Source organism: Motacilla alba, chromosome 1 (genome assembly GCF_015832195.1).
Source record: "Motacilla alba alba isolate MOTALB_02 chromosome 1, Motacilla_alba_V1.0_pri, whole genome shotgun sequence".
Taxonomy (NCBI): Eukaryota; Metazoa; Chordata; class Aves; order Passeriformes; family Motacillidae; genus Motacilla; species Motacilla alba.
In genome coordinates, this window is record NC_052016.1 from 72,643,056 (window position 1) to 72,931,413 (window position 288,358).

General features: G+C 34.7%; 1 protein-coding gene across 2 annotated transcripts; it reads right to left on the reverse strand.

Annotated features, from left to right (window-relative positions):
- Nucleotides 1-30,662: 30,662 nt before the first annotated feature.
- On the reverse strand, nt 30,663-214,001 carry KLHL1 (kelch like family member 1). Of its 2 annotated transcripts, none has more exons than XM_038131621.1 (11): nt 213,035-214,001; nt 154,950-155,132; nt 146,437-146,573; nt 132,114-132,310; nt 95,549-95,761; nt 77,974-78,160; nt 62,464-62,688; nt 49,948-50,110; nt 37,967-38,179; nt 33,689-33,860; nt 30,663-32,622 (listed from the first exon to the last, which is right to left on the reverse strand). In XM_038131621.1, the coding sequence occupies exons 1-11, from the start codon at nt 213,088-213,090 to the stop codon at nt 32,563-32,565; spliced, it is 1,806 nt and encodes a 601-aa protein (XP_037987549.1). In that variant the 5' UTR covers nt 213,091-214,001; the 3' UTR covers nt 30,663-32,562. The 2 variants fall into 2 exon arrangements, with proteins under 2 accessions (XP_037987549.1, XP_037987540.1); XM_038131612.1 differs by having other exon boundaries at nt 211,989-213,137.
- Nucleotides 214,002-288,358: the final 74,357 nt, after the last annotated feature.

Genomic DNA, 288,358 nt, shown 5'->3' on the forward strand with positions numbered 1-288,358 from the left:
AAATATCTGTAGCTCTTCCCAGGTCCGCAGCTACAGTCACTCCATCATAGAAGGCCACTGGTAGATTTAGGCACAAATTGCCCTTTGTGAAGCCATGTCACCTGTCCCTAACCACTTCCTTGTCTTCCATATGTTTTGACATATCTTCCAGCAAGATCTGTACCATGATCCTGCTGGGTAGAGAGGGGCGTTTTTCTTGTCAACAGTTTCCAGGAGCCTCTGTTTTACCCTTTTTGACACTGGGTGTACTGTTCTCTTTTTCCCCAGTTACTGGTGACTTTGTCTTACTGCCAAAACTTTTCAGATAGGATGGACAATGAATTAACAACTGCATGAGCCAATTCCCTCAGGACCCTGGGATGCATCTCCTCAGTTCCCATGGACTTGTGTATGTTTAGTTTCCTCAGGTGGTCTCGAACATGATCTTCACTTATGTTGGGAGAGACTTCATTCCCACTATCCTTGCCTTGAGGTTCAGGGACTATAGAAGTATGGGGAAAGAAACAAACATTGAAAATTGAGGAATAAAAAATGCCCCAGCCTTATTCATGTTGGTTGCTATTTGTTGTTCTGTCTTATTTAACATGGGGAGTGTATTGTCTTTAATTTCCTATTTCTGACCTATGTATCTTTAGAAGCTCTTATTATTCTTTGCATCCCTTGTCAAGCTACACTTTAGCTTTCCTAATCCCATCCCTTCCTATCTGGGAAATGTCCCACATTCTTTGCAGAACAAATGTCTTTGTGTTTTTTATTCTAAACCCTTAGTTTGCCCAAGAGGTTCTTATTCAGCCATGTTGGTCTCCTGCTATCCTTGTCCAACTTCTTACATGTGGGAATTTAGAGCTCTTTCACTCCAAGAATAATGTTCTTAAAGACCTGCCAGCTCTCTTCAGCTCATATTATGGTGAACAGATGAAACAAGATATACTGTTAAAATTACACAAGCATAAGATGACAGGATTGTTCTATTTTCTTTCAAGGTTAAAATTTGCTACATAAAAATCTGTAATCAGAAATCTGTAGTTTGGGTTTTTTGTTTTGTTTTGTATTGTTTTTAACAGAGGTGTACATAGGGATTAAACCTTTGACTTGCTTTCAAATCCACTAGTAATACCAATAAATCCCCTTGCATTGCTCTGCAAATTTAGCACCTAACCTCATGATATTAAAAGCTGAGCTGTGAAATAGCTAGCATCTGTATTCAAATACTCATATTTTACAGGTTTATGGCATTACAAGATATATATCTCAAATCCTCAAATCACTCTAAGCTTGTTATTTCCCCTCTCAAAGTACAAAGGAGTGAATTTGAAGGAAACTGAAGTGGAAGATTTTTCTTCATTTGCTGAGCAAGCCTGATCTTATGACATCTGTCACTCCAAAACATGAAGTATGCTATGAAAGTGTGCTCTCAGAAGCAAGCACGCAACCTAGCAAGCAAAATAAATTTTAGACAAAAGACTCTTGATATAAACTAGCTAATGCTAGTGATGAAAAAGTGTACTTGCAGAGTTTTGGTGGGCATTGCCTAGTAACTAAGGAATGTTTGATGCAGTTGCTAAGAGTTCGAGCATCTGATTATGAAGAAAATAAATTTTATTGTATTTTATTTTTCTGACATTTTATTTAATATCAATACTTATTAATGTTCTGTGCTTAAAACTGTAACTTTTAAGTTGAATTCTTTTATTTGGAAATAAGAAACATCTTTTGCAATAAGTAAGATAAAAATTGCACATATACAATTGAAATTGGACCGTATATGTACTTCATGTGGATTTGCCATTTAACCTCATAATCCAGGAGCCAGCATCACCAACAGCTCTTCTGTAATTTAGGAGGAATATTGTAATGCTAAAATATTCTTCTCCCAAATACATTTTAGCACAGGTGGATTTTGTCTGTTAAAATATTCTGATATCTTAATTTGAGAGACTTCTTGAAATATAGAGAATATTGAATTAAAATTATCTGAGAGCATTCTGCATGTGACACATCTAGAGATACAGAAAGAACTAATTATTTGTGTGAGAGAATTAACCATGCTTGACAGAAACAACCACTAACAATAAATTTTGTTTCCAAATTCATCTATTAAATGAGGCTAATATTACCTACCTTAGTAACAAAGCAAAATATTTAATATGTTTGGTGTAGGGTTTGTCACTAGTGAGCCTACTCTAAAATAACTTCTGCACCTGAAAACCTGTAGAATAATTGTAGAAAATCTTGACACATGATCCTACTAAAACATTGAAAATATGAGAACTATGATGACAATTAATTACACTATTTTCACGGGAAAATTTGATTTTCCATATTATATTTCTACATATTACACTTCTATATTCTGTCACTGTAAATGAAAAACTACCATGGCAACATTTATATTTACTACATTGTGTATCAAATAAAGTGTTTTGTCACAAGATTTCATTTGCACTGCTACAGTTTGGGATTTAAGCATGTTCATCTGTTGAAGGAAATCTGAAAACTCCCATTTGAATCTTTAATTTATGGTTCTTTCACTCTACTTAAATATTTTCCTCATAGAATCTAAATTCCCTGCTTGCCTCTCTGCATTACAGTAGCTGTGGATTGCTAACTATAGTATGGCATCACCTCTGGCTCACTGGCCCAATCATGGAGATGCAGAGAGCAATGTCAAAATGAATCTGATAGACTGCAGGACCTCTATGTGTGCTAGCACATATCTCAGTCCATGGATTGATAAATTGTGGTGCTTTTACTGGTAGCACATTACACTTGAACATCACTGACATAAGGGTGAGCAATAGAAATGGTCTGGTCTTGCTCTTACTTGCTGCCTTGTCAGATCTCACCACCCCCTGTGGCACATACACAAGCTCAGGTCCCATCAAGTCTGGCTGCAACCTCTGATCTGTCCCTCCAGTACCCAGCCCTCGGACTCCTTCTCTCTTTGCAGCTCTGGCTTCTCAGATAACTCTGACACAGTTTCAGGACAATTAGTCCTGTATTGTACATCTATGCCAGCTAACAGGTGGCATCAGTTCATGCTTATGGTGTAAAAATGAGACAGTTGCTCATTTATCGATGTTAGAGAGAGATCAAATTCAAATACAGGAAGAATAATTTGTTCTCAGAAAAGGTCCTCAAATGGCTCCAAATTCCACTTGTTCTCTAAGTAGCCAGGGCCATAAACATAGCCAGGCCTGTCAGCTGCTAGAGGGATCTCACTGCAGACACAAGTATCTCAGTAGAAATCATCTTGGCCATACTACTTGCTCTTCAGTCTTGGTTATGACATACTCTTCCATCAGCATTGCCTCAGATGGTGATGGTGAAATTTGAGCATATTCTCTGAGCTGGTCAGCTACAGCCTGGCTTGTATGCAAAGTTACTAGAGAATCTTGGGCTGTAGAGTCCTTGTTTGTGACAATATGCAATTTTATCACATTTCAATCTTTCAAAATCTCACAGAACATGTTTTCATTTAACAGCTATGCATCATGCTGCCTCTGACAACGTTATCTTCACCTGTCACATCCTTTTCCCTCCCCTTTCTGTTTCCCTTGCTGCCTGTTCTCTCTCACTGGCAGAATGGGTAGCAGAGGAGGTTAAATGCACACTGTACACTTGAGCTCTTTCTCTGCCTGCTCTGAAAACGTGATGGGGAAAATCACAGTAAGGTTGACTACACAAATAATCCATGTCTATTTGTTACAAACTTGAAATCATGCAACTTTTCCTATTTTCCACCTTGATTTTGAGTGGGCTTGCAAAAAAAAAAAAAAAAAAAAAAAAATTTTGGTGCAGGTGGTTTTCTTTCCCTAGCTGCTCTGTACTTCAGTCAATGTAACAGATCTCTGCTTGGGGGTTAGTGGGCTCTAACTCCTCCCAAGACTCAGGAAGATCGCTTCTAAATACACATTGTTAATAAAAGCATGCTTTGCCACCCCTCCAGTAGCACCTGAAGCATGTTAAAGCCAGCTACTTAAACAAAATGATAGTTAAATCCTAGCTGTGCCATAGAGGACTGGCATTTCCAATGGAGATGTGTGTTCAAAAGTACTGTATATGAAAATGTCACTTCAGGGGTTTGAACAGACTTGTTGCTTTCCAGAGATCACTCTTCCCATCACAAATAGTAGAGATCATACTATTTTAGACACAGCAAGGTTCCATAGGAATAAAGTATGATCAAAGACTTTTTTTCCCCTGGCTTTTATAGCCCCTTTCTCTGGCAAATAAGGAGTAAAAGTGAACTGAACATTTGGATTGCCTGAGGCAAGCTTATGAACATAGCTTGACTCTTTTGCAGCTTATACTGTGTTCAGTTTGGATTTGATAACTCTTCAACTAAGCCTTCCCTTCTCTAGTGCAACTGTGATCATTCCTAAAACCAATTCTTTTCAACAAAATAATGCAGCATAATTGCACAAAACTGGATGTTCTTGGAAGAAGAAACAAAAATAGTCAATTCAAACATAGAAAAAAATGTATTTTGCATTTAGCCTTTTAAATTTGAGCCTCTAATAATCCCTAAATTGCAGGAAAAAATCATAACCTCCCATATTAATTATCATATAATTGTGCAGTCTAAAATATTTCTATTTGGTACAGACTAGAGTAAAGGACTGTCAGTTTAGTTTTGGATAGTAAATCCTCATCCTTTTATGCAATACAAAATAAGGTGCAACCTGGCTGTATTTTCATGTTGAATTTAAGTGCAAGTTGAGCTAAGAATGAAGTTTTCATTGACTGAGGTTGCTGAAGGAATGGAACACCAATCAGAATGGTGAGATTTTTGTTTAGTTTTGGGCTAATATCTTGCAAGGTGAAGAGTTCTGGAAGGGTGTTCACATTAATGAAAGAAAATAAAAAGGGAAAGATAGCTGAAAAAATGAGTGAAGGAACATCTTATGCAAATTTCCTTTGCATTATTAAAATGCTGTATTTATAGATATACTTACAGAGATATAGATGTATTTATAGTGCAATTTCTGTTCTTATATACCTTTTTTTCAGTCCAGAAGTGCTTACTTTAGGATAAAAACAGAAATTTTTAGAATAAAAATAGTTCATAATATTAGAAGCTGAAGAGAACTTTTTGTCACACACATTTCTATCTCAAAAGCTATATGAATCCAATTGAAATATTTGGCACTTTGTCCTTCACTAATACTACCTCAAGTAAAGGTCTCATCCCAGAGAAATTTTTCATATTTTGCATTTTTTTCCAAAAAACTGAATCACTATAGTTGTTCTATACTGTGACAAATATTTAATGTTCTCATTTCTTTGTGAATTAATTTTTATCTTTAGATCAAATATTTTCCAACATTTTGAATTTCTGTGGCATTACCTAGATATAAATAGTGAGAAATACAGATTATGGTTTGTGACAGTGTTATAAGGAGCAATCCAAAGTCCTGCGCCTGTGGATGAACAACCAGTATATGTTGCTGGCCACCCACCAGGAAAGCTTGGTAGAAAAAGCCCTAGAAGTCCTGGTGGCTACCAAGGCACACATAAACAAGGGAACTGCTTTTGCTGTGGAGAAGGTTAATGTTGTTCTGGGTTGAATTAGATTAAATATTGCCAGCAGGGCATTTACCTTAAATTATAGGGCTTCCCATTAAAGAACGCCAGGAAAGAGCAGATTTTATCCCTTTTAGATATTTGCATATATGATTGAAAATAGAGGCTGTTCCTATATACTGCAAATGTCCTTTATGTCACTGGGTCTCTATTTCAGCAACTGCTTATTTAGTTTTGAAATTGCAACTGTTTCAGATAACCTATCACTGAAGATAGGTCTTTAATTATGACAACAGGTTTTGACAGTCAGTATAATGGGCTATAACATAAAACTATGAAGGAGATTTTAAAATATATTTGATTTAAAAGATTAGTATCTTAAGACCTACAAAAGATGCACATTAATAGTAGTTTCTCATTTAAGATCTGGTCCCTAATATCTACCAAGATACTAAGTACTAGATTTCAAAACTTTGATATTTAATAATTAAATATTTTTTTACCAAAGGTTGCACTTCGTTGTGATGAATGCTTTCTCATCAGAGAGACTTTTTTTCAGCATGAAAGCAATCAGCTAGAACAATAAACCTCTCACATAGTATTTAGAGTTGAGGAAGAATTAAGCACAATGTTCCTGAGGTAAGAAAAAGATTGTCACTAATGATAGTAGTTGCTTCTTCATCTCATCGGTAGGCTTACGACCTTACACTCGAAAAAAGCTGGTATGCCAAGAAACATGACAGTAATAATTTTTGGTGCAAGACAATGATTAATATTGTTATTGTCCTAAGAATATGTTGAAAGGCTATTCTTGTTTAGCCTGGATTCTGCAGAGCAGTATTCTCATTCTTAGTTGTTGCGAGATGTTGCACTTTTGGACTGCCTAAACTGTGCCTGCTAAATATTCTTTGTCTCTATGCTGTTTGTATCATGACCTTGTTTAACGTGAAAAATCTTCATATGGCAGGCTCTTTAATTTGGTATTTTCACCATTCTTTCAGTAGCCACTATTTCTGATAATTGCTGTAGGAGCCAATAATGATTTTCTCAGCATCTTTGCCTTGCTGGTGCATGGGGTTTATCAGCTTTACTACAGGTCGCATACAACACACAAACTGAACCACATATATGTCAAAAAAATGGGATTCAACTGGTGAATCAAAAATAATATTACAGGATATACAGGATAAGATGTTATATTCTGTTTTAGTTAAAATGCTAGGAAAAAAAGATAGTACCTTGGAAAGATATTACCTTATGAAATATATTTAAATAAAAATATTATAAAACAATGCTGTGAAATTTACATAATTTTATTTAATGATAATATTTTAAAGATTTTTTCCTAGATATAGCAAGCTTAAACGATATAAGAAATAAAAGACTGGCCTTCTAAGACTTGAATTGAAATATATCTTGTTAAGATTGTACAACTACTACTTTTACATATAAATTTTGAGAAGATGAAGAAGAAAGCTTTCACTTATGACAGTGAAACCTGTTGAGCTTTATGAACTTCATTTTCTTAGTGATATTTAATTTAAAATTATATCAATAAGTATGTGGAAATGAGATAAAATGAAAAAAGGTCTGGAGAGACTATATGTATTAGAAATATGCCAGATTGTTTACCTCAAGGTAATCTTATTTTACAAATCCATTAAAAAAACAAGTTACAACTCAGGCCTTGCAGAATTTAAGGCTGCCTCAGGTGGCTTTCTCAGCAATGTTCACTGCCTGTTCATTGCCTTTCTCAGCAATGTTCACTGGCCCTTTAGAAGTCATAAATAACTCCCTGACAGGACACAACCCCAAGGTGCAAATGACTGCTCACAAGTATGAAATGCAACAGCACATCCTTTCACACCAGGCTTTAATATGGCTGGTACAGTAAGTTTCCTCTCTCCTCAGACTTCTTTGATGCATGAGGAACTGGATTTCTCTGAAAAACTGATGACTTCCACACAACTCTGAAAAAATATTGGGGCTTTACCTTTTGGTAAGCATTTCTAAAGCTGTGCTATATATTTTTTTCTTCTGGTTTTTTTTGGTTTGTTTTTTTTTTTTTGAGGGGGGGAGGGACCTGCATCTCTATACATACATAAATAAGATTTACTGACAATTTCTATGACTACTCTTTGTAACTCATGAACAATATTACTAACATCTATTATTACTACTTTTTTGAAAAATTAAGAATTTCATTTTGAAATGAAGATAAAATCCTGACCGCAAGTATTTAGCCATGGAAATGAATTCTAACAATGGTAAAAAGAGATTTTGATAAAACAGTTAAAGGAATGCATTTAAACACAAGATTTCCAAAGTCATTAAATATTCAGTTCCAAAGTCATTACATATCTACTTATTTAAAATATTAATATTTAGCTTTTTCCAATTATTTTATGAAATTGGAAATATTTGAGGAAATAAAAGCTAATATTCAGTTATAGCCTGCTTATGTGCATTTCCAGTTTACTGCAGATACAAAGAAGATGTATAGATTAGCCAACAAGTATCCTGAGACAAACATAATGTATATTTTAGGGAAACAAACAAGTAAACAAACAAACATAAATTTCCTATCCAAAAAACCCAAAACAAAACAAAAAGCCCAACTCTAAGGAAACAAGATATTAAAAAGAAAAAAAATCCATATAATAAATCCAGAAATAGAAACCCTCCCTGTTTTGAAATCTTTAGAAAATATGCAAAGTAACTTTAAAGGAAAATAAGTTTGTTGAAGATTGTATAAATATTTTAGAAACATCTTAAATAAACATTAAATTACTTCTTAGGGTCAAGTGCTTAATAGACTTCAAATACCAAAATTAATGGCACATTTAAAAGCTTGTGAAATTTTAATTCACTGTTTTAGGGTCGAGTTCCTGCATTAAAATACAGTTGTACTTAATTTACTTCTTCTACTTTCTTCAGACAGATCTTAAGATGATCAGAAGACATGAAAGGTTAGCATGGACATGAAAATGAACCATTCTTTTTTATTTTGTCATACTGATTAATGTTTAACATAATTTCAAATATTTTTCCAGACCAAATTGTCTGTAGAAATTGCTCTAAAAATAAATAGCAAATTTTATTCTGAATTTTTCTCTCTGTCATCACCATGTGTCTAGAACATATTAATGTATATTAACTACACTCATTTATCATCTTATAATAGCATTATTCCCATTTTTACAGAATGGCAAATGAGCTCCAGAAAGATTTAATTAGTGAGTTTCCCCTCAATTTGGGTGAGATTTGATAGAGATGAACATTATTTTTTCAGCACATTTGTGATTAACTAAATGAATCAATGCTGTGGTTTTCAGCAGTTTTACCTGGGATTGGTAAGAATTCAGACCTGAAAGACTCTACCAGAAAAGGAAGATCATTATGCTAGGGAAAATCGATTGAGAAGTGTCTGCAGGGGCTTGCTGCATGTCTGGACAAAGGAAGAGAGAATACAAATCAGTCAGATAGCAAAACATTACCCATGAAAACTTGGGGAATACACAACTTCTCTGGGCTACCTGTTCCAATGTTTGACCATCCTTTCATGGAATTTTTTTTTTTTTTTTTTTTTCATGTTTGAGTGGTATCTTTTGTATTTCAAGGTAAGTCCCTTGTTTCTTTTTAGGTTGCAGGGCACCACTGATCTTCCCTCTGCCTTTTTTAAACTCTCCTTTAAACTCTCCCACTAACTATTCATGCATATTGACAAGACTTCCTGAGCCTTCTCTTCCCCAGGAGAAGCAGTTTCAGCTCACCCAGCCTCTTCTCAGGTGACAAATGCTCCAGTCCTTTAATGATCTTGGTGTCCCTTCACTAGATCTGATCCAGTATGTCCGTGTCTCCCTTGCACTGGGGAGCCCAGACCTGGACCCCGTGAACCAGATGTGTCTCACTATTGCAGAGGGATCACCTCACTCATCCTTGCTGATAATGCTTCTCCTTATGCAGCCCAGGATTCTGGTGGCCTTGTGTGGTTTTGGGACACTGCTGATGATCTATATCCTAGCATCACCTTAAGAAAATACCTGATTTCTTTTCAATTCAGTTGCTCCCTTTAAAGCATGGACAAAATGTGGGTGTATGGTTCTCAACCTCCTTCATCTTTCCTTCAAAAACCTTACTGGATTGCCCTATTTCCTCAAATCCCCACAGACATTAAAATATGAATGATTAATAATATATTGAATTCTGCAGCAATTTTTTTAATGTTGTAAGTGGGTTTTGAACATTTAGAAATTGTCCTGAACTTTAATAATATAGATAGATAAGTAACAATGTGTATCATTCATGTACATTATCACATGCTAATAGAATTAGCTACTAAGACTTCATTGTGATCTGAGTGGTGGAGAGTGCTTACACAAATACATTTATCATTTAATCAAATTTTCCAATTAAAACACAGCGACAACAAACAAGACAAAAAATCCCACCTGTCATGAAAACTGCTATGATTTAAATAAATTATTTATTTTTAATATAGTGTCAGTCTATACATGGGGTCACTTCCATCATACTGCTGCTTAACAAGTAAAACTTCAATATTTTTATTTCCCTCTGTCAAAGTGGAGGTAGACTCTCCCCTTCAAAAGGCATTTTCTGTCTTTTGGGACTTTAGTATTTGGGAAGATCTGATTTATATTAGAGAAACTTCGAAGTTGCACAGCTGAAATGATCTTTTTCTTTCAGTTTATGACTCTCAAAGTATCTCCTTCAAACAGACCTGAAGCATGGGTGTGGGCATATTTGTTTGTGATGAGAGGTTTCTTTTCCAGCTGCTGTGTCTGAAAGCTTTGATGCACTGTCTATTGGGAAATCCTGAGACTAACCAAGCTGCATTCTGGGATGATGATCTTTTGCTGTCTGTGATTGATTAATGGTAGTTTGAATAACTTTCATAATGACAGAAAAGTTATATTTCCAGAAATATAATTAAGAAATTCTTACTCAGATAATCATTAAAATTTTCAAGATAATTTAAAAAGTTTTTAAATTCTTATAATGCTATGAAGAAGAGGAAAACCCCTAACATCTGAAAATCCATCAAAATATATTTTTCTTAATAAGTATCAGCCACAAAATTATAGGAACATAAAAAGAGAAAATTATATGAAAATATTTATTTGTAATTCTGTTTGTAAATCAGCATGAATAATACATTTCCAGCATGATTCAGAGAAAAATTATCACAGAATCATGGAATCATAGAATGGCTTGGTTTGGAAGGGACCTTAAAGATCATCTAGTCTTAACCCCTCTGCCATGATCAGGGAGATCTTACACTGAATCAAGTTGCTCAAAGCTTCATCCAACCTGATTTAAATCTTGCCAGGGATGGAGCGTTTACACCTTCTCTGAGTGAACTCTTCCAGTGACTCACCACCTTTATAATAGATTCTTACTTATGTCCAATATAAATCTCTTTTAATTTAAAATCATTGCCCCTTGTCCTGTCACTGCAGACCCTGGTAAAAAGTAAAACCAGAATTTTGTAGACAACTACCTTGTTTACACTGTGCCTTTATTTGAGAAACCAACATGGTTGCACTATCAAAATGATGGCTAATGTCTCTATTTGCTCTTCTTGCATTGTATTTCTTAAAGGAAAGAATTAGAAAGTCATGAACTCCCCTGGCTGCTCAGGGGAACTCAATGTACTTCTATGTCTCTTTTAGCATGCTTTGGGAAAAGGTGTTTCCTGGGGTAGTGAATGGAGAAATGGAGACAGTTTAGCATAGAACAACAAGTTTGCCCCTCATGCACAGACTAAGACATTGGTTAGGAGGAAGACAGCAGACAGCAGTGCTGTGGACTAGAACTCACGACAAAGAGAAGGTGGTTTCAAAGGAACTAAGTGGAACTGTGCAGAGTCAGTTTTCCTTGACGGAACCGCTGAGAGACTAACCTTAACCCTAGAGCTTGAAAGATAGTCTGAAAACAGTGATTTGCCTTTCTGTAGTATAATGAAATGAGAATCAGACTTTCTGCTCTGGGTTTGCTTGGTTTCTTTTCATTTATGTTGGTTTGGGGGTTTGGTTTTTTTTTTTTTTGTTGGGGGAGGGGTGTTGTTTGATTTCTGTTTTGTTGGTTTTTGTTTGGGTTTGTTTTTTTATTTTGTGGGGCTTTTTTCTAAGTTTGTTTGCTTGTTTCTTTGTTTTCTTGCTTGGTTTTTTTTTTTTGGTGGGTTTTGGTTTTTTGTTGGTTTTGTGTTTTTTTCTTTGTTTCTTGTTTTTTTGCTTTTTTTTTTTTTTGGTTGGGTTGGGTTTTGGGCAGTGAGTTGGAGTGGATTTTTTTTTTTTTCTTGTTTCTTTGGGATTTGTTAATTTTGTTTTAAAGCCTTTCTGGTAATTTTGTCACTCTGGCAATATTCTCTAAGAAAGAACATAGACAGTTCTGTTTCAAATGTTTCTGTAAATAACGATCCCATTGAAATCACTCAAGGCAGACCACTGAAGGCAGTGTTACTATTCTGGAAGATATGAGTCTGGTCATCTGCAAAGGTTCAGAAGAAAAATTATAATTATGACCAGAAAAAGCTCTGCTTGTATGTAGTTTGGTCAATCATCTAAATGGAGTCTATAATGGATTTCAGACTTATACAGCAGGAAAAAAAAATCCAACCTCAGTTATCTGAGATTAATAGGCAGAAGAAGAGGTCACTCAGGATAAAAAGCAAAAAAATATCTTGGCTGTAAGGGCAGATGAGATGACCAAATTCTGTTGGCAGTGAAAAGGTCTGGATAACCTTTCATAAATTTGCAGTATATTTTGCTTGGAATAAAGATAAAGGTTTCTTCAGAGCACTTCATGCATCATTTTCCTGCAAAAGAAAAAAGGCACCCAGAATAAAAGTTCATGAGGCAGTATTGTCAGACATAGTAGTAAAATCCTCCGCAGGAGTATTAATCCATCCCAGAAGTCATATGTTCTTGTCAAAGTACAATTATAATGTTTAATCCTTCTTTTGTCTCCTCAGTGAATGTCACTCCCGTGGAAATATATGTCCAGCAATGTCAAAGTCATCACAGCAGTCTATGTAGGGAACATTTATCTTTTCGGATGTTCAGTGAACTGCAGCAGTATTAAATCCACATTTATATGTAGGGTATGCCCAGGACAATCAGGAACTCACAGGGACTGTATTCAATTTTTACTCCTTATTAATGGAGAACGTGCTCCTCTATAGAGATAAAGGTTCTGAAGGACAAAGGTAATAAAACGTAAATTTAAGAAAATTTATGCGGCAGCAAACGAAAGGAGGGAGATGAGGACAGAGCTGCAAGCAGTCCTTGCACTGAGGTTGCATTTGTTTCACTATTTTTTATTTTTAAAATATCTATTTGTGAGCTATCCTCCTATGGAATTCCTTCTGAGCACTTACAAAGAATAATACATACAGAAGCAACAGAAAAATTCACAAAATTAACAAAATCATAACTGAAGATCAGGTATTAGTGTTGAGAAGTATATTACTCTGGCAGTTACCTTATTTTAATATAACTTTTGAAAAACTTGTACGCACTCTTCAGTGTAAGTACCACAATATACTTTTCTCCAAGTAGCAGAGAATTATAGTATTCCTATCTGACACTAGCAAATTTTTCCCTTTTTTTTTTGTGTGCATTTCCTGAGTTCAATAATCTTCAGATAATGCATGATATAGATAAAAACCTCTTACCTCAGGATAGTTGACAAGAAAAAAACAACAACCTCCCACCCCCCTGCCACAAATTATTAAAAATTTTATTTATCTTATTACTTAGGAGTACAGAAACTCTGAAACTTGCACTACTTGTTGTCAAGTCAATCAAACTATTGCATGCTGTGTGTACGTGAACCCAAAAGATTGAATGTGTGTCATTATGAAAACATGGCCAGGTATTACATACCTGCTGAATGAGGTGTTATAGTTACCTGACGTATTTGAGTTAAAGGAATTCCAAGATAATTCAAATCAGTATAGCACTGTAAATATGTGGTCTTTTTCATAGTAGATACTAATCCATCATTTTATTTACCAAACCGAAGACCAATAAGAAAAAGTCAATCTTTAGATGAAGCCTTTGATCATAGAATTAAATTAAATTATTTTTCCAGAAAAGCAAGATGTGGTGCTTATGGATGATAATAGAATATCTTCCAGGAAATTATGTTCATTTGTTTCTGAGATTAAAGACTACAAAAATAAAGATTTTCCTTAAAAATTTCTTGGGGCACAAACATTGACTGCAACTTGATGAAATTTGTGTAAGAATTTTTTGCAAGAATATACACATTCCATCCTTTTTAAAATACTTATGCCACTCTGTTGCTAGATCTTGTAAGGTTAGGTGTCATGGCAAATTAATCAGCGCAGTTTTATTTTTAGCCTTATCACATGGTGTATGCTAGTGCGTGGTCACCCCCAAAAGTGAGGTAAGTAGTCATGTGAGACTACCCTGGAAGTACAGATACACCTTTTCAAATTTCATCCAGCAACTTGGAACGAGTGTCATCCATGTTTGTATTTATATATGTGTATAAAGAGTACTTCTATACCAAACAAATGAACATATATAAAAAATTTAAATATTCTTACATGAATATTTTCTAAATCTATAAAATAAAAGTGAGTCTCGTCTCACCAAGATGTAACTATGGAAAAACATTTATCAAATCTGAAATACTTGGAACTGGTTAAAAGTATATACATATGCTTTTTTTCTTACCAACCCCTACATTCCTCTTAGAAAATTATTTCTGTGACTTGTGTTTGAATTCTGCAAACAAATTACTTCTTTAATTATTTTAACATTTTTGCTCTTACAGATTGCTTCAGCAATGTTAGCAAACCAAAAATAATCCCAAATAATATTTGTTCACATTTGTTCTAACTTTTCAGGCTTTTCAGGGAGTGGTCATCTGACCAATATTTCAAGCTCTTACTGAAGAAATATCCAGGGGAGGCTCCTGTATTATGTTGCACAAGACTTTCAGGGTTCTAGTCTTATGTGTCCCTATGCTATTACAGTAACAGGGAGAATGCCTGAGACTATTACAGTACCATTATAGAAGTTTTGTCTCTGCTTTTTAGACAGTTTCACATAAAAACATTCTCATTTCACAATTAAGGATGAGTAGCATTGCTTTAAATCCTCCCCTGCTGGTTGTCATCTTAATTCTTCAAGTGAAAACTCAAACTGTGGTAACCACAGCCTAAACAAAAATTTCAAAGAGGCTCAAAACTATCAAACTGAAAACTTTCAGTTTCCAGTCTGTGTCTACTTCCTTGAGTAAAACAAAGTTTCATGATTCTTCAGAACATATGTGGATCTCATGCATGTGCATCTTTTAGGTTTACACTTGAAAACCTAGATATAATAATTTCCTTCCTCTTTCTTACCAATGGGATTCAGTTTTGTTCCTTGCATGAATGTCTCTATGAATTCAGATTTTCCATGTAGTGGAGTCTGACTTTTAATGTCTATCTTGCAACAAGAAAAAGGAAATTTTTCCTCCTTTCTGTAATGAAGAGATACATGACAATGTTCCTGTTTTGGAAATGTAATGATACTGTATTCTAGTTGTATTTTTAAGGTATATGTCCAATATTTTAAATACTCCATTCTCATATAATACACTTGGTTGCTATGGAATATTTTTCATCAGGAATATTTCTTGTCCAAGTGGAGAAGATGAGCCATTCATTACTTGGAAGAGGAAGAAATATCAAAGAATACTGGGTATAAATCATGGAGGAATGAATTTAAAAATCCCTGCACAGAAATTTCCAGTAGTCGTTATCTTACTGTATGAATATTTTTAGAGACTAATTTTATGACTGTCTGTTTTCATTACTGTAAATGACTGAAATCAGAACCTGCTCTGAGCCAAGAGATCTGCTGTCAAATTTAACAAATTTAATTATTAACAATTGCCACTATATTGTTTCTGAATCTCAACCTTAGGATAAAAGTTGAAATTTATGCAGTATTCCTTTCACTAAAGTTTAGTTGTATGCATCACACCTGTGTTTCTGAGCTGTTTAATTAGACTCCGCTTATGAACAGTTAGACTGTTCATAAGTCTGAACAATTTGACTTCCCCTTATGAAAGAAAAAGAAAATTCTAGTACAATTTCTCTTTCCCTAACTATCTAAATTAGTTCACCTTATGCAAAAAATCAGACAGCCTTGAGGCATGGCTAGATCCTATGAAATGTTCTTATTACTTCTTCCTTTTCAGCCGAAGAAAGTAATTTGCTTAGTAGAATAGTTTCCCTCCATACCTTAACATTAATAAACTAAAATATAGCTGAAGAGACTTAAACTGAAACACTATAGAATGGAATAGGAGGAGAAGGCAGGATTATTGTGGAACATGGAGTTTCAGAGGAGACTATAAGTAACAAGGAATTTGAACACAGTAACTTTTTCTTCAGTTTTAATGAGGGACTGAAGAAATGGAAGACCGAAGAACTAGGAATAGAAAGGAGAAATCAAGACAAGACTGAGAAGGACTCAGGACAAGACTGTGAAAAGGGGTGATCTGCTGAGGGATGTTTAAGGAGATAAAAAACAGTCATTGAATAAAAAAAAATTAAAAAATAATTTAAAATAAAATAATTTAATTTAATTTAATTTTTTTAGTATAGTCTTTTTTTTTCAATAAGACTCTCACCATAGAATTTTATAAGTGGCAAGCATACATACTAATGCAAATTTAATTTACATTTAAAGTACTTTATTATATTTATTCCTTAAACATCCTTTTTTTGCTCTATAAAAGGTCTTACAAAAAGGAATTTATTGCATATTTCAAATAACCACATTTCCTCATAGCTCAATGTCACTTCCACACACCTATGATTTCTTTACTTTCTGCACTTAACACAATCTTACAAGGAAGACTCAGATAGTCTTAAGGAAACACCATGCAGAAAGAATTCTGGTTTTCCTAGATCTACTATGCTTTCCACAAGATGTAGTAACTGTTCTAATGCTGTGACTTCTATTTTATCTACCAGACTCACTGAACAAAAATGTGAGACATTTGAATTTTTCTCTGTTGTAGTAGCACCAGATATACCCCTGTCTGATATCTTATTATTCATTTTAAGAAATTAGTCTTGAAGATTTAAAAATACAAGCTCATCTTTATGGCTGTATGAGTTTTTATGTAAGTATACATACCGAAAAGATTATGATCAAACTTACCACATCCAGCTCATTTTCCTGCACAGAATAAGTAGTGAGCTTGTCTTTCTCAATTTACATTTTTCTTTTCTTAGTTCAAGGCAACTGACTAAAATGAGATGAAAATTTCATATATTTTGTGTTTCATGCATCAGAAGCCTGTTCAATATTCATTATTAACTTTGATAGCAAAAGTTGCCATACCACAATATTTGTCTTGTATTAGGGTTTAAAACCCATCAGCCATGTACCTTACACTGTTGGCATATTTTTAATAACTTCTGCTTAAATTAAACAAAGTTCTTTCTGCTTTTTGATACAAGGGTTTATGAAACCATTGTGACCATTACCATGTTCAGTCATTTGAAAGCAACATACCTGCTGCTAAAAGTTTTCCTATGAAATAGTAATTCTTATTGCAAGGACTAATGTCATTAGATTGGCACATAAGTTTCACATTATACATTTTATATTCTGAAAGTAAAGCTTAAAAGTGAAAGATTAAATACTTGAAGCTGTTTAGTATTTTTAAATGTTTATCATACTAACTTGAAGCAAGCAGTATCTTCCTACTGCTACTGGACAATTTCAAACAATTGAAAGGAAAAAGAGAAAGAGTAACATAGAAATAAAGACTATTATATGACTTAACAATTTACATCCTACTGAGTAAATCTCAGGAACTGAATATACAAATCACCTTTTCTTCCAGTTTTTGTTGACATTTCTGAGATATCTCATAGGTCAGATGAAGGACCATCCATTAGTCTTGGTATTCATCAGCCCTTTGTGGCAGAAGGAGAAAATAATATTTTCATAAAAGGCTTTGCAACGGCATAGTAATGTATTAGTGAGAAGTGGTTATGTAATATGAACATTTTTAGCCAAAGTGAAATGAAACATATTATTAAAGAAACTGCATTGGTACCTCAACAGAAATATTTGCCACCTATCAAAACCAACTCCAAAAATTTAAATTGTTGGAAAAAAAGGTAGATATGTATGTTAAGTATAAGAAATCTTTAGTTAGTAGAAGATATGATGAAACAAAGAAAACAGAAGAGACAAATATAAATACTTAATAAAAATGGCCAGAAGAAAATTTGAGAAAATACTTCCTCAAACTTATTAACAGAAACAAATTTAAACTTCTCAGATTCAGAAGAATGACAAAAGAATTTACCATGTGCACAGATCATCATGATATAAAAGAACATACAAGAATTGTGAAAAATGTCCACATTTGTATAAAATGGAACTATTTCAGTAGTTTACATTCCCTTTGGAGGAGTTCTGGAAATTTGCCACTTTGAATTTTTCCTTTACTGAGATAGAACTTTCATTAAAGACAGGGGTCACCAGAACAGACCCAGTGCTAATCAATACAGTAAAATACTCAGATTTCCAGTAGCAAATGGTATTCAGAGTGTTAAAGGAAGCCAGATACAAAGTTGTTAAATAATAAGACTGGCTTAATTCACCTTTGAGAATGACATATGAAAAGTAATACATGAGTTAATAAGATTTGGGGGCATATGAATATCTGCATACAGTTAGGTCTGAGTTTTACATAACTGTGACTGTTGGAAATTGTGGTAAAGAATAAAATTATTAGCATAAAAATATCAGGAAAAGTCAATATCTTTTATTTTAAAGCAAGTCACACTGGAAAAATAAATTAGAAATCTTTGAAATATTTTTTTCAATAAAGTGCACCTTGATTTCCAAAGCCTTTCAAGATGCAAATATTATTAGAGAAAATAAGCTATCATGGGATGAAATCAAGATCATAACAGGGATCAAAAAGAAAATGGGTGAAAGATCATTACATTTGCAACTAATAAAAAATTATTCTTGACTGTAAAACCAAATCCTGAATTGAGTGTTCTAATAACTTTGTAAAAAGATAAAATTATAGGTTAATATATATAATCCTGTGTGGAAAATGGTCTTAATTAAAACAAATGATAAACATTTATAAATTATTTATTCTTAGGGAAAGGATCTTACAAATAAATCTAATGACCTTAATAAAAAATAGTTAATATAAACTTAAAAAAAAAATCTACAATATCAGCATCATCATGTGCAGCCATGTGAAAGGTAAATATCTCACAACTTCCTAATAATATAAAGGAAAAACTAGTAAACCTGCTGATGCCACTGAACCTCCAGGACATACTTAAATTTTAAATATCGTTCAAGAACCATGATATCTAACGTGATATAATAAAATTTCCTTTAAAATAGCAGCAACATGTTGACAAAGATAAGTGAAGCTACAGAATAAGTACTGTAAAATGAAAAGAAAATAAGTCTCTTACGGTAGAAAAAAGATACCATGGATGAAAGAGAGTGAATTATGTAAAATAATAAGTAAAATGAAAGGAGATTGAGAAACCAAGGAAAGAGAAGTCATTCTTTCTTTGTTACAACACAGGAATTCTTTCTTTTTGACAACACAAAAGTTTTTGTTGCCTACCCAAGTTTTCAGGCAGTGAGAGAAGTTAGGCAAGAGTAGGGGACAAAATAACCCTATAAACTTCTTTTCTGAAGCTCCTGGAGGTGGTCACTACTCATCAGCTGCAGAAGCCCCTTGATGTTTAGCCTAAACTATTTGTTCAACACAGGCCTGAGTTATCTAATGAAGTTCTAGATATCTTTCTACTGTCAAACTAGGGCAATCCTGAGATATTTTAGCGATCACTATTGTGTTTCTGTTATACAACCACGGGATTCATCAAACTCTTCAAAGGCAGTTTCAGGCAGGCTGAGCTTTGTATTTGTTTTTGTAATTTATCCTTCAAATGTATCTTGGTGTAATGGTACCAGGCATCAGATGAAGGCATCTGTCAGACTCTGAAGAACTCTGCCTGTGGTCAGACAGCCTCTCTTTTATATTTTCCTGTTTGATGAATATCTTTGACTTGCAATATAATACCATCAAAAGGAAAATAAAAGAGAGAGAGAGAGAAGAAAAAAACACCAATTTTATGTTCTTTAATGTTCTGAATTAAACTAATTTTCTATATTTTAAAACCAACGCAAATAAAACCTTCATGAGTGAGGAGGTAGTTAGAGGTAGGTAACATAGGTAGCTAGGCTATATAAAACACAACAAAAATGAAAAATAATCCCTACAGTTGCTTAATTCTTTGCCTCACTACAGGTCACAGGCTGCCTTTACAGACAAGTAATGGCCACCATCGATTTTGATAAAAAGAAATTAATATTTTTTATTTTTATATATATATATTAACCTTCTAACTATGTTTTATAATTCAAACAATTTTCTTTGTTTTAGAGATTTATCCGTTTCCTGATCCTAGTAGTGTAGGTTAGGCAATGCAAGAAAACATACTCACTACAATACATTCTTATCTTCTAGCTTGGACAAAGTCAAGGAAATTTATTTCCATTGCTTCAAAGATATCATCTTTGTCTTCAGATATTTATCCAAAGCTTTATTTCTTTGGATCTTTAAAATTCTGGAAATTCCTTTAGATTTATAGAAGGACTTTTTGTTGCTGAGCGGCCATTTTTTTGCTGTGCTTCTCCATTTAAGAAATTGTCTGGCTACCAAATACTATATAAACTTTAAAATTCCCATCTATAGTGAAACTATAGGGGGAGGAGGGAGTGGCTATGCAATTTTTTAAAGAATAGATTTATAAAATATGTATTGGTTATAAGTTAACTTCCTCTGATGAAGTGCAGGTCTGTGTGACTGTGTTAAAATTACTTAGAACTTCTCTTAGTAAATCTCCTGGAAGTTAAATATCTGGGTTTATCTTCATCAATTTGCCCAAAGTAATTTAAAGAGGTAAAGCAGGAATATAACTGTACAGAGTTTACAGTGTAAATATAAGCTCATGTACCTAAAACTGTCCAGGATCAGGAATCTAAACTAATCTAAACTGGGTACATAGACATTCAACATATAAGTGATTAGAACTACCTAAATTAGATGAGAGAAAATTCTGAAAATGAGAAGATCCAGGACTACATTTCATTGATGATTATTTGTCCTCATATCTTTTTAATGTTAAAGGATCATAAACTACAAAATGTAATATATGAAACATTTTATGCAGAGCTAAACCCCAGAAATTTTGTATGATGAATGCCCAGATTAATAGATTAGAAAGTCATATTCCTTCTCACACTGGTGCTCATGCTCTCTCTGGCTCAATGAACCTCTCATTCATTGCTGCCTAACGACACATTTGCAGCAATGTGGAAATTGTGTTCTGTGAAATCCCCTCATCATAGCTGGTGCACCAGCTGCAAGGCTGATGAGTATAGCAAATGTAAAAGTTAAACATGAGGCTACAGAGAGAGTGGAGCATCATGAAGTCACAAAGTAACACTTTTTACAGTCCTTGGGCTGAAGGAAATTGTGGATCAAGATACCAACATGATTATTTCTGCACTTTTTTCCCAGTAGAAATAATATGTTGTTGAAAAAAGAGGACAAGAGAACTATGTGGATTTTATTAGAAAAGCTGCTATAATATTGAGAATTTTCATTTACTTTTACTTTTACAATTTTCAAAGAATGGCATCAGCTTTTGCCAAACTCCTCCTATGCCAAATTTCAAAAACTTACTTTTTGAAGTTGCAGAGTCCTCTCAGGACATTTGGGGACCTGGCCAAAATGTGATAAAATGATCTTATATAGGAGTAATGTAGGGTTTATGTCCTTTGGAGTTTATTAATCAATTTTCCAGTTAACTTCTAAGCACTTTTGTTAAAAGGTAGTTCCATAAATTTAGTCTTCTCCTACTTAATTTTTTTTTTTTTTTTTTTTTTTTTTTACTTTCTGTCTACATATCTTTTTCTTAACTCCTCTAAATGTATTTTTTCCTGCCCACTCTGGCCTGGTATATATTATTTTCTCTTTGTTGGCTGCCAATTTTTCCTGACTTCTCTTTGCAGCAAGAGGCTGTAGTTCTTAATTTCACTGTGCTTAACAAGAATCCCTCGTAGAGTCTGAGGCCCCCTGTTCAGCTCCTCACAGTTTTACTGCACACAATTACCAGAGGAAAATGAAAAGTAATAGGTGGTTTTTACATGTATGAATTCTTTCTGGTAGGGAAATTATGCAATCTGTTGTGCAGCACGAGTATACAAAGTTACAGTACCTAGGATGGTATGAAGAAAAACAAAGCCTTCATGACTGTATAATTATCAATTATTTTCTTTTTTGTAGGTCAATATTGCTAATAATTCATCCTCATAAAAATAATTTCCCAATGCTTATAATAGGACAAAAGGAAAGAATTTTAAACTATGGATGGCTGTAATATAATGATTTTCAAGACAATGCAAGCAGAACTTCTCAGTTATGTATATGTACATATATAAAAAATAGAGGAATTTGAAGGAAAAGTAGTGAGAGGGAGAACAAATCTATGAGGTTTAGCTAAAAGTGACATAGGAGATATTGCAACCTATGATAATAAGAATCAGTAAGAAAAATTAAGGTTCCAGAGATTAGGTAGAATGTCGGGTCTCCTGTCCACCCAGGGACGCCAGATGTGGGGTTTCACCCCCGGATTGGGATGACCCCGAAAAATGGAAAAGTCCCTCCTCCAACCCGTGCCTTTGAAGAAAGACTCAGTAGTCTTCTGTTGTCCGTTCTCTAGGTTGTTTATTGTTGGTTATCTACAAGATTCTTCTCCCTGAACTGCTGTGGCCCGTTCAGCAGCTCAGACAAAGGCACACTGCCCTCCCAGGGGGCTGGTGCCATCTTTTATATCATATATTACGTACTACATGTTTATACCTTTTCCCCAATGCCTACTATCTATATTGAATAGTGACTTTCTACTCTAAACCAATCTGTGAGTGCCAACATCATCAAAGACATGGAGGTTAGGAAGGAGAAAGAAGGAGGACAGGGCACACCCAAATCCCTCCATCTTAGAACTCCTTACCCCCATGTACAAAACTTGGACCCCTGCGTACAAGGCCTAAAACCCCCCTGTACAGCACTCAAAAATCCTCCCTTTCACTTTGTGACTACTTCTACTACAATACCTAACTTGTGTGTGTGGCTTGTAATTCTTCATACAGAGTTAGTAATTTACTCCATGGGCTAAGATCAAAACCCCACGTGTGTCTTTGGCGGCATGCCAGGGTCTCAGAGCCCCCTGCCAGCGGCTCTGGCCATCCAGGACACCCAGAGAAATGTTCTGGATTCCGACAGTAGAATGTTACAATAAGAAGAAAATTGGGAAGAGAAACACAAAATGGTAGCATTTATTAAAAGGAAGAAAATTATCATATGAATGGGACAGAAAGCTGGAATTGAGAGTAGGATGAAACATGGGTAAAAAAAGGAGAAAAGTATGCAAGAAAGAGTAAGCAGTAAAAAAGCATAGATGTCATTTCTTCACAGGTCTCACATTTTCATATGGTGATTCAAAACTGAATCTTGCACCATAAAGTATTAAATAATTCAATATCTCTGTTTAATAAAGAAAACCTCTCCTCCTATTAGAGAATGCTTTTTGATTCTAAGAACCTTGTTATAGTATCTTGTTTATGATCTAAAATACAGTGATCAGGACTCAAGCCCCCTGTATTTATTTTAGAAAGTTATGTTAACTGGTCAGACAGGTTTGGCCATGTACTGTATTGGCAGATTAAAACTTCCATGAATTAATATGATGTAGATTGTATGGCTGCTTTTGACAACCTCCTTTTCATTAATTGGAATCATAAAAAATTACCCATTTTTTGACTGTATATTACTCAAGAGAAATGTTGAGACTATGGGAAAAGTAAGTTATGTGTCAAAGGTTCATTGTATCCAAAGTTAAACTCAGCTGAACATAAAAAAGAATATCTTGCTTAAATATTTTCTAGCATCTCTTATAAAAAAAGAATTTTGACACTTCAACACTCATCCAAAATAGGTTAAGGTAAATGTTGAAGAGAAGTACATTCTCAGCAAAGTTTCTGCATTTAAACTGTCCACCATAGAAAGCCTGATACCAGTTATTCAAAATTTGTGCTTATTGGTGCACTCATGTCTAAAGTATTTGTCTCTCCAAGGAGTTTGAAATTACTTACTAAAAATTCTAGTACATGCATTCTTTACGCTTCAGGAGTCTCTATTCAAATTTGACTTTGGCAGAAGTTTCAACCTATCTGTCGTGCATCCCTCTCATATCTTCTTCAACATATTTTAGTGTATCTTCTCATAAATCCTGTGCATTTTAAGTATATAATATGATCCGTGTTTTACAGAATGAGGGGGTGGATTTTAAAAAGAGAGAATACATGATTCTCCCACATTACACATGAAAACTGGGGAAACAAGCTGAATTGAATCTCAGTCAATCTGAAATGTCTACCCAGACATTAGAGTGCATCTGGATCTCACTCTAAGATAAATTCAGAACAAATCTGGAAACTGGAGGTAGATTGAAGAAATATTAATTACTCCAAAGTCTTATAACAGAGATTTATTTTATGCCCTAGGTTAAAATTTTGGATGCTAAAATATATGTGATTGAAGAAAACTCTTCAAACACATGTGACTCAAGATAGCTGTTTTGCCTGAACAGGTACATTTCTTTCCACTGAATATTTATTTTCTTATTGAAGAAAATAAATTTATATATAAAATATATAAATTTTATTATTTATTAATAATAAATTTATAAATAAATTTTCTTATTTATTTTCTTATCATATTAAACAGCATATAAGACTCACTTGCAGTTCATGATCTTACTCTACTTAAATCACATAGCTCTGCATGTAGACTTCTTTTTCTTTTTGAGGGAAAGAAGTTCATTTCTTGTTTCCAATAAAAGGTGACCAAAATAACTTGAAAGTCTGAGTTTTTATTATGTTATTTGTCATCCCATTATATTCTTGATAGTCTGACTTAAGAAAAGGATAAGCAACAATTAATAATATTTATCAGAGTCTTAAGATTCTTGCTTTTTGGATCTATATAAGTGAAACTGCATGGGCTAGTTTAAAACATGCAAGCTGAACCCCTAATTGTGTTATCATATTCACTTAAAAGAATCACCTCTGCAACACATAAAAACAGGCATGTTTATTTTTGCACAGTGACATTTTCAATATTCAAATTTCTTAGAAACAACTTGTGTCAAACAAAGGTTAAGAGTTTAACATTGTGCTCCATTGTCTCCACTTGCATTTTATACATACATGTCCAAGACATAACGGAACCATGGTAAAAGCATAACATTCAGTAAACTGCTCTGCAAATATTGCAAAACTTAGGACAGCTTAATTGAATGTATTTACAACCATATTTATACATTTTCTTAATGTATTTATTGTCTTACATTCCAAAACATTGTACACATATTTTGCTCTGTAGTCCTTTCCCATACTAAGTAAACTCATATGTCAACATCCCAACAATATTCTTCAATACTGATTTTGTTTTCGACTAAAGCTTCAAAACTTCTGACTGGATCCATTTGATGCACAAAATCCTATAATACATCTGCAAACAGTTGCATGCTCATATGACAGCACTGGGAAGTTTATATTTGTGGCATGCTGTTAACCACATCATTCCTGCTTTAACAATGTTCCTCCTGCGTTAAAGACTCAGACCTCATTTTCCAGTCTCTTCCTCAAAGCAAGCAGACATAATCTGATACATCTCTTTTGGTATGCAAGGTGGAGGCAGAAGCATTTTAGTTAAAGAATGAGCCATCCATTAGTATAAGTCTGCTGACACTTTGTGTTTACTAGACCATTCTAGAAAAATTAGTTTTTATTTCCCCGATTAATGATGACCTGCAATCTGTGCATAACATTTATTTCTGTGACAGTTTGGTTGCAGCTCTTCCTCTAATTCTAATTTTACAAATAATCATAATGTATGACAATATAAATTATTGAATGTACACTGAAATTAAAAAGGACTTAGAACTTATCAGGGGTTCTTTTTCTGGGGGGGGTTGGGGGGGGTTGTTGTTGTTGTTGTTTCTTTCTAGGAGGGAAGAGGGCAATCATAGTAGTCAAGCAAGTAAAGTTTATTCTTTAAATTCTTTAAAGCAAAATTTTAGTTTTATTTTCTTTATAAATTTTTAAAGAACTCTGAGTCAGTTTCCTAAAGTCAACTAAACATAACCAAAGATACGTTAAGTACGTGTCATAGAAAATACATTTATAAAAGCTTGTGCATTTTTTAATCTCATTCCAGCAGAATCCTGACATGTATTTTTCTGCAAGGTTCTAGCCATATAAACATATGTTTCATGAAAGGGTCTTATGTAAAATATAGCCACAATTTTGAAAAGTGGAATAAAAAAATAAGCATCTGATTTTAAAGAGCAAAGAATATGGTCTGTGATTTTAGAAGGTGCTAAACATCCACAGTTTATAATGAAATTAAAAATTAATCCAGTGCTTTTGCACTTTGTGCAGAACTGCACAAAACTGTGAACTTTCATAAAAACAAGAAATTCACCTACATTAGCTGTACAATGGATGTTATTTCAAAAGTTGAATTTGATCTCATAAAATATATCTCTTTAATTGTCTATATACATAGAGCTGTCAAAGAATACGGAGTACGGTGTATACTACTTGTGATATAAATGTTTACGTGGATAAATCTAAAAGGAAGTCAAGTGGATTTACAATTTCAGATTGATCATGCTATTGACATTTTCTACATTTGATTGTTGGCATATTTCTACTAATTTAGGTGCCTAAATCTGGTTATTCTCATCGGCACCATTATAAATCAAAGAGGGAAACAATGCGTTTCAAGCAGGTGATTTTTCTATGTGCCTACATTTGGCTGAGATGACCCACCTGGTGGGAGATGTCTGCTTTTCTCCAGTTTTTCTCTTCCCACACAAGGGCCTGGAATAATGATGTCCATTGATTACAGCAGTCCTGTTTTTAAATAATCCTATTTCATGTTCTGAAAGCTTGTGAAGTTTAATTATATAGATATGTCTTGTAGGTTACTGTATTAAATTGCTCCCTTATCCCTCAAATATAGGACATCTAAAAACCTAGGTAACCAGGAGCTGCAGCTGCAATTTTCTGAACAATTTTTCTCCTTCTAGGTTAACAAAGAGATATCTTTTGCTTCCTTAACCTGTCATTTGAAAGCTCCAAATTATCCACTTTCTGAATATCATAAGAGTGTTTGATTTCAGAACAGGGAAATTGTTTTTTGTTCAATGCATATTTGAGACTTGGAGATATATTCTAAATTAAATTCCTGTCATATTTATTGGAAATAAATGTCTGTGGGGCCAATTCCTTCTAGGCATTACTCAAAGGGTAGAGATGCATCTTATCCAGCTTAAGTAATTCTGTCTGAACTAGTCATTTTAAGCACTTTTGCAGTCAATGGAGAGAAACACATTTTTAAAGTGTGATTTATTTCACCTATTAACATGAAGAATCATGTCCTGGAAAAAGTGATTTTTCTACTCTGGCCATAAGAAAATCCTTTGGATGCATAATTCTGATGTGGACATTTGTGCAGCAGAACCATGTTTACTACAACATGGATATTTATCCATTCAGCCTGTTATAGCAAGTCTTCTTTCTCTTTCACCTTTTAAATGCAACAAATGACCACTTAAAATTAACTGACATCCTGGAAAATATACAGATGTGCAAACAAGAAAAATAAAGCACGCAAAACCTAAGCCAAATAGTCTGTTTTCACACTATGTCTATATCTGAGATTTTCCACTATGTGACTGAAATGTGTCACCCAAAACTTTACAAAATTGCTCTCAGAAACATTTTAGTGTTAAATAGAAAAAAAACCTCAAAAAGTCTACATTAAATAATAGCAACTAATGTTGGTGATTTTTTTCAATAACTGCTGAGTAAGGGTGAGTTACTCCTGACTTGCTTACAGAACACATTTTGAATGAAGTGATGCAAAATAAGATAATTTTCCATATAAAGAGGATCTCTACAAGTTAGCATTTCCCATACTTGCCAACATTAAGGGGTATTAATGGATATCACACCTATGTTCACTATTTGTATCACTCATTGGACAATTGAGGTTAATATTTTCAAGCTTAAGCAAAGTTATGAAGTAAATTATGAAGTAAGCAATTTATGAAGTAAAATATTTTTAAATTCAGGCTGTCCCATCACACAGGTGGGTTGTTAAATAATAACTTCAAATAACTAGCGGCACTGGGTGCATATGCATACATATATATATATATATATATATATGTGAGGGATCATGGATTCTATTTGCCTACAAAAATGTATCTAATATCATCCGGGATACTTTACAGACCATTCAAACTCCTGGTACCACTCCATAACTTCATCTGTGTCATATGTACCAGCCCAGAGTGGACAACTTAGATAATTTTGGGCATCTCACGTGGTATCACTTATGTGGGGGTGACTAAACTGAATGCTCATGTATTTAATGGAAACCTCTCACCTTTGAAACATCATTTCTTCCTGGAGGCCATCAAAGGCAGCCCTCTTATGACACTTTTGTTGGGGACATTAGAATGAGTTCACTAAAGATATCACCAGACTTAACACACAACCTAGGCCACCTAAGCAAAGAGTGCTGATTATGAACCTGGTTCACAGACCTAATTCTGAGCAGTACTAGAATTCTGCAAGACAGGATTTATTATCATAATTATTTTAATTTTTTGTGCATATTTTAATCATCATGGGAAATCTGGGAAAGTATGGGCTGATAGAAGTGTAAGTTGTTTATACCTCAGCTTTGACTACTTTTGCAACTCTTAGCAGGTGATGAATTTGGCATCTGCATAGATTCCCCAAGGTGAAGCTGTGAATAGCCAGTGACTCAAAGCTGTATTGTTCCTTGTCACTACAGTTCTTTCCTGTGCTAGTATTTTCTTTATGGTTTAGTGCCTGACAGCTGTAGTCCTGCATGTGGAAATCAAGCTTATGCTGATATAATGATTTTCAGTGGTTTCTCTGTCCCGAAGTGTACCGAGCCCCCACGAACTATGAAACAGATCTATAATGAGGGAATTTGCAATTAATTGCAGGTTTATGCAAATTTGAGCAGCTTTACACTGGATTTAGAATAATGCTGAAGAATAATTATTCTGCTGAAAATTTTATGTATTCTCATTTAAGTTAGAACAGAGATACTGCACGGATAATCTGTTTTTAAAGAAATATATCTGGAGTTACTTTAACATATTGAGATTCTGAGCTGGCAGTGAGCCGGCATTACCTAGTGTATGCACATTTTTTTGGTACAGTAAATGCAAAAAATCCAATAATTTGATATTATGAAAAATCAAATGATGCAATCGATTGCTGCTATTTAATAAAAGTTACAAGAGCTTTTATGAAGCCTTTGTGAAAATGCCTTCTCTATTTACTCCTCATGACATAACTAATGCAAATTCATAGATAACATAGGTCATAGGTCACATTTCTTTTCCCCAACTCATTGTGGGCAAAATAATAAGGAAAGTTTTCCAGAATGTAAATTCTCTTGTGGAAAAAGTGTATTTCATTAATAATCACCATGCACAGCCTTTCTGGTTTTTGCTCATGAACATCAAGATCTGAGCCATTGAAACTTGCATATAACTTGCATAACTCAAATTTATTTTGTGAGTTACTTTTATTGATATAATAGCAAATGTTCAAGACATAAACAAATTTAAGGGAATTTACAAGGGCCTTCTAAACATATTGAAAATATCTGAATAATATATTGAGTTAAGATTATAGATGTAATGAATATCTATTTCTAGATATATTTTAAGTACTTTTATAATTATGGTCAATTGATGGCAGGTTTCTGTAGAAGAAAATGGTATCCAAGGAAATGATCCTTTTTCTATGCTAAAATGGTTTCCTTACATAAATTAATGTTAGTTTAACAGAGCAAAATTATGAGGCAGGTAACTCCCTGAAAGCATCCTAATATTGTCCTAATAATTGGACAGGTTTCATATGAATAAAAACTCTGTTCTATATGTAAAAGAATTTTTAAAAATTTACTTCTGATTTTTAAACAATATCAGTATTTTGATTGCAAGAACATATATTAAAATAATTATTAAACATTTGCAACTAAAGCCAATGAAACAATATTCATAGCTTATTTGTGACTTCGATTACAATGTAAAACTTTTCTATAAAATTGGAGCACACAATGTCAATACTGAAGAATTCCACTAAAGAATAGCTATTAACTAACATTTTTATACGTAGATATACAAGGATTCCAACATATTAGGAAATATCTACATTTCCAGGAATTTAGTCATTGATTTCAGGAAAGTTAATGTTTGTTGCAGCTCTGATTTCACTGTGATTTTTATACTTTGAAATCAAAGAGATTATGTGAGAGAAAAGAAACCATGGTAGATAAACAAGATCACCTGTTTTTTGAAAAGACAGCAGCTTTCATAATAAGTAAACTTAACATTGTGTAGCACAATTTAGTGCATCAGAAGTGATTTTAACTCTTAGACATAAAAAATGGGTCTTAATAAAGCACAGAAATCAAGACTACCATTACATAGTATTTGGATTTAAAGACATTCCCTTTGAGAAAAAGTAAAAACTAATACTATTTTTAAGTGAAAGGAACCATAATGGTAAATAAAAAATATTTAAAATTTTTCATAAATTCTCTTTAGAAGAAACTTGTAGCACTTGTATAAATATGAAAGCAAATTTTGATTCTTATTGTGGCTAGATTTTACATAATCAAAATAAAACAAATACAAATTTTATTGTTTCAAAACAAGAGAAGTGGAATAGACTGAAAAAATTCACATGAGAACCATTTTGGTAAAATAAAAGCAAATTCAAAAAGCAGAAAAGGAAATTGAGAATCAAAAAGGAAATGAGGATAAATGGAAGAAAATAATGATCAAGGCACTTAAAACAAATTTGGCACAGAATAAAATTAATTAGAATAATCCAGCTTTGAAGAGCTGTGTATAGGTAGAGCAATAATATTTCTATTATATATCCATATAATGAAATCAAAAGAAAGTTCTGGGAATAGAATTAAAATTGAATTTCTAAGTTCTTTACCTATCTCTATAGGAGTTCTGAATTCCAATATCTGTATTTAATTACAGTTATAATTCTAGAATCTTCTTCATTTGGTCTCCAAAACTTGTATTTATGTGAAGCAAAATCTTTAGAAAAGTAACATTTTTTATTCAACAGCTTGTTGTAGTTGGAGAAAAATTCATATGTTTGTCTGTGAAAGACTAATTGCAATTCAAAAGGCAACTGGCTGTGGAAAATTAATGTTGAAGTGTTTTCAGCTGATTCCAAATTAGGACAGAGAAATATTTAAATCCATATACATAGGCTTCAGAACTGCAGTTCAACTTACATCAGTAAACAAAGACCTCCATGCATACTGATGCAGTTAGAAGGGAAGACACACCTTCAAATCAAATGTCCCAAGATGGAAGCTCTATTTCATATTTTGTATTTTTTCATCTCAAACGATTGCAGAGGTTTCCATAAAGAAAACTCAATTTAGTGCAACCAGAATTCCTTCTCAAAATTGCTAGTGAGAGAGGATTGTGAAGTTTTGGCTTTTGGGCCATAAAATATTTCCTATAGGATCAGCAAGGCTTTAGAGAAGTATATTTGGTGCCCTGTTCCCAGAAGCTGTGCATCCCTGAATAGCAGAATTTCATATTCCAGTAGTGGCCTTAGGTTCTAACAGATTCAGCTGAGCAGACAGAAAACAGCACCAAATCTACTGCCAAATCAAAAGCTCAAACTATCACTACTGGCAGAAATTATCAACCCTAAAGGGAAGCACAGACGACACTAGTATATTTACCATATGAAATTTATTAGATCAAATGGTCTAATTTTCCTTATTCCACTTGCATTTATTCTGATTTCCTGACTTGCAGTTATTCTCAGTCATAAGTGGAAAGTCATAAATTTGCAACTCTAAGTAGGCAAATTGTGTATGTACAAGCATCAGAAAGAAATAAAATGTAGGATTTTTTTCCTCTTGAAATGTTAGAAGAGTCTCTCTAGACTGTTCTTGTCACGGTTCATCCATTAAAATGATGCAGCGAAATAAGGGGACCAATTTTCCAGCTTGTCATGAGCTTCCAACATGCAGTAGATGCATTAAACAATGAGGTTAGAGCCCACACGCTTAAATTGAATATAAGATTAAGAAAGAATTAGGTGACTCTTTCTTTGACTATCATACTTGCAACAAAGCCCCAGTGCAGCTACAGGATTGTTTTATATTACTTGATTAAACACACAGGCTTCCCTCTCAATAGACTCATTTATAAGATGCATTAACACAGGTGAGGAGGTACAGTCTGAAGCCACAAAAAAAAGTCTACTTTTAGTTTTGTGTTTCTTCCTGCTCTAGAGTCTCAACTCAGTCACTATGAATATCCAGACCATTTGACCTCTTCTTTTCACAAAGTCAAACTGCTCATTTAAATGAGAAGACCATAACCCAATTGAAGACAATACTTGAACAGCAAAAAAAATTTTATTATTATCCACTCATATTCCTTTCCACTCTTTGTGCAGATTTCCCATGAATGTCCAGTTCTCCAGGACACATTCATGAGAACTCTGCATTCACATATTTACACCTACAATACTCCAGGGGCTTTTTTCTTGTTCACTGACTGTGAACGGTTTTATGATTTTATAGGGCATAAATACTTAATCTTTGTCACTTCTAAACTTCAAGTCTTTGATCAACAGTGTATTCACTGTGTAGATCTTTGTTCTTGTGAAGTTATCATTCTCTTTGTCTCATAGAAAAATAATCATTTCACAGTCAGTAAAATCCTAAGCAGTGCTGATAGAGTCATGGTTGTTTGATGACTACAACACAGGCACCAGCCCTTCCAATATTTAAGGAAGCCATCTGCAGAAAAACAGACACAAATTAACTTAATAGGGAAAAAAAAGTGCAAAAGATTGCCAAACAGGAACAAGCCATGCAAAGATTGTCAAAGTACTGTGTCAAAATTATTTTAAAATGGTCAAAACTAATGGGAGTATAAATTGCTAAAAATAAACAAAACCCACTATATGCTACTATTGTAATTTAAAATTGCTTACTCACACCTGACACCTTTCATTTGAAAGATATGAGAACAGAAAGCAGGAATTAATTTTAGAGCTGTCATCAATTTTGTGAACCATTGATATGCAAGGGGTTTCTGTATTCTGTAAACTGTGGCTGGTACTTCCACTCTAGTCCTTGAGGCAAGGTGAAAGCTACCAATACAGAAATGGTTCCAGAATTCCTAAACAAGTTCAAGTGTCCTTTAGAATATGTTTGGCAATTTTAAACAGTATTCAAGACAACACAAGCATTAAAACCTTTAGGGGACTGAATCTTGTTGAAACTATCACCGTAGAGACAGATTAAATGTATGTACCAACACATTATAATTGGTACAACTGTATAAGTCACAACATTGTTTTGACTGTATAGATCACAACATTGTTTACATGTCTCCAAACTACCAGTCCAATCATGTTTATTAATGGTTTTTAATGTGAACTGGTGGTTTTGCAAAAAGGGAATATTCCCAAATTAATTTAGTATCTCCTACAGAACATCATAAAAATGCTCTTCTCAGTAATTCATAGTAGTTAAAAAAATACGGCCTTCTGTACTAACTTTAAAGCATTTGTGTCTACATTCAAGCTTGTCAACAAAAGTTCCCCCTTGCAATCATAAAAAGAAATGGGTATTCTTGAGTATAATACATCTCACCTATTTTAAATGCTTATTTTAGGATAAGATCATGATTCCAAAGTATGGACCTATCTGCAGGTTATATCTGTTAGGACCTATCTGTCAGGACCTATCTGTTAGGTTTAACAAAAGCTTGGCTAATGGCTAATTCATACATATAAGTGTATATATGCGTGTGTGTGTGTGCACATGTATGTATGTATGAAATAAACTTTATACTTACCTGTGTCCACTCATTAGTTTGAGGGTCATATGCTTCCATAGTGTTCAGGTATGATTGACCATCATAGCCACCTACAGCATATAATTTGTCACCAAGGAGACAAACACCAACAGCATCTCGAGGCATACTCAGTGGAGCCACCATTGTCCATGTATCAGTTTTTGGGTCATACCTGAGCAAAGAAAAATGAAACTGGTTGTGTGCAGAGAAGACAAGCATCAATTCATGTTGATTTTCACTTGAATTTAGTTCTTTTTTTCCCTGGGGGAAAAAAAAAACAAATCTTTAGTATCCTACCCCCAAAAAATTCCTTCTAACATCAAAGTGAAAAGATACAGATTTATTGTGTTCCCAATTCAACCCTTTAGATGTTGATTAGAAAGTTTTGCTCGGCTAACCTTCTAGAATAAACTAAGGTGTTTGTAGGATAGTGTGTAATAAAGAAATCTGAGAAAGATATATGAGCAATAGCTGAATGGATGGCTTAAAAATTATATATATGTTATGTATACATTTAAAGTGGAGTATTTCCTGTAGCACATCTAAAAGATTAGAAATATTATTTCTAAAATTAAATTTCACTATATTTTAATTTCTGAAATTATACTAGACAACACCAAAAATCTCCCTACGTATTTTAATGCTTAACTGCATTAGAGTTAGTGTCTCTTCCTGATATTTGCTCAAGTAGCTAAAGTAATACTGGTTTTTTAGACATAATCGCAACTGAATTTTTTAAAACTGAGGATAAAAATCCTTTTGTAAAATGACAGTAATTTAAAAATTAAATATTTAACCTAGGTTTTCATTTAGATATTCCTTAACAAAGTAAAATTGTTTCATTTCAGAAGTCATGCCATTGCAACTTTTTTGGACATAAACCAAAAATTTATTATCTTTTGATAGCTTGTTACCAAGGATGTCTGGAGTATTAGGTAACACTAGATACCTCATTTTTAGATGTCAAATATTACTAAAACAGAATAGTGTATCACAGTATAATAAAATTAATCTGTCCTTAAGCAAGTCTACTATGTAATAGAATCATGTGATGAGTGGAGAAAATAAGCAGTTTTGGTCTACCAATCCTTTAAAAAGTCTGACTTTATTAATTCACTTAAATGTGTAAGTATTTTATGAAGTCATATCACTAAGCAACTTGGAGGATACTGCTTAAAGTCCTACATATTTGAACAATGAAATATTATATATATATTATTACAAGCACTGAAACAGCAATGGCACAGTGTTTTGCTTATAACAGCCTTTCGGTTCATAAACATAACTTTTAAATTGGGCAATAAAAGAATTGTCTGTAACCTTGCTCATATTGTTCTGGAGAGGTAAATACATTTTAAGAAAACAATCTACTTGTGTGCTAGCTGCTAATCCTGGCATTTGGGGGACTTTTCAGAAAATAAAACGTCAAATATCTAGATATATGATAAATTTCTTTCCTAACTTTAGAGGAAAATACTACAAAATATTGCTCGAATATGTGGAAGGGAAACAACCACGTAACAAGTAAAAAAAAAAAAAAGAAAAGGATTTTTTTCAAAGACTGTATGAGTTTTTTAATGACAGCATCATATGCCTCTAGCTGAAACAGTTTCCCATCCAGTGAAACGCACCAGTGTGCATTGTATCTTTGCCTACCTAACAGTAATAAATGTTTAATAGACTCTTCCATACACTCCTTTTAAATTACAAGGGCCAAGGTGAGGAGGTGCAAAAGTTAAAGCTGGAAAACAATGCAACTGACATAGTCATTTGACCTTGTTTTCTTCTTCCAATAAACAGGTATGCAAGGCTAAAATGAATCCTTATAACTCAATTTTGTCAACAAAATAGAACTGCACAAGAACTTGTTGGTTTTATAACTGCCAGGAAAATACCTGAGATTTCTTACATCCTTTTTGCTGCTAAAAAGCAACTGTATATGTTATCTTTATAATAGCAAGGTATGCCCCAGGCTGAACAGGGTTATGATAAAAGTTCCTAAATGTGGAAAGAAATCAATTTTGAAATCAAGGTGAGATGAAGGGGAAAAAAACTATAGGTGAAATGACTATGTATTTAGCATCTCTCAAGTTTTGAGTAACATTTGAAAAAGAAAAGCTGCTTTCTGAAATCTGCCAAAATATCTTGAAAATTTTATAATTCTTATGAAGTAGTTGTTTTGCCTTTAAAAAGGAATAGAAGATTGCATTTTTCCAACCTGTGAAGATGAGTGAATCGTAGCTATTATTTCAGAATGATTGAATCCAGAGGAAATCCTTTAAAATTGCGTCAACCTTAGAGGAAAGTAAACTGGAATACCTAACTACTACTGAGCAGTTCTTTAGCAGTAGCATTAAGAAAACACATATCTGCTGCCTCCACTATACTTGCATAATCGCAAAAATAAATTTTAAAATATTATGTCTGGTTTGACAGTCTTCCAGGAACAAACTGGTGCTGGAATAAAGCCCATCCTGCCAGGTTGTATCAGAATGACAAAATGACTGAAGCAGACTAATTCCTGAAGAAGAAGAGCCTTAGTTAAAAAGCAGGCCATCAATATTTACAGAAAGAAAAACTTTCAGAGACATATAAAATTACTCAGACTAATAGACCTCCTCATCACTTACTATTCTTAATTTTCCTAAGATATTGAGGGGCTTTTATTTTTTGAAAATGATGGATCATTTTGGAATAAAAAAACAGACACACTAAATAACACTCCAGCCATCTTATGAACTAACTAATCACTGCGAGGGCCATGAGAGTTTTTTCACATTTCAGTGGAGTCCACCAGTTTATTCACATCCACTCAATGTAAGTTAATAGTCTTACAAGTTTTTGTTTGTTAGTCCCAACTTTTAGTCTCAAAGCTAACTATTGATGAATTACATCATCCACATCTTTTGCTACCAGTGGAAAAAATATCTAGATGAGGGATACTATATATTGTCACTCTAATACCAGTACATAAAACAGCATAAGGATAAGTTTAGCTCATTTTTGCACTCTCCTGAGGAAGACAAATACGATGGAGTATGGTTTGTCATCAACACCAGAAGGGTTTTCTTCTCAGAGAATGAAAAATTAAATGAAAGCTCCCTACTGAGTGCCAATAAGCAGAAGCAGTTGAAAATATCTCAATAAGACTGTCACTAGTAGTCTTAATATAAATTTATTTAATTGAAAATTCTTGTTATTGTTCCTTATAAATAGAGGTCCACAAGCATAGTCCCTGTAAGTACAGGCATCATGGGAATTCCCTGATTAACTGTCCCTCTGTTGCAGATAAGAAGAATTTGGCAATGATCTTTGCTCACATACAGTAGAGATGGGAATGAGAATAAGATTGAGCAAAATCATATGGATAATATAAGGAGTTTTCACTTATAATTTTTCAATTAAATATTGAATACCAAGCTGGATTTAGCAGAAGAAATAACCAACATTTAATCAAGCCCTTCTGAAAAGAAATAACTATATAAATCTTTCCCAGCTTATATATTAAGATAAACCAATTACTCAAACATCCCTACTTTAACTTTTGAAATCTGTACACATTTGGAGTGAATATTTTCCTTACTCTATTTTATAGCATTCAGAAACAGAAAAAAAATAGTCAAACATTCATGAAAAATTTGAACAATACCTTTAAATTTGGTGCTTTAATTGTTTCATCTGTGCTGTACTGCCCTACTAGATATTCTTGCATTTGTAGAAAATCTACTTGCAAAATTCAGGGTACTGTAAATAAAGTGTACTAGGCTTACATCACCACATTAGAAAGTGGCAATTTTGATAAAGGAAGGAATTAATTGTACTGTGAATATTCATCACTTAAACCTCTCTTTATTTCTTTGCTTTGCTTAGCTATGTTTTTGGAGTTAGAAATATTCTGAACACAATTCAATTTTGTGTTTTAAAATTATTTCAAGGAAAAATTTTTATCTCTAGATAAAAATTTTCTCTAATGTCACAAACTAAAAATTTTGTGACACTTCAATGCATAATAAAGTGTCCTAAAATTATTTAAATGATGTGTGAAAAGAGTGGATTTTTGTGTTTGTGGTAATATATAATAGTACTGTGAATAAAAAGGGATTACAATAAGTTTCAAAGAGATTGTCTTTCACACACTTTAATAGAATTTTTCAAGTAAGTACTAATAAGACATTTTTAGGTTTAAGAACATCTGTTTAAATTTACCATCACTAAACTAAGAAAATAATGCTACCAGATATTATTTTATATATTAAAAATGCATGTATAATTTGATACCTTTCCACGTAGTCCAGCAGTCGAGAACAGTGATTAGAAGCAGGAGCATCATGACCTCCAACTGCATAAAGAAAGCCATCACAGGTAGCCACTCCTACTCCTCCTCTTCTCTTACACATAGGAGCACACATATTCCATTTATTTGTGTGAGGATCATAATATTCCATTGAACTCAAACATGAACTTCCATCCCGACCTCCAACAGAATATAACCTAAGAAAGTCCACGCAAATAAAAATGTTGACAAAACAGGAGCTCAGAATTGCAGAAATAAAAAAAGAGGATCTGGTTTTTTTATCGGACATCAGAAAAGAGAAAAAAAAGAAAATACATAATATTTGAAATCATGTGAATCTCATACAGTGAAAAAACACAGATGTTTTCAATATTATCACCAAACTCATATGCTATTTATTGCTTTGTCCACCTGAAGAGGAAGGCAGATATTTCTTTCTGCTAATGAATATTTTCATTCTTTCTTTACTGCATATTCAGTCAAGAACATCACAAATGAGTAATTGCTGTAATGCAGGTTTGTCTCTACAGGTTTAAAAATCATCTAAGCAGTGTTGCTGCCTAAGCTCACCATCTATGAGATCGAAGTGGAAGTCCAAACTTATAACTGGAAATCCAGACAGGGAAGAAATATGCAATCCATGTATTATAGTTTCTCTGTATTTTTGCTGTGCATCAAAGTACTAAGAAGCACTAACAATATGGAAAACAAGATCTGATATTCAAAAAATTTCACATAAAGATCTATCAATGGGAACAAATTTTCAGCATGAATTTTATACTTAGAATATTGTAGAGATCAAATATGAAATATGTTGCTGATAGGACTATCACGTTATGTTTTAAATATGGATTTTTTAAAATTGCTACCTCATTTTCAAGGCTCTTGCTTACGCTGAAGAAAATTCTTGCCCACATTAACAGCAACATGTCTACTTTGCAAGAAAATTATAAACCCCAAGAACGGTGTGCTGTTTTTCTTCATCAGAATGTTTTATGAGGATAGAGTTATGTTGAAAAGTCATGGACAACTTTGGAAGAGTATCTTAACATTGAAATTATAAAAATGTGGCTTAACCAAAATGATGTTGTGTTTGTAAGCACCTGCAGGCAAGAAACTTGTTTCGTTCTACTGTTTATAATGGGTCCCAGGGGGAAATAGTTCTGATTGTTCCTTCTCCCTAATACCATGCTGTACTCATTCCGTATGAATCTTTTTTGCAGTCTGTTGCCTTTTATATAGTGCCTGGAGATTAACTAATAGAAACACAGGCTATTTTAAAGTCCAACCACTAAGCAATTTTGGATGTGAAAGCTGTCTCTGTAAAGCAATTACTCATTTGGAAGCTTTTACTGTCCTAAGCACTCCATGAATTCAGAGCCATTCAAATGTGCATTTGCTATTACGTTTCATTGGTATGGATGCTGATGAATAAGGAAGTGCTGTACAACCACTAAATATGTCACTAAAGCCTGAGAACATTTTGATAGTGCCTGACAGACATACCTGTGCTCTGACTAAAGCACCCAGGAGAGTGCATATCTGTGAGAGTATCTCACAGATCTGTGACATACTATGAGATATATCTGTGATACTGTGTGATATATCTGTGAGATATATCTCACAGTATCTGTGAGAGATGCTAAAGCAAATACACTTTTTTACAACTAATTCTTTGGATCCAAACCTAACACATTTAACTTTATTTATGATTATCAGACGGCTACAGATGAAATCAATATTAAAGCATCCAATTCTGTTAATCTGTGCATATCTACAGTGTCCAACTTGCTGTTACACACAGAGTAGTCATCTGAGCCTAAAGAACAACACTAAAAATAAACATGTGACCAAAAACATTTTCAGTACTATAAATGCAAATATAAACATTTACATATAAGTGTCTGCAAAGATCTTATCTTTATTTTCAAAGATGTGACTTGGTTCTATAGACAGTGATAAAATATTTTTTGTGACATTTAAATTACATTGACATTCCTTCCAGGCTAAGAGACATGCAAAATAGTACAGTACAAAAACCAATAGGAAAAAACATGACTGCTGGCACCCTGAAGCAATTTAAATGTCAGTAGACAACTACATGTCAGTAAGTGTACTGATCCCCCAAAATATAAACCATAATTAAGACTTATGAGATTTTCAAATGTATTTCTAAGCACATATTTGGACAAGTAAAGACAGAGCACCATTTAAAAAATGCAAAGAACTAACACTTCTGCAGACTTCAGTGCAAATAATATTGTGTACCCCAAGTCAAAATCCCCACTGCTTTGATATTTCTACTGGAATGAAATGTTCTTATTTATTCCATTGTGTTTCAACTGAAATAAATCAATAACCTGATATGTGCACACTGAAAGTAAATCATACTTTCTCATTCCTCTATTCCAATTAAGACAGCTAATAAAATATAGCTGAAAGCACTCTTGAGTTGGTGGTAAAAAGACAGCAAATGCTGTTCATAAGTAGCTGATTAAGTGATTGGGACCACCTAGTCTGTTGCTAAAATGCTCTAAGCTATTCCAAACAAAATTCACTTTCAAAATCATATTTTGGAACTAACATTTTAGAGTTTGATTGTGTTTCTATCTTTTTTCTCTAAGGAATCATTAATATATTTTTTTTAATTTCTCAAAGGTAAAATAAAAATAGTTCAGACAAGAAAAAGCTGAAAATTAAGCAATTGCTTTAAAGCTCTGGTTGTGGCTGAACTCGAACAATTCAATGAGAAATTGCTTTCAGTTTTCAGTAAAATTTCTAAATCCATGTTCAGAAAGGCCCAAAATGAGGGGGGAACAGCTCCAAAACAAGCACTGAATATTCAGGATACTGTAAAATGATCTGAAACTTTTGAAATACTTATAATTAAAGCTATTTTGTAGTCTTACTTCCTTCTTAGAGCTTAGGGTGTTATTTAATTAGATGACTTTAAATTAAACAAATTTTTCAGTTTTGTCTAGCTTGTCAAAAATTTGTAATACAATTTCTACAGAGAAAAATATAATGTATTTCTCTGAATTAACTGAATTACTCTTCATGGTGTATCCCATCCAAATTAGAATTATTACAAAAATAATAATCATATATCTCTGCTTAGAGAGCAAGAGCAGCAAGGAAAAGAAAGCATCCAGTAATGAGCACTTTTATCTCCACAGTGAAAGTTCTGCCTGTGGAGATATTATAGATTTTTATTCCTAAATAGTCTACATTTCAGCTGATTCAGACAGTGTGTATAGATATGAAATTAGGTCAAGCTCAGCCTCTTCTGTCTTTTTAGGGTTTTGTCACTTCTTTTACTAAGATGGAGAGAGATTCCTGAACATTTGTATATATATAACTATATGTATAATTGGCTAGAAAAATGAAGTACAGTTTTCAAAGTAGGAAACATTAGGAGAAATCACGACCACATGGATCAAAAGCATTTATCTCAGTTCTGTCAGTACAAACCTTTGATAACTACTCAGAAAAGACAGTTTTAAATTCAGTTTGACAAGCCAGCCTCAAAAGACCAGACTGCCTTTGATGTGAGGTGGGTATGGCTTGTGAAACCAGTTGAATCATGCCCTTGCTGCATTTCTTAATGAGGTTTTCCCTTTCAAAGTTCTTTCACTATGAATATCAAAGACCTTATCCAGTCTTTTGCTTAGGCCCTTTTGTACCCTTTTCTGGCCTTTCAGTGTGTCTGAAAGAGCAGCAGAGAATTACTCTGGCACAAAAGATATCTGCTTGGTAGAATTGAGGGACAGTAATAATTTTCACTGGTGCTGGACTACTGTATTGCTGAATCAGTCCATACCTGGCCTAGGAATCAGGCTGTAGAGAGAGAGATTTATCCATGCTGCCTTAATTAAGCCAGTGTAGTTCACTGGCAAAAGTCGTAAATACAATAATTTTGTGAATGGAAAGCATTAATGAAGTCTTATTTCTGTGTGTAAATTTGGAAGGCCATTTCATGTATTTGTAATGTTGTAGGGAAGTAAATTAAAAGTAGAATTTGACTCCCCAAAAATAGACAACTATATAGTCATAGAGTAAGTTCCTGGAATTGAATTGGTAGTAACTACTAATAAGTTAGATGGAGGCCCTGAGAACTTGGTCTAGTGTTTCTGCCTGTGAAAGAGGAGTTGGAACTAGATGATCTCTGAGGTCCCTTCCAGCCCAAGGCCTTCTATGATTCTGTGACATAAAATATTGAGAGAAAAGTACCCTTTGCATGGATAACATTGTTATATAATATTGTTATGAAAAAGTTTGACTTCCTACGCTGGAAATTTTAGATTCCTAATAGAAAGAACTTGTTTTAAGCAATTTTAATTGTAATCAGAATTATATGAGCTACATTCTCTATACAACATCATTGACTCAATGCAGATTCCACCAGTTAGAAAGCATTCTTAACTTTATCGGGCTATAAAGTAGGTAAGGCATTATAGTCTTTGTAAATTAATCATTTACTACAGCATGTGCATGAGGCCCTTTATTTGCTCTGTTATTAAGACACGCAGTGAGCCTGTCATTAAATAAGAATTTTTAGTGAATCCATAGAATTTCTTTGTGCTAGACTGAGATAATTTTCTTTGTGAGTTTATAATTTTAGTTTAGTAATTTTCTTTTTGAGTTTAATAATTTTAGACCATACAGTTGTTCCATATTTTTTTTACTCAGCATCCATTTATTTAATTATTTTGGCTAAAATATTCAAAAATATCTACACCTTTTTGTAGTTTCCACAGTTGAGAAAGAATAATTTCAATATGTGTCTCATTTTCCCTAAAGAGGGATACAGAATAATTGTTTTTCTGAAAAAAAAAGAGTTTGCTTTAAACCAGAAGTTAACAAACATCATATATATAAAGCAGCAGCAGCAGAAAAACTGTCATAAAAGAACCTGAAATAACTTCTCGACATTCAAATTGAGTTATAAAACTATTTATACGTCAAAGTTCATTTAGAGTAAAACACAGTAAGAACAGAGACAAAATTTTCAACCAAAAAAATTCAAAGGCTGGTAACTGGTGAACTAGTCTTTGAAGTACATTTGTTATTCTTCCCATTGCAAAAGAGTTTCACAAAATTTGTTAACAATAGCTAGTAACTTCCTAAGACAAATTTGAGATACTGTCTGGTTAGGTGGATGATGAAGATGAAAGCACACGTGTGACAGCAGGAATTTTTTTGACAAAAAAAATCACTGCTGTAATTTAGCAGCATGCAAAATATCTATGTAACACTTAAGATTCTGATTTGCTTTTAGTTAGTGACAATATTGTAGGCAGAAAGCATGCAGTTTAAAACATTTTCTTTTCTCATTACATGACAGTAAATATGTATGCCAAATAAGGTATTTTTCTTAGTTTGAATGGGTTAGTAAATGAATAAGTGAATCACTAATAAGGCATAAGAGCAAAGAAAACCTCAAGCAACAAAAGGTATGAGAAAAAAATGGCACTGATGGGAAATATAGTAGTTCTGGTCATACTTCTTTGTCTTATTAGTTTGGCGTGAAATTTTTAATTGTTGCTTCAGCCTTAAAAAAACAATTAAAGCATATAATACGTCCTTTATTTAATATTTTGAGCAGTTCCCTAGTCTTTGCTGAAGTATAAAAATTATCCATGCATCACAATTATATGGCTGACTTGCAAAAAAGATTTAAGTCATTTAGCTTGTGATCTTCACAATGAACAAATCCTTCTCTGTTTAACAAGCTCAACCAACAATGTAAGATTTAGCTGAATTTGGTCTACTGAGTCAAAAGAAATTTCATCTTACCCAGAGATTAGTTATTAAAAAGTTAAACAAGTTTCAAACTGGAAAAATAGGAAGTTAAGAGTGGAGATGGCTTGGTATTATATTCTGCTGAGTATAGTAGCTATTTAGTAGCTGTTGTAACAGCTGTTGCCAATAAAGATATTTAGTTGAGTATTATATTAATATTTAGCTTTGTTTAATTTCATTCAGATATGTATATTTAAATATCCTTCCAGATTACACATATGTGGAAATATAGATGTTTGTGAATGCACATGATAACACACAGGAATGCACGTGTGTACACATGTCTGTGTGTGTAGTCTAAGTTGAAGCCTACATTTGGTGTGGGAGGATCTCTAGACTGCTCCAACTGCACTGCACAAGGGCTTCCTTCCTGTCCGAGCATAGAGGCACCAGTTGTGGAAGCTGCACATTTGAAAAATAGGCAGCGAATTTTCCTAGGCATTATCCACACTGCTTCCCACTGTCTAGACCGGTGCATGTGTTACATTTAAAAGTTTAAATTAGATGGAGTCACACTACTGCCTTTTTCTGCCATGAATTAGGACTAAGTTAACTGACTATATCTGTTTGGCCTGAAGTACCCATACATGTCCAAATTAATTCGTACCATACTAGACCATATGCATTTCTATGTGGAATTGATCATTCATTACAAAACTTACAGGAAAAAAAAAGGCATTATGTAGTAGAGACAAATGGTTTCTTATTACAAAACCTGAATGAGAGACCTTATCATAAATTACAGTCATTCCAGCTGTAAAAACAGTCAACAGCCAGCTAGTCTGAAAATATTGCTGTGTGGGTGATGGATGAAGATAAGGGCATAGTGGAGACACACACACTAAAAGATGTAGATGTGCAGTAAACATTCAAAATAGAAATGTGGTCCAAGCGTCTGGGACCCTGGCCACAGTATAGCCAGAGAAAATAGGCTCATCAAGTTCCCACTCTGCAAATAAGCAATGTTTTTAGCATCTGTTGTGACTCCTGCCAATGACTTAGTTTCTAAAGAGGAAGGCATCCTAGCTGCATATGCATCTGCCTCGGACTGTGGGAAAAATAGTGGCTTTACATTAAAGATTCATGATTTCAGTAATGATTCGTGAATTCACTTTTCTCTTATAAGAGTGACATATATTTATCTAGTTTGTATCTTTTTAAGGCTAGCCTAGCCTCACAGAAAGAAAAGTAGACCTGTGCAGAGTCTCTCTCTTTATGGGCTGGATGTATAATAACAAGTTAAATCTTGCTTGAGAAAGAGAAAATATGATGCACTTTGAATTAAATGGTACATTCACTGAGCTGCATGAGACTCCCATGTAGGAAATATGAAATTGTGTGCAAAAGCACAAAAGATCAGCCCAGGGCACTGAATTAGTAATAAGCCTTAATGATTCTTCTAAGAGAAAATGCCACAGATAGTTTATTATATGATGCATGAAAGCCAAAGGAGCAGAACTCCTGGAGGAGGCTGTAATCAGCCATACAATCAAGTTTTGTAGGTGGTTATATGAATGTAATGCATTCCTAATTCTCTCATGCCAAACACTGAACTACTATTAAGGACTTTGAGGAATTATTAACGTTCATCTCTCCAAGGTCAATTCAAAGCAATTATATTCCTGGTGAGTGACGAACTATAGGATGATTTTGAGAACCTTTCTTGTGCTCACACTAATTTGGTTTGAATTTTGCTATTTTTCTTAAAAAATAAGATTCATCAGGCTAAACTTTTTTATAGTTACTTTGCAGTAGTGCATAATAATTGTAAGGGACATATTAAACTAAAGTAACTGCTATTTACAGCAGACATAATTTTGATCTAAATAACACAAGTTTCTTTCCAGTTTTTCTCATTAAATGACCTGAAAACAAAACATTCCACTGTGCATATGCCAACAACTCTATTGGGCAGCTTTCTGTGTTTCCCATTCAAAAGGAAACAGAGAATAGCTGGTAAAGCACTGCCAAAACAATAATCCAATTTATGAAAATCCATTACTAAATGAATCCAATTATTGCAAAAGTGGTGGAACTGAATGAATGTAACTGAATATAAATAGATAAATAACTATTTAAAAAATCCCAAAGCTATATAGTTATTAAAGTCTCTCTACCAAACTAGTAAAATTGAAAAAGTAAGAAATTAATTTGCATGGATGCAAAAGGAAAAAATAATAAATATGTATATACAAATGCATTTTTTAAAAATAGCAATTCATATATTCTAACAGTACTTAAGCAGAATTAACAGAATGTGGAATCTGATCTAAATTCTATCTGTTGCAGTTAAGTAAGAGACAAAATTTGACATTACTAATTGATAATAAATAATTACTTAAAGGACACCACCAGAAAAGCAGTGGGGTTTTTTTTATGTTGGACTGTCTCAACAATAATATGAAAAAAAAATCAGTGTTTCAGGCAAACAGGAAAAAGGACTTTTTTTCAACACAATTGATAAAGAGAGATGAGGCTTACCAAATAACCCAAATTTTAAACATGTTGGATTTGATTGAGATCTATGCTTAGGAGTTTGTTCCTGTAAAGGAAAATATCTCTGAGTCTCTATCTTATGCATCTTGCCTGATGTATTGGGATTGTATTTTCCTGCTTAAGATAATTACCAGTCACAGGCACAGCAGCCTATGGAGGACAACACACTGGAGTAGGAGGTTATCTCCCAAAGGACTGCAGCCCATGGAGAGCCCATGTTGGAGCAAGGGAAATGTGTGAGGAAGGAATGGCAGAGGGAAGGGTCTGAGAATTATGGTCTGACCCCAACATCCATTTCCCACCCCCTGCACCGGTCAGGGGTGGGGCTATAACATTATAGAAGACATAAACTGAGTTTGGGAAAGGGGGGAAGAAAGGTGGCATTTTAAAATTTGGGGTTCCTTCTCACTAGCTAGAATCTATTTTTATTACTAATGAATTGCATTAATTTTCCCCAAGTCAAGCCTGTGACAGCAAATGGTAAGTGGTCAGATGGATACTGATGGGGAATAACATTTTCTGGCAGCATTCCTCTTTGCTCTTTTACTTTCCTTAAGAGACAACAAATACCTACAGAACTTTTCCTTAAATAAAAGTAAAATATTATTTAAAAGAATACTTGCACAGATGTATTTCTAAAAGTTAGGATTAAACAATTCCTTACTCTTTATCATCTATCATAAGAGTGTTGTGTGGCATTTAATAAAAACATCATCAGCAGGGAGAAATATCAAGTTCACTATAGCACATATTTGAGGATGTGACAATCAATAAAGGGCAGGACTCCTTTTCCTTGACTCCACAAGACGTTAGCATGAGATTGAACTGCTTGCCAGTATGTGTCAAAGTCATGATTTTTGACACTTTAGGCACTGCTGTGATGTTCTGCCATTCAAAGTCAGCCTGCGGATCCTATCAACAGCTGAGAATTTTATGCTTTTTTAACACAGATTTACTGATATTCACTAAAGGGATCAAGACTTAAGGGCCAGACTTTCTGCCATGAAAGCTAGTTCATCAAAGAACTAGCTTAACAATGAAGAAGTTGCTTCAAAAAATATTGATAATTTCAAACATACCAGTAGAAACTAAGGAATATTTTTGTAATGCAGTCTTTGTGGACATTAACTAGAGCAATATAGAAAAAATTCATTTATGGTAGTGACACAAAAATGTTTAGAATAATATAAATCTGTATGATACAGAGAATATCTTTACGGAGTATGTATTCCTGATGAAAGTGCATAAACTAAATTTCATTTTATTTAGTGCTACACTGTTAGCATAAAATATGTTCTGAAATGAAATTAAATTAGTGGAAAGGTTTAGTGTTCTTAGGGAATAAGCAGTTCATGTATTAGAGTTTTTTAATAGAAGGATAATAAATAGCTATGGTATTAGCTATAAATTTGGAGGCATTTACATTTTAACTTAATGAAAGGATTAGTATTTATTGGATTGAAGGTGTCAACTAGATTTTTTGTTGTTCTTGAGTTTAAAATTAAGAAATTAAGAAAAGCTTGAAATAGTTAAGTGATAACTCTAAGAAGTTTCTGGAAAAGATAGACTTTTTCACACTTTTTGTTCCTTGGTGCTTCTAACTCATACTGCAGCAAAGTTCCATTGCTTCAGCACTATCTGCCAATGCTGACAACTGTAGAATGCTGGTCTTACATAGTATAACTTGCACACAAGTTACACACCACTTATGTGAGCCCCAAAGAAGATTCAAATAAGTCATCCCAACTTCTGACTCACTATCCGCATATAAAAAGCACAATCCTCTAGCAGTTTTACTTTCTCACATTTAGTATTTTAACACCCATATCTATTGCTGATCCGAGGAAGTTCATGCACTCTTTCTCTTTCAGTCTCTGCAACGAGATTGTTAACAGTAACAAGGCAGAAAGGACGATGCTGTTTCCACATCAGAAGGAATTACTGACGATATTTCATCCCAGGAAATTCTAGAGTCATTCTACAGTTGTAGGCAAGTCCTACAACACCTACCAAAATATGTTAAAAATTGATAAATACCTCAAGTAAAAAATAAATAATTTTTATATATAGTAAGGATAACACACTCCACTCTTGCGTTAGTGTTTGACTATGAGAAACACATGAAGATGAAGGAGATGGAATCTCCAAAGCCTCAGCATATGCTGTTAGTGGTGCCCAGAAGCTATTGTTGACTAGGGAAAACAAAATCACTGAAAAAGAAAATTCTCAGATTCCAGTATTCGATGTTACAAAAAACCACATAACATTATCCTTTATATGAACCAATAAACAGGCATTTAGAACCTGATGAGAGGTTTGTGGACACAATCTTATTGTCTTCATATTACTTTTATTTCATCTCTATTTTCCCACCTGAATTGCAGCTATTTTGTGCACCTGTTTCTTTGCCAACTGTATCAGTTTTGTCGCTTTTCTTTGGTACAATATACATTCTTGACACATTATATGGCCTTTGCAATTTCACTTGAACTTCCTTTGATATGGATGACCAGAATTCCACACAGTAACACAACATATATATTTCCAATATTAATAAAACTTTATGTATTCTTCAGTATAATTTCTTTTTATTCCCCCAGATTTCTTCTTCTGTTCTTTTTCTGTGCTAACAACATACAAAGTTTTTTCCACCTCTTCTTTTACTTCTTAACATTAATTTTCTTCAAACACAAGGCTTGTTGATTCACACATAAACTACTAAATATTCTATTTGTGTTGCTTATTAAGGTCATCCAAATTCATGCAGCCAACATGAATTTGGCCATTTAGCCATCATGTATTCATGTAGCCAACATGAACCATATGAGACTATTCCCTTTGGTGCCACTTTGAATGGTCTGGTAATTTAACTAGCTTGCTCTTGCTGTTATACTCTTTTAACCCAGGATAGATCTGTAAAGAATTCCAGGGATAACTGTGACATCCTAGTTATTGCATAGAGTCCTTTTCCTCTTCAAATCCTTGTACTACTCACCTTTTTTTCATCTTAAGTATTTATTTCATATGTAGCACCAGATAAATTTTTCTGTTGAAATTCTGGTAAAATAAATTTGTCATCTGTCTTTTATCTCAAAAAACACCTTTATCTTTTAGTAGTTGTTCTAGCTTTCCTTACAACTAAGAAGATATTTAAGAAAATTAATATTGTCTGTGTTCCTCATTGAAGGATAGTAACTATTGAATCTTACTACTCTGGGAAAGCTGGAGGTAACAACCAGGTGACCTTTGTGTGGGGAGGGGAAGTTACTCCATTAAGCCCTCCTGGGTGAAATAGGACTACAACTTTGAAATGTAATAAAGCAACATGATTATAGAGAAGAACCCTGGCAAATGGACTAAGTTTAAAATTTAAAAAAATGCATATATATATATATATATGCATAATCATATGCTGCTCTTCATTATTTTGGTTCAATTTTTCCAGGATTTTTTGTCTAGATGTTGCTTCTGCTAGTCAGCTGCATGGCTTGTGCACCATTGAAACCAGTTTCTTGTAGAGTAACAGGGCTATTAAAGCAGCTTTGACCATTTGATCTACTCCGGAACATTTCAATGCCACTGCAACTTAATAAGGGAAAGCAATGACAATTAAGCTTCATTGGTTTTCAAAAGAAGTGTTTCAATTTTTTAAGCACACCCTACTCACTTGCCATTTAATGCTGCTACTCCAACAGTGCTTCTGGCAATTGACATACTTGCCACAAATGTCCACTGCTGACTTTGAGGGTCCCACCTCTCAACTGTGTTCAAATAACTCCAACCATCATGTCCTCCCACTGCATAAATAGGCCCTTCAAGCACTGTAACTCCTAAAATGAAGGAGAAAGTGAGAGAAGATAAAAGTATGTTTCTTCTATCAGCAGTAAAAAAATAAAAAAAAAAGTTTTCCAAATCACAACCAAAAATGAACTTATATATTCAAAATGAAAATGGAAAGACCAATTTGAGATTTCATTAATTAAGACTCAACAAACATGAATAAAATTAATGCCTCTCCACATGGCTCAATGAAAAACAGGTCTTGTCAAACAAACTTAATTTCATTTCTTGAGAAGAGTGTTTGCTTCAGAGAATAACCTGTCAATGATGTGATCCTCTTAGATTTCTGAATTCCCTTTAGTTTCTCATAACATTCTGATCATGAATTAGCTCTTTAGAATAGCAGTAAAGCACATAATAAAGAAGGGACTGAATACCTGGTAGATCTCTGATTATTGTCAACCTAAGGGGGATTTCACTGAATGGAATTGCTTCTAGAGGGGTTGAAGTTTGTTTTTGCACCATTTTTGTCAATCATGTAAAAGAAAATGAACAATTCTTCAGCAGGAAGATTGATGGACTGGTACAGAATCAAAAAACACATTTGAAGGTTTGAGTGAGTAATTAGACTGAGAAATTCAAGCTGCTTCCTCAGTTTCATTCTATCAAAAAAATAAAAACAAATAGCCACACACCTTCACAGAAAAATAATGTTGGACATATGAGCATTCTTTTATCTACTGAAAAAAATAAAACAAAATGTAATGTGTGAAAACTGAAGTTGAACATATTTCAACGAGAAACAATTTTTTAACTGTGAATGGTTTGAATCACCCAGTCAAAGGAATTGATGAATTCTCTATCTCACAATCTCTTCAGTTAAGCTTAGAAGGCTCTGGAAGATAAGTTATAGCTAAGCACCATTTGTTACAAGACAGTGAGCTCAGTAATTCCATTCTATGAATCCATGATCCCAAATGAACATCGCTGTGAAAAATCTCAGGCTAAATCCAGTCCTGTTTCTAAGTCAATATCTTTTTATTTCCTTACTCCATTTCACACGATTTGAACGCATCAAAAAGTCAGAAAACAATAGATCATTAAAGTTGCAGAGAATGGCTTTGTTTTTTTCTTGCAGAAAAGTCCATCTTTAATTTTCAACAATATGAAATCTCCACTTTCTGTGTAGGAACATTCTATTTCAGAAAAGTAATTCATTAAAAGCTTATTTTACTTTAAAAATATATTTATCAATGTGTTTGAATATGTTTCATCTCCGGGTTCACAGAAAGCGTTCCTGCCCTTTGGGTGTTGATTTTCATTTGTTAATATTTTTTAACTTAAAAAAGAAAATAATTCAAAAAACCCTACTAACCCTTAGAAAAATTTTCCTCCAAATGAAGGTTGAACCTTTTCTTTTTATATAGAACTCATTCTCCAATTGTTTTCATTGCTTTGCCTAGAAATTATTTTTATTTAATCATATGGTCCAGTTATAATTTCTCCAGAATATTAAAGTGGATATTAAACTGAAGCAATGATCCACATAGCTCAATATTTCATCTCAAAACACAACCAGTAATGATATGTGGGAAGATGTGTCAGTGGTCACATAAAAATGATGGGATTATATGATAATATATATAGTTGGGGGTGGTTTTTTTGTTTACTCTAGTATCTCATGTTTTTAAATATTCTTAAATCCTGAACAAAGAGGTTTATATTGTAAAAAAATATTTACTATGATTTGTTATAAAAACATGGTTCTCCTTAGCTTTTTCATCTATATACTCTTCATTAAATGCAAAGTTAAATAGAAAATCAAGTTCTTTTTGGGATGAAAAATGAATCATATTCAAAGGAAGTTTAGAGAGGTAAACGTTTTTATACACATACATGTGCACATAATTGGTGTGTAGACAAACACGCAAACCCTCTCTCACCTTCACACATGAAGAGTGTTGTATTATTATGCAGTGAATTTCACAAGGAAGCTATGATGCACATAAAAACCACATCTCATCAGTTTTGAAATTTCCAGCTTTTAGTTCCTCAGACAACTTATTTGCACTTTCACTATGATATAAAGAGTTTTCCTCAATTACTCTTTTTATCTCATTCAGTATTTAATTCTTTTTCAAGTCCTTCTGAGTTGAGTTTTATTCTCATCTATTTCCTGCTGGAAATTAAGCCATTACAATTATTTAATTCACTTTTTGTAGGAAATCTGATTTGCCCTTAATCAAAATACCATTCTTCCTGCATTTTCATGGATTTAAATTTTTTTAATGACAATAAAAATGGATAAGCTCATTGCATTAATATAATGTTGTTTTCTCTCTGAATTTCTTGTTACAAAGAGAGAAAAGTAACATCAAGTAACTGCACTTTATACAGAAAATAGTCTTCAATGGCGTCTCTGCCCTTATCATCAGAACTTTTCTGAGTTTATACAACGCACATAGAACCCTGTGAAATGCACAGCTCCTTCTGATTTTTTCCCCATTTCAGAAACCAATAAACTGCTCTCAGCGGTTTCTGGTGCCCTTTTGTGGAAGCTGCTGCTGTTGCATCTGCTGGGTTGCATCTCCGTTACCTGTGTTTAGACCCACCTACCTATGAAGCCCCACACTTGATTCTTGTGTTTTCTAAGAAGCCAGGTTGGCAATGTTCTAAGCTACACAGATGTATTTTCTTTCCCCATTAGGCAGTGCTTGAATCATATGTTTCAAAATATTCTAATGAGTAGTAATGATAATGTAATCATCTTATATACTCACTTGTATAAGTAAGTATATAAATACACATTTCTTATTAGAGAGACTGTGTCTTATATGAAAAATTCAATACTCAAGCATTGAATTCAAGCATTTGAATTAATTCTAAGCTTAGATGCCAGAATGTCTATGTGATTTTTATATCACACATATGGACTAAAAGGTATTTCCAAAGGTATTGCTTATAGTCTCCTTATCATGCAGGATGGATTGCAATGCACATCTTCTTTGACTGAAATTACTGAACAGTCCATGATAACAGCTAATGGCACCACCACAATCAAAATCTTCAGGGACACATTCCCCAAGATCACAAAGCAAAATATTTTCCAGTAAAACTGATGAAGCAAGACTATTCTCTTTTCTGAATGTTCCAGGTCATTTGTTTTAATAGAAGAAAAAAATTAAATTCATTGTAAGTAGACTGTTTTAAATGTCAGAGTTCCAATACTATTAGCACACTGTAGAATTCCTCCTCCTTAAAGAGCAAAGGTACTGAACTCTATATACTTTTTTTTTTTTTTTTTTTTATGGGGCAGCCAATTTCTGCTTGGTCTCTTGAGGTAAGATTTTTTATCTTTTTGTAGTCAAGATACTGAACAGTGTGTTAGAAGATCAGAGTTCATGTCAACTTCATGAGACAGGTTTTCATGTTCATTGTGTATCCTAGAGTATACTGATGTCGAGGTACATAATTTTGTTTTCTGTCATCTCTGTCCACAAAATAATAAATATCCACCTATATTTACACTCAGAATGTAGATATTGAAAAATATCTACAGGAATGGGATTTTCCTGTTTCTAAATGGGAAAATAACTATTCCCAGCTGAAACTTGAACTCTTATTTTTCATTAAGCAAATTGCACAGAAGAAAAATGCTGTTGGCTCTTTCAGGAGACTTTGCTAAGAGAAGAGAAAGGACAGAAGGCCCTCATACCTTTTCTTCCTGTATGTCATCTTCAACAATTTGGCAAAATCACTTTAAGCCACAAGAAAAGAAAAAATCCTCTTGGATTTAATTTTTCACACGATAGTAGTGCTTTGTTGTTTTCTGACGAAAGTAATAATACATTCAGAAAGGGACTATTTTACTGTAAGAGAATTGCATTAAATAACAAAAGTTATTATTTATCTGAACAAAGAAACTGAAAATTGGCAGAATCAGATCTTACTTTTCTAATTTGTAGAAATTAATCATTCTGGCACTGAGGGAGTAGTTTGTTCTACCCATCTTTAGATGGATTACTTTCATTTACCTGACACTGTGAATAGTTTGGCTTTCCTAGTTCTCATACAATTGCAGAGCTGAACAAGCTATGAACATCCCTTTTAAGAAAGGAAGCAACTTTTTTTCTTAAGAGGAGATATGTTTTTAGCAATATCTTGAATAGTTAAGTGCTTTAAGTACAGTGCAGAGAAACTTTAATGTTTTCCAGAACAAAAAAAGTACCTGGAAAATAATTATTCTAAGCATTTTGACCTAGGAATTTATAAAAGCAAACAGTATTCTTTCTAAACTAAATGAGATCTAAAAAATTAATTGTCTAGTTTGCAATGGCAGGCATTTTCCTTTTGATTGCCTTCACACAGCTATGCAGCAAAAAAACCTATTATGCCTAATTAGGTGCTCAATCTGTACAGTTCCAATTATTTATACTTGAAGACTGGAATGGGATTTTAAATTGCTTTTCTGTAATGTTACAAAATAAAGGTGCACTGCCTATAATATTTTTAATTCTGCAGTTCCTTATCTGCCTGATAGATCTAATTTTACAGAGTAAAATTTTAAAAAGTGTTTTTTTAATAAAATAGTTGTAAATATAGTTTCATACTGACATTTGGATATAAAACATCAAAGAAAAAATTATCTGTGGTGCTAGCTTTACTGTAGTCTCTGCATTTTGATATTTGCAGAGACATGAAATTTTACTTGCAAGGGTATACTTGTATCCAACAACTTTAAATAAGGACATTACCTATCAAGAAGAGAAGAGACATACACTGTATCATGATATTGAAGGTGAGATGACAAATCAGTAGTTTGCTATTCAAGTATGAAACTTGATGAAATAACATCCAGACTTTATTCTACCCTTTTAAGCTCTGCATTTAATTAGTGTCCAGGTAGAAGCACATTTTTAACAATCTTCTTTCCCACCCATACCCACAGAAGCATATTTATACAATTTTGTGTTAATTGTAATTAATATTGTTGCTTTTCCTTACTGTATTATTTCCCTCTTTAAGTCTTAAACCACTTTTCTTCTATACTAGTGGTCTCAAAGAAAGTAAAGTCCAAATTGATTTAAATTGTGCATCATGAATTAAATAATTAATTAAATCTCATATTTAGTTCTCAATGCCATAATATTAACTGAGTGGGAAATAAATATACTGTTCTTTGGATGTTGCATATAGCACTGCCATAGGTCAATCTTGGAATTTAGTGTGACATTGATTGGAGAATTGGACCTGACCTACCTTCCTTAGAGACTATTCAGCGACTCAATGTTGAAAATATCTATTCCTATGCAAATTCACAAGTATCAAGGCTGATTTAAAGAATTATAGCAATATCACTGCCCTCTTGGGCCAGAAGATATTACACTAACTTGCTAATATAATACAAATTTATAGAAGCAAAGATCTGCCTGTCGACCTTCTGTTTACATTCAGTTTTGTAGATAAGACACCAGGTTCTCAATTCTGCCACACTATTGTCTTGAGAACATGACTCAGAAATTATTATAAGTGTCGCTGTTATGATTTGTAACTCTTCAGTGAATTGGGTCACTTAGTAAAGGTGCAAAGTACAAAGAAAAGGTACTTAATAACTCAGAAAAAAATCCCTTTAGTATTCCCCATGATTAGGAGAAAAATCCAAAACAGAAATCTAATATACATGCAAATCAATATTCTAGAGAAAATATTTTAATACTTTAAAACATTCAGCCCCTACTGCAACCCAGAGTGAAAGAAGTCATTTTTCCTGAGATTTCACATGGAAAAAATAATGATAATTTAACTACATAGAGGCATGTAGTACTGGTCAATGTTGCCTAAAAGAAAGATTCTCAAACTAATCTCTTAACAGCTGCTTCTGGGGTAAAAAATACATCTATATCAGAAGATTTCTGTGCTCTGGTAAGCCAGTCTGCTGTGGAACTCTTCCACTCAATGCATAAATGGCGATACGTTTTGGTGTTTTAGTTTGTTGTGTTTTTTGGGTTGTGGGGTTTTCTGTGCATAAAAAATCACCACATAAAGATGGAGAAAACACATCTTAACTATAGCGTTGCTTTTATGAGGTGCTGGTGTACCCAGAAATATTTACCATTGCAGAAAAACAAGATATTTACAATAGGATCTTGTGTTGAACTTTTATGGGACATTAATCTCTCTCAGCTGACCACAGCTGATCAAAATTATATGATATGGCATCAAAATGATATCAAGATGATACTGTATGTCATCATGCTCTGGAAATCTGGACTATCACTGCCCAGCTCAGTAGAATTTGGTCAGTATCATATATGTGATAGCATGAAGTGCTATGATATTTTCAGTTGTCTGCATGGTCTAAGAAACTACTATCTGGAAAAGTTTCCTTTATCCAGCTGTTTGGCACTGTAACAAACATTATGCAAAAATATTATTATATCATTCAATAATTCTTTTATTTATAAATAGTTGCTCCACAATATTGGGAAAATAATTATTCATAAATAATTACAGTTTTATCAAATTAATAAAGTATGACCCAATCTGTTGGTTTCAATGCTAATTCAATTCTCTTCATTTTATTGACTTTTTTTCTTCCTGCCTTTCGTCTCTGGCCTCCAGGTTCATATATGCCCTGACATCCAGAATGGAATCTCAGATTCTCATGAGTCTGCATCTGCACCTCTGTACTTTTTAATCTCCACAGAGTGGTTTCTTTCACAGGCAGACAACATACAAAAAATCTGTATTCATTATATTGTAAAATAAAAAAAAATCCAAATCTAGAAAAAATCCCTACATATTTTTGTTGTATCTTAATGGAAGATGTAAATTTGCTGGTTTTGGCTCTTTAGTAGCCCAGGAATGGTGACACATAAAAAGAAGAAGCTATCATACAAGACAGCAGAGAAATAAGAACAAGGATCCTTTTTATGTTCAACATTTTTATAGTTTATTTTACAGCTACCATGGATGGGTGTGTTAAGTCTATATCAAGCTTTTATTTATATTCCCAGTCTATTTTAATGGTTTCTACTCTTCGAGAATGCTTTCTGACAGAGTGTAACTCCACAGACAAACAGGCAGATTTGATAGTTTTGTTGGGGCTTAAGCATTTTCTAAAATAAAACTATTGCTTAACTGCCATAGCAAAAGTTTTTAAAATGGTAGATGAAAGTTCAGCTCTTACTGACTTCAAAAATATCTTTCAAACTAGGTCTAAAAAGAGGTATCATTCACCATTAGATTTTCAGTGTTGAGTAAGCAATAATCTATGTTATATTATGGTTCATGAAAGAGGTAAACCTCAGACAGCCTGTACAGTTAATAGTTTTGGTACTTTGCTGTGTATCTGATCTACTCTGCTCATGAATCCTACAGCCCACATTTTCCTGGTGGAACTGTTTTAAAAAATCTGTTAGTAGCACTCATTTTCCAAAGGCTTTGTTTCCTAACAAAATACTTGGCATAAAATAAATTAGAGATGATTACTTTCCATATTCATTTCATAAAATGCATCTTTAATATATATAATTTTATTGCAATGCCCTGTTCATTATAAATTTATAGTATCAAATATGTTTTACCTATGTGTTTCTCCTTCACTTGTTTCAGTGCAATCCAATACTCATTTTGCTATTATGGATCTATTAGGGTTCTAATATCTGATACTTTTTCTGATATTGCACTGCAGGTTTATTTTGAAAAACTATTGAAATTTTAGACATTTATTGTCAGATATTATTTACTTCACCAAGGGAGAGCAATGGGATTAAAAATATCTGCTTCATGTCAATATTTATATAGAGAAATGCTATACAGATTTTTTTTTCAAATTACTGCTTTATGAAGAAATAATTTCACTAGAAATTACTAAACTGTAAGCAGTTCCATTGATGCTACATTGTTACTGCTAGCCCTTTAAGACATTATGTACTTCATTACTATCCTAGCTTTATTTAAATAGAAGTGTTCATAAAAATTTACTGTATTTTTGTTCAGTTTTGTATCTTCAGTAGTTTCTCAAGAATCAATATTTTTGATATCTCTCAAATCATACACACATACAGGCATAAATAACCAATAAAACACCATTGGCTTTCTTTTTAAAAGTGCCAGTGCAACTGGAATCTAAGTTATTTTTGCATAACCAGATTCTCAGTTTCCAGTCTACTGAATAGTATTTGTTTTACCTTGAGAAGCAGGAACTGTTCCCAAGCCACAAATACTTTAATTCTAAACATGCTACACTTCTTATTCCCATGGAAATCAGATTATGCCACCACAGCTGCTCTACTCCATTGTACATATACCTACTTAGACTGCTGAATCCTACAAAAATTCTTAGATCTCTAAAACTGTGCAGTTGTATTTATGCTCTAAGCTTTCACACAATGCAAAATTATTTGATAAACAATAATTACTTTTGAAAATACAAACATTACTTCTAAAGAATTTCACTAATTTCGAATAATGAAGTAGTCAACACTTGAATACTTTTAAAATTGACAAAATAGTTCCTAAATTATCATTTAGTGATTTAAAATTATACAGGCTGATAATAAGTAATTTATATGTCTAAATTTTTATATTTTTATATTTGTTTTATGACTTATATTTATACATGTATTTTACTTCTGAGATTTACTATGTAGTAAGAATACTGATAATTCAGTTTCTCTGGAATCTTTCCCTCTACTAGAATTTCTCATTCACTACTTGAAAGATACAGAGGTATCTCTGCATTTTTCCTAAGTAATTTTTTTTTTCCTCCCTTTGACTCATGAGTTGGACTCTAGAGCAGAAAGCATGAAAGTTGAGAATCAAGCAGGGTCTAAGAAGCACAGTGGGTATAGTTCCCTTTAAGTGAAATATAGAAATTGGCCTTTGTGCAAACCCATAGCACAATTTGATATTTTGTCAGCAACACCTGAGATATTCTGGGATACTTTATCTTGTTACTCCCTAACTACATGTATTCTCTTTCCACTTCTGAGTTTTGAACTTAGTCTTTTAGATATTCATTCCTGCACACGCCAGTTTCATGACAACCACGTTGTAAGCAAGTATTCACTATAATTTCAGGCATAAACCTCAGGTCCTTTAAAAGGCATTTATATTACATATTTAGTTCCTTCAGAACAATAGGTTGAAGCCTAACCCACTGAATAAACTGAGAATTGGAAATTCTTTAGGTCTTCTGTGACCATTCACTCTGGGTAGAGTGAATTCTATTCACCCTAGGCCTATATCCTATGTAAATAAATCTAAGGCCTTCCCATTAGCTATTAATATTTTATAGTATTTTCACTCAGATGATTACAGCTGGCAAGATTCTCTCTTCCAAGAGGGGAGGAGGAAAAATATGTAACTTTCCTCCACTCTAAGCTGCATGGGATTTTGCAAAGCAATATCATGTCCTGTCAGCCTCCTTCCCATGCTGATCATCTTGCAAATAGGTGTTTGACTATGGATAGTGAGATCAGTATATTTTCAAAGCCAAAACCTAAAATAGAAGCTTAGACACAGTTTAGGTAGTTCATCGAAAGGACAATTTAGAACACCTACCTGAAAAACTGCTGTTCTCCCCTAATCATACTGGAAACCTAATTTTCTCACTGTGGCACTTAAATTGTTTCTTTTGCAAAGACAAGCCAAATACCAATTTTTTCTAGCTTTTTGGGGTCTTTTTGGGTTTTTTTTTAATCATAGTTTCACTGGATTTGATATCTAAAATTCTAATTGGTCATTGGTTCCATATTTCCCTTCTTTCTCCTCTTCTACATAGACTATTAAGTTCAGAACAGAAATTGAGAAAAGTGGAATCAGCGTTGCTTCATTAAACTGCTGAATTGATAAACCATAATCTGTTTTACATCTTTCACATCTTTGTCCTTTCAGTCTCTTTCTTCCTTTCCTATATAGATTTTGATTTGATCTTCCTGTTTGTCAGGTTTCACCTTTCCCATATTTCATTTTTGCCTTTCACCACCTTTATGGTTTCTTATTGCTCTTTTATACTCCATTCTGTTTTATGGACTACTCAACAGGGATATTAGAATCACTATTACTTTAAATAATAGTTTTGGATCCCACAGTCTGCCCTTTCTTTTTTGTACTTTAGCACCACTTATTTCAAACACTGCCATTAAAAGAGCTTTCATTCATCTTCAATTGGCAGATTTGAAACTGCCTAACATATGACTTCATACACGATGGGTTTTCACTACAAGGCCTGTCAACTTTTATTTCCCCATTTCTACATGTATCAACTTCTGTACACATGCTTCTATTGAAGATTATATGAATACAGGATAAAGTGAATTGCATTACTTGGTTGTGGCCTTAGTTACAATGGGGTACATCTGACAATTTTTTTGCTGTGTCAACAAAAAGCCATCCATGTAAAGGATGGGTGCTTATTTCTGTCCTGTGTACAAAACCGAATTCAAACTGCTCTAGCATTATTACTACCTGGATATAACATAACATAGTTGAGAAAATAAATAATAAAAAAACAATTATATATTACTTCAGATTGACTTTCATTACAAAAGGCATTTACTGAAATAACTTTATGGGTTATTAGAAAAAAATAAAATAAAAAAGCAATTAAATTCTATTAACTAAGCTTCTCAGGTAAAAATGTGATTAGTACATAATTCCAGATAAAGAACACCTTTCTAATGCCTCCCAAACAATTGCATTTAATCATCCCAATTTAGATTTCTTTTCTAACTTTGCATGTTGTTTACAAAAAAACTTGAGTTACTTCAATTAAAAAATTCAAAAATTATTTTATAGTAAGGAAAAAAAAACCCCTCAAATGGTCAAATACCTAGTGTGTTTCTTTTTTCCTAGTATAGAAAGCCTACCAGTTTTTCTCCGGTGATAATCTCAACATTTCTCAACTTAAACTACAATGTTATTTTTAAAATCTCTTGACCAAAATCATCTGTAAAACTATAGTCCAGAATTATTTTTTTAACTGATCACCAAGGGTTTTCAATCATAGATTCACCTCTTTTGTCAATGAGACAAATATTTTCTCTATTCAGCATACCCTAATGTTGTATTATTACTTTCCTGTAGTTATAGCTGGAGTCATTGCATTTTTACCACTCTGGGGACCAGCACTGATTCTGTGAAATTCTCGAACACTGGCAGACAAGGCATGACATTTTTTTGCATGTAATTTGTGTATTTTCTCATGTACTTTCTAATTTACAATTAAATTTAAACTTAGGAAACAATTTTAAATCGGTGAGATATTCAGCGCCATTATGCCATCTGACATAGATTCCCATTGCTATTTCCAATTGTAAGACTTGTTTAACAGCAACAGTGCATATGCATATTGCAAGTGTCCAATGACAGGAGTGAAGGGCAGGAAATCCTGGTCATTTTGTGAGGTATTGATGCAATAGTACAACAAAGGACTTGCTGATTGCAGCTCAGGGGATTGGACAGGACAGCATTGTGTGTTGCATGAGTCAACACAGGCAGGCAGGTGGAATAACCACCAAACCACTGCTGAAATGCAAAGAGCAAATTTGTTTCCTATTTATTATCTTCTTAATCAGAGAATGGCAAAGCAACACCCAGGCAGAGACACACAGGAAGGAACACAATCCCAGCAGGTGGCTGCTGCTTGCACCCATTTATCAACCACCCACGCATGCATAGTTTACCAATGTGCTGGGATCTCCTCTGGGCTTTTCCTGACCTCTCTCCCAAAACAGGGAGCTCAAACATGTCCCTCAGCCTCTCCAAACACCACCTATGTTATCTCTACACAGAAATTTTACTTCTCAAAACAGAGATAAACAGCAGTAGGGGTAATGTAAATAATGTAAATATTATATATATATATATATATGTGTGTGTGTGTATAGATATATATATATGTGTATATATATATGGGGTTCCCACACTGTTATTCTCCGGGCCTTGGCGTTCCAGGCTGCAGGGTCACTTGAGCAAATCTGCCATTTTCCTTGCCATTCTCCTGCTTTTAACACTTTCATCCCCACAAGTGTCTGCGAGAGTCTGAGATGTTAATGGCTAATGGGTCAAACATTTGCCCATTTGTGCTAGGGTGCTTTGCTAGACCAGGGTTTGCATCCCACAAGGTGCACCCTCCCAGTGGGGAGGAGGTGAATTTTTGGGTGGGTGTTGGTGAGGCCTCTGGTCCAAGTAAATCAGAGGGGGTGACCACCCACTTTGTGGAGGCAGGATAGTTCTTTTTATCATGTTGCAAAGCCCAGTTATTGTTACCAGTCAGAATGCTACCAGAGCTTAAAAGTACTGAGTTTTCCATTAAAAGTTACTGAACAAAAAAAAAAAAAAAAAAAAAAAAAAAAAAAAAAAAAAAAGTGCCATGTTTAAAAATATTTTTTCTTACCTAAGCCATGTCTATGCGTTGACATAGGTGGTAACACAGTCCAAGCCTTGGTCTTTGGATTGTAACATTCAACAGTGTTTAAAGTCTTTAAACCATCCCGGCCTCCAATGACAAACAGCTTGTCATCGATGACAGCAACACCAAACTGAAGCCTCCTGCCATTCATTACTCCAGCCTGAATCCATATGTTTGTTCTGAGATCATACTTTTCAATAGTTGTAGCTCCTGATGAGACATAAAAGCAGAACTACAAATATCAAAATTATAGATTCATTTAAATTAATGCTTAAGAAAATAGCCTAATAATTCATCTGAAATGTAACCAGCACTTTGTTTTAACGTACACATAACAGTGCTTCACTTTCAAAATTTAAATGTCCTACAGAAAAAAATTTCAATATAATTATGAAGCTCTACTCTTTGGAACTAACCCTTTGGATTACAATAAAATATTATAATTCCATGGAAAATAATTCTGTTAGGATTAATTCATTATGTGGAACCAACAAGCAATAAACCAAGTTCAAACAAACATCATGAAAGCAATAGTTTTGTTAACTGGACTAAAAAATACATAATTTATATTCAATTTGTATATAAGTGTAGCAGAGGAGCAATAATGTATACTACAACTGTATGTATTAAATTCCCTTCCAATTTTATTAAGCCACAAGATATATGAACCAAATTTTGCATTCAATTTAGAGAGATATCTTTTTGATCTTAGTTTAAAATAAACAGCTGTAAATTCATTAATCCTTAGGTTTGAAAGAACAAAATATACAGTTTATTTGATACAGTTTCTTGGAGGCGGTGCAGGGCACATTATATTGATGCATATTCATAAAGTTGTAATGTTTTATATGCTGGATCTATTTGTGTTAAAAGCTAGACCTGTAGCACATGAATTCTGTAAAGCTTCAATGGTAAAAAGTACAGTTTAAAAGTTTTCTCATTCTGATTTCAGAAAATTGTACTTGAATAACAGTCTCAATTATGCTCAGCAACGTATTTTCTAATATTGGCCAAGTCTGAGTTGCCACAATATTTTATTATATTACATAACGACAACCTAATCCAGGAGTTCCTGGGCTGCCTAAACTCTGTTTATCCAGTAAAGTGCCTTGCAAATTTCTAATGATGATGAGGATGAGGATGATAGAATAATATAATACTGACAATAAAAATGGGAATGAGAATAATGACAAAAGCCACCCACACAAAGTGAAATAGGTGCCATTCCTATAAAATCATTATTATCAGGAACATGAATATAATACATTCTAGACTGCAATTCAGACAAGAAAAGAAGACCTCTTTAAAAAAAGTAATTATTTTGATTGCAATGACTCTGCAATAATAACACTCAAAACAGAAAAATCTTTAAACAAAAAGTTGGTGGAACAACTGAAAGATACCATCAGCAAAGACTTTAGGATATCTTTATTTGCAGATTTTTGAGAATTTATTTTTTATAATATTTAGACTATTCTTCATTCCCATGCATATGGTCAAATATTCACACAGCTTAGACACTAAAAGAGAAAAAACTTCTACCTTTCCTAGGAAGAAAACTGAGTATTTCTGACAAAGGAATAGGTTTCTTTTCTTTAGCTCAATTGCTTTGATCATGAAAGTAAAAAAGATTTTCTGCACCTAGGAGAGGAGGCAAAATCTTGATACCAATAGGATTTTACTAGATAAATTAGTTTAGCTATTTAAGAGTCAAGTCTTCTGGTGTATAAAATCAATACCATATTGAAATACTGACTTTTCATCTATCATATATTTTATGGCTTGAATATATTTGCTTATAATGAATGAATAACTCTTAGAATGAAAGTATTATAACAATGTCAAATGTTGACATCACAAATTTGTTCTGCAACAGAATAGAAGCAAAAGCTGTAAAGTATCCAGGGGTGAATCAAACACAGCACAAGCAACAAGGCCAGTGCTTTATCTTGACAATACCTTTGAGCTACTTTTGCTAAAATCTCCTGTCACTAAGTGGACTACAAAACATCTGTTTTCCCATTTTTTAGGAATCTTAATGCAAAAGGACAGCAATGACATTCTTAGATTCTCTCACAGCCTTTTCTGCTAACTCTTTATTGACAAAAATTTGACTTATGGCAAGGCTACTGAAGCTAAGAATTTCATAAACATTAAGGTTTTGGGGAAATTTTTTGGAAATCTGTTTTAGAATTTAAGTAACTGACTTTGCATAGTAGTTCTGTCTTTGCCAGAAGTCTACGTGGATCATAGAATTGTCAAATTGCAGAATCATGTAGGTTGGAAAAGACCTTTAAAATCATTCACCATCTAACCCATCACTGTCAAATCCTCTACTAAACCCCAAGCACCACATCTACATTTCTTTTAAATACCTCCGGGAATTGGGAATCCATCACTTCCCTGGGAAATTCCAATAACACTTGATAACACTTTCAGTGAAGCAATTTTTTCTCATATCCAATCTAAACCTCCTCTGGTGCAATTTGAGGCCATTTCCTCTTGTCCTATCACTTGTTACTTGGGATGAGAGACTGACACCCACCTTGCTACAACCTCCTATCAGGATGTTGTAGAGAGTGATAAGCCTTCTTTTTTTTCAGGCTAAAGCACCTCAGCTCCCTCAGCCACTCCTCACAAGACTTCTACCCTTCAGCAGTTCCACCATTCTTCTCTGGACACACTCTGGGACCTCAATATCCTTCTTGCAGTGACGGGCCCGGAACTGGATTTGAGATGCAGCCTCACCACTGCTGAGCACAGTGAGTTTATGATCAATAGTTACATTGCAGGATAACGAGTCACTCTTTGCTGCCAGATCTGGAAAGAATATAGAGTACCCCATATGGAACTACCAGAGAGAGGGACAGAACCCTATCTCCACTCACTTTCATCACTTGTAAGGTGAGATCAGTATTTAGGTTTTTAAAGAAGCATGCTGTGGCGCAGTGGAGGAACAGTCGCTCACCCAGATGCTGGCTCCAGTGACTAGCAAAATTGGTAGCATCACATGACAGCTGAGATAAGAAAGTCCTCTCCTGTCACCCTGATTTTTTTAAGATTTTTCTAAGCCTTCTGATATCTACATTCTTGCAACAAACTTTCTCACACACTTTCTGTAAATAACTCATTGTTTTGCATTCCTTTATGGAAGAGGAGAAATTTAATAAACTGTTAGTTTATCCAGTGTAATTGGAGAAGTGGCACTGTCACCCTCCAATCCACTGTCACTTTTAGAAAACTATAAATGTTAGAGTCAGAAAATAAATGTTCCCTTTTTTCTTCACATTGAAAACAGCAGTGTGTGTTTGTGTTCTTTCGTGTCCTATAGTGACACTCTCCTCTCTACCACAACTAGTGGATGGCAGTCAACAGAGCCAACTCCTAATAGAAGCAACTTCCAAACTGTGCAAACTCAAAGAAATTAGCTATGTTGGTTAGTACTGCCAGCCCCAGTCCGTACAGACTGTGAAAGAATGTGTTAGCAATGTCAGAAATCTGTAGACAAGGACTTTTGTCTAATCCCCATGAACAAACCAGAGTAATTCTGATTACGTTTCAGAAAATCAGAAAATCCAATTTCCCAAGAACATGAGGATGGTAGGAAGCAATTGGAAAGTGACTGGTATATATATTGGAGAAATTGAAGATTCAGGCTTAATGTCAAGATATGAATAAAATAAATAAAGGAAAAATTCATTATTCATTTTGAGCTAAAGCATACCTGCTGATTATGCAGAGATAAATACATTTTCCAGCAAACAAAACAGATGGAATACCACAGAATAAATAACACACACAGAGATACAAATAAAAATACAAACTATATTAAAAAGTAAATTATATTTTACAATTTTTTCTATTATTGTTTCTTTAACCGATGTATCACTAGTGGTTTTTGAATGGTCTAATGGTAAAGAAGAAATAAATTACTTACTAGACTGTCTTTAAGACAGTGGGCATGAAACTGTAAAGGAAAACAAACTGAAAGGAAAACAAATACACAGAATATTTAAGATTTTACAATAAAAGTACTACACACCCAGACAATTCCTCTGTACACACACACATGCACAAACTCCCATTTTTCAGATGGACAGAGCTCTAGAACTGACTAATTTCAGGATGTAGCACTGAAGAGAGAATATATGAAAAAGACATAGTGAGGTGAAACAGAATTAATTTAATAGCTATTGCATGATAAAGATAAGTGTGTAGTAAATTAAAAAAAAAAAACAAACCACTATTCCATGACTGTGGCAGCACAAATAATTTCTGGTAAGAACATAACAAAGTTTCTTGATGTTCTGTGTACATTTCAATTTTTTTTTTTTTCTAACTTAAATTCTACTTAGGATCCAGCTGGGCATTGGATGAAATTAGTTCTGTGTATTGTGCATATGGGCATTATAAACCCTGATTAATCAAGTTCTATGAAGTAATGAGAGTCCTACAGAGAAAGAAAACTTCAGAAATGAAATGCCGTAGATGATTAGGTTAATTTTGCATTAATGTCCAACTGCTGCTGACAACTCCTCTGTGTATACAGCAGGGATGAAGACGATCCTACCACTCCATGTTTCTGATGAAACGTTAAGGTACTAGCTCTCACAATTTCACCTTTATCTACAGAGAAGTATACCAATACAAATATCTCTTTCTTTGGCTTTGTTGCCATTTTTAAGCATATGAATTTGTAAATTGTTTTGGTGAAACCCCTTCAAATGATCCTCTAATTACCTTCTCTTAAACTTTGTCTATTTCTAAAATTCGGCATATTTCAGTTTCTTGCTATCGACTTATAAATGAAGATTTTTGTAGAAACCAGATTGACATTCTCACATTTTTTGCCTTGTTGATGACTGAAGACTAATAAGGTCATTGAATGAAAAACAATATTTGAATGGCAATATTATTTGTAACCCAATATTTTAAGTCAAACACAGAAATACCTAGAAACTGAACAAGCTGACACTGGCTACATGAAGTAATTAAGATTGTCTGAGACTATGAATGCAATGTATTTATTTTAGCTAGGTATAAATGCAGGACTTTTCATATAAACAAAGTGAAAATTGCTTCAGACGCAGATGAAAATCCCAAACATATCCCCCTTGCCCAACTATCTTTGTATTTGGTGTAAATATTTCATCATAAAATACCTTTTATTTTCCCCTTGTTGGTAGAATGATCCAGTATTTAAACCCATGGAGAAGGCTAGAAGTTCTACATTTATCATCAGAAAATTTCTACATTTTTTCCCCCTGTAAGACTTTCTGCTGATTTTGCTATTACTAAAACTGTTGCTGACATGTACTCTGATCATTTTGTTCAAGATTTAGAGATGCTGCTGTGAGTAGGTGCAAAAAGATGACCTTGATCTAGTGATCTGCAACATTACATTTTGAACTGAAAAGATGGTGACTCAAGTGGAACGAATGTGACCTAAGGAGGTTACTGATGCAGATACCAAGAAGATTATTTTGGTAAAGAAACAGCTATACAGAAAATGGTAGCATAGGGTAGCAGTTCATTACTCTATAATAAGACTGCTATAAATTCCTTTAAGCGCTCCAAAAATATATAACACATACACAAAAAGAATCTCACTTTTTTTAGTGAAAACATGTATTAAAATGTCAGAGAGATTTTCCATATAGTGATATGAAATAAAAATTATTCTATACGAGCAGAATTCTCTAAAACCAATACAAGCTTTTCCCACAAACTTTTATATTTCTGAGTGTATCAGAACTGACAGCTTTCCAACAGTGATTTTAGGCAATATCTTTGATGTTATGCACTTTGTTTTACAATACAGTGTTATGTGTTATTACATAAAACATTCATGGTTTATTTTATATTTTTATGTAGTCTAAAACTCACAAAAGTTCATTTTATTAATGATTTATGCCATGCAGTATGATGAATATATACCTTTATACCTCTGCTCAGCAAAAAATTCATGCCTCTTCTTTTAAAACAGTTCTGTTCCCACTGAAAATTGTGCAAATTATGTGGTAACAATAATAACAAAATTCCACATGTGGAAAAATGCAAATTCTAGGGGAACTACATATTCTGCAGGAGGGGTGTGCACCCACTGGAGCTCCCACCAGTGGGGAGCAGGTGATGGTCACCTACACAAGCTGTATATCTGTGTCTGTGTGTCTATGTACATGTGGGTCTGCACTACAACCTTGAGGGATTTGGTCACAAAGAATATTAAGAAATTTGAAGACGTAAATTCATATTTTACAAATGTCTAGTATTGCAGTTTATCTACTGCATGATTGATACTGATTCTAAGCACATGGTTCATCTGATCGGGAGTTCATTACATACCATATAAATCAATAAGCTTCTTTTGATCATGATTTGGTTAAATAATGTGAATTGAGCAGTTTGGTGCTGCAACAGTTTCCCAGCCTTCTTTCATTATTTTTCATTATAGATGTAGAGATATTGATCCACTTTGCTTAGCCCTCAGCTCATCTCCTGGGAGATTCTGTTTTGCTGCAATTACTTCCCTCTAAGGTAAACCCCCTGCACAGGGTGCTATGCCTAATCTTTACAGGTGTGATCCAGATAATGCTGATTGGATTCTACATAGTGCCATCTGTAGTTTAAAAAGATAATTATGAAGATAATTATGTTTATATGGTTTTCCAGTTCAGAGTATTAAAAATAAGGTGGAAGCTCTACTGAAGATTACTTGGATGTTCTTGTGCTTGACAATAGGGGCTTCCGGAGCATTTCCTAGAATTCAGCAAGGCAATTTGTGAGATGGCTGAAGGTGCAAGATAAAGCTGGAGGACTACACTGGGAGATACCAGCATTTTTCAAGCCTTATCCACCCTACCTGTTGAGGGTGGTTTCAGATCTGAACTATTTACAGAACAAGATTCAGAATTTGATGTGGTTTACTCTAAAGCAAATACCAGCAGTGACAACCATTAATGAAACTTTGGTGATCAGGGTACAGAAATTGGCTAGTGTGTAGAAAAAGCTACGGTTTCTGATAGTGTAGAAGTTCTCTAAGTTATCCATCTGCCAGGCATGTGTCTTCTCTAGCTCCCACACAAAGGTGGGGCTTTTTGTGTGGTTTTGGGTTTGGGGTTTTTTTGTGTTTTTTTTTTTTTTTTAAGTGATAAGTTATCCGCACTGGAAATGTCAGACAATAGAGTTAGTTGCAGGGAAGTAATTAGGAGGAACAGAGGGTTGTTCTTGGGATAATAATCCCCCTTACAAACCCATGATGCACGCCCCTCTTGTGCTGTCTGCCTAATCCCATAGTTTGTTCCAACAGGTGTGACTTCCAGGGCAACAGACTTACAAGGTACAAAGTTTGTGGGTTTATGAAATTTATCTTGTGTGTGATAACTTTTGCTCTTCTCTCACATTTGAAGCCATGGAAGCTTCAGAATAGGTCACTTCAGGATCTTCTTTTTGTTTCAAACTGTAACTGAATCAGCAGTTTCAGAAGATAATTATGCTGAAAAAAAGCCAGAAATGTAGTGATATAAAATAAGCACTGAAAAAGTACCAGATGGTGTTAAAATATGGTTGTGGGGTTTTTGGTTTTCTTGTTTGGTTTTTTTTTTTAATTCTGAAATGCTCTGCTAAATCAAAGTACTTAAACTGCTAATTAGCCTATGAGACTGAATGTTTTGGAACATATTGAAAATCATAGGAGTGAAAAGAAGGAAGTAATCATGTTAATACTTATAAGAACTGGACGAGAAGAGAATTTTAGTGTGATTTATACATTTAATTATCTCATTAGCGATTAGCCAGTGTATTTCATATTCCTCTGGTGAAGTAATTAGCCAGGCTCTACTTTTACTCTACAATTACATTAACATGTTGCAGAGTCACAGAACAGTTGAAGCTGGAAGGGACCTTTGGAGGTCATCTCTTCTCCAGGCTGAGCAGTCCCAAATCTCTCAGCCTTTTTTCACAGGAGAGAGGCTCCAGTCCTTTCATCACCTGTCTGAGATGCTCTTAAAGGACTGACCAGTATTTCCAGTGAGACCTGACCAGAGTGAGGAAGATGTAAGCAATTTGATGACTGAAAAGAGAAGGGATAGAGGGCGATTTGATTTTAACCTCAAATAGTGGTATTTTATAAATTTTTTTTTCCCAATCTCTACCTAGGAAAAAACTGTTTCCTTATTCTTGATGTAGCCCCAGCTCTCAAAGAGATGCAGAGCATTGTCTCCAGTAGCGAGGCATGTAAAGTGACCTCTCATGGTACCACCTGCTCAGGGTGCGGGGGGGAGGAAATCCTCTGGGAATATTTCTCATCTCTGCAGTGAGTATTGAGGCAAATCTTTCTCGGTGCCTTAAAGAGAAACCAAAAGCAAAGGAAAACGGGGGAAAAAATCCCCTCATATCTTCCTCTCTCAAAGCAGCACATGCTTTAAAATTCCCACGCAATGGGTCCCAGGGAGCAGACCGTGGATGGAGAGTGTGGCTGCTCTGTACAGCTTCCTCTGCTCCCTAGATCTTTCACCAGGGACCAAATCTGCATGTGCAATTTTGCTGCTTCCAAATATCTGAACAATTTTTAGGCAGATGTTTGGGGCAAAATGATCCCAGGCACTTTTCTGCCAAGCTGCTGTCCAGCTGGGTGGCCCTCAAATTACACTGGATCCAGGGGGTGTTTATGCTTTCCCATACTGAACTTCATGAGGTTACTTCCTGTTGTTTCATTAATTATGGTTTCTCTCTCCAGAATGTTTTGTTGCTAGCTACATATAAGATATAGATAGATAGATAGGCAGATTTATTTCTTGAAACAGTTCATCTTTTTTTTTCTGTCTATTATTGTGTAAATCAAACTAAAAATCAGACTATTTTTTAGTTTGTCAAGCATATATTCAATAATGAACTCTTGGGCTATATTAAAAAGTATGTATTTCTGAAAAAGATAAACCAATTCTCCCAAAATCCATTGTCTGGTTTTCTGTTTTAAAAAGTAGTGGATGTTTTTCCCTCCCACAGCTGAAATACATCTTTTCTGTTTAAGTAACATATAAGGAAAAGTGAGTTTAAATGCATATTTGTAATACGGGCACTGAAAATTTTACTAATGCATTCTGCATAGCCTGCTTGCCACTTACTCTGGTATTCTAATTTTCTCATGAAAACCCACCATGATGACATTACTATGCTATCTTGATTTTCCCAACAAGAGTATCCTTCTCTGTGTTGTTGTTTCTGTTTATATATTCCATTAACATTTTCCTGTTGAGTCTCCCAGAAAGCATGAAAAAAGGAAAACAGGTTATTGGTACAATGTTGACCTAAAGCTAATGGAATGTTACTTGTTTATTGGTGCATTTTAGATTCAAGGTAAATTGTTTTCCATTTCCAGCATCTTCCATATCTAGCTAGAGAATGACTGGGAAAACATTGGATTATGCCAACAGACATTTTTAAATTAAAAAAAACCTCTTTAAGTGGGTCAATTTTTAAAAAAAAATGAATTCCAGAAAGTAAAAGAAAAAATAGCAAAATATAATAGATGGAACTGAGCAAACACAAAATCATGGACTCATTTTGGCTGGAAAAGATTGCCAACCCTTAACCCAGCACTGCTGAGTCAACCACAAAACCTTGTCCCTCTGTGCTTCATCTACACATCTTTCAAATACTTCCAGGGATGGAGACTCAACCATTCCCCTGGGCAGCCTATTCCAATGCCTAACAACTCTTCCACCAAAAAAATTTTTTCTAATATCCAGTCAAAGCCTCCGCTCGTGAAATTTGGTGTAATTTTCTCTGACTGTATTGCTTGTTACTAGGGAAAAGACACCGACTCCCACCTTGCACAAACTCCTTTCAGATAGTGGTACAGAGTGATAATATCTTTCCAGAGCCTCCTTTTCTGCAGCCTAAACAACCCCAGTACCCTTCGCTGCTCCTTCACATCTATCTCAGCAAAATTACTGACTTCTGATACTTGAAAACACTGCAGTTGTTTGGCTGACATAGAGCTGCTACTTAAATAGAGCAGACAAGATTTCAGAGAAAAACTGTGGGTGTCTAAATAAAAAGTGGTATACTGACAGGTGCTTGGAATGTCAGAGGCACAATTTATTTTGGCTTATTGTCCTTCTGAGGTATTTTAAGGCTATGAATACATTCTTCAAATTCTTTACGATAACAAATGTCCTCACGGAAAACACAGGTGAAAACAAATTAGCACCAAAGGCAGAAGTAACTCATACAGAGGAGTGGTAATGACATATATGTGATGCTATCAATAAAAAGAGTAGGATTGCAAGAAGGACCATCAAGTTCTCACTTTGCTGTTCGTTTGTGAACATCTGTTTATGCAATTGGTAAAAACAGCATGTTGTTTATGTTCCTGCTTGACAGGGGCTGCTCCTGGAGTCAGACTACGGCTGATAGATATATGGACATACATAAGTATTCTTACAAAGTATGCATGTTTACATAAAACTTTTCAAAAAGCACATCAGGGAGAAATATTCAGTAATAAACACTTTGGACTTTTCTTTCTTTTAAAGGAAAATACTCAGTCTTCATAAGTAGATTTTGCTGTTTGTGTATTATACGAAAATAGGACTTTAGGCACTCGCATTCTGAAAATTAAACACAGTTACTATACATTGCATACTTAGAATGAAAATGCAAGTAAGATGAAGATAAGATGTTTACTCAAGATAGCTTTGCTCATCAAATGGATAAATGATGAATGCTGTCAAGTGTTTTATGTATGTGAAGACAAAGTGGTTTGTAGCAATTTTTACAACTTGCAAAGTGCCATGTAACAATCTTAATAGATTTCACTTTCTTTTTTTTTTTTTTTTAATTTTTTAACAAATTCCCACTAAACTGAAGAAGAAGGCAGATTCAAGTCACAGACAACTCAGACACATATCTCAAGGAGCTGGAAGAAATACCTAAGAGGAAAAAAACATGATCTTTCCCTATTTTTACCCTTTTTTTACAGTATTTACAATCAGTTTTTGAATATCTCTTTCAGCATTTACAAAAAATATGCCCATATGAGAATGAAAAAATATAAATTTCAAATAAAGTTTAAATGAAATCTGCTTTGAGAAATGTTCTTGCTAGAAACAAAATGAAATAAAACAAAAAAAAACCAAAATCAAAACTAAAAAAGTCCAGAAAAACAAGGACATCTCCAAAATTCACTAGAGCAAAAGTGACTTCATGTAGCTATGCTAGATGGCATTCCTGTGAAATAATTATATATATATATATATGTATATATATATATATATGCAATAAACCACATATGATAAACCATAATTGTGAAGCAAAGAGGATTATTGCAATGATTTAAAATACATTAAAGAAAAGGAAAAATATGCAACATGGGTGTATAAGGCAGAATGACTGGAAGCCTCAATTTCATATTTCAAAAGCTTAAATTTTTAAATATATCTCTGGCAATAGAAGAGATCTTTCTAGAAGGTATCTATACAACAACAAAAGAACTTTTATTATTGCTTGATACAGCTTAATGATGAACATTACCTGTTTACCACCAAGGTACTTTTGGCAGCAGGTTTTATATCTAGTCATAAAATTAATGAAAAACACATATATAATATCAGTGCTTCAGTAAATTGACTATTCCATCACTTTTTAAAATGACCTACCACATTTTTATGGAAGAGTTTCTTGCTCATGAAACTTTTCATGTCTTTTTCCCTTGTATTTACTTAAAGACTGGGATTCAGTAAACAAATAACTAATCTAGGACTTTGAGGAACTAGTCTAGGGCTATTGCAAAAGTAATATATACCAGTGATTTTGGATCATGGTTACCTTTTTCTTTTTCTGCAAGTTCTCCTTTTCCCTTATTATTCTAACTGCTACCTAGAGTGAGACAGGCAAAAACACCTCAGGAGAAATTAATCAGCATTCTGACATCATTACAACACTGCTTGATTACTGATATCAATCTCCACTTGCTGCATATTTTCCTGCTCATAACCCATAGCACCATCTAACATAGACCATATACATCATGTTCTACCGCTTGGCTTCTGCTCTATATTTGGGTTTCCAGGATGACTTCAGGAAGTCAGAGCTTAATCATTCCTAAATATTGCTGTATGTCCACTTCTTGCAATTACTCATTTATATCAGTCAATCATCCTCCTCTATATGTGGACTTCTGTATACTATTACACGATTAAATATTGCTAATCCAAATTAGAGAAGTCAGTGTGATGATATTAATGGAATATTGTGAATGGAATATTGTCAGCAGCACATACCCATAATCTATTAATGCATCCCATTCCATTAATGCAGACATACTGAGAAAATGTTTTCTTATATGTGCCTTTAAAATTAAATTAACAAATAAGCAAAGGTGTATGGAAAAAGAGATTTAAATTCATTTAGTTTGTCTAGGAAACTAAAATTACAAATTCATCTAACTTTGATACTTTCCTCTCTATCCATTTAGTACTATGCTGCATTAATTTCTCACATCAGGCAAAATTCCAGTTACTGTTTGCTGGAGTTTAATTATCACTTCATTTTTATGGAAAGAAAGATAATTATAGAAGAGACTTCAAAACAAACTTATCATGCTAGGCTACTTTTTATGTGAGGAGCCATATAACCTTCAAATGCTTTCATAATATTTGCACTTAGCCACTATTTTATATGCTAGTTAATAAATTGCTAATTTGTCTAGCTCATCCAATTATTTGCAACGGTTTCACATTTGGTAGCAAACACCAGGAAGTATTAAAAATATATAATTGTGAATTTCAACCATCCATATCAGTCTTTCAGTGAAGAAAGTTGTGGGGGAAAAAACAAATTACTAATTCTTTAGAAGAGATAATACAGTATCAGCATCATCTCCCAGCCCAGGCTCACTTTATGAACTCAGTGACTCTTCAAAGCAGGCAAACAGCACTCAGGTCTCCTGAATGGACATGTGGAAACAAGACTCACTGGGCATAAAAGCTAGTCAAGAGCACAGCAGGATCACAAGTGGGATGAGCTGAACAGATGCAAGCTGAGACAGCACAGCTGCAGAGCCTGGGTTGCTGGGAATACATATTGCATCAGCTGTAACACAGGCTCCTGCTAAGCAGATGCTCCTCTGCCATACCAGCCCAATCTCAAAGCAGGTTTTTTTTATCTGCTGTAAATGTGTAAAAGTCCTGTTAGTTTTCAGTCAGAGATTGCAGCAACAGAAGGCTGAACCTCTGTTGCTCTGTGTTTTCTCCTGCTGCTACAGAAATGAACTGTGTCTGCCTGACCTGAATCTGCAAAATAGGCTGTGTGTTGATGTGGTAATGGTGCTTTGCCTCATGCTGTCATCCTAAATATTTCTGTATTTTTATTGAGAAACAGATATTAATAGTAAATAAGAGCAAATACAGCTGCACCCAAATTGGGTTTATTATTGGGTCATTTCCTACCTGAACGCTTGTGTTTATTGTAATTTGTCATAAGCAAGAGGAAATTTGTATTTTGTCATCCAAAGACAATGTTCTGTGCACATCCATGACTAACATTTAGCTACACAATTGTTTATAACTGTTAAAAGGAAAAAATAATCTGCAGCTACTTAAAAAAAAAATAAAAAAAAAATATATGTATTGGTTCTTTCATCAACAATTTCTTATTGCCATAGAATCATGGAACAGTTTGGGATTGAAGGGACCTTCAAACACAAAAGACAAAAGATCATCTAGTTCCAAACCCTGAGCCATGATATGGGATACCTTTCACTAGACCACATTGCTCAAAGCCTTATCCAGCCTGGCCTTGAACACTTCCAGGCATGGGACAACTTCTCTGGGCAACATGCACCAGTGTCTCACCATCACCCCCAGTAACCAATTACTTCCTAATATCTGATCTGAACCCACGACCTCAGTTTAAAGTCATTGCCCCTTTTGCTATGAGTACATGGATTTCTATAAGGTGTCCCTGAAGCCCTTTTTTCTCCGTGCTGAACAGTCCCAGCTCTCTCAGTCTGCCTTCACCGGAGAGGTGCTCCAGCACTCTGATCAACTTTGTGGCCCTCCTCTAGACTCACTTCAGAAGCTTGGTGTCATTATGAGATCCCAGAAATAGATTCAATACTCTGGGGGGGGTGCTCAAGAAAGTGGGTTTGAAGGGCAGAATCACAGTCACAGAGTCACAGAGTCACAGAGTTACAGAATAAGCTGAGTTTGAAGGGACCCTCAAAGACCATCCAGTCCTACTCCCGGCCCTGCACAGGACATCTCCAAGAGTCACACCATGTGCCTGAGAGCATTTTCTAAACACTTTTTGAACTCAGACAGACTTTGTGATGTAACCACTTCCCTGGGGAGCCTCTTCCAGCACCCAATCACCCTTTGGGTGGAAAACCTTTTCCTGATATCTGATCTAAACCTCCCCTGACACAGCTTCATTCCAAAGCATGAAGCTGCATCAACTTGCTTGTCATATTCATATTTCTCTTGATGGCATCCATTTATTTTCACACAGGCATAGATGTCATACATTCTTATCACTGGCACAACTTGATGGGAAAAAACATGCCATGGCATTTTGTAAACAATATTGCCACAGCTATTTAGTGAAACAACTTAAATATAAATACTAACAATATAATTTTATACTATAGTTTTTAAAAGTACAGTTTATTTTATATTAGAACTAGCGTTTCTGAAGGTATAGTCTTCAGCCTAAACATGGACATGAAAATTTAAATCCTGTGGAATAGTTAGTGAATATCACAAAAAAAAATTATAAAGCCTTTTGAGTATATAAACTTGTAATATAGCTAGCTTTTAGTTCAAATATTTTGTTTCACTCCGTTCAAGAAATCAGTGCATTAAATTTACCAGAAATGAAAGCACAACCTATCACCATAGCTCTTATTCCAAATAAATAACAATAAAATGCTTTAATGAAATTTCTACTTCTTCCTACATCATAGAAAAATGGGGGTAATTTTACCTTCCTTTATTTGTTGACAATCTAGCAATCTAGTTGAAGCTAGTTATCTTTTTTTCTCTAGAAGACTTAAAAATTTCTGCATTGGAAGACCCATGAATCATCATTAATATTCCAGACAATTACTTAAGGATCGAATACACTGCATATCAAATTGCCTTTTATTAAAGGTTAAAAATCTGAGAGAAGTATTTAACTTATAAAGGAAAAAACAAATTCTAGAAATCTGTAACTAAGGTATAATACTACCATTCTAGTTTTTTTGTTAAATTTATTTCTGAAAATTATAATAATTTTTAACAAAGAATGAACTCAAAACTCAGTTTCTTTTCTCTAACTGTATCACGCTTCTCCTTAAATATCAGTAGATTTTCACTGGACCGAAATCTTGGCAACATTTCTTGACTGATTTAGACATCCCCCCACTAATCTTGGAATAGAAAGCTATTTCACCATTTTCTAACAAACAAAATATGAAGTATAACTCATAAGGCAACAAATATCCTATGATACCTTTGTTGTTATCCATTCCTCCAACAGCATAAAGTGTTCCAACTGTAGATTTTCTAGGCTTAGTTCTTGGACTTTGCATGAGAGTTCTTCTTTCTGGTAAAAGATGATATTTCATAGCTTCTAGAATAAGCTTCTGGCATTCCAGGTCATCCTTAAAAAGTGCATGGTTTTCCAGGTCAGCCAATATCTGTGAATGACAATAAGTGAATAAAACATCCTAGAAATTCCTAGAAAAGCCGTACCATGCAATAAGAGACAAATACAAATGGATGTCACAAGTATATTTCTTCATTCTAGAATGCATAGTTTTGCAGGGCTATTTTTTCTTGGAACACAGAGAGAAAATTAGATAGTTGATTTTTAAAGGATTTTAAGGCCAGTGTTTCACCAGCCCTTAAGACTACAATCTTACTAATCTTTTACTGAAGGCTTTGAAAAAAACTAAATATTCTCTTGTAGGCTGACTCTTTTTTAATGGTTTCCAGCACAATACTGAAAGAAGCCAGAAGGCATCTCTTTGCAGGAACATCCCTTACTTTTAAAACCAAACCAAAACAATGTTCCCACCTGAAGACCAACAATGCTCAGTTCATACAGGTAAAAGGATATTCTATTGTGATTCCAAAGAAGGAGGGTGCAAGTTGTTATGTTTGATTCACTTGCCTATATATATACCAGCTTTTGAGATGTTGTTATCATGTAAATTTTCAAGATCCCATTGAATTAATCTGGCTTAACCTCACAACTGACCTAGCTCTGAGCAGGAGTTGGACTGTAGAACTCCTGAGGCCTGCTCCCACCTGAATGATTCTCTGATTCTGGGATCTCACTGATGTCAGGCCAGAAGAGTGCAACTCAGATTTTGTGCCATATCTGCCACACCCATATGAGTACATCAGACAACCTAAGACATTCAAATTAGAGCAAGATTTAATTGCATATAACAGCATATCTGTACAGTACAGTAAATTTCTAGATGTCATAGAAGATCTTTCTGGGAGATCAAATAATATTCAGAGAAGCAGCTAAAGGCCAGCAAGCAGAAGAATCTCATTCCTGGAGCCTAAGGATGTCTTCCCACAGACATATATGCAAACATATGCAAATTGTTTTGCAGCTGCCTAAAGAGAGGAAGTCAGATTCCTTTTAAGAGCTCTCAGCTGTTTCATCTGGACTTCAATGGCTGCAGAAGAAGCTTGAATGACCTTTGTCAATCTGTCAGCCTTTGGCAGATAACAAGTTTTCTGTGACATCTGAAATATTAACAGCTGGCACATGTAGACAGCTGTTGTCTGCTTCTGATTTTAGGCATTAGTCATGAAATGAGTCAATGGTTGAAAGAAAGGCAATAGATGTTACAGCCCCCAGTATCACCACAGGATGAGGGATGAACAGCTCAAGACCAGCCCCGCAGAGAAGGACTTGGGGGTGCTGGTGGCTGAGAGGCTGGACATGACCAGTGCCAGCCATGGGCACTCCCAGCCCAGAAGGCCAAACATGTCCTGGGCTGCATCCAGAGCAGTGTGGGCAGCAGGTACAGGGAGGGGATTCTGCCCCTCTGCTCTGCCCTGCTGAGGCCCCACTTGCAGTGCTGCATCCAGCTCTGGGGTCCCAACAGGAGGGACATGGACCTGTCGGAGAGAGTCCAGGGGAGGGCCACCAAGATGGTGAGAGGGATGGAACAGCTCTCCTATGAGGAAAGACTGAGAGAATTGGGATTCTTCAGCCTGGAAAAGAGAAGGCCTTGGAGTGACCTAATTGCAGCCTTCCAGTACCTCAAGTGAATTTACAGGAATGATTGGGCAAGACTATTTACAAGAGCATGCAGAGACACAACTTGGGGGAATGGTTTCAAATTAAGAGACTAGCTTTAAATTAGATATAAAGAGAATTTTTTTTTTTTTACTCTGAGAGTGGTGAGGCACTGGAACAAGTTGTCCAGGGAAATTGTGGATGCCACACCCCTGGAAGTGTAAAAACGTGGGAGTTGGGAGGGAGTGGCTTGTGTGTCTCTAACTCAGGGGATGCCTCTTAGGGTCCCCACAGAAGTGTTCAAGGCCAGGCTGAATGGGGCTTTGAGGTACCTGATCTAGTGAAAGGTGCACTTCCCTTGGTAAGGAGGCTGAAATGAGATGATCTTCAAGGGTCCTGACAACCCAAAGCACTCTATGATTCTATGATAAAGGTTTCCGTGTATTTGTGTGTGCCTGTTCTGGTTATTATTCAATTAATATTACTAAATAAGAATATTAAAAGTATGCTTATAAACATGGGTGATAGGAATATTTCATAACACTAGGTTAATTTTTATCTCATAATCTTAAGTTTTTGCGTATATTCTTTTTGTGATTTTTTTTCCTTTACAGTGTTCAGCACTGCTCAGTAGACTAGAAAATCAAAGATCTGAAGACAAAACATGTCCAGATTTTAGGCAGCATGATTGCAAAATGATTTAACACACATTTAGGACTACAGAACCAAACAGAGTACTCTGTCAACATTAACTAAATAGAATACAGGCACAAGAGAGCTAAGAAATCAAATTACCAGTTTTCTCTGCACAAATTTGAGGTAATATTAAGTTACATAGACTTTCTAATGCTTAATGGAATTAATGAAATTGATGACAAAGGTTTTTAGGCAGGCTTATTATATCAGTAAGGATCAAAGTCTAACAATAATATTGGTGATTTCTTTTTAGACCATTACTCCTTTACCCAGATTGCTTAGGTTCTTAAAGCAAATATCTATCTTTGAAATCTTTCACCTGAGTTGCCAGGTGTTTCAAATAAAAGAAGAAATAATCTGTGAACACCATTCTGTCCCAAAATTCTGAGACTTAATTCACTAACCACAAATAAAAGCTGAATCTCTTTTTCTTTCAAGTTAGAAATTCACCTTAAAAATTAATAGAAAATGGAAAATAAAAACAGAAAAAAATGCAAATAAAAATTTAAAAGTGGGCAGAAACATTGGTTCATGTCCCTTAAAAAAAATCAATCATTCCTCCTAATAATTTTTATATCTGAATCTCCTAAAGGTTAGAAGTTGTGAATAACAAAAAAAAAAAATACATTGAAGCTACTATTTAGAAATCAGAAGTTATATAAAGCTGTTTCATCTTGTCTAAATTTCATTTATCTGCTTCAAAGTTTTTCTACTCCATAGTTATCTTTCCTGATTATGTCACAACAATCAATATATTTTTATTAAATCAGGATGCACTTGATGAGGAAATTCAGTTAATAAGGATGTTTCCCTGGAAACCATATTATGTTCAGTTTGTTCTTCCATGTCTATGACATAATTCATTAAGAGAGAATTGTATCTAATACTAACTGAATATTGCTGCCTTTCCAATGTGGAAAATCACAGAGCTGTAGATTCTCAAAAGACTACAATATAGTTGTCAGCGTAGTTAACTTTACCTTTGCTAGCAATATCCTGAGAATTTTTTGTCACTTGTTCTCATCATGTTTCTCATTTTTCCCAATTAAAACCCCCAAAAAAGTCCTTTCCTAGATGTACTTCCAAATGACTTCCAGCACCATGCTGCAGAGAGCAGGCATGTTTCAACTCAGTGAAGCGCGTTCAGTTTGAGATCTGGAGTGTAAAGCACTCAAGTACTGCCAAAAGAAAAGGAAAGTCAAGTCTAATGAGAAAAAAGGAGTAGCTGGGTAATGGTTCAGTGACCGACTCTGGGTGCACCACAGGACTGCACTGATTGCTGCCTGCCTTGCTCTAAACCCTCAGCGCCCTCCTTCCTTCCTTCCTTCCTTGATGACCAGCTCTGCATTTGTTGCTTCCTCACAGATCTCTCCCAGGTTCTCTGTTATCTCAGTGATTTGCAGCTATGATTGTGGGGATCTGAATACTTGATTTAAAAGACCTTAAGCAAAGCCGCACATATTCTACATAAATGATCATCTGAGAGATGGAACTGGTCCCTTTCTACCCTGTGTCATCGAGGACAAAATTCAGCCACAACTAGAGCAATAGTTTCCACCTACTTGGAAAGAAAAAGACCACTTTTTTCCTTTACTCCACTCTTGGGAGAGACTACAAGGCAATGGAAAAAGCAAAGAGCTGCCTCACCAAGGATTCCATAGTGACCTTATACTTCTGAAGAGGCAGGGAACACCCCCCCTAGTTATTTAGATAGAGCTTTCTATCTTGTGAAAAATGCAAGGTGTGACAATATTCACTCAGTCAGGATGAACTAGCCTCAGATTCCACCTTGATACGTGCCTCAGACACAGTAATTGTCCAAAAGGGGAGATGATGAAACACCATTGGATTGCTACCACTAAAATGAAAAACCATGGGTATTTCCTCCAGGACAGATATGGACAGATATCAGGGCTATAAAAGTCAACAAAGTGAGAAAGTACTCCCTGCATGCCAAAATTTGCGCATGAGAAAATTTTAAACTGTAATCCAAGAGATAGATGTTTCCAAACCAGGGACAACATCATTCCAAATTATGCATTATGTGGTCTGTATCTGCCCACAAGTGTTTATTATGATTTAGAATCTTGAATAGTCCTTAAAAACATAAAATTATTCTGTACACCACTGATTAGGATTAAATTTCCTACCCAAAAATTTTAATTTTTTCACAGGCAGAAAGGAACTTCCAGTTCCCTAAAAATTATCCCAGTATCTAGATGCATTCTCCCTCTGAAAAGCCCTAAAGAGTTCCATGCCCTTAGAAACTTACATGCCAATGTCACACAGAACAGAGGATTAGAATTATCTTAATAGTGTTAATAATTATAACAGAAGAACAAAAAGTTAAAAGTCCTTTAAAAGCATTGTGAATAAATGAAATGTGGATTTTCATGGCACATTTCATTTCAAAAAAATCCACAAGTCTCTTCCTTGATCCAAAATATATCCCAAGTCACTAGACAACCTTGAGTCAAAGAATCACATTAACATATGAAATAAAATCCTGAAGAATTAATGACCTAAAGTTTGCATTTTGAATGTTTTTCAAGAGAGAAGTTTGATTAGCTATCATTGTCCTTTTTGAGTCCTCTTCCATGTACAGATTTGTTACGGCTGGTTATTGTTGATGATCACAGCAATGCTGCTGCTAGGAACAGAATTCTGAAATGTAAGGTCATGATTGTTCTTTGTACAGATTAAAATGAAAAGCAAAAAAAGGGTTTATATGAGTTTCTGGAAAGAATAAAAATACTGCTTTGAAACTTCCTACAAAAATAGTTGTCAGTATACTTTCAAAGTCTTACCATGCTCAAGCTGCTCTAGATTTTAGGAAATGCTGTCTCTATGGACAAAGTTCCAATTTGAAGAATTTTTATCTGTATAAAGCTGGTAGAGGTCATGATTCCTACATCAAAATATTACCATATGAATACAAGCATTTATATGGATTAATGTGGTGAAAAGAATAATTTTTTCATATTTTGTATTTTCTGACTATAAGACAGTTGAAGGAAATGCCTGTAATATTATTGAAAATGCAAATTTCAACTTAATTAATTGCTATTCTGATTAAAGTCTTATATAAATATACCCATTTTGAGAAAAATCAGTCAGGCTATTTATGTTTCACTATAAACATGAAAGAAAAAAAAGTCCCCTAAGAAGTGCTACTTGTTTTTTTACAAAAGGAATAAGCTCTGAGCTACTTCTGTTGGATAGCACTTCTCTTGGTATAAAGACTATTGTTCAATGTATTTAAACTTCTTCATTAAAAACCTTTGAATTTATGGGATAGGCATAATAGTGACCTAAGTAATTCCAGGTGAAAATTTCAGTTGAAAATTTCCAGTGTATTTTCTTACCAATTTGCTGGTCTTGGCTGGGATGAGGTTATGAAAATTAATCACAGGTACTGGGGAATAGAACTTAAGTATGGTTTGCTTCTTTCAATATCAGTTTAATTTTTGCTATTTCAATATTAACTAAATTGTCTGCTTAACATTTATTCTTTAAAAGAACAGATTTTAGCAAGAGATCATTATGGCTGTCTTGACAATGCAAAGTATAAATTTACATGATTACATTAGAAATGTGATGTACATTAGTAATATTATTAACTATTCAGAAAAATAAAGTAAAAAGAGTAAAGAAAAGTAAAATCAGCAAGATATTTCCGTCATCAGTAATACTTTCAAAAAGGAAAATATACAGCAAATTGTATTTTTTTAAAAAACTAAATTAAGTATTCATGAAAAAATCCTAAGAGATCAGGAGTAAGAAGATCAGCATGTTTGCACTGTTTATATGAGAAAATATTTGTGACTGTTTATTAAGCATTAACACTATTACAATGTTTAAGAATTATACTCAGAGAACAACAATAGATTTAAAAACCTTTTAAAGTTCAGACTAAAATTTTGAATAGTCTTCATAAAAAACATCAAAAATTATAGATTAATTTAAAAATTGTGACAGTTCTGAACACAAAAAACCCCTTAGCTTTTCATAACAGAGGGTACAACAAGGATTGTATAATTGCAAATTTACTGCAAAGATATATATCACTTAACTTTCTTTTAAATTACTATATCTTGAAAGTAAAATACACTGCAGTCACAGAATTTTCTGCCAATTTTAACATTCTGAGGTATTATCAGTAGTGTCGTTTATACACAGATCCTGATTTGCAAGCAGATTTTATATAAAGAAAATGAAAACACTTAAACATTCCCTCAGTCTCCCCTTTAGGTTTTAAACAATGAAGAAACTATAAACATTGATTACTATTTTTGAGACTTCTAAACATAGAGAACACAAGGTTTCAAACTGTTCCTGTATGTACCTGAAGCTTCAACTGCATTACTAAATTACATTTGATCCATATGAACCTTTGCAATATTATTAAACGACCTTTTTCTTTTGCTAGGAATTGAATGTATTGAGCTAAATCCAACATAACCATCTGCTTTACTCACTTGTAATCAGGAGCCTTATATTGAATTTTTCTTCAAAAGCTTATTTCTAATTTATTATTTGAGGTTTTGCTAGATTTTTAAAAAATAATTTCAATATTTTGTCTTAGTAATAAAATAATGAAAAATATCTGCAAATAATAATACCTCAAATTTAGCATTCTTGTTTTGTTTTCTACCATCTTTTTTCAGCTCATTGAACATTCTGGATATCTTTTAAATTTTTCTTTTCCTATTCATTTTTAATTAATGATTTCAGTAAAGTTTTTTTTAGCACAGAGATTTCCAGGCATTTTTCTGTAGTATGACAAATATTCAGTATATGAAATTCAATATTTGTGTTGCTTATGGACTAAATTATTAATGATGTGTTAGTCAAGCCAGCTGCTCAAACAACTCAGGAAGAAAGACTATACTAAATCCCTCAGATTTCTGTATTCTCAGACAAAGATTCTTTTCTCCTCAGCAATAAGATGCAGCAGACTAAGGATCTTGAAGACCAGTTTTTCCTAGAAACATGTGGCTAATCATTTCTGTTACAAATGATCTACATCAGGATTTACTGCTTAGACACCACAGACTTTCATTAGTCTCACTGCAAGTCTGTGATCTCTGTTTGCATGCAGGTGATAATATATTGCATAGAGATCAGTCACATAGCAGTAATATTTAGTCTCAGACTGGAATTTTGGAAAAAAAAAATCCAATTGTGTTTTCTCTTTGAAATCCAAATTCTGACAACTACTAAGCTTGCATTTTTGATGACCATAGTCACTGGCAGAGGAAACGTGTTCAGTATTCATTTGATTTGTAATTACTTTTCCCCAACACATTAAATACTATTTCATATTCAGAAGGAATTTTAAATTGGCTTTCTACCCTTATAACCAAGACCTCTCTATTCCTTCCCCACATCAGGAAACAAAATCCAAACAAAAAAAAATGAATCTAGCATAATTGAAGTTTGTTTTCCTTAACTTACCACGAGATTACCCTAAAGAATTTACTAGAGAAACAATCAGCCATGTTCACACACATTTCCTGAGGCTGTACATTTGATACAGAAATAAAGAAATGGACTTTTTCCCACCTTCCTTTCGCATAAACTGCCTAATGGAATTGGAACATTCATTGGTAGCATCTGTGGCAAGTAATTAAACTGTGGTATTGAAATCACTTTCACAACATTAACTCTTCTCCAAAGCTTATGATTTAACAATCTCATTTATTATAATCCTCAGTATTATTTTCTATAAGTAAATCCATCTCTTATGACACTGTTAAAATTTTAACTTAATTTATAAATGTGCCCACATTTTTTTGGCACACATACTGACTTTTATTGAACTCCTTGTACAACCAGGTCTCTCTTTGAAAGTGGTACTAATTTGACCAATTGACTTATCAACCAGATGTATTATTGATTCAAATGTTATTCAGTTTAGGAAAAGAGAAATTGTTTTAAACCCTCCCACCCCAGCTCCTGCTGCCAGTGGCATCTTTTCAGGCCAAATTTATCAATCTATGTATTTTACAGAGAGGCTAAAATAAGGAGGGCAAAATCTAAGATGGAATCTTACAACACAATTCTGCTGATGCCCAGATCTACATTTTACTTCATCAGGGTATGCTTATTCTCCAGAAAATCAAGAAAAATATCTTTATTTCAAGATAAATTGCTTCTTAAAGAAAATACTAAGTTTCTAGATAAAGTTAGGTAAGATTAATGTCTTGTAGAGTACCTTGCACATTTTCTTCTCTACTCCTTGAGGAAAAGATTAGGTTCATTATTCCAAGAGCTTGTATATTTTGTTATAGTATTAAAATACTACATAAGAAACAAGAAAATGTCAAATTGCATTCAAAAGGTCAAATTTCATTCTAAAGAAAGTGAAACAAAACTTAATAAAACCCCAATCACATTTAAAATAAGAGAAAATATAAAAAATACCCCAAAACTAGAAGCAACAAAAAGGTTGGCCTTTGTCAAAATGTTGTGTAGTCTCCTTTTGTTTGAAGACAGATGTCTTTATTTGAAGTTATTCTGAATCAAATTCCTTTTTTTTTTTTTTCTTCTAAAAGTGATAAATAGGCGATTAGGTAAAAGCACGACAGACACTAACAGATGGAATACAAACATTATTCAGTCAATAAGAACTACAGCCCATATTTGAAAATTAACGTGTTTTTTTTTTTTTACTGTAGTTACCTCTTAACTGCAGTAAGCTGTAGTCTATGAGAATTGATGTAATTTTTATAAAATTCTAATATGAGAATAAGTACAAAGAAATGGAACATAAAAGAAGCAAGTTTTTTTCCCATAAATTATGTTCTCCTCAAATACAATCTTCAGTCTTAGAAGTAGGCAAAAACAATGGATAAGAAAACATAACAGAAGGGGGACTGTATTTAAGCACCTTATCCAGACAGTATATTTAATGTTTAAATGTTACAAATGTTGAATGGGAAGAATACTTTTAAGACATTTGCAATCTCTGAAATGTTGATGACAACTAAAAAAACTAGAAAAGAAAATGTGTCTTTTTTTATGCTTGTCTATTATGCTGAATCAATCTAAGGGACAAGGAAGAAAGCAGAAAAGAGCACTACATTACAAAAAATAGGGACATAAGATTACAGAGGATAAGTCCAAGCCATTTCTTAGCCCTCCCTTTTTCCTTCCTTCTTTACTTAATACTGACAGTTTTCAATTACATCAACAGCAATAATGGTTTTTGCTTCTAAAATGACCTATTGTTAAAAATTGCTGAAAGCAGCGACGGATCTTTGTCCTAACTATATTCAATAGGTTATATTTGCATGACCTCTGGAGGCATGGTTTATGGAACATCAACAACTAGCAGCAAAACTTGTCTCAATTCATGAGTTTTGCATAGTACTTCCTCTCCCCTGTCCAGTTTTGGAGGGGAGGGTAGAGTGGCATCCAGCCAGAGGCAACCCACAATAATATGATTGTCAATGTCAGTAAGAGAGAAAAAGATATAAGCCTGCCAAAAATTGACTACAGATCACATGACCTTGTAAAAACCTAAGCAACAGGCAAAATATGTCTTCTCGAAACAGAAGACATCATTTTATGTGAATGTAACCGTATTATGAATGTAACTCATTTATTAATGGATCTGTTTCAAAGGTCGAGGAAAGATATCCTCTTATTTATATGACCAGAGCTTCTAATTGATTATTTAGTTAATATAATCTAATTTATCCATACATTCTGGTGGGGATATGTATGAAAATTACTTAATAAAATTATTGTTTTAAATATTTCACAACACAGAATAAATTTAAGTGGTGCAAGTTTGTATTTTATGACCATGTGAAAATGTGATTTAATTAGTGGATATCCAGTCTTCCATTAAATAAATTTACCCCAAAATATTTAGTAGTGAATTATATGCTCACTATATCATGAGAAACTGAACAAAAAGTCAGGTAAGTTGCCTGTGTGTTGGATAAAGAAATAGTATTGTAGAATTATGTTGCCACGCTCTTTTATTTGAACAGCACCTTGTGACAGCTTCAAAGCATTTACTGAAACTTTACTGATATTTACCAATATTTACTAAACTTTACTGATAATAAAATGTATTTGGAAATGAAGGTCACATATAACTGTGTTGAGCAGTTATCATTTTCACTATTTACAAATGTTCACATGTCATTTATCAACACAAAAAAAAATCCCAGCCATATTGACAAGACTTTTGGACAATTTCAGAACTATGTAAAAGAGAAAAATGTAAATCATGTTTAAAAAAAAATCCTTTGGACTCTATCTTGTACACTGCATTGAAGTATGGTATCTTTATTCAGGTAAAGTATCAGCTGACAAGCTACATCCACCACCAGAGAAGCTGCTATAGAAAAGTTAAAAGGCTAGCTTTACTGTACGATCTATATAAAATAAGTATAAAAAAATAACAGTTTATCTTGTTTCTACTGGCTATACTCAACTAATTATCATTATATAGGCAACTGAAATGTCAAGCCTAAATTTTTATTGCATTGATAACTTAAGAAAGGAAAATGGAGATCATCCTATAAGCTTTCCAGAAATTCTTTCTCTGTGGACTAGGAAGTCATTAATTCTTAAGGTAATTAATTTTTCTTTGTTTGCTTTAAATTAACATAAATATTTCTTTAAAAATATTGCTTGGTTTAATTGGCTTAAGCCACTTGCACAGAACCAAGCATTTAGCACCATTTGAGATGCCACAGGGTGTCTAAGAATCCACACAGAGACAGTAAATATAGTACTGGATTTAGAAGGGAATGTTTCTAGAAAAATTGCTTGGAGCCAGGCAGTATGATAATCCATGGAACTTCTCGAATTAGCACACAGATTTGCTCCCATGGGTTGGGAAGTGCACCAGATCTTCATTGCCTATAGTGAGACGTTAGGAATCTACCTGATGTGGAGAAGCCTGCACACACAGGTGAACAAGAAACTGACTCACACCTTCAGACTTTTCAGATTCAAGTTATAATCTCCTGGTATCCAATTATTTAGAAATGATCGAAAGAATTCACAAAATGTTCCAGAGGCTGACAAAGTTTACACACACCCCTAGGATTTACCCCAGACCAGTAGATGGGAACCAACCTTAAAAGCCTGGAACACTACTCAGGTGTGAGTTCTTATCAGCTGCACTTGTTTAGTGACACTGGAGACAGTTAGAGAACTGAGGAAGCTTTTCATTTCATATTATCAATCACACAGCTCTCAAAGACAAATTTAAAGGTTGACTGACATAGAATGATACCCTCCATTTTTTGATAACCAAAGGAACCTTCAGTTGTTTCCTCTAGCTCAACATATGTTGAAAAGGCCAAAACTTAATGAACCCATCTGACAACTGCCTGGTTAATTGAGGTTTTTTAGTAGCACAAAGGAATACTTTGCCAAATGCCAGCTGAGTTGTGGAAGGAATTTACAAGTTAACATAATCATGTCAGTTATCTAAGCTAATATTTAAAGTGTTTCCACTCAATTATTACCTTCAAATTCATATACATTTTTAAGATCATGTATAGTCAGATGTAATGTGTGAATTCTAAGGGGATTTAGAGGCTCAGTACTTCCTACAGTTTACCTACAGCATCTCTGTAGAAATAAAAGAACTCATGTGGATCTGTTCACTTTCTCTCCAGTGGCTTACATAGTATTTAAGTACTTCATTTTATAAGGACTGCATTGCTTCTGCTCCTGGGCAAGAAATCTAGTTTAGATGCTTATAACAAACTCACTGGATCTGAGCCCCAGTGTATTTAATACTCGAAGACTATGCATTATCCTACTGATATGATTTGCAAGCCTCTGAAAGTGATATTATTAAAAGTGTTGTAGAGGAAAAAACAGTAATATCTCTGCTTTATGCTATTTTTTAACTTTCCTAGTTAAACCAATGATCTACTGTTATAGGCAGATGCAAATAACAGCCTTTATAAACCGAGCACACCAGTGCAATACAAATTAGCTTTAACTTAAGCATCTCTATAAGGAAATATTTGTGCTCTTTTCATCATGCACATCTTCGCTTAAAAACACTAAACATCCTCATCTTTACTGTCATGCTATTTTAGGTACTCAGTATCGTGTTAACTTCTCTTGCTTGCAAATTCCTTCAGCAGCCCAGGTATCATTAGCAACTTCTCACACTCTTAAAAAATACCATAAAAATAATGTTTTGCCCAACCGAAGCTGCACACATTCTTGGCTTATGCTGTAGCATCAACATTAACAGATGCATTACACCAACAAATAGCAGAAACCAGGTTTTCTTCTAAGTAAACGAGATTACATCATTAGTTATCAAAACAGGCAGAGGCTCAACTATGCTGCTGCATTGCATTGAATGTTTCATGGCACAGCTTGAGTCAGGGAACAGGAAATACAAATATAAAATAAATTATTGTCTTTTGGGAAAGGTGGAGAGAAAGAAAATGAGAATTAAGTGACATAGATATAATCTCTTCTATGCCATTTGCCTTCAAGGCCAGAAATTAATGTTTCAGCTTCAGCTGCAGACAAGGTTAGACTTTTGTCTATACACAATTAGTGAGGATTTAGATGAACTGTTTTGCTCCCTGAGGGGTGGGAATGGCAATCACTATATTACATGTCATCAGGGAACTAGGTAAGAACACCTTCAACTGTTCTAATCATACTTTATTGGATATATCTTTCCACAACTGTAGGTTTTCACTTCTAAGAAAATGGTTCCTAACTAATTCTACTATAAAAGAATTAAATAAAATCCTATGTATATTTGTGTGACCATGCATATGTGTATGTGTAATGTACATTCATGCACTGATAGATGCTGTGGGGCACCCAGTCAGAAAGCAGCTTGGCATAACAGGAGCAAGCACTGTGCTCTTGCCTCAAAGAAGGCAGGTGATATCTGGAGCTGCATTACACAAAACATTGTCAGTAAGTCAAGGAGAGTGATTCTTCCCCTAGTGTCAGCACTGGAGAAGTCAAACCAGGAGAGCTGTGTCCAATTCTAGACTCCTCAGTACAAGAGAGACATGAGCATCCTGTAGAGAATACAATGGAGGCTCACAAAGATGATGAAGGGACTGGAGCACTTCTCCTGTAAATGAAGGCTGAGAGAGCTGGGTCAGCTTATCCCAGAAAAGAGGAGCCTTTGGGAAATCTTACTAATGTTCATAAATACCTGAAGAGAAGGTGCGTAAAGGAGGGATCCAGGCTTTTTTCAGTGGTGCCCAGAGGACGAGAGTCTATGGGCATGAACTGAAACACTGTTTCCTCTGATCAGGAAACACTTTAATACTGTTAGGGTGACTAAGCACCAGCAGAATCCTTGGAGTTATTTAAAACTGTTTAGGAGTCCTGTGCAAATGGCTCTAAATTATCTCTGCTTGAGCAGAATTGTTGGATCAGAGGTTATTCAGAGGTACCTTCCAACCTCAGGCATTCTGTCTTTTGATTCTGTGATCATGTATATATTTATCACATCATGTCAAAAAAAAATACATGCACAGATACACACACGCACACACACCCCTGTACATAAATTATCTGAAGTGTTTCTGTATTGTTTCACATGTACTAATTTTCTTAGATTTTTTAACATTAAAAGGGTTTTATTTGAAATGCTTTCAAAAATTGAAAATTGTGGACAACAGTGGCACCATTCAGGCAAAAAAGTAGTTTCTTATACTTTTTGAACAACTGAAAAAAGGTCCTCTTAAATACAGTTTTTGCTTGTTTCTTCACTTGTTTGTTAACTTACTGTCTGTAAAGAAGGCAGTCAAAAGTCACAGGGAAAATATTTGATAAGCTTGTAAATTAGCAATTCAAATAAATGATCCAAAATACTTCAGCATTAACAAAGTTTAAGGATGCCACCACATTTTCACTCTCCTCAAATCCCTTAAGAACAAAAATGAGCATAAGTTATGTTTTCTGTACACATCAACATTAAATATCTGGAACACCTATGAAAAATGTTCTTATTATATTCTATATTATATAATATTGTCTATTGCCTATATTATTACCTATTATAACATGAAATAAGTTCTTATCTTGGCCAAGTTGCCAGTCTTTCTTTTTTTTTTTTGACTTGAATTAAGAAATATGAACCGTTTTATTTTAGAAGATGGTTCCAGGAAAATCAACAAAGCAAAAAAGTTTCTATGGCAATATTGCAGGTTCTATTATTTAATTTTCAGCTTCATGATAGTTTCCTTTTAACAAGTTAATACCAGCTTGCCTTCTCCTAAATTTATCTACTGGATTATGAATTACATTGTTTAATATTGTACTACTTAAGTCTGACTACTTTGCCAATATAATTACTGCACCTTGAGAGTGAAATGAGGTATCATGGAAACTCAGACTATAAATTTAAACTTTAATTTTAAGTGGATCTCAGTACAATCTTTCCAGTCTGTCAATAACTTCTGCAGTCTTTGACTTCCTCTTTTTTAAGTGAATTTAAAAGTAAGGAATGTAAATAGTTGGTTTTTTGTGTTTTTGGTTTTTTTTTTCAAAGGTCTGTTGATGAGCTGCTAATTTTGATCTGGCTTCTTTCCAGAGAAATCTTCAGTTAATTTTCATTGCAAAGATAATGACAGAGGCTTTTATTTGATACATATTTAAGTATAAACCACAGCAGGAAAAAAATACCCTTTTGGTAATAAAAAGGAAAATTCCACTTTTAGTTCTCAATAATTTTTTTTGCTGAAATTCTGTTATATCTTAATTCTAATTTTGAAAAAGACATTTTTTTAGCATTATAGTTGACACATTTATGATGCAGTTCTCAATGACAGACCAGTACCAGTGTATAAGACTTAATTTCCAGATTAAGTAGAACAGAAAGTTCAAGAGAATTGCCAGTATATCAATATAAAACTTTTCTTTCTAAATTTCTTTATAAACAGTTTTTAAACATTTTTCTTTTCATGTACCCTGCTCCCTAGTTATCTACCTCCTTGCTATATAAATGCAGCTCAGCAATAGCCAAAACATGTGTTACCAGCACTGTGTAAGAGACTAAAAGGGTTGATGGCTTAAACATTGCTAAAATCATCAGAGGACTTTTGCCCACTGTAGGAAACTGCAAAGATCCAGCTGTTCATCTGCTACCATCAAAATCTCCCTAAATATGCCTACTACCAGAATTTGGACTGTGAGCGGAACTTGAGATAAAGGGGGCACACCAGAAGTGACACTGGAAGAGAGATTGGAATGCTGATGGCTTAAACAATCAGGGACAAGCTGCTGATGTGCGAAGTAACCCCCCAGGTGCAGTGGGAGAGCACACTTGACACCTCAGGCTACAGCTGGTGTTGAACCAGATAAGGACAGAGACAAATCCTGCTAGGCACACTACTGCTTCTCTGTCCTTACTCAAGTGACTCAGCAGTGATAACTCCCCTTTGGGGAAGTACTGGGGCATTCACAGCTGAAGGTATCAATCACTGCTGATGGGCCATAATGGGTCTTAAGGGACTCAAATTCATTGGTGTAATAGGCAGCTGTATCTTAGAAGGTGCCAAAGACTCCAAAAGTGTACCATGATCCACATTACATCAACCCGTTTAAATTCCCCACTCCAAGGGAGGTACCTGGGCTTTCCTAACTGAACTGAATATAAATCAAATAGCTTTCCTGTGCTATGGATTTCACTGGGATTTCCTCCATCACCCGGTGATTGAGGCTGAAACTATCACTTTGACCAAGATGGTGACAATCACTTCAACAGACATCAAAATTGCCCCAAACAAGTCTTGTCTTGAGGCCTGTGGGTGGTAAGGTCTTTCTACTCTTATGCCTTCCTTCTCCTTCTTAAACATTTCTAAAGTGATATTTTTATGCTTTTATATTGTAACAGTTATATACCTGTTTCTCTGTGCAACCAAATTGTTGTACAATAAAGGCTACATGTGTATGTTTAAAAACACAAGTCATTCAGCCTTGTTTCACTCCCATCTGCCCCTATTAACAGGATGGGTTACTCTTATCTTCTGTTTTATCAATAAGTGCAAAGCACACATTATTAGCTGCCATGAAGAAACTTCACTCCACTCCAACCAGGCCCAGTACACTAACTGAAAGGAGAACGATTGAGTGTATGGAATTACAGAATATAATTGCTACTTAGCTGCCTGAATCACAGCTTGATAGAAGTATTCATAGGAGTGGAGATCCAAATGACTGCCAGTGGTCAACTAGATCTGCTCACTCAAATCAGGGCTTCTACCAGCACTGGATTTAGTGATCTGGTCTAGCTAATTCAGGAAAACCTTCAATGAAGAAACACACTTGACCTTTGAAAAAACTGCTGCATTTGTTCACTGCATTCCAAGTGATTCCTCCCCAAGCCAATGTCCAGCCTGAATTGTCCATGCTACAAGGTAGAAAGTCTGTCTCTTCTTACATTTTGTGGTGTTCTCAGGAATGTGGTTCCATCATCTTACCTTCAGGTCTTAAGTTGCTATTAGGTCATTGCTTAGCCATCTTTTCACTAGTTTGAACAAGCCCACTTCTGCTGCTCCTTTCTAGACAACATTATTTGGTAGCCCACCCCTGAACCTTCTCCAATTTGTTCCTATGGCTTTCAAATCATGGAGTACAAAATTGGAAACAATTGTGTAGGTGCAGCCTTAGCAGCACCAGGTTTTATGGGAATAATAACTTCATATTGCCTGGTGACAGAATTTTTTGTGTTGTAAAACAATACAGAGTTTTCTTAATTTATACTGTTGACTCATCCTCAGCCTGGTATCTGTATAAATCCCATGTGTTTGGGGGTTTTTTGTTGTTGGTTTGTTTGTTCTGTTTTGTTGTTTTTTCTGAGAATATTTATTATTCTGCCTATTTTTTCTTAGCATGTTATAAAATCTGCAGTTGTTCTCTTCAGTTTCACAACTCTGCCCTTCCTCTGAATGTGTTGGTCCAATCCTCAAGTTTATTGACATCACACTGGGTAAAAAGTTACCACTATTTTTTTCTGATTCTGAACAGGTTGGTTTTTAAACACACAGAGTATTCAGAAGCTGCAGATTATAAACTGAGAGAGTTTCACAAGGACACAATAACAATGATGTTCTTGTTGTTATGATAATGATGATTACATAATTTAAAAAAATACCTGAGGTGGAAGGAGTGGTAATCTGATATAAGCAAGCAGCATACTTAGGTCATTGCATCGCCTCTGCATATCATATTTCACCCACATCATTAAGGCATGGAAAATGGTTTCTTCATCAGGAACATTTACATCATCACTGGCAAGAAGTTTATGGAGTTCTTCAGCAGGAAGAAGTAAAAATTCTTGATTTCTTATAACTTCCATTATATTCTCCTGAGAAGAGAAAAGTATTTCAGATTCAGTAATAGTGCAAGAAAATAAAAAAGCGTGTTAAAGCTAATAAACCATAGGATTAGTCAATATCTGCCATACCCAGATATGGGTATGCTTTACCATATCCTTGCAGCTCATGAGAAAAACAAAACATAAATTATTAGAGTTCAACAGCTACAGTTGCAATTAATATATAAATATATTTCAAAAATATGAGGATTATATGATAATATCATAATTAAAAATTGTCAGAATTAGTAAAGGCTATTGTTTGAAACTTTTATAAACTCAGTTGTCATTGAGCACATTAAATATATTGTAAGTCTTTACATGCTCTTACTACATTTTCCTGGATATTTTCACTGTCTTTCTTTCACTGTTTCTTAAATAACTTGTCAGTCATATAGTTATATTACGAATATCTATATTTTCATCTACATCTATGACAAGGCTGAGGGGATGATCAACATCATGAATTAAGGATTATTTTTTGAACTTGTTCAGAACAGATGTTTAATATCCAGTTATCATGCAAATAGTTTACAGCAATTAGGATCTCACAGTACTGAAAACTACTGTTGCAGTTTAGGAACAGTACTCCCCAGTTCAGTGAGACTCTCCAAACCACTGACACTCTCTTGCTCTCCTGCTTTTCCTCTCACCCTTCCACACAGCAGTGGGCTGGAGAGGAAAACTGGAGGAAAAAAAGGTAAAGTTCACTGGTTGAGATAGGAACAATTTACAGGAAACAGCAATGAGAAAAGGAAACAAAGAGTAACAGCAACTATAGTAATGACAGAGACAAGAAAGGAAAGGATTCACACAGAACCACAGTCTTCACACCCACTTCCCCCCATCCCTAACAGAAAAAACCCGATGGATCCCTCTGTCACATTTACTCAACCAGGAAGAACCCCTTCCCCTTGGAAGAGACCTTTGTCCCCCACTCCCAGCAATGACATAAGGTTTTACAGACTAACGTCTGTGTCCTAGTTATGCCCCACTCCTGGCTACTGCAAAAAAAATTAACCTTGTCCTGGACAGAACCATGACAAATAAAAGTAGGAATAACTAATAAACCTTAAAAAACCCTCTATAAACTACATAAAACATATAAGCAAAACAAAATGAAAAGCAAGCAAACAAACAAACCCCAAAAATTGTTGCATTTAGTTGTCTGAATTCTAAAGACTGAATTAAGCACTTCCCTAACTACCTACTCTACATCAACAGGACACAGTAAAATCACAATTCTACAGATATTTTTCTCCAGATATTTTTTTAGGGTGCTTTATCTCTGTGGAGAAATTGTAAATGTGTTTTCATATTCTCGATTTATAGACAGAAAGAAAGTGAAGTAATTGAAGACTAGAGGCACAAAGAAAAAGGAACTAAATTTTTATTTAAAAACTGAAAATGTAAAAAGCAGTATTGGGAACTGTAAGTTGCAATATCTAATTTATGAAAAATAATAATGAATTTTCATGTTGTTTTGGATCAAATTTTTAAGATGAGAAGTGGGAAAGAATGACAAAACATCAGCCAAGGACTTAAATGTAAGAACATCAAAACTGAGGGAAGTGGATAATTACACTGTTATACGTTCTAAATTCAGTTTTAGCGCATCAAAATCCAATCAATGCTGCCTGTAATTTCTTAAATTGTGTCTGAACCAGGGGAAAGACTGACTGGTCATCAAAACTGAAATAGAAGAAAATATAACAAATACAAGAAAATAATGTGCAAGACTTACATCAGGATTACACTCTGGCTGCAGTGTGTTACATGCTGTCCTTTCCTGACTTATTCAATAGAAGGAAACTTATTTTAATTCTCCAAATTCATACTTTTTGAAATGTATTGTTTAAACATATTTATTAAAAATTAAGTGCATATTATTTTATATAAGGCAGCAGTGATGAATATTGCAGACACAGACATGACAAAATCATGAGACAGAAGTTTCTTGAAATGTGTAATTTAATTACAGATAAAATACATAAGTGCAGATAGAATAAATTTGACAAAATTGAAAATTATGTTTATTATTATAACTATGTTTGATATGTACAACTTAACTTTCAATGTGTTACTTTTTAACTCAACATATATAGGATGCTGACACAACAGAAAATGAAAGATGAATATGTGGTCATGACCTATATTAACCATGCTATTAAGCTACCTTAACATAATTGATAATTGGATCAAAATATGACTCAATTATTTTTAAAATTACTACATTAAATGTCAATAGGTCCCTAAAAATGTTGATTTTTCTGGAATGAAGTTTCAAACCATTACCTCCTGATAAAGTTTAAATTGTGTGTCTAGAACATTTTAGAATAGCTTGGAAATGTAAGGGAACTAGTTTGTAGGGAGGTACTTAACCACAAGCTGGCTTAATTCATTTTAATTAAAAAGTCATAAAACTCACAAGATTTCATTGCAGTTCTCAATAAAATGATTAATAAGGCAAAGTTTAATTAAGCCTGGTTTAAATGACATTAAATCCCATCATGAAAAAAAGAAATAAATCTACCTCTTAATAGTAACCAACATCAAACTTTGCAATAGCATATTAGTCCAAAGACCTAATACTATAGAGAAGCATTGTGATGGTGGAACACATTTCATGAACTTAATTTATTAAGAATAACATTCCAAGCAGGAGCTTTAACTTCAGAACAATAATTTTAGATTTGATTAAGGTTTTTTTGTTCATCTCAAATTGTTTTTTATTTGCCTACATGCTTAAAGAGAACTGATTCCAGCCTCTGTACCAGTTGTAGAATCAAACAAAGTTTTCAGATAAAACATATGAGCTCAAATCTGTTTTTCTAAACATCTGGACTTACATAAATTTCATGTTACTTGGGCATGAGTATTGCAGAAAGCAACAAATATATATTATGTTTTATATATGTATGTCATATATATTATAAATATACGAAACATATCCTTGTAGATAATATAATTGTAATATATATAATTCTGATTTATATGTAAAATCCAGGGTTTTTTTATCTTCAGAGGTAAAAACTCTCTCCTTCAAATTATTAGCACTTCCTGAACTGACTAATGAATATTAAATCTTCCTAGATAACATTTTAACTCCTTGAGGTTCATTTCATCTGGAGCAGTGAAGCATATTTCAATGGCTAGCTGTTCTATCACAACAGAAATAATTTTTCATATGCTAATTGTGGAAAAATATCCACCTTTCTGTTTTTGGGTTTTTTTTTTTAGTGTGACTAGTCTCCTTTCTTGCACTTTAGGGAACAGGATACAACAGATATCTGTGACATCTTTTCAGGATACATTAAACAAACTTAAAATTCTCCTGAGATTAAGATGCAAGCTAGGACTTGAAGTACACAGTTATAGAATCACAGATTCATTACAGCTGCAAAAGACTTAAGATCATCCAGTTCAACCATTAACCTAGCACTGGAATCTTTGCCACTAAACCATATCCCAGGCACCAAAACTAGATGTTTTTTGAATACTTTCAGGGATGGTGATTCCACACTATGATCACCCTTTCAGTGAAGAAATTTTTCCTAATATCCAATCCCATTTCCCCTTGGCACAAGTGGAGGCCATTCCTCTCATCCCGTTCTAGTGAACTGCTTTCGGGCATGTCTAGGTCCTCATGGGCAGATAAACCTTTATTATGTGAACAAGGGTACTGAACATTTAAGCATGCCAAAGATTAAGTGACAGAGTTGGATGAGTCTCCAGGACCAGTGATTTTTGACTCTAATACTTTAAGAGGATTTATGGATCGGTCTTCACCATCTCGTAAGTCTCATAAGATGCACTGGATCTGCTCTGCATGCATCATTCACATAACCTTTCCATGTTTTAATTAAGTGGAATAGTAGATTTTTGTTTTTAATTCAGAAAATTTAACTTACAGTAGAAAGTATGACAGTGTCTGAACCCTCTTGGACAAAGCTGTGTCACTTGATTGTTCTTCCACTTTCTAAAAATGACCATGCAGTAACCATTGCTGTGGGGTTATAGCATTTCAATGGTAGAGCTGCTTCACTTTTAAACCTTTTCAGCAGTACACAAGGTTAGCATTAAATAAGAATGGAGTATAAGAACAGTAGAGCCATGTAAACAAAACATATCTATGTTTAAAGGTAGACAAACAATCACCCAAGTATCTAATAGATTGTGCATCAGAGGAACATAAAGTCTCTAATAAAATTAAACTATTACCAAATGGAATTTAATACCATATATCTTTATAATGATGTCACCAACACAATTAAATTAGATTTTTTTTATTCTTTACTTGTAATGATTGTTATTCCACATGGAATCAAATTATCTTGAAAAAGCTAGTTTTCATTGATGCTTACGTCATTAATTTCACTAATCAGCATTTATCAGTTATAATGAAGAATCTGAAAAATATTAAATTATTTCATATGTTGACAGAGAATGTTCATATGTTGTCATATTCTGAGAGTGCTATTCAGAACCTACTACATCAGAGTTAATGAAGGAAGTACAATGCTTAGCAGGTGTTTTGGTTTTGGATGTAGGGGTCTAATTTAAAATGTTTTATATTTTTGTGATTTGGATGCTGTGACCTCAACAATCAAAAAATTAAAATCACATAAATTAATACCAAAAAATAGATATCCATATACTAGGCTTTCACTTAGTGCATAACTAATGTCTATAATATTTTAAGCTCACACTACTTTTAGTTTAGAACTTAAGTTTTCATGAGAATATTTAAATAAACAGTGCATCTGATTTTCATATTAAATCATATTGGAAGTATACTTTCTCAAGTGATAAGACATGAAAGACAATTTTGATTTTTGTCACTTCCCAAGCTATTTCAGTCTGGAATTATGGCTGCTGTGCTACACTGAATTCACACTTCTTGTTTTTATGCCCCGTTTTCCGTATCAGCTGTGTATCATGTAAGAATACACCCCCTTTACAATACTGTGTAACTTCTTCCCTAAGGAGAATGGACTTTTCAGCCCACTATGAACTCCCATTAGACAAAGGACCAGTATTCATTAATATGCTTATGGTCTGGTTCTCTGGCCAAATCCCAGATTCCATCTGGAAACCTGAACCTGGGATCCTGAATCTCTAACCAAATCTCAGACTTTATCTGAGAGTGAGCTCCATTTGACCAATGTAATCCAAAGAACTGTGCTTCTTCCAGCACCAGATGCCAGGCTGGTATCATCATTGCAAAAGGAATATTAAGGCTGGGGTGTTCAAAGGACAGTGGAAAGAGATCTCATGTATCTGTGTAACCTCCTCCTTCAACTTTGCCAGTGGGAAGAGAGATAAGCAAGTGCTGCTTTTTGGGGAGAGGAGACAGCAAGTTAAGGATAGAAGAGACTGTGACTATGGGTACAATCTCAAACAGCATACTGTATCTTAGTATGAGACTTCTAGATAACTAAGTTAGACTTTCACAATCTAAAAAAATTATTTTTTTACTTGCATCTTTTGATTTAATTAAAAAATATAATAAAGTTGAGGATATGAGGCTGAAGAATTAGCCATATTATAGTCTAATCCATTGTGAATATGATGTGGCCTTCTGAGATTTCACACTCTAAGGAGAGCTCACAACCAGTTGCTCATAGACATTTGCTGATATGGTGGTTTATTATGATAAACTGTCTGAAACTTTCAAGCTATGTCAGAATGATTAACATTTTTTCCTGTATTGGTGAAGGATCTTGTCTCACACCCTGCATATATTCCTTTTCACATCCAAGAAGATTCAAGAAGCCCAAACCTGTACACAAAACAGGCACAATTTGCTAGATGGATGAGGACATGTACACATCTTGCTCTCCCTGACTTAAAAAATCTTCCAACACTGTCCTGGAAGGTCCTGCATCCTACAAACCCTGGAACTTCTCAGCATTAGGTCTCAATGGGTTCTTCTCTCATTAGGTCTCATAACATTTTCTTCTTACCATGGTATCTAGGAAAACCAAAACTCTAGTAGCCTGTAAATCAATTCATTATTAATTACTTTATTTCTTTTTTTTTTTCTTTCCCTTGTTTGGGGGTCTTTATTAATGCTTGTTTACCTTTCCAAAATAAAGTTAGTAGAATGAAGGAGCACAGATTGGGGTTCTAAAAAATACTGATAGCAGGAGGCAGATCCATCAGGTCCATGCACGGCTCTGAGGTTGGTGCAAGCAGGAAAATCTGGTGATTGTAGCCCCCAGATGATGGGATGATCTACTCAACATTTTGTCTATTGACATCTGATGAGTCTACTGACACCTTTGGCCCAGTCCCAGGGATTTGACATCATTGCATATGTGAAACCTGTTGGGATGAATGCTGTGACTGGAGTGCCCTGTTGGATGGTTCCAGGCTCCTCAGGAGTGAAAAGCAGGGCAGAAGAGACAGAGGGGTGACACTATATGTAATAGAAGGGTCAGAATGCATGAAGATCACAGCTGGCAACATCACAGTTGAAAGCGTCTAGGGTAGAATCAAGGAGAAAACAGATACTTCAGATGTCACCATAGGAGTCTATTACAGACCTCCTAGCCAGGATGATGATTCTGATGGATTATCCTTTGAGAATTTAAGGGACATTTCCAAGTCAACTACCCTAGACTTCACCTTGCCACAATTAACTGAGTGCATCACACAGCTGGTATAACCCAGGCAAAAAGGTTCCTAAACGCCTGGATGGGAACTTCATCTTTTCAAGTTAGCTCCCCTAAGACCTAACTTGAAAAGATGTCATCTTTGACTTTAGACTGATGACCTGTTTCTAGTAGGGGTCCACATGGCTCCATCTTAGGCCTTGTGCTCTTCCACTTCTTCAGAAATGACTTGGACCCTGAACTGCAAGGGACACGAAGCAAGTTCACAGACGATACAAAATTGGGAGGAGCTGTTGACTTCCTCAAATCAGGGAAGCCCTACAGAGAGACTTCGACAAATCAGTGGACTGGGCAATCACCAATTGCATGAAACTCAACAAGAAGAAGTGCCTGTACCTGGGATGAGGTAACTCTGGATGTACAGACAGACAGGGGAATTAGATGCTGGAGACCAGTGCCATGGAAAGGACTGGGGGTCTGGTCAATGGCAAGTTGAATGTCAGCAATGCCCTATCAGCCAGGAGGGACAACCCTGGGGTGCATTGGACACATCATCACCAGCCAGACAAAGGAGGGGATTGTCCTACTCTGCTCTGCACTGGGGTGGCCTCACCTCAAGAGCTGAGGACAGTTTTGGGCACCACAATATAACATATTAAGCTGTTAGAGAGCATCCAGAGGAGGATAATAAGGATGGTGATTGAGGGAAAGGCTATATGAGGACTGGCTGAGGTGATTTGGTCTGTTCAGCCTGGAAGACACTGAGAGGAGACATCATTGCAGTTACAACTTCCCCATGAGCAGAAAAGGAGGAGTGGCACTGATCTGGTACCAGTGACAGGTCCCGAAGGAACAGCCTGCATCAGGGGAGGTTTAGGTTGGAGAGTAGGAAAAGGTTCTCCACCCAGATAGTGTTTGGGCAATGGAACAGGCTCACCAGGGTAGTGGTGAAAATGCAAAACCTGACAGAGTTCAAGAAGCTCTTAGATACATGGTGTGACTCTTGGGGACTGTCCTGTGCAGTTGTACTAAATGATCCCTAAGACCCCCTTTCAAGCTAACATATTCTGTGATTCTGTTCTCTGACTTGAATTGAACCATATTGATTTATTTGTCATCGGAAATGTTCACAGCACAATTTCAAGTAAGTAGCAGAAGAGATCAGTACTGTAAATCATCCAGAGGCACTTTGGATTTAAAAGGCTGCAAGTAGCAAAAATACAGAATCCCAGTGCAAATTGTCAAAATGGTGCGGTATTGTATAGTCTGGGTACACACTGGTACTGACTCTGGTGATTGTCTGGTTTTGCTGTTACTTGTCTAAGATTTACCCCTAGCACTTCCCAAGTATGGAAAATATGAGCTGCCCCAGCTGTTTAAATTGTGCTGTTTCCACAGCAGGAATGCAACCTTTCTCACGCAGATAACAGAATGACAATTTTCTGGGTTTAAATTGTAACACTTCAGGAAAGTAGTCACCATGACAATCTCAGTTTCTTACTCTCCTAGCACAACATTTCATTCTTTCCTGCTGTACTGCTTTTGGCTGTGGTGGAATTCATTTTCTTAGCTGATGCAGTGCTGCTTTTTGCAATCAGTATGAGAATAATGTTGATAACATGTTGATTTATGATAATGTTGATTTATGTAAAGGTGAACATATTTATGTCCTAATAGAGCCCCTGTCTTGTTTATACTGATTACAGACACAGAAGAGGAAAACAAGAAAAATGGAGTGTAACAAGTCTAACAGGAAACTCACATAAATTAAATCTGATTAAAAGAAAACTGGAAATCAGAAAAAAAAAGTATTCCTTGCTCCTAAAGCATTCAGCTCTGGAACAGATTTCCAGAGGATAGGATGGGAACATTTCTGTTATAACCAGTGTAATAACATAGGATACAGTTTACAAAAGGGAAAGTTGGAAAGGTCACCCAGTCCAACCCCTCTGCTCAAGCTGGGTTATCTCAGAGCACATTGCACAGGATTGTGCCCGTATGTTTCTTAAATATCTCCAATGAGGGAGATTCCACAAGCTCTCTGGACAACCTGCTTGAATGTGTGGTTACCTGCACAGTAAGGAAGTACTTTCTTATATTTGGGGATCTTTTTGCTAATCAGTTTCTGTTCATTGCCTCTTGTCCTATTGTTTGACACCATTTCATTAACTCTCCCTTATCATATTTATATACATTGATGAGTTCCTCTTTCAGCTGTCTCCCCCAAAGCTGAACAGGCCAAACTCCCTCAGTCTTTCCTCCTAACAGAGATGTTCATGATCTTCAGAGTCCTCCACTGCACTTGCTCCTGGAGCTCCATATCTCTCTTGTAATGAGAAGCCCAGAACTGGAAACAGCACTCCAGGTGTGGCTTCACCAGGGCTGAGTAGAGGGGAAGCATCACTTTCCTCGACCTCCTGGCAATGCCCTTCCTAATGCATCCCAGGATTCTGTTGGCCTTCTGTTGGCCTTCACTGCCAGCTCATGGACAGCTTGTTGTCCATCAGGACCCCCAGGTCTTTTGCATGGCCAGAGAGCTGCTTTCCAGCAGGTCAGTCTCCAGCTTGTACTGGTGCACAGAATTATTACTATACAGGAGTAGGACCCTGTTTTGCCCTTTATGAATTTCAGACAGCTCCTCTCTCCAACCTGTCCAGGTCCATCTGAAGGGCTGCACAGCAGTCTAGAGTATCAGCAATTCCTTTCAGCTTTGTGTTAAAACAATTTCTTAAAGCAGGAAGCTGCCTTGGAACCCCTTTCAGTTTTTGTTTCAACACAGTTACCCTTCTGTTGAGCCTAATAATATCTGATTCACTGAAGATTTCTTCCTATAAAGGCATCAACTCAAAGACATGTGGTGATGGATAATTTGCCACTTTCACAGTAGGTTTCAGAAGCAATCATTCTGAACATTAAAATGTATGTCTAATACCCTATTTGAACTTGTCTGTCTTCTACTCATACGTACTGGTTCTTATGAATTTCTCAGTCTGATTAATGAGCCCATTTGCACCAAAACTTAAAAGCCTCAAAATAATCTCTTGGGTCTTTAATGACTCAAAGGGGCTGAGTGGTTATGGCCTTGCTTTTACAATTCATCCACAGTCCTGTAACTGTTGTAATGTTCAGGAGTGAAAACAGGATACTTAATCATTCGCACTCTTTGTGGTAGCACCTAAAAATAAACTTGTAAACTCATAATCATCCATTGACCTATTCTGACCCTACTTAGCCTTGAAATGTGATGGAATACAGCACAAAGTAAGGGCTGAAGGCATATGCAAGATCATGATCATTAAAAAAGCCTCTATGTTAATAAAAGATTAATAAATATAGTAATTAAGATAGTATTTCAAAATGTAATTGGAACATCAGTCAGCACTGGAGTGAATTTCTTTTTTGTATTCCTGTTCTTCAGACTTAAATTAAAAACAGGTAGCCACTAAAATCAAAATGCATTCCTGGGTAATTGCAAGATCATGGAGAAAAAATGCATTTCTCTGTGATTCTCCACACCATAAAGATTTGCAACAACACTGTTTCTTTTATCTTCACTATGCATCTCAAAGCTTATATGTTTTGTGTCATGTCATGCATGTGGCTTCTGGAGAATGTTTAAGTTAAAGTTTTGTTTGAGGAGTGAAATATTTACAAATTATAGTTTATGTTAGTATTTCTTATACAGTAGTCAGTCATTTTAACTGAAATCAAATATTTAAAATATCATATCAGACACATACGAAAACATTAGCATTTCTGATTAATTTATAGTAAATCACTGTATTGGAAATGTATACACCAGCCAAGAGCATTCTAGGAAACAAAAAAACCCATTGCAGGGAAAAAACAAAGTTCAGGAAAGGCCTGAGTTATGTGCCTGAATCATTCCCTGATATCGTTGTTGAACTCTGATTCAGCTTTCAACTAGCATCCAGCATAAACTGAAGCATTCCTGAGAATTTTAGTATGGAAAAACAAAATGTATTTCAAATTAGACAAACATCAAAACACAAACATGATTCTGGGAAATAACCAGTGAAAAGGGACTGAAAGGAGACTTTCAACTGAAAGGGGACTTCCAAAGATTTTCACACTATGAGCAAGTTTGAAGAAACTCATATAGTAACCATTTTCTGACAGCACTTACAACCTTCAAGCACATTATTAAATCCAGGATAATGCTCAAGAATCAGTATCATGATACCAATTCAATTAAGATAGGCTCTCTTTTAGATGACTGAAATTTTTGTACTCCACAATGTTTCACAAAATAGAATGATTCACTCAAAGATGTCTGACCATTAACAATGGAATTGTTACATTCTAACAAAATAATGGTATATAATGTAAAACAAGCAGTGTATTTAAGTGATTGTCAAGATATAGGGCTACTGAAAACTTGTCACATTAGGTTGCTTGATAAAACACTTTAAAAAACTATTAAATGAATGCTGAAAATATATTAATCTACTGTGTAAATCCCAAAAGACAAATTTCAGACTGAAATGAAATTGTAAAACATTTGTCATCCCGCACATTATATTGATTGCACTGACAATTATTCTTGTTTTATTGCTGCTTTGTAAGTTACAAATTTGGAGGGAACAGATATTATGTTTCACTCTTTCCAAGAGTGTAGGTTAACATCAAATAATCTCATTCTGTCAATTAACTGTAATGCACATTAATTTCTTAGTGTAAGTTCTTTATCTGGAAAGGGAAGGAGACAAATAGAACTTAATAGCTGTGGCTTGCTGTTGATTTTTTTGGAGTTTTTTTCATTAGCCTGTGTTCAACTTCATAGAAATACAGAATCACTAAGGTTGGAAAAGTTCTCTAAAATTATTGAATCCAACCCAGCACCATTGTGTTCGCCCCTAAACTAAATACCCAAGAGCCATATCCATGCACCTTTTGAACACTTCCAGGGCTGATGATTCCACCACTTACCTGGGTAGCTTATTTCAATGCTTGGGCACTCTTTCAATGAAGAATGTTTTCCTAATACTTGATGTAAACTTCCCCTTGTGCAACTTGAGGCCACTTCCTCTTGTCCTGTCTCTTGTTACTTTGGAAAGACATGAATCCCTTCCTCACAGCAACCTCTTTTCAGGTGAGCTGTAGAGTGTGCCCAAACCTCCTTTATTCCAGGAATCCCAGATCTCTCAGACACTACTCATAAGACTTGTGCTCCAGACCCTTTGCCAGCTCCTTCTCTGGACATGCCTCAGGTCCTCAGTGTCTTTCTTGTAGGGAGGGACCCAAAATTGAACATGGCATTTAAAGTGGGGCCACACCAAGTACAGTGGGGCAATCACTGCCCTGCTCCTGCTGGCCACACTGTCACTGATACAAGCCAGGATGCCACTGGCCTTCTCAGCCACCTGGGCAGATCACGTTCAGCTGGCTGTTGGCCAGCAGGCCCAGGTTCTTTTCTGCTGAGCAGCTTTCCAGCCACTCTTCCTCAAGATTGTAGTGCTGAATGAGATTGTTGTGACTCAAGTGCAGGACCCAACACAAATAGATATATAATTCTTTTTTCTGGAAATAAACAGAAACTATTACATGATATTTACACCTGAAATTATGCTACCTAACACAGCAGAATTGAAATAGAAACATTATTGAAAATGAAGAATTTGAAATGACATGAGGATTTGTTAAATTTTTAGTAGCGGATCTTCTGATTCTCTTATGCTTTAGAAGGTACCCATTATATTTAAAATTGTATTTATTCAGATAAACTGATTGATAGCTGATAAAGTCTTGCACAGAATTTAGGTATCTAGGTGATAACAGTGTTTAAATGCTCATGGGACATAAAAAGGACTGCATGGGGGTTAGAGCAAGAGATACATTTGCCACCAGTGACTAAATGTAATTTTTAAAATTATTAGAAGGAGTTTAAATGGTGAATATTCTACCTTCTCCATGTATCATAGATTTTGAAAAATTGTGATTTTAGTGATTTCCTGTATGAGATGCTTAGAAGATCTTTGGGATGCTCTCTTCAATTTATTTAACATCAGTTTGAATCTATTTAGGTTTTGCCTTCATAGAATTCCTTCCAGCCAACTATACAACTTAAGCACATGCCTATAAAAGGGAAATATTCCTTATTTTGTTGTTGTTTTACTTTTAAACCTGTGGCTGAAATAGATTTGATGAAATCTCTCTTCCTGACTTGAAGGAAATAATATCCTATTCTCCCTTTCAAGGTCACTTGTGTCTTAAGCGTCTCTTAAAGCCTCTCTAGTAAGTTTTTTTCTTCTTACAAAGAAAAATACTGCAAAGCAAATACAACCTTATTTAAAATAAGCAAATTTTCTGCTAACTTTGAATTTTACTGAAAACTTGGAAGTGTTGGTGAACTCTGGAAGTTCTTGCCTCTTCTCAATTTTAGATAAACACATAACCAGACAGCAGTAGATACTATTCTGTAGTTCTGCTTCATTGTACAGCAACATTCTGAATGAAAATGAATCAAAGCATCTGTATTTCCATACATACACACTTTCTCCAGCAGATACTTGACGAAACTCTTTAATAAGAGGTACTGAATAATGTAATGCATCTCCAAAATATATTCTGGATTTCACTTCTTAAAAGGAAGAGGTTTTTACCAAGCATACAATAAATAAGGTGGTTTCAGTACATCTCAGTCCTGATGCATATGACAGAATAAGAATGTTAAGACTTAAGAACATATGTTTAGAACATATGTTATTCAAATGCAATTTAGCTACCAAAATGTAAAAAAAAAAGAAAAAAAAAAGGTGGATTTTAATTCAGGAATTTATTCTACAGAGCTCATTAATCTATGCTGATATGTATAAAATTTTTAATGAGAAAAACGCAAGTGTTTAAAAACCCGATTGCAAAATCCTTTCTATAGATGTACATTGTGATAATTTTCATGAGGAAGCCATAGCAAAACATTTCTAAGATTCGCTGCAAATAGCTAAACTATCAGGTGTACTTCTGAATAAATTCTTAAGATAATATATTTCTAAAATTGTTATCAAATCCTAATTAACATAAAGTTTATTTATTCTCCTAGGAATTTCACAAGTCTAGCTCAGATTTTGTCTAAACCTACGCCAAGCTGTTAACAACCATCATACTCTAAACTCTGCATAGGTTTTAAAGCTGAATTAAACTCGTTTAAGGAAAAAGTTTGGTTGTCTCTAAAATATGGATCCTCAGAAGAGTAGCAGAGAAGTTTAGCAATACTTTTAGTTCTTGCTCGGTGTATCAGTACATGGCTCATGTCTTCAGAATCAAAACAATCAGTATTTTCAGTCTTATGAAAAGCACAAGACTGATGGAAAATTGATTTGGTTTGGATACAATCTTGTCACAGGTCCAATTCCTGATATTTCATAACAGCTAGTGATTTCCACAGTTTTGACAGTTTTTCCTTGTGTGAAGAGATTGAATGTACAAGTTGTTATTTTCTAAATATGTAGCATAATTGCTGTGTGAAACACTAATTATTAACTCCATAGTAAGCCCATTACAGGATACAATAGAATTTACAGTTGCACTCCTAGGCAGATAGTTTTAGCTTTTTGAGCCACAGATATAGTTTTTATTGCTCTGGCCACAAATTTGTCTGCAGAATGTGCTTACTTTATAACGTCACCTGTCTGAAGGCTATAATTTAGTAATAATTTACAAGAATTACCACACTTCTTTTAAATTATCTTCATTTCAATTACATGAGTAGCACATCCATATTTATGGGCATTATTGATTAAACGGTGTTTTTCATAACTGGAACTTGGTCAGCAATGCCTCAAATATATAAATACATATACAAATGCATGTGCATAGGGGTATGTACACGTATAAACATACACTCACTTAAGATGTTCCACCACAGGCTTTTGAATCTGATCTGAATCATAGCTCTAATCTCATGAAATTTCTACTGAAAATTGAAAACTGCATAACACCAAAAATAAGTACATCTAAGTGTTATGTGAATATTACATTTTCCCTTGATTGCACAGCAATGGAATGTAGGAAATTCAGACTTAAATGCATCAGGTTAACTGATGAAACAGGATGCTCATAGCCTTGTTGAGTCTAGCTTGGAATATTTCCAAGTACAGAGATTCCACAGCCTCTCTGAGAAAACAGCTACAATGAGTACTACTCTCCCCTTGACGACCTGTTTTTCACTTGGAAACTGCAACTTAGGACTGGTGCCCAATATCCCTTCATGGTGCACCTTCAAGAAAAGAATGATTTTATGCCATAACCCCTGATAGGGTGCTGAAAATACCATCTCTCTTAGCTTTCTTTGTGAATGCCCTCTAAGGTTCTTTTCATATATTGTGTGCTTCCCGTTTCAGCTTCATAGCTGGTTCAATTTGCTCATCAATTGAAATGCCACCAGCTGGAAAATGCATTCCATTTTGACATCATGAGTAGAGGGGAGTAATAATTTCTTTCAATCCTCTGGCCAATGCAACTGCGTATATACTTGGTCTTCATAAAGATGCAGCACACACTTCACCAGCAGAGAATATTTTAATAATTTCAGTAGAGATTCCCACATTAAAAACCAATAATGTTGACTTTAGCTGCATGTCATTCAAATGGTCTGTAGACTGTGCATTGCTCTCCATTCAGCAGTCCAAAGACTTGTATAATAACTATTTTAAAATAAAATCTTAGGGAAAAATAGTTCAAGTAAGAATAAACCAAGATTAATCCAAAACATTCTAGTATGTTTTACATGTGAAGCAGGAACACTGATTAACTTTACGGAGCATTCCAGAAAATACAAAGCACCCTACATGAAACCAAAAAAAGGACAAACTTTCCCCATCCCTGTAAATGACAGCAAAGCCAACAATAAACACCATAAGGCATCTGAGATATAATAAAAGAAAACAACTTTGACTCAGCTTGAATTTATCCATAGCAAACTATAATATTACTACATGCCAACTCAGAAGCCTTCTCTATAAATTAAATATATGGAGAGATGAGGTATCAGCACCTTCTTGACACATACTGGAAGTTTAACAAAATAAAAAGGATATATGTCTGCTTTTAACTTTTAACTAAAGTCTTAAAAACCTAGTTCAATGTAGGATACAGAAGAAGGGGATTAGACTACACTACCTTTCGGAAAGTCTTTAATGAAACTATTAATTCTTGTTAACCTTTGTATTTTGAGGAAAAGCAATTTCCTTTCCTGCCTGGCTGTGATAGCAGCATCCTCAGGCTTTACTGTATTTTGTTTAACCCTACCGCAAACAGCAGCTAAACTGGCTAGATATAACCCTGCTGAAAGGGTTTGAAGGGAGGGATGTTTCTTTAGTTAATGTGCACAGCACTTCACCTTCTAAAAATTATATTACTGTTAAGCACAAAACATTGCTCTTACAATAATAAAAAAATCTGACAGGTCTAGACCTATTTAAGATTTTACACTAGGCTATACTGAACTACCAGTGCCATTGGCAAAATTTGGTTTTGTGAAACTGCAGATTTAAACAAACACATTTTGCCAATCTACATAATTTCTTTTTTTTTTTTTTAATTTAACTAGCATAAACAGAAATCACAATTCAACTCCTTAACTGCAATAGGAAGTGATATATAAAAAGCCCAGATGTAGCTTAGTTTTACAAATGGAAAAGATTCTCTGCAATTCTATTAATCATCAGTACACAAGAACAGCAGTATTTATGCCAAAGGATACAGTATGCCTTTCAAACTTTGTATTTAGAATGATCAATTTAAATCATAAGTTTAAAATAACATCTTGGAATTGACAGGACCTCAAAACAATATAATGAAAATAGGTGAAAAATATTGTTATTTTTAATATCATGTCTTTTCAGTAGGATCTATTTTATAAATCACATCAGATTAATTTCTTGAGCAGCCTTGTCTAGGCAACTCATTGCCAGCAGGGAAGACTACAGAATTCTAACACTGATGTAAAAAAATAAAACATGACAGATGTTGATGGAAATGTGCTGATGAGAGAAGGTTGAGAAAGATGAGTTGAGTTTGGTAGACATTTTCATAATTAATTTGTCAAAATAAACAAGCCTAATTAACTAATTGCTGAACTAAAATAAAAATATTAATAAAAAGAAATTTTGTGACCTTCCAAAGAGTAGTTTTCAAAATTAATAATTTAATTAAGATGTAGTCACAGAATAAGGTGGTAGAACTTAAGAGTCCTTATTTATTATTGACTCTAATGATGATAAAGTATTCCAGTGGACATAAAAGCTTAAGCTTTGCTCCAAGACTGCAGATTGTTTCTATAACATAAATAATTAGTTAAATGAAAAAAAATGACATGTCAGTATTCCTTTGTTTACAAATAACCAGCCTTAATCTTCCACAGAATACTCCACATATCTGATTACATTAAAATTTTATTTAGTGTCAATTCAGAAATGAAAATTTAACACTGTGCAAAGTAAAAATAAAATGTTTTGTTAGTGCCATCACACCAAAGCAGCACCACCTAGAACAGATCACAATCTAAAAGATAACATAAAAGTAATGAAACACTAGGAAATAAGTTCTTGTTCAGATTTATGTATTAAATGTACATTAACATGAACTAGTGAACAGTGTTTTGTCTCTTGCATTCAGTAGCTAAATAAACCTGTAAGTCTCCTTTTTAAAGCTTTCCCAATCTAGGCACCTCTAATCTCAGCAGGCTAGAAACCTGTCAGATAAAGTTTGCATAATTATAAAGCATATAACATTTGTCATACTGAAAAAAAAACAGATATAGGCTAAATAAATACAAATGTTAGCCAATGCCTAGAATAAAACAAATCTGAAAAAAATGTGCAATTATTTTATTTTTCTTATAAACAAGAGTGTCTTGCATAAAGATATATAAGGGATAAGTAATGGAAATTAAATGGAAATGAAAAGGTTATTTTTTATTTTAAGCTTAGTCAATGAAGAAAATGTATTATACATGACAATGTTTATACATCACTTTTCTTAAACCAATCCATGAAGTTTTCCTATTATGAAAGGAATGGATGAATGAAATTACAACCTGCTCCCTAACAAAACAAATAAATGTGCTGAATAAATATTAAATCATTATAGCAAATAAGAAATCACTGCTTACTCAACTAATGAAAATGGAGTAGCTATCCTTGTTTATGTGGAACTATATGCACCACTAGAATTTAATGTCTTTGTTTGAAAGGATGACCTTTTCCACTGAAATCTGAAAGCAACAAAAATAATTGAAATACTTTGACAACTTCTTAAGTATCTGGTCTCTGGAGCACAATTCAGAGGCATGTCTTTGATTTTAGGACATGTTTAGGACATTTCTACATTTACAAAATTATCTAAACAGTGAAACTTGAATAGTTGTAGCAATGGGGCTATATCTGGCTGGTGACTGGTCATATATCCCTGATCTGGATGCAGGAGTCGCATGGACCATGAGCAAGAGAATTACTCTTTGAAAGGAACAAGTGTTTCTCACTTGTCTCCATAAATGAAGATGTGGAAGCCACATTTTACATAATCATTACAAAGAATTGCTTCATATTTGATCTTTAAGTAGCTACTGTTACTGTGAGACTGAAAACAGAGGACATTTAAATATCCTTTGGAGAACCTTCTATTTCTCCACTGATGACAGAAGAGGACTGGAAACCAAGCTTAAATCAGGCAACCAAGATTAACATGACCAAGTCATGCAAGATAACTTTGGCTTTTCATTTATATTCTGAATGTTAAAAGGTGAATAATAAGCGTGCACTGATGTAAGTATGAATTCATGGATGAACTAATGTTTTTTAAATTGAGATACGGCTATTCATTACTGATAACTATGTTTGCAAAGAAAACTGAAAATTAGATGTGGGTTGTATGGATTTTTACTGACATGTCATTTATTTAAACATATATGAAGTATCAGGATATTTTGGTGGTCTAATATTGTCTCATTTTCTACAGTGTTTTTTAGCTCCAGATACAAGATTTTAAGGACATTAATAGAAGCAAAACACACAAAAAAAAAGAAGAATCATCATTGTTTCTATTACTTTAATATTAAGCTAAATTTACCATCTGAATTCTGTAAGAGGATTGAAGTTCTGTTTAAATTATGCTGCATATTGTACGCATTTAACCTGTCTCTGTATTTTCAGATGGAAAGACAAATTCCCAAGTATGCAAGAAAAAAAGGAAGTTTTAGGTATTCTTAGAGCAAACCACCTGGATGCATTGTCTTTTATAAATTCTCCCTAGAAAGATTTTACTGCAAACAAATCTTGCTATTCTTTCTTAAATGGAAAGGAAAATCTTCTTTATTATCACTGGGATATAATGGCAGCATTTAGAAATATTGCATCTCATGTAAACTACTAACCATCTGAATTTAATATTGGATAGCTGCTAATGTGTAACATGTAAGTAGCTCATTTGTCTAGTATCAGAAATACTGACATTATACTTATATAAATCACTCCATTCCCTGGATAGCCAGCATCCCTGTGGGAATTTACATTAATTCACATCTTTCTGTTTAGATTTTTTTATTCCATATATAAAAGTATTTTTCAAACTAAGGAAGATATTTAGTCTGTTTAAGTTTATTTAAGACTACATTAGTAATGTGTGCATGTCATACCTTCATGATACTTAACAATGAAGGTTTCAAAAGAATAGTTAGATATTAGGATAGGCTCCAGAATCACTGGAGCACTGAGGTAAATTCCTTGCATCTTTTCCTTAGTGGGCACACTGCAACCAACTATTACTCCTGTTGACTGAACTACAACACATTTCTGTGCTGCAACAAATTCTATGTATCTCAGGCAAGAAGTCTCTTCTCTGTGATGACCAATGACAGGACCCAGGGAATGGTCTGAAGCTGTGTCAGGGGAGGTTTAGCTTGGATTTCAGGAAAAGGTTCTTCTCCCAGAGGGTGGTTTGCCACTGGAACAGCTCCTCAGAGAAGTGGTCAGAGCACCAAGAGTTCAAGAGCCTTTGGACATTGTTCTCAGGGACATGGTGTAACTCTTGGTAATGGTGCTTTGAAAGGATGGAAGTTGGACTTAATGATTCTTGTGGGTCCCTTCCAACTCAGAATGTTCTGGGATGCTGGAGAAAAAAAGTCCACTGCCTCTAATCTTTAGCTTCCTCCTGAGCTAAGGAATTTCCTATCTTCTCTGTGGATTCCTTGCTTAGCAAAATTTCTCTAATGACATTCTAAACTTATAAAATGTTCCCCCTGCTGAGCAACCTACTAAAGAGAACTTGGCCTTTGTCCCACACAATTCCCCTTCACTCAGTTTTCAGTATTCATGGCTTAACAAAATGGCAGCCTGCTCCTCTGTTGCACCTTTTTAGCAGGAAATATCAAGCACTAACAATGAAAAAAAAAAACCAGATTAGCATGACACAGATGTTTAGAATTAAAGGCAGGAAAACTAGTTAGGTCATTATTCTGGGGTTTTTTTGTATGTCAGACATATTCTGCATATACAGTCCGCCAATTACTCTGTGATTAAGAATAACTTCTCCTTTATCTCAATTTTATTCAAACATATTCAATCCTGAGATGAAAATACCTAGAGATGGAGAATTCAATGCTTTTCTCTGCAGTTATCCCAGTTCGTTCCAGTGTTTAAGCAATCTTGTTGATGGAAAAGTACTTTATTTCCAATCCATCTAAAGTGAATTGGCTATTACTAAGATTTCTCAACTAGATTAAAGAGCTCTTTAGTTCTCACTAGTTTCTCCCTGTGGAGATACACTGTCATCAAGAACCCTGTCTTCTTTTCTTTTTAATAAACTGAAACAGCCTGAGCACTCTAAGATATTTATTGCAACACATTTTCTCTTGTCCTATAACCCTATGTTTCTCCCTCTTCACACCCTCCACATGTCAAGCACTATTTAAAAATGGTGATATGAGAATTATACAAAATGTTACAAAATCCACCACTGCATCAAGATTAGCTTGTTTGTTTTTTTCTTTTTCCCCACAGCACCAGACTGACACAGAAGGGAGTTCTTTATCTATCTCACATATATATATATATATATATATATATATATGTGTGTGTGTGTGTGTGTGTGTGTATAATATTTGGGTATATATCTATATGTATATATATGTGTGTGTGTGTGCATATAGACACACACACACACACACACACATATATATATATATATATATATATATATATATATATATATACATGTATCACTGGCATATATTTTGAACTCCAAGTTTTACCTTTATTTTTATTGTGGTAAATTTCCTTTCAAGAGCTTCAGTTTTCATTGAAGCACTTCCTGCTCTGGTCTACATGTGGGAAACTAGTGTAATTATTATAAGCAAATGCATGTTTTTGTTAAGTTTCATGAGATTTATACAATTAGTGGTAGATACACTCACCATCTCATTGTAGTTACACAGTTATTTTCTTGATTTAGCAATTAAAATCCTATATTTTTTTTCTTGTACTTGTTGAAAAGAAATAACTAAAATTTGTTCTTGGCACTTTATACTGTATGTCTGTATTTTCTGATTTCTAGTTTTTCTACACTGATTTTTTTCATAACTTATATGTTCTTAGCTCATTTTTAAATTGTTTTTGTGGCTTGGTGTTTGAGGAAATTATTTATTTGGTTAGAATCCTCCATTGCAAGCATTGCCCCTCTTTCTGGGAATGCAAAATCTAAGTAGTTCTGTACCTAATTTTATATTAAACCTTTGATTTAAAAGATCTTGATCTCCTCATCATCTTGAATTTTAAAAACTATTTGGTCAAGTTGACAAATAAATTATAATAACTTTTTACTTTTGTAATCAAGACTGTTAAATACTACCCATTTTTTGTTTATTCTTCTGTTTATGTACAGTCATCACATGAATCAATTTTATCTTTGAGAACCAACGTTTCAATGACACTCTCTAACCATGAGGTCATGAGGTCATGAATTTGCTTTGGCTTAGTAATTATTTTGTAAAGAAACCTGGCAACTACTATCTCTGGAAATGACTGGTCCCTACTTTTATTAGCAATATTTACCTACTGCATTTTTTACATCTTCAAATCTTCAATAATGACAATCCATCATAAAATCTCTCCCTTCTACAACTTGAAAGACAACAGCATTTATTTAAAAGTCTAGTTCCACAGGTCTCCAACAGACACTTTTCACTATTTTAATATTCTTACACTTTCATTTTATCAGAATTTCTTTGATAAGTGCTAATTCTTATTATTTATCTGCCTGCCTCTCCTTTTATCATTACTACTTTTCACTTACTTCCTTTAATGAATGAGCCATATGATCTCATACTTGTGGAAGACATTCACAATAATCAACTTGTTGCTATCTGTATAAAATCCAGTTTCACACATTAAATAAAGACTTCTCCAGTTAGCTGCTCTGTCGTAACCTGAGTACACAACTAGTTACATATCACTATGATATTTCTTGTCCCTTGCAGTTTCCTGTGCTCTAGCATTCTTCTCTTGGTCCTTCTTACTTAGAGTATTATTTCAAATTCAGACCCTTCATCTTTTTTTTCCCTAGGGTATGTAACTAACTCACTTGTGGGCACTTTAAAAATAATGTTAGGAGTTAAGTAACCAGCCCAGGCAATTCTTCATGGCTTGTTTTTCTCATGAATGCCCTGACAATCCTTTTATTTTTGACAGAATTTAGACTCTTTAATTTATTAGAACTGGGTTTTATTTGGGTTTGGCGTTTTTAAATAAACTCTCTATGCTAGAGGACACCCACATTACAGACCAACAAAAAACCTCAGAGATTCTCTGAGAATTAATATCAAGTAATATATATAGCTAATATCAAGAAAATAATACATATATTAATAAAATGGCAACTGAAATATTCTTAGTGCTGAAAATAGTAAAATTAGTCTCTAGAGGCATATTCTTTAGAGTTTGTCTGTTTATATTTTACATAATCCACCAGGGGGAGTTCTAAGAATGAAATAGAAATATTGACAGCAAACATGAAACCTTGGAAAAAAAGAATTTAAGTACTCACTGCCATGACTTACAATTTCTGTTGAGCATTAAATTTTCAGTCAAGCCTAGCAAGTAATGACAGTTCAGTAGCTATGATTTCCTATCGAAGTTGAAAAATCTAGTGTTCCAAAACAATGACTTAGAGGAGAATGAAATGCAGCTACTTGATATTAAGTCTAATCTTCAGTGGCTTGAGTATTTTTGAGTAACTATTGAAGTAAATTATACTTAACTTTGATTCAACTGTCAGTCTTTTATTATGGGCACTTCAGCCATACAGAATATCCTTTTAAGTTCTTTTTTTAAGAACATCAGTGTTAAGTGGTAGATTTTCCAACTTTTTTATCCCATAGAAACACCCCAAGAAATATTCAGACAATTCTCTACACCCTGTTCTCAGCAATATTTCTCTTATGGAGGACACTTGGATTATACCATATTACATTATAGTATAATATATTTGGTATTATATTGGTATAATTATTATGTCATAATATTATTTGGTATAATATGGTATTATATCATACCATATTGTATTATATTATTATATGCTCAGCCCTGTAAAATACACTGGCTAAACAGGTTAACATCAAGTATGATGTTATTATGGCACCATTTTGAACAAATAATTCCAGGAGTTGCAAAGAAACAGTATAAGGAGAGCCATGAAGGATTATGCAATATCCTTAAAAAAAGTTGAAACAGTCTTAATAGGGTGATTCTAGAAGTATATGTATTTGCCAGCTGGTATAAACAAGCATTAGCTTTAATGACGCTAATAAAATTATGTCTGTTTAAATTACATTATTTTTCCTACTCAAAATACTTTTTAAAGTACTAGATGTGATAATGATCTCAAAATCAAGTAAGGCTATTTCCTTCTAAGAAGCAACTGATTCATCTTCTTTTGAAGCATGTTTTAATTTTTGAAGTAGTCCAGAAGCAGTCATCTTCAGACAGGCTTTTGGAACTGCAATTCCAAAAGATTAGAAGTTATTTAAAGGAATAGAGGTTTTTTTTCTTCTTCCCATCTTTCTTCCCTTCTGTCCTTTAATTTTTGAGCCATTCACCTTATTCTATAGAACAGTTGCTCTTCGCTGCTAGGCTACAAGTACACTGGATGTCACAAAAGTGGGGTTACATACAAGGGGGATCATAAAGTAGTAAGACAAGCCTGATCATGAAAAAAGAAAAAGAATCTCCAGATTCCAAATCCTCATGGGAGTGAGAATCAGCTATACTTTTTAATTGAAAAAAGTCTTCTCTACCTAGGGGAATGCTGAATTGATAGAAGCTTCCCATTCCCTAGAAAATTTCCACACTTGCAACAATAATTACTGCTTTCATTCCATGTCAGCATTGGTTATATTTTCAGAAAATTTGGGAAACATTTTTATGATTTTTGCATTTATACTGAAAGCAGCATTGATAACACAGGGATGTTTTTGCTATTGCTGAGAAGTGCTTACACAGTATCAAGGCCTTTATAATTAAAATTACGTTACATTGAACCTGACAACGATAATTATATATAATATATCTTACGTGTTACATAGGCACATAATTACATGTTTTTATTTTTTTATATATATATATATATACACTTATGAATGAACAGCATACCTGAACAGTGAAGCTAACATAAATCGTCATTTTCAGTAATCCTTTTGGATGTTTCAATATTTACTGCCTTTCCAGCTTAATTTTGAAGGTTTCCATTACGTATTCTCTGTGTGAAACAGAATTACTGCTGACAAGTATTAAGGGTGTGTCTACTTTAAGTGACCAAGAGGTGGAACCCATCATGGATGGAAAGAGAGTAAAGCACGGAAATCAAAGACAAGGGAAGGAGGAAGGAAAGAAGGAAGGAAAGCAAGCAGCAAGCAGAGAGGACATAAAGGCAGGAAACCAGGAAGAGAAAGAGGGAGGAGAGGAAAGGGACATAGGGAAGGTGGAAGGAAGAGAGAGAGAAAGTGGAAGGAACAGAGGAAGGAAGGAGAGGAGGACGACACAGGGAAAGTGAAAGAAATTAATGATATTGTGAAAGTCAGGGAGAGGCAAAAAAGGAAATTATGTAATTCATTATGTACAGCTATATTTCCAGGCCTAGCCTCCTGCATTTTACATGTTGGTCATATAAAAATCACAACTTCTTGTTGCTGCATAGTTTTGTTGTTTCTTTTTCAGAACAGGTCGTGAGAAAAAAAAGAAGATCCAATGTAGCTGATGAGCTTTTCTATAAAGATTTAATTGCACTTTTTATTATGTTTAGATAAAAGTAGATAAATATTCAGTTTTGAATACTTTATATATATATATATAGGGTTCTTTTGTACCTATCATGTATTACAATGTCTTTAAAACCTCTAAGTCTAAATGAGTTGCAAAAATGTAATAATTTTTAAGTTATATCTTTCCATTAAGAAAAAAAGAAAAAAGTACTTCTGGTAAGAATGTTTTCTAATCAATATGAGATGATCTGTTATTTCTTGGTGCCAGGAAAAAAAATTCACCATGAACAGTTTTCAAGGAGGAGGGGGCAGGGAGAAAGAGCCCCAGACAGTGTGATGTTGCAGAGTTCTATTTAATAATTGAACCAAAGCAGAGGCTAAGCTGTGTCAGGAAAAACTTCACACTCCCACACATACAGCCCACACACAGTTCCAGCTACCAAAGCTGGCCCTAAATGTGAGTTGACACAGTGGAGCCCAGGGAAATGCAGTAATTTCTGCAGCTCAGTGTTGAATGCCTGCATAACAATATGCCCCTACCCCTGCCCTTCTGGTCCCAATCCCTGTTACTGAGGAGGTGTCACACAGGCCATAAATAAAATCAGTCCATGATTACATGATGTAGCTTTCTGGCAGCTTCAGGTTTTGCTTTTCTCTTGCTTGCTGACCCACAGCCTGTACCAAGGCTTATCATACTCTATCTCTGTTAGAGTGAGTTGTATTGTCATTGTATTGTCAGCTACAGCTCATTGTATCCAGTCACCCAAGTCTTTATTAAGGCAAGGTTGTGATGTTTCCACAACAGAAAAAAACTTTCTGAAAGTTTGCAGTACCATAAGAAGTTTTCTGAATGTGAATAAGATGAAATATTTTATGGAATAGCATATAAGAAGTCTCAGGATGGAATAACATGCCAATGAAGTGGAAAAACCTGTCTTGTCTACTAATAAGATTTTTTTCCTTTAAATTTTAATGGTGTTAAGTGAGAACATACACTCTTTTGTTCCCCTGCCTCCAGTCTAAGAAGAAATACTTTCAGGTGTTGTTTTTTTTTCTCAGTATCTCTGTATTAAGATCCTCTAACATCTGTCATTATTGTATTGAAGGGTTCCTCTACATTGACAGAACACTGTGAAGCCTGAGTTCTTTATACTGTTTCAGGAACGACCAGGGCTAACCTCTACTCTGAAGTGTTATCTTTTTTTTCCCCCCAGTACTGGAAGTATCAAAAAACATACCATTCCTTGAGATTTCATTGACTTTATTTTTGTATGACTGCAAATTCTTTCTTAGTCAACAGAGAAATGAGAGGTTTGTCCTGCATTGTACTGAACACGTTATTGTCAGATAAGATCAGACTGAATATTTTCAAGCCATTTTAACAATATAAGCTATGGATGATTTCAGAAAGCAGAGCAATGAACAGGGAAAAGAATCTTGATAATGGAGTTTCCACAGAGTAAAATTTCTACAGGTCATATACTGTTCTGTTTATTTCAACCATAGTCCAAAGACTAAGATTCTCTTTTCTATCATGTCTCATTCCTGTATCTTTCCTTCTGTTTTTCCTACCAGAGTTCCCCATACTAGTATCAGTTCAATCACCTTGTCCAATGTTAGCTCTTTTTCACCTCCCACAAGCTACTTATTACAGTTAGGCTATATTCTTAGTTGTCTGAGATGCCCACGGAAAGCAATAGTGAGTCTTCTTTCTACCCCAAAGGACCACTTCTCAATGTCAAAGGGTTGGGAATAGCAGAGAGAAAATGCACTTAAAGCTCATGTCATGCTTTCCTGGTACCCCTGAACTGGAAATTCGTTACATACTATATTTTCAGAGAATTTAGACATCAATTAATTTTCTACACACACAGTCTGAGAACTCACATAGGGCTTTTATTTACCCACCCTTGAATGCTTTCATGAAAACAAAGAAAGAATGCTTATCCCTAGTACTGGGACACATCCTTTAACTTTACCAAAGATATGCAAAAATGCCAGGTATTTGGTTTTACACTGCAAAGGTTTGAATTTACAGCTACAAAATTCAGCTACCTTGTTTCTCATCTTCATTTCTTTCCATGAATGGCAAGAAAATCCTCCAAGATTCACTGTCTTTGGAGTGCTTTTTTAGTTTGACGTTTGCAGTTCTGTATATATGGAAACAGATTCATGCTGATTTTAGGCACTCACCAATGCTTGTTAGGTTTAAGTCTGCTTGCCCTGAGATACCTCTAAGAGCAGTAGTTTATTGCTGCCTACAGTTCAGTCAGATAAAGCAGGATTTATAAATTTATATATTCTTCACTTGAGAGATTGAGATGTAGATCCGCTGACCTTACAGACAATTACCATATAAAGAAGAAGAGACCTATCAGAGTACCCTTAGTATGCAAATATATGCCTAAAGCATAGACAGTTCAATGGGATACTAACATTGCTGCTGAATATTCAGTTTTCTGGAACTAGAATAAACTTGAAAAACAACTTAAAGCTATAAGAACAGTTGATACATGTGTATAACGTTAAAATGTTATTTAGCTGAGAACACTGCTTTTCAGAGCAGCCCTCTCTAGGAATAATGCAGAATTTTGCTATACTAACCTTTGTAATATAGCATCTAGGCAACCAAATTGAAGTTCCTGGTGATTGTGAAGCCATCAAATTGTGATTAAAGCACTATAGACTATTTCCTTAACTATTTTCCTGTAGATTTTGCAGTATTTTTCTACCAGCAGTTGTCTTTTCTATTTTCTATTAATTATCTTGCTGTCCATATGCTAGTTCTTGAAACTCTCTTACCTTCCTCTTTTCCAACTGTGCCTTGATGGAGTGCTACTGTAACATGCTATGTCACAGCTGTACTAAGGAGAACCTAAAATGAAAGCAGCACACTGCGCTAAGTGCTGATTATTGCTTTCAAACAAGAATCTTAAAAATACTGAAAGCGTGAAAGGTGATCGAAAAAGTACAATTTCTTCTCAAAAAAGAAAATAAAACAGAAATTTGGAGTAGGAGTCATAATAATAGCAATAATAGCTTATATTTAAAAAAAAACTACTGAAATATTTTAAGAAAGTCATCCTATCAAGAGAAATAAAAGATCAAATTTTGCAGTTCAATTTAAAGAGGCAAGGATTCTGTCACTCTTGCTTGTGTTTGCACTGCTGCTATTGTTCATTTTGGTGTGTCACTAGTATGGCTTTAATGAGGTAAAATGGAGAAAATTCTGAATCTCAAAAAATATCGGTCAGGCATAATTCATACTGGTTTGAAAGTTCCAAAATGTTTTTCATTTCTGTATCTCTGGTAATATTATTTATTTCAATTATTCTTGTGTCTTTGGAGTATTTTCAACTTAATTTTTCTTGTTCAAGGGATGCTAGACAGAGGAAAGATAATATAAAAAAACAACTTTTAAAAAGAGTGTCAGAATAACAGCTTTAAAAATCAGAATTTACCTAGTCAAGTGAAGGGACCTGTTTTCTTTAAAATTAGCATTCTGTGTAGATCAAGGAAGCATTTTAAATAGAGATATAATTAAACTTTTTACTCCAAGCTAGTACTCTCAGCATAAGAAACAGAAAATTGCAGAATGTTTTAAAATATCAGTGTGTTACTGTTAACTTGTTGCTAACGTGTTACCAATAGCTCACTGCTAATAAAAGTCAATTAAATGCTAGCTCTGGGAAACCCATCTGTTCCACATTGCTTGAAAAGTAAAATTAAAAAAAAAATCTGAACTTTTGCTTCATGTCATCCCTGCATACATAGCTCAGATTTACCACTAAAATCATACAGGAAATATATTTAATAGCCTTACAGAATAATTTTTCTTCAAAGTGATCTCATGTAGTCACAGTCCCTGCCCAGTACACGTCTTAACTATGTCATGTTACTTAGCAAAATTTTCAGTCATGTCTTGAATATCACCAAGAACAGATCACAAAAATTCCAGTGATTGTTACTTTCCTAGTATTTAATTACTCCTGATATTCTAAACCAATAATCTTAATATCTAGTTAGGATTTTCCATATCCTAATTTATGTCTGTTGACTATTAATCTGCACCCTCAACAACAGTCTGGACCCTTGTCTGTATCCCCTCAATCATGTAGATGCAGAGAGCAGTAACGTCTCCCAGTGTAGACCAGGTTCATCAAGCCCAGCTTCAGACTTCCTTCCAGCATGCAATCAGCATGGTGATCTCCCCTGGACTAACTCCATTACATCCATGTCTCTCTTGTACTGCGGAATACAAACGGAGTCACAACACTTTGTATTTGGTCTCATGGTTGCCAAATAGGGAAGGACCACCTTCTTCAACTTTCTCACTCTCATTGACACACCCCAGGATGCTGATGGCCTTCTTGCAGAAAGGGTACATTGCTGGTTACTCTCAATTTGGTGTCGGTCGTTTTCTGCAGAGCTGTTTCCGAGACAGTTGCTCCTCAGCCTGTAGCAGTGCATGAGGTTATTTGTCCCTAGATCACAGGACTTTGCATTTCCTTTTGCTGAGCTTCATGATGCTTCTCAGTTTTGGGACCAGGCCTTTTTAATACCTTTATTTGTGATCTGGATGAAGGAATCAAGCTCATCCTGAGTAAGTTTGCAGGAAACAAAATGTTGGGCCGGAGTGTCATCTGCTGAAGGGTAGAAAAGCTCTGTAGAGGGATCAGAAAGGCTGGATTGATGGGCCAAGGCCAGTGGTGTGAGGCTCAACATGGCAAAGTGCAGGTGCTGCACTTGAGTCATAACAACCCCTTGCAACACTGCAGGGTTGGAGATGAGTGGCTATAAAGCAAAAAACCTAGTGAAGGGTCTGGAACACAAATACTTTTAGGGTGACTGGGGTTACTGGGGTGGTTTAGCCTGGTGAAAAGAAGCTTCAGGAGAGACTTTATTGCTCTCTGCTACTACTTGAATGGAGCTTGTGTTGAAGTGGGGCTTGGCATTTTCCCCCAGGCAACTAGAGACAGGACAAACTGCCTCAAATTGCATGAAGAGAGGCTCAAGATATCAGGAAAAATGTCTTCACTGAAAGAGTGTTGAAGCATTGGAACAGCCTCTCCTATGAGCTGGTGAAATCACTACCCCTGAAGGTATTAAAAAAATAAGTAGAAGTGGCACTTTGTGACATGGTTTAGTGGGTATGGGTTTAGTGGGTATATATTGGAAAGCAGGACTTCATCTTGGAGGTAATTTCCAACCTTAATGATTCTGTGACTCCAGTCCATTGCTTCAGCATGCCCTCTAAATAGCAGCTTTGTTCTCAAACACATCAGTCACCTCCTCCTGCCAGTTTGATGTCATCTGCAAACTTTCTGAGAGACAGCTCCATCCTATCAGCTAATAATTACTGAAGGTGCAGTGTTGGACCCCAAAATTATCCCTGAGGAACTTCACTATTTGCTGACCACCAGCTGGACTTTTTACTACACATCACAAGTCTCTGGGCCTCTCTGTCCAGTCAGCTTTCCATCCATCCCATTGTCTGTTTATCCTTATGTCACCAATGTGGTGGTGAAAAGGTCAAAACGGTCAAAACAAAGTACAATTTGAAGTTAAAAAAACCTGGTTCAGCCAGGACAGGGTTAGTTGTTGCAGCAGCAATAGGAGGTGGAGGTTATTCTATACCACCTCATACCATTTTCCTGGGACTCGGGAAAAGCTCCCTTCCAGGTCAGCTAGACTGGTAGATGAAGCAGTTGAGTATTGTTGTGGGGGAAACCCATGGTGAACATCTGAATCATTTACCTCCTTCTTGTACATTTTGTCATTTGTATACTGTTGTTGCTGCTAATGTTCCTTTTCCTATCTCATTGCTGCTTCCCATAAATTGTTCTTATCTCAACCTATGATCTTTATCTTTTGTGCCTCCAGTTCTCCTCTTTAGTCCTTATGAAGTGGGAGGGGGAGAGAAAAGGGGGAGGGAGTGAGCAGAGCATGGTTTGGAGTGTTTTAGTGGGAACACTAAATTGAGGAATACTACTCCTTACCATGACTCTAAAGAACAGTTAAATTTAGATTACAATACTAGAGAATTTTCTTGCCTCACTTGTTATCTGACTTTAGTTAAATCTATACTAAAACTAACACTGAAATAAACCCCTGATGTCTGAATGTACAATTACAACTCATTATTGACTGTTATGACCATTTATCAATATACCAATAATATTTTTCTTAATTTGAATATAGAGTTACATTACAATATTTCAATATGTTTCAGGATAAAATGTTGTAAATGGAAAGGTTTTACACATCAATCCTCCCCCACTCCAGCCCAACAGGTTTTAACCTGTTGTGAAATTTTGTAACCTAGATAATAAACATAACTAATAAAATGATCACTGAAGCTCTTTGCCATAAAAGATCACTAAAAATTTGCATAAGGCATACACTTCAACTAAATGAAACGGCTTCTCCATCTGCAGTACAATCAGAATTCTCAGTAAATTAAAGAGCCCATATAGAGTCAGCACATGTCACTGAGATACTTGCGTGCTCATAATTAAGATTGAATAATGTTTTGTTGTGCTGGGACTAATGACCCTTGCAGTGCAAAGCACAGAACTGCATCTCTGAGAAGCTAAATGCCTCTTACCACTTCATTCAAAGGCACTTGCAAACATTCTGCATCTCCCAGACTTGGAAGTGTAACATATGTTAGGTTCCTTTATATTGCTAACATTATGAGTGGGTTACAGACACATCAATCATTTTATTCATTCATGTTCTTCTGGTCAAGGAATTTTTACTTATGGCCATTCTTGTGCTCAGGGCATCAAAGTACCTTGAAAATTTTACAACTTTATGTTTAGCAATTCATTTTGAAATATGGTGAAATAAAAATAGGGAAGAAACTCTATCATTTCAACTCTCAAACTGCAGTTTCAAGATGCAAAATGATCTCTGAGGTTTAAGTGAAGTTTCCTAAGAGGTGAAACACTGAGAGATTAAATAGCTATATCTATGATGTTTTTCAATTTTCTGTTTGAAGCAATCAGGTTTAAGTAAAATGGCATGATAATGAGATGAAGAATCTGGTACTTTATCTTGGAAGGTAACACTCTCAATTTCTAAACATTACCTGGACATTGTAACACAAGCAGAACCATGGCCTTTACTGGGAGAAAGAAAGCATTTGTATTCAAAACCATACCAAGTATGAGTATGTTTTAAAATAATCTTTCAGACATTAAAACCAAACTGCAATTATCTTTTTAAGGAAGAATATTACATACTTTTCCTCTTTCAATATTTACCAATGCACCAAAGTAGTCATTGTAAGAAGGGATAATGGTACATTAAAGCCACAGAGTCTAATAATCTATTATGGTTTATTACAAACCTTCACCAATAAACACACAATAGTTCAAATTAGAGCATATTTGAAAACATTTTCCGCTCTAAAAATAATTGCATCCCAATGAGGTGGCCATCACAATTTCAAATTACACTTAACTATGTTTTCTAAAGAGATAGATAAGTCCATACAGTATGACTGAAATTTCTGACAAGTATGACAAGCTGATAAATTGCAGACTTTAGCAGTTAGCTTCCCTATATATGAAGCCCCTTATAACTAGAATAAAGAACTGTCACTAAAAATTCTTGCTTGAAGAAATCATTTGCTTCAGCTTATTAATATGTTTCATTTTGCTGCTTTTATTTTTTTTAAAAAGACATCACACATGCATTTCATTCTACAATCATCTAACTTAACTCTGGCAATAAACTAGGAATTTAAACTTATCGGACATATGGTTCTGCAGATTGAAAGCTTTCAGAAACTGACAAGCTAGTAACAACCCAGATTGCAATTAAGAAGTACAGAAGTCTTAAATCAAGAGACATGGATATTTGTGCTGCCATTTAAATTAGCAGATCCATTAAAAATAATTAAAAAATAAAATATCACACCATAAAACACTGGTAGGGCATCTTCATACCTCAGAAATAAAAAAACCCAAAACACTACATTAAATCTGATGTGCCTAAAAAAAGAAACCCGTGACAATTTACTTTTTTTCTCTTATTAACTTCTTCCTTTTAAAGCTTTCATTTAAAATGTTGTCATCCAAGTTCCATTTCTAAAAAGTACAGGGAGCACAAACACAGAAATCTCCAATGTTCATTGTTAACAAATTTTTTTATTAAATCTACCTTCCTCCTTTCCACCAATCTCATATTTTGCTATATGGCAAATGTATTTTCTAGGATTTTTCAAATATTACCTGGTTTTCCTTCACTGCTTTTCTTACCTTCATTTCCTCACTTTCTCCCCTCTTCTATAAGCACATTTGCTCTTCCTTGCTTAGATTTTGCATTTCAAATTAATAATTTTATATTTGACACTTAAGACTAAATATCCCAGTAAACATCAGGAATATTATACCTCTGTTCATGGAAAGGTATATATAACTTCATAGTTAACAAATTTTATTTACAGTAGATAGGACATACCTGCAAGCCCCATGCAAATAAAAGTTTGCATTCTTTGTTTCTACAGATTTCATGGTTAGGGAAATAGAAGTTATTCAGTGTGACAGAAAACATGTCTGAAATTATATATCTCCTGTCAACAGGATTCTTAAATTAATTGGTCTGCTCTTCAGGAGCTTTTTATTCTTCAGTATAAGGAAGTTTATGAGCTCAAATGTCTTGCCCTTGTAACATGTTATGTGAAAGCACAAAGCTACTTATGTAACAACAGTGTAATTTAGAGCTTATATCAAGTCTGAGACTAGGCAAGCAGATTTCTTTGCAAAATGAAGAAGACTAAAACATTTATGAAGACTCAATGAAGCAAAATATTTCTTGAAAATATATTGATTTTCATTAGAATGCTACTGTGAAGACAATTGTGACTTTCTACTTAAAAGTAATTGGTGGAGAAAAGCTGTATAACATTTGCCAGGTATAATGCAGGCAGAGAGCTATTGTTTTATTACTTTTTTTTTTCAAATGAATAAATGAATATTTAATTTCAACTACATAATTAGTTAAGAAGCAAAATTATTCAAAGATTAGATTTAACTTGAGTCATATATCAAAATTATGACACAATCATAAAAGCCATGCCTATAAATCTATTTTTGCAAGATTATTTGAAAAACTTTGTCTTGTTCCCCATTCCTACACCAGTATATGTTGCTTTGATGTTTTTATCTCAAGCAAACAACTGCACAAGATTCTGGAGTTAAGGGAGTACTTTCACTGCCCATTCATAACAAGCTTTTGCAATAACACTATGTAATAAGATTCACAGAGCAAGAATTTGAGATACACCATTTTGAACTCTTAAAAAAGCACCCTGAAAAGCTTTAAAGAAAGGACCTTGAAGTTCTCTGGAAAGCAAGAGAACTATTTCTTAAGGAAACACTGAATTTTCCATCCAATTTTTAGCCAGCACTTCCCCTCAAGTCCTTGGCATAAGACTGGAGGAGTTTGTTAACAAACTCCCTCTTGCCCCACTTTGTGTTTGCCCTCATCACAGTCTTACTACTGTCCTGAAGTCTGAAGGAAAAAATAATGCTTTCTGTCACCCCAGAGACTACGCATCTGCTCTTTTCCTATGCTACTCACTTTCCTCCCCTTTCTTCATATTCCCAGGTTTCCGGTGTTCCTCTATCACACTCCTCAGAGTATCTTCCTTGAACGTGTAAGTTTTCTCTGGTTATGTATCCATGTAGAAGAACTAATCACTTTTCCCTTATGTAGATTCTCTTTGATAGAAAGTGCTGTACTGAAGATAGGCAATAAGGCCCACCTTCCCCGCTCGCAACTGGTCTTCCACACGTCTTAACACAAAACAGTAAGTCAAATAGAGGTGAGCTGACTCACACCTAAACAAAGTAACACAAAGCCTGTGAAAATATCAACTATGAAGCTTATCTTTTTAGGGTTATGTTTTCACTGGGTCAGAAAAAAATATTGTTATTCCATGGTGATTATCTGTTTTTCTTGCAAAGAGAAAGCATGACTTGTGCATGCTTGCAAATGTCCTTGAAAATAAATCAGAGCTTGCTTATTAATTACAACTGACTTCCTTTATGATCTGCCACTTTTTTGGTGATTTTCCCATTACACATAATTGAGATTTTTGATCTCAGCATTAAAAGAATAATAAATTATATACCCCAATATCTGAGACATGGCACAGATCTTTGTGAACTTTGTGATACATTAGGTATGTATTAGTCAGAAGTCTTCAAATGAACTATAATGAATAATTTCATTCACCTAAAAATATTTCAATAAGTTCTTTTAAAGACTCATAAACAGTTTTAAAATTTTTTGAAATCAATGTTTTTCTCTATTTTTCTCATGTTCATGCAACAAAACAAACTGAAAATATAAAAGTAATATATAAATCTAAGAAATATATTGATAAAAAGGTTGCATTTTATCAAAGCCTGTATCTTCGGTCCTAATATAATTTCATTCAAAAGAAGATCATATGAATTCTGCTCTGACAGCTTATTGCTCTCTACTGACATACCAAGGCTTACCTGACTAGCTTGGACCTGTAATACAGAGAAATTACAGAACTTGCTCCATAAGTGTAACATGGGTATAACTACCTGAACTGTAGTGGTAAAAAACACAGTTAAATCTGTGAATTGTAATGTGTTATTAGTAACAGAAAAGAGTAAATAAAATAAGGACGTAAATGCTGAACAAGAGAAAGAGATTCATTGAAATGTGCTCTATTACTTCAATAATAATTTCAGTAGAGACCTAAAGGGACCATTATTTCTTATAAATTATATATAATCTACTCTTTATGTAAGCTCAATTTAATGAGCCAGATGTTTTAAATTTTGTCAAACTATGAAAAATCAAATGGCTACCAATATGATTTAATTTCTGAATAAGTAGTACATTTCTGCTTCATTAATGCTGATTAAATTTTGACATTAATTCGATACCTGTTCTGTCAGATGAAACTAGAAAAATATTAAACATTACCAGATAAAATTCCTTATTTCTAGAACTTCCTACCTTAATCTACTTCACAGATAACTAAAAGGATGACTAAAATTCTTCACAAAAAACCCCAAACAAACTACCTAACAAAACTTCCCTTCATAGTGTTCCCATGCAGAAAAATGGCAATTACAAAGCTTTTCCAAAGCTAAATTAAAGTGATTAAAGAGTATGATAATGATTTACATACACTTTACTCTTATCACCTGTAAGAGATCATGCATCTAAATAAGTTATATACTGTTCTGACCCAGCAAACAGTGCACCCATCATAGAAGGCCAATTGCCATGAAGTTCTTAGGAATCACCACTATAATGGTTTTCACTTATGAAATGAAGTTCCATAGAAATACTGAATATAATACAGAAAAATTTCAATCCAAAAACTAACACAGTATTTTTACTTGTAGAGGATATATAGGACTCACATGATTCAAATTTAGATATTCCAAAACTGCCTTACCATGGTGTAGTTGTGAGCCACCTTCATAAGCTCTGTGCACCCTTGTGCATCAGCAAATGCTCGTATTCCCAAACAGTTGGATGGGTGCAAAAGCTTCATTAGAAAATGGCAGCAAACCTCTACTACTTGGGGGAGCTGGAGAAGGCAGGCAGCTGCTAGAAGGTTTTCAATGGTGTCTTCTTTTAATTCCAGACAGCCTAAAAGAAAAAGTATTGATAACAAATGCAAACTTATTCACTTAGTATTTACATAACATACCGTATCAAAACACATTTTTATAAATAATATATAAATAACTCTACAGAAAAAGTGAAGAAAAGAAAGATTAATCTCCCTGACTGAACACCCCAGTGACCTAGAAATTACAGTATTAGAATTATTTCTTTTTCAACTACTATTAATTCAACTATATTACAGGCATAAAAAGGGAGTTTGTACTGTATCAAATGGAATAGAAGACTTGGAATATCTCAATATCAACCAGACTGTGGATGGTTTTTTGTTGGCTTTCTTTTATTTTTTTCATTGAAATTCATGATAAAACTTGTGTTATCTTCAGTGGAACAGAGCAAACCTCACAGCCATTTACTTCCCTGAAAAGAATGAAATAACTGCCTAGTATGAATAAACCCATAAATACATCTTCAAAACAAAGTTTAATAGTCTTCAAACACTTTGTTGCTTATTTGTCATGTGACTTTAGGATTAATGCTATCTGAGTAACAAATGGCAGGCTTCTTATAACGTATAGTTCCTCTAAAATAGTTTATATTGAGGAAAAGAACCATTAATTAACACGTATATTGCAGTTAATTCTGTAATTTCAAAAATCATTATCTTTACCTTGCAGACTGACACACTTTTTAATAAATAAAAGGTAAAATAGAATAAAATAAACTTTAAAAAGAATTTACTTTAGGCTGGAATTAGTAATTCTTGTTATAATGCTTCCCCCAACCATGGTATTATTTTTACATTAGACTCTTATAAATCTCTTACGTTAATAACTTAAAAATCTTAAAACTAAAGATTACAAGGATGTTTTGGAGAACAGAAAAAAAAGAATAGGAAAATAAAATGTGCAAATTTAACACAAACTGTCAAAAATATGATTTTATTGTGCTGTGCTCAGAAAAATAATTCCTGACTAAGAGGATTAAGTGCATATTGATCTTTCTCTTAAAAGTATTATAGTTAACACCTAGATAAACTTACTCTTTTCCCCACACAAGTTTGTATTTGTTGTCACATTAAAAAAAAAATCTAGAAATCTTAATTATTCCATTGCATGGTGCTAAGGTGTTCTAAAATCCTCAATTTCACAACAGCATGCCATTGAAAAGAAAAGACGTGTTATATTGCAATACCAAACCCAAAATACAGTAACATTAACACTGTGCATCTGATCTTTTCTCCTTTCACTGTTTCTGGAGCTTTTAATACAAGAGGGAAACTGTGAAGTTATACTTTACTAGATTTAGTTATAATACATCCTTTTGCAAAGGTCAGAGCATCAGATCAAGCGCACAGCCTAATTTCAGCGGGTTTCCTCTCCTTATTTTTATCCTTTTATTAATGTCACAAGAGTTTTTCTTTGTGTCATCTAACCTTTTCTCACCATTTCTGTACACCCCATCTTTATGCAGTGTGGTCAGAAGGCACACTCAGCAGCAGATTCTTGGCTGACCCATATATTCATCAATGACATTCCCACATTTGCTGAATGCCTGCAGGTAATGGCTGGCTCAACACACAATTCTGGAAGACAGTTCCACTGTGTAAAGTGGAAGCATTCAAAAGAAAGTTGTTTTCAGGTTAAAACCGACCATCCTGATAACAGAAGTAAAAAAATGTAAAAAGTACAAAACACCTTTGAAAATTGGATGAACTGAGAAATGGAAACAAACAAAAAAACCACAAACAAACAAACAAAAGAATTCTAAGTCTCCTTTCCTTACATGCTATTTATTTTTCAACAATGAGCTCAAAAAAAGTCGCCGGCCCTACAAAACTGATCCAGGTAGCATTTCCAAAGTGACGTAAGCATAGAAAGAACCACTTTCAATATCCTAACTTTATGAGAAAAGGTAACACTCTCATGGTTTGGCCTTTTTATCTCTAAAGGTAGCTACCCTTAGGAGAAGAACCCAAAGGAATCAGCTGAAACCACATCAATCTGATTGTTTTCAAATTGAGATATTTTCTGTTCACTTTAAGGTACACTAGTCCTGGTACAGTATTAGTTGGGAAACAGTACAATTAAACTAAGTCTAATTCAACAAAAAATATTATCTGTTTTATGAATCATCTATTTCTTTATGTAACTAACATGGACATTTTGAAGAAGATGCTTCACATTTTCATAGAAGAGCGTGAACACATTTCTGCTTTACATTTGTATAGAGGAAGTAAGCATACAACCACTTCTGGGTTATCTAGGCATACAAATATATTATAGCTTTACTTATTTTTAACTAAATTCAGAAATAATAATTTACTACTTATATCTATGATAAAAGCTAGAAAAACACACTCAGGATGAGTTAAAGAGTTTATTATTCTTCATTCTTTTAGCTTCAATAACAGATAAGTTTTTAATCCATCTAAATGTCTTCCTAATCTTACTTATCTTCTTTTTTAAACATCCAGACACCTTCATAAATTTGTTCACAGGGTCTGTATTCCCTTTTTCAGAAGAGTGTTATGACATTTTTATGCAAATCCCTCTGGGATATAAACTGTTTAGCATGGCCAGAGTTTGAAAAAAGAAAGCTGCTAAGAGGCTCTGTATATAAAATATGAAATCTTCAGACAGCTTCATATTGGCAATTAGAAGATCCAAGCATCTATTTAAAAATGTTTAATGGGATATTCAAGGGGCACTGATATCACTGTTTCTTCAGTTCACCTCCCCCTCACATTTTTATGCAATAAAAGCTTGCACAAGTGCTTTAGTCTGAGAAAAACAAATTAACTAGAGCTTAAAATCTCCTTTTGTATTACATTAATTAAGATGAAAAAATATGAGGAAAAAACAATCAAAAGAACTTTAATGAATTTTAATTGTTATTCTAAATTATAGCTGTATTTGTGAAAAATTTTATGTGCATTGCTTATGCAGAAATTAAAATATCTGTCTTTAGCATGCATTCTCATAATGACTACATAAATTTTATTACCTCATTACCAAATTTCCAGCAGAGATAATATAAGAATTTTCTGATATTCTTGTTCTGTTGCTAAACTTTTTCCTGAGTTCAGGGCCAATTATGTCTTGGAGTTGGTTTGTGGGGTTTTATTTTGTTTAGGTTTTTTAGTTTTTGGGGTTTTTTGGTTTTTTTGTTTGTTTTTTTTTGGTGGGGGGGTTCTTCTGTTTGTTTTTGGGTTTGTTTTTTTTTTCCTCTTTTATTCTCTCTTCTACACTATTGACTATACTTCTATTTATACTGACTAAACTATTTCTGTTTACAGGGAACCACAGCACCTTTGTCCACCTTTGTATGATGTTAAATAAGGCCAGTTTGCATCACAGGAACAGCCTCCCACATGTATTGACCAACAGCTTTCATAATATCATTTTACATCATGTTCACAGTAGGTTTTTTTCTCTTTTGTAACTACACACCCATTCATAGCAAGACTCCTCAACATTCTTAAGAGTGTTGTGTGTACAAGGGAAATCATGGGAAGTGTCAAGGAATTAGAAACAAGGGCTAAAACTAATTCCTTGAAATCAGGTAGTTATCGTTTTAACCTTTCTATTCCCTGTCTTGATCAGTTGTGTTGCAGTTTTGAAATGTTGCCGAATGCAATTATTTCTGGAGGCTAATCACTTTTAGGAGGTCTAATTTTTTTTTTTTTAAGGCAGCGAATGGTATCAAGGTAATATTTATTCATCTTATGCATAGTAAATTAATTTACTACACTAAGAAATTGGTTTCTTGAAAAAGCATCTAATTCAATTGAAGACTTGAAAAATCTTATTAAAAAGGTGCTATGTCTCACACTGCTATAATAAACCTTTTTGCCATTGCTTATCTTAATCATTCCAAATCTTAGGTACTTTGAGGTAGCCACCTGACCTAATCAACCAAGATCTCCTTTTACAGTTCAAGGAGAGAAATAGGAAGGCTTAGAGCAGTTTTCACCTGCTCTGTTTCAGTCATGTACTGCAGAATGAGATTAATCACTCCCTGAATGGCTATTTCTTGATTTCAGCTACAAAATTAGCACCTTCATTTGACTCACTGAGACACTACTGGTATTCATATTTGTTGATATGAATTCAGTTACTCTGTTCCCAAACATGCCACTGGAATCATTAGAGCCATCAGGTTTTAGGCGATGAAACGCTCTTTGGATTCAATTCTGAGATCAGTTCTCTCTGTTATGGTCAATTTCTGGTAGTGACATAGTGTGTAAAATCACCTCTTATGTCTATCCACGAGCACCAGTCAATGAAGAATGCCATAAAAAGTATAGTCTGTGTAGCAGAAAATCTTTTTGTATCTAGTTTGACCTATGCCTTAAAAGATAAATTCTGCATTGTATTGTCTTCCATACTTATTATAAAGGTGAAGGTGTTTTCAGAAAAGAAAACAGGACAAAATATGTTCATTTAGCAGAGGTTTCTTCTGATCAAACTGTGTTTTATTTTCTATTAATTATTTGCTGCAGAGCACATTCATCAGTTGTACTTGAGGAAGAAGCCATTCTATGGCTAATTGTGTTTATTTAGGATCACAGAATGGTTTGAGTTGGAAGGGACCATAAAGATCATCTATGGGAGAACAAATGGGGGACAGAACAGAAAGCACAGTGGATCTTATGGCATGGGTTGTTCTGGCTTTGCTGGGATACAGACCCTGGGAAAAGAGACCACAGATATGAAAAAGAACTGGGAAAGGAACTGTATATGTAACTATCAAGGTCTTTGAAACTATGCAGTTTTGTAAGGCTGCCAAGTAATGTGAACAATAGACTATCTGCAGCTAGTGGGAATTTTTTGCTAAAAGCTGTGGCTGCCTGGAGGTGTAACTGTATAAAACTGCACTGTGAGAACAATACTGTGACTTCAATAAATGACTTCAGTGACTAACTCCAACTTTGACTTCTGTTTGCTCAGGCTTTGGCTTCTTGCTTGGACTACTTTTTGTACCCCTCCCCTGAAGTCTCACCTCTCAGTCGCATGGCAATCATCTACCTCCAAACCTCCTGCCATGGGCAGGGACATGTCCCACTAGACCAGGTTTCCTCCATCCAGCCTGGCCTTGAACACTTCCAGGGTGGGGCATCTCAAGTTTCTCTGGGCAATCTGCTGCAGTACCACACCACCCTCACAGTAAAGAATTTCTTGGTATTATTCAATCAAAACTTACTGTATTCAGTTTGAGGCCTTTGTTGTGTCTCTATGTGCTCTTGTATATATTCCCACTCCACATCTCTTGTAGGCTCCCTTAAGTACTATTATGCATGAAATAATTTCATAAATTATTCCAGAGACATAAATATGCAGCTTGTAAAAAATGAAAAAACCACCATCACAGTAAAATCAGAATTCTTATAAATTAACTAGATTCACTCTTTTAAAATATTATCCAATTATTTGCACCCTAATGTCATATCTTTTGAGTAAGTGGACTAAACTGGCCTAATCACGTGATTACTGGCATCAGTACTGCCAGTCCCCTTTATTTAAATAGCATGGAAAATTACACCATTGCAGAGTGATAAGGAAATGCTATTAACAAATTAAAATCCCCCTAAGCAGGAAGCTTCTCGCAAATGTCTGGCTAAAGATCAGAAAACTATATTAACCAAAATAATCCACAACGTGTTACCTTTTCATCTCCTGCTCTGAAAAAAAACCCTCAAAGCTACAAACCAAAACACCTCTGTTGTATAACTGAAATGTCAAGTATTAAAGAAAATTTGTCCACCAACTCATACACATCAGCTTTTTAGAGAGAGACATTAAAATGTTATTTTCTCATTATGCCATTCATGTGCCTTAGCTCATTTTATATACTTGAACTTAGTCACCTGTAAGATGTACATACAAATAACAGGACTAAAAGCAGAAAATCATTTTAGCTGTGAGCCTCATCTTAATAAAGCCTTTTTATCAACTGTGAAGAAAGCTATGTTAGCACTCTAAGATAGAATATGTTTTTTCATTAGTTATAGAAAAATTGTTAAAATGTGAACATCATTCTTGGGATTATATGCTAAATATTACTGGTTTGTACTTGCACAGATGATTATTATGTTAGCAATGTCACCAGTAATTCAGCTACTATACAGGCATTGTATTTGGTATTATGTATATAAATATGGAATTATGTGTATAAATAGAGGAATAAAAACTCAGTTTAAAACAAAGAAAAAAGAAAGTTGCCTCAAAAAATACATAAACAGCACTTACTAATTAATTTTCAAAAAACACAAATTTTGCACTCATTCCCAAAATAATCTAGAGATGACAAGAATTATTTCAAAAAGCTCATTTAATCTATAAGGCTTTAGCTTATCTTAACTACTTCTAGTCAATGGGCTTAATTCTTTATGTTTGCTTCTAGACAGTATGTTCTGCTCATCATGCTGCACACATCAAAAGGCACTCCAGGAATTTATGTTTGTAAACAAAAGCAAACTTCAGCTTGAGAAGGGGGAGGAAGTTTCATTCCACAAGACTTGTACCAAATATTGAGTACGTCTTGGAGGGATACAACCTTTCTATTACACTGAACAAAGTCAAGATTTGGCCTCTGGTGGGGAAAAAAAATTAAAAAAGGAAAAAAGGAAAAAATCTCTCAAGGACAAAGGAGCTCAGCTTTCAGGTTTGAAGGAGCAGTATTTTATTCTCCACACCTGAAGCTAGCTCAGAAGCAGGAGCACTCATCTCTGCCAGATAAGCTTCTTAACTTCTCAGGCAATGATTTGGCAGCTTGTTCTACAGCACAGAGTAGCTCAAATCCATGCTTAGAGAACAAAAAGTTAAAGAAATGGAGGCATCAATTGCCAAGAAAAGATTTTTGCTTATGAGTCCACCTTACAGCCTAATGAAATCTACTTTTCTTTGGGCTGGATTTTACTGCTGGGAGATGTGAGTACTCCAGTCACATCCTGTTCTGAGGCTACATTTCATCACAGCTGCTGTCATATGGGCACAGAATAGAAAGGTAGTGAAGGTGTTTTACAATGCAGGAGCAGGAGTAAACACCTGAAAGGTTAGAACCTCTTTCACAAACTACCATTGCAATTTTCATGATTCTTTTTCTTTTGTTTTGGAACTGGAGATACACAGCCAGGCAGCTGAGCTCAAGAGAGTGGATATGGGTACACATCTCCAGTGTAGGAGCTCCAGAAAGAAACACATTAAAGAGGCAGACCATCCTACAGCAGCCTGTCTAATCACTTCACTGACGCCATTTAAGCAACAGGCTGGCATGTGCCAGATGGCAACACAGAGGGATGATACTCCATTCAAAGGAACACTCACTTTCCAGCCATGTCCTGTATTAATGTTCAGTACTTGTTTTAATCTCTCTTTGGAGATGAAGAACTTTGAGCCTAGCAAGGGACAGCTTTAAAAATGCACCCTGAAGTGCACTCAGTTATCTGCTCTTCCCCTCCATACTCATTGCTTCCCTGTATCTGCCTGAATTTATTTTTATTGACTTCTGCAGAATAGCAGATTGTATCACAGTACAAAGAAACACAGTCACTATCTATCTCTCCATAACATTCTAGATAATTCTGAATGCTCAAAATTTATGGATATCCAATTCAGAGCTCTTTCCTAAGTGATTCTCATATACTTTGCCAAAAGAATGAGACAACAGCTGGTTCCTGGTACATAATTGCCAATTCTGTCCCTTAATGAAGTATCCTGGGTAAAAGAAAGAATAACAATCCATTGGAGTGTAGTATAGAGCTCCAGCAATGACCAAGGACTTTGTGTTTCAGTGATGGGAATGGAAAATATCTGCTCCAGATGGAAACAAGATCCTCAGAGACTGGCTAAAAAAAATAAAAAATTAGGGAGGCAGTCAGTCTCTACAGCTCTTTATGATAAATGTGTCTCTGAAGCTCTTTCCTACAGACGTGAATTATGTGAAAACCCACAGTTTGTTTTAGGATCAGAAAAGTATTCTGTGAAAGAAGGTATTTTTATCCAAGAAGGCTGACATTCACACAGGACAGAAGACAACAATCTGAACCTACAGTTACATTGAGGAATTTTGAAAGATTTTTGCATTGTACTCATGGGCAGTACAGCTGAGAATTTAATCCAAATGGATAAATAAGAATCTTATGAGGAACACTATATATGAAAATGTCTATCTGAAATGTAATTGAAGCAAAGGTATGTACTTTGAAATGTAGTCAGTGTGGAACATCCATGGACAGACATCTGTATTATGGCTCTACAGATCATGCCATCACTACCACTTCCTAAAATGGAGCAATGCTGATAAAGAAGGCTTCTTTAGATAACTCTCTTTGCAATACTCTCTTCATTGACTCCTGAAAAGTATGACACGTATCATGACAAGTATCTGCTTCTACAAGTGAGTTTCACAGGGGATCCTCCATATCCAGTGTTAAGTCTATTCAAGGTCTATGAGCACCTAGTAGGATATATGACCATTTTTCTGTACTCTCCATTACACAACAGCGTACAAAGTCTTTCAGATCAATTCACATACCTCAATTTGTCCTTTTATCACTCATCCCAGAGTTCCTGGAACCAATGATCTCCCATCTGAAATGAATGGAAATTTAAAGGCCTATTCTCTGCAAGTGCAAAGTCAACCCTCAAATACATGGTGGAGAAAATGTAGTGAGACAGTAGAAGGTAATATTCTCCTTCAAAAAGTGCTACTTAGACATGGTCCACCTTCGCAGGGATCTCTAACACGATACTACAGAACAAATAACTCTTGAACAAACTCAGGATGTCACAGCGGTAGAGGCAAAGATCTTTATAATATCAGGGTAGCTCCACTTCTCAATGTGATTGATATGTACTAGAGAGGAGTAGCCTGAAACACTGTAAAAATGCCACCAGTACCTAAAATCCAGGCATTATTTGTCTGAGCACAAGCTTTTAATAAAATAGCTTACATTGTATCCATTGAGCTAAGCTTGTCTGGGACTTCCCTCTAGCACTGAGACAAAGGGGAATGAAATGGCCTCACTTTTACTCCAAACGCTGTCATCCTTCAAACGATGGTAGTCGCATTCAAACAGCATGTTGTAGCATAATCAAGTGGCTGTGATAACCCCTGGACTCTTGACACTATTAATTGGCTGAGTTGCCTTCAATGTTTGTTCACATAGACAATTGGCTTTCACCAATTAAAAAAAAAATCCCCAAACCAAAACCAAGAAAGAAATCCCCTTGAGATATTTAATTAATACAGTTTCTGTGCTGCAAGAACCTAAGGGTCCTTGTGCTTAGAGGCATGTTCCTACTTGCTACATCCCTGCTGTCTGCCCTGTGTGTGTTATTAGCTATAACACTGACAAAGGCACTTGACAGTACTTTAATTAAAGAATCTCCTAAATAAAGTTTAATTAAAAGCTATACAGTAGGGCTTGAACCTCCTCCATGTATGAAATATTCTCTATTTTTTTTTCAGAGATGTATAAATAAATCAAGGATTTTTAGTTTTCTATTGCTTAAATGGGTTTTGCTTTTCCAGTTTCATCAAGAGTATGAAAGCACCAACCTACTCTTCTGATCACTGTCGGGAATGCATGCTAATTAGATATCCCAATGCTAATTAGATTTCCTGATACAGGAAATCTATAGTAACTTCATAGCTCTTTTGTATCTTCAAAGAAGGGCTCCCACAGTCACCAATAGCAGAAAAACAACAGAATATCAATATATAGTTGAATGAAAATAATGAAAACTCAAATTCTAAGATCAAGAAAGAAGCGCTACCTAAGAAAATAAGGTGAAGAAACACTCACCTATATAACTGCTTATACTGAATTCTTAAAATATAAAAGATTACATATCCATCTATCCCAGGGCACTAAGAGCTCAATCACAGATTTTTTTTGATATCAATCATCTTGCTGCTTGAAAAATGAAACTTACTTTCTGCACAGACATTGCAGCTAAGTGTTGGCTTTTGATTTCCTCAGTTGGTTCACAAGGAGCAGATATGCAAAAGAGGAAGTTTTGTTTCCTATTAAGTTACAGTTCTGCTATATCACAGACAAAACATACTTTGTCTATTTGAATAAACAAAAAATGCAGCAAAGTGTGGATAGATTAATGAAGTCACATATTTTTTACTGGTCAAATATATCCTTTACAAAAAACAGTGGCAAAGCTGTTTTGATTTATCCTTGTGAGCATGTAGAACAAGAAGTGTATAACTTTGATGGAGTGTTTTTCTAATAAATTTACATTATCTACATAATTTGAATTATACAAGTTGTAATTACATTATAATGCAGATATGTAATTAGAAAACTTTGTGTATATTTCAGATAAAACAATATGTAGTCACTACATTATTAATTTGTTTACAAAAATACAAGTTAAATATATATATAAAAAAATCCCAAAACATTCCCAAAACAATCCCAAGACTGACCTAAAATGGAGTTTATAGTACATATTTTAACACGTAAATTTTTTCAGCTTTAATAAAATTCTGTTTTACAGGTACATCGATCACATAACTTTAAAATTACATAATTATTCACATTGAATCTTCACAGAAATTTCAACACCCTTTATTATCTTTAAAACAGTAGTTTTGGTTGTCTAATTTTCTGTCTTCCTGTTACTACTCTTAGATTGGCAGGTGCCTTCACTCAGGAGCTGCTCTAATCAAGGCTGTACAAGATCTAATGCTCTGCTGGACTACGTAATTCTACCTCACCAATTATTTAGAAATCTATTTGTGTACAGAACCACAGAATCACAGATTATGCTGAGTTGGAAGGGATGCTCAGGGATCACTAAGTTCAGCTCTAAGTCCTTCACAAGACCAACCCCAAGAGTCATACCATGTGCCTGAGTACATTGTCCAAATGCTTCTTGAACTTTGTCAGTCTTGATGCTGCAGCCACTTCCCTGGGGAGCCTCTTCCAGTGCCCAATCTCCTCTGAGTGAAGAACTTTTTTCTAATATTCAGCCTGAATGTCCCCTGAGACAGCTGTGGGCCATTCCCTTGGGTTCTGTACTGGCCGCCACAGAGAAGAGATCAGTGCCTGCCCCTCCTCTTCCCCTCATGAGGAAGTTGTACTGAAACGCGGTCTTCCCTCAGTCGCATTGTGCAATCAGTAATTGAAATTTGGCAGCCAGATTCTCCAGATATTCTGCCTAAGTCTAGACAGATGTATGCTCCCAATTAGAGGTCAAAACTCTGAAAGGGAATTTCTGTTGGCTTCTGTGCTTCTGGGTATGCAAACAGTGACTATTTTCTTAAATTTCCACTTGTCCACATCCATGCAAAACAAGCAAAGTGAACTGACTCAACAGGAAAGGGGACATGAACTAGACTGGTGGTAGATAAGGAATCAGAGTGCAAGAAAGGAGATAAGAAACTATTAATCTAGATAAATCATATGAGATTATGGAAACCAAATGGGAAAAAAACATAAGATTTTGCTCTGGCAAGGTCAAGGGAAAACAGAGTGATTAACTGAGAAGCCTAGATTGTATTTAATTTCAATAAACTGAATAAGTTTGGGACTATTTTCTAGGAATTCGCAAGTCATGTGAGTTGTCACTGAATTCTCCACAGCACTTTTGAATGCCCTTACCCTCTCCGCAAGGTTGGCCACATTAATGATGAGTTGTGCATCCAAAGTATACCCACCACTTGTTAGAGAGATTGCTATTTGGATTTGGCTAAAACTTCCAGGATCAATAGAGACCATTGTGTTCCAGTGCCTGCAAACCTTCTCCAGTGCTGTTTAATTTATTAGCATAATTGTAGCTAGGAAATGTAGGTGTCTGCTAAGATATCTGATGCAGAGAAAAGGAATAGAGAAAGTAGTAAGTCCACATGAACTCCAGAAGATAAGGACACAAATAAGGATAAATAAGAATAAATCAGGAAAAAGAACCTGATGGAAGAGAAATGCAAGACAGAGTAAGCAAAACCAGAAGGATCTATGGCATCCAATAGATTTAATCTTTTAGTATGCAAAATTGTCTCACGTTTCCCAGCCTTCATCACTCTTCTATTGTCATTAAGTATTTATGATTGCAAGTGTAAACTTAAGGCATTTTAAAGTCCTATTTGGCCTCCTGAATGAGTTAGAAAAAAAGAATAATGGTGTATTACCACTTCAAGTGAAAGACATTATAAATCGTGGTTATCATCTTAAGTTTCTAACTCTTCAAGGTGATGTTACAATAATACATAATTTTGCCATTTCTGAGGCAGTTTGGACTGCGTGACTGTTTAAATGAATGAATATTACAGATGCAAATTCATATGAGGCAAATTCGAAAATGTAAACTATACTAGCTGTGGAGTTCTCTTTTTATCCATTTGTGAAATCTGGCCCTTATTTACCTTACACCAAAAAGAAACTTTTGAGTTTTACATCTCGTGTAATGAACAGAGTACATCACATAGATAGAGAATCAAGGAGCATAAAGGAGCTGAAAATTTTAAATGTTTTTGGTAAACAGGAATTTGCTTCTTCTGCTTTTTCATTGATTTATCCAGTCTCCAAAGTTCTCAGAGATAACCATAATGTTCTTAGATAGTTTAATTCATCTTGAAAATGTTTATCTTTTTTCCCCCCTTTCTTCTGAATCTCTTTCTTTCCCTAAACTACACTTTCAAGCTATCTCCTGCTGTCAATAACAACTCTTTTGTATCTTTCCAGGTGATACATTTTAGTGAAAACTGAGGCAAAAGAACAATACAGTATTTTAGGATTTCCACTTTTTTTTTTCCAGGGGAACAGCACTGTCCCTTCTCTTACCTCCTCTATCTTTAACTTCCCTCCTACAAAATGATTCAACATTACCTGTAGTCTTTTTTACTGTTCTGTGCCAGAGTATTCTTGATTTTGCCCCAGTATTCCTGTGCCATTCGTTCACCAAGGAATCAGATTGCATCCTTTCTATGTGAACTATTTCATTTCATGGATCCCTAGCTTGAAACACTCCAGGTGATGCACATTCCTGAGTGGCAAAGCCACAGCTGAAGGGAGTAGTACCCTTTTAACATGTAGAGTACTACCTAAATCATGGTCTTACATTCCTAGAACATTTATTTCTCAAACATTATTCTCAAAAAGAGTATTTTTTAGCTTAAATTATGCTTATTTGCCATGTCTGTTTTCTATTAAGATGGTAAAGCTATTATGTCATAAAAAACCCAGAACATATCCTGATTAAATACATCAAAGCGAACAGCAACTTGTGATTAAATTATTATATGTGTATTTAGAGCAGATTAAAACTGCAGAGTTTGGGGTATCCTTTAAAATTGAATTTAAATCAAATATACAATAGAATCATCATGATAAAATAGGGTTAATTTAAACAATATAAGGATATCTTTTAGGAAACAAATAGAAAACAGTATATATTTTATACTTATGTGATTCAAGGCAAATCTTATAGGCAGTTCCACTCCTTTAATTACCGTATTTTGTAATATTAGCATTCTTTCTTTCAGATAAATGCACTTCAGTTACAATGTGCATAACAAGTTGCTTAAGAAGTATAAATCCCAAATCTATACTGCATTAAAATACAAAAATTATTTCGAAGAGAGCTTTGGGTTATTAACTCTGAATTGTGAGTTATTAGTAAGTTTACACTTCAAAACAGTGTACCAGCATATGAAAGGAATTGAAAATGAAAACATCTGGCTCATAATAAAATCTTTTAAAACATTTTCTTATTTAAACTTCATTTTTTTTTCTTTCAAATTTTTAAAGATTTATGCAATTATTTAAACTGAGATTTGAATAAAAAAGCAACATAGGATTAGTCTTCAAAAAATACAATTATTATTTCAGTAATCTTACATAACTTGAGTTATGAAGGTATGAGGCACTCCTTTTAAGTATTTGAAAACCAAGAAAAATACATCATTTTCTTGACTGTCCTATTAAACTTGACAAGTCTGAAATATTGAACAGTTTGGAGAAAAGAGATAATAATCTGAATTCATCCCTAGAAAAGGTAAATAAACATTTTTGATGATTATGTTTAAAAATAATAATATTTATGCAGAAATACAATTGATCGGAATGTAGCGAGCAAAAATATCAACATCTGCCTCTATAGGAAGTATATGTAATGTATGCACCACAATACCTGTATATGCAAACTGAACAAGGTCCCACAGCGCATTGGGGTCTATGCCTTCCATTTTGATCTCTTCTTGCTTGGCTTCACAAACATCACTTGTAAACATGGCAGCAAAGTAGTCAGAGACAGAACTGAGGACAAGCCTGCAGAAAAAGTAAGAAACTGGTGTAATTTGCTTAGATATATGTATTAGAAATGTCACATATTTATAAACTTTTAAAATTAGTTTCATAATAATTAAAAATTATTAGGAGGAAATTCGTATTAATCCACATTGGCAGCAAAACACAGAATGACATTTAATTCTAATTTGTTTTGCCTCCTGTGATATGAACCAACTGGTACTTTAGCATATGTCTATAAAACAGACATAGAATTGAAATTAGCACTCAGTCTTTCTGATAATCTTCCAATCATGCAGATGTCCCAACAGTTAACAAGATAATCTCTCAGTATCAAATCATCAACTTGATAATGACAGGCATTTCATAATCCAGAGGTACTCTTTTTTGTTCCTAAAGGCTTATTTGTTATGAACTTTACCAACAACATGTGACTTTAGACAATCTATAAACCTACTAAATATAATCTACTAAACTGTTAGTAGTTTAAGACGCTACTCAGTAAAAATATGCAATAAAATCACTGTATAATACAATGTTTTTGTTAATAAAAATATCCAAGAAAAATATTTTGAAAGTATTTTTTAAATACCTACAAAATGTTTATAGCTTGCTGCTTAGGGATCTGATAGAGATAAATCAATACAACAGCAGTATCAGGCACAGCTGTAATTACTGGGGTTTTAAGTTAAGGCGTTCTTCCAAATACCATCTACAGTGAAACTTTGATTTTGTTAGGACTGAATATTCACAGATGATCTTGAGATAGAAATATGGTACAGCTATAAATAGTGTACCACGTGTTTCCATAAAGATGTTCACATTTCTGGATTAATTTGAAAATATGATATATATAAACATATTAATAAAAGACACTACAATCACAACTAGAGAACTCGGAAACCAAGAGAAAAACCATTAGCCTTTTGTATATTGTTGGCTTGTTTGTTCAGGGCAAATTATTATTAAAAAAATAGCGAAGATAAACAAGTTAAGTCCTAACAGCCACCATGGTAATTGATTGCCTTTGCACTCTTAGCTAACCCCAATAGCTAAGTAAAATACGACAGCTTGAATTGGCTTCATAATTTTACAGTGCTTTAGGCTGCTATATTTTACTGCAAGTAGGGCAGATTGAAGATATATACATGATCTTTGCCTCTAATGATGGGAAATTACTAAATAGGTATAGTAATTTTATCACTTTTCATGTTGTGCTCAACGGCAGCAATCATGAATTTTAGAGGTAAACATCCTAATTCATAAACAGTTCACATTTATATTTATGTAATGACTAAACATCAATGGATGACTACAAAAAGATTAACTTAGAAATAGACTTTGGTGCTGCCACAAGGAACTCCTAATTTACTATTTTTTCATCATTGAGTAACATGTACTTCTATGTTTGCTTATTTATTCTTATTTATATATTATTATATTTATAAATCTTCTTCTATTACTTTTTCCAACTACTTATAAATAAGTTACTTTATTGTTCATAGATGCTTTAATAAAAGCATTACAAAAATCACAAAAAGGAAAAAACATAATGATTTTCTATGAGATCAAAATTCTCACAGGTAGTAGAGATGCAATTTAGGTATGTAATGGAGATTTTAATTTGAGATTTTAATTTTAATTTGAGATTTTCATTTGAGTTTCATTTATGGAGATTTCATTTAGTTTCATTTTGCATTACCTGTTGCTTCAGATTTACTAGCCATCATTTAAATTCAGCTATGGATATTCAATTTGATCACTTGCCAAAAGCAAGGCCAAAACCCTTGGCTGCATCAAAAAAAAAAAAAAAATGTATATATGGTCAAATATAAAACAAACAAAAAACAACAAAGGGAGGGCAGAAAATAAATAACAGAAGGATTAAATCTCTTTCACAAACTTCTATAAAAATGTGTGATTTTCCACAGTTTGTGTGAAGAAAGTTAAAGATGTTATCTAATGGATTTCACTGCAAAGCAGTATTCAGTCTACAAGAACACATACGAGCCAGTCCAAAGTAGGAAAAAAAAACAAAAATAAATAAGACACATGTCAAGTACTCAGCATTACCCATTTTTCTTAAAGGTTTATCCCTACTGGTTTGTACACCCATCAAAGAAGATGGCTTAAATAAGCAGAAAGGTTCTGTGATGTAGCAGCTCACCTACAGAAGCAAGACAAGCTTTTGAACATGGTGATAAAAAAACAGGATTTTATTTTAAGTGTCTTATGTTAATCAATAGTTAACAGAAATACTGAATCAGCTATTTCATCAACTTACTATAACCAAAAACTAAGTTTCAAGACATTAACTTTTACCTTGTGAGGTGCTCCGTAAGTTGAACTGAAGAGAGAGGAAATTGCTAATTGCACTTAATTCTGAAAGGTGACACCTTTTGTAAATCATTATTGTATTTCAGGGTTGAGATGGAAGATCAAAAGTGAGAAATCAAAGAGATCAATTACTTTGTAATGATCTGCAGCTTTCTGTAGATCAGAAGACTCCAAACAGCCCGAAATCTTGGTTTAAAGGCATGTTGACCTATTAATCAAGAAAGGTCAGCTGGCTGAGTATGTCACCTTTTCAACTCTGGATCTGGCAGTGAGAATACATAATAAACTCTTTCATCCTTGAGACTCATAGTAGGTAACTCATGGTTTAAAATGAGTGTGTGAACCCAGAAAGATTTTCTCCAGATTAAGGAACTTCTTTCTCTTTACAACTAATTTCAGCCTGATCAATTTGTTGTTTTTTTCATAAGTAACACATATGACTGATTAGGGTTGTGACCTTTTTCCCAGGATATCAGATTTTATTTTAGTTTATTATAGAATATTTCTTTGCTACTTTCACAACTGTTTTCATACACACTTTTGATAGAGAATTGCCTCAACACTGATGGGGCATTTATTAATTAAAAGAAGCAAACAAACCTGGATCACTTAAAATCTTTAAGAAAACTCTTACAATATTTTGCTGCCAACTGAGTAGAATATCAGATGTTATTTGGACTAAAAAATCATAGGCAAGACTCTATTTTTTTTCTCCACATATATTATGCTAATATACATATGAGCTCAATATTCTCGAGAACTGCACCCATGAGAATCTCATGAGGTGTAACTGGACCAAGTGCAAGGTGCTGCGCCTGGGTGAGGGCAACCCCCAGTATCAATCCAGGCTGAGGGATGAACGAATGGAGAGCAGCCCTGCTGAGACTGTCTTGGTGATGCTTCTGGATGAGAGACTGGAATGTGCAGTCAGAGCCCAAAAAGCCAAACATGTTCTGGGCTGCGTCAAAACAGTGGTGACCAGCAGGGTGAGGGAGGGGATTCTGCCCCTCTTCTCTGCTTTGGTGAGAACCCACCTGGCGTACTGCATACAAACACCTTTCATTTACAAAGATTCTAGGTAAAAAAGGTAATATTTAGATTTTTTCCATACAACATTTTAATTTTCATTTACCTTTTGAATAACATAGAGCTGCTGTACTGCTTTTAGTCTATGTTGTCCCTGTGGATCTGTTACTGACTAGTGACAGAAAACAGGTCTTCAGACTATAATGTTCATCTCCAGACTAATGTGCATTTTTCTTCTTTCACTCCCTGCTTTTAGACTTTCCTTTTGACAGATGGCATTGTGAAAGTATGCATATATATATATCTCTATAGACTCATATATATGCATTCATAAGTATTATTTCTTTTAAAAAGCTGCAATTTTAAGCTCTGAGTTCTGAAAGGAATAAAATCTCACATTCAGTTAATACTGGTATAATTCACAGCATAGGAAGGACATCAAACTCTTAGAGTGAGTCACTAAAATGGTGGCCACCAAAATGATTAGGAGGATGGAGCACCTCTCCCATAGGAAAAGATTGAGGGAATTTGGCTTTTTCAGCCTAGAAAAGAGAAGACTTAGGGCTGGCTTAATTGCTGTCTTCCAGCACCTGAAGGAGCCTTTAAGAAAGGTGGAGAGGGACTCTTTACATGATCATCTAGTGAAAAGGAAGACAAGGGAGAATGGTTTCACAGTAAAAGAGTAGGTTCTTTTACCCTTTGAAGTCCATTTCAGTTACTGGACCTTTTTCCAGTCCATAAATTAATAGCATTAGTATTCTGGTTTAATAAAGTAATAAAATATCTCTAGCTGGAAAAGGACCCTTAAGGCTTCTAAAACAAAAATAAACCATGTGATTAAGCGCATGACCAGATGCTCCTTGAACTCTTACCACTTTCCTGGGAAGTCTGTTGGAGTGACTTACCACCCTTCTGCTGAAGAACGTTTTTCTAATATCCAATCTGAACTTCCCCTGACTTCATTCCATTTCTTTGGGTCCTGTCACTGGTCACCACACAGATGAAATCACCACCTCCCCCTCTGCTGCTCCCCTTGAGGAAGCTGTAGACTGTGATGAGGTCATCCATCAGCCTTTTCTGTAGGATGAACAAGCCCAGTGACCTCAGCTGCTCTCCTTGTCCATATTTCCTTCAAAACCTTTCACCACCTTGGATGCCCTCCTCTGGACACGCTCCAACAGTGTGATGTCCTTATATTGTGGCTCCCAAAACTTCACACAATACTCAAGGTGAGGCTGTACCAGCACAGAGCAGAGAGAGGCAATGAGAGCCCCTTGATGGGCTGCTGATGTTGTGCCTGGTGCTTCCCAAGGTGTGGTTGGTGCTTCCCAAGGTTCCAGCAGTGCCCTTTGCTGCCAGGGCACTGCTGACTCTCATTCAATTTTCCAGCAACCCAAACCCTCATATCAAGGTTATCAATCAAGGTTAATATTAAAAGCTTATCTAAATTGCCTTGCTGCTCGTCAGATAGCAGGAATTTTTGCTGCTGTTGTTCTTCCCTGACCATATTACTTGAATTAATTGTCTTTAAACTCAGAGACATTGGGTTGTGTCAAGCAACTCTGTTCAGATGAATTCAGATGATATGGGAAGTTCCTCAAACCTTACAGATATCTGGAAATAACATAGAGCTGCTGTACTGCTTTTAGTCCATGTTTTCCATGTGGATCTGTTACTTACTAGTGACAGAAAACAGGTCTTCAGACTATAATGTGCATCTTCAGACTAATATGCATTTTTCTCCTTTCACTCCCTGTTTTTAGACTTTCCTTCCTTCTCTGCCTGGTTATCCTTTCTTTTCTGCCTGGTTCTTTATTCTTTCATCTTGCATTTCAGCTAAACTTTCTCCATTAATTTTTCCTCATTTTACTACTATTGTTTTTTTTTTAACTTTGTCTCTCTGTAGTAGCACTCAAAATGCATTGAAAAAGTTTTTACAACCCAGAGCACTGAAACAGACAATGCTAACTCCATTTTGTTGAAGGAGTTTTATTAAATTTCTCTTCACATGTCATTCAAATACTAGTGGAAAGATTTGGGTAACCTTACTAAAGTATTTCTTTGTTTCATATGTTATCTGTAATTTTCCAATAGTTCTGTGCTTCCTTTTCTGCCATGGTAGGAGTCCTCTATGATCCTTTTCTTGAGTATTGGAAAGAAAAGAAAATTTTTTTATGTTAAGAGAAAACAGAAAATAAAAACTTGTATTTCTCATTATGCATTCAACTATACCAGACTATATTATAACAACAAGTAGATTTCTTGGTTTCTCAAGTGCAATGGAAGTCAGAATTGTAAGCTGAGGATGTAACTCCCCTTCTACATCTTCTTTGCATTTTCTGGTTTTACTGAATTTTCTGTTTTTGTATTGAATTTTCTGTTTTATTGAACCCCGTCTGTTATATGGTAATGTTTTAATTGGCTAGGGGCAGGTGAATTTTAGCCTTATATCACATTTGTTATTTTTTTGTTTCCCTTCAGCATAGAGTTCCTATCTTGTTTTGCTCAGCATTGCTAATAAAAATGTCTTAAACTACAGTCTGAGTTTACAGACGCGCTAACATTTATATGCAGTCCTAGATGGAAGTTTCAATGAACTCTCCAGCACAAATATTAAGGTCCCTCTATCATTTGCAGTGACTTTAGCTCTTTTCTTCCCAGGATTTTTGATGTTTCTTCAGCAGCTATAGAGTACAGCATTTCAAACACAGTTATCTAAAACCAGTGCAATTTATGTGAATTGCCTTCACTCAAAACAACCAAATCACTGATGGCAAACACATATTCTTAATTTTATGTTGACCCATGAGAGTTTTGCTTGATTAACAATTTTCATTTACTCTGATTATGCCACTATAGTTCTGAACAATATTTACTTCCCAAATGCACAACAGGAGTACATGGAAAATGAAAGCAGAGATGAATGATGTGTGAGAAATATAGAAATATTGTATCAACATAAAAAAATGGAATTAGAGAGGCCCAAAGGTCAAGTACAGATGAAAACAGCAAGAAATTTGATTGTAAAGAAGGGTTTCCATAAATAACTTGGAAGTAAATGCAAAACTTTTGAAAGATTTTATGCACTGTTCAAAAAACCTTTATTTGGCTCAGTCTTTTTTTTTTTTATTTATGTTTTTTATTTATGTCCTCAAAACACAACATATTGTGTTTTGAGGAGAGGTTTAAGGTGTAATACTGGAGGAAGCTCTACAATATTACTGAAGGACCACTCTCTCCTATCTGTAATGGATCATGATAATTGCAGGAGGTTTCTAAGGACTGGGAAAATCAATTTCCATGTAAATCCCTAAGAAGAACGATGTAGGTACCTATAATCCTGTTTGCCTTACCAAGATCATGGGTGACACATCCTGCATCACTAAAACCAGTGGGGATAGTAAAAACTGGAATAGGCTAACAAGAGAGGAATGTCCACAAGAGATGATATTTAAAAATTAACTGTGTATGTCCTCAATGGTCTAACCTTGCAGTTGACCCTGATTTGAGCAGGGAGAGTTGAATCGGTAATTTCTAGGATTGTAATGACTACAGCAAAATAAGCAGCTCACTGTGCTTGTTCAGACACACCTGTCTAAACAAACATAGACTAAACACTATCAAAACTTTTCCAGTTATTTGAGATTTGGAATTTTGACTGCAGACCACAGAGAAGTAGAAAATTACAAGTAAAGGTGTCCAAAGGTTTATTAGAAAATCTAAATAGGATTATAGTTATTATTTCATGGTTAGTCTTCTTATTAGGGCATGTTTTCAGTTCAGGAAGGATTTATACACACTGTAGAATTGAAATGACAAATGTGAAATTAAATTTACTACTAAAAGATATGCATCCAAACATGAACAGCTGTATTAAAAATAATAGGGGAAATGACAAAAACTAATTTTAAAACCCCCATGATTTAAATATATTAATGAAGGTTCTGTCTGGTTTTACTTCTTAGCATTTAGAAAATAACTTTGGCTCTGCAGTCTTGTATATTGCAGGTTTTTTTCTCTTACTTACTGTTATAGGAGTTGGAATATAGACTACCCAGCTTCTTTGTTTAACAGAAATAGTCTCTGTGTCCATATTCACCCAGGGCAAAAGCAACTTTGTAAGGTCCAAGCTGCCAACATGCCCTTAGAGTATTCCTCTGCACCAGGAAGTTAATTTATGAGTTCAGAAATGCACTGGCTGTTTTTCTGACTCCTGCTGGGGAATCTTAATCCTGCTCTGAATTTAGTATCTCACCAGAGAAATCAGGACACTAGTCGGGAATAGATTACCCTTGGTTTGCAGCCTTATGCAGAGTTCAGATGTAAAAACACTTGCTCACCTGGAAATTCTGAGTTATTCTCTGTATTTTAATCTAAACTCTAGGAGTTTAGATTATTTTTAATTTTCATGCATTAAATGACAACCTATTTCTGAGACCAAAATCTCAAAGAAGAATAACTATTTTCATTTTTATCCATAGCCACGTATAGTTTCATAAATACTACTGCTTTAATACTGGACAATCTCACAGAATTTTAGAAATTAAAATGTACTGTAATTTTTATCCCAATAATTATAATTAAAAGTAAATAAGAATTTTTTAGTTAATTTAAAGGCACAGGTAATAAGAAAAAAGTATTCAATATTCTACTATAAGTGTCTGAGAGACTCTGTACAACAGACTTATCACAGGATCAGGACCTTAAGCCAGAAAAGATGCTGTTCAGTGTAGCTATACAGCACCCCATTTCAGAAATTCACATTCTCTTCACATAAGAATAACATCACAGCAGGGAGAATTGTTAGTCATACCATCAGTTTGCTAGTTGAGTGCTACTTGAACTTTTGAAATCTGTACAAAAAACTCTTACCTTCAAAGCCCCAGCCTTCAAACCCACCTTTTCCAGCCACTTACACTTGTGTTTAAAGAAAGAGGAAAGAATCATAAGGGGCAACAGGAAACATTGTTCTAAGAAATACACATACCCAAAACATTAACTTTTGAAATTTCAATGCTTATGCTTATCTCCTACCTGTGTGCAGGTATCTTGCGATCTCCAGCAATCAGGATAACATCACAGAGCTGCTGCTGCTTCAGGTAGCTCTCCATTTTCCTGAAGGTTTGCTCTGCGTGGTGAACAGCCTGGTAGAATTCCTCGGAGCTACAGGAATCCATGTCACAGTGGGGTGGCAAGGGGTGGCTGGCTCCTGACAGTCTGTAAACAACAAGAGAAACTCCAGGTGGGTAAGATGTGACCAAGTGTTGACTCTATCACAGCTTCTAGAATCTGATACATGTAAACTAACACATCCTTTCCCTGTTCTCATCACTGTAAGTACAAGACAGAAAAATCTTCCTGCATTGGGAGAGAAATGGAAAAAGCAATCCTATCATTCCACTGATTGTGAGCACCTACCCTAGTTCACTTTCTCAAATTCATATTCATTTTGCACCCCTTGGGAAAGAAAAATAAAACTCTAATTGACTTAATTTGCAATGAATCCTGATTATTTTCTCAATGAAAAATTACATATCTAATTTTAATCCAAAATATTTATTAATAAAATCTGAATTTAGCCTGCAAATATAGTGATGTCTATATTTAAAAGGAAAAAAAATAAAGAGGAGGAAAATGTTTTATTTTGTTTTTCATCATATAGCTATTTATTCCTAGTTTGAAGTTACTCATTTCAGTGTTGCAGTGGAAAATCAAAGTGTCAGGAAGCACTAGTCCTTGAGGAAATTAGGAAACTATGCTAGAATTTCTAAATAGTTCTCAACACAGATGATACCCTCTTCTTTTACAAATATGTAATGGGATGGATTCAAATGAAAGCCTTAAGATTATATGTATGACTTGTAGTGCTGAAAATGAAGGATTTCACAGATGAAGCTAATTTTTTATTTTTCAATATATATATACAAAAGAGTTTACACAATCAATAGAAGAGCAATAGACATCTTAGTCCAGCATATGAAACAATATTATAAATTAATTCAAAACCAATTCCTTTTATATATTCTAATGAAATAGAAATATTAAGGGGCACATAAAAAACATTTTTATTTACAGCAATAATACAACAGTTTCCTTACTCAAGGTTTGAATTCAGTAGGTATTACATTCAAAAAATTACATTGAAAGATGTGTAAGTAAATGTAGTCTACATTCCTGGTGCTGGTAAAAAAATTGAAAAATGCATAGACATAATAATTCTTAAAGATCAGAATAAAATGCAGTTATAAAATAAAAATAAGTTAAAAACCCCCAAATTCTTGAGACATGCTAGTGATTTGCCTCTGAGTTATGTTGTGTACAAAAGTGTTCCACACAGTCTCCTATAGGGCTGTACAGGGCTCAGCAGGTTTAAGGAGGAAGGGCTGGTCCATCTTTCTGTCATAAGAATCACTAGGCTTCACAGCACTCCTTTAAGTAGCTGGAATCCTGCATAATTGAAGGTGACATGCAGGCAATTTCCCAGGGAACCAACACAGCTAGTTCTGTATCTCACTCCCCCACCACCTATTCTGTGCCATGTACAGGTACTAACTTAACAGAATGAGTTATGATTTAAAATTAAGTAAAGTGAAGCTAACTTTACTTAAAATTCATTTAAAATAAGTAAATTCACTTTTGTAACATTAAGTTGGATAGCAAAAAATTATCATTTGGTTTAAACAATTGATATTTTTATTTTTATGCTGCAAAGGTTTTAATATGCCTGAGCCTGTCCATAGGAAACTGAACTGGCAAAATGTTATTAAACGTGATTCCTCAACAGAAACAGTTACAAAATGGTGATTTAGAAAGAAACATTTGCTTAATTCTGTTACAGGTAATGTTGTTATATACTTGTTTTCAAATACTTAATGCCAGATATTCCCACCTGGATAAAACAAACACATTCATTCTGTGAGTGACATAATTTGCTTATGTGTTCCTATCTAATCTGGACCCCAACCACGTTGATCAGAAATCCAAGTTTATTTTCACATCTTTGGTTGATCAACTGATGCTTTCCCACAAAACTCTACTGCCAGAGCTAAGATCATTGGAATGGGCAGATATTTCAGCTCTTTTTTTTTTTTTCTTTTTATTTTCCATTTTATGTTTGTAGCCATACACAGATTTCTTTAGTTTTATTGCTGGAGAATTAGAATGTCAAGTAATTTACAAGAAATAAATTAATGCCTAATAAATGAGGTTGATAGGTTTAAGCAGACATGTTTCTTCCTCTCCTTTGGGGAATTTAGAAGTGACAACAGCAGTTCTGAAAAAGGAAAGTAACAGGAATGAGCAGATCTTAATGGGCTCATATTGTTTGTTAGCTCAGAAGGTAGGTTTAGGTCAGCTTAAATTTGAACAGGTAGGACACTAGTCCTGAATCTTTTTGGCTATTCAAAATGCTGTCTTTTCCAAGTTAGAAAAAGAGAACTATCCTGATTGAATTTATGCTGGTCCTGTGAAGTAAGATTGCACTGTAATAAGCTTAGTCTATTGTGCTCTTGAATTGCTAGGCAGTGTTTGCTACAAATTTTGCTCTTTCCTGCTAGCCATTTATAAGCAACATTTTCTACCCACTAACTCAGGGTATATGTCACTTAGCAAGTCAATAAATGACTGCTCAAAAGCAAGACACCAACAACCAAAGCATATTTTAAATATTATCATGAAAAATAGCAGGCAATAAGCTTGGTAGAAGACAATAAGTTAATCTTTTATTTATTTTCTAAGAAAGCCTAGATAAAAAGCCTGCTACTTATCCTATTCAGGAGCTATCTCTGTTTCATTACAAATGCTCTGTCTGCATAATCAATGCTTTAAATTCAGATAGCAACCTGTTAAAGTAGGAATTAGTTAAAGTAAATACCATTTATTACCAATTACCAGTTTGTGAAAGGCATATATAGGTGCTCAGGGCCAATTAGTAATATGAAAATCACATTTTCTCTTTGCATACTTTGCTCTTGTCTAGGTACAAGCAAATCAAACCACAAATGGAGTGAGAGGCTTTGTGATTGCATTCAGCAGCAACTCCAACACAAATTTGACTGAAAATTTCCTGAGTTTTTCAAAACCCTTTTTAGCATTTGTGTACCTCAAAATCCTTTAATCAGGAACTGATTCATAAACTGGACAGACTCCAGGTAGACTTTTTCAATAATCTTCCTCAGCTGGCAAGTGAAAAGCCTGAACTCAGTGCGGAAATTTCAAACATTTGGGAGTTGTCCAGCCTAAAACACTTCAAATGACTTAGTTAATAGCACAGGAATAAGGAAATCAAACCTTTTTCAAGATTACAGCAATGCTACTGAAGGGTGACTGCAGCATGAGAATACTAAAGGGTTCACAAAAATTATCAACATTGCAAATCACCAATAATCCTAAAAGTTTTTTTTAATGAAATGGCAAACCAGAGCGCATATTGCACAGTAATTAAAAAAAAAGAAAAAAAAAAAAAAGGAAAAAACCCACCTTAGCAAATTTGTACATACTATTTTCAGTGCTAAGAACAGCATCCTGCTCTTAAAAGAGACATGATTAAAGAGCCTGAAGGTATTGAGAAAAATCCAGTCTTTGAGCCATCACAGATATCAAAATAGTGTAAACAGAAATAAAAAAAACTAGAGAATCCAGAACATCTGACTCCAAAATGGTCCTCTTTTACAAGGAAAAAAAACATTGATTTTAAAAATAGAGAAATAAAAACCTTTAAGCTAAAGTAATGTTGTCAAGGATTTAAAGAGAAAGTGCCAGGGAAAAAGGAACTTCACGCCCAGATTTAGCTACCTATACCTTTCTTGTTAAGTAATTAGTAAAACTAGTAGTTAAGCCACATCCTAAACAAAAGAATAGCAAGAAGTACTTTTAAATAGAGAATTTACATGACTTGAAATTATACTACATTTCTCTCTTTAAACAGAGGCTTAGATTTAGAAATGTTTCCATTCTGGAAATTATATTCATATAGGTGCAGAAAACAACAGATTAATATCACTGTGTATAGCAGAAAACTTTACAGAGTACTTAGGTATTTTAAATATTCAATTTGAATACTTATTTTCTTCATTCCACTGAAGGCCCTGGCTCCAAATAACGAACTCTTTTAACCAAAAAATGTCATATAATTTCATCATTACTGGAATATTAAATTCTGTTGTATTTAGTGGGTTTATTTCAGTTTTCACTTATGCAGGATTGATCACGCAAACTTATCCAGAACCTGTTAAATTTAGTGTATATTATTGGGTACATATCCAAAATACATAGTCAAGAAACGAAACATATGCAGTTCTTCAGAGAAAGAAACATTGCTTTGCTATGCTATTCTTCTGCAAAACCAGAAGAAGTATTCCATACATAAGAGTGAAAAAAAAACTTCACACAATTCGTTCTCTAAAAATTACTTATTGAATGCTTAAAAATCAATAGCCTGTGGAATTGCACCATCTAAGATGGACTGTCAGAAGTCATGGCTCTCATTAGTGATCACTTGCAAAAAGGCAAGAGGGAGTTTTGTAAAGACTTTAAGATTTCTTACTGCAACAGCAAACCTAAAGTTCTGTTTGTGAACAAAAGCTATGCCTTTCATTCTGCTACCAGCAATCATATCTGCAACTACAGGCTCTGCCCAGAGTTTCAGCAGGTAGAAGTGCCAGATAAAAAAATTATCAGAATATCAGATAGGACTGTTTAATTTTACCAGATTCACTCGGAGATATGTTGGTGCTGTCTCAGAGATCCCTTTTCTATGTAAAATTTTAAAAACATTAAAGAATCTAGTGAATATTGCAAACTCATTTTATAGATAAACCTGCATAATGTATACTTTACAATGGAATCTCCTCCTAAAGGCAATTTGTGAATCAAGATACTTATAACTCATTCTTTGAACACCATAAGGCAAAATACAGTCAGAGGAAATCTGTGTGCCCAGCAAAAGTACAGCTGAATCCCCTACCAGTTCTGTATTTCTGTACATCTTAAGAATATTACCAGACACAAGAAACAAAATACTAGCTACCAGTTTACTGTGTGATCTTGGACAAATTGTTTGAGGAGCTCTTCAGAAACATGGGAAGGACAATGAGAAGGGTCTACTATACCACATCAAACTGCTTCTGTGGAAAAGAAATAGTTCCCTTGTTTAGGAGTACAGGGTTTTGTTAGTGGGGGTGGGGGTGGGGTACCGGGGTGGCTTCTGTGAGAAGCTGCTAGAATTTCTTCCATGCCCAGCAAAGACAATTCCAGGCAACTTTAAGATGGACGTGCTGGGCAAGGCTGGGCAAATCAGAAACAGTAGTAACACCTGCAGTCAGTGGAGAAGGAGGGGGAGAATGTGCTCCAGGCTCTGGAGCTGAGAGTCCCCTGCAGCCTGTGGTGCAGACCACGATGAGGCAGCTGTGCCCTGCAGCCCGTGGAGGATCACGGGGGTGCAGAGATCCATCTGCTGCCCATGGAGGAGCCCCACACCACAGCAGGTGGATGCCTGAGAGGAGGCTGTGAACTTGTGGGAGCCCTGTGGCACTGGCATTGGCAGGACCGTGCAGGCCTGTGGAGAGGTGAGCCCACGCTGGAGCAGATTTTGTTTCACAGGACTTAGTGACCTTTTGGAGGACCCACACAGGAGCAGCCTATACCTGAAGGACTGCATCCTGTGGAAGAGTGATCTGCTTGCACCAGCTCTTGAAGAACCACTGCCTGTGGGGTGGACTTATGGCAGAAAATTTCATGGAGAACTCTCTCCAAGGAAAGGGAGAACCAGTTCAAAACACCCTCAGTCAGATTTTTTCCTGTCTATGATCCTTCACCAGATAATGACCTGACCTAAACTACAAGCATAGACCTCTCTATTGCCAGTGGTGATAAACCAATACATAAAAAATTCCAAAGCCTCCTGAAATACCAGGGTTTTTTAGATTTCAGTTCTTATTAAAATGTCTTATTTTTGCCTTTTTTTGTTGTAAAAAAAAAAGTCAAATAAAATTAATTTAATTAATGAACAATTGCTAAAAAATTCATTGTTCTGAAAGCAATTACTTACAGAATTCAGTAATATTGATGACAAATTCTTTAGCTTCCCTCAGTCTTCCCCATTTTTCCAGATTTTATTTTACTTTTATTGATGGAATGAGTTTGTTCCATACCCTATGCCCTAAGAACCACTTAAACTGTTAGGATGCATTCTTTAAGTATTCAATTGATTCTTTATCTCTGCATACTTTTTCATCTTTTATCCTCCACAGTCTTCTAAACAACTACTTCAAGCTTCCTATTTCCTCTCCTCTTTCTCCACAGTCCAGTACCCAGTGTTAAAAATAGTGTAAGCTTTTACTCACTTCTACTAGTACTCCTACCAATATTGTGCTCTACTTTCTGTCAATATTACTTTCAGCAGCTCTCTCCAATACTTACAGCTCCCAGCAATTTAGATTCCCTGGATGAACAACTAAATGGGCTCAGCAGTCCAACACGGCTTTTGATGTTCAAAAAATAGAATTTCCAAATAAAGACTGAGAGTGAGCATCAACAATTATCAATAGAATGATTTCAAACTTTGAAAAAAAAATAAAATATCATAGTATAATACTTGCAGAAAAATTAAATATATGTAAAATTTGAAGTTTGTTGGTTTGGTGGTTTTAAATTAAGTCAAGATTGGGGGGTTGGGATGATGGGGCTTTTTTCCTCAATAGACAGAAATATGCCACACTGTAATGCTTTTATTTGACAAGGTTAAAAAAGATTCATTTTGATATTGTCTTACATTACAAGCATAAATTGTCTTCAAATACATAGCAAAATACTTATAAGGACAGCTTTTATCAATTTTATTCACTTATGAATTTTCACAAAGAAATAATACATAAAAGTATTTTGATACAGAAGTTTCCAACTGAAAATTTACAGGTCGGTGCTTCTAATGAGGATGTTTCCTTTCAAATTTATGTATTCTGAGAGGGAAAATTAAAAATAGCCCAGGTAGAAATTGTGCCATTACTGAGAAAATATCCATTTGATATAACCCCTCCAGTCAAAAAAATTGTTAGCAACTGTTTTGCTGAAGTTACGCAAAATTCTGCAAAGCATGCCTTTAGTAAAGAGCAAGTTTGTGGAACTGACTAAATTTAGTTTCACATATGATAATTGATTCAATTTGATCTTTTAAGATTAGTTTTGTAGTTTGGAGGGGGTTTTTGTTTGTTTTGTATGTGTGTGTGTTTTTGTTTTAATTCAGAATTTCAGATCTCATTTTAACAGCATTTGAGACATGTAATTTATGACACCAAAGATCACTCAAAAATCACCATCACAGGAAAAAACCAGTTAACCTGGTGAAATTATTTTAATTTACTAACAATCAGAACAGGGAGGATAATGAGAAATAAAACATATTTCTTAAAACACCTTCCCCAATAACTCTGTTTTTTGGGACTCCATTTACAATTTCTCCACCTTCTCCCCCTCAAAAGCACAGGGAGATGGGGAATGGGGGTTTTAGTAAGTTCATCACACTTTGCTACTCTTTCCTCCTCAGGGGGAGGACTCCTTACACAGAATACACAGAATCACAGAATCACTAGGCTGGAAGAGACCTTCAAGATCATTGAGTCCAACCCATGCCCTAACACCTCAACTAAACCAGTCTTTTTTTTAAACACATCTGGGATAGTGACTCCACCACCTCTCTGGGCAGACCATTCCAGAACTTTATGACCCTTTCTGTAAAAAACTTTTTTCTTAATATCCAGCCTATATTTTCCTTGGTGCAGCTTGAGACTGTGTCCTCTGGTTCTGTCAAATGCTGCCTGGTGAAAGACACCAACCCTCACCAAACTGCAACCACCTTTCAGGAAGTTGTAGAGAGTAGTAAGGTCACACTCTTGCCCTGCTTCAGTGTGGGTCCATTCCAAAGGGTGCAGTCCTTCAAGAACTTTCAGCATGGGACCCCCGGCGTCACAAGTCCTACCAGGAAATCTGCTCCAGTGTGGGTCCCTCTCTCCATGGGTCCATAGGTCCTGCCAGGAGCCTGCTCCAGCAGGCTTCCAACAGAGTAAGTCTCCTTCGGGCATCCATCTGCTCTGGTCTGAGGTCCTCCACCAGCAGCAGGTGGATCTCTGCTGCATCATGAACCACCATGGTCTGCACCATGTGCCTGCAGCACATCCTCCCACACCCACCTGCACTGACCATGGTATCATCAGGGCTATTTCTCTCAGACATTCTTTTTATTTTTTTCCCTGAAAATCCAAAATATCTAAATCATGACTAAAAGATGATAAATACAAATAAAAACTAAACAAAACATTTTTTTTCCTGACTGACAGCAGAGTTGCCTGATAGGATCTAAGAAACTGGATATTTTGTTCTGTTTTCTTCTGTTCTGCACAATATCCATCAATTGAAGGAATATTTATTGTTTTAATACTTTTTCAAATCTACTCATTGCTTCATACAGTGTCTTTGAAATGTAACTAAGATCTCATAGTGCTTCTCTCACCATGAAAAAATACAACAATTTACTGTAGTGTAGTGCAGCAGAAAATTCATACCTATAATAATTCTCACCCTTTCTGAAACTCATTTCAATACAAAGATGATCATTTTATAAACTCTATTTCAAGATCTAAGCACTTCCTAAAATGCAGAGAAAACTGTTGAAGGAAAGCTGATTTTTTAAGGTTCATCATACTGTTTGCGCCAGGCACCTGACAGCTAGAGTAATAATAGTACCACTACAAACCTCTGTCACAAGTTAGCAGCCATCACACTTCCTTGACAAATCACACTTTCTGCCCTCCACCCCATATCTTCAACCTATTCTGCCTCTAAATAATCTTGCCATGCTACAGAAAAAGATGCTGGTTGGACTGCTCTCTCCCCCCACACAGCTAATGCTGCATCCACTGCTTTTTCAGCTTTACCATGCCCAAATAGAAGGAGCAGTTTGTTCCAGCTGTTCCTGGAAAACTGGTGATTTACTCAAACAGAGTTCTCCTAGCTACACACAGTCACATTTTAATGACTGGGACACATATTGATATATTTTATACATTCACATTGCTGACAGAACTTTCTATTATATTGGATCTTGGTATATGAATTAATTTTTTGAACCATGGAGAATACAGGAAACTAAGAGCCTACATGTATAAAAGCCCTGCAAACAGATACCAGGTGCATATAAACCTACATTATTGAAAAGTTACAGGTCTATACTACTAATGGGGACATTTACTTTCCAATTTTTGTATTCTGAGAGGGAAAATGAAAGACAGCCCAGGCAGAAATGGTTCCATCACTGAGAAAATATCCATTTTATATAACCCTTTCAGTAGAAAAAGGTTTTAGCAACTGTTTTGCTCGTGCTATGCAAAATCCCCAAAGCATGCTTTTAGTAAAATGCAAGTTCAGTAAAAGGCACATTGCTTCCTGAAAGAAGGCAATCCATTCTTCCTGAAAACACAATACAGAAAAAAACTACACAGGAAACCTCAATTTTTAGATACATACAGTGTTGGAGAATAATCAAGAAGCACAACCATCTTTTCTTAAGTTGCTGACAGTAATATTTCTTTTTCTAGCTCAAGACTCAAGCAGACCTGCTTCATCAGAGTACCACCCAGCTGCTCTGCTTTCCTTCCCTCTTTCCTTTTACCATCATAGCAGTAGACAAAATTCCTGCCGAAAGGAAACAACTTTGCTTTAGACCAGGAATAAGTTTCTTTTAGAAGTAAGTAAGGTTCCTTCTTTAGATGGGCATTCTTACTCCGTTATTCCCCAATCCCATCAAAATCATTGTCCCCATTCACCATGTTCAGTAAATGAACATTTTGACTCTGAGTTGAAATAATAAATAAATAACACTGCACCACAGCAAAAATGAAATCCCTTATATTTGTGAGACTCATTAAAAAAAAAAAAAGAAGTTGATTTATTGTCTTCCAAACCTCTTATGCTCTTATAGCAAATATATACATAGAACAGGAAAGTGTCCTGCATCCATCACAGGCATCAACTAGCCACAATGCATTCATACTCCATGCATATTTTAATTACCCAGTTGGTAATACAATGGTGATATACCAGCTCCATTATGAAGACAGACTGACACCATAAAACTTTTTTAACACTCTGGTTAAACATTTTCTAGTATTTTATGAGTCCTCATTTCTACCCACCAAAAGTTGAATGAAAAGAATTATTAGGACTCAGAAATTCAAAACTTAATTTAACCTGACCTCAAATTCCCTACAGAAATGGAAGTCCTCCCAGTGGGAGTTATCATCTGGGAAGTTTGAGACAAAGGGTAAAGACTGTGGTACAGGAGGCTAATATTACTGGCTCGAGCAGTTAAATGCCTGACAAGCAGAGGAAGAACACCAAGCAGTAGGTGCCATAGTGAAAATGAGAAAAATTCCTTTTCCTTCCTTAAGAGCTCAAGAAATTAATGGAAATGTATTGCACACCACTATGCACTATCAGCTGAGCAGTGCTAGAAAAACCACAGGCTTCACACCCTCACAAAGCACAGATTTTCAGTTTCCTTGATGCCCAGTTGTTAATACATCTTATTCCACTACACAAACTGTACTGAGCCTTTGTGATTTACTTAAGTGGTCAAACACAACACAACAAAGCAGTTCTCCTATATCATTTAAGTATCACCTGCCAGCATTTATGCATATACTTCCAAAGAGATTGAGTTTTTTACAAACATACACGCTAAAAATTGTGCATTCAGAAACTGATGAAGCCAACACTACACACAGTTTTCTACTACAAACAGGAGAGTTTTCTAATATACTATGGAGGAAAAGTCCTACATCTTTCAGTCAGCTCTGGCTATAATTACATTAGCAGCTGCTATCAGTAGTGTGTAATTCTCCAAGAGCTGCCACTTTAAAACTTCATAAAATCAGTACCAGTGCCACTGACATAGAAGCTCTCTTCTGTTTCATGCTACTTAGAATAATCCAACTTTAGATTATAAAAGAGCAGTGCTATATTTACTAGTGAGACACCTAAGATAGAGCTGCTTTTGCTTCCTGCAATAGTGCCCTATTTTCTGAATGAATGGTCTGCATTATCCCTAACAGAGATGCTTGTGTCATGTGTTAACTATCTAGTCATGATGAATGGCCATATCTATATGGATAAACTTCATAAATTAGCTGACACAGTTACTCATTCAGAGTGGGCACAAATACATACAAGGATGCAGATCTCTTTTTTATTAAGAGATATTTTCTTCCAACAATAATTTGTGACATAGGAACTTTATATAAACAGAAGTTATATATGTGAGTGATGGCAATGACATTCAAACAAGGATAAACAAGTATTTTATGAATATTGAGCTTAGGATGCATTTCAATAAAATTTCATTGTGCTACTATTTTATGTGCTGATATCCACAGCATAGGTAGCATGTCAGAGCTTAAAACACATCATGACTACGACGGAAACCATGTCAAAGACCACCGGAGGCTGAATCTTTAAAATACCCAGATTAAAATTTTAGTTCAGTTAAGTACTGCACTCGGTGAGGTGGGAGATGACAACACACATGCTTGCACATGCTGCCCTTCAGTAAACTGTATGAATGATTCAGCCCATGTCCTGTTGCAAGACAAGCTTTTATAGAGCTTGCAGCATTCAGTGGAAAGCAGCATACAATCTCTTCCTGCTATTTCTTACAGATCTATCAAGTGTCATATATCTTTTAGTGACTCTCACAAATTTCATAGCACCTGTAAATCAGTGAGAAAGATATGTCTGAAATACAGAAATAAATTGTAGGTGATTTTGCCCTGCTGTTTTGAAGTGACAGTACATTTTTTTTGCTAATCCTGAAAACAGCAATTAAAATTGACACTTTGGTGAATCCTAAGATGAATTTGATGGTTTCAGTTTCTACACTGCAGGATCACTACAACACTGTGAATTTAACTCGCAAGCAATTAAATTCTACATATTTCATAATAGCTACTACTCATTAACCCAGCACAAACCCAAGCTGTCTTCTTCATCCCATAATCAATTTGAAAAAGGTCTAATGAATTTTTCATATGCATGCATGGTAGCACAAACACCTAGCCATTAATATTGCTTTTGTCTACTGTAGTATTTGTAAAATTACTATCTAGAGAGGCTGAAATCAGGCAATAAGAGTGATATGCTAGATTGAACCAAATAAAAAGCTAAGTACACATACATCCACATTAAATACTGCCCTTAATTTGCAAACCTGTAGGTATGAAACCTCCAGTCAAAGCCTCAATATTATAGACAGTTACAGAGAGCTACAGAGCAGCCTGTGGCATAATTAATTATTACCTCACAGAACTGAAAAAAAAAACCCAATTTTTTTTTCCACATTACTGATTGTTATTTAATTTTTTTAAAATCCAAAGTGCGACACAAACATAAAAACAAAACCTGGAATTTTGATTTTTTTTTCCATTAAAGCTAAGGTATTTCTTTGTACTCCTCTGCCTTTTGCTTAATTTTTCTTGAAAGGTAAAGTAGCTGAAATACTTCCCCCTTCCCAAATCAGTCTGTGAAACAAAAAAGTAAGACCTTTCCCTGGAGAAGGAATCAAGAGCAGAGCATTAGTGCTCTGACCACAGAATTAATTACAAATAACACAAAGAAGCCAGACCTTAGTGAACAGGAATTTTGCACAAGTTTTTCGCATATCTTTAGAGAGATACACATATGAGACAGCCCTGCCTGCTAGTCTGACACAGGTGGAGGTACTTCCAGCCATACACATGGGAAAAAAGCAAAATATAAAGAAAGGTATATCTTTTTTTTTTTTCACCTGCCCTAAATTAGCTAGTTTATGAGGACTAAGTGTGATGGCTTTTATGGATGTCCATTTTGTGGTACTTAGCCTTTTGCATTAAATATTCAAGGAACCAAAGAATCTTTTTTCATCATGGGTACCCATCCTTAGGCCTTTCAGTACTTAACATTGCGCTAACAGTCTCCTTTGGAAGCTGAGCTCCAGTGATGACAAAAGGAATGTCTAGATTTCTGAATAACTACATTTCTACCTACATTCTGTATAAAGCAACACTTGTGTAAGTGAAAAGGAGTGTCCAGGAGTATTTTGTAACAACACTGCGTATGCTTCCCATTTTTTTCTTAGGCTATTACATCACAACAATTATTTTGAGGCCATTCTCTTTCTTTCCCACTTTATATTTAGATAGAGAACAAAAGAAACAAACTGCAGGTCATATACATAGAGATAAAACCTATTCACATCTTCTGTCACATCTTCTGTCTCAGGACAGATTTAAAGCATGGTAGCAATGATTATTTGGCTATATTTTTCCTTTAATCCATATGGAATATTCATGAACTTGTCAAGTGTTTTAAAAATACCCACTTGTATTACAAAATAACCCCTAATTTCTCAGGTCTACAGAATTGTAAGCATTCACTCCCAACTAGCTTCAGTGAACCCCACACCATTTCAAAATTAAGAATTACTGACTAGAATAAGGTTTATTTTAACCAGGCACATTATAAACCAGGCTAATTTGTACTGCAAATGTTTGCATCTCAAAAAGTGCCTGCCTAGTCAAGTCTCAAGTCTACTTTTCTCTTGCATGTACTCACTTTTGCTTTCTGAATACGTGATTTCAAATGTCAAGCTAATATGGACTAATTTTCAGAGCCTTCCATTCCCTGACTATCTGAATCAAACTTCATCTACACAGAATAGTGCAGCTGTGAATTATTAGTACTATTAGTACTATTCAAATAGTAGTTTAGACCTGTGACTGATAGGTTTTTTTATACTTATTTCTTTAACTTTGGGATAAAATCAAATTCTAGCTCAAGTATACTTGAAAAGACAAAAAATTAAAGTTCATACCATTCATTAAGAAAACAGTTTAAAATATTACATCATTAAGAACCCCTGCAACCTTCATAAAGCTATCAAACAGCATCAAGATTTGAACAACAAAGTCAAATTTAGAATAATTTTTCAGACTTCTGAGATCATTCTTGATACAATTAAATTATTTTATTATGGGATATTCATTCAACATAATTAATGTGATATCCATCAGATCCAGTGTATCTGGAAACACACTTAAAAATGACCACTGATTCTAGAATATACTTTACTTAGTTCTATAGTTACACAGAACTTATTAAAAAGAAAATATCTGAAATTGTGCAAAAATATTTTAGAATAATAAATCATGAATGTTCTCTTCATCACAATACTAGGTATTAAAATACACTGCATTGGTAACACTCTATTATAAAAATATTATAATGCTATAAATATTAAAATGTTAAAAATATAGCAGTACATTTGAATATTGTAATTTATTAGTCTTTCTTGAGCAATCTAATATTCAGCAAAAATGAGAAGAATAATATAAAAACAGAACAGAAATGTACTTCTAATCAACCCACTTTAAAAATGTCTGTAACATTGTTTATGTCTGTACAAGATTAGAAAGAAAGATTTTCACTAATTTGTCATTCTTTGGATGAAATATAAATAGAATAGAACACATCTGAGTGCCTAGTAAATAAATAAATAAATAAATAAATAAATAAAGGCAAACTTTAATTATTTTTCAAACTAGAAATAATCTAGACATTATCCAAACTCAGTAATAAATGTCATTTTAAAGCCTATTTAGATGAAAGTAATCCTACTTAGACAAAAAAAGCTCTAAGTATATATTTAGTGCTGCTCCTTCATATGACTCAGTAGATATAGGAAGTCCTGCCTACTGCAAAGAGCATGTTTCTTATGCCCCAGACTTGAGCAAGTTACTACCAACGTCCCTCTGTGATTAAACAACCAAAGATCATGAAGAATGTAACCAAGTAGGTACCACAGCCTTTTACATTCATATTTAGAATGTTGGGTTTTTTTCACTACAACAGTTTGAATGGAAGTTATGTGTATATATATATATATATATATATATATATATATATATATATATACATATACTTCACCTGTGTTTTCTAGTACACTTTCAAAATTGCCAAATTAAATGAAATTAAAAAATTAAAACAATTAAAACAAATTAAATATCCAAAAAGTGAAAAGCTATTGTTGCACAAAGATATACACATTTACATAAAATATGCTTTTTCAACAAATCAAATCCAGTAATATATAGAACTATATAGAGGCTCAACTAACACTTCTTCAACCACTTTAAATCCAGTCAAGCTACAGACATACTGGTATAATAATAGTGAATTTATTACAATTAATTCACATGGGTGCAACAAAAGCAGTCTTATTTCATGTCTGACCTCACCGTGTTTCATACAGAACCCAAATGAATATGCTAGCATAGGGTATCTCTGAGAAACCTTTTTGTCTGTAAGGTTATTGGGATTGTTCACTTCTATCCTTAAATTTGAATAGCTCTGGGGCAATCTCATGGCAGCAAAAGTGATGTGGTGGGTTTATTTCCTCAGGGTTTGTTGCTGTGTGCCAAAATTCTTGCTACCAGAGTATTCCTCCATATCAGAGGTCTGGGTGGGAGGGAAGAAGTAAATTAACAGGAAATCCTGCCCTTAGTTAAAAAAATTATATAAAATTTAAAAAAGAAAATTGAAGAACCAGACCAAAACCCTCACCTATAAGTAATTGATCACATCTGAAACATTTTAAATAGCTCTATGATTTGTACAGACTGCCTAGTCCTGTGCACTGCCCTGGTAGGTTCATTATTTATTCAATTCAACAGCTAATATTCATTAGCTATAGAAAGCATTATCTGCTGCCATATCCATTTATTTCCCTGAGATTATTTTGCTGAAAAGCCATTTCCAGTCATGACTGAATGTTGCCATATTTTTGGCAGCTGTAAGACAAAAAAGAAGGCATTAATGCTGTAATTAATAGCCTACCTCTAAGAATGACCGCCGATATGACAATTTTTCACTATTGAAACTGATGCCTGGGATGAGTAGTTTACAAAATGCATAGTTAAAGAGCCCTAATTGTGGAATTAATTTCATTTAGTTGTCACTTAAAAACCCAAGTTGTATGAAAAGGTTTTATAAGCGTAACACATCAAACTATCGTACACATGCTTAAGGGCAGAATATGACAACTTGGCAATATTATAGCTCAGTCTCTAGGCCAGAGATGTCTGTAGGCTATGAAACCTTTGCTGACAGCTTTCTTCCTGTACCTGAGCAACTTGCATTCACAAACTTAGCAGACAAATCAATCCCTGTAAGAATGACCCACGTTTCATTAGGAGTGCTGTAAAACAAACACAAAGGTTTCTGCCAATCTTCTTATTCTGAAGCAAAGATAAATTGTCTACCACTTTACACCATGCAATATTTTCTTTTAACAGAAGTAATGTAAACTATAATTATTTTAATAATAATTTCTTGATTATGCATTTCTTTCATGGCTTATCAAAAAAGACACTGACAGCTCCAGTTTAAAGTCAGGAAACTTTACTTACATCAGTAAATTCCCAACTAGACACAGGGCTTTTTTTTGAGCTTTAACTCCTCACTAATGAAAGGTTAAGGCAGCACACTTGTATTTTCACGCATGTTATGGTGGAGTACAATTTCTTTATTTCTAAATTATTTTGACAATCCTAATATTCATTGATGATCACATTTTGATAGCCAGAAACTAAAACAAGAGTTACTATTAAACAGAGCAACAAACCAGTATATCTTCTCAGTAGACTGTGTGGCCATGATATAGCAGTTACTAATAAATGTGTTGTTGGATAATTGCAATCATTACATACTATATATTATGAAATTAGGTAAAATTGTGTATGAGAATGGCTCTTATTAATAAAATACACCTGCTAATGATTTTGATGTCTGCCAAGATTTGCTGTGATGGAGAATTCAATTTAAAATATTGATGTGTGCAAGCCCACTAATTTTTGGGCTTCTCAGCTGTTGTATTTGGGCATCTGTCAAGGATGCATTATGCTATTGGCAGGCACAGATTTTCAAGATTCATATTTCATTGAAACTTTTCCAGTGTTCTTGACATGATCTTTTTTTCTCACTGTCATAAAGAGCAATTCACTCATCCCATAATGACATGAAATCTCTCAATCATAACATGAAATTGAAATTGCGACAGATTGTAAAATACTAGTCATTCTTTCTGGACAGACCTTTCTGATTTAAAATGCCTCCACTGACAAGACATCAACAGAAGTTATTTCAAAGGTACATGCAATGCTGGGGGAAAAAAAAACACAAAACAGGACAAATAAATCAACTCTGTGAGTTTTCTTCCAAAACTGTGCTTATTCAAGATTATTCTACATGTGCATGTATGGAAGAATCTCATCCCTAAAACATCACCAGAACACCTAAACACTCAAAAAGCCTAACTTCTAATCATTATGCTTGCCATTAAATGCTACCTCTGTAAAAAAATTTCTGAAATGACATTTTATTATCACTTTTCTTGCTTTCAGAATAGTATGCTCACTTTCCTTAAGCAATTAATGATGACTTTATCATTATGGGTTTAATTTAACAGAAATTTATTACTAAATGATAAATGTGCGTGGCTAGCACAAGTACATAATTAAAAAATTTCATGCACAATATCATTCTATTTACAATAAAAGACATTAAAAGGTTATTGGTTTGTGTTTTATTTATTCACTTTTTTCCCCTGGCAGTAGTTTTTCTGATGATTTAAAACCGAGTTACAACAGAAATTAAGAAAAATCAATTTAGTACATAATTTTGCAAGCATCTCAGATTATAAAAATTTTTAGGAAATCATTTAACACATCCGTTTATTTAGGAAATTGATTATACATGACAGAACTCCTAATTCTGTGGAAAACCTTCTGCACTATTGCTGAAATGCAGAATAAGTTTAAACTAACATTGAACTCAAAGGTGTATCAATTCCATGTTCTTGTGTTACAAATCACACATCACAAATTTACCTTAATACCAAAATGCTTTCATTGAAGTGCTTGTTAATTAGAATGCTGTGTTGCTACATTCAGGATACAACTGCAATATCTGAAAACACTTTGGTTCTAATAAAAATTCTAAATGCTGGAATGCACACTGCTGTGTCACCTTCAGCTCACTCCCCACCACACCCTGCTCCCCAGTGGGATGGGGAGGAGGATCAGAAAAAGGTAAAATATGTGGGTTGACATAAGAACAGTTTAATAATTGCAATTAAATTATTATTATCAGTCATTACAACACAGTCATTAAAAGAAAAGAGAGAGCATAACAAAACCCAAGAGGAAGAAGTTATGCACAATGCAGCTTCTGGATCCCTCCAGCAACCAAACTCAGACACCCCAACTTCCCAGTTTTTGGCACCTGGATATACCACGGTTAAAGACCACTCTGCTTGCTGGCACAGCCCCCTCATTCTTTATCTCACACCACAAAGAACCTTGATTTTGTTCACCAATTCAAAGTATTTTAATGTAAGACATTAAAAAGTTATGGAAAAATATGTCAAAAGCAATTTGTGGATAAAAGGCCACAAGAGTGCTTCTCCCTCAGGTAGGAAATGCAGTAATCCTCAGGCTAAGCAAGATTTCCTCACACAAGCATCATACAAGGCTCCTCAAGCAGTAGAGGACAAGACATACAAATATAGCATTAACACTTTTATTACAGTCCTTCAGTGGTATCTTGATACACAAAAACTGGAGGATACATTGTCTTAAAAGTAAAAACCTAGTCTTTTACCTTTCATTTTCCACACCCCAAAACAATTATTGAATGGAGAGGGAACAGACCATTCAGGCATCTGATGGGACAGAACATTTTCTCTTCAGGGTTTTCCTTTGACTTTAATCTATTAGGCATTTATATATTTATATATTTTTGCGCATAATACATTTTGTATGTGTGAGTTTTCATATTTATATATATGTGCATATATGTGTATTTGAACACACAGACATTCACTCACAAAGAGCTTTGGCATATCACATTTAGCTTTTAGTTTAACACAAAAAATAATCAGTGCAATTCAAAAGAAGGAGTGAAAGCAAAATTGTATCAAGCACTGTTAGCAGTATTAGCGAGCTACATATGTAGGAGAAATTCAATAAGGTCAGGAATCATCTGTGAAGTTTCAAGTGGTTCACTGTGAAGTTCATCTATTTCACATGCATTTTGCACAATAATTATGACCATAGCTGTCAGATCAGAGCATGGCTTTTTGACCTTCTCTAGCCTGGATAGCTGTAATTGGTTATTCTTAACAATGCTTTGAAAGAAAAAAAAAAAAAAACCAAACTTCCAAGGATGCATTGTGACCTGACTGCATTGTAAGCTACATCATCTGCCTATTAAATGCCAGGTAGAGTTCAAGATGGTATTATGGGTCTCAAGGATTGCATGGTTAAGATATTAGTTCTCAGAAGATACCAGTAATGCACTGTACATCAGTTCAGCCAAGTTCAGTTAATGAACTCATGGTAGCATTATCTCAATCGGATTTTTTGTCAAACTATTCTCAACCAAAGATTTTTGCTCACCTATTTTTGAAAAATGAAAAAAGTAAATATCTTACAATGTCTTTTCATATGTGGTACATTTAGGAAAGGCATAAAGATGCAAGCAACTGAGTGCTTTAGTGTTCCTACATTCAAAACGAAAATAGATTAAAAGATTAACACTAATGTAGCACATTATGACTTTATATGACCCTTCATACTAATTTACTCTTACCAACCTAATATTTCTATTAAGCTCAAATATTAGGTAGAAAAAATCAGCACATTCAGCATCATTGTTCCTAAAAAATGCTATTATTATTAACTGCATTTTAGTATTGGAGAAGCTGTGTCATCAACACATGAAATGATATTTGAAAAAATCCTGGCCAATAAAAAATGAAGCAATAAATGTCAGAATTAACCAGATCACGTTTGTACCTTAGCAAAATGCTGTATCTTCTGTAAATAATTTAATGTAGGCAATCAAATGTAATAAATTTCAATAGCTGCACAAATATTACTAAACAAAACATATCAGAAACTGTGCCTTGCAATAGTTAGAACATGGAGTCATAAAATTACTTGGATTGGCAAAGACACTTAGGATCATTGAGCAGATTTCTTCTTTGTGTTCCATCATGGCTTGTGGTGGGAAGCAACAGGGTTTAGTATTTTGACAGCAGGATGGATCATATTTTGAAAGTTCTTGGAGGATTTTTACAGAAAGAAAGAGGATTTGTCTCAATTGTCATGTTGTGTATTCTTGAAAGCCTGTGTGTTCAAACATACCAGCAGATTATTCTGGGCTACAGACAAACTAGCTTCAAAGCCTACAAGCAACTAGCCTAAGTACATTAAACCATGGAGCCAATTTAAAGAACAATAATATAAATAATGTATGGAAAATAACATTTAAAAATCAAAGCATTTAAATAATATTAAAAGATTTAATGTATTTAGGTAAAAATAGCCGTACACTTGAATGTTCACACATCTTTACAAGCACAATGTCATTCTTCACCATGAGAGCCTCTCCAAAAAGGAAAGGGGGAAAGAGATTTCTCGTTATTAGTAAAGGGAAAGGAAGGACTCCTAACTTCTCAGAGCTTGTAACATTAATATGCCTAGTAAGGTTTTCCTTTTTAGTCCAATATGCACTTTTCACTGTCACTGCTTACTCAATAGCACATGTGTATTTACATCTAGATTTGTGGAATAATTTAAAACGGGCAGACTAATAATAGATTTTTGCATAACTATAATATCAACACACAAGAAAAATTTTTATATGTCAGAGCTGTAAATCTAGTAGGACAACTTCTGGGTTACATATATATATACATATATATTTTATACTATTATGATGTAAATTTTACTTTTAAAATTAATTTACTTTGTATCATTGGAAAAAGATTTTACTTGATTTTAAAATGGTTATACAGTTACTTAATCTATTTAAAGGTTCTGGCATGAAAAAACAATTATATACCAAATATTTCTACTCTCAGATGAAATGGAAATGCATTTAAATGCTGGTAGCTCTTATAATAAAAATTAATTGGAAATACAAGCTACTGTTGTTAAAAAAAAAAAAGGCAGTTAAAAGTAACTCAACTGATATCTCATCCTTATCCTTCCTGATTAAAAATAAACTCCAAATCTGCCTATTATTAAAAGGTTCTTATTGTCCTAATAATGTTTTGATAACATACACATATTAATCATGGTATAGTACTTATCCTTACATACGTAACAATCAACTATTCTACTGTTGGAATCAAATGAAACAGAAGAGCAAATTTATATTATGTTTTAAAATGACCTTTACACCTTAATTCAATTCCAGCTCTCATTGACAAATTACTAACTCCAAATTATTATACTCTAGCATTTTAAACCCTTTAAACTTAAGAGACATGAAAACAGAGCCAATATAGCCTTCCCATCAAGCTCTATTATGCTGCCTAAAAGGATACTAATTCACAGATGAAATGTGTTATATGAAATGACCCCTAATGAACTTAACAGCTGTTTGTTGCCATACCCTGTCAATGGCTGAAACAAACATAAATTTACCCTATCTCTTTACTTCTGGAAATACTGTCTCAGCAATAACCTGCCTATTATATAAATTTTGCAAATGTGTGCAACTGAAGGGCTGGCCTGACCTGTAAAACCAGAGATCTAACAGATTTTAAGAACCAAGATAGCAGATACTGTAACCTTGCATCTGTTCATCCTTGATTGACCAAAGAGGGCTAAGCTGATAATAAAATACTGTCAGGTAAAATCTGCTGTAGGGTGAACAAAATCCAAAGGATTTAAGCCTGAATTATAGTTTATTACACTCATAGATGTAATGAGATGCCTAACAGTATGCCTAACAGTATGCCTATTTCACTTTCAGAAATGAAACTAGTAAATGTCCCTAAAGGTAGAGTTGTAGAAGACAGAAAAACATGTTTGGTTCATAACAGTTAAGATGCTGTAGGATTGGAAAAGACAGTCATAGAGCATAAGAGAGACTCCTTCACGACTCCAGACTAGTATGAATATAAAACAGAGATGAAGAGACACATGCCCATTCTGGACTGAGTAATCATAGAATCACTTAGGTTGGAAAAGACCTTAAACATCATTCAGTACACCTGTAAGGGTAACAGTCTGTAAATGCTCAGGGTAAGAGGAATATCCTCAGACAGTAGGAGATATGAGTCTTATGCCCAGAACCCTGGGTTCTGTGGCTGCCAGCCCAGGAAAGCTTCTTGTTCATGTGATTAGACACTGTTCTGTACTGGAAGCCTTCTCTAGATAACAAAGACCATTGACATTGATTATATTACATCATGTAACTGAAACATGTTATTTATGGTTCTAGAGAAGATCATGTAGAAGGAATTTCATTTAGGAACTTGATATGCTCTTAAGTTTGAAATAAAGTATTATGCATAAGTGATGTTACATCTCTCTGAACAAAAATGAGACAGAAGCTCTTTTTCTGTGGCTATTATACTGCTGCACATTCACAGTTCTCCCACTTGATACGTGGACAAAAAGTCAAAAGCCTATTTCAGTGCACTTTACACTTCTTTTGCTCACTATGTTTCCAAACCATAGTCACTTGAAATTGAATCACCACAAATTCTGCTTCTTAAACAAGGAATTGTTACTACACTGCATTTTCACAACTCTGCCTTTATAATTCATCTTGAGATTTTAATGTATACAATGCCAAGTTTATGGCATTGTAAATGTTGGCTGAGGAAAAAAAATTAATTACAATAACATGTCAGTTTGGGATGCTTCATTACAAGACCAAGGACCAGAAACAGTGTGCTTTCCCCAGCCTCTCCACACTATTTTTAAGCTTTGTAGAAACAATGACTTAGCCATCAATTGACTGAGTTATTTCCCCCAAGCTTTTAATGTGTTTTGAAAAGATTTTTCCTTACCACATACATTTTATATATATTCATGATATATATTCTAAAGGATTCAAACTGGCATTCATAATTAATCTCTGAAAGCTTTTTAAGCTGTTCTGTACCATCTCGTCAATAGCAAACACATCTTTGACAGAAACAATTAATCCAACTCCTTTTACAAATGTTGTAGAGATGCAGTTATTGTTTAATATACTGTACATATTTAAATATACTTTAATCCTTCTAATCATAATCACTTTTTTTCCAATTATTTTTCTTCAAAGCTATCTGCCCTTCTGTGGATATGTATTTACTAATCACTTTTCAGCTCAAGTGAATCACCTCACTATTTTTCCCTTTCTTTAAAACCACTTCTCATTACCCGCTTACTAAGAATTAACCATTTCAAAACCTTAAGATTCTTTAGCAGAATGCAACTAATTGAAAGTTCTGTTTTAATACATAAGTAGATATTCTAAATAGACAAATATGCTTTGGCATAAATGTTGAATGACATGGCTTAAAATAACTGTATCTCCTCTCTTCATGATCTTTATGGATGCCTGATTTCATGCCTTTATAAAGCACTATTATTCAGATCAAGAAACACTGCTCTTTGGAGAAAGTGAGGTTTTAGCAGTGTTCCTCATTGATTGAAATGTGTCTTAGATTAAAAATCAGTTTTGTAAACCAAAACCATAAACTAAAAATACTTTTTTTTTTTTAAAGACAATCCCTCAACAAAAGAAATAAAAATTTAGATGATGAACAGGAGTTATAAACAGTCCACACTTGTAAGCTTTGATCCTAATCCAAGTACATTACTTTATTCCTCAAGAATCTGCCCCAGCGCCAATATTCTTCCAGTATCTTCTGGTGCATCTCTCATTGCTCCCTCTTGCTTCTCCAGTATGAGTAAGGATGCAGTTCATGTCATCAGTTTTTTTCTTTTCTTTCTTTCTTTTGTTTAGGGCAAATATTAATCAGACAAATGTATGCAATACACAGCCAAAAAACAGGTCAATGTACAGCAGTTAAAAATTATGACAATGTATCCTTCAGTTACATTCAACCACACACTTCATTGTCACTTGTACCACTCTTATTCTGTCATGTTTGAAGATTTTAGTTTGCTCATTTGTTTATATGTTGGAAAGAATAATGAAAAGAATATATGTTGAAAAGAAAAATAAAAAATCAAATATTTCAAAGATTACTAATTGCAATTTAAACATAACTTTATGGCAAGAAGATGCCTTTGGCTGCACAGTTACTCAATATCCTCAGTGTTAAATCTTTTATCAGAATTAACATTTTCACAGGTATGAGTACAAACCACAATGCTACCATCTCCTTTCACCCCTAGAAATGTCCCAGGCCAGGTTGAATGGGACTCTGAGCAACCCAGAAGGTAGAAAGTGCTCCTGCTTATGGTAGGAGGTTGGAACTAAAGGGTCTTTAAGGTCCCTTCCATCCCAAATCATTCCATGATTCTGTGATCCTATGATCATATGGATTCAGATTGTCCCTGTACTTAAAACTAGTTTTAACAGATCAGCTGTAGAAGAAAGAAGAATGCCTAAATGTGTCTACACATCAGCATTCATAGCCGTATCCTAAGAAAATCCTGTGATATGAAAAGAACGATCTATCAGATTTCTTCTAATTCTTTAACAACTATTCTTTTACAGTAATTTTTTTTCATCTCTTATTTTTTTTAAAGTTATAGGGAATCTTACCAAAACATAAAGAGTTTACAAAGTTGTAGAATTATATCTTTTACAATATTTTGTAAAAAACCCTATTTTTGAGAGCTTAATATCACATGTTATTTGAATAATACTACCCTTCACACCTAATTAAAAGAAAAATGGGGATATCTTTATATTATATGTTTATATATTTATATCTTATTATATATTTATAAAATATATTTTATATAACATATCTTTATATAATATATTTTATATAGTCATATATATCCTTATATATTATTATATCTTATTATATCTTTATATCATATCTTCATGTGGAAGCTTTGCGATTGAGTTGTCCGCAAAATTACACTGAAGGCTTGAAGTAAAGCCAAAACCTAAACTTAAACCTCCTGTACATTAATACAATGTTTCAAGAACAGAACCATCTTTTCATTTAGATCTTGTTTTTCATGAAGTTAATGATAACCAAGTAAGAACAAAAAAGCCTAGCTAAATATTTTCTAGAATCACTGAAGTGAAACCCTTTACAGTGGCTTGACACCCATGCTTTTCATAAGAAAAATGGTCTCTCGGTAAAGGTATAATGAGAATCAGAGATAAGTAAAAATTGTACTCTATTTTTTCTTCTGTCCCTTTCCGCATTCCATTGTTTCTCTGGAGACAAAGTAGAACTGCATAGTATTAATAAACCTCAGAGCCCATACTTCTACCAGTCAGTGTGATTATGTTATTTAAGGGATCCTACATAAGAAATTCCTGGCTTCCTCTAAAAAAGACCGTAGCTTAACAGTGACAATGCAAATATGGGGCAGGGGGAGTTGGAGGGGAAGAAAAAAGCGTGTGCTCTTTTCACACTTAATACATTTTATTAGATTAGAGATACTATTTCCTTTCAATATACATAGAATTTGTTGGCATCAGAAACACAAAACCAAAACAACTGAATTGTTGTCACAACATGCAAAGAAAAGAAGAAATGGAAAAAATACTATTATCTCCAAATATATATTATCCACAGCTTCTTTATTTATTGTGCACATTTGTCAGGAGCTTCCAAGCTGATTCAGACCAGCCTCCTTGATTATGTCTCCTTGAATGTTCTAGAGTCCAAACTGTTACTAATATCCCTGGAAGAAACATTTTACTAAGTCAAAGGTATAGTAAGCTGTCATTAAATGCATATTTACCAATATGCTTTAGAGCAACAGACAGCAAGAGCCCCAGAATATATGAAGATGAATGCAGCCATACACATGGGAACACATTACATGATGCAGAAGGGAATAATGCAGCAGCTAAGTACTGAATTCCCCACAGGCATCTGGAAAAACACAATCAATTGAGTTCAGTAGAAATACACACATGCTTCAAGTGAGTAACATTCCTACTTATTTTGCTTGCTCAGAAAGGATTCAGGATTTAGAAGACAACTCAAATACCAGTTCTGAAATCCAGAAAGTCAGAAAACACATGGTGATGCTTTTGCTTTACAAAGACTAGGGTAGACAAGATATGCTTTCCTGTGTGCAAATACTTGGATCATGATCAAATTCTTTGTAAATCCTCTTTTCCAGTCAAGAAAATATTACCCTGCTTATCAATTTTCTCTAATGCATAATTATCAGATCATCCTTCCTTTTTTTTCTCTGAAGTTTTTTGCTTTGTTTTGTTTGTTTCTCAGACCCATGCTCTTCTCAAAATGCATACCAGCACAGCATGTGTAGCTCTTGTGATGCCATTATCATTGCCATACATTTTCTAACTTAATATTTTCTTCTTTTTGCATTAAAAATTTATTGATCCTCTCTTTACATTATTTTTATCATCCAGGATGCTATTTCCTATCATAGGAATATATTTTTATGTTCTTAGCAGATATATATTGGTTCCTTGAAACAGCTTGTATTCAAAAGATTTCCTTTGCATTATTCCATTACTAGCATGGATGCTGACCATATTATTTTGTAATTATTATGTAAGATTCTGTAATTTCAGAATCTCTGCAGATTGCATCAATAAATTTAAAAATATTTATACATTTATGCATGTTGACAGCATAAAGTCTAGAGCAGAGAAAACTAATGAACTCAATGCAAGTCTCACTTCATTTATCTGGTAAAAAAACCCCATACCCAACTATTTTCTTTTAAATTAGAATCTTATGAAGGACTAATATAAAACCGTACAGGTGTCAAAATGTAGTATAAGTGTGTTACAAAACTGTCTCCATTTTTTCTTTTGAAGAAAGATAACTAACTGAGTTGATAAAACTTTATCTTTCATGAAGCTCTTTTGTTTTGAATTACTTAATTCATAGTGCATACGATATCAACTTTTCTAATATTTTCTTAGGAACAAAATGGGACAAGTTTGTCTGTAACATGTAATTGGCCTTTAGAACTATTAAAAGAAACAAACTTTTCCTTAGACATCGACACATGCTCCAACATTCTGTTTGGTTTTTTTAAAAGACTAATTCAAGGATTTGATCAAGAATTTTACTTTTAATAAACATATTGTTACTATTTCTGCTATATATTATGTACACTTAATAGTTCAATATTAATATCTCACAAATTAAAACCAGATCATATAGCATTTCAATGAAAGAAAACTTACAAATGCACCATATCAGGCATGATTGCTGTCTTTTCAGTATTCCCTGCCTACCAGGTTCTGATGTCAGCAAAGTATATTTCTTCCTAATATTTAAAATATTGTTTTCTTTGTTTCTTAGTCCTGCTCAGAATTTTTCATGGATATATTTAACATCCTTTATATGCCTGTATATATATCTTGACTGCATGTTTCTAATGTCTCGAACTAGATCTAAATTGAAGGACCCGCAAGCACCTTAAGACTGTTTCCATGTGGGAATAAAAACTGGAAGACAGCACTCTTCCTTCTAATGTCTACAGAAACTGGTGGTTATATAGGCTTGATTCAAATTTTCTGTGTTATTGCTGATTTTGCAGGCATGCAGGAATATAGTATATATTTTAAATAATGGAAGAGGAAATGGATTCATTTCAGAAGTAAAACCACTGCTGTCTATGCTGTAGCTTTGTCTCCAGGTCTTTCTCTGGCCTTGTCTCCTTATAGTCTTGATCCCTCTGAAGGACCCTGGCTGTGGTTCCTTGTTTGCTGGGTTGGGGTTAGCAACAGACCGAGTGACAAGCCCAGGTCTCTGTCTGTTGTGTTCAGATCCTTTAGGGCTGTACTCCATCACTGTCCATGCTGTGGTCACCCTCTGCTCACTGCTTCCCCTCCCCTACGCAGCAGTCCTTGACCTCCCCTCTCCCAAAAACATGAGATAGACTTTTGCAGTAAAACCATTTGTGAATACCCAGTCTTGAAATTAAATAAGGTGAAAATTTTAATGTAATCCATTGGTTGTTTTCTGTTTGAATTAAAAGGCAGTTCTACCAAAATGTTCTGTAAATTTTATTTTTTCCTTCCCATTCTACTCCCCCCCCCATTCTCTATTGCTTTTTCACAGGGAACTCCATGAACTTAAATTAGGCTTTGACCATGAGAAATGACTACTTTTAATAAAATGGCAACTGAAAGCTGGAGCTTGTTTTCCAGAGCTTCTTTATTGTGAGCTTGTCCTGTGAGCTTGTTCTCATTACTTTTCTATATGAAAATTTCAGTTGTGGGGGTTGGAAAGGGAATAGATATGAAGATGGTCTTTTGGGAGAATTTTTCGTAATTCTGATGAGGGAGAGGGATGAAAGACTCTGCAGTAATGAGTTTGATGAGGACAAGCAGTAGCATAAATTACTTATTACTATCTACATTTGTTAATATGAGCTAGCTATAAAATTATAATCTTTTTTAAAACAAAACATCATTTATGCTACATGAAACTCAGTTTCTGGTTGGCATGTGCATTCTTAACTTGTGGCAATCATCCAACATAGATCTAACAACAGCAGGAGCAAAAATACAGGCTTGCTTAGCTGCAATGGATTTTTTTTCAGAAAAAAACAAACCTTTAAGCTTCTGTGAAATTTATTGCTGACTTCATAAAACTATATGGACTGTCATTTCCTTCTGATAGATTTGGCCATAGTTAAGCCTTAGCTGCAATAGCCTACTTACCAGTGGCCAAAATAACAACAAATAGAAGGGCTTTGAAGTACTGCTTCATCAAGTACTGTTATGGCAGGAATCATGCTGAATCCTGGAAAAATATGCTGAACTGAGAAAACAGATGATCCACAGATTGATTGTTTACTTTGCTATCTAGCTGTATCTTAAAAAGTAGAAACCTATATGCTTATTAAAGGATTGCTTCTTGCAAAGATTTCAGAAATCTGCATTAAAAAAAAAAACACAAATAAGAACACTCTAATAAAGCTGAAAATATAAATAAATAAGAAAAGATAAGTGCAAAAATTATTTACTCTTGAAAAATAAGTTCTATCATCACTGTCTGTACGGAATGAGAGAGCAGATGAGCAGAGGAATTTATTTGCTGTCACAATTGCAGCAGATGTTTTTCACTGTGTGGTAAATAGCTTTGTCAGAATGCTCTGAACTCCTAAAGAAAAAAAAAACCCATCTAATTCCAGGTTTACTTTTTCCTTCTTTATAAAAAAATTCATAACAGTGCAGACCTCATCCAGATGTAGACAGTAACTTTTGCCAAGATGGTTTGCACTGCACTTGCACAGCACAAATATCTCTCGTGTGTACATATACACACATGCCTATGTGCAGAACTGCATCCTAAATTGGAAGAGAGGATAGTCTTACGACTGCACAATTTCTGAGGGAGAACTAATTTTCTTTTCTTGAGCTTTGATGTGGAAGTATCTTAGCTTGACAATAACAATACCACATATTTTTCTACCACTTCTTCCCTTTCCAACTGGTTCCAGTGTTTGGGGTGCTGCTCAGTAAGGTGAGCTATTGCTTCTTTTCCTGCAGTTACTGGCAAGTGCACATAGAAACCTAGAGTTACTGAAGAAGTAAACTGAGTGGCTACGTTCAATCCTTAGAAGCAGACAGTCAGGCAGAGAGAAAGGTGAGCCTGTAGGACAGATGCTGACTTATTAGAAGGGACGATAGCTCAAAAAAAAAAAAAAATGACAGCTGTGAGTCTGACACCTGTGGATAAGTTCTTGTGAAATGTTCACAGCATCAAATTACTGAACTAGCACGTAGTGTGACTTGGGATATAGAGATGAGCAGAGACACACACCAGCAGGAGACTCCTATTGTGGTCTCAAAAGAAGCTACAGTAAGATACTAATTTGTTTTGCCAATCTCATTTCTTTATTTTCTCACATGCAGTACTGCTGCAGTGCATTTCTTTGTACAATGATACTGTCAGTAAGCAGAACAATTCTAAATTGACCTGAGATTACTCAGGAGATGTACATGCACATTAGTTGTGCACCAGGAGGTGCCACTTCAGAGGTACACCACTCACGGTGTCCTTGGACAGCAGGTCATGGAGGCTAATGGAAGGCACGGGAAGAGTAAACAAGTCATAGCAGGTTGCTTAGGAGACCTGGCATCAGCTTGCTGGGGTAGGCTGAGGACTTTGTGCCTCTCAGATAGCTCTGGTATCCAGACAGCATTTGTGCACACACATCACTTAGGAACACAAGGCAGAGTAGTTCAACTGCACAGTAAATAGTCCAATAAATTCAGAACATGGGTGGCAGGGGTGACACTCTTGTTCCTGGTCTTCCTGGTGCACTCTGTAAATTACATGAGGGTGCATTCCACAGGGTGAGTCAGAGGGGTTCCGCTGAACAGTACAAGTGCTCATCATTTGGATGCATTTGGCCGAGCAAGAGACATGAGAAATGCTCATTACATAAGCTGTACTGGGAAGATATATGATTCTGATACAGCAGACAAAAAGCTAAAATAAAAGTGATTTAAATATTAAAATGAAATTTATTTTTTTAATTAGCCATTTGCCTGGTAAGAATTATGCAAACCTAGAAAATTGCTAAAGATATCTGGATAATTCTCAAACCTCAAAACTGCTTAGTGAACGAGATTTAGAGGTATCTGTAATAATCGTTTTCAGTGTTTATATCTCAGGCTAAACATGTTCCCATAAGACAGTACATATCAGCTGATCAAAATTTCAATTCTTAGCTGCAGACACTAGAAACATGGAATAGCTTATCACTGTTGCAGGAGAAATATGTTAATACAAATTACCTTGCACTTGTTGTGGGATATACACATCTGTGATTAGTAAAACAGTACCCATGGGTAATTTGCTTGTGTGTGTGAAGCTTGTGTTTCAAAATCTAGATTTCTCCTTTTTTTTCCCTTTTTCCTTCCAAATGGTTTAAAATCAATGGGAGATCAGACTTCTATATTTGAAATATTTTTTTAATCTCTTTTGTCTTTCACCTGCAGATTGCATTAATTTTTATTTTATTATTCAAGCTATTAGAATAATGGATGAAACTAGATTCTGAACATAACTGTAATAAATGTCCTTTTGGATATAACTATCCTGTGATTGATTTTTAAGCAGTTGAACCAGAGGCAGATTGCACCTACATCATATATCAATAGTTCATTTATCAGTTATCTTAAGTGCCAAAATCTTTCCTGGGTTTTAATTAATTGAGAAAGTCATTCTAACAAAGAGATTGGTTAGACACAATGTATTCAAATACTGGTGATAGGAGGATAGGTTTTATCTCTTGATCACAATCTTATAAGATCAATGTTTAGTTATTGAGAATAAAGATACCTCAGTGAAATTCTGTGTATGTGCTCCCTCCATGTGTCTTAAGCCTATACAATGATCCCCTCTTGATTTGTTATAAATCCAAAACTTTTTTGCTGTTTTCAAACTCCTGAAGTAAGAGAGTATTTTTTTCAAGCAACATAGTCAATGATTATCCCATTAAATAAACCTTTGTAGTAGAGTGTCTCTTGAAAGTGAAATAATCTACAAAAATTGTTCCCTAGACTTGAAATTTCAAGCCATCTGAAGTGAATATATAGCATGAATAAGTTCAGGATGGAGAGACCAATTTAAGTGAAGAACTTATTACATGTAAAGAAACACAGCAAAAATTAATAATATGTCTGGTCTCTATTTTAGAATATAGGCGAGAAAACAATAAATGGAAATATTTAATTTTTTTTTTCTTTTCATGATCACAATCAACAACTTTTATTCCTCTATTGGAACACTATTTTTTCAATACTATAGTTGTGCTACATCATCATAAATCACAGTATGATGTGGCTCATAACTGTGGATTTTTTTTTCCGGAAAAGAAATTACAATAGTCAAAACCAAATTACAGTACAGTCTATCTCCTCTTTGATATGTTGAGCATCTTTTGTTTGTTTGTTTTTTAATATTAGAAACAAAGGCTGCTGTTTGTGTATATTAAGTAACAAATTTGTATTTTGTAACATGTTAATTATCACCCTACTATGCTGTTTTAAAATAGAGAAATTAGTAAAATGTGTAATATTACATGTGGGATTATGAAATTATCCTTTCTGTAGTACATTTGTTCACCAAGTAAACACAACACAAATCTGCATATTCAAAATTATGACTTCTTACTGACAAAAGTCTTAATGCCTTGACTCTGGCACTCTTTATGCTATATCAGTACCATTGCCCACATTCCGGCATCCTGAAGCAATCTAAGATGTTCTCACACATCTTGTCTGGTCTTCAGATGGCATCACATAAAGAATGATCTCCTCTAGATCCAGTATAAAACCTGTCAGCCCCACTGAACATATCTCAGACATCTTAAGGCATGTCAAATGGCACTAGATATCTACACAGAGGGAACTGAACTTAGCTGTTAGTGTAACTTAGAGCAGTATCCATCTGGACATTTACTGACAATTCCTTTAGCAAGGATATTATGAGGTCTCTGAATGCATTATTTGGCTTTTATTTTAACAACATGTGCTTAATTGCTTGACCACATTCAAATGTCTACATCACAGGAACTGAAGTAATGTAAAATGATTGGCTTTTCCAATTCTGTTTGGTTCAGTGGTCAGAAGTTGAAAGTAAAATTTTATTGTTCCTGAAAAGACAGTAAAAGAATTTAAAATTGCATAAAGAAGGAACTGGAGCAGGTATTGTTTTGACTGTTAAATACAAACCAAAACTTTTTTTTTAATATTTCTTGAGTTTAACAGTTAAATTGCTACTGCTCATTCTTAGTAATATATTTATTAAAATTAGAAAAATCCAACAGCATTTCTGTGAATGAGTACCTGCATCCAGCTATGCAACAGGAATTATAAATAAGGAAATATAAGCTCTGAGCTTTGGATTTGCATAAAGCCTGCAAAAAGGAACTCCTGATTTCATTAACTACGGACACTGCTTAGGGCTCAAAGAGCCAGATATGAGGTAGTTAATGGACAAATATTCTCCTAACTGCTCACATGTCATGAATGTTCTTTAAGACATTCTGTTGAAGCTGAGAGGGTCCCACCAAAGCTGTTAAGTGGGAGTACCACACCTGTCACCCTCAGCAGTCATTTGCATATAGCTGGTAGACAGCGGCACACAAACCATCAGCCATCTTGTATAACAAGCACATGACAATATTATGATTTCTCATGCACCACTTCATGGGAGTGATAAACAAATGAGTATTTCTGAAGTATATTCTCTGTGTCAGAATCGTTAAGTGCATTCTCTTGCTCTAAAAAAATCACATGAAATAAAAGAATAGTGATAAAAATTTAAGTATTTTATGCTCTTCAATGAAATGTTAGCAACGCTATTTTAGAAGTGTCTTAGTAGAGATGTTTGAAGAGACTTAGGCAGATCAATGCCTGACTGACATGTTGACATTTAGCTGCCTAAGTACAACTGTGTGCAATTCTAGCTTAATGCCTAAGGATAACAAGCGTAGCCACAAATTTTATTCTGAGGGAGTATCTGCAATACTTGTTGACTGATAGATTGATCAACAATCCTTAAGGCAAACAAAACAGTAAAAGGGAAGGGAGAGTTCATTCACTTCAGTCTATGCATAGAAGATTTTAAGACATTAATGGACAGCCCTAATTCAAGGATTTCCAATATGTGGCAGTTTAGATTTACTTTAGATTTATTAACTCAGTAATATTTAAGTGTTCACAGGCCTGCTGTTTCGTTTAGAAATACTTTTTTTTGCCAGTCCATTGTTAAACAAGAAATAACCATTTCAACATTTCAGTACATCTCCAAAGAGTGCCTTTTTAGAGTGTTGTTCCTTAAAATGCTTTACTTATGCTCATGCATGAGGACGTCAACTTGCTTTTATATTTTTATTCCTGTTTACGTTAGGCACAATGACTCAGTTTATCCTGGTAATATGCTAAGAAAAAGCATCTTAATGGATGACAGCTTTTCAGTATTGAACCCGTACACATGCAGAACACTCTAAATTAAATGTGCCTGACACATCAAATTTGTTTGGCTTAATTAGTAGAAAAATACATGACTGTTTCTGAGTTTCTAAAAACATTTTTCAAAATGGTATTCGAAATTGCAACAATCAGTGACAGTAACAGTCTCATTAAAGGGCAGGAGATTTATGGTCTTAAATTAGAATGTAAAAATCTATACCTATTTGGATTTTTGTCTGTAATAAAAACAAAGCTGTTTCTAAATGCCACTTCATCAGCTTGATATTGAATTCTACTTGCATCTTCCTTTAATGTTCATGTCATAGGCTCATGTGAAGGTAGAACATAGGAAAGATGGCAAGAGAAGACTACAAGAAATTTAATACCACAGCAAACCTAATTTTCTGGAATAACCTTGGACTCATGGAAGTATGCAACTATATTTCCTTCAAGCAGGATTCTACATTTCATGGCCTAATACTGACCTGAGAGCAATTGCTTAGAGTGAATAGACTAAGAGGTGTCTGCTGGGAGCAACTTCTCAGTCTCCCCTGACCCCCATGGAGACCGATCCAGTACCTTTTACAGCACTACCATATGTTCCTTTATTTTTCTCTTGCCTCCCTTTGAAGGAGTCACAAATCTGAAGGTGATAATGAGGCGAGGCTCCACTTATCACACTCAGTTAGCTGCTGTAATGGACTGAAAATGGGCTAGATTACCTGGAAATACTTTTCTTTTTTTCTACTACTATTATGGCAAGTTCTTGTACTCCTCACTTTTATGCCTCAACTAGGTGCCTAAAGCCAGGCTTAGGCAAGGCTAAGGGCCATTATGGGCTCTTTTGTGAACAGAGTAGGGAGATATATAGGAGGGAAATATCTATTGCTCTCACTTCCCTATTTAGCAGTGTAAAGAAAACCAATGCTTTTGGTCCTTGAATACACACACGTTTTACCTTACTTATTGACAACACTGATAACTTTAAACAGCTCTACGAACTTTATAGAATAAGGACTCCAGCTCCTATCTTTATGAGCCCTTTCTGGTGACTCCTTATTCTGGTTTTGTTTACAAAGCATTCTGATCATTAGTAGCTATTTAAAAAGTTAAACTCTCAATTGCTCCCTTTTATTAACTCTACTGTTGTGTAAAGCTTCAATGAAGGAAGAGGACTGGCTTCTTCAATTCTGTTCGGTTCAGTAGTCAAAAGTTGCAAATAAAATTTTCAAGAATGAAAACACTATTGCTGTTTTGTAAGAATCTTACTTAGAAGGAGTCATAGATTCTTCAGTGTTAGTTTTTTCCTATGTACTGAAGAGCAACTGTAATGAAGATACAGTTCATGAAAGATCTCATTAAGGAAAGCAAATACATTCTTATTTAAATTTCTCCAGTAATATAGAATCAATAATATAATTAAGAACAATTTTAAAACTTGAACTATCGTAGAGGTAACAATGTTTCTTAGATTGAAGTCAATATGGCACTTTCAATAGCATTGCAGGGCTGGAATGAATTCATAAAATGGTATCCTCTTCCTGACAGTCAAAACAATTGGCATGTTATTTTCAAATATTTTGATTTATTATTTAATTTAAATCACAATTATTAAAAAGCTCATAAATTCCTAATGATATAAATGTTTTAAAGCATTTTAATATATTCGGTAAAACACATTGATATCAAGTACTGCACAACAACAAAAAAAACCCTCATTTTCTAATATTTTATATATATATCTTATTAATAAATAAAATTTTGACACATTGAAATTATTTTGAAATAACAACACATTCTCTATTTTGAAATAAGTAAGGCTTTCTAGAGATGAGTTCTTCATTCAAAGTCTATGAGGCTCATGGGAATTTTTTACACTGAATGTCATAGTCTTTTTATCAATTATTGAAATAATTTACAGTACTATTGTACTGCATAGTTTTAAAAAATATTTTTTACTAAAACTGATTTGTTTTTTTCTAGTTATGCATTATGGGATATGTTTGAACTTTCTGGCATTCTCTACAGGACAGGATGGGGTTATTTAATCTCCTCCTCCCCAGTCTTTCAGGTCCTCTATGGTGGGGGAAGAATGACTGTTAGAATCCAGAAGTGAATGGTTACTGTAACAGCATGCAAGCCTATTTCCCATACAGAGTTTCCACCAAACAAAAAGGTATATTTTGATCATATAGACACTTATGTACGTGTGTATATGTATGCATAAATAACTGTATATAACTAACCCCCAAAAAAATTTATGGTAACAAGATTTGCCTATGGTTCATGTTAGTTGTCTGCTGTAAGTTACTTTGAATTTCTTCTAGTAGGTGCATTTAAAAGTGAGCAGGAAATGAGGTATGATTACATAATCCCTTAATTATGCTTTTAATCTAACTTATTAAGTTTATGAAGACCTTTATTATCCTTTTGTCGGCGCAAATAATTTTTTTAAAAACCCTTTAAAGAATAATCTTTCACAAGTGATTCAGAGATACGCTCAAACTTTCCTAAAAAAGGATATAAAATTAAAATATACGTGACTGCATTTTATTGAAGAATTATTTTTGACTTCTATTTGCCTAAAATTTTCACAGAAAAATTTTGGGCACAGAATTCATTACCAGGATAATTCACCATCATATTTCAAGTTTTTGTAATTCTGCAATTTCATTTATCAGTTACAGTACTGTACAAACATAGACATGGAAAGTTTAATAAAAAAACTACTTGAACTGATTTCTTCAAAATGGAGAAAGTCTTCCTCATACTATTTTTCTGCATTATTAGAATATTTCCAGAATATTCAAGAAGTAATATGGTAATATATATATATATATATATATATATATATATATAAAAATGTAATATATATTATATATATTACATATATGTGATATGATATGACATGACATGATATATTATATGATACAATATGGTATGATATGATATTGTAGTATTTATCAGAATTCCAGCATTAAAGCAGATTACTTTATGTTAAGTAACTTAGAAGTTAGATAAATAAAAACTAACCAACCAGAAGTCCCAGAACTCAGAGAGTTTAGACTCAACCTAGTCAGGAACAGGCATGCATATGTTCTGATGTATGTCCTTGCCTTGGACTGCCTCCTGAACTTTGACCTTTATCTTAGGGAACAGTATATTTCAGTAGACCTTTCATGCAGAAAATAACCAAATGCTGAGGACATTTAAAAAGCATTCAAATGATTCCTGTTTTCCTTCCTTCTGCTCTTCCTTCCCAAAGACGCTTTGTTATATATGAGAAATGCGGAAGCTAATCCTTTTCCCAAATAAATGGTGAAACTTAAGTAGCTCAAATGAGCTTCACTGAGCATCAAATGATCTATGTGTTAGATGTCACATTATCTCCTTGTACTAACAAAGCCAGAAGGCTCTTTGCTGAGCTTTAAACAGTCATTACTAAACATCTGATAACAGATATTAAATACAATTCATTTCATAATTATGCATTTCTACAAAAAAATTAATCTTTGGATTAACTTTTTACTAAAAATTAGGTATTTATCTTATCTCTAATTCTGCCTTGCATACTGAAAAACGATAGAAAATGATAGAAAGTAAAGGAAATAAGTTATTCCTTCCCATTATTTTTTTCTATTATAATGAACTCATATTTTTTGATGCATTTTTCAAAAAGCTTGACAGAATGACAGCTCTAAAATTGAACAATCTTTTAGTTTCATATTCTTGGATGCCTGTTGCTTTTTTTTTTTTTTTTTTTTTTTGAGACTCTCTTGAAATGAAGATGATAGCTCTAGCAAAGAACAAGAAATGGATAGTAGAAATATTGCAGTATCACACACTGAAACAGTGAATCATACCTGGAAGGAAGCTGCATAAAAATATGCAACTTCCAAGGTTTTAAAAATATGAAAAGTCCTATGCTTCATTTAGTTTTGTTTTGGTTTTTTCATGTGTTTTTTCTACTTTGCTATTTACAATAGAATTCAGTCACAGAGGGATACATGTAGGTTCTCTGATCAGATGTCTTCTTTTTACTGGAAACAAAATTTGACAAGTAGTCACAAAATGAAATTGCGAAAGAAAAGGATTTATGAACTAGAAAACAATAAATTGTTTGGATAATTTGCTGTTCATCCACAAATCTTCTGTGAAAAATACAGCTATCTGCTGTGGTTTAAGCCATTTCTTAAATCAGACAAATGTTATCAGAATAATGGGCAAAACCTATTAGTGTGACATCAACTGCAAGAAAACGTCTAGTAATTGCCTTACCTCTATTACAAGGAAATTAGTATAAAAATAAAATACAAATCATGATTCATATACACATGAACATAAGTTACAGTTTCAAACTGGGTTACAAGGAAGAAACCCTGAACTTACAAGTTTTAGTATGTCAAGGGATCAGCAATTATATGAATATGATATGAACAATATATTCTTTTTTTTCAATAAAACTTTGGTTAAGTCCTCCCCTCAGCACCTTTGAAAGGACCTATCCTGTTTTAAAGGAAGAAGAAGATCTTTAATGAATTAGTTATCAGCTAAAAGATTGGAATTGAGAAGAATTGAAACAAATGGTCATTTTTCATACTGAAGAGATCTCCACAGAAACACCCCTGAACAATCTGTGTGCTGGGTTTGTTGTTAATTATTTACCCAATAAAAATGAGTATATTAAATATTTATCTAAATTATTAAAGATAATCACATCTAACCTTATCACAGAGGCATAAGAAAGATCTCATGCTTGTAAATGACTGAGTAATACATTTGAAGCACAAAAAAAGTAGATTAAATTCAGTGTTGATAACTGCAGAATCAAGGAAACTGGGGAACAATCACCACATATGGGAAACCATAGGCTCTAAATTGGCTAAAAATTGGCTATTAACAGTTTGACAATAACTCTGGATTCATTGTCGATAATTTTATTTTCTTAATAAATATAGCACAACATTTGATCCTCTTTCCTTATGGTAATATATGCTTAGCAGCCACTTACTAAGTCAGATGTTGGAATCTTTGATTTGGCAGTGAGTTTTTGCCTTTAACTTCTCAAAAAGGTGATATGACAGTAATTTAATTTTAATCCTCACTTAGCATTCTCATAATAAAGACCATTCTTTCCTTAATATTTTGAAATACAAGCACAGTTTCACTCTGAGATATTTTCACTATCTTTATTTTGTGGGAATGGAAAATTCATCTATTTGTTTATGTGATCTATATGTGATCTAGAATGCACAGTGTACCACCACAGTCATATTATTTAAAAGAAACATTTCTTACAACCACATCTTGAATCAGATACCATACATTTAAGATGACAGGGCACAGGCACCTTGGTGAGCATCTTATACCTGTCAGTTATTGGTAATGTCTCTGAAGTCCACACTTTCCAGATGTAAAATGAAGAGTCAATTTCATATCATTTTATTGAACCAAACCTTCTCAAAGTCCCCACGGAAATTTGCATGCAATGAAGTTAGAAACAAAATCTGATAAAAGAAAAACTAGTACGCAGAAGCTGCACAAGGTTCCAGAAATCTGGGAAACTTTTGCCTTCACAGAAAATGCACAGTAGAGACTTTATGAATACTCTTAAAGAAGACAATTCATTTTTGCCTGATTTACTTCTGGTTAAAAATTTGTAGGCTAGTTTCTGAAGAGGCTATACTCCAATTCCTCAGTACAGCACAGTGCATACTGCAGCCATTACATGGACTTAATAGGAAAGACTGACTTTAGTCATTTGTCATGACCAGCAATTTTATTATGTTTGCAGTTTACAAAATAGTATTTTCACAGGACTATGACAGCAATACAGCTCAATGCTGAGGAACGAGAAGAAAAAACAGGAGAAAAAGGTGAGAGAAAAGAAGCAGAAAAGATAATTTGAGAAGTTGTTTCCTTTATTCTGAATAAAACTCTCCTTCACATTAATGCTTGTCACAACCTGTGCAGTCAGTGATAAGGTGACCCGTATTTGACAGTGCTGTAAACTACAGAGCAACTGAGGCATGGAAAGGAAGCAAAAAAATGACAGCTAAAAACAAAATGTCCCTCATTTCAGTCCTTGAAGCTATTTCTGAGTTGAGGATAGGAAACACAAAAACATTGGACATCCATCAATCATCCTAGTTAGCCAATAATTTATTAATATAGTGCCACCACATATAGGTTTAAGCAACCTACTTGGGGCTGGAAGAACTTGGCATAAATGGACTACCCCATCCAGCTGTGATCAAATACTCTTGATATCAGGCATGATTCTTTAGGTGGACTTTCTTAAATTCTGTTGTTGTCATTCATTACTTCTGTTTCTAATTTTAGAGGAACCAATGAAGCCAAGCAAAATGATACAGTCAGTCAGAACTGAAAATTTAAATGTTACTGTTTAAATCCCACAATAAAATGGGGCTTGCAGACTTCAATCTGAAATACATATCAAGCATTTCCCCCTTATTTGTTTTCCTATAATATATTTCCTGAAGAGTAAAGCTTTTGCCAACATTTATTTCAAAATGCACTTTTCTCTGAGTGATGATATTTTTAATTGACATCAGAAACATGCATACTAAACACAAAGGCTTGCAAACATTTCATATGCTTCCCTGCTTGGTATTACTAAAGTAACCTTTTCCAAAGATTATAACTAATCTTTTGGTGGAATTTTTTTCCTCAAATAAATGAAGGTTGACATTGAAGCTAGTTCTTACAACATGAAATATTCACAATTACTTCACTGCTTTTTTCTTTGTGCTAAAGAACCCCTTTCAAAACATTCTTATTCAGCATCTTCTGCTATCTATAAAAATTTTATATCAGAGTTAAAGTTTTATAAGGCTTAAGGTTATGAAATATTAAGACAAGAGTTGAGCTAGTGATAATTTCTGTTTAAAAGACAGCAAGTGTATCTACCAGAAAGTAAAAAATACAGATTTTATTGCATTGCTACTTTATGGATATGCTTTTCTGATACTCCTTTCTCATGGGATATTCATTTTTGGTCAGTGCATTACAGAAAAAAAAAAAAAAAGAGGAAAACACCATTGATATCCAATAAAATGAAATTGTTACAAACTTTCTTTCAAAACTTTAAATTAGTTCATCTCAGCTAATCTCAAAATATGATCAGGAACTGCTAGTCACCAGACATCAAAAAGATTTTATTTGATACCAGTAACACTGTCAATAGCTAAGAGGCTCAGTAAAGCTGAGCCTCAATCTGAATAAATTCTGTTTGAATTCAGAAATGTTCACCCAGTATCTCTAAACAGTATCTCTGTATGTAAATCTCATATACAGCTCTTAAGCACATTTGAAAATAATTCAAATAGATGGTTCAGCAGGTGGTTCAGTAATGTTAAAAAGTTGTGTTTTTTCTTACTTTTCTATAGGTGAAAAATATGTGCCTTGGGCTGAAAATAAAACTTTCAATTGCAAGAGTAACTTAACTTCTGAAATTTTCATTTTGTATTTGTTTTTCTAATTTGTAAAATTTTCATTATAAAGTAGTTTATATAATTTTCTTTAGCATCACTGTGCAATTCTTGTTTTGTATCTCTTTTGGAACCATTCTGAGTTACTAAGTTACTACCTTTTTATCCTAATGTCTTGTTTTATAGAGTATTAGATGTAATTTGAAGTAACTCCATCTATATATGAAAGAGAGCAGCTAAAAATTATTCTTTATTTCTACTTTTAAAGGAATATTTATTCTCTTTTAATTCATTCTTTTTATCATTTTAGGTTAAGATGATCAGGCTTGGGCTGCCTTCCCAGAAATTTAAGCTCATTAGAAGAGTAAAATTCAGATTCTGCCTTGCCCCAATTTATTCTTCATTATTCTATTCATGGACAATCTTTATGGAAAAGTAGAATGGGTAGTACAGAAATCTAAGCACTTCTTAATCACAATCCAATCCATACTACCGTAGACATCTGATGTATGTCAGCTAAACTATGGCTTAAAGTATGTCTTTTTCTCCACTTACTATAGAACATAGAAAGATACACCAAAATGTGTCATCTAAATGTAAATAGCTAAAATGCATTGAAATACTCTACCTCAATAATGATCTCACTCAAGAACTGTGATCCTGTTTCCCTCTCATCACACAGAGGACTCATCTCGTGCAGAATATGCACATCCTCTTTTTTAAGCAAGCCATATTCAAATACCAAGTACATTATGTTGACTAGATGACTATGGAACTAGGTGTCTTTCTGTTGAGGAGTAAAATTAAACTGAACACTCTAATGTATCACCTGAAAAACAAGGCTGAAAGAGGTTCACCAAAGCTTAGAGTTTTAGCAAAGAAAATTTGGAAAAGTTGTTAAATTTTTTTTGACCTAGTAATCCAATACACAAAAGTAAGAGTAAGAAAAGTTATGGTAGTCAGAGGAGGTTTAATAATAATCTAGTTCCTCTGGTTTGTATGCCATTTCTCCTAAATTTTCTAATTATAAAACCTAAGTAATGTTGCTTTAATTTCAGAAATTAGTTTCTAATACAATGTGGAGAATTAAAATTAAATGCCATTCAAAAAGGTCACAAAGCAGGGACAATACATAGCATGTGACAAAAGGTTTAGCAGAAGAATAATACTGCCTTTTTTGTGCCCCTATTATGCTTCCAGCAAATATATTATTTCCTATCTATAACATTGCTATGGCTCATTTCCTTTTGACACTACATCTTACTGAGTAGCTATCAGCAGTAATGGAAAATAAGACTGAAATATTATGCTGAGAGTAAATTATAAACTTTAATATAAGACTAATTTAGCATATTAGACTATTTAGTGAATTTTCTTCAAAAGGCAAGGAATACTGTGAAGTTCAGCCATCTAAAACTTATTACTCTTATTACTGTTACTGAAACCTTTATCTGTTCTCAATCATATAGGAAGTCTATATAAACATAGAGACTCTAAAACCCAAAAGATTACTTAAACCAGAGAACTGCTCACAGGAAAGAACTTATGTACTCAGAAAAAGTATGCATCTAAAAACATTCATGTGGCAGCCAAACTGCCCAAAATATGATCTGTGATCTGAGAATTAATAATAAAATATATTTTCCTTCTTCTTTCTTCAAATTTGAAATCATCTCTTGAACCATTTTATGAGATTTTGAGATAAATAATTTGCCATATTTCTAACAATGCATCAGAAAAGTGCAATCAGAACCTTGATGATTTCACGAACCAGAATGCAAAAAATTACAAAACAAAAAGTCCTTATCAGCTCAATCCAACATAAATGTTGAATAATTTAGTTCTTATCATACTCTTTAGGCTTTTTAACCATCTAATTATGATCTGTGAAAAAAACTTTTTTTTTTTTTTTATGAGACTGGGATTTTTTTTTTTATTGTCCATATAGGAAGTTTCAGTTATTCTGAAAATCTTAATTATTATTTTTAATCAATAAATGGTAGCAGTGGAACAACACCTTCCCACTATTTTTTATAAAACAGTATTTTATCGCAAAAATATTTTCATGGAAAATTCATGTTAATCCCTGCTTTGTGTAGAGAAAAGAAGCATCGGATCTTTTTTGACTGACCCTTTCATTCACAGTGAATTGAATTTCAATTGAATGATCAAATTGTACATACAAGGATCATTTGTTCCTACTTTCAACACACTTTGGTTTCCATTAATTTTCAAACAAGCCTAAAGAAATTTGCTACATGGAGTACTTTACTGTAATCACTTAGAGCAATCAGACATTCTTATATGAATTAGCATGAGATAAAGGAAATTAGGGATTGGAAGACAAAGGTTATGGCAAAAATGTGCATAACCTTACAAGATTTTCTGAAATACCACAGAGGGAAGACAAGACATGCAACATACTTACATGAATAGTCACTAGGAATACCTGGTTTTGATAGATAATTTGTCTTTAAATTATATCAGCTTTAGATTGAGTTTTAATATTCTTAAAACTGTCTACTGCACATGACATAAATGTTGTGTTTGTTTGGTGCATTTTTTAGACATTTTTAGACAAACATCTGTTCCTGAAGAGAAAAACCTTTATAAAAGTGGAAAGAGAGTAATTACATCTGCTGCTTACTCTGATATGATGCTAGATTTTGTTTTCTAACAGAATGATTGCCTTTTATGGTAATGGTAAGGAATCTTAGATAAATTAAATTTCACCCGCACACAAAAGGGAATTGTATTTTTCTGTGTTCCATCACACTCTCTTCCAATGTATTAGTTTTTTTTTTTTCAAAAGATAAAAAAGCCAATATTACTATCTGTGTATTCTCCAGGAAATTTCAGGCTATATAATGAAAAATATATATTAAAAGAATAAATACAAATCAGTAAGGAAAGTGAGATCCGTCTACTTATTATTTCAATATGCTCAAACATACAGAGAGAAAAGTTTCATTACAGTGTTGTGGCCCTAACAGCAAAGTTTGCAACAGATAGTCAAAACATGACATTTGCAAAGAGAGGCAGCAATACTTCCAGAAATTAGCATTTTTCTGGTTTGTCTTACTATATCTAGATATCTAACATCTATATTCTATATGTCACAGAAGCATACAACTCTACATATGTTGAAATATGTGGGCTTCTCACCATTTAACATAAATTTTAAAGAAAAGACATTGACATTTTTCTGAGCAATTTAGGCCATAATCATACTTTCTTGAAAACTTTTAGTAGACAATGCATACACTAGAGAGAGAATCTATCATCTGCTTGTAGCAGAATGCACAAACCATCTGTTGGAATGGGTTGTTTTTTTTTTTCAACTCCTGTTTTCATATGCTGACATAAAAAGTTAAGCTCAGTAAAGAACCTGAAGTATATTGAGCTTTTCCTACAGTACAATAATCATGGGTGGATCTGTTTAGACTACACAAAAAGCCAAGAAAGAAAAACAAGCCCCTGAAGAGAGATGTTATTTGACTGCACCTTGCAAAATAACATATGCCTAGACATCTCTGTTGTAAAAACAACACTTAGATTGCAGGACAAAAAAAAAAAAAAAAAAGAAAAAAGGGTACTTTCCAAATTAATTCGAGATTAATTAATCTCATCTTTTTTTACATTTTTGCATCTTTTTTTTCTTTCACTGATCTTTTCAAAATGTTTTTGTGTCATGCACAAAGGAATTCATTTCAACAGCAGACCAAAGATTTAAGAAACATCTGTATCATTTCTTAATTACCAAAATTTGGAAAGAAACCTTCCAATGAATTTCTCCTTCTGAAGTAAGCCTCTTATACTAGAGTTCATAAGATAACTCACATTCCTTCCTTTCCCATTTACTCACTGCCTCTTTTTTGTTACATTTCCAGTCACCGCTACAAAGGAATTGGGACACTTCAGACAGAAATCTCCTTGATTAGAAAACCATGTTTCATTCTATGCATTGCACTCTTAATGATGTGTAGTCTTTTACTATGAGAGGATTAAGAGTCTTACAGATAAAAAGATCTTATTTCAACTCTCAGTTTTAGTAATGTTTGAAGCCTATAAAGAAAACAGTGTCACCTGAAGAAAAATCAACCTTTCAACTTTCATGGTGGTGAGAGAAATGGCACTAGCTAAGTAATGACTTAGGGAACCATACAAAATTGTTTTAAGTTTTTATTTTGTATCTAATTCAGTATCTGGAAGCAATAAACTTCATTATATTTTCCACAATATTTTTAAGATAATGTAATGAGAAACATGACATAGAGTGGGATAATTAGGGGGGATAACAACAAAGCTTGTGCACAAAAAGGAGCACACTAAATTTCACCTAATTAAAGAGTTACAGTTTGATGAACTAAATACACAAGTTTTCATTATGTACTTAAGCTTCTTTTTTATGAGTACTGTGGATAAATTTATTTTACTGTAACATTTACTTGATGGAGATTTAAGATCTTGCCTTTAAGGACTCAGACTCAAAATAGCTAATTTCAGTTTATAAATTTTCCATGCAATTAATTTTTTTTTGCTTCAGTGTTCTGTCTTAGAAAATAAATAAACAAAAAAAATCACAGAAAACAAATAAACAAAACAAATCCCCCACAAATAATAGTACTGGCATTCACTTTCAATAAGCAGAATTTCTTTAAACACTAAGCTTTTTAAGATATCAGTCTGTGCATTATGTTAAATGTCTAAATGAGGGGGACTGATTTTGGTTATGCATAGTCATGAGATTTGGAACACCACAGTACTCTAGCGGAAGAGCGAATCAGATGAACTCATAAAACTTAAAGAGAGGATGCACTTCAATTCTAAAAGACATATTCAATGACTGTTATAAAAAGTAAATGATAAAAAACTTTGAGTCCTCATACAAAAGGTTAGATTTTTTTTTTTTAATCTGTGTCAGTATCTGCAGGCAACCTTTTCTTAGAAAGATACTTAGTGACAGTTTGTGAGAAGTTATTGAATGTTCTTCTTTCTTCAAGGCAAAAAGATTGTCATGTCTAAACATGTCACGATTGACAGAGGTTTGTCTAGTTTACTATAATCTTATAATCCAAGATATTATTGAGTCCACATCACTCACATCACATTCACTACCATGAAATCTGTTGGGTATTTTAGAAAATCAGTAACATTTCTTTCCTGTGATAATCTTTTCTTGGTACAATGTGTTTTCTAAAATGATAGTAACTTGTTTTTACCTGGAATTTCTTCCAACAATCCATGCATTTCTCGATTGTTCTGGACAATACAGTAGAGCTGAGGCTCTAGCCAAACAAATCAGATAATAGAAATTCCTTTTTTCACAGGCTATGTGTCTGTTCATCTACTCCTATGATTAAATTTTAGTGCCAATATGGAATACTTGATTCATATTTTACTTGCTTTGTACTAAGTGCAACCAACACTTCTACAGAATGCTATCTAGACATTTGATCCTAATTCACATCTCTGCTAATTACTGTTTGACAGGATAGCAAGTTGCACTATTCCATAATCATTTTTTCAGAGGTCTTTTCCTTTTTTCAAGACTATTGTGTGTATTTTAATTCTCTCCTGTAACATATGGGTGAATAATTTAAGAATATTTTCATTTCTATTTTTAAAAAGCATATGCTTTACTTCATTTTTTAGTCCTTATTGACTAAAATGAAAGTAGGGGTGCAAAAGAAAAACCTGAATTCCTACTGATATAACTACTGTTCCTAATTTTGCATGTCAAGGCTTTCCTCTTCAATCCCTTTTATAGCAGTTTTCATAAATTCCATTTACATCTCCAATGAACAGTGCACGGAAGCATTCACTTTCATCTAAATTTCTATCCTCTCAAAGACTATTACTTTTCAAACAAAAGTCATTAATCTTTTGAATTAAAATACTAGAGTCAAGATACACAAAAACTTAACTCAGGAGGATTAATTATCATCAAATATGTTGGTGAGGGCATTGTTGATTAACAAACAATTATTAACTGAAGCTTTTGCTATTAAAAAAAACAACTTCTGAGATGTGACAGTAGTTTGAAGTTCTTATGTTTATCAATAGAAGACTAAAAATAGTTTAAAAAACTGTTCCCACTAACTGAAAATATGGAGTTGTTTATTGTTTATTTTCTCTCTTCCCTTCTTTCTCCTCTTTCTTTCCCTATTTTTGATGTCTCATTTACTTTGGAGTTACTCTTACTGTTGTTACTTTGAAGGGGTATTTTTGCTCTCAACTTCAGATAGTTGACATAAAAAGTGGTTATCTTTGTGGATAAGTTAATAGCAAAAAATATGATGCAACAACTGACAGAAGAGAATTCAATAAATAAATAAATCATAAATAAGAGCCATCAGACATTACACACAGAAGGTTTGCATTTAGCATGATGATTAGCATTACAAAGCTCTATAACAGCAATAATTTTATAAATTTAATCTTTTGGACATTCATAAACTATTATCATTTGACTGCATGAATAAAAACATAGCAATGCATGTGGAAATTAGTAGTGGATGGAGGTACGCTAATATTGCATATTCCAATTTACAAGTAGAGAAATAACAAGGAATATGAGAAAGAAAGCAGTGAACCAGATTGCCCTGAAGGCTTGGACAGGTGATGCACCTGAGTGGTCTAGAACATGAAAAGAAATTATATCTCTGTAGGCAATCAGAAGTCCATCCAAGAACTAAAAGCTGAGTATCTGAAGTGCCACATATTCCTGCAAACAGATATGCAGTGGGTTTTATAATGTTTTCTCCATACTTGCTGAAGATAAAGCAACTTCTGCACTGTGAAACAACCTATTCCCAGCTAGAATAGAAAATAATCTCAGAAACTATAGTTTCAAACAAAAACACACAGCACAACAGAATTTGGCATGAGGTATGTATCCTGTACTTTTTTCTCCTTACATAATTCAATACTATTTTTAGGTATGGATCACTTAAACCATTGTAGAATCTCTAGGAATAATTAGGAGGCCAAATAGGATTCAGTCCCTGGACTATATTCGGCAAAGTTGCTACATGTGATTATACCCATTCAGATTCAAGGATCTTTTGTGATTTTTTAAAATTTCATTTTGTTTTGTTTTCCTTCAGGAGTTTTGCACAAAGCAAACCTACATAGCAGCAAAAAGACACCAAGGTCAAAACAGTGCTGTTTTTTCCATATGGTAAGAGTGGGAGGAAGGATGAAAACAGATGACAGGAAAATACAAATGTTAGAAAAGGTTGAATATTTTAATGTTGATGAAATATAGTCAAACAGAAAAGTTGACTGATACAGTTAAAAAAAGAATGAACTGCAGATGATGTGTTTCATAAATTACACCAAGCTACTTAATAAAGAATAAGAAAATAATTGCCTTATTAAAATCATGAAATCAATCCCATGTGATAAAGATTGTTGATTTAGAGTCAAGAAATAATTTTTAAGTTTTGAAAAAGAAATTTCCATCTCTCAAATACATTTTGAGATAATGGCAAACACTAAAATATAAAAGCTCCTATTTTCAATTTTACATAATCTTACATGTTTTATTTCCAATGTTCCATTTTAATATAATAAGTTGAAGTCCAAACTTTGAAATACACACCACATTGAACCAAGTCTTAATTCTCTCCGTGTTTTTCTGTTGGCTCGTTTCTGAGAATCAAACACCCATCATTTATTTTCCATTTTATCTCATTAATTAAAGTCAATATTTTCCATGAGTCAAGAAGAACAAATGAAATTCCACATAAAGTAGTGAAAATGGAAATCGAGAGATAAGATGTGCCTGAGTAAGTGAAAGAATGGATTGAGGATCCTAACTGGTAGGAAAGGTCTGTGTGACTGCCAAAATGTGGCAGGGAGATATGCACTAAAGAACTGAAGAGTGAAGAAACAGGAGACATGATTACAACTGTGGTTTGGAAAACCAGGCTACTCATGACAATCACCTCTGATGCCTTGAATATATGTCACTAGGACTACAGAACTGTACCACTGGCTTAAACTAACAGTTATCCTCAGCATAGCCAGTACAAATACTCAAGACTTCAGCTGGAAATAGAAGATATGGAAAGAAAAATGTGACATAAACTTGAAGCATGTATTGAAATTTCCAGTTAAATTTTAACATGAATTTTGGAGAAACTTACTTTCTTTTATGCAGAAAAATGTTTTCACTTAAAAGACTATTTTAAAAGTGTAAATGATGGTAATGTCTCAACCTGATATTACAGTTAAAAGTAACATTTTCAAAAATTTAGAAATAAAAGATTTAAATTACTAATGGAAAAACCTCTAAACAAAATTATAACCTGTACTTAACACTCTTACTAAAAAGTCATAATATTTTAGTATTTTGGATCTATGTTCATCTCAAATTACTGGCAAGTTATGACTTTTTGAAATAAAAATCAGAAATTTTAGGTACTGATGACATTAAATTTTTGGTAAAGTTGAGGTTTGGGGATTTGGGGAATATTTTTCTAGTATTGTTAGGGATCATTACACAGTTACTTGTCTTTCTGAGGAAGTTGCAGCAGTTCTCAACTTTTTACAGGACAAATTTCCTTTCTGGAACTTTTAATAACATATAGTTCTTTCCCTAGTGTACATAGTTTACTTTAGATCATCAATTCTGTATTCTAAAAAATTGTTATAACAACACCAGGAAATTTGTATGCTAGGAAATTCTGCCAAAACATCATAGCATAACATTTAAGGAGAAATTTTCACCTAAAAAAATGCAAGCTTGAGATATAAAAAGAAAGAGCAAATTCTTAAACTGCTTTCAACAGGGTATAAAAAATGTGTCACAAGGATAAGAAGTAGCTGCTGGAAAGCAATGATCATGTGTTAAGAGTATGTTTATCTGTATGTATCAGCAGCATTCTTATGAATTTAACAGATTCCAGCAATATGCTCTTTTTTTCCATATACAATATTTAAATGAACTTCACTCTTCACAAAAATATTATATAGGAATCAACTCTAATTTATTTATTAAGAACTATATAAATTATATACATATATGCACTTTCAATATGTGTAAATTTAATCATATTTATATTAAGAGAGAAATGCAGATGATACATATTTATTTGAGCATATATAGACTTATATAGGTCCCTACTGTTATTATTCCAGAAATGGTTTTATCGAGGGAAAAAAATATATTCAGGTCAACAGTATTTCTGCAGACTTATCTATAATGATTCACCATCAATTGGATTTTCAAGATGGCTATTCTCTGTTCTTTCTTTTACTTTGACTATGAAAAGGTTGAAAAGCATTTCCCTTTTGTAATGTTCTTTGATGTTACCCTTAAAAGGTCCATAGTTTTAGAGGTATTTCACTGATTCAGTCACTCCCTGTGCAACTGACATCTTCACTGCCAAAACTTTTCTTAATGTTGTATTTTTTTAAAAATATTCCTGCAAAACAGTGCAACTTAGTCCAGAGGAAAAAAGAATGGTTGGTTTTTTTCAATGTTGAAAGTACATGGGTAACAACAACTAAAAAACTGTTCAAGTTCTTTGCTTCATAATGTGTTTAATGGGCTCATGTTTTCTAGCAGCATCCATACTTTTATTGAGATAGTGATATGCTTTTTACTAACACTGTGAAAATATAATAGGTTTGATTAATTCCATCCATTTATTCTATCTTTTTAGAACAGTTTGAATTTGCAATGCAGACTTCAAATGGTGTTCTTTTTTCACCAAATTTAATTGAACATTAAACATTTAAACCAAACATTTGAACCTGAACTAGCCACTTTAGACTATTGTTACACTCAATGAAGAGAAATAGTAACATCTGAAAGATAATTCACCTTATTCAAAAATGTGCATCTGAGATAAAGATGAGATGAGATGAGATGAGATGAGATGAGATGAGATGAGATAAGAGAAATCCCCACTATGGACTGAATGAGTTACTCAAACTAAAGGGTCGTGTTGACCCATTAAACAACAAATACTACCATCAGCTTGGCAGCTGGTGATAAAACAAATCAGAGAACAAAGTAAAATGGGGAGCTGAGGTAAAAACATAGGAATAAGAATTCTATTAGGATTTTCTTAAAAAATTACTAAGGAGATAAGGGAAGGTTTAAATGATCATGAAATTCAAAGATTACAAGATAGTTAGGGAGAAAAAGAAGAATGAGAGGTCCAAGAAGCTGTTAATGAACCAGGGGAAATCTGACTTTATTTTTGGAAGCATCCAGGACAAGGTACAGGTTGGGAATCCTTTGAGACCATGAAAAGCAGGGGGAAAAAGCAAGAATAAGGTCCAGGACAATACATATTCAATAAGAAAAAAAAAAAAAAATAAAGCTGATGTAACAAAAGACAGTAAGTTCCATAGCACCAAGAAGAAAGATAGATGAACCTGTTTGTCACTAGAATTCCTTATGCAGCGGAAGACTCTAAAGACTTGCAATATCTTCCCCTGTTGAAGTCCTCAATCTTTCTGCAGAAAAAGTATACAATCACCATTGTAATAACCAACATAAAAATTAAGAACTTTCTTTTGATGTCAGTTATCCTACCAGTTCAAGTTGCAATGGCATACAGAGTGAATCCTCAGTTCCGCATTCAGTTCTGTATTCAAGTGATGGACAAAAGAAGGGACAGTACATGAAGTGACTTGTGTGCTCTTCCGCTTCTTTTGTTAAAAACCAAACCAAAACAAACAGCCAAGCTTTAGAAATGCTGTTCTACAAGAACCAAAGGCAGTTTTTAAAGTTATGAAATTCTAGACCTACAGTCTCTTTGTAACTTGTCAAATTCCATTCACGTATATATACACAGTCTCCAGCTATGTGATCTTGCACTATTTTTATCACCTGATTCTTCTGCATCCCATGCACGGAGCATAGATCCTCTGAGAATGAATAAGAACTTTCCAGGAGAAAGGTCTGTGGCCTGTGTTGTGTAGGAACCCTGATTCTTTTGTTGTAAAAGTTGAAAGTATAAATATAAAAGCCTACAAGTTATATAACCATTTTTAGAAGTTTCATAATAAAGTTGAAAAACTGGCTTATGACAAAAACAAATGGATTATCCTCTTATGATTCCATAACCTAGAAATGCAAAATGGTGTGATCTATATTCCACCCCAAGTATTAAATTACCTTCTTAACAAAGCAGTCTATATGAGATAATACAAAAACATAAGCAGCTATTAATTTGAGTTCTTTAGGATCCAATTTTAGGATCTGATTATCACAGGAGAAGGAAGCTATGGTTCAAATATAATAGCACCTCAGAAAGGCCACATGATCAGTTGTGAAAATACTTGAAGCTGTGAGAGCTCACAGGGTAGACTAAGACATAGGAAGGTATCTTGATTCTCCTCTTCTTGTAAGTTCAGGTACCAAGATGAAAGCTGCAAACAGGAAGCTCCATTTACTTAGAAACCAGGGACCAGAATCCTCTCCTAAGACTAGATAAACTTACAGCAGTACATGAAGTAGTCAAGTAGCAAATTTTTATGACAGTTTTATCTACATTTTCTAAAAAGAACAAAATATTTTCTCATTAAATTAGAAAGCTGCATTGAGAATGTTGCTCATCCTGATAGGTTTCAAATTAGTAACTTTCTACAGCAGCATGCCAACCACAAGGTTGTAGGTTGCTAGGAGAAAAGGAAGAAGACTTGGAAGTGGAAACTAATGGGCAAAAGCATCAAAATGCAGCATTTGTGGGCTCAGAGCAGAAAAATACAAAAGAAATGCTTATACAAAATCTTTGATCACATAATTTAACCATGCACATTTTTATGTTCCTCATTCTACACTGATCATAGTGATTTAATTTAAATAAATAGTTGTGACCACAGAGACTTGCAAACTAAATTTCTCAGTTAATGTTTGAATTATAAAATCATTCTCTCACTTATTAATTTTTGGATTCCCAATAATACTGAATTTTTTACTTCCCACAGACAAAACTTGACAGAAACACAGTAAAATGCCCTCCTCATTACTTTTCTAGTGATTCAACATTTGAGCATGAAACTCTGATGTATGAGGAAGGCACAGTATTCAGTCCTTTTGCTTCTTTCTTTACGGGACACTATTAGAAAGTATCTAATGGTGGGAGGATTTGCCATCTTCTATCAGAAACTGTATTTTCAAATTCTTGTATGTTTTATGAAAGACTTCTGCATTGTCAGTGTTTGCTTTACGTGGGTTAGGCATATCTGGCATACTCATCTTGGAACTGTCTCTTAAACCAAATGTTAATTGAATCCTGTGTTCTCCACTCCTCTCACACACAACCAGAGGAGTCTGGGACTGGTTTGCAGATGGGCTCATCATTTATGGGTGCAACTGAGAACAGAGAAAGCAGTGGGAGAAAAGTGCTATATTCACTGAAACCAATCAATTCAATGTTTTTTTTTTTGTTTTTTTTTTTTTTTTATCTCTCTCTCTGGCTTGCCCCTCCACTGTAAAATAGGGCTGTTGTAAAAATAAACCTGTTACTAGTTTGTGAGGAACATACTGAGTGTAGCGGTGAACAGTGCCAAGGGCTCATGAGGAATTACATCTTCATAGGATTTGAACAGTGTGAGGCAAGCAAAACATGCTCCCACCTACTCAGGAAGGAGGGGTTAAAATACTAACTCTTTGCCTGTTAAGTGAACCCCATTCATGTTGGGGGTTGATGAACAAGTCACCTAAAAAGAGCCATCATGAGCATGTAAAATCTCCATTATAAACTTTGAGGCTCTGATAGATGTATCACAAATCTTTGCACTGGTATTTTCCAAGCATTTTGAGGCTGATTTGTAAATCCTAATTATAAATTTGCATTATAGATTTTTTTCCTAACAGTTTTGTCTTAGGAAGTGAAGATCAAAAAAAAGAATCTTTAAATACCCACTGCATCTATTGACAATTTTGTCATGCCAGCTCTAAACCAATTTGATATGCATGTTTCCAAGCAATTTCAAGCAATCAGACCATGTTCTAACTCTAATTGTTAACTGTAAAACATTTTTTTTACAGATACAATATGGAAAGTAGATCAATTAGGTAAGTACTTTATAACATGCCCTATCTAACTCTTCAATCTTCTTAATGCCAGTAGGACTATCCACATTTATACCTTACTTATACATAGATATACTGTACAATTGACATGACAGGATGTTCTTCAGAAACCTGCAAAAAACTCAGATCAGTAAAGTAGAATGTATTTATTATTACACAACCATAATCTCTCATTAAATAAATCCCACAATACCTACCGAACATTAAACCCAATAATTCAAGACCCTCCAGCTTTGTGTTTAGCTTAGAAGTAGAAACAGTAACTAAAACTCCACTGAAAAAGAAATCCAGCTGAGCTGAAAAAGGATACCATATAAAATTCACGTACCAAGCTGAGGAGACCAACTGGGAAAAAATAGTAAAAAGAACCTAACAAAGAAACAAAAACCCCAAACAATAATCCAACCAACACTCTAGTAGGCACTAAAAAAAACAACAAAAACCAAACAAAAAGCAATTTTTCCTTCTACATATATGTCAATAGCAGAAAAAGACATTTATAAAAAGACTTACGTCTATAGAATGAGTGAGACATAACTTTCCAGGGCATTAGAAGATTGTTGGACCATAGAACTTTCAAGAACAGAACTGTCATTTTTGTAGCACTTGACCACCTCTTGACATAACATACAAAGCTTGTAGAGGTAAATGAAAGGCTCTTTGATAAGAAACAGTCTTAGACTCTAAAACTATCTTAAACGTTTTCATACTTCAAAAGGTGGCATTTTCATTAATAATGATATCACATCTCCTGAAGCAGTTATTTTAAATCTGAACAAATTTGAGCATATTTCTTCAACAGGATTATGAACTACTGATGACTAGATGTGTTGTTTCAGTAACAATAAATTAAGAATATGAAATAAATGGATTATGAAAACTGAGAGCAGTAAGAGCAGTAATCAGATAGATGATGTCACACAGTTCTACCACATGCATTCTATCAGAGTTCTAATGTCACATACATTCTATCAAGTCAACTTTTATGTACAAATCAAGTAGTGCCACTGAGTAAGTTTCTGTTAGTATGCAGATCTCTAGAAAATGTCAGATCAGTGACACAGGTAAATGAAAAGTCCATAGAATGAAAACTATATTTATAATAGCTTTTAACCTCTCCCATTCCCTCTTCAAAAACCTTGAAGATATACTTTTAAGGTTGGTGTATTACTGGTCTTTGTAGGGTATCTGACACCTATTTGAATTGAATCCTAGGATAAGCACCTTCTTGTTGCTCAGAACAACTTCCAGTGTTCATAAAAACTTCAGTATTGCTTTTGCTTAAAAAATATACCCTAACTCACGTAGCAGCTATTCCACGAGTTTAAATTATGCAGCTCCTATGAAATCAACTATGCTAACTGACAAAACAATAAGAGATTCAAGGAGAGAATATACGCTTTAGGGCTCTCTGAAAAGGTGTAACATACTCAAAGTTACACACCCATATTTTTATCTACAGCTGTACTAATCCAAACACACACAAAGTGCTGTCCTTTCATGTCATAAAATATTTAATACTATATGTTTAACCTTCAATATGAAAAAAAAAACAAAGGAAATAATTTCTTTTATTTCTTTTCATGTTTAGAAACAGAACAGTAAATTTCTCTCCATAGGAAAGAAAGTAAAAAAAGACAAAGGAAATAAAATGAAGTAATCTTAACTGGAGGCAAGTAAAGTAAAAGTAATGAATCATTTTACCCTTAGGACTATCTGTATCAGAGTTTTTTTCTGAAAGCTCTCTGTTAGCTACATTTCCTTCTTCAAATAATTTTAATTTCTGTTTCAGTTGGGCATGAGGAGGTCAGGAAATGGGAAGGAAAAGCAATTCAACATTAACGTGTTTGTATCAAACGCAAGAATCTGGATGTGTCTTTCTTGTTCTTACATCCTTTCATGTGTCACTCGGTTGATGACTCATAAAATTCTTATAAGTCTTATTTTTCACTGAGGTAGGCTGTAACACCGAGTTTCAGGAAAGTGGACGCTTTCACTTTCGAGCTTTCACCTGTCATCGCAGTACCCAGAACAACACCACCTCCCGCTAGCGTTTTAATAAACTTCGGAGAAACTTGGGTAGAGACGATCCCCAGCGCGGAGCGCCGGCTTTGAGAGGCGCCTGGTCTCGGGCCAACCCCACAGGCAGGGGCAGCGCAGGTGCGGGGGCGGATGCGCGGACAGGGACAGGACAAGGACAGGGACAGGTCAGGGGCAGCCGCAGGCCAGGAGCAGGGGCAAGGCCAGGGGCAGGCCAAGGGCAGCATCGCTGGTCCGCGGCACGTTGACCGTGAGGCTGGCCGGTCTCTCCCGGGACTCTGGGCAGCCCTCCAGCCGCCCATCCCTCCGCCTCCAAACCCTGCCAGTTCAAACTGCAGGAATCGTCCCGCGCCCAGACCCTCACCCTCCCGCAACAACGCCAGCACACCGGCCCGGCTGCGCCCCCGCCCCGCCACTGCCCCCCGGGGCCGCAAAGCCCCGCGATGACCCCGCGGACCCGGCCGCGCCCGCCGCGCAGGTGGCGCCGGAGCGGCCGCGCTCCCCTACCTGTGCCCGCCTCCGTCACCTGTTGCCCGGCTGCCTCCATCGGCGCAGCCCCCCGGCGCCTCCTCCCGCTCCGGCGGCGCCAGGGGCTTCTCGGGCTCGCGGGCCACCTCCATCCCGCCGGGCACCGCCTCCTCCTCCTCCTCCAGGGACTCCACGTAGAAGACGGTGCGGGGCGGCGGCGGTCCCGGGCCGTGCCCCGCGGCCGGCCGGCCGCCGGCGGACAGCAGCGTCCCGTTGGGCGGGCTGGCAGTGGTGGCCGCCGAGGAGGAGGCGGAGGAGGCGGATTTCTTCCAGAAGACGCCGTTGCCTCTCTCCTGGCTCTTCAGCAGGCGGCTCTGGCTCGGTCCCCAGTGCTCGAAGCTGCTGTCGGGCGGCAGGCAGCCTCCCCCCGCCGGGCCGCCCGCCGGCGAGGGGTGGCTGAACAGTTTCCAGCGGAGGCGCAGGATGTGCTTCACGTCGAAGTCTTTCCTGCCGGAGCCGGACATGGTGCCGCGGCGGGCGGGGGACGGGCGCGGGCTGAGGCGGGACTCACGGCGGCCAGGCAGGGCCAGGCGGCGGCGGTGGCGGCGGCAGCGCGGGGCGGCCCCGCTCCGGCAGCGGCGGCGGCGGCTCCTCCGGGCAGCGCTGGGCTTGTAGGGCGAGGGGTGGCAGCCGCCGGGCGGAGAGAGATGCGCGCACACACCAGTGCGGAGAGAGGGGGAGGATGGATGGAGCGATGCACGGAGCCAAGAGGAGGTAGAGACACCCAGCAGGAAAGGGAGAAAGAGAGAGGGAGAGATGCCCAGAGCTGACGAGAACTGCACGGAGATCAGTGGAAAGGGGAGGAGAGAGAGGCAGAATTGAGAGACATCTCTCAGGGGAGACGGACTCTTGCGAGGGAAGAGCGGGTAAGGGAGGCTGCTACGACGCGCTAATCTGATTAACGGGGGAGCGAGCTACAGCCCGGAGAGGAGCGGCGGCGGCAGCAGCCACAGCGGGAGGCAGGTGGCACCTCCTCAGTTTCTTAGAGCTCCGTGACCGAGTGCAGGCAGAGAGGAAAAAGTCACCTGGAAGCCTCTCTCCACCTCCCGCCTTCCCATCCCGTTTCTCTGGGGAGTCCCATGCCTGCCGTTATCTGGGATGGCAAAGCCTGAGAGCTGTCACAGAAAGAAATCGGGGCTCCTTTATATGCACAGTACGTAGGAGGGGAAAAAAAAAATCCCGCCCGTGAGGCTGTCAAGGTCCTCAGTATACAATTTTCTGTCTATCTCGGCGCCTCTCACCAAGCCGCCCCCTCCCTTGCATGTGACGCAGATGTGCTCTGGGGCCGTCAGTGTGAAGAGACAGAGGCAAAAAGAGATGCTGCAAGCTTCGTCGTTCAAGTAAGTCGGCAGGTCACTAACTGCCCCTCACAGCCTCCTCGTCTTCTCCCTCCAGCGCAGGTCTACTCACCTAGGTATTTTGGTTCTGAGACAGCTGTATATTATTGGGAGCAAAATAAAGTACAACAACAAATGTATCAGCAGCAGTAAACACAAAAATGTGAATAATAGGAGTACTGACTTAATAGACTGCATGGAGACCGGATGAGGTTGCAGGTTAACAATGTATTCTGCAGGCTCCATTCATTAGACTGTTGGCTCAGTGTTGCTGTACCAGTAGAAAACATTGGCTAGAGGGACAGTGTGTCAAACAGAAATAGCACGACGCATCTGCTTCTTACCTTTCATACCTGCTCTTAATGCAGTCTGACAGTGCTAAACCCAAGGGAGATTCCTTTCACAACATAAGATATCTGCCTAGGAACATCTGCCCACTTGGGAGGGGTGTCACAGAGTACACTGCATCGGGGACATAATTACAGAATTAAAAGCTTTATAGTGAAATGTAGGAGAGGGATATGGCAGCAAAATTGCATATTGTCACCTGGCTCATAAACCCCACGCATGAGAAGTTGGTGGCAATAAGATGATGCACACAATACCTGCAGTTCACCTGTACCTTACTAAGTAATGTTTAGCAGAAGATTTATCCCTAGGAAAATGATGAAACAGATTGTATTTTCAACCAGGAATCTTTGCATTGGCCAGTTTTACCCATGCACTCATGAGCTCTCAAAAGTTTATAGTTCTAACTCTGGGAAATCAAGAAATAAGGTTGAAGGACTTATTTCACTCAAGCTGGAATGTTTTAACTCCTCATTCATAAAGTATTATAGCTTGAAAATTCCTCCAGGGAAGCACAAAAATCAAACACAAATTAAAAATTTTATTACTGTTATATTTACTTCATGACTGAAGTATATTACTGTTTTGTTTAGTTTGTCAGTGGAGTAGTGCTTCTGGATAAAAAACAATATTAGGGTTTGTGTTTAACACTGATAAAGTCTTGCATTTAACAGTACAGGAATTCAGGGCACCAAGTCCTACTTTCAAAGGAAGAAAAATTGCCACTGTGCATTTTAAATATTGATTTATGCCACAACAGCTGGACTGAAAACTCCCTGGTGCCTCAACTTTTTTTCTCAGTATTCAGTGATAAAAAATAGACAAAACCTCTTCTAAATCAAACAGAAGACACAGTTCATTTTTATCCAGGAACTGATCATAGTATGTGCTGCTTAGGAGAGCGGCGGGAAGAAATGCCTAGAAATATTCATCTAGAATAGAACAGATGAAACTTTAATAATTTCTGAGTCTAGAAATGCATCTCTTATGATGAAATATATGAAATCATCTATAGGGAATACTGGCTACTTAGTGTCTAGTTACATGCTCTAAAAGATGGGGATATTTTCATATAAAATGGTTTTAATTAATATATGGATAGACAGAATGCTATCTCTTCTGTGTTTAATACCTCTTAACTGATTAGGCCTATTCAGTGATTCTGATTTGAGGAGAATTGCATCATTTCTTGCCATGTTATAAATCTTAGTAATTTTTAAATGTACATTAATATTTAAATTGATAATTTGATGTGAACCATTGATAAGTTAGATATTCTATAAATAGATAAATATAAATGACAGTACATTCCAAAAAAAGTGTATTTTCAAAATATACTTCAGAGGTCACTCAATGAATATATATAATAGTGCAACCCAAGAAAGTGATTTAGCTTTTTTATCACCTGTCCATGCAGTACAAGCTATCAAGCAATTATAAGGAAAAAAGGTAGAAAATGCTTTAGGTTATTTTTTATTCATATATTTTTATTTCAGGTATGTCAATAACTGAAACAAAGTATTGGATTTTTTTTAATAACTAAAATCTCAGCTCTTCAATATATCATGTATAGGCATTGACATACTTAACAATACTTGATCCTTTCATATTTTAGTACATAAATAATTTTTTGCGGTAAGAGATGCATTAATTTGGCATGTATGCCAGCTTTTATTCCTGCATGAAGATGTATGAACACTTGAGTATCATAAAATGAAATCTGGAAAACTGTCTTGATTTTCTTGGTTCATATCATGATCACAATTATTTTGTCAATTTACCGTAAACAAGAGCTACCCCCCAAAAAAAAGCTATATTGAAGAAGCAGTCATTGTCAGTATTTATCGTTAATTAATAAATTGGCTTTCTGAGTGTGAAGTAGAAGAATTAAACAGGTTGGTTTAATTAGGTTTTCACAGAATCTTATCTTCATATTTCCCAGTGAACGCTTTTGACATATGCCGGGGAGGCAAAGAACATATTCTGGATTATCATATAAGAGAAAAAGAAAATACATTTGAGTTTCAGTTGAAACTTCTGGTACATAAGAATATTGACTTAACTCTGTAATTTGTCTAGGCTTGCTTCTCCATCCAGAAGAAGAAAAAATAGCTCTCCTACTGGAGTTCTAGGGACCTTATTCATAGGAATTACACTAAAATAATTAGCTTACTAGTCAAATATATCGTAGTCTGCTGATATGAGATTGACATAGTCATATGAGCAGAACTATGAAATTACACTTGGTTTTTAGGTTGTCAAAGGGAAACATTTTGATGTCTTGCAGCTTTCTGTCTGTATCTTATGTGTTCCATGAAATATAGCCAAAATAATAATGATCACAGGTAAACTTTCCTGTCTGTCGGTTGCACACTGTGTATCACATTGTATTTTTTTTCTTAAACAGCATTTCTCAACTTCCACTCCCGATGCAGTTTCCTTGGGTTATTGATTGCCACTCAAATCTTGAATAACTTTACAGACTTTGCTTGAAAGTATTCAAGGCTCTTTTCTCTTTATCTATTAGTCAGGCAAACAGATGAAAGTGGTTAATCTTTATGTTCCTGTTATGAGTCAGATTCCTGACACTTTTTTTTGGTGTTTTTGCCTTTCTAATGCTCTTCAAATGAAATAAATTCACATAGTCATGTCCCTAAGGAAGTCTCATGCTCATGTTTTATAGGAAAAATGGCCTAGGGATATATATCCTTTTAATAAATCTTTCAAGTAGTAAAAAGCACTTCCAAAGAAAAAAAGCTTGAACTAGGTATCCAAATGAGTAAGATTTTATTAACCCTCTTTTTTCCTTCTTCCCATTGCAAAGGTTTGGAGTGTTGTTTATTTTTTTAGGCACATGATTTATGTCGAGCTGTTTGCATGTTGTACCCCAGGGGGAACTGGTGGATTAGGACTGAAGTTGAGTTTTAGTTGGTTATTGATTGATAAAACAAGAAACAGAGGAGCCATCATGCAAAGAAACCCCTTAGGGTTAAGAGTAGTCTTAGTCTATGTGAGTCTCAGCAGGTCTGAGAGTGATGAGCTTATATGTGTGCTGGGGAATGGCAGTTACTAATAAGAGATATACCTCTCAACAAACTATAAGGATAAGGCATAATTTTGTTACTGAATTTTATCCTGTCACTTAATTTAATCCAGAAGATGCTAAATTTTAATGAGAATAAGCACAAAACCAAAAACAACAACAACAACAACAACAAAAAAACAAAAACAAAAACAGAGAGCACTGTGCTTTGGGTAAGGATGATACTAGAATGAATAGTTTTACAACAATTCTCACTTTAATGTGGGAGTTCTCACAGAATGAATGAACATGCACTTCAGTTATAAAGATGCTTATTTTGTGGGTGGTTAATTATACATTCAGAACCTAGAGAGTGTCAAAAAATGCTGTGAAACAGAACTATAGAATACTCAAGCTAACGAAAGTGGAGAAAGAAATTGATGGGATGGTAGATCCATTGAGAGATCAAAACTCAGTGCAGAAAATGTCAGTGTGCTAAGTGATTCAAGCAAATAAGTAATGCTTTAGAATTATTATTTAAACTTTTGGTGTGTACAAAGCCTTTGAACAATTTTTATGATATGTAGATATATTCTGAATCTATTTTGGTAAGTAAACTGAGAAACCCTGGGAATAGATGGTAGTTGGGAAAAATTAAACTCTTACGTTGCTTATAATGCATACACATAATGCTGTAGTATTCCTCTGAGTCAAGTTGCTGAGTTGATTTTCCCCCCATAATAGAATGCAAAGTCATATTTAAAATACTATAGATATTACACTTATTTACTATGATTGTTTTCTACTGGCAAGAAAGGAATAACAAAACCAGACAAAAACTAAACCAGAGCTGATTCACTTGTCAGTACTTATGTATGTTTTTTTGTAGTGAGCTTTCAACTGAGATTGAACTTTTGAGAAGGATTTTGCCTTCAATAAGTTAAACAGTTAAATGGTGTGACTTCTCAAAATCAAATGTGGCCTTGCACAGCTCAGGCTAGGTTTCTGAATGTATGGTGACATGATCAACTGCATTTATTTCAGGTTTTTAAAATATTTCTTCTCCACAGTTGTTGATGAGTGTCTCCTTAGTAATGTCAGATTAAAAAATGATACATGAATTACCCCTAGTGGTGACTTGAACATGTACATTTTATTCAGCTTTGCAGGAGCCTAGAAGAGCCATTGCTTATTTTATATGAGCTTGAGGGACAGCAATTTCTTAATCCATTTCACCAGGATCACAAGCAGTTGTATAAACACACCCTAAAGCAGTTTTTAAATGGTCAGAGAATTTCACTTAAGAAGTGCAAATGCTACAGGATTTGTTGTGGGTAAAGATTCACAAATAAACTAAGGCTAGAGAAAATGAACTTATGACACTAATTATTTTCAAAAAGTAGGGAAGTTAAAGAATATTACAGTTCTTAAATTCCTAAATCATTTTCCACAGTTCCTCTGGCTGTAACAGTTGTCAGTTCTCTTGTGAACGATATAGTTTTTACTCACAGTTCCCAAGCTGCCTGTTAATCACCCTTATTTGAAGAAAATTACATGCCTTCTGTCGTAAATTGTGGTCAAGAGAATCAGCTGAACTCCATCTACTACAGGTTTGGCAGAGCATACTCCATACTCCACCTAATATTCTTAGACCTTAGCATTTGGAGGCCAGTCATCCATACCTCTTGCTGATTCACATAGACAATATAACTATATATCTTAAGTGCTAGAATATATTATAAAAATCACTATGTTGTTTTTTTTTTGATCTAAGACTAACACTTCTAGTGGTGTTTTTATGAATAACATCAATCTCTTGTGATGCAAAGAAAATAGGGTGTTTTTTCTTCGCTAGCTTCAATAATAATTGCTGTCATTTTTCTATGATTCAGAATCTTCTTAGAACGGGTTTACTTTCATGTTCTGCTCAAAAAATATGCTGTTTCCTGCTGATCTTTTAGTCAATGTTTATTTTTAATCTGAATTGAAAACTTTCAAATATGTTGGCAAATCACAGTAATAGAGACACGGATGGTTTGCAACATAGTCTCTATAAAAAGGGAACTGCTAAAATTTTGCAACTACACATGTAGTAGTAAATTATATTGGATTTAATTAAATTAAACAGAGCCAATGTAACTGGCATAAGATGGTCAATACTGATAAGGCTCACAGCCTTAAAATGGTTTTTTGTTGTACAAACCAGCATCTTTCAACCTCATTCAGAAGTTAGCATAATTCAGGGAACATACTCAGTAGGCACTTTGAATACAGCTAGAATTTTGGAGGAAAAGAGCATTTAGCCATATGGAGGTAAACGGTGCCATGCCATTTGGCCTGGGTCCAGCAGCTGAACAGAGCAGAGAACATGCACAGGGACATTTTGTTTACTGTTCTAAACATGACCTTACAATGCTTGTATTTCAGCTCACAGGTTCTTTTGAAGTAAAAAAATAGGATTTTGGGGTAATTTTACCATTGAAAACCTTTTATGATGTATTTTGTAAAGATCCTCTGTGAACAGGTTGTTTTAAAAGAAACTTTGGAGGTTTTTTTAATAAGTCTGCCTTATGATTTTCTTTATTGTTTTATTTTATAGGAAATATAATATACACACACTAACAGGAGAAGTATTTCCCTATTTTCCCTGTCTCTCATGGTATGTAAGACCCCTCACAGAGGTATATTCTTTCACTTGACTTACTATTTTGCATCAAACTTTTAGTATCTTATACTTCTTGTATTTTCTAGTCTCAGCAGACTGATTCCCAGACTCTGAAAATTTTTATATTTCCAGATTAGGAAGCTACTGGCTTTTTCTCCATGACATTAAACTTTCTGGTTGCAGTAGAGATATTTGTTGCTTGTATCAAGTGCCTTGTTGTCACGAGTAAGAGTAGTTTAAAGTGTTATATTGCCTAGTTAGAGATTTTTTTCTGTTGTTTTCAAGGAATGGTGGATGTCTGGACAACTTCTGACTTTATGCCCTTTCTGGAAATACTAACAAGAAAATACACATGTACTTATGCTCTTGAGGATCTCTGACTGCCATTTTAATTTTAAAATAATTTTAATGACAATTAAATCTTTATTTACAATGCATTTCATTCTTTCTCATCTCCTATCACAATCAGATAATGCATTAGAAAGAAGCAAGCAAGAATTTACACTTTTTTTTCAGAAATATATTATTTCTTTAAAAGAATTCTTCAGCATTGAATATAGGGCAATAAAATTAGCTCTTGTCACTTCTCCTGTGCTTCCTTTTGAAAAGGAAAGATGTGGCTTTGTCTATGGTTATGTGTACAAATGGTCTTTTGATTGTTTACATTCAGCATCTGACAAAATTAAAAAATCAAATATTTGAGAATGGTTTTTTTTAATCTGCCTATTCACAGTTTCATTTGAACTGAGTGTCCCCAAGTGTATACTGTTGTGGCTTTTTCCCTTGGAAAAAAATTCTATTTGATTCAGATTAGAGTATTGCAATTGTTTGAACATGATAGTTTTCCATCCAAATGTCATGACACTTACAGTAATAACTGTAAACATAACAATTTAATATCAAAAATTGCTTGAAAAGTCCTGGCTTTAGGTTCATAGTACAAAAGCAGAAAGATTTGATTCTATGGTTATGGACACTCTAAATTTTTTTTACGTTAGTTTATATCTGAAGTTTCACATAACTATTTCTGTTTGCAGAATTGTTTTCCTACTGCATTTTCTCTGATTTTACCTAACAAACTATGCCATATTTTTAAGGCCTTGCTCACAGATTTTTTTAGAGGTAGATTGTTGTGAGAACTTAAAGAACACAGTTGCATTTCTCAAAACACTGTTAAAGAAGAAAGTTCCCGTAAGATAAGCCACCACATCAGGAACTTGAGATAAGCACAAGTGGCAAAACAGGAAGGCCTTAATTCCACGTCTAACAAAGGTGAAGACTTGCAAGCAGCACACCAGAGTGTGTAGACTAGGGGAACCTGAGATAAGACTTATCCAGACAAAAAAAAATTTATATGGTCTCAAACTCTGGGGAAGGATACACATGCCAACCCAGGTTGTGGGAACGGCATCTCTGCTCTGTGGATACCTGGGACTTGGACTGTACAGAAGTGATTTTGTACAGAAGAATGACTCTGGAACGCCACCACAGAAGACCAGGGTGAAGAAGGACCAGCAGAATGCCACAAAAAAAACTATGTGGTGATGGTATCTTTCTACTTAATCTCTCTCTTACTCTCTTTCTTTTCTCCCCTTCTCCCCTCAAATTTCTCCTCAAAGTTGAGTGAACTAGAACTGACAGATATTTTTGTGGTTTTTTAAAAAAAATGCTTTTAATGAAAAGTCAACACTTTTTTTCCATTTTATTCCAGTAGGATTTAGCAGTTCCATAAGATTACATATAAATTAAATTTAAATGTAAAATCCAGACACAACTTTGTTTGTTTCTGCAAGTGTGTAAATAAGGACTGAAATATTTTGCATTATTTTGTTCTAACTTGAGCTTGGCAGTTTGATTGCTACAGTATATAACTAATAAGAGGGCATAATTAACAAATAAGGTTAGTAATTAGGATACTGTGATGATCAGAACATGTGTTACCTGTCCAGTAGATGTTATATGGGCAGTATAAAGCACTGCTACCTAGAAAACCTAAAATGAGAAGGCTTATTGTTTCTGATAATTCAAAGGGGACCGAAGAAAATACTAAATAATAGAATCATTATGGTAAACTTTTGGGCAATTTTCTTATTTGCCCCAAATATTCATATGTGCAGTTTGACTATCAGGATCTAGTTTTTAAGTGAGGACAATGATTATTTTTCCTATTCTTTTTAGCTAAAAATGATTATTGTCAACAAACATTCAGTTAGCAGTTTTTTTGGAAGATTAACAACTTCAGTTTCTCAAGTCTCTTTGAATTTTAGTATGGTGTCCAAAGCCTAGTCCAGTCAGAAGTCTGCAAATTAACTAATGTACTCTATTTTCTGTTATAAAATGATAAATGTATTAAACAGTAGTTAAGGAAATACAAATACATATGTAAATATGCACAACATTTTTTCTTGTACTGCTGCGTGCCATGAATAGCAGCCAAGTACTTTTTTCCAACCATTTATATTCTTACCTTTCAGCAGACTTTTCTTTACTGTAATTTTCTAGGGCACTTAAGAAAATAGTACAAGACACTGTCTGACACACCCTAATATTTCAAACATACTAATGAGATGAGGTATCTGGTTGAATGAATTTGTTAGGGCATAATGTACTGGTTGACAGTAAACACCTTTTGATATTCCCTATTTTTATACTAACATATTCTTCCTCAATGAGACCCACTTTGCCAGGGAAATTTTCCTTCTTTCAAAAAAAAAAAAATGGTTTTTGCTCATTTCTAATATTTTGGAAGATCATTTCTTCTCTTTCCTTAGCCACTTTTCTAAATCCCCTGCAGAAAAGTTCACCAACTTGATTAAATTTCATCTGACCTATACCTAAGTAACTTTTTTTCCTTATTTTGTCTTAGTGTGATGTCCATTAATCCCTAACCTCCTTAATGAAAGCTGAAGCAGAAGTGTAAACACTTCATCCTTCAATGTTCGGTGCCCTTTAAGTAAGGACTCAGCTCTTTCTTGTTTGTCCTTTTGCTGCTGATAAACTGACAATATGTATTCCCTCCTTTGCCATAGCTATCTTGGCTACTGTTAACTTACTGAAGACAGGGAAATGATCAGTAGCCCAGTGATCAAACAGAGAATGGCTGCTGAAACTTAGCCATTTTAATGACAAATTAGTCTTGAAGATCACTAATGACAGATTTGCAAAAAAGGAGGCAGAAGTCATTTAACAGTTAAGCCTTGCAGATGAACAAGAGTGAAAATCTTTCACTTGTTGCCTAAATTGGAGAGAGATGGATTCGATGGGTGGACTGTTAGGGGAATGAGGAGTCAGTTGGAAAGTTGCATCCAGACAGAAGTGGTCAATGACTCAGAGTCCCTGTGGACATCAGAGATGAATGGTATCCCTCTAGAGTCCATACTGAAACCAGTGTTATTTAATACTTTCATCACTGACATAGGCAGCGAGATCAGGTTCACCCTCAGCAAATTGGCAGATGACGCTAAGCTGAGGGGTGCTGTTGACACACCTGGAGGAGGGAATGCCATCCAGAGGAATCAGAACAAGCTTGGCAAGTGGGCCCATGGGAATGTCATAAGGTCGAGTAAGATCAAGTGCAAGGTGCTGCAGCTGGGTCAGGTGAATCCCCAGTATCAGTGAGGGCTGGGGTGAACTGATGGAGAGCGGCCCTGCTGAGAAGGACTTAGGGGTGGTGGTTGTGAATGAGAGATGAGAAATGAACAAGAACATTCACTTAGAGCAGGAAGCTATAGATATCCTGGTTTGCATTAAAGGCAAGTCAAGAGAGGTGATTCTGCCTTCTACTGCTCTCTGGTGAGACCCCACCTGGAGTGCTGCATCCAGCTCTGCAGTCCCCAGTACAGGAAAGGCTTTGACCCATCAGAGCAAATCCAGAGAGCCACCTCTGCATGCAAGAGGAGAACCAAGATGATTAGAGGGATGGAGCATCTCTCCTACAAGGAAGGGCTGAGAGAACTTTTTTTGTTCCTCCTGGAAGAGAGAAGACTTTGGGGTGACCTAATTGTGGTCTTCCACTACCAGAACTGAGCCTACAAGAAAGAAGGAGGGAGACTTTTTGCAAGAGCATGCAGTGACAAGACAAGGAGGGAATGGGTTTAAACTGAAATAGGGAAGGTTTAATTAGATATTAAAAAAAAAAAAAAACAACTTTTGCTGAGAGGGTGGCAAAGCACTAGAGCAGATTGGCCAGAGATATTGTGAATGCTCTATTTTTGGAAGTATGGATGGAGCTCTAGTGCAACCTGGTGTAATGAAATGTTCCCCACCCACAGCAAGGGGATTAGAAAAAGATCATCATCCGTTCCAATCAAAACAATTCTATGGTTCTATGTGGATTTCAGGTTCAATAGTTATCTGAAATTTGCTTTCAGGTTATTAATATTGGTATACTTTATAATTTTTTAAGGAATAACTCATCCTCCAAAAAAAATTGAAAGAAATTTCTCAGTGTTAAATATGCTTTTTTTTATTAGGGAATTTATATCTTTGTACATTAACGATAGCTGCTCACTGATACCTGATTCACAAAGCACCTAACATTTAACCATAAATTAAATCTCTTTGTTGATTGTATGACATTCTCAAATAAACTAGCTCTTGTGCCTCTTGATATGAATTTAGTAAAATGTGTATCAAAATCAAAATTGAATTTTAGATCTACTTTAAACATTGTTGAACCCCACTTATCTCTTGGCAATAGAAGAACACATTCCTTTTAATTGGAAATTTATATGAAATACTGTCCTGATTAAATTTAAATTACTATTCATTAACATTTGGCAGTAAACAATTATAGGAAAACGTCCCAATATAGCATCCATTTTTATTAACCTAAATTGTATGGGAAGTAATAGCATGTTGTATTTGCCTCAAGTTTTCCATCTCAGTACAATTGATAAGAAAAGCACTGAGGACACAAAAAAGAAATTTTATAAACCTTAGTACTGCAGCTACATCAGGTGTACAGGTCCAGCAAGTTTTAAGGTTAAATTTACATCTTAGTTACATCTACAGTATATATAAAGGTGTCATATGGTTGAAAATATGAAGAATCCTGATGACCAGAAAACCTAAAGACAATAGAAATATAACAGCTAAGAAAAGGACTTAACTGAAAGTGTTGTCTACAGGATTTGAGGCAGATCTAGATGGATATGAGTTAGGCATCTTCATGAAAGAGTTTCAGAGCTGAAAGCCCCACCATAAGTTTTTTACCAAATTACAGTAGATTTGATGGTGCAACATTTTTTTAAACTGTCATAAACTGTCTCGGTCATTTCTTTTTATAAGAATACAAATGCAAAACACAAAATTTTATGGAATATGCTGAAAGAAATTAAAAGTCATTGTTTGCATTTAAGCCCATGTCTTTTTGATTGATTTCTGGGTTTTCCAACGTATTTTTTTTACTTTCCAGAAATGTAAGCTGGAGTGTTTTGCTAGGCACTCCTGCAAGGAGAAGAATTAATTTGTGAAACATTGCCTGCTTCTGAGTTCCAGAGTCACTGCCACCATTCCTACGCTCATCCATGTCTCCATCAGTTGACTGTAGAGTGCTGTTGAGGCTGTAACTTCCATGTCATCTTAACAACAGAAGGGACTATTTCAAACATACATTTGAAAACTGTCTCTAAATGTCAGATTTTCTGAAATATGACAATTTTAATGAATATGACTCAGGCTAACTTGGAAAAATAAACCAATAATGGACATCTAAGTGAGGACTTTGCCTACATATATTAAACTGAAACCATACCAGATTATATAGAGTTTTCTTTTTTAAATCTGCCTGCATATAAACTCTTCCTTCTGTATCTCTTAAAATAATTAAATAGCATCCTATAATTTGGTCACATAGTAACCCTTTTTTTAATCTGGCCTGTACTGTATGAAATTTTAAATACATCATTGTTTGATAAGCTTGCTTTTTTTATTGAATACAGTAAACAGGATTTTGGTATAGAACAAAATCCTTTTTGGAATTCATAATGTTACAAATGAAGGATAAATCTATAGAAGGTGAGATGGGACCTTTCATTTCTTTAGATCCATATTTAGTTGTTTCTAATCAAGAAAATAAATTATCATTACTGCAGTAGAATTCTGCTACTTCTGAAAGTTTATGTTTTTCCTGCTTGGAGTTCATCATGTGTTGCTCCTTATGTGGAGCAAGAGGTATGAATCCAAGATAAATGAAGTGAAAATATCTTAGTTTAATAAAAAATTATGAAAAAATCATTTTGCAAAGAAAGTATAAGGTTTAGAAATGGATGAACAGAAGGACTGCAGAATTAGGTTCTGTTGAAATTCACTTGATAATAAAGGTAAGGCATATTTAAGTCTTCTTGAAGCTATGGATTCTCTAACATGTACCACTTGATTCTCAGCTCAGTAAATTACATTTTTTGCAGTTTATTTTGTATTTTGTTAAAAGTAGGCAGTGAATATTTAAAGTTTTCATCATAAAGGCTCCATGAAAAAAAAAAAAAAAGCAAACTGAATCAGGAATTTAACAAATTCTTCTGAAAATAATTTTGTTTCTTCTCCCTAGTGTGTATTTCATGTACTTAGATTTTATAGCTTTCTCGCTGACAGCATTTAAGAGAGTTGCAGTCCAGTAATGTTGTATATGTGTGCATGCATTGCCAACTATTAAGGTGAGTAGGTGCCATTTAATCACAATAAATTCAAGATATTAATTGAAATTCTTCCTCAGGCACAGGAAACCAAGTGTCTCAGATCTCAGACAAAGTTTTGCTAGAAGTTTAATCTATCTGTGTGCACAGTCTCTGTTGTGTACCTTTTGCTTTTTTTCCCATCTCTATCTTTTTGTAAGTCAAAAAAGAAGCATTCTGGTACTATTGAAAGTAGAACTTGTTAATTGTGCTTGGATGAATCCTAAACTATGAATACCAGCAATTAAAAAAAAATAAAAACAATATTGATTTGACCTCTCCAAATAATTAAATGTTGACATCATATTTCCAGTGGATTCAATATTCTTATTTCAAATTATATCTACAGCTGAAAGATGCAAAATATGAATTGCATGAATGGTGTGGAAATGTTTGTGTCAAAATTTTGTGTTTGTTAGAAGTGATGGGCAGATGTGGATGCTGTCAGGAGCAAGACGTCACGTGGAGACACTGTTGTTTTGGTTTTCCAGGTGTGCTCCTCTAAGGTGTCTTTTCTGCAGGGCTGACTCCTGTGTTATGCTCAGAGGAACAGGTTTTGTCTGCAGTCCTGATTTAAGATGCAATGATCAAGTGCAGGACTGCCCAGAAGGTACACCCAGGCAGCATGAATTTCAATATTAACATACCTTATTACTTCTTTTCCTTTATCTTGACTCTCTTTTTGCTACGTCCTTTTCTATGCCCCAATCTCCTCCTAATTGACCTCGATTACTTCTTCCCTATTGATCCCTGTTTTGCCGCATCTTTATCCCAATTATTTATTTCTGTGACCATTCCTTATGTTGCCTCAGCCTCAGTGTAGGTCATTGCTGACATGGTTGCCTTGTCACTGCTTTCTGGTGAGAAACTGCCATCCTGAAGGTCCCAAGTTATCCCTCCAATTATCTGTGAAGTAATTCTGCCATGACCACCTCTGCACCCCACACCATGCCTCATGGTGCTCTCTGTAATTTATTTCAGCTTCTCATACTGTTATCTGTCACATCCAGCCATTTCCCATGCCGTGCCGTGTCCAGATCAGTTAACTTAACCTTAGGGCACGATTATAGCCAGCAGCATAGTCATGGGTTTGAAGCCCTAACAAGATTCCACCCTTTACGCAAGTTCACAGCTGTTTAAAGCCAATCTTCATGCCTATGGACATTTAGGTACAGACCTTTTACACAGGCAACTAAAGGGACTAAAATGCCAATGATAGAAGTACAAATTTTTACAGCACAGATAAATGCCCATCACTTTTGTGCCCCTCTTCCTAACATACCTGTGGTCAGTTAACTTTTCCAGTAGCACCACTAAAAGTATTTGGCATTGAGAGATGTCAGATAACTATTAGAACCATCTGGCTTTGATTCCTTTTCTCAAACACTCTAGCCTTCCATAAAATTTTACTTCTGCGCTATTACCATATTTATACATCATCATTTTACATTGTGTTTTACTTGTTGCTTGTTTCTTTACCAACTTTGACATCATCTTGTCGCTGAAATTATCCATACCGTAAAAACATACTTAAACATCTCTTATTAGGAAAAAAAAATCTCTTTTAGACTTTTAGTGTAAATGATCCTTACAAAGTTTGAACAAGGAAAAAAGTTACAAAGCTGTGGCTGAGAATTTTGCAGTCCATTGTATTTATGTTTTCTGTATGAAGATTTGCCATCAAGTAGGAGAATGAAAGATTTTAGCTAATTAAAACATAGTCTACATTTGTGAACACTGCAAACACAATATTTTATTATGTTAAAATGTTGTTAAAAGCAAACTGTGATTTAAGAAGTGAATTAAAAAATGCACTCAAAGTCAATTCTGCTTCCAGAGTATTGATTATTCCTTCAGTGCTCTTCATTTTAGCCATAAAGAAAATTACCACCAATTGCTGGAGTTTTACTTTGAAAACTTAAAATGATTATCTCTATTTTAGATATGTATTGCATTTTATTATTTATTTATGGAAGAAAATGTAGCTGAAACATACTTATTAGTTATTACAATTTTGTACACTAAACTCCAGAAGATATTTGTATATTTTCCTAGTGTGGAAATAGACCATCAGTGAATCTGGTTTTCTGTATGCATAGTGTCTGGTAACAATTAAAGTGGTTTTGGGTTTACTGCTAACAAACAGAGAAAATGCAAAGTTTATAATCTCTAGGTCCCCTGTACTGTCTTCAGGTCCTTTTTCAGATGTTTTAAGGTTTTAAGTTTAGGTTTTAAGGCAGATTTTAAATGATAATTCTGTGGCCAGAAGACAGAAATTGGTAAGAACATAAGATAGAGTAAGTATAAGGTCGTGCAAGTTGCCAATGAGTTCCAGACTGCGCACACTAAAAATCTATTATTCTCAGATATCACATGTGGTTTTGAAAGTTAAATCTGTGCTTTGTGTTATAGTCAATGGTAAGATTTGGCACTATCAGTTGTCTTGCCATTCAAAATGACATGACAGATAAAGCACAGTCCCTCTGTCCTCCACCTTCCCTCCTTCAAATTACAGCTGCATGAGGCACCTAAAGAAACGTCTTCTACTGATGATATATGCATTTTTTAAAGATTTGTTGCATTTCATTTACTAGTGCCTATTAGTTAGGAATTTTTTCATGCACTGTTTTAGGTATTTTTTTACTATGGTATATTCAAACCCTGTAGAAGTCTCTAATTTGCCTGTGCATTGTGTTTGTGTTTAAACAACAGAATTTCTTAAATGCTGTCTTAGCTCTTAACCAAGTGTATTATATGGACAGATAGAAATATGATGTCTGACAGATAGAAATATGACAGATAGAAATATGATGTCTGAGTCTCAGATGTGCTTGAAAGTTGGATGGCACCGCAGCCACTAAGTTCTCTTGTCAGTACTTCCTGGCTTGTAATTTAATTAACTGTTTATTTGGATTTATAAAGATGCTAGAAAGAATAACTGGTCAAAAAACTCAAATTCAATAAAATTAGTGTCCAACAGAAATGACTGAAGCACAGACTAACCTCGTTAGACTTCCATGTCATATTATTCCTCCTTAATAGAAAGCTACCTGCGTGGACAAAAGTCTAACCTGGTAATGTGCCCTGCAGTGCATCGTGTATGGAACAGTTTTGGCCAAGTGAGATTTAGAAGTTCTCTATCACTGAAAAGTGATTCTACAGAAATGGCCATATAAACGATGAGATAAAAAATGGTTAAGAAGGGAAATTTACACCAAAACAAAATAAAAAATAAGCAAATAAACCCTTCTCCTGCACTTGATTTGGCAATCACTATGTTCCTTCTGTTGTTCTAAAGGCTTTTTGATCTTCATGTGCTTTTTGGCAGTAGTATTTTGGCAAAATGATGGAGGGAACTGGGAGAAACTAAGGTGTCAGAAGACATGACAGAAGAAACCTTTTCATGAAACATATGTCTTCTGTTAGAGTTGGGCATGAGTTCACTGATAAAGAACTATAGAATCTTTCTTCCTCCTATTTTAATGTCATTTGTATGGTTTAATTTACATTTAAAAAATCTATGCAGAAGGTTTTGGAACTATTTTTCAGGATTTCATTTTCATTGAAAACAGAGAATAATGGTTTGCAATGTGTTAGCCTGGCATTTAATAATATAACTCAGAATCATTAAAAAGCATGGAATTATGGGGGTTTTTTAATTCTTGTTTGAGCTGCCCAAATAGCTGCTTGTATAGAAATTTGAATTAATGACACAACATATAATAAAAATAATATATTTATCTGTCATACAAACATCTCCCATTATGATCCTCAAATATAATCCAGAGTTGTATAGTCCAGAAAACTCAAGACTGCCTTCTGAGTTCTCTAAGAGCTCAAATCCCTTTTTTTGCTCCCATCTAGATAAGTCATATTTGTTAGGTATCTCCTCTTGTTTTCACCAGACCACTTGGGCAGATAAGGAATTATTGTTGCTTGATTATTTGGTTTGATTTCTGTTTATTTGCTTACTTTTGCAGAAGCAATTATAGCTGTGTACTCCAAAATATATCAATCCAATTTCATGACAAAAACTAGTTCAATTATGTTAAAAGCAAAATCTCTTCTCTTGTAGTTCCAAAAATGTTTCATGTAATTACTCTCAATATACTTTGCTTATGAATTGCTCATTTGGAAACAGTAAAAAAATATTATTTACAAAGTATTGCTATAACAAACATGTTTCCAGTATGATTAACATACCCCATTAATAGAAAGAAACAAACAGTGTATTATGTGAAATTAATTTGAGTTTAAATTTGGAAAGGAATTTAGGCAGTGCAGCACATTATCGTGGTTCCTCACTTTTGAGTCTATTTTGCAGATGTGTTCATTGTAGACTGAAATCCCAGTAAATTTTGGTGGACTATTAGCTTCCTAAATGAATTGACATATTTGAGACTGACTAGAGTGCTGAATGATGAGCCAATAGTTAGCCAGTAGAGAGAAGTATCTGTTCAGTGCCATTACTCTTCAGACAATACCAGTCCCCAGGGAGGCTGTTTTCTCCATGCACGATTAACAGTCCTTCTTCTGAAGACACAGAGCACAGCAAGAAGAGTTGTGTTTCCCTTTCAAGAGAAGTTTATTTGGATATAGTAGAGGTAGTTTCAGTTTTAAACATGCTTTTTTTCTGGTGGGTTTGGTTTTGTTTGGGTTTGTTTGTTTTTCATACGCCCAGTCCTCCAGTCAATAGATGTTGTAGAATAAATAAGCAATTTGAAGAGAGAGATTAAAAATATTTCTTTGTCTTGATAAAAAGATACAAGCATACATAATCTACCGAATGATCTTATCTATCCATGTATAAATTAATTCTGTCCTTTGTAGCATCTTAATTTGTTCGGTAAAAGAGTTATAAAGATGTAGTTCTCTGCCTGCACATGAAAACGCATTTAATTAGACAGGTTTACTTTGCAACCCAGATATCAATGCAGTTTTGGACAAAATGTCATGTGGTTTTGCCAAAAATTCATGGGATTCTTTATGTGACCAGTTTTGTTCTTGTTTGCTTATGCATGTGCCATAGCTTCTCCCACAATCCTTTTGATTTCAGATAAATAGTTTGCAGAGCCCTTTCCAGAAAGGATTCTGCTCTGAGAACTGGCCCCTTATGTCAATTGAATAGATTTAGGTACACACAATCAAGTAATTTGAAAATACTTTCCATTTAATAAGAAGATTGGACATTGCAGCTTTTGAATGAAGAGGTCTACATAATAGAATTGTGGCCCATATTTTTATATTACCTGAGAACAAGAAAAACATATAGAACAATCCTCAAAGTTTAAAATTCTGCTTAATTTCTTCTTGGTTGTAATATGCTCAGTATTTCACCTATAATTAGTCTCATTTTTTACATCCAGATCTCCAAGAACTTACTAGAAATTGTTCTTGCAACTGTTAGTTTTCTATTTGAACCAGTTAACACATTTTGGGTCAAATTATTTTTTTTCTTCATGAGGTAATTGAAGTGTCTACTTGACCTATGAGTGTCTACTTGACCTTGTTGAGTTCTGAAATCAAAATAGGCTGATAGTTTATTTAGCTGTGTCTACATAGTAATACCAAAGACATTCTGGTAGCAAAATATCTTTTATCTGGTGCCCCTAAATGCAAGATGGGTGCTTACAAGGTGTGTACATGACCCTGACAGATTTAGGGTTCTTGAATTTTGTTGTTGCTGAGTATAGGATTAGACATTATTTTAATGATTATTTATCCAAAGAATGGTCAGCACTGCAACACAAAATTAATTTAAGATACTTCATCTGCTGTTGGATTATATCTCCAGCTTCTGTAATAAAAATAATTAGGGCTATCTTTCCACAATATGTAAGCTTTTCATTTCCTTTTCAGTGGTATTTTAATTCTTAAAAACTTCTTGGATACTGAAAAGATTTTTTTTTTTAATTTTGAATGCTACTGATACATGTTACCAAGATAAATTTATGTTCATTACAACATATGAAACAAAATAATATTGATTACCTTTGATAGATGGAAGTTATTAAATTGTGAAATTATTGACCTCTGACATGAATGAGAGCTAAATGTGAATGCTGTATTTCAAAGGGCACTGTAAGTTCACTTGTTGAACTTAATAGCTCATTACCTAAGGAATATTGGGCTAGTTATTCTTACCAAGAACTACACATAAATAGATACAATATGAAACATGACAAAATTAATACCTAGCACAAATCATTGCTATATTGGAGCAATATAACTGGAGAATAACTCAAGCCCACTATCCCTACAGTAATTCACATTCAATAAAACAATGTAATATTCATAAATTGAATTTCTAAGTTACAAGAGATTCAAAGAAAACAGGAGCTCTGATAATGATGTTGACTGACTGTCTTGCTCATTTAATTACAATGCAGCAATAATTTATCAGAAGATTAATAAAATATGACAACTGGTATGTTTTTCTGGTAGCACTGCTGGTTCTGTAAATGCCATAGGTTATTTGAATTTTATACTATGTTGTCCTTAATTGTGTACTAGTAACCATAAACAGCATTTGTGTGTTATAATTAATCCTGATAAACAAACATCCTCATTAGATTATAGTTAGATAATTTTAATTAAATAGATATATTTTCTCTGCATTGCAGTGGCAGAGATAAGTCTCTTGTTATCTTCTCATCCATTCACATCTTCTGAAATAGAACACACTTCGATTATGCTTCCTAAAATCTGCTGTGGAAATTAGCTACAGTGTGCAGTCTTAGAAGTCTTGCTGCCATACAGATTTGACTATTACAAGCTGATGCATAGATCCATGTATCCAGGCTGGAAAGTAGCTGTTTTCTGGAGGCCTTTCTAAAGTGGTAACTGCATAAATAACTGATTGATGCAACCTGAAACAAAGGCTTCCCTTTGAAAATCTTTGAAATCTGTTTACAGGTATGACACAATGTAATACTTTGCAGTCTTAATTTGGGGTTAATAAACTGTGCTTTGCCCAAACCCAAAATCTGGATTTGGCATGTAGCGTCAAAAAATATATTTCTATCCCTTTTTGACTTCAAATCACTAGTATCACTGTGCTTTGTTTATGTGCAGGTTTGCAGGGAGTCTGATCATTTGAATCAAGAAATTGGTTCTGATTACAGAACCAATCTCTTTAACCTCAAAATTGTGTACTGAATCCAATGTCTTCTGAATGGCCATATAGAAATCTCAAACCACAATGAACAAAGTTTGCCACCATGTTTGTCCCTCAAAAACTGTAATAGAGACTCTCAAAAAATATTATCAGTACAGTACTAGTAAAGTAATCCACAATAATAGTGTAGCAGTAGAAAAGCTGAAAGAAATTAAAAATTTAGCATTCATTTATCCCTCCCATTTCAGAATTTCAAAGTCATATACATGTTGAGAGGATATAGGAGTTATTTTAACATTGGTGGTATGTCTTCTAATACATGAAATATTATTTTTCTTATTGCATAAAAGCACCACTTCAAAAGAAGTGCTTTTCTTCTTCAAAAGAAGAAACCAAGAGAATTCATCTGCTTGAACCCGACATCTTTTAATATAATCTCTAAGGCTTTTTCCTGGGAAGTCCAGGATGTTTCTTTTACCCTGTTGGTGTACAGTGTGGAGTAAACAAAGCTCTATGACAGCCTGAGCTACTCCTCTGGCTGCAAAGAAATCATGTAAAATAGAAAAAAGGTAACAGTTTGTCTCCCAGCAGTCATGTAAAATTCAAAAAATCACAAGTCTTGCCAATGGCTTGGAAATAACACTGCAATCATACTTTTTTAAAGTCTGGGGGATGCACGTGCTGGTTTACTTAAAGGTTCCCAAGGAAGTCACACCAAGGTACTTCTGTGGAAATTCAGAGCTAGGAAGGCACATAGTGAGTTTAGATTATCTATTCACAGCACTTGTGAATCATAAGGTTTGTACATACTTTAAAATCTAGATTCACTAGATTGTTATCCATATGTTAGTCTGTAGTAAATGGGAACAATATGCCTGCATATAACAATTTGAGACCTGTTACGTAGCCATAGTTCATAAAACATGATTCTGCAAGAAGTGGTTGTGGCTGGATGAAAATCAGTAACTCAAAAGAACCAGTAGTAGCCAGGAGGAGAACACACAGGGACAAACTCTACTGTACATTTCAAGTGTTTGAAAGAGCTTCTGCTCAAGATATCTCTTAGATACCTGGTACCTGTTGAGTTCCAGCTACTTAGAGATCTTTTTCTCTTCCATAGACATTTTCTAAATGTCTCTTTTTTGTTAGGGTAATACTTTTTCTTTGCATATTTTTTTGAAGGGACGTAAGACGAAACTTTCTAGGAAATCAGAACGGAAAAAGACAAGACAAGTTTGAAATTAAATAAAAATTAAGTGAAAGTCATTACTTCTAATGATCCCTTTATTCTGTAAAAAACCATGTTGACTGGCCTATAAATCAGGCAGATACTCTCATAACTGGAATTAATATTCTCAGGACATATATATATAAATAAATGGTTATCACTTCTTTATATATTCCAACATTATTCACTGAATTATTATTCAGGGAAGCTTATTGGCAAAGTAGTTGCCAAAGTGGTTTCTTTTTTAAGCTCTGACAAAAGCAGTAAAAGGGACTATGTTTTCAGTGAAATATGCAGAAAATATAAATTTATTATGAGCCATCCAAATATTGATATTGTAGGCCTTATTTGCAAGTCAAAACTGAAAATTTCATAAAGGAGCTGCTTTTATACTCAGTTTTCCAACAATAGAAAGAAGTAATGGAAAGTTCCAGAAATTTAAATTTGCAGATTCCAGTGAGTTTGGTTTTGAGTATACGTACATACTTACCTTAGAAATATTAAAATGATAATGATTTACATCAGTATTCTACAGCTGGAAATGACTGCACGATCAAGAGCACTATAGAATTTAATCCCTTTCTCTTTTACTAATATATTTTTGCAGGCTTTACATAGTTACGTTGATTTCTGAGCGTTTTCAAGTACTCTGCTTTTGTTTAACAGAAGTCTTTCAACTCTTAATGAGTTCTCATATCCTCCTTGATAGTTCTTAAAAACAAATTTCCATTTTCAGGTATAGAGTTCTATATAATGACAAGTTTTATTTTAATCATTGAGAGCAGATGCATGAATTACTGAAAATAATAATACATTTTCTTGATAGAATTGCCTCTTTTTTTTCCCCTTTATTAATAATAATATTAATGGTCTTAATAATGTATTAGTAGTAGAAGACCAAAATCTATTACAACAAAACTTGGAACACTTCCCTAAATTTTGCAGGACTCTATGCAATAAAGCTGTCTAAGAAATAATGCAGTTTCTAGGTAAATCTGTTTTTTGAAAAATGTAATCTTAACACATTAAATAAAAATAATTTTCTTTTCTTTGTATTTCATTATAATTATTTCAACCTTATTCCTCTTATACATTATTTCTAAAAATAATTAGTGACTAAGGAAGGAATGTATCTCTGAGGCTGTCAAAAACTGGATAAACTTCTCCTTGGTGCAAGTATTTAGTTTTCTATAATTCTGAAGACTGCAAAGTTTCATGAAGTGTTGTTGTACTTCCTGTATTTTCATTTATGATAATAAATGTAATATGTAAATTTTACCCCTCAGCTTTTATTTATCCTTTTAGAGTACTTACATTTAAAATTAGCCCTCTGCATTATTGTGCTAGATTTGCATACCACTTATCTGATTTTAGAAGATGTATTCCTCATTGACTTTAGTGGTTGTGTGAAGTAAAGACCTCTTTTTGCCAGTCCTTTTACAGTAATTTCTGTTTTAAAATGTACGAATGTATAATTATTTTAAGGAGACACATGTCATCTTTGGAGTAAAAGATAGAAGAGAATTAGGAAAGCTGTAGTATTGTATTATGCCTGAATGTAGTTTCTTTTGTGATTCTATCAGATACGCTTGCTACAATTTGCTGTACTCAATGATCTTAAAGGTGATTTCTAACCTAAAGGGTTCTATGGGCCTATGATTGTGTGTGAATCCACATGCAATATATATATATATATATATATATATATATATATACACATTCAAACATTAAAAGAGCTCATCATTGGTGGTGATTTTTTACTCTAATTGATTTTCAGTCTTAATATTTATCTGGAAATGCTTGCTTCTTTTAGTAGTAAAATTTACTGTAAATTTTTAGCAGTAAAATTGAGCAGTAAAATTTATGAAACACTGACTGAGAAGCATAGCTACTCAAATCTCTGCTCATCTCTAGGCATTGTTTGTTCTCAAGCAGTAAAAGGATGAGTGATAAGAATGACAGTTCTGTAGGACTAGTCAGGCTAGTAAGGCTGGGGTCCTTATTCAAGAACTTTTGGAGGTCTGAGCTTGAAATATGTGACAGCTGTCTGTATGGCTCCAGGGTGCAGTCATTTAGAATTTACATAAGCATTGTAAATTTTGCAGTAAATGAGCTTCCATACTGATACTCCAGAAATGGTCTTCATTTGTAATGAAATTGAGTGTTGAAAATTTGCCATAGAAATACAGTTTAATTTGAATAATTAAATGATGCTTGAAAAATAAACTAATTAACAAAATCTCAGAATATCTTTTTCTAAATTCTTTCAATAAAATTTCATGTTATGTATAAGTTAGAAAAATAAGTTAAAGAGTAAAGGCCTTTTTTATTCTCTGATATGTCCTTCAAGTTGCTCTTCATGTTTGTAAGAAAACACTAAAATTGGTCTGAAATTAATTTAAATTATTTATTATAATTAACAAAATTAAGGAGGGAGACTGATATTTTCCTCTTTTCTGCATAAAATGGATATACATGTTGAATTTCCATTGTCAGTGATCAAGAATGGAATCAAAATAATTATTTCAACTTAATGGTTTTGGCCAAATTTAAGAGCTGCTCTCATTTAAAATCAATAATAATGTTTCCAGGTTAACACTGTACTCATTTAATATACTGAGTCCCCAGGGGTAAGGGACATTTACATGGCTGCTCTTGAATGATTTCACTTGCTAATTCTGCCAGTAAAGTCAGATGATCTCCCAAATGGGGAGAACTAATTAAAAATTAGATGTCTTCCTGCCTTTTTCACTTAGAGTAAAACCCCAGAACTAGAATGTCACAGTCATTCTGTAGGGAGAATTTGTCAAATCTCTTTTCTTTAGGGTTGGTGAGCTTCTGGAAATGTAAAATTAACATCTTCAATTCATAGCTTAAATCCTCATTATATAAATAAGGGTTTTGCAGAAATATGAAGAAAAGACCATGTGCTCATGTGTCTTAAGACTCTAGGATACAGGTAAGTCAGAAGGACAGGAAGCAGAGAGAAAAGCAATGTAAAACTGCTTCACACAGAACACTTCAATTTTTGTTCAATAGATAGACATCTTTATACAATGTATATAAAGCTGCATCTGACAGTAAGGGTTTCTTGAACTTTTTGGCAAGTGCAGAATATTTGATGACTGTTTAATTGACTTTATACATAATCTCTGTAGAAGGTGGCCTTCAATGCTAAGAAAGCATTTTATACTTCTTGGTTTTATTCACTATCATAGCCTCAATCTAATTCATACATAAAGTCACAGCTGGAATCTAAATAAATGTAAAAAGAACCTGTCAGTTATTTACAGCTTCTCTGAGCCAAACATCAAAAAGTAAAGAAAGACAGGTATCATGATAGAACAAAATCAACCATTAAGAGCAAGAAAGGGAACTTTTGAGAATTTCACATCCTGCTTGCTTTATTTTCATTTTTTTTGAGTTTGATGTTCACAAAATTATAAGCAAGAAATTCATAAAAAGGTGATTACATAAACTAAAACAGAAACATTGTACCAAGAATCTATTTAGTAGTTTCCTCCAATCAAATCCTCATAAGAATTTTTCCCTATTCCTTTTTCCAATGTCTTACTTATAAAATACATATATACAAAAACTATCTAATATGCTTGAAAAGTTAAAAAATGTCATTTAGCACTGCATTTTTCCAGCTCAATCTTAACCCTGAAAAATAGCCAAAACATCTCTCTCAAGGATATGCAAAATGGTGATACTAGTAACCTTAACAATATACAACCTTCTGTCCTGACTTTAGCTCTGGCTGCTAATACTTAGCTCTAAAGCACCATTTTGGACTGACTGAAGAGGAGAAAAATTGTTGCTTTAAGGAAAGTTATGTGTTTGGAAGAAAAAGAGAAAAAAAACCACAACTCAGTCCTTTTCAGATCAGGAAGTAACTAGTTTGCAAGTGAATACAAACTGTAAACCTGCCTGCTACAATGAAAAAGTCAGTATTTCACTTATAGTAGAAACAATGAAAATCATCATCCACTAAGAAAGTCTTTAATCTTAGCAGCAAAGTATGAGACTGAGCTCTGAAGGAAGTGAGGAGGGAAGGAAAAAAGAGAGGAAGATCTGACATTAAATGTTTATGTATCGGACCTAAGTGGCAGGTTTGGGTAGCTGGGAGCTGCCAGGTGCTCTGAAGGGAGGAGATCCTGAGGGTTCATTTGACACTGTCCCATTGAACCCCAAACTGCAGCCAGACAGGGGAGCCCCTTGTGCTCTGACTCACATGTATTTAGGAAAGGGGGAGAGCCACGAGGCACAGGAGACACTCTGGGGAGGAACGCCTTGGGAGATGTATGTGAAGAGGTAGATGAGGAACTGTGCTGTGGAGAGGCAGCTGGGGAAAACATGGGGAGAGACTCCTGTGGAGGGAGACAGGTGGAACTGAGTGGAGGCTGTGCAGGATGCTGGTGAAGACACACAGAAACACAGACATTGGTGAAATGGAGAGGTTGCTGGGGTGAGATTCGAGGAGAGAGGCCAACACAGGATTGATAGGACTTCAGAGAAAGGCACAAAGGTGACAGCCACAGGAGCCCACAGCCCATCTCCCTGTTCACACACCACACAGCTGTGACTGCTGCTTTGACCCATCTGACCTTCCTCCTGGTCTACCCCTTGAGAGAGCAACGTTATGTAACTTTTAAAAGAGCACATGTGTCTGAGATTAGAATGGTTTTTATCTGCCAGTGTCATCTCAAACAGTGAAGTTCAGGAGATTTGATTCCATAACTCTGTTGACAACATGGCTTTTTATTACCAGACAGGCTGTAGGTATCAGCACCTCCATCACTGTCATGTAACTCCTAAAAGGAAGAAAAAACACAGCCCAAAACAAAACACATAGGGGTGTAGATTCAATAATTTGGTCATGTTTTGAAAGGGATTTTTTTGAGCAGCCCTATTCTCAGTGTGTAATTCTGTCCCTTCAGATTTAGAAATCTGACTGGAAAGTAGAGTGCAAATAAAAAAGTCTGATAAATCATATCAAAAAATTGCAAATTGCTTTCACTCCAATACAGATATTTAACAAAATACATCTCAAAATGGCATTCAATATTACTCTTCAAATAACAAAATGCAAAATTATTAACATATTCTGTCCAACTGCAGTATTTTAATATAAGTCATTACACGGAAGTTGATTAATATTTCTTTTGACACCAGTCCATAGCTAAAGGCATGCCAGTGTAACCCAGGGGAAAAAAAAAGTTATATGTCTTCTTTAATTTACTAGTGTCCTATGTATCTGAAGTACTTGATTTTATGGGCTCTTTTATGCTATATAATCTTTTACAGAACTTTCATTTGACTTCAGTGGTAACAGAATAGGATGGAAAACCAACATACCCTACCTAAAATATTTTCCTAGAAAAGAAATTATTATTTTGATGTAATTAGACATAAAACCCCAATAACTACATGATTTATTTTTATTTTTTAAAAAATCATGTATTATAGAAGAACTGCATCTTTTGTTTTATGCATTAATATTTGAAATAATGTAAATGCATTTGCCAGCTTTACTCAAAAACAGCAAAAAGCATTTATCAATATTTCACCAAAAATATTTTGGTAGAATTATTATTAAAGTTCTTATACAAGTATTTGGTGAAACATTCTATAAGATTTACAAAAATAAAATCAATACCTTCATAAGTGTCATTTTACTCCAGTGGGAACTCCAGTTCTAGAGCATTCTTGACACTTTATTTCAGCAAGTGCTAAGGACATGACTACCAACACTCATAAAATGCTTTTGAAAATTAGAGAAGTGATGAACAGCAACAAATGGATGCCCACTCATCCATTTTTAAACATTTAATATCTTTACTTTTCTGAAATATTTTTTTAACACAGACCCCAGGCTGAATAACAGTACAGAAGGATGTTTCTTCTTTATCAGTTTTGTATTAAAAGAATCTGCCTGCAAACCAGATTTTATTTGCCAGCTCTCAGCTATTCCATATCAGAACTATCATGGACTGCTGCTTTACCCCATAAAAAGGTTAGTGGAATGGATGTCAAGGCAGCAGTCAGGATACTGTGTTCTTTAAACACCCTGTAGTCTGTTTATCCTAGCAGGGTTATTCTTGAAGGGACTCTGCTTGATCTTGTATCTATCAAATCCATTAGGAAGGATTACACTGAATCTATCCTGCGTAAACTTCTGAGTCTGCATGAATAAGAACAGAGATTAATTCAAACGTGACTTTTTAACTCATGCTCTGTAGCTCATAATTGTAAAATTAGTGGAGGAAGTGACTTAGGATCATAGTTCTGTGTCCTCAGGCACAGTAGTGAAAGAAATGAGTGGAAGCCATATGCTTCTTAGAAGTGCTGTGTAATAGATGTAACACTGGGAGAGACAGTGCAGGAATTGAAAAGAGAATAAAGTTACATTTAGGGAAGATACTATTTCTAATAATGTTAGACTTTTAGATTTATATTTCCTAACATATATTATTTCTCCATTGTTTCATATTAACAAAATAGAAAAATATCACTCAATGCTTCAGTCTTTTTTGAACTCTTTCTACCCTTATGTCTTCGCAGCCATCATTAGTACATAACAAGACCTGAATATTATATAAGGGAATAATGAGATGAACTTCCAAAATACAGTAATATAAATGGGACAAAATTTAGTGGGGTCATGTGTATAGGAACTTATAGAGTGAGTTTCTACTAGATTAACTGAAAGCTAATCAGTAAAATATTACTTCCTTGACCATGACTGTACTCTGCCAAATTAATACAGATATGGTAAAAATGAAGGGAAAGTGTAAAAAAGTGCCCTGCTACTCTCAGAAGATATCAGAATTATTACAGAAAGGTTTAGAAAAGGGAACAGAACATATCCTATTTCAGTTGAAAGATCTCTTCAACAGTCATCCCAGCCCAACTTCCTGACTGCTACTACTGAACAAAACTTATTAAGGGCATTGTTCAAGGTCTTCTTAAATGCTGACACTTTTGGGGCATCGACTACCTTTCTAGGAAGTCTGTCCCAGTGTTCGACCACTTCTTGGTAAAGAAATGCTTCCTATCACTAGATACCAAAGACAACAGCCCAGCACTTCTGTCTCCCTCTTCTCTTGAAGCCATACAGAGCAAATGAGGTCACCTCTCAGCCTCCTTTTCTCTGAACTATACAAGCAAAGTCCTCAGCCACTGCTCAGAGAAAATTCCTTCCGGCTCCTCTGGATGCAGTGGACTACCTTAACACTGTGTGGCCCAGAACCGCACAGAGCACCCCAGAGTGAGGCTGCAGCAGTGCTGAATACAGGATGATAGATAACCACCTCTATTGGCTGACTGGCTATGCTTTGCCTGATGCACCCCAGGATGCATTTTGTCATCTTGGCTTCCAGGGCACACTGCTGGCTCCTATTGAGTCTGCTGTTAATTGGCCCCAGATCCCTTTATGAAGGGTTGCTTTCAAGCCAATCTTTTTCCTAATATATACTTGTGCCCAGAGACAGATGACTTGACTGGAGACTATAAAAGTTATGCTAAGGAGTAGCAGTTACAGAGACTACTAGCACTTAAAATTGATAAAATGAAGCTGGAAAAGTCAGTACTAAAAGGTAGAGCATAAAAATAAGAGTTATTAAAGGTAGGGGATAAATGTTGGTGCAAGAACAAATGGGCATGAAATTACTCTGAATAAAGTTAACATCTAAATTTTAACTTTCAGATAGCAGATTTGCTGAGACAAAACCAGCCTATTTTATCCTGGCACTTATTTCAGTGTAAAAAGATCATCTTGAGTGCCTTCACATGGCACATACAGTGGACAACCAGTGGATCACACGAAGGCATCATGGCTTTATGAATGGCAACCTGACCAATTTGATCACTTTGGACAAGGTGACCAATAGCAACATGGCAGGCAAGGGCTGTTTGGACACAGTGACCCAGACCTCTTGTTGGTATGCAGGTATGACTATAGGTCAATAATTACTCTGTAAATGTTGTGATGCGTGTTTTTGATTATAATTCGGTCCTAGTAGTCAGTTTTACAACCCTATTCTGTATTGTTATAGCATATTTTACTACCAATGGATTGTTCCTTTCCCCCTTGTTGGTTTTGCCCTAGTTATCCATGTCCCCAAAGACTTGCCCTTTTGTTCCCTGTTCCTCCTGCTACTGAATGTCAATTCCTTCCCACGCCTGCCCCTTTCTCTGTTCTCGTCCCCTGTATTCCCCTATTGGTTTAAACATTGTATTCCCTGCCTTGTGTTCCACCCCCAGTTCCTCCCAATTGGTTAAAGATTGTATCTTCCCCTGGGACTTCCCCTGTTTGTAAGTTGATGTGGGCCTTTGATTCAGCATCTTTCTGTCCCCGACCATCTGTGGAATAAATATCTTTGGAAAACATTTAGAAGACCTCTCTTTGTTCCTTGTCCCTACCCTTAGTTTAGTCCTATCCCCAACACCCCAACACAGTCCACCCGTGCCATAGAGCAGCTCTGCCCTACAGCCACAGCCCGGATTCGACAGCTATCTGGAGTGGCCCACTGTTGCTGACAGAGCCGGGAGCTAGTTGGGCTGAAGAAATCCAGCACCACAGTATATAAATAGTGAGCATCTCAGGACCCATGAGCTTTCTTGCGCAACCATGGGCTGCACACCAGGATCTTCCTTTTACTAGGGATGGCTCCAAGGTCGCTCTGTGAGGCTGAGAGATTCTTTGCCACAACAGATCTTTGGTAAGAGATTAGTAGCATGCTAAACGTTGAAATCTTAGCTGAGTTTCATAAAGGAATGATCTTGTATATCTAATCCTTTAGACATAAGCCATTGAACAAGTTAAGGATTAGGACAGAATCCAGCCATGTCTAGATCACTCTTGAGAAGGAATTTAAAAGCACAAGGTTTCTTCTAAAACCTCTTGCTCTAATTAAAGGGTCTTGCTGACAGTTTTATCTGAACCTATGTGCTAATCAAGTGTACCTTGTCATCAAATCTTGTTAAACTTCTGTCTCATTTACTATTAAAGTTGTTCAACTCACTGTTTTATATCAATAAAGTATATTGTTGCTTTTCTCTTATGAGTGAAGTTTATCACTCTGTCTGTGAGAACCCCACATTCCAAGAAAGGAACTGAGGTGCCAAAGCACATCCAGAGAAAGACAACAGAGCTGGTGAAGTGGCTGAAGCGAAATGAGAAGCATGTAAAGGAATTCCAGTTGTTTCAACTGGAGAAAAGGAGATACAGGGGACACCTTATTGCCCTCTAAAGCTATCTAAAAGGAGAATCTGGTGAGGTGGAGATCTGTCTTTTCTTCCAAATAAAAAGAGATAACAGGATGAAGTTACCTCAAATTGAATTAGGAGAAATTCAAATTGAATATGAGGAAACACTTCTTCACCAAACATATTGTCAAGCATTGAAACAGGATGCCCAGGGAAGTGGTTGAGTCACCAGTCCTGGTGGTCTGTAAAAGATGTGTAGCTATGGTGCTTAGGGACATGATTTAGTGGTGGACTTGGCAGTACTGTAAGTGGTCAGACTTTGATCTTAAAGAGCTTTTCCACCTAAATAATTCCATGTTTCAGAATATGAATTATGGATAGCATTAATTCTACTACCAACAATTTATGTTTCAAAACTTGAAATAGCTTTATCTCATGTACCATACATTCATGGGATACTTTATTTGAATACTTAATACTCCACAGAACTTACATTAAAGATAATTTTACTTTTTAAATCATGAGAGAAAAATGTTTGAGTAAAAATAAAATAGAAAGCTGAAAAGAATAAGTACCTCATTCTCAGAAAGAATGGTAAAAATAAGGAAAGAAATGGAATGTTCACTATAAAACATAAGCAGCAAATACAAATATAAAAAAGATGGTGTCAGAGAAATAAAGTGAGAACATTTTTTCAGTTGTGCTTAAGTATTGCACAGAAAAGGAGTATGAAGAAAGAGGAGGAAAAGAAAGAAACAAAAGAAAAGGAAGAAAATGAAAAATGAAAAAAGAAAACAGACTGAGTATTGAGATCCTTGCATTGAGTAACATGGAGAATTTTGAACAAGATGGTCAGTCACTGTGCATTAGTTGCCCCAGTAGCTTCACCTGCATTCTCCAGCAATGCCTCCACCCCTGTTCTGCTTTCCTAGATCAGGTGCTATGGGACTGGCTCTCTCCATGACTGCCCATGGCCTCTACCAGGGTCACCTAGGGCTCCAGCTCACCTCAGGAGCAGCCCTACTCTTGGCTGCTCCCTGGCCTACATGACCACATGACCAGGATGTGTACAATCCAATCGTTTAATCACACTTGAAACATCTTCTGCTTATCCTCGGTATGCACAAGAGATTGTCACATGTGACTATATCTGTATCTGTGCCACACGACAGTAAGTGTTTACAGGGGTCTTTTTTACTCAAAGGTTGGTCACTTCTGCACAGGAACCATTTGGAGCTTCTGAAAAGGTCAGGTTATTCACCCAAGTTGTTAGTCAGTACTTTGCACATACACACTGGTACAGATGGCATATTTCACCTCAGAAAATCTTAGGGACAATTTGAAATTCTGACCTGGAGAGGTCTTCTGCAAATTAGTCAATGGCTTTTTTGGGAAGATGACTAAGATTTCAGTAACAAACTTCTCTCCACTCAGTCCATTATCTCAACTATGCAGATAGCTTCACAGGGAATTTCTGGACCACACCAAGAACTAATGACTTAAGTGCATTGGGTGTGCACAAAAGCTCAGAACTCATACCCTGTTATACAGCAATTATAGATGAAGAACAAATTTGAGTCTAAGTTGCAAATAATATTTCATACCTTTCACAAACAAGAGAGAAACTAACAAATGAAGTCTTCTGCTGATACTGTGGTCATGAGAATAGCAGAATGATAACAGCTTAACTGCTATCATCCGAATATATCATATCTATAACTGAATATCTCTCCTCACTGTTGCTGAAAACAAGATTGGATATACTGCAAAATAAGACAGGAGGAGCACCTACCTACCTTGAGGCTTGCAGGTCTGCAATGACAAGCCTTGCTTTGACCAAAAGCTGAAGTAACATTCTATTGAGAACAGTCCCCTCAAATAAATCTCCTGGTTCCCTATTGCAGGGCATTCTTAGTCATCCTCATTAACATAAAACTTGACATAAAATTACGCTAATATAATTTAGTTGCCCATATTTAAAAAAACCCCTAAGCCCTGCAATCCATTGAGTTATTACCACCTCTCCAGATTTACAATGGCAATATGCACAGTAATGATTTTATTTTAAGCAGAAATCATTCGAAGTACATTATTCAGCAACATGAATTCAATCATATAAATATTTAAAGATGGGCATTTATTATAGGTATGAGTTAATGAGCAAAGTATTATTAAGGAGCCTTTGTTTAATTACATATTTAGATGCTAGACAATATCTTGCTTCCCAACTGAACTCCTGAAACGTATGCACAATTTTAATTTTAGACTTCGAAGCACTTTTCCCAAAAGATTAGTTTTAAATGTCAGTGTTCCAGACTCCACCCAAATGCAGCAAATGAAAATGTGATAATAAGAGATGTGATGGCTGTACAGCATCTATAATGCATTAATTGACACCCCCTTGTAACGTTTCTTACATGCAATATCTAAGTAGGACTCTGAGACCTTGTAGTTCTTCTCAGTTGCCAATTGTTAAACTCATAGTGATTTTTTTTCCTGTTATTTTTCCCCCATGATTCTTTCCTTGAAGGTTCCATAGTATGTCAAACATATTTTTGTGACCCTGTAAAGTACTGTACTCTTCTCATATTCATTGTAGGAAATTTGGGAGAGCCTGCGAGGTGATCCTTTGGTGATCCTTTGGTTCACAATGACCACTCTTGCTTCCACATTAGCTTCTGTTGGGAAGTGATCCAGTTGCCTAAAAATAAAGATCTCAGTTTAGGCTAGTGCTTTTTCAAAATTGTATTTAATCATAAGATAGCTGCCTAAAGGTAGACATCCTACTTCCCTATTTGCACAGTGGAAGATGTTATGGATAGACAGACTTCAGCTGGAGTGGTTCAGGTGACAGCTTTATCGAGTTGACAGTAGAACAACATGAAGGAAAAGTGCTGCAGGGCATCACATTAAAACCTTCTCTTCCTACTCATTCCCTCCATATTTCTGCTCAGTCTTGCTGAGCTACTTCTTCAAATCAGTCATTACCCTGATTTTCAAAAACCACAAACTTTGGAGGGTTGTTTTTCCTTTCTGCTAGCAAGATGTCTTTCCCCTAACCCCAGATAAGTATCTAGAAAGTAGAAGATTCAATTTTCATGCACATAAAAAGATGTTCCCACTCTAAGACAATTCTGAGAGAAGAGTCACAGCTGCTAGTCTTACAGAAGCAGAAAGTTTGCAAAACCCAGCACACCTGGACACCATGGTTCCCATCTGTCACAGCCAAAAACAATTAGCTAGATCATGCAGATATCACATATGTTCAGCCAATAAATAGTGTAGTTGTTATATGTAGTACAGTGTGGTTGATGATTTACATGCTTAACTTCTTGCTCTAAGAGTTCACAGATGGTGACAGCTGAAAGTTGCTCTGTCACTGTGTAGCATGTTGGATGGTATTGTTTTTACACTTTGCCCTGTAAGGTGGAAGAAGATCTGTAATATAAGACTGTGACTGGAGGAGAGGGTCTAACTAGGGATAGCTGGCTGGGGTTGTCAAAAAAGAAACAGATGAAGGATGTTCTGAGTGGGCCAGGGAAGATACACAGACACAGTTTCCTCTTTCTTCACTGTCGTCACATTGTATAGAGGATAAGAATATAGGAGTCAGAAGTATTGTATGCAATAAATGCCTTCAATGAGAGCACATATTGGAAGAATTCAGTACAGACAGATTTCTACAAGTGCATAATCTCTTCACAGACCTGACAGCAATGCCAGATCTTTCATGTAGTGGTGTCAGCATTCATCTGACCAGGTAAACTGCTCAAGTTCCATGGATAATCAGTGATGTGGACCAAGGTCCCAGTGGCACAGCATTGTGGATGGCTGCCTACAAGCCACAAGAAGCCAGCACTTATTCATCTAGCCTAAGCAGGAAATGTTTGCTTCAGGTGGTCAGCACCATGAGTCCTTCATTATCAGCCTGAGTTCACAGGAGTTCACTTTCTCTTGCAGCAAAACCAGTCAAAATATATAGTAACACAAGTTACAGGTTTAGTTAAATAGACAGAGAAGTCTGAAGCCCAAACACAAGACTAAGAAATCAAATTGACATAAATCCCAGTTTATGCCTTTTCTTTCAGTAGATATTAGTAATTGAGTCTATATCCCTCCAACATGTGTAATACCTAAGGAATTAAAAAAAAAAATGTTTAGGAGAGATGTAATATTTCTATAGATTTATCCTCTTGCTCTCAATCCTTTCCACACCATTAGTCTAAATTTTTAGAGTCTGAAAATTGAAGAGTTTTGTGTCCTGTTCTGATCACTGCCTTTACTTGCCAAATTCAATCTTGTACAATATAAAAAATGAGAAAGTTTCACATTAACTTTCCTTACACTATTTGTGAGTACACCAAAAGGACATCTCAGATAAGAACCATAGGAGTCACCAGATGAGAGAGAAGTGTTTGAAACTGGATGGGAGCTCTCTGTGCTTTATTATTGTTCATTCAAGGATCCATTCCCATGCCTGTAAAAAACTGTACTTCAAAGCATACATTCAAAGGCTGTAATTGAATGCATAGGGGAACTACACATGGCCTTTTTCAAAAGGCAGTCAAAGAGAGGTACAGCATTTTATATTTGTTTTGAAGCACCTGATTTTACACTGTCTTGGGTAAGTTATTTCTGTAGGTTCTGTTGCTAGACTCCATATGTAAGTATACATCAGCATAAAGAGATAATTTTGATAATATTCTATGGCACGATACAGTATGTCTATCGAGATATATATTCTTTAAGGCAATTTATGCAAGCTTTTCCACAAATTTAACCTTTTCTATGATCATTCAAATTAAAAAAAGTTAAAAGTGTCTTTAATTTCTAGCCTATGGTAAGTACCTGAGTCTGTGTTGTAAAGAAATTCCATTTTCCAGAACTCCACAGCTCTTCATCTATGTAACTTGTACCAATGAGAAAAAAACCTGGACAGCATTAAAAATGAGCCCATTATTATCTCTCAAAAATTTCCTTTCTAAAAAGCATGCAGTAAGAAGTAAATAGCTCACCAGGAAGTTTGAGGGAAGAGTGGATGGATTTTTGTGGTTAGATCCTTCAGTCTACAACTGTCATGTCACAAATCCTTTTCTCTCTCATTTGTGTTTTTTGGTTTTTTTTTTTTTTTTTGTTTGGGTTTTTTTTTTTTTTAATTCATTCATTCCTGGCATCCTTTTAAGTTGCAGAGATGCCCAGACTGCAATGGCATCTTTGCTCTTCTATTCATAATCAGTGAACAAATGAAAAGGCATGAAAAAATTCACAAAAATAAATTTAATAAATGGATCCCTTTATGTGCTGATTTTTCTTTCAGATATCTCTCCCGTTCCTTGATTATCTGTTTTTCCTTTGTAGAGCCTTTTGCCAATCTGTACGCAGGGACTGATACCAGAGGAAGGTTGCTAAGCAACTTAAAATGAAAATCATATAGTGGACTATCAGGCATTTCTAATGAAGCCTTCTTGAGCCATACCTTAGTCTTCACACCTCACGAGTAAGCCTGGGATTATGAACTGGTGTAACAGATAGGAAGTGGTTTCCAATTAGTATACCCGAGTGTACAGAGAAGCAGCATGCCAGAAGGAAAGTTATTAATGAGAGCAAGATATACACACTCAATATGCAAGGGCATCAGACTGAGAAATCATGGAATGACCAGCTAGAGAAGTTTATTGGATGCACAGTTGTGCAAGCTGCCTAAGCTTCAAGTAAAGAGCTGAAAACTAAGTGTAAACAACATCAGGAGCAAAGTCTTTGGTTACATCTGTATTAATCAATAAAGCTCCTGGAAATGCTCCTGGACACTATTTCATATTGTGTTAGTCTGCTGGAATGCTCCCTGAAAAGCTTATGCCATTCAGTCTCCTAAAGCATTTCTTAGGACTGTGGATGACCCCAAAAGGCGCTCTGGATGTATTCATGATGTCCTGCAGCATAAGGGTGTTTAATAGTTTAATAATATGAATGCAGGTTTTTCCACAGAGTTGCCCTCAGTAATAGACAAAACTCCAATTCATAATAATTTGCATCGGCTCAGCATAGGCTGAGCCTGTAAGGATTCAGCTGTGCTTTTTCAACCTTGAAAAATTTCTTGATCTCTGGATCCTGGTACTTTACCCAAATGTTCTGATTTGCATTTTTATTCTTTTTTTATGTGACATTCAGAAACTTTTGATCAAAACTAGAACTTGTAGTTTTCTGAGAATCATTTTCTGAGTACAAGTGATACATATATGCAGTTTACCAGACTGTCTATATCTGCTGCTTTACAATGTAAAAATGGTTATTTAAATAATTCACCACCTGAATTTCAATTATTGAGAAAGTCTTATTACTCACTTCTATTATTCTGTGTACTTCCTTCTCTTTGCAATGTTACTTTGGCAATTATGAGCATGCACAATGGCTATTGTGCTCCTGTGGTGAGACATCAAATGTGCAGGCTTTTATAATTTTGTCACTGATTAAATAATACATAATCTCTGCAGGAAGCTTGCAGGATGTCTCTCATTGTCACTGCTTCTGTTTAGTCTCCTTACTCTTTTAAATCTTTCCCTGTCTTCCTCGCTCACACTCTGAGTAACCAGCTTCTCATTGTCTTTCCTATCTGGCTTTACCAATCTTTCTCTGAATAAGATGCTTTTTAATTAAGCCATGTGAAGTGAAATAATTGTAACAGGAAGACTGATAAATTAAAAAAATATATATTGGGGGTTTTATTCACTGAAGAGATAAAAGATGTGTCTTCAAATCTTCCTATGTGAAGAATATCTTGTGAATATCTTGAAAAATATCTCTGTGCAGATATTTTGCACACGGTTAATGCTATAATCATTGCTTTGGCAAATTTTACAGAACTGCAACATTTTACAGCTTATAGGGAGGGGTTTCTAGGTGTTGAGAGTGGGCTATATCTCACCTAACTTTAGATATCTAAAATTCATCTAGGTATCCTGAACAGTCAATAGAAATATAAATACCTGCACAAAACAGGAGGTAAGATTCATCTTACCATCTGTCTTTAAAAAGGGTATCTCTGTGTGAAACAGATTATAGTCAGAATTCTGCTCAGTACAGTCAATAAAGTTTAGAGACTTGATAATTTTATTCTCTAGTATATATCCACAGAGGCTGAAGGGCTCTCCATGCTCCAGTGCCTACCAGTCTTCTCAATTATTCCAATCCTTGAGTTGAATCCTAGCAGAAAAAAGTTTTCTCAAGGTGACCTTTACCAAAAGAATCAATGTTAGGTGGAATAAATCAATTACTTTTCTGCCAATTTAATAGAAAGGGATCCTAAAGATTAAATACATTTGCTTAGGTGAGAGAAATCATACTCTTTTTTGTAGATGGCATGAATTGCTCACTATTGACAGCAGAAAGAAGCAAAAAAAGCACGCAAATAAATGTGCAATGAAGTCAGCAGAACTTAAAGAAAACCAGTGAAAAAATATTTGCTTTATAGTAAGATGAATCTGAGATATACGTATTGAGTCCATAATTATGCTTTTCATTCACATTTAAAATATAAAAGAGGATAAGATTATGATATAAAGAATTAATGGCTTTAGTTAGAGAATTTCTTTAAAGACATGTACACTGTGAATACGTGTTTAGCCACCTATTAGCTTCCCATCATAAATTTTTGCATTTTTAATAGCTGTTGTAATATATAATTTAATACTTTTTGGATTTTTTTTTTTTTAATTCAAGATTTTTTTTTTGGAACACTGGGAAAAATTTCCAGAAATTATTCAATTGGCTGTTCTGTCATTTGTAGAACATTATAAAGCATTTATGGTGCTGTCTATAGAAGACAAACCTACTAAATAAAAGTGTCTTCCCATTATACTTCTTATACTTCTCCACTATTTCTCCCACCATTGATCAAAGACAATTTTGTATTATTTCCAGAATCCCAGAACACGCTCATAATTTATCAAACAGAGCTTCTTGTCAGACTTTTAAGAGCAAGATGCTCATATATTTATTTCTGCCATCTTGCTTGAAGGGCAGTTTCCCCACTATTAGAATCTAGACTTGAAAAAAAAAACCCAAACATCTCCTCATCTACCATCTTGTTCTTTTTCCTGGTGAATTAATTTGTAGTGATCTGATACTGATTGTTACAGATTTTAGTTTCCAGTATTCTTCAGAAAAGTCAAAATATTTAGAAAAAAAATGACACATTCACAAAGCAATGTAAAGAATTCTGCTGTAAATAAAAAGTTAGTCCTAAGTATCTAGAAACAAAGGCGTACAGTTACTTGGTCACATCTGAAAAATTGTTTCATGTTGCTTTATAGACACTAACTTCTATAAAAACTGTTGTAAATTTTATATACTTCCAAAATCAAAACCTGAATATGTCCTGATAGGGTTAATTAAAATTATAAGTAATGAATATATATTTGTGTTAGAAACAAAATAAAAAAGGAAAAAAAAAAAAAAAAACAAAACCACAAACCAAAAAAACAAAACCTTAAAACTCAAACTCACAAACAACCAATGAAACAGTTTATTCAGCTGCCACTTTTTCACTTATCTTCCACAATGCAAAGGTAACCCTTGGCAATTTAAGGAGTAGAAAGTATCCAAGTCTATTAGAAACCATATCACATCTGAAAATATTTTGGCCTGAATATTTTTTCTAATATGATTTTCTGTTCTAAGTAAGTAGCAGCACTTCCTGCTGTTGTATGAGTTAAAATTGAAAATATTACTTGTATTTATTTCTATGGTTTTAAGCAACTTAAATGGTGCTAGATGATTTGGTTACAGGAATAAGATGCTCATATTTATAGATATATATATATACATGTCTCTGTACCTTATTGTACAAATCAGGTCAATTTCTTTTAATTTGTTTAATAGACTTTTCCTATGCTCCAAATTTCACTGCTATATTTTGGCAATAACTTTTAAAAGATATTGCTGAAGAAGCAATCCTCACAATGAATTCCTAGCAATTTACTTTTGAAAAGTGGAGAACCTAATTTTCACTGAGTCTAAATATCCAAGATTAAATAACCAAATTTTCCCACCAAAAGTCAAGTTTTAAAAGGGTGAAATAAGGACATTATTAAGAACAATATTAATTCTACATAATTCATAGGATGTATTGGATATTGTGATAGACAACTTTACTGTTTCTGATGAAAACATTTTAGATTTTCCAAAGAAGAAAGGAAGAAGGATAATGGGAAAACCACCTGCCTTTAAGCAATTGATAGGCAAGTTCCTTTAGTCACTACTTAGTGCCTCTGCAGTCTGTAGCATAATTTTTTCATATTCTAAAAGAAAATAGAAAAAAATAGAAAGATCTGCTGAAGGTTATTTAAATATATGTGCTCATAGTCACTGCTTAAATTAAGGTTAAAATGAGCTCCCAGCTCAATAAATTTCTGCCAGATGAGGACAAAGAATTGTAGTGACGTGCAACAGCCCAGCCTCTGCTCTTTTCTCTTCAGTTATCAGCCTTTTAATCAATTGTAATTTCTACCTGGATTTTTAGTGTACACTTTGCATAGATGTTGCATATGCTGTATTTGCATATTTATAATAATGGCTATTTTCTTATTTTACAAGCTAGAAATTATGGACAGAGCACCATATATGCCCAACATATTTTTTCACAACAAATTACTTTAGATTATACCATGATTCATACATTTTAGAAACTTGCAAGTACTAATCCAGATAACCTGATAGGAACTTTGATACACTGCTGGTTATTTAGTTCTTCCTGTGAAAACTGATGTACTTAAACTAAGTGCAATGAAAGGTATTTATTTTCGGCTTTTCTGATAGTATTTATACTTGGCAGAAGCACTGCAATATGATCTTAAAAGAGTATGCATGACATATTTGCGCTATTACCTTTTAATTAAAACTAGCTTGCAATTTCATTTATTGCTCATGTAATTTCTATTATGATTGATGTCCTTATTTTCAAGAGGGTAAATTTATGATTTGTCCATTCAAAATTATGTGTCTGTAATTTAATTAAGTGTGTATTTATTACATACCTCTTACAAACAAAGCCTCTATTGAACATTTTATGGGTCTGAGGAATCAATAGATGTTTACTTCACTGTATTTGTAGTGATTATGCTTCCAATATCAACCTCCAGAAGTCCAACAAATGAACAAACAATCAAGTTCTTTCTTCAGTTGAAATATCTTTGATCAAATCATGTTTTTACTAATATCATTTAAGAATTTTCTCAGTTCATCAAATCAAGTCATGGTAAGGTACTCAGTTGGTAATTTTGGAATGGGTTTCTCACCATTGTTATTGCCTACATTCCACTTCTCACAAGCCTCTTGTAAAGCAAATGAGAAAATGAGATCAGGTAAATTTCCATAGTAGATTTCTTATCTTAATAGCAATCAAAATCTCTAAAAAAATTTATTATTATATTGAATTTAACTACATTTGTACAAGAATGATATTTGTAAAAATATAGATTCTGACTAAAATAATCTATTTTCAAGGTTATACCTACATTTTACCTATACTGATTGGTATTATCTAGACAACCCAAATATTGTTGTGGTAGCTGATATTTGGAAAGAAATGTGTTGGTTTTAATGAGTGGGTTTTTTTGTATTTTAATGAATCCAGAGTTAAATAATTGGAAAAATTACACATAGAGAGATTTCTTGAAAAAAATTCTTTAATAAAAAAATACATGCAGTAAATGTGTGCTAAAAAGGTCGTGGATGTCTTCCTGCAAAATATGATCTGTCATTTAAGTAATTATTCTTTAATTGCCATAATTCTTTGAAAAAAATTTGTCTGTAAGCAGCCTAAGTTAGACCAAATGGTTCACATGAAGATGTAGTTAGGACAGTTTTTACCAAATATTTAATTGATTTTATTACCTTCAGATCCAGGAAGAATACCCCTTGACTTTGAAAACCAAAAGCTATTGAACAGAAAAAAGATAGTCCCTTCTTTGAGACCCAAAATCACACATCTGTTTGCAGGGGGAAGAGGTGTATCTGTGTGTGTGAATGGGAAGTGTACTCACCCACAAAACAGACACAATATTTAGTAATCAACATATAGTAAGTGTGGATGAATATAACTTTCTGATCTTTATTTACCTTTTTTTCCAAAGGTAAATTTGCTTTTTAAGATTTTTTAGTCAGTTGAGAAACCCTTCTATGTTTGTTTGAGATTAGACATATTCATAAAGTTTACTTTAAAGTGTAAGCGCAATCCTTTGCACTAGATGATGAATATTTTAAATATTATTTTTTCATCTGCATAAATCAGTTTTCTTATTTTGGAAATATTTTTGTTATCCAAAGTAGTATCTTTCAATAGGTATTTTCAGAAGGTGTAAAAATTGAGATCATAATCTGTATTGCAGAAATACAAAGAAAATATCTTTAAACTGTCCATTCCATAATTTCAATTTTGTATTTTTGAAATTTGAATATGGAACTCTAATTCTAACTTTAAAATCCCTTTTAAATGCTCTGTCTTCACACAAGTTTGTTATTTATCCATTTTTATGTTTCAAAATGATATTTAGGGAAGAGTCATTTGCTGTAACTAACTCACAGTTTGCAAATTAGCATCAAAGATAAGAAAAGAAAGGAAGGAAGGAAGGAAGGAAGGAAGGAAGGAAGGAAGGAAGGAAGGAAGGAAGGAAGGAAGGAAGGAAGGAAGGAAGGAAGGAAGGAAGGAAGGAAGTGGCGGAAGGAAGGAAGGAAGGAAGGAAGGAAGGAAGGAAGGAAGGAAGGAAGGAAGGAAGGAAAAGAAAGAAAGAAAAAGAAAGAAAGAAAGAAAGAAAGAAAGAAAGAAAGAAAGAAAGAAAGAAAGAAAGAAAGAAAGAAAGAAAGAAAGAAAGAAAGAAAGAAAGAAAGAAAGAAAGAAAGAAAGAGAGAAAGAAAGAAAGAAAGAAATTCCCACATGACAGAAATCTTAAAAATTATAAAACTCTTGTATGTAATATATTTAAGTGCCAAGATTGTTGCTAGAACTAATAATGCTAAATTGAACATATATGTGAGACCAAAACAGTAAAATTCATTGGATGGCGGTTTCTCAGAATCAAACTCTGTTATTTCTGTCTTAAACTAGTTACTGCTACTGCACAGTATGAATATTATCATAGAATAATAAAATGATTTGGGTTGGAAGGGACCTTAAAGTTTATCTAAATCCACCCCCATTTCATTGGCAAGGACACCTTCCACTAGACTGCATTAAGCTCAAAGACCTATCCAACCTGACCTTGAACACTTCCAGGAATGGGTCACCCACAACATGTTCCAGTGTCCCACAACCCTCCTGGCAAGGGATTTCTTCCCAATATCCAAACTAAATATACACTCTTCAGGTTTTAAAGCCACTAACACTTTTCCTATCACTAGGTGCCCTTGTGTAGCTCATCTCTCTCCTTCTACTAGGCTGTCATCAGATACTGTAGGACTGCTATAACATTTCCCCAGTGTCTGCCCTTCTCCAGGTTGACAAGATGCCTGGAGGACTCTGGTTTGATTACAGGCCCCCTGTGCTACACTGGGGGCTCAGACCATTATTCTTATTAGAATTTTTTGTGTGATGGTCAGCCACTGTTTATTGTTCTTCGTTGTGGTACAGGTAATAAATAGTTGATTGCTTTAATAAAAACATACTTGAAATGATAAGAGCTAAATTTTAAAGCAAAATTAATTTGAGAAAGAATCCTAAACCTGTGGTCAGCCCCACCCCATATATTTATTGTAAATGACATTCCTTGCAGATGTTATGATCCATGAACCAAAGCCAAGTGATGTATACTACTTAAGACAGATGTTCTATTCGCTTACTAGAATATGCTATTACTGTTATAGAACAATACCTTGAACATTAAGAACAATGGATTACATCATGAAGAAATGAAGTGCTTTGGTTTTAAAGTAAAATGCATTTTAAGGAAATGAGTTTGGGCTAGCACAGCAAGATCTCAGAAATTGAGTGCCAGCTTAGTTCTCTGGTTCAGAGACAACTGAAGCAATTTAGGAGTGCCCTCCTGTGAAAATAGTTTACAGATCCTTCTGCACAACAGTTAAGAACCAGCATCAGAAATGTGTGCAAATAAAATACTAGCCACTACAAGTTTGCCATCCATGAGTGGTAGGGCAACTCAGACTTATGGCCGTGGTTTTGCTGCTGTGCCTGTTAGAACAGACAGAAAGGAATGAGGAAAAATATTTTTTCCAACTAGTTTGTTTCAGGATTGGTATAAAGACTATTTCCCTGCTCTCAGGAGATGGCAAAAACTGTCAACAACTGAAATGCTTCTGAATTGTAAATGATCTGAATCACAAATATTTCTTTTCAAATAAAATTAAAATATAAGTCATAACTATAAAACAGATAGAGCTATTTAAAGATGAATGTACTATACGTACTAAAATATTCCCACAGATAACTATTGTATCCTAGGCCTGTTTAAAAGTCTAGAGTTCCTAGTAAAAAAACTTGTACACAACTGAGGTACCTAAATGATATTCTCTTTTCAGATTAATTATACACTTCATTCTCACCACTTCTACCAACGGATTTACGTAAGTCCTTGGAAAACAGTAATTTTATTTTTTTAGTTCTATAAAAAAATTACAGTGACAAGAGTTATTTGCACTCCTAATTTTCTATAAAGCCTGAATTTCAAGCCTTAAGAACTTTATATTGAATTTTATTTCTAATAAAACTAAAATTTAAAGGGGGGCAGAGGGAATAGGAGCCTGAAGCTAAAGTATTTAGGCTTCTAATTCTCATATTGCCTTCTTAGTTATCCATGACAATAACTGGAAAGAGAATAGATTAGAGTTAGAAGCTGTTTGACATTTGCACATACTCTTCCACTAAAGAAGTCAAGGATGGCTTTCTGGTCCTGCCTTCACAAGCTGGAGCTTCATTCAAGGCACATTCCCCTGCTGTGGCATGGAGCCCCCCACGGGCTGCAGTGTAGGTATGTGTTCCTCCACGGTTCTCCAGGGACTGCTGGGAGACAGCCTGCTTCACTATGAGTCCTCCAGGGACTGCAGGGAATTCTCTGCTCTGTCAACCGGAGCACCTCCTTCTCCTTCTTGTCTCACCTTAGTATCACACAGCTGCTTCTTATACTCTTTTTTTCCTCACTTGTCACTGCCTATTCATATGTTTTGTGCTTTTTAAAATATATTTTCACACAGAGTGATGGGCTCAGTTGCAAAAATGTGTCTTGCTAGAAAATTACAAGCTATACAAAGCCATGATTTTGTAGAAAAGAACAGTAGAAGTACAAATACACTGCTAAAGAACCAGAAAATTGACAATGCTTCATTGTAATATGGTCCCATGTTTTCCCTTCTTTCTCCTTAAGATCTGGAAAGAGTACTGGGCATAAGACAGTGTTGTTTTATGGAGAAGATTTTTTTAGGATTATAGGGTGTGTGTTCAAATTTCTGTTGAGAGAAAGCACTTTGTCTTGTGTGATAAATATCATTACCCAGTAAATGCTAGAGAATATCACTAGTGACAAATTCTGTCCACCAATAGCAGATCAAAATCTGGTGAGACCAAGCAATATACTTTGAGTGGCCAGGACAGAACCATAGAGTCATAGAATCAGCTGAATTGGAAGGGGCCCATCAGGATCATCAAGTCTAACTCGTCCAACTCCCAGCCCTGCATGGGATCATCCTGGAGAATCACACCATATGCCTGAGAGCAATGTCCAAAAGCATCTTGAATTCAGACAGGCGTGATGCTGTGACCACCCCCGGAGAGATTCTCTTCTGGTGCCCAGCCATCCTCTGGATAAAAAACTTTTTCCTAATATCCTACCTAAACCTCCCCTGATTCAGCTGCATTCCATTTTCTTGAGTCCTATACTTGTAGACCTCTATGCGTACTTTCTAATACCTTAATGTCTTTTTTTTTTTTTTCTTGTGGCACCTGAAACTGCCCCATTCACTCAAGGTGAGGCCACCTCAGAGCAGAGCAGAGCAGAGCAGAAGGAACAATCCCTTCTCTTGCCCAGCTGGCGATGCTGTGCCCCATGCACCCCAGGACAGAGTTGGTCCTCCTGGCTTCCAGGGCACTGCTGACTCACATTCAGCTTGCCATGGACCCTGTGTCCCTTCCTGCAGTGCTTCTCTCCAGTCTCTTGCTCCCTAGTCTATACACACACCAGCATTGCCCTGTCCCAGGTGCTGAATCCAGCACTTGCCCTTGTTCAACTTCATATGGTTGGTGGTTGCCCATCTCTCTTATTTGTCAAGATCTCTCTGCAGGGCCTCTCTGCCCCCAAGGGAGTTAGTTGACAGCTTCTCCCAATTTAGTGTCTATGGCAAACTTAATATTCCTTCCTAAAGTCCTGTGTCCAGGTTGTTAAAAAGATATTGAAGAGAACTGGCCCAAGGATGATACTGTCTAGCCGCTGAAATTAGCGCTTCATACTTCTTCTTGTTCCTTAGTGCAGGAGTCACAACAAATGTCTTCTTATTAATTTCTTTTATACCCATGCAGATATCTTTGGTTATGTTCATGCTTTTTATCCCAACAGCCGCTGACATGACATTTACACACACAGCAACAGCACACTTTTCCTACTGTTGCTAGATTTAACAATATTGCAATCTGTGAATAAGTGACCTTTGCAACTAAATTCAGACCTTCAACGTTTCTCATAAAAATTGTAAAGTATCTCAGAAAAAGAGAAAACTTTGTTGCATACTCTGTAAGACTGCAGAATATATGATAATGAGTTAGCATCACAATAATTTAAACACAGACCCTATATTGTAGCAGGGAAAAAATTAAAATAAGAGCTATTTTACACAGCAACATATCTGAGAAACAAAAAGACTAGGATCTTCCAAACTGTTCCCTGCAGTATAAATATACTTGTAAGAATACAGAATATAAAATATGTCATTTTGAAAGGCTATATCCTTGCTAGGCTAAATTGGATCTCATCCTGTAGATGAAAGATCAGGGAGCTCAAAGTGGAGATAGGGAGACATGTCCAGATAACAAGATATAGCAAAGCATTTTCAAAGATAATTAAGGATTCTAGTGGACTAGGCAGTTAGGTTAAATCTGCCACACTCATTCAGTTTGGGGGACTAAATTGTGAAGGAGTGTTAAACCATATCTGCTACTGTATAAAGTAAAAGAGAGCCATCGAAATTGTATGGTTAGTGTGAACACTCTCACTCTCTATTGTAAAGCACTTAATACGATATTAAATGGTCTTAGTAACAAAATGAAATAAAATCATTACACCATGTTGGAATGGGAAAATATGTTCAAAATATTTTTTTCCTTATGTTTTCTTCTCTTTTATTTTCTCTCACTGCATGTGAATCATGATTTTGACCATTCTGGAATGCTTTCAACAGATGAACCCAGCATAGTATTTTTACTACAGGCTCTTGCCCCTTACATGCTTCATTACAGTTTTGTAATATACTCCACAGTCATTAGAGTTTTTTTATCTCTTTTCCCAGAGACAACTTTTAAAAGACTACTTAACCCCTATAAATCATATTTTCTCTGGTTTCTCAAAGCTTTTTGAGAAAGTTGTTTTGGGTGTTTTTTATATTGCAGCATTCCTAATGGCTTCAGACCCACTACTAGCAGAAGTTAAAAATAAATCTTATCATAAAGAGACTGTTAAAGCTAATGAACTGCCAGCCTTGGTATTTGCTTGTTCCTAAATCCTTTTAATTTCAAGGCTGCCTTCCTGAATCCTCAGATTACTTAGAAAATATTGTGTTTATAAAACAGACCCAGTTCAATCGCATCTGCAAATTCACCTCTATTGTACATGATTGTACTTAAAGAAATCTTGTTTCATTCAAAAATTAAAGTGTAGATCTGACATCATATGTGACCCTTTCATCTGTCTGAACTGTATTTCATTGTGTGAGTTTCTCAGTTGCTTCAAATAAGGACAGATTCTTTTCAATTCAGATAGTGTGCTATCTGAAGATCTCCTGCCTGCTTTCTTCACTTGCTTTAATGGGAAGTCAAGGGAAATACATTCTGAATGTTATCTTTTATAGTCTACTAATACCTACCAGTGTGCTTTTATCTACTAGAACCAATTTCAACTTGAAAGAACATCTCAAAACGTCTATTTACTAAAATGGCCAAAAAGAATGCATAACATGTAGAATTTAAAAAAAAAATACATTGGAGTAATACCATTCTAGAGAATGCCGTGTATCTATGAAAAGTACAAGAAACTTATATTTTCAAATGCACTTACAAATCAGCATTTTGCATCTTTTTTTTTTTTTTTTTTTTTTTTTTTTTTTAAAGCTCTGGCACTTATCTGATTCCATTTTGAGCTAGTTCAGCTCATTAATCTGGTAAGAAAGCAGTTAAAAATAAACAGAAAAACTTATGGGGAACAGGATGCCACTTCACCCATATGTAGTAAAGTGTTAGGTCAGCCTTCTGTGTTGTAGAAATATGTCCTTCATATATGCAAATCAGTGCATAGCACTGTCTTATTTTAAACTTTCTCATTGCTACTGAATACCTGAATCATCAAGATAGTTTAAAACCAAACAACACCCAGCCTTTTAAGATACTCCCCAAACTATTGCAATGGAATAATTTTATCAGGTGAAGAGTTTGCTACAAAAAAACCTGAACATGATGTCAAGAATGCTTTGTTGTGGATTACCATTGTTTAGGATCATCTATCCCTTACCCTAACATGTAAGTATAGGAAAAAAATTAAGTAGCCACAAGGTTTTTACAGCTGTTACTGTATTTTGGGCTAGTAAGGATTTAGGGCAGTAAACAAAACTGGTGGGTTTTACTGTTGACTTTTTTGCTTTTTCACTTTGAATTAATTGCTTTGCATTTCAGCTTACCCATCAGTATAATGAGAACAAGAAGGTCTTCCTTCCTGCCTGAAGATATTTAATTAATGCCTGTGATGTCATGGATTTAAAAATGAAAAATGTTGTGATTAAAAGGACGTATTGGCATGCCACAAGGTAACTGTAGTGATCTGTGTTTCCTCCTCAGCTTCTCTGTGGTTATAGAATTTTAATTAGCAGTTCCAAAAATTTGTCTTAGCATAGTCTGGTGACATATCTCAATAGAGCAGGATGTGTGACTTAGAGAATTATGGAATCACTTTGGTTGGAAAAGACCTTTAAGAACATTGAGTCCAAGTGTAATTAGCAAATCCAGCCATAACTAAATGTTTTGCTGTTTGAAGAGAACACATGCTTTATCTGGTAAGTTTTGCAAGTATTTGTGTCATCACAAGCACATGTGTCCAATGCATTAGATGGGAATATAATAAGAAACTGGTGTAAATAAATAGAATGATTCTCAGGGTAGGATATTTGCATGATTAGACCTTCTTCCTGACTTCTTGAAATGAATTATTTTTATAAAGTAATGATTGGAATTGTTACTCTTTTGACAGTTCTTAGTGCATTACTCACATTTATGGCATATGAATGCCGAATGGGTTAATTCACATGTTTTTTCAGATAAAGACCAAGATTTAGTGTTGCTTAAGCTGGAGGCAGAAATACTTAAATTCTCCAGCCTCCTTCCTTAGTTCCTAATTTGTATTACAAAATCAGTGCAAAATCTTGTCCTTTAAGGTCCAGCTGTCAGCCAGCTGAGCTAGCTCAGTTTATACCAATAGGGTGACATTAGTACGGCTCACATGATGCTGCACACAGAAGCCCTCAGTGTGCAGCTGCAGCACAAAGTGATTACATGCAGTTGGACAATCCCAGTGCTGACTTTGGATCACCAGAAGAGTAGAACTATAGAGACTTGATGGAAAGGTCTCTGGAAGAGGTGGCTTGAAGAAGACAGCAGAAATCCCATCTGTGTGCTTGTACAGATAATTTAAATGCCATTTACAGAAAAAGATCTTCACATTTATCTAGCTTTTTCTGCAGATTATTTGTAAAATATACGCAATACATGAACAGTTTCACTGAGCATCCAAAATACAGCTGGGTTTAAGTGGACTGAATCAGGGTTCAGAAGCAGTGAAATAAAGGCTTTCAGAAATACCTGACATCCAAGTCTTGCAGAAATTTATACATTTTTTATGTCCAGATGCTTTTTAAAATAATGGGTGACCATTTAGCTGCCTAATATTTTTAATCTGAAATAGAAAAAAAATTTAAACTGTAAGAGAAAACTCACATCTTTTATACCTTCAAGCTTTTTCTTAGTTTATTTCCAATTCATTGATACAAGTCATATTATTGAGTAATGAGAACTCATGCTGTATAAAAATATTAATGCTATACTTCCAAGTTAAGACTTTTTTTTCCTGGAACTGTTTCAAAAAAAAAGAAAAAAAAAAACCTATCTGGATTCTCTCTTCCACACAGTCATAACATGAAAATAATTCAAATATTGTATTTTGACCTTATATGGTGCAATTATATACAGAAATTCAAGGCTCCATTGTTAGATTGCTTACACAGTTTTCTGGCTATTCTCACTTCCTATAACCATTTTTTTTCAGCTATATATTTTTGCATTAAGGCATCAAGGGGTCAGTGAGAAGTTTTACTGTGAAGGAGAACTAACATGCAAAATGCACGTGATGTACCTGACATATTTCACTTCAGAAAGTTGCACTATGCTTAGATGGGATGAAATATGAAATAAATAAACTTAACACAACATTTCTAAATCTTGGAAATCTCTTACCTGAACTTTGAGTCAGTTTGCAGCACTTTACTAGTGCAAACATAAAGTCCAAGGAATAGAGCAGAAGGTATTGTATTGGGCAGGAGTACAGAAGATTGCTCTGAAAGGTGATGCAAGCAAGATTGCATCCTATGAAGGTAGCAGCTGCTTCTGCTGGTGAAAACATAGAAAATTTGTGCCAGCAGCCTAGTTTTCTGGAGGCATTTGGCCTGTACATTCTTGAGGGCTTGCAGATGTGAAGGAATCTATCCTTTGATCTTTTTTTTCTTTTTTATGTGTATGACCTGATTTGGTATTGTGTACTGTACCATATTGTTTTATAAACGGACATGGTTTCAACTATTGGAAAGTTAGGTAGTTGAAAGTTTGGTTACAATTATGAGTTGGCTGTCAAAATAATTAATTTTCTGGTTTAAGCAAAACATCAATAGAAAAATTCAATCCACTCCATGATACAGATCCATTTTGAATTTACAGGGTAATTTGCATTAGTGGTTGTACTGCATGTGCAATATATATGACTTGTTTGGTTTCTAATGATCATAATAATCCTCTTTGTATTACGATAAGAATTGAATCTACTATCATTATTTTCCTATTATTATTGTGCTGTAAAGGAAAAATAGTTTTTCATTAACCAAGGAGTAAAATACACGTATTTAGTATAATTTTTGCAGGTAGTCCTCAATTCTGAAAATACCTCTCAGAAGCTGTATCAAATGGGAAAGCTAGACAGATGGCAGAATGCAGAACCTGCCATTTAGGATCAAGTACAAAATAAAACCCAAGAAATTCTTCATGGATGTTGCATAAGTACAAAGACACCATTAATTAAAGTTGAAAAATAGTCTATGTGAAACTTGTTAGGTGAATAAAAAACTATGCTAATCAAGAGACTACAGTGCCAAGTATGCTACAAGGCATTTTTGTAATTAACATAATTTCCAGCATGAAAAGATACTATTTTTATTGTAGATTGTTTTAGAGTGCACAACAGTTTGAAAAAAAAGCTTTTATTTTTCTATTGATAATTACTGTGTATCATTATAAGAGATACTGTAAACAGGTTTTTGAAAACTGTTTTTTTAAAGGTTAATTATATTCATAAATACTTCACATGAAACAATTTGATCCACTGTTAATCCTCAAGACTCTTAAAGGAAAATGTCTTTGTTGAATTCTCTTCTCAATAGTACAGGAGCTCAGTCTTACCTAGGTTCTGATACTTTTTTATGTTCCTGATGCATGGCCTAGATATCCTTGTCTCCACTACCATCATAATTTCCATATCAAGTGATGAGAATTTCTGTTCATGATTGGAAAATTAAGTGTCAGACATAAATGTAAAGTCAATTTGAAGTTTTCTTCCAAAGGGAATCTCTTCCTTCCTAAAGAAAACCATTGGCCATAGCAAACCTTCTCAGTTTTTCCGGAAGTGAAATAATGTGCCTGCACTATACAATTTCCTCTTTTTTTTTTTTTTTCACCAGCCAAAGAAAGCTGCTGTTTGCTTATTTTTCTATCACCTTAGACTTACTTTATTCTAAATAGTTATAAACCTTTGAATTTCTATTTATAGCTAATTACTTTCAGAGTGTGTTATAGCATATGTATTTTAAAAGGCCATTTGTACAATTATATTATATAAAGAAAACATAAAAGTACAATAATATTTTATCTCGTACAAAATTTAAAAAACACAACTATTAAAACTTATACCAGCAAATAATGTCTGTAAGACTGTGGCAGGAGGTTTTTTCCATAACAATGTGCAGTTCTTCCCAATTATATTTTTCCCTCTGATTAGTTTGTACACAAGTATTTTTACACAGTCTTCTAATGGTGGCATGTTACTACTGGGGTAGAGTATTGTCCTGCCAGCATTGGAATTGATTCTATTGTAGTTGCGTTCAAATTTGCTGATGGGAGAAGGTTTTTTTTCTGAACACACTTTAGCAAGCAAAAGAGCCTCTTAGTCTTTAGATGCCATGAGTCCCAGAAAAATATTAATGACGTGATGGTGTGCCTTTTGTTCTGAAGAGACATCAAAAACTTTTTTCTGGAGTCACCCCCCTCTGGTACACAAAGTGCACAGAGGGGTTTGAAGCAGCACTCTTTGCATTCACTAGTAAATCTGAGACAGAACTTGCCCCAAGGTTTGTGCAAAAATACTCTTTTATGCAACTGTTAACCAGACAATATCTCTGGGAAAATTTGCAGTGGCAGAAAACAAGCCCTTCCTGGGAAATCTACTGAAATGGTTCAGAAGTTGTTCCCATTCACTATTGCTAACATCTGCTGTCTAGCTGTCAGATATGTTTGGGACCATGTTGACATAAACAATGTATTGATACTGCAATATTGAGTAAACATAGGTATTTTCCATAGGTGTCATGGAAAAATATTTCTATTGGTAAAAATGAGTTTAATATAAAAAAATAACAGCATAGAAAAAAATTTGTATCAATAGAATGAAGACGTCTAGAATTCTTATTTTTAAGTTACACAGAGAGAATATTTACTAAATTAGGTTGTGAAACTAAATTTAAGAAGTAGGAGTACATTCCACATATCTGGTGCACAAGTTCAGGTTTCCAACTTATTAAAAACATATTATTAAAAGAAAAAATTTCTGCCTTATGGAAAAGTAGCCCATTAGTAATCTTATCAAAGGTAGGATTATATCAGTATTCCTACATGACAGTAGTAGTACTATGAAAAGCCATTTGGCATGTATTTAACTGCAGAAAACTTGAGAAAGCAGAAGAGTGTCTTTCCCTGCTGTGAGATGTACTTTCTATTTGCTATTGCTGCTTAAACATTGTCTAAAGAAAACTTGTCAAAATAAGAATGTTGTATATAAGCAACTGTAAATATCCATTCCATTCCAGCCAAATTTAACTAGAAAGTATGAGACACACACTGTAGTTGAATATTCCAATGCATCGATGGAGTATACCATCACTAATAAATGGGGACTGGATAAAGGAGCAAATGCAGATGAATTTCAGGGAAGCAAAGTATTGGAGAGCTGACTGCAGTCCCTTGACTTTACAAGAAATTATGTCCAGTAATCCCAACCAAAAACAAATATAACTCCATTTTGAAATGAGTTGCATTTATTGTCCTCTGTTCTTCCTATATGAAGGAACTGTGGTTTGAATCAATCTTCAAAATGGTATGACTAAAGACCTTAGATGCCTCCATTTTTTTTTCTCCCAGAAAAAAAACCATCTCAAAACCTGTTTTAGAGCTGATTTTTTCGTTTAAGATGCCATATTTTAAAATAACATCTTGTCATTTAACAGGGTATTCCAAATATCATTTACAAATTTAGACTAAAAGTAACACTCTTCCTAGTAATCTTTCATTTTTTTACAGTACAGAGCTAACATGGACAGCGAGGAAGAGAACAGACTGCAGCTCTTTCTGGAACATCTTGAACAAATGCCCTTGCTTATGCTCTAATCATTCACTTCACCAAAATACCTAACGATGAAGAAAAGGTTGTGAAGGCATTACTAGTAGTATCATATGGCAATGTGTGGGTGTGACTTATCAACTAGCATTTGTATCACATAGATGATACTTGGCAAACAGCAAATTAAGGGTTGGGTTTTTTTTTGGTGTTTTTTTCAGATCTCAGACTGATGTTACATGTCAGTATTTTAACAAAAAGATAATGAGAAGGATATTTTTGACTCAGTGTACATGAAACTTAATTACACCCCCACAATGGACATCTGAATATTACGAATAGACAGTGTCTGATTTAGAAAAAAATAAAAAATTGTCACAGTTTAAAGAAACATATGACCATAAACACTTTTCTGGTGGAATGTAGCCTATTCATTGGTGAAATGAAGCAGATAGTCAGGACATACAAAATATTTTTCTGTGGATCAAACATTTATTTTCTAAAGTGATGCTGGCAGATGGTGAACTCACCAACTTAGATATTGCACAGTAGATAAGGGTACATAACTTGCTTCACTCCCCTGAGAAATCATCATCCAAGGGGATTTTCCCCTGCATCTGTGAAAATGTGCCCGCCTTTTTCACAATCCTTTTGCAGCAGCATTGTTAGGCCTGATCAGCTGGCATGGAAGGTGAATTATCAGCATCAAGGTGACTGGCCAGAGTAATTTGCTCAAATGGATTTTGATCCACAAGATATTTTGAAGATCTTTTCCAGCCCTGTTTGTCAAACACAGCCTTTAAATGGTGCTAAACTATTTTTCAGGCTGTGGATCACATGAAAAAGTACTTTCTGGTGTCTGTACTGGGCCATATGCTCTTTATTCTCTCCCTCAACTTCTCCATCACCTCTCATCTGTTTCACATGAGCTATGTTCAAGGTCCACAGGACACTTTTCACAGAATCTTAAGGCCTGGTGCAGTAAGAATGATGATGAACACAGCTGGAATGAATTTTCCAGTTTGGATAAAATGTTTTGTTGCACACAAATCCAATGAGAAGTTGTTCCCCTTATCCTGCCAAAACTCTTCACTAGTACTAGTGTTCTACATAAAATTCATTTTAGTCTGAAATAAAAACTTTTTCAGAGCGTGTCTGAGGGATTTTTATGAAGCACAGATATTAGACATATGCAGTTTTGAATATCCAAGGAAAAAGGAAATTGCAACAAGTTTTTAATTTTACTGATTTTAATTTTAAATTCCATGCAGTTTTTCAAAAAGTGTCAAGCTCAAATGCCCATCAACATATTTTAGTACTCTGTAAGGTATTATTCATATAAAATGTGTTTCAAATCAAAATAATTTCAAACATTTAATCAAATTTTATATGCCTAGATTAATTATTTCTGACATATATTAGATAAAAGGAAGAAATATTTTACTGTTAGGATGGTGGAACACTGGAACAGGTTGCCCAGAGAAGTTATGGATTTCCCATCCCTGAAAGGGTTCAAGGTCAGGTTGGATGGGGCTTTGAGCAGCCAAAAATGAGACTCTTGATGGTAGAGAAACAAAGTTTGAATACAAAGAAGCTCAGATTTAAGTATAGGAGCAAGTTTTCTCTCAGCTGTTGGTGTAAATTCAAAGTTGTACAAAATTGCATTTATCTGTGATTTTCACTACTGTAACAGAAAGGTTAATGAAAACCATGCAGAAGATCTCAAATTTTAAACTAGATAAAAATTACAACATAAAATACATGGGATAGGTTTCAACATGAGACACTATCAAACAGAAAATAAAATCTCTGTATTTCAACACCACTCGTGCTAGGATTTAATGAAGTGATAAAAAAGAATGCAAAATATCATTCAGGGCATTATTTACTGTAGTTCAGCCGGGCCATTAGTAATAATTGGTGTTTTAACTAATGTAGATACACCACACATACTTTCTATTTACTGAAAAATTACTGTTTACTATGAAGGAGCAATGGGGATCAAAATTTATTGAAACCATCTTAAAAATGTAAAGTATTTCATGGTAAATGACCTGTGAATAAAATACTTATTCCACTTTAGTGAGGGACAAATAAATTCTTCCATATCATCATAGTTTAAAATTGTATAAATCAATGTTTTATTCTGAAAATATATCTTTGTTTTTCTATTTTTAGAATAAAATATTTATAGAAATACAGCATGTGAGAATTTTAAATAAAAAAAATTAAATTAAAATATTCTGCAAATAAAATTAAATAAAAGCTATGTTTTAAATATGATGTAGATATTAAACAAAATTTTTGTACCAGATATTTGAATGATTGAGCCAGTTATTTTGAACAGGAAAAGAGATATTTAGCATTTCAGTCTTTTCATGGTTTAATGATCTTCTATGCTGATCTCTGTGTGTGCCTGAGTGTGTGTGGAAGGTGGTACATGGGAAGGGAACTGTGTATGTTTGCTTAACTATTGAATTATTTGAAAGTAACTGTATTAAGAAACTTGAGGATAATAAATTAGTGCTTTTATTTTTGTTTTGTACAGAAAGTTTGTTGCACCAAGGACTTCAGTAAAATTAAACACAAGCTGGTCAGCTCAATATCCCCAAATTAATTTGTCTTAGTGGGAAATTAGCAGAATCAGTCCTAGAGTGAATGGAATCACTCCTGTTCAGGTTAATAGGCATCACTTCCCCTCTGACGTTATTTTGAATTAATTTGGCATATTGATACATTTCATTAAGCTATTGTAAAAACCCCATATTTTTGCTTCCAGAAATCTAAGACCCACTGAAGTGAGAGTGGGGTTCCTCCAATTGAAGGGAGAAGTCACTCTCAGCTTTTGTTTATAGTTAATTAAAGAAAACAGACAATTGCAATGTGTGATTCTTCTGAATTAAGATATCTACTTAAGATGAGATAAACCACAGCCTAAAATTTCCTGCTACTCTGTATTGATTTTATATAAATCCTTGTATCAATACATCAAAAAGACAAGCGGACTGCCTGTGTCTGAAGTGAGATTAGAAGTTGAAGGCTTTTCACTAATTACTATGCTTTGGAATAAGCTATTTGCTTTCACTGAGCAGAAATTCCTTTGGCTTCTTTATAATGCCTGTTTTTCTATTGTTTTTATCTTCACTTGGAAAAAAAAGCAAACATCAAAAAACCCATTTTACTCACCTATTTTAGACTCAAATTCTAATTAGATTAAGGTAGTCTGAATTTTAAAAATTTGTTCTTTCCTTTCCCCTTCTTTGTCTACCAAATATGCAATTTTTCGCTTTTAAATATAACTTTATTAATTATCTGCTCTTTGAAAGAAATTACATATACATATTTGAAAATCCATTTCACTGTTATTACTGAGTACTTTGTATCGTTTATGAATTGGTAGGGATGATGCAGATTGAAATACCTTAAAAGTAATGAATCCAATATTGCATTTGTTTTTCCTTTTAAAATGAAGCTATATTTTAATAGTAATTCTATAAATTAGTTCAGATCTAAATATATATACACCACACATGCATAAATGCAATTATTTTGTTAACTAACATATTATACATTTTTTAAATTGAGACCAGCATTAGTTTCAAATTCAATACATCATAAAAATAATTTGCCTAATGTTCTATAAATTCTTTAATAACACTCCTTAAATGGATATTTTAAAATGATATTTTTAAGCTGTGACTGTTCACCCTGGAAAAGAGAAGGCTAAGGGGGAAAGAGATCGATGTATTTAAATGTCTGAAGTGGAGGCAGTGTAAACAGGATGGAGCCGGGATCTTTTCAGCAGCACCCGGTGACAGGACCAGAGGCAGAAATTGAAGCACAGGAGGTTCCCTCTGAACATCAGGAAACTCTTCTATGCAGCAAAATTTTTATCTTCTTGATTTCTATTCATAGTCTGAATAGTTCTATGAAAAGAGCGTTTATTAATATCAGTGGGAGCCCTGTATTCAGGGCAGCTGGAGAATATTCCATTAAGAACTGTAGTGCAGATTGGAGGAAGGAATTTCACCCCTTGTTAAGGTCTACACTGCAGCATTTCTCATCATTTAAAAGAAACTTTCATGCAAACTTATTTCCCTCTTGTCCTGATTTTCATCATTGTCTAATTCTTATCAGTGCATTCAATTTAGCCCTTTCTCTCCACAGTTTCATTTTTCTTGCATTCTTCTAATGATCAACTTTTTTCTATTCTCTACCACACCCAAAACTGCAGGCCAATAAGTAGTGGTCAATCATCTTTGATCACACTTGAAAAAAAAACCAACTTTAAGCTCTTCTATTTCACTGATTCGCATAAATCTCATGTTTAAAATTTTAATATATATTACTACACTTGCTAGTCATATTTTTGGATTGTGGTATAGCCTTAAATATGTATTATTATAAAAAATGCATGTTATCTATTCTGATGAAGTTTAAAAAATTTTGTAGAGAAGAAAAATGTTAAAATAACCTGTGCATAATAGACTGTTTAAACCAGAAAAACAATCTGTGCACCATGCTAGTCTATTTAAAGCTAATTTTATATTGTTAGCTGAGGAAAGGAGAAAAAATTCTCATTTCATCATGATATTAAGAATTAAATATAATTATGTTTTGTAAATTAGAGCAAAACTTGGCACTAAAAAGTATCAGAGCAGCAGAGAGAGAATTAGCAGTGAACCCATAGGAAAAAAAAAATTTAAATAAGGGACGCTTAGGTTAAAAACTCCAACTTATGCAAGTACACTACATTCATAGCTGTTAAGAGTGCAAAAGGAATTAAAACATAATTAAGGACATAACTTAGGTCTTTAAAAAAGGTGGGGTCTGCAAATCGTAAGTCTTCTGTAAGAAACTCAAAAAGGAGAATTAAAAGAAGCCTTTGCAATAGTGAGAGATCTTTGGAAGGTGTTTAGAAACTCAGTTAATAGTGTTATAGTAGTAATCTGAGACCCCAAACTGAAGGAAAGACTGTTAAGAATCTGGTTTAAAGTTAGAGAAAGTATTTTGTTTTTCTAAGATAAAAATTATATCAAATCTTCATCATACATCCAGAAGAAAAAGAAAATTAAACAGAAAGAGATCTCACAGCAAAAACACACCTAAATAACCACAAATAATATCTTTAAGAAAAAATTTGTTGTGCAAAAATCCACAAAGAAGCAGTGGTACTATCAAAGAAGAAATAAAATATAAACATATCTTTTATAGTGAAGATCTTTCATGGGTAAATGCTGAAGCTATAGCTTAACCTTATGAGATTGTTTTAGACAGAAGTGGAATTCTTTGTATTCATGAAATGGATCCTAGAAAAGTAGATAAGGAAATCTCAAAAACTATGCTAAAGTTTTAGAAGAAAGAAAGGATTATTTGAGCATAAGTAGAGTCCAGATGATACAGTGAGGAAATTATTCTGTCTCAAAATACTAAAAAACTGTAGAATAAATGTGCCAAAACACAATTAAGAAGTTTAGGCTTCCCAGACAACTTCTCAGTAGGAATTAGTAAAGAAATGATTGATCATGGTGATGTGCTCAGAATATACAGTTTTATTGCAGTACCTAAAATATATGTACATTTCTTACAAATATTTATTAAACTTGCTGAAGAAAACATTTTATATACAAATAGAGCTTCTGAGGAGAATAAACTATTGCCTTTTCACTCTCTGTGTCTTTGAAAGCAGAAGCAAAATTTAAGCACTTTGAATATAAAATCTTTTTTAAAAGGACTTGGTTTTAGTTTTGCTATTTATGAGCCAATTAAGTATTATTTTTTAATTAAAGAAAAATAGGTGTTTTTCAAAATATCAAAGTAGATTAAAAATTCTGGTTAGGTAAAATCTCTTCAGAAGCCTGTAATGTCTAACATTAATTAAACTGCATAATATGAAATATATTATACTTTTAATGCAAGAAAAAAGCTATAAATTGGAGATTTGAAAAAAAAAACCTTAAAAAAAGATTCCCTTCAGTCTGGAAGACTAGTGAATGATTAAAGCTTAGACAGATGAGTGTAGACAGTTCTGGATAGATGCATTGTGTTATTCAGTGTAAGTCATCTGAAACAACTTGGCATAAATCAGCTTGATTCCAGTAGCCAAATAAATATTAGCATGAGCAGGTCAATATATTTGAGGTCACAGGCTTTACCTGCTGCAGATCGTCAGATGCTCATCCTGCTGGCGCAACAAAGCAGCCAAACATAGGAAGCCATGTCTAGAATACAATATTTTAACAAATCTAAGCCGAAGTTAACATTCCTTGCCTCTTAGCAAAGCCTGTCAGCCTGAATACAATGACAGTGTTGTTATTTTTAGTATATTCATAGCCCTACTTCTAGCAATTCATGAAGACATTTTTGTCAAATACAGTTTATGTCATTCATTCTTGCTTATAGGCAACATTAACGAGCAGCAGGCTGATGCAAAGCATCTAAACAGGATAATATGCATTCATGTAACATTTTTCTTTTCCTATCATGAACAATACGCTACCAAGTCTTCAGAAGACTCACACTGAATTAGATAATATCAATCTAAAGTATACTGAGCCAATTAAATCACAGAAAAAAATGTGAGGTTATGGAGCAAATCAATAGCAGAGAAAATTAGAGCTTAGCAACTTTGAATTTGAATAAACCATCCTTCTGCAGCAGTGGAGGTGGTTCTGTTAGAATGATTTTATGAAATTTCTTTACTGTGAAAGTTGTGAGACACTGTAAAAGGTTGCCCAGAAAAGTTGTGGATGCCCCATTTCTAGGAGTCTTCCAGGCCACACTGGATGGGGCTTTGAGCAACCTGGTCTAGTGGAAAGTTTTCCAGACATGGCAGAAGGTCAGAAGGGTTGGAGCTAGGTGACCATCAAGGTGTCCCTTCCAACCCAAACCTTTCTATGATTCTATGGATCATTTTGCAAGAGAGGATGATGTTTTACAAATATTGTTATAAGAGAAAGGTCTGCTAGGTAGAATTGCTTCACTTTAAAGGTCAAACACAAGGACAGCAGGCAATCTCTCAACAGAAAAGAAAGGTTATTGAATAATAATGTTGTGAATATAAAGTACTAGCTCTGTTATAATGGCAGCTATATCAGAGCAGTAGATGAGGCATGGAAAAGGATGCTATAGAGTCTGAACAGAAGAATATTTAGTAGTTTCCAACAACATAGAAAAACATATGCTTTTCCAAGGTGACCTCAGGATCCATGGCAACATGGGCAGTTCAGTCTCTATGTGATGTGTTTCTGTATGGATAGAAAATGACATGAGCTGATCTGCCACATTCAGACTCTTGAAAGGACATATCTCAGCTTTGAGGGTTGCAGCCCATATAGAGACAATTACACAACACATAGAGGTAGATCAGGCATGTATGGTGTTGGTTTGGTCTTCTGTGCACAGAAGACCGTGCATTCAAAGACCTTGGGTCTGATCATTGACACAGACTGCAAAGTAAAAGGATCTCTTCTCTCAGTTTGGCATGCACTCCACCCTCTTAAACATGCAGAAAAAGATTGTTGCATATTTACAAAATGTTCGTTTCTTCATTGTTTTCCTGCTAGCAAAGATTTTGGCAACTAATTTCAATAAAGGCAACACATCCATTCTAAACCTGTTATTTTCAGTAAGTAGTAACAATATCATCAGAGAATCAGTGACTAGTCTGAGTTGTAAGGGATCTTTAAAAATCATATAGTCCTATGCCTCTGCAGTGAATAAGGGCATCTTCAACTAGATCAGCTTGCTCAAAAGCCCTGTCCACCCTGAGTGTTTCCAGGGATGGGGCATCTACCACCACTCTGAGAAAACTGTACCAGTGTTTTACTTTTTTAATTAAAAAAAATTCTTTCCTTACACCTAATCTGATTCTATTCTCTTTTAATTGAAAACCATTATCCCTTAGCCTATCACTGTCTATAGGCCCTGCTAAAATAGTCTGTCCCTGTTTTTCTTACAGGCACTGTTTAAATATTGAAAGGCTGCAGTGAGATCTCCCTGAAACCCTCTCTTTTCCAGGCTGAACAACCCCAACTGTCTCAGCCTCTCCTCATAGGAGAGGTGTTCCTCTGATCATTCTTGTGGTCCTCCTCTAGACACGCTACGAGAGGTCCAAGAGGCCTTTCCTGTACTGAGGACTCACGGGCTGGATATAACACTCAAGGTAGAATCTCACAGGAGCAGAGTAGAGACCTGCTTACTTCTTTCAAGCTGCTAGTCACACTCCCTTTTAACAGTGTTACACTGCTGTTATGCCTTTGCTATAAAAATAGAGAAATCTTTCGACTTAGTTATTAATAAGATTCACATTACTATCTATCTCTAGTTTCTTTAAAATTTTATTTTACATAATTAGTTAAAAAAGAGTCACTGAGATTGTATTTGAAATTCTTATTAAGCTGCATATAATTGTTTATTTATTAGATTTTTTTCACTAAAGAAGAGCAGAAATCTGGATGCAGAGGATGAATTCACCCATCACAATGGTACAAGACAGAAAATAAATCCCCAGTAGATTCTTCAGGACTCAATCCGCAATAAATGCTTCAGGACTCAATTGTTCAAGCAAAATTAATTAAGGTTGAGTTGCATAAGCTAACTAAAATCACAAACACCTGGAAAATTATTTTTATGTATCTTATATTTAAACAATAAATATTTTTAAAGTTATTGTTAAAGTAAGATAGAAGGCAGATTTTAAAAGTGATTGATAGACAAAAACCCATACATCTGGAAGAAATATATATTCATTTATTAATTATTTTGAAATCTGGTGCTATTTTGCATTGCTGGTGCAATTTTATTATTTTTATTTGACTTTTTGATCATAAGATATAAATATATACATACATACATATATATATATATATATATATATATACACTTTTTTTTTTAATTTAATGAAATAATCTCCTTCACAAAACTTCTTTGCTACACAAACCAAACTCAAATATTCCTCAGCTCAGCCGCAATCCAAATATATTTTAACTTGGCTTTAAGAAAAACAAATAGTTGATTTTGAAAGTGTCAAAAAGGAAAGAGATTTTTTTCCCCTTTGGATCAGCTCTAAAATGTAGTCATTCATTATGCATACTATAAATATAAAAGTGGAACCCAGCAGTAGTAGGGACAGAATTAAATTGCAGGGTGCCATGTGTGGTTCTGTTTATAGCTGCATTCATATTGATTACATGTAATTTTTATGGCAGACCTCTTTTAAATATGTAGGTGAAGATGGCAATTAAGTGTCTGCTGTTTTTCTTTTTGTTGCTATGAGATATCCAGGGTATTTAGGTTTTCATAGAATTCTTTACATTCTCTTACCCTTTTATCCTTCAGATGAAATGCTAAACACTTTTGATTCATTCCACAGCACTTGCAAAGTGCATGTGAGCTTTTGTGGGCTTTTTCCCTAGTAGTTTACAATATATTTACAAATGTGCTCATATGAATGATACTCATGTGATTAAAAAAATTATTTTAAAAAATTGGTAATGGTTGCTAAAAGACTTTTTGTCCCTAGATAATGCAGAACCAACAGTACAATATCACGGGTCCTAGATAAACTGATTAGTAAGCTTAATACCTTACTCATGATGAGGATGGAGCCAGAGGAGAATCATGTCTACTTACATGTGTTCTATTTGAAGCTGAATCTCTATTACTTGTGTCCTCATTAAAATTAGCCAGTACAAGTATTTTTCATTGTCACTTTTATTCATCAAGTCCACTTTTATTGTCAGCTCAGGTGTCAGCCCCATCTTTGAGATTTTCAAGATCCTGTGTGTCAAATCCACGCTTAAAACGTACACTGCTTGTTTGAAGCAGTGTAGCTTACAAAATAAAGCTGCAAAAAGATAAAATCCAGAGGAAAAGATAGCTAAGACCTGTCTTAAGAGATTCAGATAATAGTAACATTTCCAGTTCAGCTGGAAAATTTTATGTATTTGTGTGTGTGTTTTTGTGTGCATGCACTCTGCAAAACTTTTAATAGCAATTACTTATTTCTATACTATCTATACCACGAAAATATAAATTCAAAGCAGTGCTGAAACAAGTAAGTATTTCATATGAATATAGACAGGGGAAAAAAAAGGCTTAGGTCTGTGAAGTCCACTAGGAGAATTTTTTCTCTAATTTATCTGTGAAACACCCAAATATTTAATAATATGTGTTACAGAGAATTTTAGAGCATGTGAAAACATCTTTGTTTTTTTGCAGATGTGTTAAGAAATATTTTTAATAATAGAACAGTCAAAACTGTGACTGTAAGTATGCTTATATATTGCTCCTAACTCGGTCCCTCTGGGTGCTTTAATCATTTGTCTCAGCAAATAAAAGAGACACTGTTAGGGATATTCTGAGCCCAAAATCTCTCCTTTTTCATACAATAATATAATTTATGTGCAGATATTCTCTAGACATAGGTCTTGGACTTTGGGTTTTTTCACATTGCTGGTGGTAAATTTCTAATCTAGTGGGAATACTGTACTTTAAGGCCCAGCATCTGTTTCTTCTGATACATTTATATGTTTTGTCATTGATATCAAGACTGGATACCTTACATGCATATCTTCTTCATGGAAAAGGTGAAAGTCCTGAATGTTTTCTTTCCCTCAGTCTTTATTAGTGAGACCAGTCTTTGGGGATCCCAGGTCAAACAAACCAAGGAGGAAAGTGCTGGAGCAAAGAAGGTGTACTCTTGCTGGAAGATGATTTTCCCTGATATCCAATCTAAATCTCTCCTGGTACAACTTGAGGCTGTTTCTCCCTTGAGCCTTTGTTTTTCCCATCTGAACAGCACCAGCTCACTCAGCTGCTCTTGAGGCTTGTGCTCCACACCCTTTATAACCTGCTACCCTTCTCTGGACACATGCCAGCATCACAATATTCATCTTTTGTTAAGGGTCCCAGTGAGGTATCAACACATAACTTGAGGTGCAGCATCAACATCTCAAATGTGCTCTGCTAAGTCCTGCTGGCCAAATCATTGCTGATGCAAGCCAGGATTCCACTGGCCTCCTTGTCCACCTGGGCACACGCTGGCTCATATTCAGCAGTTCTCCATGAGCCTCCCCCCCCCCCCCCCCCCCCCCCCCCCCCAGTCCTTTTTTCTGCTGGGCAGCTTTCCAGCCTTCCAACTCTTCCCCAGGTCCTGCAGAGGGTTTTTGTGACCAAATTGCAGGACACCGCACTTTGCCTCATTTAATGTCCTGCAATTGGCCTCAGTGTATTGATCCAGCCTGTCTAGATCCCTCTGTAGTGTCTTCCTAGGCTCCAGCAGATGAACATTCATGCCCAACCCTGTGTCATCTGCAAATTGACAAGAAAGTGCACCTGATCCTCTCTTCCAGGTCATTGATAAATATATTAAGCAGGACTGGATGCAGTAATGTTTGCTTTTCTCATTAAAATGGCAAGGAGAATTCCCTGAAAATGAAATCAAGGTCTAACATCCAGTGCTCTAAATGACAGGTGTACCTGTAGTTTTGTAAGAAGTTCCTCTGTAAAAAGCTGCCTTTTTTAATTTGATACTATGCCTTTGCATATTGTGTTTCACAGAGTCTGATGTAAAGTGTACTGAGAAGCTGTTTTTGTAACTAGTAGGCAGCTGGAAGCAGACAAGGAAAACAGTGGGCTACTGTAAGCACTGCAGCACATTAATTTATCGTGGTTAGTCACCCCTTTACAAGACAGCAAGTAAACAGAAAAAAATATTCAAACATAGGAACTGGTCTAATAAAAGCTTTACCAAAGCACTGTGAACCATAACAGTTGTGCTAATATCTTGTGTGTATTTGTCTCCTAGCAAGTTTGTGCTAATGATGCATCTATTCTGAACTGTGTATTATTTTATGTTTTACAGCAGTTCAGTAGAAGCTTGTGCAACGTTCATGAAGAGAAATGGGTGGTGGACAAGTACAGCCAACAGGTTAACAGATGGAAAACAGGAACAAGTTCTTTAATGTGAATGGTAACAATTTGAAAAAATACGTAAATAAATAAAAAACTCAAAAGGGGAAGAAAAAAGGTCTAAGCCAGTAACAAGACATGAATACATGCATACAACAAGAGATTACATAAGTTAAAAAATAGTGAACTCACCAGAGACAAAACTAATTGTAGACTAAGTACAACCCTCAAAAAGTCTGCACATAAATTTCACATATCTTTTCTATGGGGATAAATTTAGGGCCAGGTTCTAAGACCATATTTAAAAGGTCAGAGGCAGCATAAATAGCTATCATCTATTCCTCTGACTTCATACTTACATTCTTGTTTTATTAGTTCCCTCTTACCCCTTCTAGCCTTGAGGTGAACCATGATATAAGGCAAAATAAATGTTTTTGTCTTTGTATCTCCTACTATCACTTCTTTCTCTGAAGGTAAAGGCAATATAAAGTAACTTTTTCAGGAGGTATTGGGAAAGTAAAGACCTCTAAAAAGCCACTCACCGTTTTTACTGATGCAGAATATAAGGAATATGGAACATAAGGAACAATCTCTAAAATCAGTGTAACTGCTGTTGGCAAGTCAGCTAAATCTGAGTAAGGGCTTTTAACTGTCCTCTAACTAGCCTTAGCATGTGGATCAAAAAATGTGTAGGCTTATGTAAAAATCTGCCTACTGGTCTTAAAAATATCTACTTTGGGATTCCCTCTTGCAGGATCATGCTCCATCTCCTTAAAATCTTTTATTCATAGAATTACAGTTAACAGTCCTTTTACTGTTGAGCCTCTTCCTCATGTTAAGTTCATCATCACTTTTGCTGATGGTCTGACTTCTATTCCTCCACAACTTTTGGAATTTTTACCCAGTCATGCAGTTTAGGTTTTCAGATTTGATGCACAAATATCTTGTCAAGGAAGGACATGAAATGAATTCCTATTCCACTAAATTACTGCTGCAGTGCAAGGGCACTCTGAATTTCTCCTCATATTTTGATATATCAGATCATGCTCAATTAACTGTAAAAAGCAATAAAAGAGGATTTTTTTTTTCCCCAAAGGATGTACATTAGGTTAATTTGCTGCATTAAATCATTGCTTGTGAAATGCAAACTAATACAAACACCTGATGCTGAGAATGATGCAGTGGATCTTCTTCTGCTTTTAGGCCAATAACAATTTTCAAAGACAGCAAAAAATCCTTGACCCAGCTTACCCACATCTGTTAAAACAGATGTCAAAATTTAAATTCTCCTGAAATCTCAGATTCTGGCCTTTCATCAACAAGTTTCTCTGTTTATTTCCTGGAACAATAATAAATGTGTCCTTAGCACCTATCACACCCTTGACTATGGGGCTTCCTCACTCTTGGAAAATTTTCATGGCCTGAATTTAATCTCATTAGTTGGATTTGTCAGGTCAAAAAAAAAACTGGTTAAAGGTTTTTTTGGCAAAAATCAGAACACAATGAGGATGTGTATTCAGATTGCATTTGATCCAGTAATACAAATTCAGATATCATTTCAGGGCAAAAAAAAACCTGAAAAGGCTTTGAAAATTCTGTGTTTTGGAAAATATGTGCTGAACTCTCTTTGTCTGCGTGAAGATGGTGATGTCATCCACACCATTGTGATTGGGCCATCACATTGGCCTTGCTGGGGCAGCTGTGAATGTTTCTTTCAACACCCAACTATCACTCCAATAGTTTCAGAATTACGCCCTTTATGTTGAGTTGAAGTTTTCTTTGTTATGCTTAATGTCATTCTGTCATCATGCAGTATCTCTGGAAGATAGGGCTGTTAGCATATATGACTGTTTTAAGCTAGTGTTGAAATGGTGAAAATCTACATAATTTTTTAATCTAAATGTTACTAAGCACTCCTTAGACAAATTAGGGACTCCCTCTGCTTGATGAATGAGGTAAACAATGGATGGCAAATCACAGAATCATAGAATTACTTACATTGGAAAACACCTGTAAGATCGTTGACTCCAACCATTGGCCTGGCACTGCCAAGTCCATCACTAAATCATACAACTGGCTTCATCCTATAGATCCAGGCTCTCCATATCCCTCTGTAGCTCCTTCCTTTCCCAAAGTAGATCTACACTCTTGCCCAGCTTCGTGTCATCTGCAAAATAACTGATTAAGTGTGAATTCTATCCTCTCTCCCAGATCATTGATAAAGTCATTAAACAAGGCTGGTCTCAGAACTGAGCCCTGGGGAACATCACTTGTGACCAGCCACCAGCTGGATGTATCTCCATTCACCACCACTCTCTCAGCCCAGCTGTCCATCCAGTTTTTTACCCAACAATGAGCACACCTGACCAAGCTATCAGCAGCCAGTTTCTCTAGAAGCATGCCATGAGAAATGGTATTAAAAACTTTACTAATGTCCAGGTAAAAATTCACAAATCCAGGTGATGATCTCAGGACAGTAAAAAAAAAATAGGGGATCATAAAGAACAATTTTTTAGATATTAAATACATATATAGCTTTGTAGTTTCTTGACTGCCAGGACAATTACAGATACTGCAAAATACCAGAAAACCATGGCTTCTGAAACTTCATGGACAATTAGTCATCTGACTAGGCTTTTTAGCTGGCACAAAATTAATTTGGGGTTTCTAAAACCTCCAATATAACCAGTCTTTTTTTTCTGAGATGGCAATAGAAAAAAGGAAATCTTGAGTTTTGGGGGTCTCAAAATCCCAGAGATATCATATCTGTTTTGAAAGTGAAACTGGTTTTCATCAGAACTATTTTTCAGTGTAGTTATATTCTTGGATCCTTACCATGAATGACTGGGTTGTCACACCTTTGCCTGTTTAGACTTCTGGCCCTGGACTTAACTACCTGAGCCAGCTTGTGCTGTGGTTCCCCTAGTCTGACAAACCATGAAATCTCTGTAACATGGAACCTGCTTGCTGCAATATCCTGTATGTAACAGAAAATATTTTAGATAGCATAAGAAAGCTGAAAATGATGCCCTTTACCACTGCAGAGAGGAAGAAAATAATTCTTCCAATCTCTGTATTAGGTTGTTTGAATAAAATTAGTAATGTTTAATCACTTTCTATTGGCATTGAAAGAGACATGTATAAAGAGATAATTCATATGTTACTTTTATCATCAGATTAATTCTTCTTGATTTTCCTATGAAAACTGAATGAGTCTTCACAAAGATTTTACAGTTTTTTCCCTGTTAATTTTAATGATCTTTAACAAATGTTGTTGTTTTGAACAACAATTATAAAACACAATTTCATATCATTTAGCACAATATCCACAGTAATGAAAAGCTAACAGGAAAATGTGATAACTCTGCACCAGGAGCACCTACAGGAAATTTAATTTAGCGTATCATCTTCTTATGCCTAAGGCAACACCAGTTTTACTTTGCAATTACCATATAAACAAAATTAGATAATGTTCTGGAAGGGCTTACTATTCCAGTCAGAAAATAGTCCTAAGTCTTAAAACAGATTTGTGAAACCTTTAAGTGCTCTACAGCATTAGACGGACTGTGATGACAGGCTTGGAGTTGCGACCATGTGTCCTTCTGTCTCATAGATGTCAGTTTTTCATGAGGCTGCAAAAAACAAAGCAAATCCTGCCTTTAATCTTGCGTAGGAGATTTCCTGTCAAATGAGCTCCGTTTCTCAATACACCCTGAAGAAAAATGCTCTATTAAAAAAAGAGATAGATCTGTAGGATGCCACACTAAAAGTAGGTTAAGAAGCACATACTCAAGCTAGAAAGAACTTTAGAAAGACAATATAATGGTTGTCACATCTGACTTTTTTTTTCCTTACACTCTCAGTGAATTATACAGACTACCACAGAACTCAGCTGCTGGTTTGACACAAGCAGTTCATCCTAAGTTGTTCAAAGGACTTTTCTATCTTCTCTTGCAAAAGCAACTTCAAAGTTACTCTTCTGCCTGTACTGGTTTAGCAATCTTCTCAAAGTTACTTTTTACCACTCTGTTACTGGATGCAAAGAGCGCTTTATTGAATTGAATATATGCTATTTTCTTTTCCTTTCACATTAAAATCTTCCTTTAAAAACCCAACAAAACCATTTAAGGGCAAGATTTCAGAAGACCAGGCTTGCCTGCTTGTAATTTTGAGGGGATATTAAAGTTTTTGCAAAGTAAAGGCAAAGCATGGAGTCTTGGCTCTGCCATTACTTTAATTCATATTTTACAACGTCTGCTTGTCATTCTTGAATGTTGTTCTTGACTTTTGATTTTCTCTTCCTCTCTTTATTCAGTATCATCTCCAGAATCCCTTTTTTCAATGTTTCTGTGGGGTTTTTTTGCGATAAAATGATATTAATTTGAGATTTTTCCAAAATGTTATTGCAGTTGTTTCACACATAGCAACACTGCTGCAAAGCATTTTTTGACCCAAACTTTGACTTTTGTTGCACTCCAGAACAAAAGTAAGTCAATTATTTGTGTCAATATATGATATATACTTTGCATATATTTTATATCAGAAGTTTACTAGTTGATCTCTGTATAGTTGTCTTGCCCCTACTAAGGATTTCTATTTTTTCTGCAGTCCAGTGTGATCATTGGAAGACCAACCATGTGTATATTGAAATGGGTGAATTTCTAAACTTTTTACTCCTGTCACAGTCTGACAAATATGTGTGCATCTTAACCTATAAACATTCTTGCTATATTTTTTCTGCCAGTCTGACCCTCATAGAGAGCAGATGAGAAATATTTTTCTGTTATACTTATTAATTTACCAATAACATAGTAACTTTTATAAAAAGGGTAACATATTTTTTGCAGGGATATTGTTTGTTTGTTTATTTATTTATTTATTAAATTATGTATTTTTTCACACTAAAATAGCAGATGTTATAGAGGGTTCATGACTTCCCAGACACATTCCTGTTTTTGTCAATTCTCTTTTGTAAGTGCAAATGAGCTGATATGTATTTATTTCATACTTTTTTGTTTGTTTTCTGTTTGTTTGGATTGCATTTATTTGCGTTTTTTTGATTGCAAGACATATCCATATATCTTAAAAAGAAATAAGTTTTGTTGATATCTAGCAAGAATTTAATGGGCCTCAGTGATTTAAAGTAACATTTGTAGACTTAAGGGAAAAAAGATATGCTTGTGACTTCTGCTATTCTACCTACTATCTGTCAGAGATATAGAAAAGTAGTAAATAGAGTTTTAAGGTTGGGAATGGGAGACAAAAAAGTAAGATAAAGTTAGAAGAATCACCTGGAAGAACCTTCTAGCAACAGTATTGTCAAAATAACCCAGCAGGATGTCAACCTGCTTTGCCATAGGAGCTCCTTTAACTCCTCTGAAAACAATTCTTGGATAAAGATGAAAACTGGGAAGTAGATATATTCAGTTCTGCCTCTCCTAGGTATCTAACCTATATTAATATTAATGAGACATGAATTGGAATGCATAAAGTAACTTAAAATTCTCCTGATTACAGAAAGTGTTGCGACTGTTCATCACTTTCAACTGAGCCCTTTGCACCTTCACTGTTTAATATGTTAATTTTATTAAAGTGTCTTTATTGTTAGTCTTTATTCAACATTGCACTAACATGTTAATTTAAATAATTTTATGATTATATAGCATATTTCTTCCTTCAAATATTAACTCATAAACTTTGATATTTTGTTGACATTCACAAATAGCAGCTCTGAATTGTTAATCTCACTCTAATATAAGGTGAATTTGACCAGAATTTTGAACTACTTTTGGGATAAGATTTAAATTAGTTAAATTTCATAAAGGAGGAAATTTTTGTCTGTTGCATTAGCATCTACCTTGTACTTTAGTTTATGATGAAACACAGTGTTGCATATAAGTCTTAAAGGTATTCCAATAGGCATTATTTTTCCTAGTTGCTTGGTTTAAGACAAATTTGAAGAGGTGGCCACTCCAAAATTAGTTGCCTCCTCTGTTTTTAACCAATCCCTTTCCACAAATAATAAATTATGTCCAGCAATGTGCTCTTATGGCCAAGCAGCTCAACAGCCTACTGGGTTACTTTGGCAATATTATTGCTAGTAGGCTCAGGAGGGGATCTTTTCCTGGGTAGACAAATTTCAGCTGCTAGACCTAGTTCTGAACTCTCTTAATACAACAAACATATGAATATTCCTGTGAAAGGCCACAAAGTTGAATAGGGGCTGGAACATTTGTTGGTACAAAGAGATGCTGAAGGTGCTGGGACTACTCAAGGTGGAGAAGGGAAGAAAGACAGAAGCAAAACTTATTAGTACTTATAACTGATAAAGAAGATGAAGACATACTCCTCTCAGTTGTATTCATTAAATGTAGAAGAGACAATGAGCAGAAACTGAAATATAAGAAATTCCATCTAAACATAAGAAAAAAAACCATTTTGTTTCTGAGAGCGCTCAACAGGTTGCTCAGAAAGTATTTGCAGTCTCTATCTATGGAGGCATTCAAGACCCTACTGCGTACAGTCATGGGCAACCTGCTCCAGCTGGTGCAATTTTAACGGGGCATTTGGACTAGGCAGTCTCAAGAGACCCTTCTAATCTCAGGTTTTCTGTGGGTCTGAATTTATATATATTTTATTCACAACACTATGAATTTCACACCACACAGTAGCAAGATTTCTAGTGTTAATATCCACAACAGCGGCTTCTGGGAACCAATTTCACTGTGATTGTTGGTTTTCTCCCCTTTACTTCATAAACAGTTCTTGTCCATCTCCCTTCAACTAATAGTGGCAGTTCGTTTTAAATTTCAGTGGAGCACGCCTTCATGTTTATTTGCTGTTAAACAGCCTCCAGAATGAAATAGTTGTAAAAAAAGTGCCCTCTCAAATGAATCTGTTGTATAGCACAAAGATTATTTTGTCTGATATCTTTTAAGGGATAATAAATGAATAGTAAGCCATGATAATATGTTTAGTAAGCCATGATAATATGTTTAATTCATTAACTTTTTGGAAACTAGCTAGTTTTCAAACATCTAACATGTCCAAATGCCTTTTTATTGTTTTTCAAAGGATTTGGTAAGTTTGTACACTGTCAAATGGAAAAGAGATTCTGCAGGCAGCAAGCCCTGTCTCATGTGGAATCTGTCAGACACTGAATTACAGTTATAAATAGCTTGCTATGCTTTTGTGTACTATAGATTGCCAAAGTTTTGAATTTGCTCAGTGACATAGAGAAGGAGCACAGATTATAGATTAAAAGCCATGAAGGAAGAGACAGTTTTTGAGAGGAGATGAACCCAGTAGATAGGAAACTGGTGAAGATCTATTAAAAATGAACACAAAGTTTAAAGCTTATACAAGAGCAGCAAAAAATTTGTACCATTTTCTTCAGGTGATGAAGCACAAGTTTTACCACCAAATCAGCATTTTTCAGTCATGTCTCCTTAATTTCTAAATTGCTTTGAAGAATAATTTGGTAAATGTATTTCAGCAGGAGCCTTTACAGTGGCTGATCTGTATAGCTTCATGTTTTCCAAACTGACAGTCATTATTTATTTTATTAATACTACTTAATTAATTAATGACTGCTGTTAAAAGGCATGACATAGTTTGCATTTTAACCATTTCGCCCCCTTTTCTTTCACATATAAAAGATCTCAAACTTTTAAACACTGTTACATCTTTCACTAATTTACTCATCACTTTTGTCTACTTTCACTGTTTGCAGATGCAAGATGCATTATTAGATATTAAAAATCTATTACTGTTGCTATTACTATTACTAAGATAGTAATTGCTTACCACTAATTTTATCTCTGTTATAACATAATACCTTTTGACCTTATGTGTGCTTCCCTTTTCAATATATAAATCAAGTACAGAGTGGAGTTTTGGCTGATTGGTTGGTTGTAGCAGTTGGGACTTGAAGTGGTGTTGAAGTGACATACCTTGCTCCACGTCCATTAGCAGACTGTACTATCTTGGCATAGCTGATGTTACCACGTGGAACAGGCCAGCAATCTGCTAATGTTTTCCCTCTGTGGTTCATTACTAGACCTGAAAGTCTGAATCAATGTCAAAAACTTTGCTTTAAAACTGGAACACTTCAACATGTTTTGATTTTTTTTTTTTTCAACAGAAATTGCTATAAGAGTTTGAACTCACAGAGATTGCATCCTGACACGGGACTCATTAGAGGTCAGTGGAAAGGCTCCATTGATTTTAGCTGACCCATTGTGAAAGAACTAAAATAACTATTCAAAAACTTATTTTGATCTGGTTTGTCCATGAAAATCACAACTGAAAGGACTTAGTAAATATGTATTACTCAAGCTGAAAATCTTTACACGTTTGTATATAGAGAACACAAACAGACTAACACACACACACACACATGTAAATATTTCTATACACCTAGACATGTTATGTCTGAGATTTAGGAATCACTGTGACAATTGTCTGATTCACTTGGCTTCTTTTAAATATTTGAATGAATTTTGTTAGGAGCACAGTTTGAAAGTTACTGCTATTACTAGGCAGTTCATATACACAGTGTTAGCCTTTGAAACTTATATCCCAAATTAACTGTATACACAATTGATGCCTTATAAATAGCACTGAGGCTTGTAGTCCTTGGTTATTCTTAATTACTAAGATTGAGGTTACCATTATTGAGAACAAATAAAATCAGAATGAAGCAGAACTATTCTTTTTACCTGGATTCCCCCATTCAAGACTATATTTTCATGCTGCTTTGTCCTCTTAAAAGATGGGGAATCTCATCTGTTCCCATTGCTGATTATCCTGGTTTTCATTTTGCTTCATCCTTCTCACACATTTATCAGGAGGTCTTGCTTATTTGCAGCCCCTTATGCTAATCTTATTTTTTTAAATTTGCAGCCTCTTATGCCAATCTTATTTTTTATGTTCTCTGTCTGCCATATCTGCTACTTGTGTCACTGTTTGCAAGTTTTTCTATGCCTCCCAGAGAAAATGGCACACTTCTTTGTCCCTTTGTTGGTCAAACCATTCACATCCTGAAGTGAAATGTGTGTGTATGTGTGTGTGTGTGTGTGTGTGTGTGCGCGCGTGCATATGTATTGTGCAGCAGTCTTTAAAAATATTTATTTATTATCATTGGTTATCACAAATGTTTTCACTGGATTCCTCTCACAAATGACCGGAGGTTTGGCAAGGGCAGCTTCTGTTATACTCAGGACATTAGGGAAAAGTTTAAAATTTCTGGTCAATGTCCTTCTGGAAAGTTCAGTCTTTCATCAGAGCATTGATTTTTAACAGCATTTCACTTAATGACTCTTTTTACTTTCAACTTATGGGAATCAGTTTTGAATTATATGGCTATCCAATGATGTTTATTTTATTAAACAGGAAGAATTCCAAATCTGTCCCAAAATGCAATTGCACCCATTTGCTGCACTGTCTTATTTGCAAAGCTTTTTTGTCCGTGTATTTAAAATTATTTTTAATCAGTGTTAAAAAAATATTGCTAGCATCAAGTACTACTAAGCACTTGTTCTCACTGTATTCACATTTTGAGCTCACTGATGCTTGATACACCTTATGCTATCTAAGTTCATTTCCTAAGTAACTTGTAAAGACTGAACTGAACTGAACTGAACTGAATAACCACTGCAGAAAAGGTAAAGCAGGGTGTGGCAAACGTGTACTCAAAATTGAAGCAGAA

Coding starts and splice junctions, on each gene's coding strand:
- KLHL1 (XM_038131612.1), bottom strand. CDS start 212,473: ATGTCCGGCTCCGGCAGGAAAGACTTCGACGTGAAGCACATCCTGCGC. Junction 155,133..211,988: donor GGTGACGGAGGCGGGCACAG/GTAGGGGAGCGC, acceptor TGTTGTTTACAG/ACTGTCAGGAGCCAGCCACC. Junction 50,111..62,463: donor AACGCATAGACATGGCTTAG/GTAAGAAAAAAT, acceptor CCTTCATTTTAG/GAGTTACAGTGCTTGAAGGG.